The sequence below is a fragment of the Nycticebus coucang genome, chromosome 4 (genome assembly GCF_027406575.1).
Source record: "Nycticebus coucang isolate mNycCou1 chromosome 4, mNycCou1.pri, whole genome shotgun sequence".
NCBI classification, from domain to species: domain Eukaryota; kingdom Metazoa; phylum Chordata; class Mammalia; order Primates; family Lorisidae; genus Nycticebus; species Nycticebus coucang.
In genome coordinates this window covers 44,882,668-45,171,025 of record NC_069783.1, presented here as the reverse complement: position 1 = coordinate 45,171,025, position 288,358 = coordinate 44,882,668, and the positions used below count along the sequence as shown (strand labels likewise).

At 39.5% G+C, this 288,358-nt stretch overlaps 5 protein-coding genes and 2 non-coding genes across 15 annotated transcripts; 4 read left to right on the top strand and 3 right to left on the bottom strand.

The window, feature by feature from the left end:
* Positions 1–2,119: 2,119 nt before the first annotated feature.
* Positions 2,120–82,879, bottom strand: SOCS5 (suppressor of cytokine signaling 5). 7 transcript variants are annotated; one of them, XM_053588840.1, is made up of 5 exons: positions 82,332–82,534; positions 75,678–75,770; positions 42,436–42,563; positions 39,603–39,737; positions 2,120–6,290 (listed from the first exon to the last, which is right to left on the bottom strand). In XM_053588840.1, the coding sequence occupies exon 5, from the start codon at positions 6,276–6,278 to the stop codon at positions 4,668–4,670; it is 1,611 nt and encodes a 536-aa protein (XP_053444815.1). In that variant the 5' UTR covers positions 6,279–6,290; positions 39,603–39,737; positions 42,436–42,563; positions 75,678–75,770; positions 82,332–82,534; the 3' UTR covers positions 2,120–4,667. The 7 variants fall into 7 exon arrangements, with proteins under 7 accessions (XP_053444815.1, XP_053444817.1, XP_053444816.1 ...); XM_053588842.1 differs by having other exon boundaries at positions 42,463–42,563; XM_053588841.1 differs by lacking the exons at positions 39,603–39,737; positions 42,436–42,563.
* On the top strand, positions 62,520–62,626 carry LOC128585108 (U6 spliceosomal RNA). The gene has a single exon (XR_008379854.1). It is a non-coding gene; the product is annotated as a U6 spliceosomal RNA (small nuclear RNA).
* Positions 82,880–107,883: 25,004 nt separating the features above from the next.
* Positions 107,884–107,945, top strand: LOC128585196 (U7 small nuclear RNA). Its single transcript, XR_008379926.1, has one exon. It is a non-coding gene; the product is annotated as a U7 small nuclear RNA (small nuclear RNA).
* A 15,236-nt stretch (positions 107,946–123,181) lies between these two features.
* On the bottom strand, positions 123,182–171,742 carry CRIPT (CXXC repeat containing interactor of PDZ3 domain). Of its 2 annotated transcripts, XR_008379441.1 has the most exons (6): positions 171,594–171,742; positions 169,821–169,886; positions 169,015–169,069; positions 164,109–164,212; positions 124,754–124,847; positions 123,182–123,806 (listed from the first exon to the last, which is right to left on the bottom strand). XR_008379441.1 is itself a non-coding variant. In XM_053587442.1 (5 exons), the coding sequence occupies exons 1-5, from the start codon at positions 171,607–171,609 to the stop codon at positions 163,771–163,773; spliced, it is 306 nt and encodes a 101-aa protein (XP_053443417.1). In that variant the 5' UTR covers positions 171,610–171,731; the 3' UTR covers positions 163,644–163,770. The 2 variants fall into 2 exon arrangements, 1 of the variants encoding a protein (XP_053443417.1); XM_053587442.1 differs by lacking the exons at positions 123,182–123,806; positions 124,754–124,847 and adding an exon at positions 163,644–163,835 and having other exon boundaries at positions 171,594–171,731.
* A 58-nt stretch (positions 171,743–171,800) lies between these two features.
* Positions 171,801–213,170, top strand: PIGF (phosphatidylinositol glycan anchor biosynthesis class F). The gene is made up of 6 exons (XM_053587441.1): positions 171,801–171,947; positions 173,695–173,939; positions 175,572–175,663; positions 177,207–177,323; positions 200,517–200,625; positions 212,865–213,170. Exons 2-6 carry the CDS (start codon positions 173,712–173,714, stop codon positions 212,976–212,978), a joined length of 660 nt encoding a protein of 219 aa, XP_053443416.1. The 5' UTR covers positions 171,801–171,947; positions 173,695–173,711; the 3' UTR covers positions 212,979–213,170.
* On the bottom strand, positions 211,365–261,986 carry RHOQ (ras homolog family member Q). 2 transcript variants are annotated; one of them, XM_053587440.1, is made up of 5 exons: positions 261,391–261,986; positions 260,839–260,897; positions 217,691–217,855; positions 216,993–217,088; positions 211,365–213,539 (listed from the first exon to the last, which is right to left on the bottom strand). In XM_053587440.1, the coding sequence occupies exons 1-5, from the start codon at positions 261,530–261,532 to the stop codon at positions 213,507–213,509; spliced, it is 495 nt and encodes a 164-aa protein (XP_053443415.1). In that variant the 5' UTR covers positions 261,533–261,986; the 3' UTR covers positions 211,365–213,506. The 2 variants fall into 2 exon arrangements, with proteins under 2 accessions (XP_053443415.1, XP_053443414.1); XM_053587439.1 differs by having other exon boundaries at positions 211,365–213,543; positions 261,391–261,959.
* A 921-nt stretch (positions 261,987–262,907) lies between these two features.
* ATP6V1E2 (ATPase H+ transporting V1 subunit E2) lies at positions 262,908–286,466 on the top strand. Its single transcript, XM_053587438.1, has 2 exons — positions 262,908–262,947; positions 285,613–286,466. The coding sequence occupies exon 2, from the start codon at positions 285,713–285,715 to the stop codon at positions 286,391–286,393; it is 681 nt and encodes a 226-aa protein (XP_053443413.1). The 5' UTR covers positions 262,908–262,947; positions 285,613–285,712; the 3' UTR covers positions 286,394–286,466.
* Positions 286,467–288,358: the final 1,892 nt, after the last annotated feature.

Sequence of the window (288,358 nt, the reverse complement as noted above, 5' to 3'; positions counted from 1 at the left end):
TTTTCTACCCTAAACTCTATACTCACATATACAACAGCCTACTCACTGTTTCTCTTGGGATAATTAATAGAAATCTCAAAAGTCAACACATCCAAGACATGATTTGATTCATACCCTCCAATTTGTTCCTCTACTGGTTTTCTGAAATCTCAGCTAATCACCATCTTTGCTTGTGCCCCAAATTGGTCATCTCCTAATCCAATTTTAGCTTTACCGCTAAAATACATCCTAGATCTGACTTTCCCCCAGACTACCACCCCAGTTCAGGCTCCAATCTCTCACCTGGATAGCTGCAAGTCTCTTATCCTGCCTCATCAGCCCCTTCTCCACCGACCAGAGGGATATGCAGCAAACCTCATCATGCCCTTGCTTAAAACCCTCCAATCGTTTTTCAAGGGATGAACATCGAAGCCTCTTACTGTGGGGCTTATAGCCCTAAATGGTCAGGCCCTTGCCAACCTCTAGAACCTCCTCACCCACCACTGCCCACCACATTCTCTGGACTCCTGTTATTGGCATTCTTTCTCAGCATATGATCACATTCCCGCTTTGGGGATCGGCTTTAATTGTTCTCTTCATATACAATGTGCTATTCTCCAATCTTGGTGTGATCACCTTATCATTTAAGGCTACAATTCTCCAATGAATCCTATAAAACTGTGCCGACCCTGTCACTATAGTCTGCCTCATTTTCTTCATAGCTTCTGAAATTATTTTGTATTTCATTGCTATCTTATGTACTAGAATGTAATAAGCCCCAGAAGGCAATAATTTCGTCTCGCACTCCCATGTACACCCATTACCTAAAATAGTGACTGGCACAGGGGCTCTGATGAAAATTTGTTGAATGAATGGCTGAAAAGTCAATCAAGCTTCCAGGGCTTGAAAATAGTTGCTCCAATGCATCCATCCTTTGCAATGACAACCATTCCCACACACCAAAAAAACCCCACTCCTTCCCACAAACATTCTACCCCACACCTCTTTAGAATGTACTATTTTAAAAGTCTATGTCCTACATCAGCTGTTGCAAAACATGCAAAACAAACCCTGAGCCTCGTATATGTAATTTTTGTGCATATGCAGGACACATGTCCTCTTTGGAAATTTTTCTCACCTTTGAATCAGCCCTTTGTGTACTTTTTAATCTTTCATCTAAGTAAAACCGTGTTGGGGTACAGAATAAGCAAACTGGTGACATTTGCCTCACGTGAACACACACTCGGAGACCATCTGGCTCTGTGACTTCCTTCCTTTGGAAGACCCTGACTTCCCCCACAGGCTGTCTGCCTTCACTAAAAAAGCAGTTTTTGTTATCTGCTAAGAAAATAAAGAGATTTAAGACCAGTTTCAAAAAAACTTAGCAAATTAGTGTTCAGTGCCAGGGAGAAAAGGAAGCTTTCAGACAAAAATGAATAGCAACAGATCAAAATGTCAAATAAAAAGTTCATAAACTTTGGATTTTGTCAAAATGAAGCTTAAAATTCCAAATCAGTTTTTATGATGCAAGCCATTAAAAATCTTATATAACCCTTCTAAAAGACCATATAAATACGGATTTGTTTGTAGGGAATGATAATTTGGGCTCAATTTTTGCCTAAGAAATATTAATTATGACTGTTAGAAACTGTACTTAATCCAAACTGTTTCTTCAAATTCTTTACTGTATTTACCCAGAAAAGAAAATACTGATGAATTTTTCTCTTTGTAAGGTGACTATATTACAACACTATAGAAGCAAGGTAAAACTTTAGGTGCAGATAATAAAATTTGATACTCCTCAGGCAGTATCTACAGAATAAGGCCTCTAAATAACTTTAAATCAGGTGGCAATATTGTGAAATGTTAACACCATAAATATGTATGTGTATATAAATGTATATCTATACATACTACGGGAGGGAGAGGTGTGGAGAAGGGTGACAAGAAAAGAATGAAAATGGATACTAATCGAAGCAAACCTTCCCTTGAATTAATTATTTCATTATGAAGATGTGTTCCAACTTCTAAAGAAGTTCCTGGTTTGTATTAAAACACTTCAGAAAGACCATAAAAACTCAAATTTAGTTGACAGGTTACAATAAGATTCAGAAAAGGACACAGTGAATATAGACTTGGGTGCAATTTCATGCTGGTGATTTTTGTTTTTTAAAATGTAAGCCACTGATATTTAAAGGAAAAAATTTAAACCAGAAGTTGCATATTGATATTATACACAAACTGAAACATAAGTGACTTTTAGCACAGTGTATACATGCTTACATAAACTCAAATAGTTACACATTTAAAACAATTTCCATTTAACATATGAAAGTTCCAAAATACATAAAAGCATTAATACTTCCTATAAAACTACAATTAGAACATCAATTTGCTACAAGTATATAAAAACATCAAGTGCTTTCTTGGAGTTTCAAGTTTCCTCTCTAAAACATCATCTTGCTCGTATATATAGACCTTCCCCAATAATTAGTATGAACTTTTTTTTCTCAAGAGGTTTATTTTCCAGGTACATCATAAGTTCAAGAAAACGGACCCAACAATTATGCAATATAATTATGTCATAATAACTTCATTGCACATAATGCTTTAAAGTAGGTTTGGATGAAGTTCTCAAACACTTTGGTATACGTTCTTTAGGGACTTCTCTTAGAAATAACATAAATTACAAGTCCCTTCAATCCCCATTCTGCTTTAAAATGGACAAGTCTTTGGTTAAAGTTCTACATTTTGGGTAATAATTATCATCAATTAAAATGGTCCCCATAAAGCCAATAAATGGTACTGATGTATTACTAGTTCACAAGACTTCATTTAACCTGTTTCTGGTGCAATGGGAGGCTATAGATTAATAATTTACTATAATATGTATTTGATAGTTTCAATGTTTTGCTTACAAGCAGAGAAATCAATAGGCTTATTATTTCTCTGTTAATTTTCTCTTATAACCTAAACTGTACAGTAATTTGCAGTAACTATTGATACTGTTCCACAGTATATGTGATTATGATTGGAAAGATATAGACTAGAGCATTGAATTTAGAGTTAGCTTGTTCTGCTAAGTCAGTATTAGACTGTACAGTAAATCTGCATTAACTGTAGTAGGTTGTCAGTTAATGCTTATTTAAAAACCCCAAACCATTCCGTTTATAAGAGAAATTGTTGCAAATGTATAAAACAGCAGATATACAAGGAGAACACCAAACATACTTTATTAGCACAAAAAAGCAGCCATAACAAGGCACAGCAAGCAGAAACATACATTAGCAGTCAAAGGGTTAGTGTTGCATACAAATATAGTTTTTCTTTTTTGTAGTCTTGGCAATAGCCATAGGGATGTAAAATAACATTCTGTAGCAGCAGGTAAGGAAACTATGGAGCACTCACCAGTGGTACAGAGCACATTAACAAAAAGACATGAGAATGGATTTGGCTACTTTAGTGCAAAATGTCTAAGACGGAACTGGAGATTCAGTTCAAATACTAAGAAGCAAACACTAGAACTTGATATAACTTCCAAAAGAGCTCACTGAAGTAGTATTACATATTATTCTAAGTGACAAAAAGGTGCTAATTAAAGTTATTTACAGATACAATGGTTGTACAGTACCTTTTAAATCTGCAATTTAGGTTTCAGATTTTCCATTAAGAATCAACTGCACTGAAATTCTATAAATTATACTTAAGCAATTCAGCTACAAAGAGTTTACAACAGAGAGATAAATACTGCCATCCAAATTATTAATTACAGTTTAATAACAGTCTCAACATTAGCAACCATGGTAGTTACTACTATCTGACTTGTTTGGACATATTCTAGTCTCATTTTCTTCATGGTTCACAAACTCATGATGGGCACAGAAAAAGAGCCAACTTTTATGAAATGATTAGACTGCACATATCAACTTAAAAAAACCACACACAAGACACTACGTTGCAGCAGCTATTCAAATATCTGTTTTAAGTTAAAGCACTCATTAAAAAATGAATACCTAGGGCCTTTAAATAAAATTCTACTACTAACTGTGTAAGTCTGAGATTTTAAGAACGACTATTTAGAAAACCTGGTTTACTTAACAGTACCTTTTGCAGAAGAGAAAAGGAGTCTGGCTATAAACTACATCGACACTTACGTGAACTGCACTATGCCCTTATGGCCGGAAAATTGCATTTTTTTTCTAAAAGGAAGGCAGTCTTTTATAATATTTTTGGACTTCCAAAGCTTGATTTACAGTAACTACAAGCATCTCTACTTTTGGAAGGTTATAGAAAAACTCTTAGAAAAAAATAGTTTCAAACATTAGTCACACTGTTGAAATACTCATCCAATATTAATAATTTGTTCTTCAGTAAGAAATAGAATTCTTCGTAGCAAATGCCCCAGAGTTGCCTCATTCAGTTACTACAGCCATTAAAAACCAAATGGTTAGCTAAATCGGCAAAATGTTTTTGTAGTCTTGCTGAACACCTGTAGCTCTAACCTCTAGTTGTCCAATAGGCACCACGTTTATCTGAATAGTGACAGCAGGCTGCATCTGACAGATACTAACACTAAGCTTACACACTGTATGAAAACCTAGCACTGCACGTGTGCTTCTATAGGTGTGTGCTGTCTGATGCACATGAAAGCAGACTCCGTTAATACCCACTGGGGACAGGAGCATTATTTACTTTGCCTTGACTGGTTCTCTTTCTAACCAGCGAACTCTAACTTTTTGTTTATAATGATACTCTTTTAAAAAATCCTGTAACATTGATGGTAAAGGGAGCCCATCGATTCCGTCATATGTAGTGCACCTGCAGATTACGGCACGACAGATGTACTGCAGGCTAAATGGAAAAGTCCTATTGAGTGATATAGTAAGCAACGGTTCAAAAAACATGCAAGAACTGGGATCTTTATAATGTTCTAAAAGTCCTGTTACAGTGGAGGAGTGAAATACACATGGATCATGTGCATCAAAACTAAAGTTGTGGTTCCACTGCTCGATGCGGGCATGCAGGGACCTGTTGTAGCGGCGGAAGCTCACAGAGAAGAGGTAGTCCTCCTGCGCAGAGTCCCTGAGCAAAAATGTGCCTTCAGGCTTCCCTTCGAGAAGGGCTTCTGCTTCGTAACGGTCCATCACTCCCCAGTAACAGGGATTCCCTGTAATCTGAAGCAAATCTGGCACAAGGCAGTGTATGTAATCAATCTGGGTGTGGACTTTCCAAGCTCCCTGTCTGCTAATATGAGCATGGCTGTCTCCAGATACCTGACGCTGCTTCTGCCTCCGTGACTGCAAACACAGCGTGGTTGTATCCTCTTCCGAGTCACAGTTAGCTTGTGGAAGTGCAGAACTGTCCCCACTTATTTCAGTCATTCCAGGAGCTAACTTTGGTCCCAGTTTGTATAATGGATTAACCTGTGCAGTAGCTTCAAATGTATGTATTTGTGCATTGGGAGGGGGATCAACCCCTTCTTCAATACTAAGCCGTCTTCTCTCTCTAAGCCTATCTTCCTCATCTTCTGTAGATACCAAAGATGGATCAAAAGTATCAAAAAATGTTGAATGTGGGCTCACAGGAGCTGTATGCTGTTTAATCAAATGCCATTTTTGGGCTAAATCTGAGCCAGCAGGAAAAGGGCATTTCTCAAGCATTAATTCAGAAAGATGTATTTTTCTTCTATTGGAAAAGAGAGGCTTTGACTGCTTGTTATAAGTTCTCATGGGAAAACACAAGCCCACAGTATCCTGCAACCTCTGTCTCAGAGAGCGACTTCCTACGGTTCTGCTGGAAACACTGTCCATGTCGTGTACAGAGCTTACACCATAGCGCCTCTCTCTCCTTTGAAGTCCACTTCGAGTTCTACCAAACTTTTTATCAGTATCCAATGAACTTTGGGTCTTTGTAGAACAGGAATGTTTTTTCTTTCCACCCCATGGAGCATGTCGAGAGTAGGAATCTCTTCGTGCAAGTCTTGTTCCTTGGGTAACACAAGAATCATTATCCTTTTCAATGCTTATTTCAACAATTTGAGGGATTTCAGTGGCACAATTTTGGTTTCTCCTTGAAGAATTCTTTGAAGGGCTTAATCCTAATTGTAAGGCAACATTTTCTCTTAAGGGACTGCTTTGCTGCTGAGGAGCCGAGTCTCCTATACTGATGTTTTTCTCTTTGACAGACAAACATCTTTTGGAGTTCATGTCCACATTTTCACTACGGCTTCCTCCCTCATGACTGAAGAGACTCTGACATCTGTATTTGAAGTTATTCCACATTTTTCTCACTTTCTCCATTGATTATAAGATCTATAGACAAAATAGGAAAAAGAGAAAAATCATTTAATGAAAATGGCATGTAAAGATAGGAAAGTCAATACTCAGTCCCCTTCTCATGGGAATCTCAGTAATTGTTACCTCTCCCCAGCTGAGATTTCTGCCTAATACTACAACTCCTTACAACCAGGTAGAGGCTGGCTGACTTCAAGACAGAGCCAGCGGGAGGCGCCTGTGGCTCAAGCAGTAGGGCGCCGGTCCCATATGCCGGAGGTGGCGGGTTCAAACCCTGCCCCGGCCAAAAAAAAAAAGACAGAGCCAGCTTGCACAATCTCACCAAGCAAGTCCTCAGAGTCTCTGGCTGCAGCTCTGAAAGGGACCTTTGTAAGGCTGTAGGAGAAAAGCCACAATCACAAGCCCTAGCTAATTGGTAAAGGGCTGGTTAACTCCACTTCTAAGCTCCCCAATCCAATCTCACCCTACCAATTTTAATTGCCAAATTGTGGATAATACTCATAGGGCAGAATCAGCAGAAGAACTCCGGCAACATGAATAATCATGAATAATAATTCTCCAAGGAATGACAAAGGAGATATAAAAGAAGATGCCATTCATAGACAAATGGCTGAATTGTCAGACATAGAATTCAGAATACGGATGGCAAATAAGATGAATAGAATAGAGGAAAAGATGGAAACAGAAATCCAAAGAGTAGTTCAAAAGTTGGCTCAAGAAATTAATGAATTCAAAGACAAAGTCACCAACGATATGGACATAATGAGAAAAGATACAGCAGAGCTCAAAGAAGTGAAAAAGTTAATTGAGGAGCTTCCAAATACAGTAAAATCTCTCAGTAAGAGTTGAGCAGGCAGAAGAAAGGATCTCAGAAATTGAAGACAAGGCTTTTGAATGATCCCAAGCATTCAAAGAGACAGAAAAATGGAAAATAAGAATAGAACATTACCTGAGAGACTTGTGGGATGAATCCAAAAGATCAAACATCTGACTTATAGGAATTCCTGAAGGAGAAGAGGATGGTCCCAAAGGCACAGATGCTCTACTCCAAGATACTATGGAGGAAAATTTCCCAAGCATTGCAAGAGATACAGAAATTCAGATAGTAAATAGTTTCAGAACCCTAGCAATACTCAATTTAAATAAAGCACCTCCTGTACACACGGTAATTAACTTTGCCAAAGTTAATATGAAGGAGAAAATCCTGCAAGTAGCCAGATGTAAGGAAAGCATTACCTAGAAAGAGAGAAATATTAGAATGACTGTAGATCTTTCAGCCGAAACTTTTCAAGCCAGAAGAGGATGGTCATCGACCTTCAATCTTCTAAAACAAAACAACTTTCAGCCCAGGATCCTGTATCCAGCTAAACTGAATTTCATCTGTGATGAAGAAAACAAATACTTTACTAACATATTGACATGTTGAGGAAATTTGCCATAACTAAACCAGCTCTCCAGGAAATACTAATGATCAGCACAATGGTCTACCACCAAAGTAAACTCACCCAGAATTTATCAAACAAAACCTAACTTCCACAATGGTGAAAGGATTAAAAATATGCACGGACCTTTGAAAAACATGACAGCCAAAACATTACCACACCTATCAATTCTCTCAATTAAGTTGTCCTCTAAAGAGGCACCAGTTGGCTGACTGGATACAAAACTCAGACCAGGTATCTGTTGCCTTCAAGAGACTCATCTTACCTCAAAGGATAAAAAAGACTCAGGGATGGACATCTATAATACAGGCAAATGGAAATCAGAAAAAAGCAGGGGTTACAATTTTATTTGCGGGTACAATAGGATTTAAACCAAAAAAGATAAGGAAAGAAACAAGGATGGATAATACGTATCTGTCAAGGGAAACACTCAATATGAAGAGATTTCAATAATTAACATTTATGCACCATACCTGAATGCTCCTCAATTTATAAAGTAAATCCTAATAGATATGAACAATTTGATACCCTCCTGCACTATAATAGTTGGAGATTTTAACACCGCTTTGTCAGTTCTGGATAGATCCTCCAAGAAGAAACTAACTAAATAAATAAATAGTAGACTTAATCTTGACCCTAGAACAAATGGACTTAACAGACATCTTTAGACCATTTCATTCTAATAAAACTGAAATACACATTCTTCCCATCAGCCCATAGATCATCCTCCAAAATTGATCATATCTTAGGACACAAGTCTAACCTCAACAAATTTAAAAGAATAGAAATTATTCCTTGTATCTTCTCGGACCATCAGGGAATAAAAGTTGAACTCAACGACAACAGAAATCTTCACACTTAAAGTCATGGAAACTAAATAACCTTAGGCTAAATGATAGCTGGGTGAAAAACGAGATTAAGAAGGAAATCATCACATTTTTGGAACAAAATGATAATGAAGACACAAATTATTAAAATCTGTGGGATACTGCAAAGACAGTCCTAAGAGGGAAATTTATAGCATTAGAAGCCTTAAGAAAACAGGAAGAGAAAATGTCAACAACTTAATAGGTCATCTCAAACAACTGGAAAAAGAAGAACAATCCAACCGCAAGCCCAGTGGAAGAAATAACAAAAATTAGAGCAGAATTAAATGAAATTAAAAACAAAAGAACATTCAGAAGATCAATGAAACAAAAAGTTGGTTCTTTGAAAAGATTAATAAAATTGATAAACCTTTGGCTAGCCTAACTAGAAACAAAAAAAATAACATCACTAATAATGTCAATCAGAAACAATAAAGGAGAAATAACAACAGATACCACAGAAATTCATTTTATTTTATTGCTTTGTTGTTGTAGGTTTTTGGCCCGGGGCTGGGTTTGAACCTGCCACCTCTGGTTTATGGGGCAAGCGCCCTACTCCTTGAGCTACAGGCACACCAGATACCAAAGAAATTCAAAAAAATCCTCAATGATTACTACAAAAAACTCTATTCTCAAAAATAGAGAATAAAAAAAAATGAAAATCTGGAGGAAATGGACCAATACCTAGAAGCATGCCAGTTGCTTAGACTCAACAGGAAAAAATTAGAAATTTTGAATAGACCTATATCAAGCCCTGAAATAGCATCAACTATACAAAATCTCCCAAAAAGAGATTTGGTCCTAGAGAAGTCTGGTTTCACATCAGAATTCTACCAAACCTTCAAAGAGGAACTAGTACCTATACTACATAACCTTTTCCTAAACACAGAAAAAGAAAAAGAAGGACTACTTCCCAACACATTCTATGAAGCAAATAACACCTTGATTTCCAAACCAGGAAAGAATCCAACAAATAAAAAAAACTATAGGCCAATATCATTAATGAATACTGATGCAAAATATTCAATAAGAGTCTAACAAACAGAATTTAACAACACATCAAAAAAATTATACACTACAATCAAGTTGGTTTTATCCCAGGGTTACAAGATTGGTTCAACATACATAAATCTATGAATATAATATACCACATAAATAAAATAAAAACAAAGACCATATGATTCTATCAATTAATGCAGAAAAAGCTTTTGATAATATCCAGCATTCTTTCATGATTAGAACACTTAAGAAAATAGGCTAAGATGGGACATTTCTTAAACAGACAGAGGCCATCTATAGCAAACCCACAGCCAGTATCATGTTGAATGGAGTAAAACTGAAAACATTTCCACTTAGATCTGGAACTAGACAAGGATGCCCATTGTTACCACTGCTAGTGAACATAGTACTGGATGTCCTAGCCATTGCAATCAGTCAAGGGGATCAAGGGTATCCAAATAGGATCAGAGGAGATCAAACTCTCACTCAACTACAAAGCTCTTAGAAGTGATCAAGGAATATAGTAGTGTCTCAGGATACAAAATCAATACTTACAAATTAGTAGCTTTTATATACACCAAAACAGTCAAGCCAAAAATATAGTCAAGGACTCTAGTCCTTATACAGTAGTGCCAAAGATGAAATACTGAGAAATTTATCTAACAAAGAATGTGAAAGATCTCTATAGTGAGAATTATGAAACCTGAAGAAAAGAAATAGTTGAAGATGTTAACAAATGAAAAAACATACCATGATCGTGGCTAGGAAAAATCAACATTGTTAAAATGTCCATACTACCCAAAGCAATCTACAGATTTAATACAATCTCTATCGAAACACCAATGTCATACCTTTAAAGAACTTGAAGAAAATAGTACTTCATTTTATATGGAATCAGAAAAAAACCTCGACTAGCCAATACATTACTTAGAAATAAAAACAAATCAGGAGGCATCACATTACCAGACTTTAGTTATACTACAAATCTACAGGGATCAAAACAGGGCTGGCAGCCCTTAGCTCAATGGTTAGAGTGCTGGCCCTGTGCACCAGGGAACCCGGCCCAGGCCTACTACACCAAGTAAAACCAAAAAAAAACAAAATAGCATGGCATTGACACAAAAATAGAGATGTAGATACATGGAACAGAATAGAGAATCTAGAGACGAACCCAGCCACATATTGTCATTTGATCTTAGATAAGCCTAACAAAAACATGCATCGGGAAAAAAATTTCCTGTTTAACAAATTGTTAACTGGCTAGCAACCTGTAGAAGACTTAAAATCGACCCTCACCTTTCGCCACTAACAAAAATTGATTCTCACTGGATAAAAGATTTAAACTTAAGACATGAAACTATAAAAATACTAGAAGAGAGTGCAGGGAAAACACTTGAAAATACTGGCCTGGGCAAATATTTTATGAGGAGGATGCTCCTGGTAAGTGAAGCAACACCAAAAATCTATTACTGGGATTTGATCAAGGTAAAAAGAGTGCTGCAAGTAAAGTAAACAGACAGCCTTCAGAATGGGAGAAGATTTTTTGCAGGTTATGATTCTGACAAAGGTCTGATAACTAGAATCTACAGAGAACTCAAATTAATCAATAAGAAAAGAACAAACAACCCCATTTCTTTGTGGGCAAGAGACTGGAACAGGAACATCTCTGAAGATGACAAATGGCCAAAAAACACATGAAAAAAAAAATCCCCCTTTTTTTTTTTTTTACTAAGACAGTCTTACCTTGTCACCCTCAATAGAATGCCTGGTTGCCATAGCTCATGGCAACCTCCAGCTGTTGGGCTCAAGCAACTCTCTTGCCTCAGCCTCCCTAGTAGCTGGGACTATAGCTGGTTATTTTTTATTTCTTTGCTTAGCAGGTGGGTCAGGTTCGAACACACCAGCCTTGGAGCATGTGGCTGGCGCCCTAATCACTGAGCTATGGGCTCCCACCCAAAATGCTCATCGTCTTTGATCATCAGAGAAATGCAAATCAAAACCACTTTTGAGATATATCACCTAACTCCAGTAAGATTAGCCCACATCACAAAATCCCAAAACTGCAGGTGTTGGCACGGTTGTGGAGAGAAGGGAGCACTTCTACATTGCTGGTGATCATGCAATTTCATTACTAGGTATCTACCCAGATGAACAAAAATCATTTTACAACAAAGACATTTGCACTGGAATATTTGTTGCAGCCCAATTCATAATTGCAAGTCATGGAAGCAGCCCAAATGCCAACCAACCCATGAATGGATTAACAAATTGTGGTATATGTATACCACGGAAAATACTATTCAGCTGTAAAAAAGAATGGAGACTTTACATCTTTTATGTTTACCTGGATGAAGCTGAACATATTCCTCTTAGCAGAGTATCTCAAGAATGAGAAAAAAAAGTATCTAATGTACTCAATACTATTATGAAACTAATATGTAATCACTTACACATTCATGCAAATAATAAAACACAAATATAGACCAGAAAGGAGGGGAGAGGAGGGAGAAGGGAGGGAAGGAAGAAGGGAAAGGAGAGAGGTGGGCAAATGGAGGGAGGGTATTTAGTGGGATCTCATTTAATGCAAGGGTACATTTTAAAGCAAGTAGAGTATATTACAAATGTGTTACCACAAAAAATAAGTGAGGTGGTGGTTATGTTAATCAGTTCCATGTAAGCATTCCACATTGTATATCAAATCATTACACTGTACTCCATCAATGTATACAGTTAAGATTTAATAAAAAATTAAATTAAAAAAATAACTTTTCCATAAATGCTCTATCCCACTTCTCATTCCCAACACAGCACATTTTAATTTTTCTCACTCTTCCTCATAATGAAAAAAAAATAAAGCTTACAAGTTAATCACTTATATAACCCCCACATTTTCCCTCCCCATCTCACAATGTATCAAAATTTTATCTGTGATTTTGAAAAAGCATTTTGAATAGAAAGGAAATTAGGAATGATGAGAATAAAATACTTAATTCAGCTTCCTAACTCTTAATCCTAGAAGTGTTTGGAAATAACAGACTAAAGGGAAAAAGCAACAATACTGTAGTAATTAACAAATCAAAAATATGTAATTTGGCATCCTTATTCTTGCTCCTTAAAAAAAATCTAAAGCAGATCATGGCATTATACAAATAAATTTTTAAAAGTCTATATTGACAGATATAATACCCAATTCAGTAACCTGAAAACCAACAATAGAAGAAATGTGAAAACTTAAAACCTAAAGTTCACTGGGTTTTGTCACACCATAATAACAAAAGCTTTCTTCAAATGGTTTCTATTTTGCCATTTAATAAATATGGCAATTTTAACTTTTTTCTTAATGTTCTGTTCATAAGTGTCATTTAATTATATGCTATAAGATTGGCATCAATTTTAAAAAATGGTTTAAGTATTCTCTCTTATAATGGTAAAAGTCATTAGGTGGATATTTCTGTAACTTTGACTAATCTATTTGTCATAAATACTCGCATTTTCATGAAGTCGATCTGAATCAAGAGAACAATACAGAATAAACTTTCTTTATTCTGTATTGATGTAAATAAGTTATATATCTTCTCATCATTTTCTTATAGAAAGGGCTCATGGGGCTCAGCTCCTGTAGCTCAAGCAGCCAGAGCACCTGTCACATACACCACAGCTGGCGGGTTCGAATCCAGCCCAGGCCTGCTAAACAACGACAACTACAAGCAAAAAAATAACAAGGCATTGTGGCAGGCACCTGTAATCCTAGCTACTTGGGAGGCTGAGGCAAGAGATCCAATCGCTTAAGCCCAGGAGTTGGAGGTTGCTGTGAGCTGTGATGCCACAGCACTCTACCCAGGGCAACGGCTTGAGGCTCTGACTCAAAAAAAAAAAAAAAGGCAAGAAAGAAAAGAAAGATTTCTTGGACTAATGGTAATACACACAGAGAGAATTAATGTCTATGATATCATGAAATGTACTTTCAGATAATTTCTATCCTAAATGCATACTGTTTAGGCAGATAGGAAGTTCACAAGGTAGCAGGTATATGATTTAACGAATCACTATTAGATGAAAGTGTCACATCTTATTAACGTAAATCTCACATTTTGTTTCCTCCTCTTGTAAAAATATTTTTCATAAGCCCCCTTTTAGGCTTATCCTATTTGAATTGCACATACCTTATCACATCTTTATAACTTTATTTATTTGTTCTTTTTTATTGGTAAGTCATAGCTATGTACATTAGTGCAATCAAGGGGTACAATGTGCTAGTATCATACAATCTGAAATATTCTCATCAAACTGTTCAACATAACCTTCGTGGTGTTTTCTTAGTTAATGTATGTAGACATTTGTATTCTGCATTTAGTAAGTTTTGCATGTACCCATTCTAAGATGCACCGAAGGTGTGGCCCCACCCATACCCTCCCTCTAACCCAACCTCCCCCCTCCCTTAGCCCTTTCCCCATATTCTTGTGCTATAGTTGGGTTATAGCCTTCATATGAAAGCTATAAATTTGCTTCATAGTAGGACTGAGTACATTGGATACTTTTTCTTCCATTCCTGAGATACTATGCTAAGAAGAATATGTTCCAGCTCCATCCATGTAAACATGAAAGAAGTAAAGTCTCCATCCTTCTTTAAGGCTGCATAATATTCCATGGTATACATGTACCACAATTTGCTAGTCCATTTGTGGGTCGCTGGGCACTTGGGCTTCTTCCATGACTTCACGATTATGAATTGGGCTGCAATAAACATTCTGGTACAGATGTCTTTGTTATATTGTGATTTTTGGTCTTCTGGGTATAGACCTACCATGTTTCCCCGAAAATAAGACATCCTCCAAAAATAAGACCTACTCACAGGAAAGATAAGACGCCCCCTGAAAATAGGACCTAGTGCATCTCTGGGAGCACACCTTAAAATAAGACACTGTCTTATTTTTGGGGAAACAGGGTAGTAAAGGAATTATAGGATCGAATGGCAGGTCTATTTTTAGATTTCTAAGTATTCTCCAAACATTCTTCCAGAAGGAACGTATTAGTGTGTATTCCCACCAGCAGTGTAGAAGTGTGCCCTTTTCTCCACATCCGTGCTAACATCTCTGGTTTGGGGATTTTGTTATGTGGGCTACTCTTACTGGGGTTAGGTGATATCTCAAAGTAGTTTTGATTTGCATTTCTCTGATGATTAAGGATGCTGAGCATTTTTTCATGTGTCTGTAGATCATGCATCTGTCTTCTTTAGAGAAGTTTCTCTTCAAGTCCCTTGCCCACCCTGAGATGGGATCACTTGTGTTTTTCTTGCTAATATGTTTGAGTTCTCTGTGGATTCTGGTTATTAAACCTTTATCAGAGGTATAACCTGCAAATATTTTCTCCCATTCTGAGGGCTGTCTGCTTGCTTTACTTACTATGTTCTTGTTCTTGGCTGTGCAAAAGCTTTTTAGTTTGATCAGGTCCTAGTAATGTATTTTTGATACTGCTTCAATTGCCTGGGGAATCCTCATAAAATATTCACCCAGGCAGATTCCTCCAAGAGTTTTCCCTGCACTTTCTTCAAGTACTTTTATAGTTTCATGTCTTAAGTTTTAATCTTTTATCCAGTGAGAGTCTATCTTAGTTAATGGTGAAAGGTGTGGTGAAAGGTGTTTCAGTCTTTTACAGGTCACCAGCCAGTTCACCCAGCACCATTTGTTAAATTGGGAATCTTTTCCCCACTGAATGGTTTTAATTGGCTTGTCAAAGTTCAAATAACGGTTAAGTAGCTGGATTCATCTCTTGGTTCTCTATTCTGTTCCAGACATCTACTTCTGTTTTTGTGCCAGTACCATGCTGTTTTGATCTATAATGAAGTATTATTTTTTCAAGATCTTTAACATATGACAATGGATCGTTAATAGGAATTGCATTAAAATTATATATTGTTTTGGGTAGTATAGACATTTTAACAATGTTGATACTTCCCAACCATGAGCATGGTATGTCTTTCAATTTGTTAACATTTTCAGCTATTTCTTTTCTTAAAGTTTCCTAGTTCTCTTTGTAGAGATCTTTCATGTCCTTTGTTAGGTATACTCCCAAATACTTCTTCTTCTTTGGCATTACTGTGAAAGGAACAGAGTCCTTGACTGTTTTTTCAGCTTGGCTATTGTTGGTATATATACAGGCTACAGATTTATGGGTGTTGATTTTGTAGCCTGAGACATTGCTGTATTCCTTGATCACTTCTAAAAGTTGTGTAGTAGAATCTCTAGTGTTTTCCAGATACATGATCATATCATCTGTGAAGAGTGAAAGTATGATGTTTTCTGACCCTAGGTGGATAACCTTGATTGCCTTTTCTTCCCTAATTGCAATGGCTAAAACTTCCATTACAATGTTAAAGAGCAATGGAGACAATGGGCAACCTTGCCTGGTTCCTGATCTAGGTGGAAATGATTTCAATTTAACTCCATTCAGTACGATATTGGCTGTGGGTTGGCTGTAGATGGCCTCTATCACTTGAAGAAATGTCCCTTCTATACCAATTTTCTTAAGTGTTCTGATCAAAAGGGATGCTGGATATTATCAAAAGCTTTTTCTGCATCAATTGAGAGAATCATATGGTCTTTGGTTTTAATTTGTTTATGTGCTGAATTATATTTATAGATTTATGTGTATTGAACCAGCCTTGAGACCCTGAGATAAAACTCACTTGGTCATGATATATAATTTGTTTGATGTGTTGCTGGATTCTGTTTGTTAGGATCTTGTTGAATATTTTTGCATCTATATTCATTAGTGATATTGGTCTGTAATTTTCTTTTCTTGTTGGGTCTTTTCCTGGTTTGGGGATCAGAGTGATGTTTGCTTCATAGAATGTGTTGGATAGTCTTCCTTTTTCTATATTTTGGAACAGATTGAGTAACATAGGTACTAGTTCCTCTTTAAAGGTTTGGTAGAATTCTGACATAAAGCCATGTGGTCCTGGACTTTTCTTTTAATGGAGATTTTGTATAGTTGATCCTATTTTAGAACTTGATTTAGGCCTGTTCAACATTTCCACTTCGTTGTGGCTAAGTCTTGGTAGGTGGCGTACTTCCAAGTACTGGTCGATTTCCTTCAGATTTTCGTATTTCTGAGAGTAAAGTTTCTTGTAATATTTGTTAAGGATTTTTTGAATTTCTGAGGGGGTCTGTTGTTATTTCATCTTTACCATTTCTGACTGATGAAATTAGAGATTTTACTCTTTTTTTTCCTGGTTAGGTCAGCCAAAAGTTTATTTTATAGATCTTTTCAAAAAACCAACTTTTGGATTTATTGATCTGTTGTATAATTCTTTTGTTTTCAATCTCACTTAATTCTGCTCTGATTTTGGTTATTTCTTTTCTTCTGCTGGGTTTGGGGTTGGAATGTTCTTCCTTCTCCAGTTGCTTGAGATGTCCCATTAAGTTATTAACTTCCTCTCTTTCCATTTTCTTGAGGAAGGCTTGCAGTGCTATAAATTTCCCTCTTAGGACTGCCTTTGCAGTATCCTAGAGATTCTGACAGTTCGTGTCTTGATTGTTGTTTTGTTCCAAAAATATGGTGATTTCCTTCTTAATCTCATCTATAACCCATCTATCCTTCAGCATAAGGTTATTTAGCTTCCATGTTTTTGTATGGGTATGCAGGTTCCTGTTGTTATTGAGTTCAACTTTTATTCCATGATGGTCTGAGAAGATGCAAGGAATAATTTCTGTTTTTTAAAATTTGCTGAGGTTAGATTTGTGGCCTAGGATGTGCTGGATTTTGGAGTATGTTCATGGGCTGAGAAGAATGTGTATTCATTTTTGTTGGGATGAAATGTTCTGTAGTTCTGTTAAATCCAGATGAATGGTTAAGCTTAAATCTAAAATTTCTTTGCTTAGCTTCTTTTTGGAGGATCTATCCAGCACTGCTAAAGGGGTGTTAAAATCCCCAACTACTATGGAACTGGAGGAAATCAAGTTGCTCATGTCTGTTGGAGCTTCTGTTATAAACGGAGGTACATTCTGGTTGGGTGCATAAATATTAACAATTGAAATATCATCATATTGAGTATTACCTTTAACAAATATGAAGTGTCCATTCTTATCCTTCCTTATTTTGGTTAAAGCCTATTGTATCTGTGAATAGGATTGCAATGCCTACTTTTTTCTGCTTTCCATTTGTCTGGAGCAGGCGTTCTCAAACTGTAGCCCGTGTGCCACATGAAGCAGTGTGAATTCTATTTGTTTCCATTTTGTTTTTTACTTCAAAATAAGATATGTGCAGTGTGCATAGGAAATTGTTCAGTTTTTTTTTTCTTTTTTTAAACTATAGTCCGGCCCTCTAGCAGTCAGAGGGACAGTGACTTGGCCCCCTGTTGAAATAGTTTGAGGATGCCTGGCATGGAATATAGATGACCATCCCTTCACCTTGAGTCTATATTTGTCTTTTAAGGTAAGATGAGATTCTTGTATGCAGCAGATATCTGACTTGAGTTTTTGTATAAAGTCAGCCAACCTGTGCCTCTTTAGAGGAGAATTTAACCACTCACATTAATTGAGAATATTGATAAGCCTTTTGAGAGTCCGGTGGACATTTTTAATCCTTTTGTGACTGTGAAAGATGGAATTTGATCAAAATTTTCTGGGTGGGTTTACTTTGTGGTGAAGAATTACGCTGGTCTTTATGGGGGATAGGTCTGAGAATATCCTGGAGAGCTGGTTTAGTTATGGCAAATTTCTTCAACATATGAATGTCACTGAATTATTTAATTTCTTCGTCATAAATGAAACTCAGTTTAGCTGGGTACAGGATCCTGGGTTGAAAGTTATTTTGTTTTAGGAGATTAAAAGTCGATGAGCATCCTCTTCTAGCTTGAAAGGTTTCGGCAGAGAGATCTGCAGTAATTCTAATATTCTTCCCGTTGTAGGTGATGGTTTTCTTTCGTCTGGCAGCTTTCAGAATTTTCTCCTTCATATTAACTTTAGTGAAATTGATTATGATGTGTCTGGGGGATGTCTTATTAGCGTTGAGTCGTGCTGGAGTTCTGAAACTGTCTGCTATCTGAATTTCAGAATCCCTTGGCATGTCTGGAAAGTTCTTCATAATCTCATGGAGAAGAGACTCTGCCTTGTGAAGCCACTTCGTCACTTTCGGGGATCCATATAAGACGAATATTTGTTTTCTTCGAATTATCCCAGAGCTCTCTGAGAGAGTGATCTGTTTTTGCCCTCCATTCTCTTCCTCTTTGAGAGTTTGGGAGCGTTCGAAAGCTTTGTCTTCAGTGTCATAAATCCTTTCTTCTGCTTGCTCCATTCTGTTACTGAGAAATTCTACTGTGTTTCTCAGATCTTTGAGGGCTACAACTTCTTGTCTCAATGTGTCGAAACCTTTGGTCATTTGGTCTTCAAATTCGTTGAATTCTTCAGATATCTTTTGGGTTACTGGTTGGAATTCTAATTCGATCTTATTTGTTGTCCAGATTCTGAATTCGATTTCTGACATCTCAGCTATTTGTGCATGGGATCTTGTGCTCTGTCTGCCCCATTGTTCCTTGGGGGAGTTCTACTCTGATTATTGATACTGCCAGAGTTTTTCTGTTGATTTCAGCTTATGATTGTTTTTCACCATTGCCTCTGGGCGTCCTCAGAGTTGGGGAGGTGTCTCTCCAAGATTAGACCCCAGCGGGATCACTCTATTGTTGCTGGATCTTTGTAGGGAGTGACACTGTGTAGCTCCTCTGGAGCTGCCCCAGCCAGGGAGTTCTGGTTGTGGGAGCAGCTCTTGAGTGTGGCACGCCCGATCCAGTAACAGGGCTGGGGGTGGTGCACATGGTTCTGAGAGTGCTTGCCGTCTGGTGACTTTGGCACAGAGAGCCCAAGGCTCTAGCAGTCTCTGGCCAGGAGAAGGGCTCCGCGCAGAGGGCTCTGGAGGGCGCACGGCTACCAGAGTCTCTGGGCAGATGAGCGGACTGGTGTGGAGGCAGGGAGGGTACAGGAGGAAGGATGCGGGGTTGCATCTTTTTAAATTTAGATTTCACTTCCTTGTTCATAGTTGTGTCATTATGTGGGTCATTACAAAAGTTTTGAGACAGACTGTTATGGTCCATTATTTCACACCTAAGTAACATAGTCGACAGCATTCTTTCTGTTTCATCTGTACAAGTTTCAACTAGCTTGGCTTATTGCTGTTGGTGAGAGGGCTTCATGTGTTCCTGTCTGCATAGATTCTATGTTGTTAATTTTTTATGTATCTCAAAACTTTAATAAAAGCCAGGTGTGGTGGCTCAAGCCTGTAATCATAGCACTCTGGGAGGCGAGGCAGATGGACTGCCTGAGCTCAGGAGTTTGAGACCACCATCTCTAAAAATAGCCAAGCATTGTGGTTGGTGCCTGTAGTCCCAGCTACTTGGGAGGCTGAGGCAAGAGAATGGCTTGAGCCCAGTAGTTTGAGGTTGCTGTGAGCTATGATGTCATGGCAATCTACAAAGGGCGACAAAATGAGACTGCCTCAAAAACAAAACAAAACACCAAAAACAAACAAACAACAACAAAAAGCTTTCATAATGACCCACATATAGCCTGATTCCTGCCACATTCTTGAAGACTTCATTATCTTTGTAGATGTACTCTTCCAATATCCTAGCCCCTTTGTATCCTAGGTTCATCCTTTTCATTTCTCTTATTTTAAAGTGACTTTTTATTTTTACCTAATTCACATATTTATGCTTTCAAGGTCAAATACTAATACAAGTTCTTCTAACAAGTTCTTCTAGCACCACCCGCCACCCCTCCTATCCTTGATTCCCTGAAAGTGAATCCTCATCATTTCTAGGTAACATGTTCCTATTGCTTTTTGTTGATTTTTCAGTTTTAGAAATTATCTGTTACTGACTTTATACTATAAGATGATGGTTTTAGATTTTTTTTTTTTAACTAAAGTGTCAATTTGGTTATTTCTTTTTACCCTTCCTCCCCTAAATAGTTGAAAAGCACATTTTGATTAAATTAATATTCAGGTTTTTTTATTATGATTATGTAAATATTATATGGAGTTGAACTATTTTTCCTTTCTTGTACAATCACTTTTTTCCCTAGAATTGCTTCTTTTTTCCTCTCTTGCATTATTTCATAAATTCTTTAACAGACTTATAAAATAACTCTCAGTGAGGTCAACACTGGTACATTGTCCTGCCCAATGACTTTCCTGCACTCCTAGGAATTCCCTGTACCTCTCTCATGAAAATGTTTTCGTCTATTTTATCCTCATTTTAAAAATTATATTAGAATCAAATTCTAGGTTAGAAATAATTTACCCTTAGAATTTAAAATTATTTAAAAATTATTTTAGAATCAAATTCTAGGTTAGAAATAATTTACTCTCAGAATGTTGAATCACCCCATTGTTTTCTAGCTACTACTTTATAGCTGTTGAAAAGGCCAACACAACACCAATTCCTAGTCTTCTGTATGTTACCTGTTTTTATTTTCTGAAAAATTGTAGCTTCTTCTTACTGTGGGCTTTTCGGGGGGACTCACTGCCCTCCTCCCTTCCTTGCAAAAGTCCTTTTCATTAGACACCAGACCTTAGATAGATCTTTTGATTATCTTGTATTTTCTTTTTATCTTTTATTTTCTTTCCCTACTTTATGATAAATTTCTTTAGATTCACTTTCCAACACATCTATTGCAGTTATAATTTTTTTTTTTTTTTTTTTTTGTAGAGACAGAGTCTCACTGTACCACCCTCGGTAGAGTGCCATGGCATCACACAGCTCACAGCAACCTCTAACTCTTGGGCTTACGTGATTCTCTTGCCTCAGCCTCCCGAGCAGCCGGGACTACAGGCGCCCGCCACAACGCCCGGCTATTTTTTGGTTGCCGTTTGGCCGGGGCTGGGTCCGAACCCGCCACCCTCTGCAGTTATAATTTCTTGTGCAATTTTAATTTCTAAGACCATTGTCTTGTTCTCTGAATACTCTTTTTAACAGCATCCTATTCTAGTTTCTCATATACAATATCTCATTTCTCCGAGAATACAAACTTTTAAAACATTTCTCCCCTTTTTCCCTCTTTTTTTTTTTTTTTTTTTTTTTTTGTAGAGACAGAGTCTTACTTTATGGCCCTCGGTAGAGTGCCGTGGCCTCACACAGCTCACAGCAACGTCCAACTCCTGGGCTTAAGAGATTCTCTTGCCTCAGCCTCCCATGTAGCTGGGACTACAGGCGCCCGCCACAACGCCCAGCTATTTTTTGGTTGCAGTTCGGCCGGGGCTGGGTTTGAACCTGCCACCCTCAGTATATGGGGCTGGCGCCTTACAGACTGAGCCACAGGCGCCGCCCCTTTTTCCCTCTTAAACACCTTGGTTTGTATATTAGGGGATTCCTCACAAGTCAGTATCTATAAACTTTGTCTCTTGGCTGGTGAATTATCCCAGAGAGAAATGTTCCAACCTCCTGTCTAGGACATACACACCTGACTGCTGTGTTCTGAGAAGAGGGAAAGGGGAATGTGAGGTTTTAAACTCAAAATTCAGATTTTCACTTAGTCCTGTCATTTAATCCTTGTTTTTTAAAGGGTGTCCTTATTATCCGAAGATATTCCAACTTTACCTTGGACTGAACCTCTTGGATTAAATTTCTCTAAATTCCAAACCTCTGTTTACCCAAGGTAAAGGAATAATGGTCTCCTGGTTGCTCAGGGAAAAGGACACATGGGAGTCTCATACACAGATTTTCAACCACTCCTGTCCCTTCCTAAGGAACTGGTTCTTCTAATTTCTGAGCCCTCCATAAATACTGGTTTGCGTTTTGCAACATCCTCCTTTGTAGGCACTTAGATTAGCTTTTATAGCTACTATCTTGCTACCTGCTTCTACCAAAAATGCACTGACCCAGTTTGCTTATTTCAGTCTGCTCTCTTGTTTGCTTTCTACTTGTGGAATTATGACTTATACCTTCTTAAAATTAAATGGCAATGTTCAATTTGACATATTTAGCTACACAGTCCCATTTTACCATTAAAGAGGATGAATGTTACCATATAGAAAATCCCCCCTTCCTGGAATGAAGAATCTACATTATAACCCTGGCTGTACAAAATGGCTATTTAAAATATATGATGCACAGGCTCCCGCCCATGAGATTTCTATTTAATTGGTCTAGAGCTTGGCCTGGAAATTGCCATTTTTTAAAAAGTTTTCAATGGCAGCTCTAAAAGAGCGCCTGTGGCTCAGTCGGTGGGGCGCCGGGCCCCATATGCTGAGGGTGGCGGGTTCAAGCCCAGCCCCGGCCAAACTGCAACAAAAAATAAAAATAGCCGGGCGCCTGTGGTCCCAGCTACTCGGGAGGCTGAGGCAAGAGAATCGCTTAAGCCCAGGAGTTGGAGGTTGCTGTGAGCTGTGTGAGGCCACGGCACTCTACCGAGGGCCATAAAGTGAGACTCTGTCTCTACAAAAAAAAAAAAAAAAAAAAAAGAGACAAGTAGAAGCATGCTGCTTAGTAGTGGTTGGTGGGACATGCCACAATTTGAACACTTTCCTCTTCTTATTCTTGCCACATGTACAAGAGGCCTGCAGAATCTCAGGAGAGATGGTGTAGAGCTGCAGGGCCCAACCTCCAGGCAGCAACCTGTTAGGAACCAGGTCACACTGTAGGAGGTGAACAGCAGGCAAGTGGGCAACAAAGGAAGCTTCATCTGTATTTACAGCCACTCCCCACCCCATCACTCATAGAACTGCCTGACCTCTGGCTCCAATCAGATCAGCAGTGGCAGTAGATTCACATGGGAGCTTGAGCCCCACTGTAAACTGCACATGTGAGAGACCTATGTTGGGCACTCCTTATGAGAATCTCAGGCAGGTGACCTCAAACTTTTTAAACAAGGGGCCAATTCACTGTCCCTCAGATCTTTGGAGGGCCAGACTATAGTTTAAACAAAAAAACTATGAACAAATGACTAGAACATTTGTGTGCGTGTGTGTGTGGTTTTTGGCCGAGGCTGGGTTTGAACCCACCACCTCCAGCATATGGGTCTGGTGCCCTATCCCTTTGAGCCACAGGCGCCGCTCAAAAAACTATAAACAAATTCCTATGCACGCTGCACATATCTTATTTTGAAGTAAAAAACAAAATGGGAACAAATATAATTCACACCGCTTCATGTGGCCCGCAGGCCGCAGTTTGAGGACGCCTGATCTAAGGGCTGATGATCTGAGATGGAGCTAAGGTAGAGGTGGTGATGCTAGTGCTAGGACCTTCTAGTTGTACAGGAAAACAAGCTCAGGGCTCCCACTGATTCTGCATTATGGTGAGTTGCATAATTATTTCATTGTATCTTATAATGTAATAATAATAGAAATAAAGTGCACAAATGCACAAATTTAATGGACTTGAATCACACCAAAATCATCTCCCCTTGCCCCTAAGCCGTGGAAAAGGTATCTTCCATGAAACCAGTCTCTAGTACCAAAAAGGTTGGGGACTGCTAGTCTAGAGGTCTCTTAAATAATCGGCAGTGAAGAGCCATTTATTCCTTTTTTAATTTTACAGAATAACTCTTTTGTAAGACATAAGAAGAATTACTAGAAAAATAAAATGTAAAAAAACAACATGAAATACAAGTACCAGCTGGGGCAATGACTCATATCTGTAATCCTAGCACATTGGTAGGCTAAGGCAGAAGTATCACTTGAACTCAGGAGTTCAAGACCAGTCTGAGAAAGAGTGAGACCCAGTCTCTACTAAAAATACAAAAATTACCAGGGCATTGTGATAGGTGCCTGTAATACCTAGCTACTCAGGAGGTTGAGGCTAAAGGATCACTTGAGTCCAGGCCTGAAATTTGAGACTGCAGTGAGCTATGATATTGTCACTGCATTCTATCCTGGTAGACAGAGCAAGACTATCTCAAATTAAAAAAAAAAAAAAAAAAAAAGTAGAAGAAGAAGGAAAAGGAAAAATTACAAGTGCCATTTTTATTAAACAGAGAAAAAAACCCACCAAGTTGCCATGAAATATTTTAAATTTTTACTGTCAATTTCTATATTTAACTTGTCACAGACTGGTAACGAATTGTAGACTGGCATTAAGTTCATAGGCCATACTTTTGAGTAGCTCTGGTCTAGAGCTATATGCTGTCCAATCCATATGGTATTTGAATTCTTAAATTATAGTTTATACACACCTTAAAATAATAATAGTCTGGATATAATCTGTTAAATATATTATTAAAATTAGTTTTAGCTTTTTACTTTTCAGCTAATAGAAAATTTAAAATTACATATATGGGTACAGATTATATTTCCACGGATGCTACTGATTTAGAGCAACAGTTAGCAAACTATGGCTTGAGAGCCAAATCTGGCCTGAGGCCTTTTTTTATGTACTCCAGCTAAAAATGGTTTTCATATTTTTAAAGATATTTTTTAAAACCTCAACTCCCACCCCCCTGCAAAAAACATTTGACAGAGACCACATGTAGTTGCAAAGCCTAAAATATTTTCTATCCGGCCCTTTTCAGAAAAAGTTTACTGATCTTAGCTAAAGTATGTACGATAAATAAACCATACCACTCTATATGCTAGAAGAGCCATATTCAATTAGTCCAGATGTCTAACTTTCTTTTCTCTCTTATGTTTATAAATTAAATTTTGTAGCTATTTAACAATACTTCTCTGCAAGCAAATTATACCTGAGAAACAACTTTTAGAGAGTGAACAAACTTAAAATCACTCATTTCCTTACACAGACAGATCTTTCTAAGTGATATGAACGAGCAGGACATACAGAAAATAGTTGTACCTGCCAGGACACAGAAGGCATTTTCTAACACTAAATCCTTGGTCCAGTTTTTAAGAGAATGAAATTTAAGTCATTTCTCTGGATCGAATATGGAGAATGTTATCACATTGAATTCTGACAAAATATTCTAATTAAAAGAAAGGCTATTATGCTTCCTGAGGAAAAAAAGTGTATTTTTCTTGATTAGAGAATGTAATGTGGGGAGCTGTAACATTGGCAAGGAAAAAATACTGACCATGATTCATAGACTAGTCCATATAAGAATAAGGAAGGCATTTCAATTATCTTAATATCTATACTGTCAAATTTGAGGTTCTTTGGTTTTGCTATTAAATTTTTGGAACTATGTTCAGGACAAAGTTGAAACTTTTTTTTGGAGACTAAATCACAACTCCATTACTTTATGGTTTTATTTAAAGTTATAGAAGCTAAAAAAAGTTGAATTTCTATTTATTGATTCTAGAAAGAAAATTTTATGATCCATTATAATCTTTAACATTTCTATGCATAATTAGTTATCCTTAAAATGATCTGAATCAAATTTCTAAAAAATCACTCCCTCCCAAGGAATTGTAATTTAAAACTAGTTGTATGATGCTTTTGTAAGTTAAACAGCTTTTGCTAAAAAATTATATTTAACTGGATAAGCTATAAATTAGAATTATGAAAAATTAGGTCAAATTCCATTCCCACCAAAATTTATATATATAAAAAACTAAAGAGATTATAGTCAATGGCCCTTCTTAATTGAAATAAAACTCAGGAATTCATTAATGAAATTTAAACCATGCTTTATGAGAAATAAATTCAACATATTCACCGGCCCCATATGCCAAAGGTGGTGGGTTCAAGCACAGCCCTGGCCAAAAACTGCAAAAAATAAATAAATAAAAATGATATTGCATGCCATAGTGAGGGAAGGAAGAATATGTTCCAACTCAAACCCCTCTCCCACTGCTTAGTGTTTTTAGAATACTTAGCCATGATAGTACCTTGCCAGAGAAAGTCAGTCAGTTACAGTAATAAAAATTGGGACATATACATTGATTAAAGTATTTTTCTGTCAAATTTAGGTACAAAAGGCAGTTTAGGAGACTGAAGTTTTGGTTGATATTTTGTTTGTTTTTATATTTTTTATTTGGGGAGACTTTCGGGGTTGAGATGAACAGATCCGTGCAGTTGCCTTGTTTTATTTATTTATTTATTTTTTGAGACAGAGTTCTACCGTATGCCTTAAGCAAAGTGTAGTTGCTTCGCAGCTCACTGCTCAGATGCAGGCTGTAGGCATCCTGCTGCTTCAGCCTCAAAGCTCATGAGTCACGGTCTCACTGTTTTTTTTTTTTTTTTTAAAAGCAAAATATTTTAATACAGTGTTCATAATAACTGAATTCAACCTAATATAATTTTGACATTTCAAAATTAAATACATTTTTTAAAGAATTGTAGACATTGCTTTGAATACAACTATATCATTCAAGACACAGACTTTATTGCTGTTTTGCAGACACACCAAATTCATTTTCTCCTTTTGTCTTTGTTCTCACCATTCTTGACATCTGAAACATCTCCTTATATCTTTGCACAACTTGTTCCGACCTTTCATTTGTTTCTCTTCCATAGAAACTTGTCTATGATCATCCAGTAAAAAAACATGCCTTCCTTTTTTAAGGCAAAAAACACCTCACTCTTGCTTAGTCAAGTCTCAAACTCCTGAGCTTAAGCAATCCTCCTGCCTCAGCCTCCCACAGTGCTAGGATTACGGGGCCTGGCATGATTGATATTTTGGTGGCATTTCAATAACCTTCAGAAAACGATAACACAATGCTTCATAAAACTGACCCAGAATTCCAGAGATGCATGACTGTTACAGCTACATCACATTCAAAGAACCTGAGAGTCATCTGGTCTTCAAAAAACTACTTACTATTTTGTAAGTAGAATGATCATAATTCAACCTTGGGGTTAAAGTATTATAGTGTACATAGTATATTAATACAGCAGACCATGTACAAGTATACTGAAAAAATGTAGAGCCCTCTGATGTAGCACTCAGATATTTCTGTTCCCACTAGTTGAATTATGTTTTTACATAGTTATGGCTAGGTTCCAAACCTGTTCATGCCATTAGCATTAGTGTAATTATATGATTTAATTAACATGAAATATTGGAGAGTGGTTTTCTTTCTTTTTTTTTTGTTAACCATGCTAGAGATGGGTCCAGACTAGTAAAAGAAAAAAAATCTCTGGCAATTATATTTTTTAAAATGATAAATAAATCTAAGAGTCTTTGAAGTGAGCAATAAAACAGACAAATCTCTAGAAAGCTTCTTGGCAAAGAGAATAATGATGATTAAAGTGATGACTGCGATGGCAATTTACACTACCCAGGGTTTACCATATACCACACTCTGATACAAACATGTAACTTTTCCCAATGACTCTACAAGTAATAATGTCAGTTTTATAGATGTAGAAACTGATATATCTTGAGAGATTAATAACAACCTGAACTTCAATTCTGTCCATTATCATGCGTCTATTCAGGTTTCTACCTCTTCTTCAATTTCAGAACAGTATGTTAACAGCTCTTAAGTAGTACAGTGTCATTAGTAAGTCCTTTAAAACTTCAAAGAATACATAATTTCTATATTTTTTCAACTACTGGAAAGTATCTTAATATACCCACCCAGAATAACTCCAAAAATCTGACAAAGGGTACGTATGCATACTCCAAATTTCTGGCCTATTCCATTTTAATTGCAATGAAACAATTCTCTGACTAAAGAGTATTTGCCTCCTGGTACAATGAGGATAACATCTACCTTATGGGTTGGGGTACGAGAATAAAAAGTATATTCACAGGCCTACTGTGGATGCTTTGGTATCCTTATGCCCACCTACTATGAAACCCACAACTCTTTGTGTAGACCTATGCTACTTATACCACTCAGAAGAGTTCTGGTATTGTTGACTAAGTTCCACTGCTTTCTAGAATACTACTTTTAACCATATGGTCAGCTAAGAATGTGTTTTGTAACCACATGCCTAATTTCAAAATGATGAAGTTTAAGAAGTTCTTATATTTCTCTCTGCACATTAAGATAGTGATCTATTATTAAAAAGAAAAAAGACATAAACCCAAATTAGAGGAGTCAAAGAGTCACATGTCACACAGATTGTACAGGGAATATCACTCCCCGACCCCACAGACAATTTAAGAGCTATTTCTTTCTCTAACAAGTTTTTATTTTTGTATTTCCAGCTCTTAAATTTTAACTGCACAGTTCTAACTTCCACTATTATTTAGGAGGAATGCTTCAGGCCTAACAGAAATCCCACAGGCCCAAATCCCATCTAGAGACACTGACTGAGCTTTGCTTAGGACACAGTCATGGAAAGGGCACAGGCAATGAAATAGTCCAACACTTGGGAGGGTGAATTCCAGTTATACCACATAAGAATGCTGTAACACTGAATGTACCGTACCCTCCATGTTTCTGAACCTAAATTTGCCTCCTGGTACAATGAGGATAATATCTACCTTATGGGTTGGGGTATAAGATTAGAAATAATGTACAGAGGGTGCCAAAACATGTATACTCATTTTAAGAAAGGAAAAAAACTGTTAAAAGCATAATAGTCGATATACAGCAATAACAAATGATGAATACAGGTCATGTTGAGCACCTCTTGTAATTGCAGAAGTGAAACGTGACTTGAGTATTGCAAATTTAATATAGTTTTTTCCTTTTTTACATGTGAATACATTTTTTGGCATCCTCTGTATATAAAGTCTTTGGCTCATAGAAACATTCAAGAGACAGGTTTAGTGCTATCTTGCATCTTTAGCTTTTCTTTCTTTTAAAAAATAATTCTCCTTTTCTGTTCTTCTGGTTCATGACACAATTGTCAATATCTTCTATGTACAGTATCTGTCAGACTAAAAAGTCTGTCAGTCATCCCAGCTTCTATGTTATTTCCTAGAAAACACTATGGAGATTTCAGTATTCCCTGGCAGCTGACAGTACAGTTCATCTACAACAGTGGTTCTCAACCTTCCCCTAATGCCTCCTAATGCGGTGACCCCTTAATACAGTTCCTCATGTTGTGGTGACCCCCCAACCACAAAATTATTTTCACTGCTACTTCATAACTGTTAATTTTGCTACTGTTATGAATCCTAATGTAAATATCTGATATGCAGGATGTATTTTCATTGTTACAAAGAGGTCGCAACCCACAGGTTGAGAACCGCTGATCTACAACATAAACTAGGGATTACTAATTTGTACAGTACTGGGCAAGGCCTAGGAAGATATTAACAGTTCATATTTATTTGGGGGGATTCAAATTCCTTTTTAGTCTATAAAACACTACCAATTTAAATGTTACTCTGAAGATGCCATCCACTAGAGAAACATAAAATCCTAATAAGTTATACTTCATTTTCTATGGGGAAAATAGCTTATGAGTATACTAACAAATATACCATTCACTGAAATGTTCTTAACTGATCAGCATTCTTGGTAGACTGTGGTATAACACAAATAACATGTGCTTTAGATTTACTAGGACCTAAAATCAAATTCGAGCCCTCACTAGTTGTGTAAGATCTAAGTCTCAGTTTCTCACTTTAAAAATAAGAACAATTACCCCTTTCTTACAAGGGTTTTTAGGAAGATAACAAGACATAAATATTACTGAGTATCTAAGAAGGGTTGAAAAATGGTTAGCTTCCTATACACAACCAATCGAAAGCAAGAGAAAGTACATGTTAGTGATAGTAACAAAAAATAAGGTTGTTTTGTGTAGGAAGAGATTATTGGTGAGTTAGTCTTACCTCAGTCAACCACCTCCAGTTAGACAAACCAAGCAATTTTACTAAGCACCATGGCACTGCTCTACAGATCATGATTTTCAGAGCACATTCCTAAAGCTCCCCACAAATCTCCCTTAATACAAAAGGCAGTTAAAAACAAATAAAAAGAATCAACAAAGTAAAATAACTCTCAGTTAAGGAATTTAGCAGATAGCTTAATCCAGAAAAAGAGTCTTTGATTTGGGGAATTACCGAACAGTGAGCTCACTGAGACCCTGCTAATAATTTACAATGAATACTCACTTACCAATGGTGAGTGAGCAAATGTAATCTGGACCATTTCCTTCTCTAGGAATGATAATCATTTTATAACTCCAATAGTTTATATACTGCATCACCAGAAATACAAAACTCAGGACTACAATAAAATGGTATTTTGATAATAACTCCCTCCTTTTTACTTGTTATCTAAAACTGTTCAAAAGAAATTTATTATCTTCCTACCAACACAAGGATACTACGATCTTCTATGCCAAATCCCAAGTCTGAAGGAAACTAATGGGCTTTAAATAATTTGACAATTTGTAATTAATCCAAGAAAGAAAGAAAAAACCCTATTGGGACGATTTCCCTTTCTTTGATCTGGCTTCCCTAAAAAATGTAAACATCTCAAATTTCGTTTATTCTTTAGAAATATATTTGAGAAGGATACCAAGAAAAGTATAGGCAAATAAGGATACCTTTTAAGTATGGCAGAAACTAAATGTAAAGAGAAGCACATTCACTAAAATTATAAACTAGAAACTCCGAGTAATACCCCTCAGTTTTGTTTCATGTATTACAATGTAACATACAAATTTATTTTTAAAAAAGATAATCAAAAACCCTTTAGCTTATTAATAGAACTGAAATAAGGCCTCATCTATCAAAAGCTGAGAAACAAAGTAAGCTGAAAAGATTTAAAAATACTCATTTTAACGTCTGCTGAGTACCACATGGGAACATTATGATTTTTTTTACTTAAAGCTCTTGCTCTTTGCCCATATACTCTAAAATGATCCACAATTTAAGCAAATTTTATTCTCTGGACACCAAGTTGCTTAGCAGCTTAGAAATTAAAACCTAGGAGGAGCAAGGGTACGGTTAGAGGAGTGCTATGGAAATACAGTGATTAAAGAGAATACCAAAGAGACCTTAAAAACATAATAGCCTGGGGCCCAAATTATGGGGATTCACACATTAAAACATAAAAGAGGGAACACATGGGGACAAAAACCAAAGATTTAAAAGATAAGAGACTTCTAGCACTCTGGGAAGCTGAGGTATATGGATAGGTTAGAGACCAGCCTGAGCCACAGCAAGAGACCTCGTCTCTATAAATAGCTGGGCATTGTGGCAAGTACCTGTAGTCCCATCTACTTGGGAGGCTGAGACAAGAGAATCGCTTCAGCCCAAGAGTTTGAGGTTCCTGAGAGCAATGACGCCAGAGCACTCTATCAAGAGCAACAAAGTGAGATTCTGTCTCCAAACATAAATAAATAATAAATAAAATAATAAAGATAACCCAGGAAAGAGACCATTATGAACTGTAAGCAAATAAATTTTAAAACTTAGATGACTAGATTTTTAGAAAAACAGAAATTGCCAAAATTGACTCAAGAAGAAATAAAAAAAAAAATCAATAGCCCATCTTTAGTTTATAAAGTCTTTGAATCAGTAATTTAAAAATCTTTGCACAAGGGGCCAGGCATAGTGAGTGGCTTATGCCTGAAATCCCAGCACTTTAGGAGGCTTGAAGACAGAAGTTTGAGACCAGTCTGGACAAAAAAATTTTAGTAACAGTCAGGTGTGGTGGTGTGTACCTGTAGTCCCTACTACTTTGGGAGGCTGAGAAAGGAGGATCTCTTAATCCCAAGAGTTCAAGGATGGAGTGAGTTTTATGAATACACCACTCCACTCAAAACTGGGTAACAGAGTGAGATGCTGTCTCTCAACAAAAATTAATTAACTAATTAAAATCTGCACAAGGAAAACACTAACCCAGGAAATACGTTCTATACAGAAGAATCCAATCTGTCTAACAATTATGATTTCTAATTACTAATGCCCACAGGAAGAGATCCAAAGAGATAGAATAGCCAGCTCAATAATGCAAGGGGAAAAAAGGCATACACACTGGAAAAAAGAAAATAAAATTGTGCATTTTCTTTTCTTTTTTCCTTCAGACAAAGTCTCACTTTGTCACCCTCAGTAGAGTGCCATGGCATCATAGCTCACAGCAACCTCAAACTCTTGGGCTTAAGCAATTCTCTTGCCTCAGTCTCCCAAGTAGCTGGGACTACGGGTACCAGCCACAAGGCCCAGCTATTGTTTTTTAGAGATGGGGTCTTGTTCTTGGTCAGACTGGTCTCAAACCTGTAAGCTTGGACAATCTACCTGCCTTGGCCTCCCAGAGTGCTAGGATTATAGGTGTGAGCCACTGCTCCCAGCAAAACCATGTATTTTCTGATGACACGATTATCCACACAGAAAACCCTAAGGAATCTTGTAAAAAATAAAAAAACCCCACCCAAACCCTGAACTAAAAATGTGTTCAGCAGGGTCACAGGAAATAAGAGAAAAACACAAAAATCAATTACATAACTATATGCTGTACTAACCATAAACATGTGGAAACCAAAATGAAAAGAGATACAACAGAGAATATGACCTTAAAGGTAAGCAGAAGGCTGATAGGATATTTCTTTCCAATTTTTCCCCTAGAAGGACTTCTAATTTCTACATGCTCTGAAGGATGATATTTGAATGGCAAGGGAAGAAATATGCCAGATATTCTAGAGTTACCTATAGTGGTGAATGTGGGTCTGCAGTCTACTCCACAGCCGTATGAGGTCCATGCCTCCTCTCTATCTCCATGTTCCTTCCCAGCTTCAGTCTTATCATTTGCACTGATTAATTGTTAAGAGCTGCTTAAGTAGTCTACCTTCCTCCATTTTTACTTCCCTCTACAACTTCTATTAATATCGATCCCAGAATTTCAAGCATTAAAACAAAACAAAAACCAAAGGACTCCGTGCCTGGCTACTTCTTTCACGCTTCAAGAACAGAGAAAAAAGGAACAACAAACCAACATTAACAATATTATAATTCAGGGGTAAAAAGATAATACAACTGAAATTATATAATCTGGAGAATGAAGATGATCAAATGGCTGTTTACAGAAAGAGTCTTTCTGTAAAAATGAGAATTGTGACTTGTCACTCTTTAATGCTTCTGAAGATCAGAACAAAGAAACTCTCAGGAAAAAGTCATATTTCAAATGGTTAAGAATGTAAATAAACAAGCAAGAGTTTTGTGAGGAGTCTTTCAGGGTAGATGTTAAAGAGGATAAGCAACCCTCTGTCTCTAGCCAGTCCAGGTAGTCCCTCCTCTATAAGTAACTCACTTAGCTAACCTCAAAGATCTGTAATTTTTTTTTTAATATTAGAATTAAAAAAATAAGCATAGCATTCCACAAATAGACTCAAGTTATTTACGGTCTAGCATAGCATAGCAGTTACAACTCTAACTACTCTCCAATTAAATTAAAATCCTAACTTGCAATATAATGAGTTACCTAAATATCATTATACTACACAGCTACTCATATTTTTGATCAGGTGCAAATTTAATGTTAAATTTAAACACTGCAAGTTCAGTGCCAGCTGCAAAAATACCTAATAGAAGCAATACTGTTTCTTTAACACAAACTTATCCCTTTTTGCCTCTCCCTAAAAAAAAATTTCCTACACAATTTAAGCAATAGTCATTTCCCATAAACATAGCTTAAAAATGAGAGTTCTTTTATAGATAAATAAAAGCTAGTTTAAACAGTTTCCAAGATAAATTGAGCAGCCTAAAGTAAATTCTTAATCTTCTTTGATGGTGATATAAGTGGTGCTTCATGAAAACTCAAAAAATTCATAGACATTCTGTGAGATATGAAATGAGGTAAGATTACTTTAATAGTTCACATTATAATTATCTGAAGTTTAGCAGTAAAAATCCTGTTATCACTTGCATATAATCCTGCAAACCCTCTTAAATGACATAATTCTACATCTTGTTAAATAGTAGACTCCTTGGCTTTCACAATAAAACGTACAACTTCCTAGTTAAACATTTAGATCTAATGTGGATAAACCATTACACAACTATTTTCCAAGTACTAACTAGAAATCACAAATACACATAAAATCAGGTCAAAAAATCTTGATTATCATCTTGAAAGAGTTAATTTAGGGATTATCTATCATCCACAAAGATTTTCTATACTCTTATCCCTTATCTAAATATTCTGCCAGAAAGATACATACATGGTTTGTATTATTTTGGCTCCCTATTCAAATATTTTACTAGAATCACAACTTAATGTTATGTCTCAATTTTTATTTTATTAAGAGTTTATAAAATAAGTAGTCTTATATTATTATTCCACCTCCCATAACAATCAAAGACATCATCACTCTATATAAAGATGCACACAAAAAAATTCCTCTTTGACTTTAATGCCAAGGTTTCTCTGTCTTTAAAAAACTTATATGCTTCCTTTAAGCAAATGAAAAAAATATAACTTATTGTGTTCTTCCTTTTTTTCCTGCTATTACCAACAGAAAATCCAAATAGAAGGCTTCTGTTAAATTTCTGATATATTTGCAGACCCCCTGTCTTGTACAACTCTTAATTATCATTACACCAAATGTCTAGTTATAGATCTGATAATCATCCTTTTTTCCTTTTTGGAAGTAGGCAAAAATAAAAATAAGTTTAACAGTCAAGTCTTCTGAAGCTAAAAAACCCTAGACTTCTAAGTCTAAAATTGAGTAATCTCAAATGTTCCCAATAAGAGGAAGGGGCCAGAGTTTCAACAGATTATAAAAACAGATAAACCTACCATTAAAAAAAGTGGTAAATATAAAAAAAATTACAAGTCCTCAAAGTAGAAAAGGGAGGATCTATTTAAGCTGAATGCTAAAAAAGGATACCAAAAAGAAATGACCAAAAGAAGTAACGACATGAAATTTAAAACTTCTACATAGCAAAAACCTGCATCATAAAATTAAAAGGTAAATGATGAACTGGATAAAACATTTTCAATATATGACCAAGTTTGAATACATTTAACTTATAAGAAAAAGATAAGCCAGGTGCAGTGGTGATACACATCTGTAGTCACAACTACTTGGGAGGCTGAGGCAAACTTGAGTACAGGAGTTTGAGTCTAGCCCAGGCATCATAGCAAGATCCTGTTAGAAAAGAAAGGAAAAAGGGGAAAGAAAGGGGAAGGGAAAGGGAACAGGGAAGGCAGAGAGCAAGGGGAAGGGAAGGAAGGAAGGAGAAAGCAGGAAATGAGGAAGTATAAGGAAGGTAGAGAAGGAGGGAGGGAATGGAGGGAAGAAGGAAAGGAAAGGGAAAAGAAAAAAGAAAGGAGGGAAAGAAGGGAAAGAAAGGAAAGGAAGAAGGGCAAAGAAGGTAGAGAGGGAGAGAGTAAAGAACAGAGAATCATGTATCAGATGTAAACATGGCTAATTAATATACAAAAAAGGTCTTTTTTTGACATTTATCAGACATCCACATTAAAATGTGATACAAGATTTTTTACTTATCAACTTGAGATTCCTTTTGTTTCTTTTAACATTGGTATTGGGAAGGTAGCACTTTCATACTAATGTGAGAACATAAATTCATTTGACTTTTTAAGAAGAAACTTTTATATTATGTACCAAAGCTTAAAAACTATGCACATCTTTTTACCCAGGGTTAAAACAATTAGAAATTTATTCCAAGAAAATAATCAGATAAGGACACAAAGATTTATATACAGCAGACATTAATCATACTGTTAGTTATATTAGCAAAAAATGGTGGTAACCATTGCTCAGTTAATAGAGGACGGGTTAAGTAAACTGTGGTATTTTGTATGCTGGAATAATAGCAAGACATTAAAAACTCTGTTTCTGGAGCATTTAATATTCTGGAAATGTTCATGATATTAAATGAAAATAATTATAAAATAGTACATTTAAATTGACCTCAATACAGGAATATATATTTTTAAAAGATTGTGATTAGGAAATACCACAGTGGTTGTATGGTTGTATTTGGATAATTTTTTATTACTATAATTTCATTTTTTCCTTTCCTTTCCAAAACATTACATTCAATATACACTAATTTCCTAGCTGGAAAAAGAAAAAAAGTTATTTAAAAAGGAAGATCTTTTTTTTTTTTTTTTTGAGACAGAGTTCACTTTTGTTGCCCTTGGTAGAGTGCTGTTGTGTCATAGCTCACAGCGACCTCAAACTCTTGGGTATTCTCTAGCCTCAGATTCCAATACAGCTGGGAGTACAGATACCTGCTATAATCCCTGCCTTTGTTTCTAGAGACAGGGTCTCACTCTTGCTCAGGTTGGTCTCGAACTCCTGAGCTCAGACAGTCCACCCAGCTTGGCCTCCCAGCGTGCTAGGATTACAGGCATGAGCCACTGCAGCTGGCCTAGGAAGTAGATCTTTAAAAGGACCAATTTAATTTCATATTATAAACCCAAAGTTATATATAAAACAAAGAAGAAATAATGAAGTACTAGAAAAACTTTTAAAGAAAAGATGGAGCAACAGTGATGAAGGAAAGAGACATGTAAAGAAATGAGGGTTTGGGGACGGGCAGAAAAATACCATCAATGGAGAAAAGAATGGCAAATACAGATCTAACGCCACTCTAGCCAGACTGACTTTCTCAAACAGCTTTGGGAATCAGCGGTAAGTAACACTGGATTGAGATGCAAGAAATACCCTTTCCAAAAGAGTGCAAATAGTAAGTAATGTGTATGCCCTTGTATACAGAGATACTATTTATAGGCTAAACAACACAAACAGATTATGTGATGCCACATAATATTAACAACTAGTACAGCTGAGCTTTGAAGATGACAATTTTCCAAATGTAACAGAAAGGAGAGAAGAGGAAAGAAACAGTGGAAGAAATGGATATGCTTTTAAAAATGCATTCTACTTGTTTTTTTGAGACAGAGTCTCACTCTGTTGCCCTGGGTAGAGGGCTATGCTGTCATAGCTCACAGCAACCTCAAACTCTTGGGTTTAAGCAATCCTCCTTCAGCCTCCCAAGCAGCTGGAACTACAGGAGCCTGCCACAACACCCGGCTAGTTTTCCTATTTTTAGTAGAGACAGGATCTCATACTTGCTCAGGTTGGTCTCAACTGCCTCAGCTCAGGTGATCCACCTGCCTCAGCTTCTCAGCGTGCTAGGATTACAGGTGAGAGTCATTGCTCCCAGCCTCCATTTGTTAATCAAACCAGCAGCACTCTGATGTGAATTTAACTCTTTACTTACCTATCAGTCACTTATGAATGCAACTCTTAACAGTCCTTATTCACCAGTCTCTTCTGGTTGCAGGTTCTGAACCCAGGGTAGACAAATGTGTGTACAGTGGAGGAAAGATCCTGACTGTAAGTATGGATTTGATAGTAAGGGACACAGGAATTCTCACAGAAATCAGTAACACAAGTAGGCCTGGCCTCAAGGATACTGGAACTGAGAACCTGGTCTGATTTCAGAGCTGCCCTGGAAACCAGCAGCTGGAACAGCAGGGGGTGGTGGATCCTCTTTCCAGGTAGGGTTCTAGTCAATACTGTGACTCAGCAACTCCCTGGATATCAACTTTTAGTATCAGATTTACTTCTAGCCACCAGCTGATGTCTCTGCTTCTAGATTCTGCATTCTTTTTCTACCTCATAGGTGCCATTTTCTTACACCTTTCCCTAATTTGTGGTCTATTAGAGACCCCTCTTATCTCTTTCTCTTGACTTCAAATCTGCTTCCACTGCTTAATTGCCATTCTGTTTCTTTTTGTGTTTTACCATTCACATCATCATGTGTATCCTGTCAGCAACCACCACTCCACCTTGCCTATCCTGAGTACATCCAGACAGGAAATTAAGAGCTATACTTTTTTAAACAAATATAGCCAATGATAAGGCCTAGGACAGTGGTTCTCAACTTTCCTAATGCCCTTTAATACAGTTCCTCACGTTGTGGTGACCCCCAACCATAAAATTATTTTCATTGCTACTAGCCACTGGCCTAGGAGAACTTGACTGGTTAAACTCATTCTCAATTGGAAAAACTTCTCTGTGCTAGTCTACTTGGTTGACCCAGTAGCTAACCTACGATTGGTATCTTTAATTTGGGTACTCACACCAATCCAATCACCCATGGCCAAGTAAGGCAAGATCATTCAAGAAACAGAGCACAGCTGCCTTGGTTTCCTCCCTCTGCAAATGTTCCCCTTAGACATGAGTGTGGGACTAGCAGGTGCTGAAATTACTCAGTGACAACATGTAATAATATAAAGAAGTATTTAATACCTAGTATTTCATAAATTATGTACCCTAGAATTCTAGTATACAAGATATTAAGAGGTAGTCTGCAAATAAAGGTTTTAGTTTGAATAAATAAATACCTTACTTAGCTCTCTGAGAAAGGATATCCTCCTGGGCATTATTCCCCAAATGTGTTCAACAAAGGCAACCTCATTAACTTTCATAGGACACTAGATGTTATCCAGAATCAAGTCTGATTTGAGTTTTAAGAAAGCAGGGACTTGGAGTTTGTGTCATGCTCGATACATAGTAAATGCTCAATATAGGAATGCTGAGAGGAAAATGGGAAATAGGAGGCTCTCTGGGAGAAATAAAATCAAAATGACTACCACTTTAGGTTAAGAACAGACCAGGATTTTCATAGCAATCCTCCTACTGAACACAACTAAAAATCTTAGATACAAAAAACAAAAATTCAAGAACACCTTAAAAGAAAAAGCTGACAAGATGGTGGGAAGCTGACAGACCAAATTCTAAGGGCAAGAGGGAACCCAGAGAAGTCAGAGAATCCCCCTAAAGACAGTGGGCCTGAGGGCATTTGTCCATAGATCCCAACAAATTAGGACCTTGGTGTCAGAAGCCTCAGAGGATGAACGGGGTGACTACCAAGGCACAGATTCTTCAAAAGATGGAAAATCCAAAGAACTCTTCCCCACCTTAAACTGGGATCCCAAAAGGCTACAACTTCAGGTAAAGGTGAACTATAAAGCTAAATCCCATGTCTTCCCAGAAGACTGCAGGGAAGGTTTTTTAAGTCCCATGAGAAATAAAAGAAAAACAGAATGGTGGGGAGAGCACCCAAGAATGGGTCCCTGGAAAGTTTAAACAGCCTGGGCAAGCATTTGCAGTCTGGATTTGCAAGCAGCAGCTATTCCAGGGAACTTCAAACTATAAAATTCTTATAAAATACATTTTATGCATTATAGCAGAAGCAAACATAAATCTTCTCTGAAGGAAGACACCTTCAATCTGGGCCTCAAATACTCACAAGTAATTTCAGGGACAACGAGTAAGCACAACACACAGTCAAAACAATTCCTCTTGGGAGAGAACAAGTCTACAGCAGTGATCTTCACCCCTGGGCCACAGCACACTGGGGCGCCATGAGAGGATCTTTAGTGTGCTGCAAAAAATTTTAAAGATCATTAATTAAATTAATTTCAAAAGACATACAAAGCATAGTAAGCATATTCTTTCTTTTAACTCTGTTTTTGATCAACATAATTTAAGTGTGCCATAGAAGTTTCACTATAGGTTCAAGTGTGGCATGAGATAAAAAAGGCTGAAAAACGCTGAGAATGACCAGATCTAAACTTTAACACTAATATGTACTATGCATACTCAGTAAGTCAAACCTGAAAACATTTGTAAAGAACAGCAAACCATAAAAAGTGATGCAGAAGATATGAAAAAAGAACCAAATAAAAGTATCTGTAGTCAAATTCTTGAAAGAAAAGTTAAGAAAGAAAGAAGACAAGGGAAGAGAAGAGAAGAGAAACGAAAAGGAAAGAAAGAAAAAAGGAAAGGAGAGTAAGAAAGAAAAGCAGAAAAGAAACAAAATCCTGAGACGCAGCAAATTCTGTTGTAGTTTGGGGGGGGCGGCACGGGAAGGGGAATTCCAATCTTACATACTTTCTAAACATTCCTCAACTCATTTTATTAGGTTAGCATAACCTGATACCAAAGCACATCTTGAGAAGAATAAAGAATAACCTCAGTCATGAATACAGATATGTCTTTTAAATTATAAAACATTAACTAGATGAATCCACTATACATAAAAATGATCCAAGTTAGATACAGCCTAGAGGAAGGCAAAGCTGAATTAACATAAGAAATCCAATTAATATAATTTATCAAACTGACAGTTTAAAAAAATTAACAAAGATAATCTCATTAGATATAGAAAAAGCATTTCATAAAACTGAGCACTCATTTGTGATGAAAACTTTCAGCAAACTGAAAGTGAAAAATAAACCTTACCTAACTTGATGGTGTTTCCCAAAATGACCACCAAAGATATTAAGTGTTTCTTAAGAAAATAATGCCCATTATCATGACTTCTATTCTACATTCTGATAAAGGTCCTTAGCCAACAGAATAAGGCAAATTAAGAAATAAGATATTGCTTAACTTATCCCATAGATTTGAAAGAAAGGGAAAAAATCATTATTTTCAGATAATATTATGTATTTTAAAAACCCAAAGTATATTATAAGAATTAAGAAAGGTGAGATGCAAACCAATATACATATAAAAAATATCTACTTTATTCCTATGTCAGTGATAAAATGTAAAAAGCAAACACCATGTACAATAGCATCTACTTTATGAAGTACCTATGAAAAATCTAAGATCTACAAATTCTTACAGAAAAAAGGCATAGTTTATAAACAAAAAGAATGTGTTACAGTAAAATTAAGAGTTTCTGTTCATCAAAAAAACTAAATAGAAAATAGTACTTTTAATACACAAAAGACTAGTGTCCTGAAAATGTAAAAAAGTCTATAAAAATCAGTACAAAAAAGACAACAAAATAGAAAAATGGATACATAACTTTAATAGACAGTTCCCCCCCAAAATCCAAATACGAGGAGGCTCATCCTCCTTAATAAAACCAGAAAGAGATACCATCCTTCTGCTTAAAATATTTAAGTTTGTCAATACCATCAGATAGTGAGACTGTAGAACAATGCTCACATCCTGCTGGAGTGAGTATTAACTGTTTAACTGTTTTGGAAAATAGTTTGGTATTTTCCAGGAAATTTGAAGATATAAATTTCTAATGACCCAGGAATTCTACTCCTAACTATGAACTCTTGAGATACTGGGACCCACGTGTACTAAAAAAAATAAAGAAGAATGTTATAGCTGAGTTTTTCCATATTATGAAATACAGCAGAATAAATAAATTATGGTATATTCATACAATGGAATAGTATATGCACAATGAATTAGAGAAATGAAAATATACACATGAATATTAACATATATACACACATGTTTTGTGAAAAGAGAGAAAACTCATGTACACCATTTAGGAATACACACACAGGTGGTAAAACTTAAAAGTGAAAAAAAAAAAAAAAGCGATTTTCACCCAAATAAGAATATGGTTACTTCTGGGAGATGGGCTGGGGTGGGAACCGGTAGAGTTTGGGAAGGGGCACACAACAGATTCTGGTATACTGGCACATTCTACTTCTTTTTTTTTTGCAGTTTTGGCCAGGGCCAGGTTTGAACCCGCCACCTCTGGTATATGGGGCCAGCGCCCTACTCCTTTGAGCCACAGGTGTGGCCCAACAATCTACTTCTTAATCTGCATGGCAAATGTGCTTTACACTGACTAAGCTATATTTTATTACTCATCGTTCTATATGTGTTACATCATACCACAAAAAAGGAAAATAAGGAGTCAAAAAGAAGCACACATAAGAGAGCCAAAAAAGCAGACAAGTTCAAGTATCCTTCAATGAAATAGTCTAGTATAGTCCATCCCTATACTAGACTATTATTTCTCTAATTTAATAATACCTTTACCAGGCGGCACCTGTAGCTCAGTGGGCAGGGTACCGGCCACATACACCTAGGGTGGCGGGTTCGAACCCTGCCCGGGCCTGTTAAGCAACAATGACAACTACAACCAAAAAATAGCCAGGCGTTGTGGTGGGTGCCTGTAGTCCCAGCTACTTGGGAGGCTGAGGCAAGAGAAACACTTAAACCCAGGAGTTTGAAGTTGCTATGAGCTGTGATGCCACAGCACTCTACTCAAGGCGACAGTTTGAGACTCTGTCTCAAAAAAAAGATAATAATAATAATACCTTTACCATTCCTGTAAGATATTATACCTTCCGATTTCTAATCCAATAATAATAGAAAGTCTTTTTGCCAAGTTTTCTTCTGTTTGACTTCATGTGGTTACGTTTCGCTATCTACAGGAGGACCCATTCTGAAAAAGAAAGCCACAGGTAACTGGCACAGCAGATCCAACTGAATGTTCCAGTACAGGGAAACATGAAGCACGCAAGTAGATGACTTCAAATATTATAAAATTAAACTACTTCTTAAACAGTTAATTAACTTAGTTTTCAATATTTAAGAATATAATTTTTCTTGATATGACATTATTCTGCCCCAGTAACTATGTATTCTAAGATAACATTCTTTAAAGAATCTTAAATTCTTGCCTCTGTTCTACATCTTAACAGCCTAATGTAGGGCAATCTGAATTCTGCTTTTTTATTTAATTGTATGTGAGATAAACTTCAGTTTCCTAGATGTGACTGATAACTAACCCAGTTCCTTCAGGTGAAGGAAGCTAATGAGAAAAATTTTTATTTAAGAGTTTTCACATACATGTGTTCACAGAAGCTACAAGATCATATGATGTTGCCTTTACATTATAAGAATTACAAACAAGTATTCTCCAGAACCAATTCTTACCTCCTCAGTACAAGTTGATTTTGGGTGTGTATGGCAAACACACTTCTAGTGCACATATTCAACATGCTCTTCAGTCCACTCATAACCTGGAAGTCTGCTCCAACCTGGCTACTCTTCATTGTGCCTCAAATTCACTACAGCTAAAATTAACTTAGTACTTCTCCCCAAACTGGAAAGTCATTATCATGATTCTACTTAATTTCCTAGGAAAATCTTTTAAGAGTATTTTATTCTTCCTCCACTTAACCACCATATTTAACGTTACCTAGTTCAAAAGTTTCGTTCTTCAAAAAGTCCCTCAAATGTACGCTTTCTCTCCACTGCCACTGCCAGTAACTTTGTCCAGATTTCTTTTGCCACATTCCTAGATTTCTACAACACTCCAGTGTCTCCTATCTTCCCAGACTCATAATACTTGCCAGACTCATTTCCTTTCAGGAATGTTCAACAGTTACAGCATCTTGTGCCTGATGTTCACTCACTGCAACCCACAGTTAGGCCCCACTTATCCAAACTTAATTCTCCTTACTCTGAAACACCTCCGATCGCTTTATCCTCCATTATTAAATTCTATTTCTAACATCCACATCAAGTTCTAACATCTCTGTTGATTTCTCTAAAAGGGTTTGCAGTTAATATAATTTGATCTTATCTCTTTAGATCATTTCAGGCATACCAAGTTTATCTCCACAACTATATTTTAATATTCAGAAGACAAAGGACAGTCTTATATTTCTTCTTAAAACCCAAAGCACATAGAAGCTGGATAGAAATTTACGCCCAGATTTTTAGGAAAAGACAGAAGGGTATCAGAGCCAAGATATTCTATCCTATTGGTGCTTTGGTCTTGGCTCAGGTAACTGATTACATCAATAGCTGGTCTGTGAGTTGGCTAGGGAAGCATGAATCACCATTTTGACAAATTGACCAATCAGCTTCAAGGAGAAAGCTTCTACCAGATTCTGTCTAAACCACTGGATATGTATTCTACTTAAATATACTATCATTTGAAGGTTTAATCAGAGAATTTTAGTAAAAGAATTTGACCGCTAATTTGAACTATGTGCCACTGATATAGATCAAAACGCAGAATTTTGTAGGCATCAGGCAAATTACTGACAAAGTTCCAACAATAATTACTGTCACCAAATTAACTCCCACCTAAAAAAGGAAGTCAGGTGGTAGGAATGCGGTCATTTTTCTTACTTTCCCTATTCATAATAATCCCATTCTCTTCAATGCTACAGAAATTTTACAAAAGCAAAACCATCAAGCTACAGCTATATTTCTTCTTACTGTCAAGATAAAAATCTCCACATTTCAAAATAATAAGAATTCACAGATTATATTCTCCTGTGTCTTTCACCATATAATCAAGAGATTTCTAAAACAAAATCCAGTCTTTCTTACAAAAAACTACAGTATTTCCCTCTAATTCCACACTTGTACCTACTTTTAAGATTTGACATCTGGATAATGTTCTTCATAACTTTATTTTTTAGATTATACTTCAAATGTTGTGATTGAAAGAGGTGGTGGATTTCTTCCCAGAAAAATAGGTTAATATAGGTGATTGTACTTTTCTTAAATTTCCTTTTAAAAAGCTGGGTGAGGGCTGAGCATGTGGCTCACACTTGTAAACCCAACACTTTGGGAGGCCAAAACAGAAGGATCAATTGAGGCCAGGAGTTCAATCAAGACCAGCTTGAACAACACAGCAAGACCTTTGTCTCTATGAAAAAAAAAAAGCCAAAAAACCAAAATTAGCTACAAGTGGCAGTGGGCACCTGTAGATCCAGCTACTTAGGAGACAGAGGCAGGAAAATCACTTGATCCCAGTGGGGGTCCTCAAACCACATGAGGTGATGTGATTGTATTTGTTCCCATTTTGGTTTTTTACTTCAAAATAAGATATGTGCAGTATGCATAGGAATTTGTTCATGGTTTTTTTTTTTTAACTATAGTCCAGTCCTCCAACAGTCTGAGGGACAGTGAACTGGCCCCCTGTTTAAAAAGTTTGAAGACCCCTGAGGCTGCAGTGAGCTACAACCATTCCACTGCAGTATAACCCAGGCAACAGAGCAAGACCCTGTCTTAAAAAAAAGGCTATGTAGGTACAGGTTGAGCATCCCTGATCGAAAAATGTGAAATTAAAAATACTCCAAAATCTGAAACTTTTTGAGTTCCTACATGACACTCAAAAGGAAAAGCTCACTGGAGCATTTCAGATATCCAGATTAGGTATGGTCAATCGGTAAGTGTAACATAAATGTTTTGAAACCAGAAAAACTTCCAAATTCCAAAACACTTCTACTCCTAAGCATTCCCAATAAGGGACATTTAACCTGCATGTGGTTGTGTTGGGGGTAGTGGTGGTGAAATTACAATAGAATAAGATGGTACCCCTGTTGAGAATAACTGTGAAAAACCAAGACCTTACAAAAAATAGCAGAACATAGCAACTCAAGTATCTATAGACAGATGAATATATAAACAAAATATGGTAAATATTTATAATGGAATTATTACTGAACCTTAAAAAGGGAAAAATTCTAACACAAGCTACAGCATAGCATGGATGAACCCTGAAGACACTGCTAAGTGAAATAAGCCAATCACAAAGGGGCCAACAGTGTGTGATTCCTCTCGGATGAGGTTCCTAATGCAGTCAAATTCAGAGAGACAGAAAGATTGGTCATTTCCAGAAGCTGGGTAAAGAGGGAATAGGTAATCAGGTTTTAATGGCCACAGAGTTTCACCTACCGAAAATAAAAAAGTTCTGGAGATGGATGGTGGTGATGGTTGTTGTACAACAATGTGACTGTACTTAATTCCACAGAACTATACACTTAAAAATGGTGAGGATGGTGAATTGTTATTATTATTTTTTTTTGAGACAGAGGCTCACTATGTTGCCCTGGGTAGAGAGCCATGGCATCACAGCTCACAGCAACCTCAAACTCTTGGGTTTAAAAAAATCTCTTGCCTCAGCCTCCCAAGTAGCTGGAACTACAGGCACCCGCCACAACGCCTGGCTTTGTTGTTGTCGTCGTTGTCATTGTTGTTTAGCAGGCCTGGGCTGAGTTTGAACCCACTAGCCTGGGTGTATGTGGCCAGTGCCCTAACCACTTAGCTACGGGCACTGAACCGAAAATGGTGAATTTTATGTTATGTATAATTTTATCACAATAACAACAACAACAAAAAAACACAACGAAAAACGACACAACTTTTAACTTTGCATTCTATCTATGTAGTCAATTTTGAGGCAATGCTATCTATTTATTCAATGCTTAAGAGTATGAAATATGTGCTAAAATATGTAAGACGTTGGAGAGAAAAAGATGAAAAACAGTCTGAGGGTAAACTAATTAGAGTGCTGTGGGAACACAAAGCACAAAGCAACTACCTCGAAGCTAGGGGACTGTGGTGCACTGCCACCAGTTAAACCCCATACCCAATTGCCCTATCTTCAGTCAGTCACATACGCTTCCTTGCGGCCAGAGATCAAGTTCTGACCTTTGAGATACAAGCAGGTATGTAGTGGACTGGCCTATGTCCTTTATCTCTATTATTTCTTCTTATACGTCTTGCTACTGAAAACAAAGACACCTAAAATTTTTTGAGACTGGGTCTTACTCTGTCACCGTAGGATGGAATGCAGTGGCATGATCATAGCTCACTGCAACCTCGAACTCCTGGGCTCAAGCGGTCTTCCCACCTCAGCTTCTGAAATAGCTAGGGTTACAGACACATGCCATCATTTTTTGAGTTTTAGTAGAGATGGGGTCTACCTATGTTGTCCAGGCTGATCTCAAACTCCTGGCCTCAAGCGATCTTCCTGCTCCACCCTCCCAAAGTGCTGAGATTATAGGTCTGAGCCACCACAACTGGCCAGATAGCTCAATTTTTGAACCATGAGGACAAAAGTCAAATACGAGAGATAAAGACACTGTGAGCTGGAAATAATTAATAATTTTGAGGATTAAAGCTGTCGTTTTAGGTGTATTACTACAAACTGAACTTTTGTTTTTGTTTTTGTTTTTTGTTTTTACAGGAAAGAGATTCTCCAACGGTACTCATAGCTCCAAGGGTAGCGTACAGGCCACCTACACCGAGGCTGGCGAGTTTGAACCCGGCCCCGGCCAGCTAAAACAACGACAACTGCAACAAAAAATGAGCCAGACATTGTGGCAGGCGCCTGTAGTCCCAGCTACTTGGGAGGCTGAGGCAAGAGAATCTCTTAAGCCCAAGAGTTGGAGGTTGCTGTGAGTTGTGACACCACAGCACTCTACTGAGGGTGACATAGTGAGACAATGTCTCAAAAAGAAAAGAAAAAAGAGAGAGAGTCTCATTTTTTGGCCATCATTATTTTTAACTTTTGTTACTTGCTACTGTACCCCACTAACACAGCCTTCATAGAAAATATAATCTTCCACTCAGGAAGCTGAGGGAAGATGATCACTTGAGGCCAGGAGTTTGAGACCAGCCTGGGCAACATAGTGAGACCCTGTCTCTACCAAATAAATAAATTTAGCCAGGCCTGGTTGGAATGTGCCTATAGTCCAAGCTACTCAGGTGGCTGAGCTATGAGTGAACCACAGCACTCCAGCCTAGGTGACAGAGCAAGACACTGTAGGGATGAGGGGTGAAAAAAGACAGGGAAGAAGGAAGGGAGAGAAGGAGCGATGACATTGAGCTAGGCTTTGAAGACTGAGTAGCTCTGTACCAAAAGGCAGATACTGCAAAGCCACAGACTCAGGAAAGGGCCCAGCCTTCCAAAAGATGGTATTGATGACATACCAAGTGAGGGAGAAAAAAAAATTAGTGCTCGTAACGGTTATTAGGAGCTTTAACTCTTATTCAAGCAAGTAGTATTCTTCTACAATGATAGTGTATTATTTCTGTAAATTTTTAATTTTCTGATTTAAAAAAAATCACCAGCAATGCCCTATTAATAAAAAATAAAAATAGCAGCTTCACCTCATAACTACAAGAGACAAATTCACAGAGGTACATGGCCAATCCATACATTATACTCTCCAAAGTTTCTAAGATCAGAAAATTCTCCCAGTGTTTCCATTATTTTATCTCTAACTCTCCCTAAACTTAAGTACTGCAGTTTAGTCTTTTAGCAAATATTTATTGCATGCTATTCATACCCTAAGTACAGTATGTAGAAGAATACTACTTGCAATGGTTATTCTTTATTATAAAATAATCCTGGCAAAAAAAGGAATCTAGTGGGTAAAGAAGACTCTGACCCACGTAATTATTTCCCAATTAATATACATTAAGATGTTTCTCCACAGATGATTCATCAGAACATTTTTTTTTTTTTATTGTTGGGGATTCATCGAGGGTACAATAAGCCAGGTTACATTGATTGCAATTGTTAGGCAAAGTCCCTCTTGCAATCATGTCTTGCCACCATAAAGCGTGACACACACCCAGGCCCCGCCCCACTCCCTCCATCCCTCTTTCTGCTTTTCCTCCCCCCCATAACCTTAATTGTTATTAATTGTCCTCATATCAAAATTGAGTACATAGGATTCATGATTCTCCATTCTTGTGATGCTTTACTAAGAATAATGTCTTCCACGTCCATCCAGGTTAATACGAAGGATGTAAAGTCTCCATTTTTTTTAATAGCTGAATAGTATTCCATGGTATACATAAACCACAGTTTGTTAATTCATTCCTGGGTTGGTGGGCATTTAGGCTGTTTCCACATTTTGGCGACTGTAAATTGAGCTGCAATAAACAGTCTAGTACAAGTGATAAAAAGATTTTTTCCCTTCTGGGTAGATGCCCAGTAATGGGATTGCAGGATCAAATGGGAGGTCTAGCTTGAGTGCTTTGAGGTTTCTCCATAATTCCTTCCAGAAAGGTTGTACTAGTTTGCAGTCCCACCAGCAGTGTAAAAGTGTTCCCTTCTCTCCACATCCACACCAGCATCTGCAGTTTTGAGATTTTGTGATGTGGGCCATTCTCACTGGGGTTAGATGATATCTCAGGGTTGTTTTGATTTGCATTTCTCTAATATATAGAGATGATGAACATTTTTTCATATGTTTGTTAGCCATTCGTCTGTCATCTTTAGAGAAGGTTCTATTCATGTCTCTTGCCCATTGATATACGGGATTGTTGGCTTTTTTCATGTGGATTAATTTGAGTTCTCTATAGATCCTAGTTATCAAGCTTTTGTCTAATTGAAAATATGCAAATATCCTTTCCCATTGTGTAGGTTGTCTCTTTGCTTTGGTTATTGTCTCCTTAGCTGTACAGAAGCTTTTCAGTTTAATGAAGTCCCATTTGTTTATTTTTGTTGTTGCACTTGCCATGGCAGTCTTCTTCATGAAGTCTTTCCCCAGGCCAATATCTTCCAGTGTTTTCCTATGCTTTCTTGGAGGATTTTTATTGTTTCATGCCTTAAATTTCATTTAAGTCCTTTATCCATCTTGAATCAATTTTTGTGAGTGGGGAAAGGTGTGGGTCCAGTTTCAGTCTTTTACATGTAGACATCCAGTTCTCCCAACACCATTTATTGAATAGGGAGTCTTTCCCCCAAGGTATGTTCTTGTTTGGTTTATCGAAGATTAGGTGGTTGTAAAATGTTAGTTTCATTTCTTGGCTTTCAATTCGATTCCAAGTGTCTATGTCTCTGTTTTTGTGCCAGTACCATGCTGTCTTGAGCACTATGGCTTTGTAGTACAGACTAAAATCTGGTATGCTGATGCCCCCAGCTTTATTTTTGTTACAAAGAACTGCCTTAGCTATACGGGGTTTTTTCCAGTTCCATACAAAACGCAGGATCATTTTCTCCAAATCTTGAAAGTACGATGTTGGTATTTTGATAGGAATGGCATTGAATAGGTAGATTGCTTTGGGAAGTATAGACATTTTAACAATGTTGATTCTTCCCATCCATGAGCATGGTATGTTCTTCCATTTGTTAATATCCTCGGCTATTTCCTTTCTGAGGATTTCATAATTTTCTTTATAGAGGTCCTTCACTTCATCAGACCATTTTTAAACATAAAACTAACAGTGAAACTAGTGAAGCCAGTTATTGTGAAAGCTGGTTGTTAAATTTACACGACTCAACACCATATAGAAGACTAACTCTCACAAACCTGGCCCTTAGAATCAAGAAATTCTAGAAATGGAAAGGGCACAGTTGCCAGTAAGCAACTACAGCTTTCAGAATATTCTCAAGAGTCAAGTTTATGAAGGACATACAGTTGCCCTTCCTTTGTTCTTCCCAAATCTCAGTTGGGTCTGATCTTCCACTCTATACTACCAGAGTGCCACATAAATCAGTGTTAGAAAATGTCATTCTCTGTTGAGAATTCTTCTGTAGTCTTTACCCCTTGACAGATAAAATGTAAATTATTTCATGCGGTACACTGGGCCCCTGCCTAACCATTAAGTTTTATTAATCATGTCTTTTTTCCCATCCTTCCAAGTTCTAACCTTTTTTTAATGGTGAACTATGTAAGAGTTTTCTGAACATACCAGGCTTAATTCTGCAAGCTTTTCCATACTCTGCTATTCCCTCTGCCTGGAATGCCCTCCTCTGCTTATACTACCCTCATTCCTCAAGTCTGGATTCAACTGCCATCTACTCTGTAAAGGCTTCTAAGACTCCTCCAGGCTGAATGAAGAGCTCCTTGTATAGTGCTATGCTTGCTGGTCAACCAGCTCTCAGACTGGGATAAAAGCCCTGATACAGTCAGTTCTGCTTTATTTGTCTTGAAACCTGAATTTGTTTCAATGTGCTTATTACATTAGGGAACAAAATGAGCACTAAATTAAATGCCATTAAACACCAGATGGATGAAGAAAACACCAAGCCACAACAGGAATGCACAATAAGAATACACAGCACATACACATACCTCACAGATTTCCCGGCTACCTCATGTTATGAGCACACCCATCCACATCTCGTGTTAAAACTTACCCTCAGATTTAAACAACCCTCCTTCCACCAGTTCACAGTAACTCACAAAAGGCAACTTTTCCCATGCCTACCTCCTAAGAAAACTTTAGGACTTTTTCAAGGTAAAGCATCATATTTATTTTAATATTTATTTTTTTTAACCATTTTAACATATAAAACTATGCTACCATTTTTATTAGGTTCCTACTTCTTTCAAAAACATGTGGAGCCCAACCCATGGGCCACATGAATATTGTTATTTTTGCTTATCTGTGGTAGTGAGTATCATGGAAATTATGCATGGACTGTTTTTTTGTTTTGTTTTTCTGCTCATCAGCTTTCCTTAGTGTTTGTGTATTTAATGTGCAGCCCAAGGCAATTCTTTCTTGCAGTGTGGCTCAGAGAAGCCAAAAGGCTGAATATCCAATTTGTGTCTTGTGTGCCCCAAACCCATTTTTCCCTACACTTGGTCATGTTTAGAAATATATATGCTCTATTGTGGCAGAACTGACTGTAGCCTTTCTTCACTTCTGTTGTGTATGTACCACCACAGTCAATTTCAAACTATAGACCAACAGTTTGATTTTATGGGTCAGATCTGGCTCCAACACACCATATCCACAGTATTTTGTACATATCTCTATCACAGCAATAATTTTTTTTTTTTTGCATAACTGTTTTCTGTTTATTTCAATAAACAGTAAGCTCCTTGAGGGAAGGATCTTTGTTTTAGTACATTCTGGCAGCTGTAACAAAAATACCATAAACTGGATGCTTTATACACTAGAGAAACTTACTTTTCATAGTTCTGGAGGCTGGTAGTCCAAGATCATCAAAGTACTGGCAGATTTGGTATCTAGTGAGTGCCTGCTTCCTGGTTCAAAGATGACCAATGATGAAGCTTGGATATGTGTCCCCTCCAAATCTCATGTTGAAATTTGACCTCCAATGTTGGAAATAAGGCTCAGTGGGAGGTGTTTATGTTATGGGGGCAGATCCTTCAAGCATGGCTTGGGATTTTCCCTTGGGGGAAATGAGAGAGTTCTCATGCTGTTAGCTCACCTGAGAGCTGGCTGTTTAAAAGTCAGTGAGCACTCTCTCCTCTCCCTCTTGCCTCTTCTCGCTCCCCATCTGACATGCCTGCCTACAACCCCTTTGCCTCCTGCCTTGATTGGAAGATCCCTAAAGCCCTCACCGAAAGCAGATGCTAGTATCATGCTTTTTGATAGTCTGCAGAACTAAAAAAACCTCTTCTTTACCCAGCCTCAGGTACTTCCTCTATAGAAACACAATTGATTTAACCTCACCTGGTGGAAGGGGAACTCTCTTCAGCCCCCTACAAAGCACTAATCCTATTCACTAGGGTTCTACCCTTATGACCTAATCACCTGCAAAAGGCTCCATTTCCTAATACAATTACCTTGGAGATTAGGCTGTAACATGAACTTTGAGGAGATACAAACATTCAGTCTACAGCAGGCCTTTTTACCTTAATACCACCTGAGCAAGAGCAAGACCTATCTTTACAAAAATTAGGAAAATCAGCTAAGTGTGGTGGCACGTAGCTATGGTCCCACCTACTTGGGAGGCTGAGGGAGGAGGATTGCATGAGCCCGGCAGTTTAAGGTTGCAGTGAGTTAAGACAGTGCCATTGCACTCTAGCCCAGGCAATAAGATATTACCTCAAAACAAGCAAACAAACAAAACTGCCCTGAAATCTAGGGCAAACATTGTTAATATCCTGAAATTTAAGATAAGGCATTCAGAGGCAAGGTGATTTACATGCCAAAAAACCATACTTAAGTTTGATTTCTTTACATATAGTCATGTGCTACATAACATTTGGGTCAAAATAGCAATGGTGGTTCCATAAGATTATAATGGAGTTGGGTTGGCACCTGTATCTCAGTGGCTAGGGCATCAGCCACATACACTGGAGCTGGCAGGTTCAAACCCAGCCCAGGCTTGCCAAACACAATGACAACTACAACCAAAAAGTAGCCAGGTGTTGTGGCAGGCACCTGTAGCCCCAGCTACTTGGGAGGTCTAAGCAAGAGAATCACTCAAGCCCAAGAGTTTGAGATTGCTGTGAGCTGTGATGCCACAGCACTCTACCAAGGGTGACATAATAAGATTGTCTCAAAAAAAAAAAAAAAACACACCCAAATTATAATGGAATTAAAAAATTCCTATCACCTAAAAATGTCTCGATCCTTGACCCTGAGTATGCCTAGTCTTCTGTAAGTGCTTGTGTCTTAGTGTTTAACAAAAAGTTATAAAAAGTTAAAAAATTTTTAAACTGAAAAATACCTTATAGAAAAAGGATATAAAGAAAGAAAATATTTTTGTATAGCTAGCCAATATATTTACATTGTAAGCTAAGTAAACTAATGTCAATTTATTATTGAAGAAAAAATTTTAAGCAAATTTAGTGTAGCCTAGGTGTACAGTGTTTATAAAATCTACAGTAGTGTACGGTAATGTCCTAGGCTTTTATATCCAGGTACCACTCATTCACTGACTCACCTAGAGCAACTTCCAATCCCATAATCTCCATTCATTTCAAGTGTCCAGTGCAGGTGGTACCGTTTTGTATCTTTTATACTGTATTTTTACTATACTTTTACATGTGTAGACATGTTCAGATACATTAATGTTTACCACTGTGTTACAATTGCCTAAAATATTCAGTACAGTATATGCTATACTTGTTTGTAGCCTAGAAGTAACAGTCTAGTGTGGTGTAATAGGCTATGCTACCTCGGTTTGCATTAAGTACACCCTATGCTATTCAAATGATGAAATCACCTAACACGATGCATCTCAGAACATATTCCTGTCAAGTGACTGATAACTGTATTTTTGGAGTCCCTATTACGTGCATTCATTTAAAATTTTAAAGTGACAGTATTATATTTTAACTGCTATTGTCTTGAGTAATATAGAAAGGTATGGATTTTAAGCTATGTTAGTGACCTCAGTAAAAATAAAAATCACATCTCAGCATACTAGCAATATGTCTTAAACAATGGTGAAAAATTACTTGAGCTTCTATAAAAATTTTGCTAAGAAACTAACCCATACCTAGTACTTGAGAAGTAATATGGAGAAGAGGTTCTCAAATTTAGCTCACAGCAGGATAACAGAGGGCTTATCAAGACAAATTACTGGGCCCTGCCTCCAGAATTTCTGATTTAGTAGATCTGAGGTGCATCTAGAAAATTTGCATTTCTAACAAATTCCCAGGTGATTCTGATGATGCTAGCCCTGGAACCACACTTTGAGAACCATTGGAACAGAGGCAAAGCCTTGGGGTTAGAAATACCTGTGTTCAAATCCCTGCTTCTCATTTAATATATGAATATAGTTTAATAGTTTTACCCTAAATTTCCCTATGTCTAAAGTGAGAAAGGATGTTAGAGAATTAAACAAATAATATATGTAAAGTGCCCAACATATGGTATATGACAGCTATGCATATTGCTTGAATATATAAATGTCATACTTCACAGTACACACTGTTCCAGTGCAAACCAAGATGGAGTAAAAACACTCCACCCTGTCTCTCTTACTGAATGCAGCTAAAAAACCTGAACAGAATGCACCACGCAGCTATTTAAAGACTCTGTAAAGGAAACGGTAGGAGAAGATCAGAATTCAATGGTAGCACTCCCCACCTAGACTTAGGGGAAAACCCCAAGGCTTAAGCAGCAGAGAAAGGAATCTCCGCCTACAATTCTGAGGGGGGAAACCTTTATTGAGGTTTGGCCTATGAAGAGCCAGGAAAATCTCAACCTGGATGGGTTAATAAACAGATATCAATCTTTTGATAAAGACTTTTATTATTATAAAGCAGCTATTACAAAAATACTCCAAGGAAGAGGCCAAGGCAGGTGGAATGCCTAAGCTCACAGGTTTGAGACCAGCCTGAGCAAGAACAAGATCCCCATCTCTAAAAAAAACCCCCAAACTAGCTGGGCATTGTGGCAGGTGCCTATAGTCCCAGCTACTGGGGAGGCTGAGCCAAGAGTTTGAGGTCTATGATGCCATGGCACTCCACTGAGGGCAACAAAGTGAGACTCTGTCTCAAAAAAAAACTCCAAGGGCAATCACTCTTGAAACACACACACAAACACAAAAACAAGAAAATTAAGCAATGCACTTATAAATAATCCACAGGTCAAAGAGGAAAAAGAAGTCTCAAAGGCAATTAGAAAGTATTTTCAACTTTAAAAAAATAAAAACACATCAACATTCATATTATGCAGTTAAGCAATGCTCAGAGAAACATTTGTAGCATTAAATGCTTATATTAACAAAAAAGAAACTTCTCAAATCAATAACCTAAGCGTCTGCCTTAAGAAGCTGAAAGAAAAGTAGGGCAAAATGAACCCAAGTCAGGTAGAAAGACAGAATGGTGAAACACGGAATGCTTTCCTTCTACGACTAAGAACAATCATTTCTTCAACATTGTACTTGAAGCTCTAGCCAGTAAGAGAAAACAAGAAAAACAATGCATACTGATTAGAAAGAAATAAAATTGTCCCTATTTGCAGATATGTTTGTCTACACAGACCTCAAGGAAACTATCCAGAAAAAACCTCCTAGAGCTAATGAGCAAGATTACAAGGTCATAGGATAAAGGTCAACACAAGAATCGCTCATATTTTTATATTCTAACAATGAACATTTGGAAACTAAAAATTTTTAGTATCATTTATAATAGCTCTGAAAAATTGAAATACTGAGATATCAAATCTAACAAAAGATGTACAGGAGGTGGTTGCTGAAACTAAACTATAAAAGAAATTTTAAAAAGATATAAATAAGCAGAGAGCTATATCACATCCATTGGTTAGAAGACTCAACATACTAAAGATGTCAATTCTTCCCATTTTATCTACAAATTAAACACAATTGTCAATCTCTCACCAGGATATTCTTTATAGATGCAGGCAAACCAATTCTAAAATCAAAAATAAAGGAACTACAATAGCCAGTTACGACAGTATAGTATTAGAAAAGGGACAGAGACACGAAAGAGAACAGAGTTGAGAAAGAGACCCACACAAATATGTTCAATTTCTAACAATGGTGCAAAGACAACTCGATGGAGAAAAGACAGTCTTTGCAAAAAAAAGAAAGAAAGAAACAGGTGTTGTTAACAATTGGACACCCATACGCCAAAATACATGAACTTCAACCTAAATTTCACACCTTACATACAAATTATTCAAAATGGACCATAGATCTAAATGTAAAATGCAAACCTATAAAACTTTTTTCTTTTTTTTTTGTAGAGACAGAGTCTCACTTTATTACCCTCGGTAGAGTGCCGTGGCCTCACACAGCTCACAGCAACCTCCAACTCCTGGGCTTCAGCGATTCTCTTGCCTCAGCCTCCCGAGTAGCTGGGACTACAGGCGCCCGCCACAACGCCCGGCTATTTTTTTTTTTTTGGTTGCAGTTTGGTGGGCCGGGTTTGAACCCGCCACCCTCGGTATATGGGGTCAGTGCCTTACCGACTGAGCCACAGGCGCCGCCCTAAACCTATAAAACTTTTAGAACACAAAAAATAAAATCATTATGACACGAAGTTAGGCAAAGAACTTTTAGACATAGCATCAAAAGAACAATCCACAAAAGAAAAACAATTATAAACTGGGCTTAACCAAATTAAAATTTTTTGTTCTATGAAAGACTGTGAAGAGAATGAAAAGCAAACTACGGAATGGGAGAAAGTATTGGCAAATCACAAATTTAACAAAGGATTTGTACCCTGTATATGAAAGGAACTCTCAAACTTCAACAGTAAGGAAACATAGAATATACAGTTTAAAAATGGGCAAAACACTTGAACAGAAAACTCACCAAAGAGAATATATAAAAGGCAATTAAGTACATAGAAAGATGTTTCAACATTATTAGCCATTGGGGAAATCCACATTAAAGCAAAAATGATGTAAAAACAGATTAAAATAAGAGGTAGTGATAACACTAAATGCTGGAGAAGATGAAAAGCAACTAGAACTCGCACACCACAGCTACTGGGGATGCAAAATAAGACACCATTCTTGAAGACAGGTGGCAATGTCTTATAAAGTTCAATGCACACTTACCATATGACCCAGCAATCTCAACCCTTTGTATTTATGCTGGAGAAATAAAAACTGTGTTCACATAAAACCTATAAATAAATGTTTATAATAATTCTATTCAAAATTGCTCCAAACTAGAAATATCCCTCTATAGGATAAACAAACTGTAGTGCAGCCATACACTGGAATATTATTGAGCAATAAAATGGAATCAACCTTTGATACATGTTGATACATGCAACAACCTGGATAAATTTCAAAGGCATAGGCTGAGTGAAAAAAGCCAGCCTTGAAAGGTAACATACTATATAATTCCAATTTAGAAGACATCAGTTGTTACCAGGCTTAGGGCAGGATAACCAGAGGTTAGGAATGTTGGACAAAGGGATAGCACCTGAAGTTACTTTTGGGAATGGGGAGTGTCCTGTATCTTAGTTGTGGAGGTGGTTACATGAATTTATGCATGAGTTACAATTTATAAAACTATATACCAACCAAATAACCAAGTTTGCTGTATGTTAATGTTAAGCATGCCAAAAACCTTTAAAAGTACATAGTATAAATTATCTCAGAACTTTCTAATGCTTTACAAATTAAGGTTCAAAAGTAAATCTTTTCAGCATAGGTACATCAGTGAAATGGGAGAATAAAGAGATACTGGAAGGAGATTTACAAAATTACCTACAAAGATATGACATGGATATAAATTCTAGACTCACTAACAACTATATCCCTCAACCAACCACAAAGGCTATTATTACCTAGTATCAACAAAACACAAATATTTAATGTGACCGAGTGACAAAGATAATCTGAGACAAAACAAATAGAGCATATACAAACCAAATAGAAGTCTGAATAAAGATTACACATTCATGCAACTGGTCCTTGGAACAGAAATGACAATACTACCCATTGTAAGTATGGAATGAGCTTTGTTTTTTCTAATAGCAGTCACAGATTTACACTAATTTATTTGTATTTTCCTCACTTGATCCCCCTTGGCATCAAAAGCATGCACTTCGAGGAATGCTGACTGGGATCAAACATTAAGACCGGTCATAGGTATACCACTCTAAACCATCCTAAGAAGGCATGAAATATTTTTTTTCGCCAAGAAAATAACCCCATAGCAAATCAGTACACCAAAACACACAAGAGGATTATAATTCAAAGACAACTACTCATTCTCTGTATAACTATATATATTTTTGAATGGCTGCCATTAAAAGTTAGTATTAGATGATTAAAAGCCACTTATTTAAGTAAGTGATCTACCTCACTGTCCCTAACATTTCCTAATTCTTAACGCATTAAATATAAATTTAACGTAGGAGCATAGGTTGGTTCAAATGACAATAGTACTAGTATAATTTCTGAATCTTAAATCTTCTAAGGATATGAGCTGTAAGTAGAAAATCCAGCTTCCTATTTTTATGTGTGTGTTTGATTATGCTAAAATATAAAATATGGGGCAATTAAAAAACTGACAATAAATATTTACCTACTAATCAACAAGTTAATTACTGAATACTTAAAAGATGCCAAGCCCTGGCTGGCATCATGGCTCACTCTATAATCACAGCACTTTGGGAGGCTGAGGTGGGAATCATGTAAGCCTAGGAGATTGAGACAACACAGGGAGACTTCATTCCTTCAAAAGAAAAAAAAAAAAGTAAGAAAATATTAGCCAGGTGTGGTGTGGCAGGAGCCCGTAGTCCTAGCTACTTGGGAAGCTGACATAGGAAGATCTGCTTGAACCTCAGAGTTTGAGCTGCAGTGAGCATGATCACACCACTGCTCTCCAGCCTGGCTGGGTAGCGGAAAGAGACCTGTCTCAAAAGAAAAAAAAGAAAAAAGAAAGAAAGGAAAAAAGAAAATAAGAGAAAAAAATCCAAGCCCTAAGGGTCACACAGGGGAGAGATCAAAATGATGCAGGTCTGCTCAGTGGTTAGGGCACTAGCCACATACACTGAGGCTGGTGGATTCAAACCCAGCTGGCGCCTGCTAAACAACAATGACAATCGCAACAACAACAACAAAAAAATACCTGGGCGCTGTGGCGGGTGCCTGTAGTTCCAGCTACTTGGGAGGCTGAGGCAAGATAATCATTTAAGCCCAAGAGTTTGAGGTTGCTGTGAGCTGTGATGCCACCGCACTCTACCAAGAGCAACACAGTGAGACTCTGTCTCAAAAAAAAAAAAAACCTGTGAGATAATTAGACACCAGAACTGTAAATAACAAAGTACTACATAGCGCAAGTGAAGAGTAACATCAAAACAGATGTCAAGACATTTTTTAACAAGTCTCCCATGTGTATCTCTTCCATAGAAGAGAAAGTTAAGTTCATCTGAAGTAGAGAGGCACTGTGATAAACTGGAGTCTAGTAACCTGTCTCAGCTACGCCATAAAAACGCTTTTGGATAAGTCCCAACTGCTCTACAGTGTCTAGTTAGCAGACATGACACCTGACACAAAAAGGACATTTGTTTATTCACCTCTGATTTGGGTTTGGATAAGCAAGAAAGGAGAGGCAGGCAGAGACTCCTTCTAGAAGGAACTCTTCAGAATGTCTGCACCTGAGAACAGCAAGTTTGCTGCTTAAATTCAATACTGCCTTCTCACAACAAGTGAAAGGAAGGGTGCTGACACCCAGAAGGGAGAGCTGCTGCTCTCCTTGCCTCCTCCAGAGTATAAATATTTATTCAAGAGCCTCAATGTCCTAGGCCCAGCTGCACTGGCACCTCACAGTCCAAGGGACCCCCTACGATGTATCAGCTGTCTGGCTCGGTTTCACTCTAGTTTTCCATGTCCCTGTAAACTCATCTGAAAAACAGAAAAATGAACCAGATCCCATACATCATCTACAAATATAATGAATTAGAAATACTAACCATAGAACACAAATCGTAAAAATTTGTCAGCTGTGAGTAAAAACAGCTTATTAAATTTTCTATCTGGACTTTGTTTTAGAAGAAATATCAAGCTGTTTTTAAAATGCCCAACTGGAAAAGCAAATGCTACTGAATTCCTTAAAAGAAAGATTCTTACCTTAGTCTCAAAATATTAAAATGGCTAAATCTCACAGTAAAACAAATCTATGCAAAAATTCACCATTGTTCTTCATGAGAGTTAAATTTTTATCACTCAGAACAACAATGTTCCTGTAAATCAATTAATGCTAGTACCTCTACAATACCAAGAGCAGAAGAGCTCCCACCCATGTTGGCAGGAATCAAGAAAAGATCAAGTGTACCATTAAGTTACAGACCTCAAATCCAGAAGTAGATGAAAACAATCTTACCAGTTACTGAACAGTAATGATGCCAATCACTCTACATGGATTACCTTATTTGGGTTCTTGCAAGGATCCTATAAGGTACTAGTTAATATATTACTATTTCGGTAATGAAAAAATTCAGGTTCAGGAGGTTAAATAACTTGCCTACAGCTACAGAGCCATTTACAAAGCCTAAAAATGAGGTAATAAAGGATGAACCACTGTCTAGCCTTCATGACAACACACACTCATCAGTGAACACAATCATTCCCATTCTTTTGGCACATAAAGCCCTACAGTGAAGACGCTGGCCATCGGTTATCATGATTTATAAATTTTAAAATTTCCTTTGTTTTCTATATTAGTCTTCATTAGATTTGCTTAGAATGAAATCAGTGCACCTGACAAAACTAAGCTTCTGGATCTGCAACTGCTGAACAATGGACTCTAGACTGTAAGGTCTTTTCTGGAGTCCTGTATGAGGGTACCTCCCCAGAGGACACCTCTATTTACTTGTTCATTAACTGCAACATCCCTCTGTCTCTTGAATATTATTAACCTTCTGCTTTAGATTTCTTACATGTCCTCTCTATAAGCAAAATATGTGAAGATGTATCACTATAGTGAGGGCCTGAATAGCACCAGCATATGGATATCCTTAGAAGCCAGGGCTACAGACAGCAAATGTAATATTTTATTAAGACAAATAAATACAATGACTTCTGGGCAGCACCTGTCGGGGGGGGAGGGTGCTGGCCCCATATACTGAGGGTGGCAGGTTCAAACTCGGCCCCGGCCAAACTGCAACAAAAAAAATAGCCAGGCGCTGTGGCGGGTGCCTATAGTACCAGCTACTCAGGAGGCTGAGGCAAGAGAATTGTCTAAGCTCTGGAGTTGGACGTTGCTGTGAGCAGTGTGATGCCACCGCACTCTATCAAAGGCAATAAAGTGAGACTCTGTCTCTACCAAAAAAAAAAAAAAAAACAATGACTTCCATTCTTTTTTGACATTCCTACATCCACCCCTGCAAAGAAATGGGCAGTAACAGTGACTGAGAAAGCAAAACCAAAACTTCTTGAAAAAACAGCTCTGGAAAAAAAGAAGAAAAGGAAAGAAATACTAAATCTATTCAAGCACTTACAGAAGCGCTATACAGAAATGAAAGAAACTTAATTTTAAGTTATGAAACATGGGAGACTGATTTAGTCTGAAAAAAGTAAGACGTATATTACACACATAGTATAAGAATAAACATCCCTTTCATTAAATCTAAAGGGTGTCCTAAAGGTCTCCAGAAAAACTAACAAACTTGTATTATATGTTATATTTTTTATATTTATACTTCAACATGTAGAGAAATATTTTGTAAAATTTTGTAATGAATATTTTATAAATAAAGGTAAATTTAGCTACAGTTTCCCATTTCCCCTATGTATATATGTTGGGACACCCTGTATAAAGCTCAAGCTGAAGAATCTGCAAAAATGGGGGGGAAAGGCATGATCAAGATAAGAAAAGTTAAAACTCACTTAAATCCACCTTTCCTCACCCCCCACCCCATCATTAGTTTTCTCAGAATTTTAAAAATTGAAGTATGTTATTCTTTGGATGATTATGAACATAGTATGTACTTATTGTAGAAAATGTGAAAAATATTATAATATTAAACTAATATTAACCAATTTAGCATTAAAATATAGTATACACTTATTATAGAACATGTGAAAAATATTAAATAGTATGAGATTGAAAAATTATCTATAATCTACCTCCTCAAAGTTAGCATATTTTATTTTATATACTATTAAATATTTCCTTTTTAAGACACTCAAAAGTATCAGCCCACTTTTTCCATTCACTACAATGTAAACATTTCTTACACCCTTAAACATCCTAATACTCATGAGTTTTATTTCCTGCCAGTTATTTTTACTATAATCAGTACCCTAAATAAAAATTTTAAAGACCATGATTTGTAATGGATTTATGGCATTTGGTTACATGGCTATTGAATAATATAATCATTTGAGAAGCTTCCAAATTATTTTTAACATTATAAATACCACTGTAATGATGAATAAGTAACAAACACATATTTGTATGCATTGCTTACTTTCTTATGATAAATTCCTAAGGATGGTGCTTGCTTTGGCAGCACAAATACTGAAATTGGAACGATACAGGGAAGATTAGCAAGGCCCCTGAGCAAGGATGACACGCAAAGTCGTGAAGTGCTCCATATTTTTAAAAGAGAAAAAAAAAAAAAATTCCCAAGGATGAAATTTTGGGACAAAAGTGTGAACATTTTAAGGATTATGAATATTGCCAACCTGTCATTTAGAAAGCTGCACCAATGCATGTTCTTACCAGCAGCAGATACTTGCCAACACTTGATTCTTTTCTATAGAAGAGAACTATTGGAGCATGCAATTAATGACACAATAACTCTCACCTCTTAGGCTTTTATAGTAATCTTTTTTAAGCTTAAGTCTTTTCAAAAGTAGTATCTCTTGTAGTAAATAAATATTCAGCTATGGTTGAACAATTTTTCCTCTGTTGCTTTTATTTAACAAATTTACCTTGGTTAATTAAACTTAAATGCTTTAAATTAAAAATAGTGTGAAATGCATAAATCTATTTTTAAAATAAAATTATCCTTCTACATGTATATTTGCAATAAAAGATGTCTATGATGTTCAGACAACTGATAAACTCTGGGCTTTGGTATACTGAGTTACTTTTCCTCTTATTTTACTTTTCTGTAACTCTGTATTGCTTGAAAATTAAAATATAAAGCTATAATATATCTTTTTTCCCCTCTCTTTAAAGATTTCTCTTTTTACTGTTGGTTTTACACAATTTTATTAAATTTAGGATTAGCTTACCTCTAATACTTTCATGGGGTCTCTATTGAATACATGAGGTGTTCAATGAGGTGTCTTTACTGTGGCTCCTAGGATTTAATGTCTCCCAGACCTTTGCAGCTCAGGTGGTTGTTCATATCACACTCTCTAGTTGTTTTTTCACCTAGATGTTATTCTTCGGCTGAACTCATGGAATAGTGATGCAGCTTAGTCTCCAGGCGAGAATCTCTCTGATTCTCGGAGGAAGAATTTCTGAAACTTCCTTTCCATAGCTTCCTTCTTCTAGTAGTTTGGCTCCTTAAATGCCAGTGACCTCAGTAGCCCCAAACTTTGAACTCTTATTTCCTCGGTGGGACATATTACCTCAGGTGAACAATTGTAAGAATTACCACTGACTTCTCATTAGAAACAATCTAAGCTAGAAGATAATAAAATGATAACTTTAAAGTACTAAAAGAAAGAAAATATTGTTGACTTAAAATTCTATAGCCAGCAAAAACATCCTTCAAAAATGAAGGCGGAAGACTATGACTTCTAGTCATGAGCTAGTAACAGCGTTTAGAATTGTCCTCCTGCTATAAACAAGTAGAAAACTGGAAAAAATCCCAAACAATAGTTTTCAGACACTAGAAGATAGGCAGTTACCTGTATGAAAACATGATCCCTGGAAGTAGGAAAATAAATGTGGAGAGCCCTATGATTGTCCCAGCTGTCTGCCTAGAGCCACACAACCAGAAGAAAAAACAAATAGAGTCAACAGTCTCACTGAGCTGAAGTGACAGAGTTCAACTTGGTTTGTGGAGTCTGAAGTAGCTAGAATTTGTAGGACATAGTTCCACAAAGGAAGACGCTATACAGAGAAAGTGCTCCAAAAATCTACAAACGGGATTTTCTTGAGTTTCTGGCTAACCACACTGTACGTATGTGTGGTGTGTAACCCCATAAGGCTTGACAAAGAAATATCCAAGAAAATAAATACTGGGAAGTTCTTGACCAAATAACTCAGAGTTCACACAAAGCCAAGACCATTCAGTTTCCACCAGCTGGAATGAACAGACTTTAATGGATACATGGGAGAATCAAGGCAGAGGAAAGGTGCATGCCTCACTAGTGGGCCCTAATAAGTACTAAACTGAAACCTATGTTCTAAAACTGTCCCCAAACAAAAACCCTAAAACCACAAATCCTGAAGACAAACGTGAAAGATCAAGTTGATCCATAAAAATAAACCTCCATTAAGAACAAGACTTAACACTCAAGAAGTATCAACTCCCTTAAACAAAAAAATACACTCAACATTATAAAATCTATCAAAAATTACCAAATACAAGAAAAGGCATGAACCTGCTTTGATTATGATAATCTATAATCAGGACCCAGAAATAGCAGAAATAAAGTGCATTCAAATAGAGAGATTTTACAATAGCTACTAGAAACAAGTTCGAAGACTTAAATCAACACATCAACATAATGAAGAAAAAAGTATTTTAATAGAGAAATGAAACTATACATATAAAAAAGAAATCTTGGCTAGAGAAGAGACTCATGCTTAGGCCAAAGTGGAAGGATAGCTTAGCTTGAAACCAAGAGTTCAAGACCAGCCTGGGCAATGGCCAAACCTTTTCTCTACAAAAATAAAGAAATTAGCCAGGTGTAATAGTGTGTGCCTACAGTCCCAGTCACACGGGAGGCTGAGGCAGGAAGATTGCTAGAGCCCAGGAGTTTGAGGCTGCAGTGAACTATTATGATGCCACTGCATTCTAGCCCTGGCAACAGAGATCCTGTCTCAAAAAGAAAAAAAAATAAAGAAACCTCATGGAAAGTCCAGAACTGAAGAAAAAAAAAAGTATCTTATATAAAAAATTAACTAGATAAGCACAATAGCAAATTAGACAAAGAAGAAAGTTAAAACAAAATTAAGTTAACCCTAAAGCCAGGGCAACAGAAATTTTCCAAACTGAAGGGAAGAGAAAGAAATTGGAAGAAAAATGGACAGCATTTCTGTAATCTGTGAGTTAATATGCATATTAAGTGGTTGAACATATGTGGGATTGGAGTCTGAGGAGAAAAGAGATACTTGGGAAGAAAAAAATTGAGGACAGATGGCTAAAAATTTTATAAATTTGATGAATACAATGCATCAACAGACACAAGAAGCTCAATAAACTCCCCCAAAACCACCAATGATAACAGAAAATCTTAAAAGCAGCCAAAAGAAAAAATATTACCAACAGGGAAACAAGTACAAGAATTACCACAGACTTCATATCAGAAACTATGCAAGCAAGCAGAGGAATAACATCTTTAAGATGCTGAAAGGAGGGAAAAAAACCCTGAAAATCTAAAATTCTATACTCACAACAATAACTTTCAAAATTGGAAACAAGAGGAATTTTGTACTATAAGAAATGTAAAAGGAAATTTTTCAAGCAAAAGAAATTCACTTGATATATACAAATGAAGATTTAAAGAAATGGTTAAAATGGAAGTAAATATTAAAGATACTTTTCTTTCTTTTTTTTTTTTGAGACAGAGTCTCTCTTTGTCGCCCTCGGTAGAGTGCAGTAACGTCACAGCTCACAGCAACCTCTAGCTCTTGGGCTTAGGCGATTCTCTTGCCTCAGCCTCCCAAGTAGCTGAGACTATAAAGATACTTTTCTCATCTTTAATTGTTCTAAAAGTTAACTACACGACAAAGCAAAAAGAATACATAAATCAAAATACATGACAACAAAAGTACAAAACAAAGGAGGAATTGGAAGTATACTATTATAACTGTGATTCTTGTATTACACATTAGGAGGTATAACATTTGAAGATAGATCATGATTAATAGGACCGCCACTAAAAAAAATTTTAAGAGATACATAGTATAAACTTGTATGTTGCCCAGGTTGGTCTTGAACTCTTGGGCTCTAGTGATTCTCCTGTCTCAGCCTCCTAAATTTCTGGGATTATAAGCCATTATTCTCAACTCAAAAGAGAAATACTGTTTCATAAAATTTATAATTTATTTTCATGCTGAAAATTCAACAAGTTAGATGAAATGGACAAATTCCCCCAAAGATGAACTACCAAAACAGACTCAAAAAGAAATAGAAAATCTGAACAGCCCTGGATCTATTCTTATTTAAACTGAATCCTTAAATAAGAACCTTTCTACAAAGAAAACTCTAGGGCCAGATGACTTCATTGATAAATTCCATCAAACATTTAAAGAACATCAATTTTACATACACTCTTCCATAAAAGAGGAAACACTGCCTAATTCATTTTATAAAGCAAAAGCCAGCATAACTCTGATACCAAAACAAGATACAGTTGATATTTAAAAAACAAAACAAAACAAAAGACCAGTGGTTCTCAACCTTCCTAATTTCATGACCCTCATGTTGTGGTGACCCCCAACCATAAAATTATTTTCGTTGCTACTTCTTAACTGTAATTTTGCTACTGTCATGAATCATAATGTAAATATATGATATGCAGGATGTGTTCTCCGAAGGTCTTAGGGGTTGCGACCCATAGGTTGAGAACCGCTGCTAGACCAACATGCCTCATTGAATCCAGCAAAAACAAAACAGGATAATACATCTCATCCAGTGGCATCGATCTCAAGAATGCAACAACGATGGTCTAACAATCACACATCTATCAAGCAATACCATTCACCATCTCAATAGAATAAAAGCAGAAATACTATACTATGTATCTATCTTGATTAAAAAAAAGAGATACTTGGGAAGAAAAATCCTCCACTTGTGGAAAAAACCCTAAGAAAATTAGAAATAGAAGAGAATCGCTTCAATCTGATAAAAAGATTTTTGAAAAACCTATAGCTAACATCATATTTAATGGTGAAAGACTGAATTCTTCCTTTGCTAAGATCAGGATCAAAGGGAGTCTGTTCTCACCACTGTTATTCACTATTCTCCTGGAGATTATGGTCAGTGCAATAAGTATGGGGGAAAAAGGCATTTCAACTCATTTCTTTCTTTCTTTAGACATAGGGTCTTGCTCTGTCACCCTGGCTGGAGTTGCAGTGGTGTGATTACAGCTCACTGCAGCCTCTTGGGCTCAAACTGATTATAACTCACTGTATGCAACCTCGTGGGCTCAAGCAATCGTCCAGCCTTAGCCTCCCAAGTAGCTTGTCCCACAGGCTCATGCTACCATACCTGGTTAATTTTTTTATTTTTCATAAAGACAGGGTCTTGTTGCCCAGGCTCGTCTCAACCTCCTGGTCTCAAGAGATCCTCCTGCCTTAGGGTCCCAAAGTGCTGGTTCACAGCCATGAGCCACTGCATCTGGCCAGCATTCAAATTCTTGAAGAAAGTAAAATGATCTTTATTCACAGACAATATAATCAGGTATACAGAAAATCCACTGGTAGAAAACTTACCAAAACCAAAACAAACTTATTGGCGTTAATAAAATTTTTAAGGCTATAGGATACAAAATCAATGTACAAAAATTAACCATATTTCTACATACTAGCCAGACCTTCATGAAAAACAAAGTATTGAAAACATGCACACTTAAATTTAATAAACTATGCAGAAAACCTTTACACTGAAACGTTCAAAATACTACTCAAGAAATTAAGGTCTAAAGAGAGATACACCATGTTCATGGCTTGAAAAATCACATTGTCAAAGATGTCGATTCTTTCCAATTCATAGATTCAATGCAAACATAAAATTCCAAAAGGCTTTTTGTAGATGTTTATAAGTTGATTATAAAATTTACATGAAAATACACAATACCTAGAAAAGTCTAAACAATGTTCAAAAAGAAGAACCAAATCAGAGAACTCATATTACTTCATTTCAAGACTTATTAAGAGTATGGTAATTGAGACTGTGATATTTGCATAAAGATAGACAAACAGATGAATAGAATAGATTCTAAAAACAGACCCTATTTATTCAGTCAATTGCTCTTTGATCAAGGTGTCAAAGCAATTAACAGAGCAAGGAAAGGAAATTATGTTGGAACAAGTGGCTATCAATGTGGGGGGAAGGAGAATCTAACCTCAACCAAGACTTCTCTCCAACAACAGAAAATTAATCTAGGATAGTCCATGTACCTAAAAACAAAAGCTACCACTATAAAGCATCTGGAAGAAGACATAGGAGAATATCTTCACAACTGTGGGATGACAAAGATTCTAGACAGGACCCAGAAAACACTAATAAAAAAGGAAATATTGATAAAATAGACTTCATTAAATTTAAAACTTTTGCTTGTTGAAAGATGCTATCAAGACAATAAACAGGCAAGCCACAGGCCAGGAGATAAATCTATAATACATATACCTAACAAAGAATGTCTATACACAAAGGCTAAAACTTAACAGTAAAATAACAAACACTTATTAAAACTGGCAACTGGCTGGACTCTCTTGAACAGAGAGTTCACAGAGGAAGATATGCAAATGACCTATAAACACATGATAAAGTGCTCAATATTAACAGTCATCAGGTAAAATACAAATTCAAACCACAGTGAGATAGCCAAGTAGGATGACTAAACCAAATATTGATAATGATATAGAGCAAACAGAACTCTTCTAGATTGATGGTGGGAGTGTAAAATGGTAAAACCATCTTGGATATTGTTCTAGAAGTTTCTCATAATGTTAAACATGACACCTATCCTACCACTGAGCAATTCCACTTGTAGATATTCCTTCACCCAAAAGAAAATGTGTCACAAAAAGACTTGTACAAGAATGCTCATAAAAGGATTCATGACAGCTCAAAGCTGGAAACAACCCTTTCCACAATAATACCTACACAATGGTAGCCTGCAACTAAAAGGAACAAACAACTACTACAAATAATATGAACCCCAAAAGCATTACTCTGATCAAAAGGAGCCAGACACAAATGAGTTCATATTGCCACAATTCCTTTTATATTAAATTCTAAACCAAAGTTAATCTTAAAATAAATCAGAACAGTGTTGCAGGTATGGCGAGGGGGAGAGCAAGGATTGAATGGGAATGGGGCACAGGGATCTTTCTGGGGTGACAGAAATCATTAATTATAAAGATGTATTAATTGTCAAGAATTATGGAACTGTACGCTTAATATGTGTGCATTTCACTATAGGTAAATGATACCTCCACTTTTAAAAAAAAAAAAAAACCCAACAAAAAATAAAATTCTATCTTTTTACTCTAGGCCATACTGTAAAACAGTAATTTCCCAAAGTTTGGTCTGTGGTTCATATAGATCAGAGTCACTAGGGCCCTATTCCTAACTTACTGAACCATAATTTGGGGCTGGGGGTAGGAGACTGGAAATGTATTCTAAACAAGAGCCCCATATAATTCTCATGTTGAGGAAAGTTGGAGAATCATCAGTACAGAAGCAAATAACTAGAAAACAAAAAGATGATACAAAAGACTTAGTATATGAATTAAGTAATCAATGCTATAATTCACCATAAGCGGTAAGAGTTGTTGTTACAATACCTAACTGCTATTTAAATTATGTTATAATATTCTTCTGTTCAACCCCTCCAATTTTATACTTTTATGTAATATGCTTTGAGGAGTTCCAATCCAAACTTGTCTTTGATTATCTAACTACCCTTAATTTTTCATTAATCCCAATTCAAAATGTGCATTCTAATAAACAAGTAATCATGTTCACCAGTTCCTTTGATTTTTCTTCTTTAACCTTCTACTTTCTTGGTACAGTTTGCCCCACTTTTTAATAGTGTTATTCCTACTTTTCACTGCATAGCCTTGTCTTTCTACCTCCTCTAAAACTGAACCCAAAACTAATCTTTTCCACTAAGCACTAAACCACCTAACTCAAGATTCTTTCCAAATTCCCTTCAGCACTTGAAGATCTTGCTCCTAACAGACATTTATTTTAGTGAAATTGGACATCTCATCTTAATGACTCATCAACTCCATTGCCTAGCTTAGAGAGTAGAACCTTTGGGGAAGAACTGAAAAGATTACAGCCTCTTCTTGGTTCTTCCAATCTGTTTTAATTTTTCCCTCTTAAAGTTGCCAGCACCTTAAATTCTAAAGGACTAGAGAAGTAGGAGAGAAAGAGGCTAAGAGCTAACTCCTAGGGATGCTCTGGACAGGATTTTAAAGCAGGTGAAAAAAAACTTCAGGCTTCTGACGTTCAGACATTTCAGCAGCCCAAGGAAGCAAACAGGGATTCCAAAGGTAACCCCAGATGAGGAACTAGGAAGTGCATTTGCCAAAGTACTCCTTTGTATTGTACTAGGTGGCTAGACAGGATGAGGAAGGAAAATCCCCAACTGGTACACTGTTTTAAGCACACTAAAATATCTATGCTTTCTCACAACAGTATTTTTCTATATTCTTTGTGAGGCTAGGTGGTGGTGCCAGGTGGCAGTGGGCAACAGGTAAATATTTTTTAAAGTCTACACTTTTGCACTAGTATTGGCAGTTACTTTTGTTCTAAATGCATTATCATTTAGAAATGAGCATTATTCATTTAATTTCATGATTTTCAGCTATAAACTATATGCCCTCCAAATCATATCTATAAACCTGACCACACTCCTGACCCAGGCCCATAAACTGATACCTTGTGTTGCTACCTAACTAAAAGCATAATTACTTGTCTGAAATCAAACTCAGTATTCCCTCTCTCTCAAACCTGCACATACTATTGAGATAGCGTTTCAAGCTGTCCCCCTGGGTAGAGTGCTATGGCATCATAGCTCACAACAACCTCCAACTCTTGGGCTCAAGCAATCCTCTTGCCTCAGTAGAGACGGGAGGTCTTGCTTTTTGCTCAGGCTGGTCTCAAACTTGTAAGCTCAAGCAATCCACCTGCTTTGGCCTCCCAGAGTGCTAGGATTACAGGCATGAGCCACCGACATGCCTGGCCTCGTCCACAACTTCTATCACCTCCAAACACTAATCAAGTCTAGAGAACTTAAACTCCTAAATATCTCTGAAATAGGTGTTCTTGTTTTCTAAACCACTATAAATTCCTTAACTCGGACTATCACACATTCTTTTTCCTGAATTTTCCTGACCCTTAAATAGCATCCTTGACTGTGATCTTACCTTCCAGAGGTCAGAGAGAACTGCCTCATTTACTTGCCCTATCATATGTGTTAACAGACAGTCCTTGACTCACAATTTGGTTCAACCAAGGATTTTTCAACTTTACAATAGTGCAAAAGTGATATGCATTTAGTAGAAACTATACTTTGAGTTCCCATTTTCAGTACAGTACTCAAGAAATATATATATAAGATAATTCAACAATTTATTATACAATAAGCTTTGTTCAACTGCAAGCAATCTAAGTGTCTCAGCATGTTTGAGGTAGGCTATGCTAAGTTATAATGTTCAGTAAGTTAGGTTTACTACAGGCACTTTTGACTTGATATTTTCAATTTACAATGGGTTTATCAGGACATAACCCCATTTTAAGTCAATGAGCATCTGAATTTGCTCCATAATTATTTGGTGAATAAATGTCTCCAATCTTTTTTCCTCCAAACTATTACTGCTATGATCAACTTCCTTCCTTCTTCCTTTCCTTCCTTACTCTCCCCTCCCCTCTCCTTCCCTCTATTTTCTCCATCCTCTTCCTTCTTTTTATTCCTTCCTTCCATTCCTCCCTCCTTCTCTCTCTCTCTTTTTTTTTAGACAAAGCTCTTGCTTTGCCGTTTAGGCTGGAGTACAGCAGTGCAATCATAGTTTACTGCAGCTTCTCCAGCTCCTAGGATCAAGCAATAGACCCATCTCAGCCTCCCAAGTGGCTGGGACTACATATGCATGCCACCATGTCTGGCTAATTTATTTTTTGTAGAAACAGGGTCTTGCTACATTGCCCAGGCTGGTCTTTAATTCCTGGCCTCAAGTGATCCTCCTGCCCCAGCCTCCCAAAATGATGGTCCACCCTGCCTTATGATCAATTTTCTAAAACACAAAACTATTGCACTTCCCCATCTACAAAACTAAATAAAAATCCAAACTCCTAGTATGGCATACATACAAAACTCTTAACTTGTTTCCTTCTGCTTTGATTCTAGTGTGATTTCCTAAATTTTCTTTTTCACCCATATAGAAAGATCAAATGTCACCCTTCTCCTTAAATACTCTATGCCCTTTCATTTCTAATAATCTGGAATAGTCTCTCAATCCAGCTTATTTTATTTCTTTGAGCATCCTTTTACTGATTAAATCCATTAGCTAAACCCAGACAGAAGTAATGAGTTAAGTAACAATCAGACAATATAGCCAACTCTCAATTAGCTTATTTTCTTATTTTTTTCCGTTGTAGAAATATCAGCCAACAAATACAACCCAGGTATCAGCTGGCGTCTCCCCACTTGAGAACATAGGAAAGTTACCCACTCTTTAGTTTCATTGTGAAGGTCTCAATTCTGGAACTGGTCATTTTTCCCTTTTTTATTTAATTTCAAATTAGTATGAGGGTACAAATTTTTAGATTACTTCCAAGGTAATTGTTCTCACTTCCAAGGTAAAGTTCCAGTTGTAAAAGAACCCTTCACCCAGGGGCATGCTATCCACCCATGCGTTGTGTCCATTAAGTGAGATCCTGCCAAATGCCCTCCCTCCTTCTGCCATTCATCTTCTCCCTGACCCATACTAGACTATACTTGCATTTTATTATTCATGTGACTATGTACTTGTCGTGGAATACTATTCAGCCATAAAAAAGATGGAGACCTTACATCTTTTATGTTTATCTGGATGGAGTTGAAACAATTCTTAGTAAAGTATGGCAAGAATGGAAAAGTAAATATCCAGTGTACTCAATACTAATTAGCTTATTTTCATAGTCTTATTAACACAGTGTAGACTAAATAGAAAAGTGAAAAAAATTGCTTCAACTACCTGCTGAGCTTCTTCTCTACAGTAAATTAATGTTAAAATTCTTTAGGTACAGATATCTTACCTATCTTTTGATTGACAAACACAAAGAGACCTAAAATTTAATTTTCTTCTCTTTCACCTTTAACACCTCCCTTCCCCATCTCTCTTCTACTTGCTTTGCACCTCTTGCCACCTAAATTTTTACCGCATCCTCTTCATCCACCCTTCACAAGAACATGAGTAATCCTTTAAAAATCTCATTTGTAAAGCATTTAAAATTTACAAAGCATTTTCACATATACTTACTCATTCGGTCTTTACAACCTCATTTTGGGGATTCCAAAATCGAATGCTGCCCTTAGTACTTTGTATATTTTACCTCAATTTTGAGAAAAATTGCAGTTCAAAAAAGTTTGGTAATTCAATATACTGCTTTTCCCTTTGCCTAGAACGCTGAAATCCTCTTCCCCTGCTCATCTCTCAAGACCCATCTAAGCCTTCCTCTACTCCCAGAGCAAGAATAATGTTATTATGCTGATTTCAGTACTGTCCTGATATTTTCAGGTAACTATTTTATACCATGCCAGAGACCTGATTATTCTAATCCAGGTCTCTGGACTTTTACTGTGGTGACTTTTCTACTGAACAATATTTTCCTTGTTAATAAATATTACTTTCATTAATGACCATTAATGATTCAGCATTTTACAAAATAAAGGGGAAGAAATGCCTTATAGGTAGCTAGAGGTGACTTAACAATATTCTTGAAGGGTAAAACTGTACAAAAAAACATTCCGGGCGGCGCCTGTGGCTCAGTAGGTAAGGCGCCGGCCCCATATACAGAGGGTGGCGGGTTCAAACCCGGCCCTGGCCAAAATGCAAAACAACCAGAAAATAGCCGGGCATTGTGGCGGGCGCCTGTAGTCCCAGCTACTTGGGAGGCTGAGGCAAGAGAATCGCTTAAGCCCATGAGTTGGAGGTTACTGTGAGCTGTGTGAGGCTACGGCACTCTACCGAGGGCCATAAAGTGAGACTCTGTCTCTACAAAAAAAAAGACATTCTAAAAAAAAACATTCCAAGCTTTCCTTAAAAATCAGGAATTTAAGGAATGTGTCTAAATCCTCTCAAAGTATTTAGATACCATCCCTGTGGTAAAAATGACATCCAAAGCAGACCACAGCAAGGAATAACAGAGTACTTCATAAGGTCTAAATTAAACTATTTCAAGTTTTAAGTGATGCCACCTAATGTCCTGTGATGTTCAGGATTAACAATAAAAAGACTAGATCCTTAGTCCCAATTCTACCACATCTTAGCTAACTGGGGAAACTCACTAAACCTTCCTGTCTCAAACTTCCTCTTGCATAAAATTGGATAAGGCCACCTACTTTTCTGAATTAAGAGGATTAAATGACAAGGTGGCTGTAAATCACTTAGTCTGGAACATAATAAACAGTCAAAATATGGTAACCTCTTTATTATTGTTATGTAACATCATTTTTGTTTACAGAAGCATGCCCAACAATACTGAATATATTGGACTGTCTGAACCAACAACTACAATAAATGGCTTCAAGGAAGTCGTCTACATAATTTCTGGATCCCCTTTCTAGGTCACAACTTAGGTCCTATAAATATAATTGGGAGTACCTTCCCCTAAATGCATTATCTCATTCTCTGCCACATGAAACCTCATCAAAGGATATTCATGTGGCTTCATCTTGTTGGCTTACTTTTTAACTACTTGGAATAGCACATGGAGTCAGCTGCAAATCTAGCAAGTTTCACTGCCAGTTTGACTACTAAATCATTTATAAAAATGTTAAATGTAACTGGTCCTGGTACTGACCCCACAAAGGGTAAAGGGGTTACCCAGCTGTTCTTATGTAAATAGCCAAAGTCAAAGACTAAACAAAGATAAACCTGCTCCCCTTTGGCCACATGCCTATTTTAAGCCTTAAGAAAGTACTTGGGACTAAGTGCAGGTTAGTGGTTAAGGCGCTGGGTTCAAACCAGGCCCAGGCCTGCTAAACAATAAATAATGACAACAACAACAACAGAAAAATAGCCAGGCATTGTAGCAAGCACCTGTAGTCCAGGCTACCTGGGAGGCTGAGGCAAGAGAATCACTTAAGCCTTAGAGTTTGAGGTTGCTGTGAGCTGTCATGCACAGTGAGACTGTCTCAAAAAAAAAGAAAAGAAAAGAAAAAGAAAAAAAATACTTGGATTTCTCCTTACAGATTATATCTAATGTTTAGTTGGTTTATCCTTTATTATAGAACATATTTCAGAAGTCTTCCTGTCTGGTGTTATGTGAATATATATATTAAACTGAATTTCTCCTATACCCTCACTGAACAATCAACACAGAAAACATCTATGAACTCAAAATGTGTGGGGCTTTCTCTTCACCAAAAAGCAAGCCATCAATTCTGCAGTGGATACCGGCAGGATATCCTCTAATTCAATCCAATTCTGACACCATCAACCTGGAGTCAGATCACATAGGCTGAGAATTCAGTCCCACAAGACCGAGCCCCACTTCCGATGCCAAACCCAAACTCCCCATTATTTTACCTGGGCTTCTGACCAGCTGGCTATAAACTGGAGTTTCCACGACCTCCTCCTGTGTTTCATGTGCTAGAGCAGCAGGCAGAGCGCAGGGAAACACTTTTTAAAACACATGAAAAGTGTTTAAAAGGTAAGTTTAAAGAGTTTTTTAAAAGTATTTAAAAGCATTTAAACACACATTTCCCAGTTTATTACAAAAGATATCTTAAAAGATATGAATAAACCAGCCAGATAAAGAGATACAAAGGGTGAGGCCTGGAAGGGTGTAAAAGCTTTTGTCCCTATGGAACGTGCCACCCTCCCAGCGCGTTGGATGTGTTCTTGTTCACCTTCCTGGAAGCCTCCCTATGCTTGGCTATCCTCAAGCTACCTGAACTTTGTCCCTTTTGGGTTTTTATAGAAGCTTCATACATAGGTCTGATTAAACCACTGGCTATCAAATTAACCTTTAGCCTCAGTCTCTTACTTGAAGGTTAGGGGGATAGGGCTGAAAGTTCTAACCCCCAGAGCACAAAGTTGGTTCCCCTGGAGACCAACTCGCCCATCCAGTGGTTATCAAGAGACTGTCCAAAAATTGGCTTATTAATATATGATCAGGTGTGTCTGAAAGGGATTGCTGTAAATGACAAAAGACGGGTATCATTCACCTTCAACTCTCTGAAGCTGTTCCTGAGCAGCTTTTGTCCCAAGGACAAAAGGCCAAATACTATAACAAAAGATATTCTTATTGCTATAATCACTTAGGAAATAACAAGGTTTACAGGATCTGTGAGCCAGGAACCATGAGTAAGATCCAGAATACAGTACATAATAATATTACATCCTGAAACAAAGACATGCCAATCTGTGGGACTCATGACTTACACTCATGCATATAGGGCTAAATTCCTATAAAATTCTAGTTTTCCTTAACATTTTTCTCTATCCAACTTCCAATACTTAACCCAACTCCCTTTTCTCCAACTACCTACCTTATACATAAGTCAAAAGCTCAGTTCTCATATCATTTCATTCTATCATTCTATTTCCCACTGTTCCATTTTCCATACATCTATTATTTAAATAAGCTTCCACACTTTTAAATTGCTTGAAATACTGTAAAGCAATACTTTGATTATCACCTCTAACTCAAGAATCCTGCTCAGAATAAGCACCCAAATATTGACCCTCTTATATCAGTCTTCAAATAAAATAAGGAATTCATAATTTGAAGACAATCCCAGAGCAGATAAGCCCATTTCAAATATAATTTTTAAAAAATTATCTTCATCGCTGCTTCTTATTAGCTTTGATAAAAGATTACTGTATGATATCTCATCCAAGTAAAGGTAAATTTAATTCTGGTATTAAGCAGCATACAAAAGCCTGTGAAAATATATTCTTGCTATATTGTATTTCATTATACAATATAGTCTCTAAAATTATTCCTTAGAATTTTTCACTTACCTGTGAAGTAGTTTACTCAGATGTAAACATACCAAACATTAACATGAAATCAACAATCCAGCCCAATTACCCTTTCAAGATTACTTCTGCTCTAAACATATTTAAAAATCCTTCTCCACCTCCCCTTTGGCTCTCCACCCCAAAAGTAGGATAGTTGGCTAACTCAGAATAAGAATTTATTAAGTTCGACAAGGCAAATAATTCATATTTTGCCTCTTTCACTCTCCAACAACTCACTGAAACTAAGAAAGTAATGTGCACGTACCCATGAATTTTTAGTTCAGTAGCCACCCATACACAAAGCCACAATCACTGTTAAGTATACATAGCAAACTCAATAAAAAAAATGAACAAATGTTAGTTATATTTTAATATGATATTTCTGATGCCTTCTAAAATCATACCTGAGTAATTTATTTACATAATTAGATTATGTAATAGACCTGAATAAAGAGAATCTGAGTGTCTAGATTCTACAAAATTCCTAAAAGCATGCCATAAATCCAATAAATTATGATAATTCCCTATCATAATTTATTGATTAATCAAAAGAAGATTACAAGTTAGTCACTTTTCATTCTATTTTATTTTTTATTTTTATTTTGTTGTTGTTGTTGCAGTTGCCATTGCTGTTTAGCAGGCCCTGGCTGGGTTCAAACCCCGCCAGCCTCAGTGTATGTGGCCAGAGCCCTACTCACTGAGCTATGGGCACAGCTGTTAGTCACTTTTCAAACACTAACATTCTGTACTGGTGAAAGAAAAATACAATCCTGGAAACTTGTGATGGCTATGTGCGACTCTTTAGTCCTGTCAGCACCACTTTGGACTAAAGTATTGACCTATGTAGGTGTCATCTGAAGTACCACCACCAATAGCATGCCTGCCTGAGATCTAAAACAACAGCAAGACTACTACTAGCATAATGAAGACACTTTTGAGCTATAACGTTGTTTCCAATTTTAATCTTTTTTTTTTTTTTTTGAGACAGAGTCTCACTATGTTGCCCTCAGTAGAGTGCTGTGGCGTCACAGCCCATAACAACCTCAAACTCTTGGGCTTAAGCGATTCTCTTGCTTCAGCCTCCCAAGTAGCTGTGACTACAGGCGCCTGCCACAGTGCCTGGCTATTTTTTGTTGTTGTTGCTGTTGTCGTAGTTGTCATTGTTGGTTAGCTGGCCCGGGCTAGGCTGGAACCCCCCCAGTCTCGATGCATGTGGCTGGCGCTGTAACCACTGTACTACAGGCGTCGATCCCCAATTTTAATCCTTAACCTGTAAAATGGACTCACTTCAATAAAAGTATAAAAATAAGAGCAGTTAGCCGGGCATGGTGGCTCATGCCTGTAATGCTAGCACTCTGCGAGGCCAAGGCTGGTGGACTTCCTGAACTCACCAGTTTAAGACCAGCCTGAGCAAGAGTGAGACCCCATCTCTAAAAATAGCCGGGCATGGTAGAGGGCACCTGTAGTCCCAGCTACTTGGGAGCCTGAGGCAAGAGAATCACTTGAGCCCAAGAGTTGCAGGTTGCTGTGAGCTATGATGCCACAGCACTCTACTGAGGGTGACAACGTGAGATTGTCTCAAAACAAACAAAACCCAAAACTAAAAACTCTTTCCTGATAGGTAAGAAATTACATGTAATAGGATGCAAAGATGCTTTGAGAAGGAAAGATCACAAAGATGCATGAGAATCAAAGTTAAGAGGACTCTAAACAGAAGAGCTACTATAAAAGAAACGGAAAAACCTGCGAAGGCAAACCATAGAATGCCACCAAGAGAAAGCCACCAGTCTTTAAGTGATACATCATTAACAAGGACTCTGAGATAGCTCATGACTCAAACTGTCACTATCAAAGAACATTTGCTAAACCACATGGCCATGACACTAGTTGGACCTGGGTTACAGCAAATTAAAAAAAAAAAAAGTTATAAAATTGGAGTTATACAAATTTTATCATTAAAATCTTATAGGTTAATGAATGAAGTCACCCAAACATTCACTTAATACAAAGCAAGGTTCAATGACTTCCCATGATTCCACTGGCAGAAAAGAATTGCAATCAATAAGAGACATTATAAATTCCTGACTTCCTCCTTTAAGCTTACCCAGTTGGCCCAAAAAACTCACTGTATTTTTATTAGAATATTTGCAAACCAACTTTTAACATTTTAGTTAGAATTAGAATATTTGCAAACCAACTTTTAACATTTTAGTTCCAGAATTACAAAACTGCAACAAGGATCTGCTGGTGACATTCAGAAAAAATGAACACATTCACTCTAATTTGATATGCAGACCTAATTAAAGATCCAAGATATACAAAGGAAGGAGAATACAAACAACGAGAACGTCATTTGCACTAAGTGCCCTTTAAAACAGACTATTATTTATTTGATCATGCATTTATCTAGGAATTTTTGTAGCTTGAAAGTGACTGCACTCACAGCAAGGTGACAAATGGGTGAGACAAATGGGCATGCAAATGCCTACCTATACCTAATGAAACATAAAGAATAATATCTATTATTTGTTATGTCTTAACTACGTGCTAGGCACAGTTAATCCTTACCACTATGCTATGAGGTAGTTACTTTAAACATCCTCACTTTACAAATGAGGAAACCCAGGCATACAGTGGTTAAATAACTTGCCTAAGATCTTCTTAAGTAGCTGAGATACAAATCTTGTCTTTTTCTACTACAATTATTATAGGAATGATGTTTTCATATCATTATCATGTAATTCAACCAGCGCTCTTTTTAAAAGAATTAAATCCATTTTAATATAACAAAACCCCCATACTAACTGAAAATAATAATTTTCGCATGATTTACCTTAAAAATATAAGAGCCTTTTGAATTCTGAAAGTCTTTTAAGCAATTAATTTTTGGTGTAAAAATTATACAATGCTAGCCTACTCTAAGACATTCATCTAATATTTTAATCTAGATGACAGTTTGTCTCTTTTGAATGACAAGGAACCATCAGCCCTTCCACTAACAATGAAGCATATTGTTTTAAACTTTGTCAAAAAAAAAAAAAAAAAAACTCACCCAGTTTCACATCATTTCATGTATACTCAGCTCAAACTTCTCCATTCTTAGGAACAGTATCACAAACCCAAAAAGCATGTATAGTTGCCATTAGAATGTTTTAGAAACAAACAACATGAATTTGATAAAGCAGAAAAAACCCTGGTCTGGAGTTCAGAAACCTGCCCATCAATACAGGCTCCACCACTAACTAGCAGTATAGTCCCTTCACAACTGCTCTGAGCCTTGGTTTCTTGATTTACAAAATAATCATCTCTATGGTCTACTCCTGCAGCTCTGAAAGAAATGTGACTCATACACGTACATCTTTTTTTCCAAGCTTCCCATTCTCATTCTTAGTTACTACCATTAATTCCCCGCCAGTAAGTGTTATTTTTACTTCGTTCTACAAAAGGAGAAAAACGCCCAATTTAAACAAAGGTAAGAAGGGAAAAGCTTTCTGGATCATTGGCTTGCCATAGATGATTTTCAGGGTGAATAAAGTAGAAGCCATTATAATGTTAAAAGGTGTTAGGTTTCAATATTTTAGGCTTCTGTTTTGCATGCCAGTACATTCTCCCTAAGGACATAGTAAAATTCAAGGACAATAGGGAGAAAAAATATATAATTATCCATTAGTTATTCAAATTAAGAAGGTGCCAACTGAAAATATTAACACCTTTTTGCAGAAATGTTTTCTATGATGAATTAAAGGGCAAAATATGACCTACAAATTTTTTTCTAAAATGTCTGAGTACTCCCTAATCAAACAGCTTTCATTTTGTAAACTTTAAGTATTCTGTAAATATAAAAAACCAGTAACATATATGATAAAGAAGATAATGAAAAGATCAAAGATCTAGTTGTGCAATTCTTAGCTTACTCTTCTCAGTGAAATGAAGAACCTCCATGATGGTTCTGTAGACTCTGGATGTCACTGCCTTTTCTATGTTCCCAAACTAAATGCAAAATTATTAAAATTTAAACATCTGACATGAAGATTACCAACTGTTCGAAAACTCAACCTGATTTTAGTATTACTTTCTAGAGGTGATAGCTTACTATCTCCTTCCCAAGGCAAGTTTAAAGTTAAAATATTTTAAAACTTCTTTAGAATTTGTAGTTCAATTTTGCATATTGTGAAGAAACAATTGAAAGCATGGGAATTACTTATTTTCTAGAATAAAAGTCAATAGTACAGTCCAGTCTAAATGTTAAATTGGGAAGAAGTAAGCCACAGTTATAGGTGGAGAGAGTTCTACAAGAATTTCAAGGCGTGTTTTTGGAAATTCTCAACAAAACTAGGAAGCATTAAACTACCAACAAACATATACATGCATATTTAAATAAAAGACAACTAACCAAATCCAGCAGCCAGACACCTTTTGGTTGAAAGGCCAAAAGAAAATGTCAAAACTCCTCGGACTCCAATCTCCCAAGCCTTTCAAAGTTCAGGACCAAACCAAGATGTACTTACACTGCTTTTTAGCATCCTTCTTTAAATACATCTCCCTCTTGACAAAGTCACTCTGCTTTAGCACCAGACCCCAGACCAAAGAATCCTAGGAGCGCAAGCAGTTGCAGTTTCTTCACGTTCCCACCTTTGCATCTCTCACCACTTCAGGTTAAACCTCCCGAGATGCTCCATTCACTTTCCCCATCCATGCTCCCCGGTTCGCTCCCTCATCCCCCCCGTGGACCTTTACTCGTCGACCTTCAGTACGCCCAGATCCGGCCCTTGGAACCCCAAGTGACTTGGCCGTGCCTCCTTCCCTGCAGCCTACATAACTGGTTCAGTGCCCCATGGCCTCCCGCCGACCCACCATGACCCCGGATCACGAATGCCCTTCTACTATCCGGAGACGATCCTCCTTCCCCTTAGGTATCCCACGTTCCTCCAACCAGAAAAGCAATCCCACAGAAACGCACTGAGAGCCTACTAAGAGCGAGTTCCCACTACGCGCGGCGTGGTCTGCACCGAGCTCGGGGCCGGGGCTTGCCGTCCTCTTCCCGGCCGGCCCATCCCAACCCGAGGGCCGGCGATGCCTTAGTCGGGGTGCGGGGGCGATAGCCAGAGGCGGACTGCGCCCAGCGCCGGCACGGCGACACTGAGAGGCGGCAGCTAACGGCGGTGCGGGGTCCGTAGCAGGCGGCCGGCCGGGCGCGTCTGCAGGGACACTCACCGGTCCGAGCGCACAGGGCGGCCTCATCCAGGGCACCTGCGGCCAGGCGGGACGGGCCTGGACGGCGCAGTCACCAACAGGGCGAGTCCGCCCTCCTTCTGGTGCAACCCGTCCCCTCCGACTGCCAGCGAGCGCAGCCTCTCTCTTCCTCTGGACCGAGCCCGGAGACCCCAGCTCCGCCGGATGCCCCTGCCAGGCCCCCACCCCCTTCCCCGGCCACCTCCCCCTCTTCACCCGCTTCCCCTCCCCCCTCCCCCCAACCCCCACCGGAATGGAAAATACCTCCCGGGGCGGGGGACAGGGGGCGGGCGGGGGCACGCCTCTCTGAAGAGCAGCCTACCGTGACCAATAGCAGGCAGGACATTGGAGGGGCGGGATTTCTAGCGGCCAATCCGGAGGCGTGTAGGTGAAGCCCTAAGGAGGGAGGTAGTGAGCGAGAGGAGGGCGGCCCGGGAGTCAGGGAGGTCGGGCCGCTCGGGTGAGCGCTGTGTGCGGCTGCCATTTTGGAGTCGGGCAGTTGCGACGGAGGCTGGGTCCGGCCGGGGGAAAGAGAGGAGCCAGTCAGGTGGGAGAGAGGTGGTCACGTGGGTCTGAGGGGCGGGTTAAAGCGGCGGCAGCCGAGGGGAGGGGGCGGCGGCCGCGGCGAGTGGTGGTGGCTAGGAGGATCACGTGGTCGGAGGAGGGCCCGCGGTGGGTTTGGGGGTGGAAGGTCAGTCTGAGGTGGGAGAAGGGAGAATGCTTTGTACCTGGTTTCAACTCTTTTGAGGAGATGCGGAGGAAAGTGCTGAATGGAGGGCGTGAGTGCCTGGTAGGAAAATGTGAATGAGTCTGCCTGGCGCTCTTCAGCATAGAGCCGCCCAGCTTCCAAGTTTCGAGATCCACGGGAACCCAGGAACCGTTTAATCCCAGTATTCCCATCCCCACTCCCAGCTGCCACAAAAATGGCTCACAATTCGGAGGGAGGGTGTTCTGTCTCCCACTTTTTGTTGTGCTTTATATGGAAGGGCCCCCGCCCTAGAAATGGCTGAAAGGGTAGAGGAAGAGAAGCACAGTTGAAGGATGGTGATACCTGCAGGGTTCTTTCCAGCCGGCCTTTGAGAAACCTTGTCGACAGTCACAAACTTTCTAGTCGTTCTGTAAGTGTTGGACATTCCCATGATCGTGTTCCAACGCCACCAAACTTAAAAAAAATGAAATAAACCCTAAACCTTGCCTGTCAGACTCTGATAGCTTTCATCCTGTGTGTCAGTTAATGCCTCAAGTATGATCTAAATTATTCTCCCTGCTAGTCCACTAGTTCTCCTCTTGAGACTACCAGTGACATTCATATGACCAAGTTCAAAGGTCTATGTCCCTCTTGAAACTTTTCTCCTCCCCAAACCATCCCCTACTCCACTTTCCCCACCACCATAATTCCTGAGATAGTCTTCTCTTCAGTTAATCTTTCTGTTGACTCAGAATCTATATTACCAATCTGACCCTCAGTCCTCTTCATAGGCACGCAGTGGGTCTGCTGCACAGCAGGTAATTAATCATTTTGATGGCTCAACAGCTGAATGTACATGTAATGAAGTCTAAATCTGCATAAAGTGCCTCTTGAACATTTTCCCTTGTACCCCAATATGAAGTGTCCACATAGGAACTCACAGGTTGTATGCCCTCTGAGGTCCACAAAACCTGCTCCTGGTCCTCTGTTCCTTATCTTCCTTGACAGTGCTACCATCCACCTATTTGCCCAAGCCAGGAACTTAGAAGTAATCCTACATCCCGCTTCCTGCTGCTCTGACATCTCCCGACCCCGTCTAACTTGATTGTGTTGGTATTTACTGAGTGCCATCACCTCTCCATTTCTTCTGCCACTGCCTCACCTGCATCATTAATTCATTAGGCCAGTATTTACTTAGAATCTTACTATGTGCCAGGCACTGTTTGAGATGCTTAGGATACAGCAGTGAACAAAACTGGCAAGATTCCCGAGGGAGGTGAGACAAATGGCATATGAGTAAATTAGTAAATAAACATGCTAATTCAGGGGATAATAAATGTTATGAAAGCAATAAAATAGGGAAACCTGTAGTAACCTCCTGAAGTTGTTGCCCAGCTCTTCTTCACTGTAGTCCCCTGCCTCTTCCTCCTCACCCTATTCATTCAGAGGAAATTGCCCTCATCCTTTCCCTTGGAGTACAGAACTTTCTTCTATCTTTGTGTTTTTATATTGCAGCTGCCTGAATACAAATCCCCCAACTAGATGATAAACTATATGAAGTCAGGGATCATATCTTATACCTCTTTGAATGAGTGTTAAATGAATTGGCAAGTCCACTGATAATCTGAAACAGGCTACCACAGAAGCATCTCCAGTCCAAATCAGAATGGGAAGGTCAGTGAACACATTTATTTGAGTATAGTGGCAATAGTGCAAGGGACAAGAATTATGAATGAGATCACTCTTTTTGTTCCTTTCAGGACTGGGATTCCATAATGCTCTGCCCCATGCATGGCAGTAGTTGTTTCATAAATACTGCTTTACTTGACAGTGCCAAGTACATGTGGGCAATTTAAAAGTAGTCTTTGTTTCTGATGTTGAGCTTCAAACCCAGAGAACTCTAAGTGAGTTGCCAGGATAGGCCCTGCAGGAGAAGATTGCAGTTGCCGCTTCACTTTGTATTTCCAGGCCCTTGGGTATTGCACCCCAACAAGGAGTGAGATGTTGCCAGTTCCATCATAGTCATTGTAATTAAACCCAAGTTCTGGCAAAGGGCAGTACGTAATTATGAAGTATTATTATGGATTTTATCATTATTAGGCACCGAGCTGCCCATCCCAGCAAACCACAGTAGTAAAACACTGAAAAGCCAAGCTCCCCTCCCAGCTGGCATGAATCAATACCAGGTGTATTGGCACATCGTCTTGTAACTCCACATTCATCAAGATGAGACCTACTGTCCCCTCTTTTTGGCAAAATAAAATTATAAATGAATGGGAAGAGGAAATGTAAAGAAAGCTTTTTGCCACTTGAGTCAAATTCCTTTCTTTCATCTCCTGAGAACGTTCTCTTCTCCTCTACCTAATTATTGCATTAATCTTTTTCAGCTTTATCCCTGACCTGCTAGCTTCGTAAGCATCATTCCACAATGTCATCTGAGGATATATGGCATTGTGTTAGGGTGAGAGTACAAAGCACGAGAAAGAGTGCTTTTAGTCTGTAAGTTTCTTGAAACTTATAGACTAAATAATTCAGAAAGCATCGTCAGGTTTGACAAGAAACCTGCCATTTATTAGGCACTTACTTGGCATTTCCACATATCTTCTCTGAGTTAATTCATACCACCCTGCAAGGTTGAGTTTTTTTATCCTCACTTTCTTCAAGGTCACAAAGACTTAGTCAATGACAGAGCTGAATTCCAACATAAATATATAAATTTGGTAATTGTAGGCTCATAGTGGATTTGTCCATACTTGTAGCTGAATATAGGTATTAGATTTCACTTCTTTTTGTCAAATCAAAAATGGATTCTTGTATGAAGTAGATTTTAAGCTGAGCACTGAAAGGACAATTCAGAAGAGATGCTCAGGGAATTGTGCCAAATGAAGAGGCCAAATTGGCCAAAAGCCTAAAATCCATCAATAAGGAAAGATTTCTTATTCAGCAATGAGTCATATTATATTCTTCAAGCACTGTTATTGTCTCAGCTACTCCAAATGGGGAAATCAGCCCATGTGGTATGGGGTTGAGAGGCATGGGCTAGAGACAGGTGGTTTTGGGGGAAGAAGTCTTTGAATGGAGACTCCCCAAATGGCTAATAACTGGCACATCTATCAGTGGCTTCTGAAAAAACTAAAACTATGGTAGCTTTTTCTGCTCCCAATCACTTTTACATGTTTTTACTGACATGTGTTGAACAATGTTCCATTTTCTTCTGTTTTCTAAAATAATCCATCAACAATTTTTTAACTTAGTTAACATACTATGTCGTGTAAGGCAATTCTATTTCTAGTTGGAATACTTTCAAGGGATTTAAGATTGAATAAAATATACTCATTTTAAATGTACCAGTTTGATCAGATTTGAGGCATATATATCCTGTAATCACTATCATAATCAAGAAATAAAATAGAGTTCCATTACCCCAAAAAAGTTTCCTTGTGCCCCTTTGCGGTAGAAATTTTAGTACAACTTGTATTTTGATCATTCTATAATCGAGATCTCTAGCTTCAACCGTGCATTCAAAGTCTAGATTCATGTTTTTAGCTATCTGCTTGACATATCTACTTGAATGTTACAAACAGGTATCGCAAACCAAACATGATTAATGGTAAATGCTTTATCTTGACTACAAGAAAACTCCCGTCTCCCACCTACTATTTCTTTCTCAAACCACTTTTTCTGTATTCTCTAATTGGGTTAAGATAATCATCTACCAAGTTTTCTTTTTTTTTAATTTTTATTATTTTTTTATTATTAAATCATAGCTGTGTACATTAATGCGATCATGGGGCACCATACACTGGTTTTATATACCATTTGACATATTTTCATCACACTAGTTAACATAGCCTTCCTGGCATTTTCTTAGTTATTGTGTAAAGACATTTATATTCTACATTTACTAAGTTTCACATGTATCCTTATAAGATGCACCATAGGTGTAATCCCACCAATCATCCTCCCTCCACCCATCCTCCCCTGCTCCCTCCCCTCCCTCTCCCTCTTCTCCATATTCTTGGGTTATAACTGGGTTATAGCTTTCATATGAAAGCCATAAATTAGTTTCATAGTAGGGCTGAGTACATTGGATACTTTTTCTTCCATTCTTAAGATACTTTACTAAGAAGAATATGTTCCAGCTCCATCCATGTAAACATGAAAGAGGTAAAGTCTCCATCTTTCTTTAAGCCTGCATAATATTCCATGGTGTACATACACCACAATTTATTAATACATTCGTGGATCGATGGGCACTTGGGCTTTTTCCATGACTTAGCAATTATGAATTGGGCTGCAATAAACATTCTGGTACAAATACCTTTGTTATGATGTGGTTTTTGGTCTTCTGGGTATATTCCTAGTAGAGGAATTATAGGATTCAATGGCAGATCTATTTTTAGATCTGTAAGTGTTCTCCAAACATCTTTCCAAAACTACCAAGTTTTCTAAACTAATCTTTTCTCCTCCCTCTCTTTCACCTCCCAAGGTCAATAAGTCATTCTAACTCACATATACATTTTTTAATGGGTCTTTTGGAGTTTTACTATTCTCATTCAGACACTTGCCTCGCTTGCATGATTGCAAAAAAACTCCAAACTTATTTCTTCATGCTCCCATTCGCCCACCAATCTACCATACTAATTTTCTTTTGAAAGCCCAGATCTAACTGCTTCATTCTCGTGCTTTCATGGACCACCTAACTGCACAGAAATGGCACTGAAAATTTTTCACGGGATTGCCCCAGCCTTCCCCTCTGGACTCCTCTGCTCTCTACTACATACAGTATGTTATTCATTTTCATCTTTCTGTGACTTTCACCAAATCTTTGCCTGAAATGTGTCTCCTCCTCCCTGAAAACTCCTCTGCATCTTTCACAGTCCTGTTTAAATGACTTTTATTCGGTGAAGCCTTCCCAGATCTCTCCAATAAAAAGTCCTTCTCTCTGTTACACCTAACCTCCAATAGCATGTTGCACCTGCATTTATCTCACTAAATAGGGCGGTGAAACAGAACAGGAGAGCTGAGTCAGAAGATCTGAGTTTAAATTAAAAATCTCATTCATCATTTACTGTGGCATCCAAGGCAAATCACATAACCTCTCTGAGACTTGCTTATTTCACTTACAAAATTGTACTAAAAACAATTATAATAATATCCTGCCTCATAGGACTCTGGTGATCAAATGAAGTAATTATAAATGTGAACATTATTTGCCCCATCATTTGCTGTGAGCTGTGTGAGGCCACGGCACTCTACTGAGTGGAGATATTAGATATTGTGATTACAAATCTATATGTCCTGATTGACTGTGAGTGCCCTGAGTAAAAATCCAACATCTGGCCATCTTTATATGCCTTCTACCTAACATAGTGGCTGAGCTTGCCTGCTCCCTGGATTGTTTTATGACATAAATTTCCATTTTTTTATGGACTCATATCCCAATTCCCTCAATTAACTCTTACCCCACTTTCTACCATGTTTCTTCAAAAGCCAATTATGACATCATCATTTCTTTTTATGGTTGTTGTCTTTATAATTAGTCACATAAAGTCTCTGAAGAAATGAAATAAATATTCTATGCATGTTTAATTTTAAAGGCCTTTATTTGTTCAAAAATAACGTTTTAGAGCCATGATGCACCCAACCCTATAGACATTGGGCATACAGAGACGAACAAAAGACTTCATAAAACTTACAGTGTTGGTAGGAGACATTAAGCACAAATCAACAAAGAAAGATTTTAATCTATATTGTCAATGATACTACAAATAGAATAGAACAATGATGAAACTGGAGTGGTCACGGAAGCCTCACTGAGGAAGTAGGTTTGACCATTGATGATTAGAAGGAGGCAACCATACAAAAATCAGGGTAAGAGCATTTCAGACAAAGGGAAGCACACGGAGACCCAGAGACAGGAGCAGGTGAATTAGCTGAGTATGGAAAGGAGGTCTGTGCGATGTGGCAGAGTGGGGAGCAGGGTGGTAGGAGTTGAAATCAAAGAAACAGATGGGGTGGTTAGATCAAGTAGGGCTTTGAAGGTCATAAATTGAATTTTATTCTAATTGTATTAGGAAGCCATTGAAGCAGGGACGTGATATGATTTAATTTCACCATAGTTGCAGGTGGAGAATGCATTCTGAGGGCAGTGAGAGAATCAGAAGACAGATGGCGCAGACTACAGATGTTAGTGGTCTGGATTAGGATGGTAACACTGAAGAAGATGACAAGGAGTGGGTTTTAAGGTATATTTTGCAGGTAGAATGGAATGAGCTTATGGATTGATTTTTAATGAGATAAGTAAGGGAAGGACATTAAATACAACTCTTAGGATTTTGGCCTATGTGATTAGGTGAGTAAAAGTTCAGTTTATTTAGTGCCATGCCAGACACTGTGCTAGCCTCTCAGGATACAAAACTCAATAGGTAAGACACATTCTTTACCTTCAAAAAATTCACAGTCTAGTGAATTACCGCCTCATGGCCCAGTAATTCCCCTGGATTGTTTTAAGCACAAAGAAAGCCATGCACCGTACCATGAAAGCATCCAGAAGGAACCCCTAGCTCAGTCCAGACAGGTGCTCAGCAAATGAAAATGGGAATCAGAGCCTGTAGTCCCAGCTACTCGGGAGGCTGAGGCAAGAGAATCACTTAAGCCCAGGAGTTGGAGGTTGCTGTGAGCTGTGTGATGCCACGGCACTCTACCGAGGGCCATAAAGTGAGACTCTGTCTCTACAGAAAAAAAAAAAAAAAAAAAAAAAAAATTAAAAAAAAAAAAGAAAATGGGAATCAGAAAAAAAAAAAAAAAAAAGGAACATGGAAATCAGTATGGTCTGGACTTCTGCTGTATTTGAACCCTACCAACAGTATGCCTTTGGTTGAGGATGGGGTCAGGTTTTTTGTTGTCTTAATAACTAAACTTTATGAAATTATCATATGACTCCAGAATGACTTCTCTCCAGCTTTTTTCTTTTTAGTATTTATTTATTTATATTTAACTAGCTGATATACTCACATGTTTCACAAATGGAAATGAAACATAGTAGTTTTCCCTTATCCATGGTTTTAGTTACCTGTGGTCAATAGAAAATTTCAGAAATAATTTTTTTTTTTTTTTTGTAGAGACAGAGTTTCACTTTATGGCCCTAGGTAGAGTGCCATGGCATCACACAGCTCACAAGCTCACAGCAACCTCCAACTCCTGGGCTCAAGTGACTCTCTTGCCTCAGCCTCCCAAATAGCTGGGACTACAGGCGCCCACCACAACATCCGGCTATTTTTTTTGTTGTTGCAGTTTGGCCGGGGCCGGGCTTGAACCCGCTACCCTCGGTATATGGGGCCGGCACCTTACTGACTGAGCCACAGGTGCCGCCCCTCCGAAATAATTTTTAAGTTTTCTTTTTTTTTTTTTGTAGAGACAGAGTCTCACTTTATGGCCCTCGGTAGAGTGCTGTGGCCTCACACAGCTCACAGCAAACTCCAACTCCTGGGCTTAAGCGATTCTCTTGCCTCAGCCTCCTGAGTAGCTGGGACTACAGGCGCCCGCCACAACGCCCGGCTATTTTTTTTTTTATTTATTTTTTATTTTTTTGTAGAGACAGAGTCTCACTTTATGGCCCTCGGTAGAGTGCCGTGGCCTCACACAGCTCACAGCAACCTCCAACTCCTAGGAATTTTTAAGTTTTCAATTGTGATCCATTTCAAGTAAGCATGATGAAATCTCCTGCCACCCTGCTTCTTTTCACCCAGAACATGAATCATCCCGTTGTCCAGCATAGTCTACCCACCCATTAGTCACTTAATAGCCCTCCAGGTTATTAGACTGATTGCTGCTGCATCACTCATATGTTCAATGAGCCCTTGTTTTACTTACAATGGCCCTAAAGGACAAAAGTAGTGATGCTGGCAATTTGGATATGCCAAAGAGAAGCCAGAAAATGCTTTCTTTAAGTAAAAAGGCATGAGTCCTAAAGGAAAGAAAAGAAATCATATATTGAGTTTGCCAAGATCTACATTACAAGATATTTTTGAGAGAAGGCTACATTCACATAATTTTTATGAAAGTATATTGTTATAATTGTTCTATAATTACTTTTGTTTCCAATCTCTTAATTGGAAATCCTCACTTTTCCAAGGATTAACAGGATTAGCTCTCAAATTCCATTAAGAGTAGCTCATTCTTTGGCCTGTGCCTAATTTATAAATTAAACCTTGTCCAGTGTAAGTACAGGAAAAAGCATAGTCTAAGAAGGTTCAGTACCATCTGCAGTTTGAGGCATACACTGAGGATCTGGGAACATATGCCTGAAGGATATAAAAAGTTGGAATAAGAAGTCTCTCTCTCACCCCACCCCTTCCACTCAGGTCTACCTGCAGACTCACCTTCATATGTAGAAAAAAACTATTAATATTGGTTTCTCTATGTATCCTTCCAGTGTTTCTTTCATGCAAGTACAAGAAATTCTTATATTTTTCTCTCTCTTCTTCTTTCACAGAGGTGACATATTTATCCTATGATCTGCATCTTGTATTTTCTTCTAACAATATACTTGGAGATCTTTTATATCAGTAGTAAAAGAGCTTCCTCATTTTTTTTTTTTTTTGAGACAGGGTCTCACTCTGTTGCCAGTGGCGCCACAGCTCACAGCAACCTCAAACTCTTAGGCTTAAGCGATTCTCTTGGCTCAGTCTCCCAAGTAGCTGGGACTACAGCACCCACCACAGGTCCCAGCTATTTTGTTGTTGTTGTTGTTATAGTTGTCATCGTTGTTTGGCAGGCCTGGACTGGGTTCAAACCTGCCAGCCCAGATGTATATGGCCAGCGCCTTAGCCACTGAGCTACAGGCACTGACCCTTCCTCATTCTTTTTAACAGCTGCTTAGTGTTACCCTGCAAGCTATGCCATAGTTTAATTAACCGTTCCCCTATTGATGTTGATGAACACGGGTTGTTTCCAGTCTTTGCTGATAATTACAAACAATACTATAATGAATAGCCTGCTACATCTGTATGCAAGTATATCCTTACAGTAAATTCTCAGAAGTCTTCTAAACTTTAATAAACTTTAATAAAATCTTCCAAAAGAATGTTCTAAGATAGTGTGACTCCTCCTCATTTTTCCAAAGATTAACAGGATTAGCTCTCATATTCCATTAAGAGTAGCTCATTCTTTGGCCTGTAAATTATAACTTTGTATTTCTTCCAATAAGGAATTTTTAAAAAATATTTAATCTACTTCTCTTATAACCAATAATAGTTTGCATGATGCTAAAAAAAGAAAAAGAAAACTCAGAAAGAATAAAATTCAGTTTGAGTATGCCCCAGCTTATGAATTGCAAGCTCTAAAAAATACTTGGGTTTTCTTAATTAAACATATTGAAGCATCTTTGAAATGAAGTCTCCAATAGGGACGATAGGTTTGGAGTTGAGAACTTGTAAGGTACTCCCTCCCCAAACAGCTTCAGTGTTACCCTAGAACCAGGGCCAAGTACCCTTTAGCCATTTTTCATTACCATCCCTTCTTATTTTCCTTAGTAATTCTTCATTTTTCTGTAGTTGCTTTTGGAAAATAGGTAGACTTGTGAAAATGTGTTTTATGACTGGGCCAGGTAGAGTATGTATTCTGTTTGCTAAAGTATGCCCCTGGCCAACAGACAAAATGGGCTCCCCCAGGAAAAGCTCATGGCTGGATAGAGAGTGGTCACATATTCTGTGGTCTCAAAAAGATGCTGTGAAAGTGTCACAGGACCTCCCTTTCTATAATCAAGGCAAACCAGTTCCTGTCCTTGGTTCCAAGATAAACCACTGCTACAGCCCCTTCCCCTTACATGTCAAGACTAGAGTGCAGGGTGTAATCCTAGCTCACTGCAACTTCCAACTCCTGGACTCAAATGATGCTCCTGCCTCAGCTTAATGAGTAGTTAGGACTACATGCACCACCACTACAGTACACCACCATGCCCACATAATTTACAAGGTCTCCTTGGAGCTATCCCCCAGCCTCAGCTTCCCAAAGTATTGGGATTATAAGCTTTTAGCCAAGACACGTGGGAAGGAAACAAGGAGCCCAGACTTCTGATTTGGGGCCTGAAAATCAACCAATCAAGGCTTACCTTATGTAACCAATAAGAGAGGGCTCAGCTGTATCAACCAATCACAACTAAGCAAGCTTCAAGCCTTCATTTGCATAAACTGACCTGATTGGAAACCTGGATGTGAACTTGTAACTCCCTTTGGTTTTCAGGAATGCATGTTCTTTTTCACTGAAGGCTGCCCCTCTCCCATCTGCAAATTGTTCACTGGAAAAAAGTCTCATTTCTCCAGATTTCTTTTCAGAGAACTTTTGTTCACATCTTTTTATACTACTAGTTCCTCCTCCTATCTTCAAAAGATCTTTTCTTGTTTGTTTGATTCCAGATATATATATGAGACCAGGATGGAAGAATCCTAGAGCACTTAATTTACATGAGACCTTTGGAAGAATATACACAGGTGCAGAAATCTGTAGTTGTGATATGGCAGTGAAAGTTGCCATTTGTAAAAATACATACATCTTAAGAACTTAGCCTAGCCACATTGCCATAGTTCTTAGAAAATATTACACACTACAGAGAGCTGCTTTTTCATGCCATTTCACGTGTATGGAGGTTTTTTGATTTTTTTCTTGCTTAATTATAGCATAAAAGAAAATGTTGAAACATAGAACATGAGGTTAACAAGATGCAGCAAATAATCATCCAGAAAGCTTATCTTAGCTCCAGTGCTCTTCAGGAATTGTAAGGAATCACAGAAGATTCTAGAAATTGTAGAACTGTTCAAACTCTCTGAAGAATATCTAGTTCCAGCTCTGGTTAAAACTACCTTCCTTTTTTTTTTTTTTTAAATCCCCTAAATATTTTCCAGGATATCTTCCATTTAAAAAATGTCTTCCTTAAAGATTCTATAGTCTCTCTTTTGGCCATTGCTTATTTCTTCCTTTAGCTGGTGAGACTTGGGACTCTAACTTAGGATATATCTAGAATTCTTTCTTATGTCAAAAATAATATTTGATGAAATTATTTTTGTGCTTAGCCCCAGTATCTGTAGAAAACATCAGTCCTACTGACCACACTCTCAATTTTTCTGGGGACTATGGTCCTCTGCTACTCTTCGTTCACGAGCTTGAGGAAAAGAATTATATCCCCATGGCCATCCCCTGCCTCCCAGATTTAGGGTGGAGGCATGTGACCTTGGCCTAACAGGGGTCCTCAAACTACTGCCCGTGGGCCACACGAGGCGGTGTGATTATTTGTTCCTGTTTTGTTTTTTTACTTCAAAATAAGATATGTGCAGTGTGCATAGGAATTTGTTCATAGTTTTTTTTGAACTATAGTCTGGCCTTCCAACGGTCTAAGGGACAGTGAACTGGCCCCCTGTTTAAAAAGTTTGAGGACCCCTGAAGTATGTCCTATTCCGTTGGCCATAGTAATCAATTCTGGACCTTTCAGGAAATGTCAACTCTGGATTAAAGCCTAGGTGTTAAGTAGTGCCTGGAGCAGTTTGCATCTATATTGGGCACACAAGAGGAGAGCTTGCCTAAGAGTGGAACAAATATTGAAGATTCTGAATTGAGAAATGGAGAGAGAGACATCAGGTCTCTGGGTCCACACTGTTTGAGTCCTAGATCAACCTTCTCCTGAACCACTTAATCTAAATTTTTCAGTTACATGAGCCAATAAATTCACCTTTTTGATTAAGCTAATTTGGATTGTGGTGTTTTTATTTAAACAGAAGGTTTATTTTAACAGAGGATTAAATCCTCTGGCAGTCAGAGGATTTTTATTTTTAGTTGATGCAACATCTTCAAACAAAATCAGACAAATTAAACTCATGATGTTTCCATGGTTTGACAAGTAATTTCTCCAGCTAATTCCCAGATTCTGTTATTTTTGGTAGGAGTAACACTACCATTGTAGCATGCCCATGGATTAAACATTAATCCAGAATTCCCTGCCCTTCTCCCAATGAGTCCTCTAGTTCTATGCTTAAACTCAGCCTACTGGTGAAGTTAAAGAGGGAAGGGAACAGATGGCAACTTGAGGGAATTAAGCCAATTTACTTTGGGGTCAGTTTCAGTTCACTTTCAACAATGAATAAAAGTTGTTTGAATCTATTTCTGGTTCAGCCTATAATCATTTGGACAGATCCAAAGTGTTTTACATGGGAAAAATATTTGGGGGTTTAAAGTTTTGTTCCAGTTTGGAATCAATTTGCACCTGTCTCACTAGGTCTTTTGTGCTGAAAGAAGTAGCATGTCGGCAGGATAGGGGACAATTAATAATTATTAAATAATTTTTTTTTATAAGAAACTCTGCAGATTAAAAATGTCTTCCATATCTTTGTTGCTCCACTATCAAGGCAGACCAAAAGCAGTGTTTTGGCTAGATTATTTCTTTTTTTTTTTCATAATGAATCCAAAAGGCTTTATTTCCTTGTTGTTTGGGAAGTCTTCCTTTCCTGTCAACATTTACCTTAAGATGGTAAATAGCTCCAATTATGAAGGTCCTGCTTCCCAAGGACAGTCCCCCCTCTTGAGGCAAGCAAACCAAGGACTTGCCCAGTAAAGTGAGAGAATGGTCGAATGTCTCCTCAATTATTTAATAATTTTAAACATCAGTCTAGACTACATCCAAACTGAGCAATGTCTTAAAGCCCACTCTTTGGATTTACTTTTAACATTTCTAATTCACGTAAGAGCACACTTTGAAATATATCATATCACTCGAAATATATCAAATATATCCATTAAAATACTAATGGAGGTTAAAACATCTTTTGTAATTTTTGCCTCTTTTAGGGGCCACATTTTTTAAAAGGCAAAACATTTACAGCCAATATTTGAAAGTTATTTCTAGGGTAATATTTCATCAATGTTTTAAGGCCTTAAGATTGAATGAGCAGTCTTAGGACAGAATTATTCTCTGGAAAATGTTATTAAAATATAAGCTCAGAATGTCATCTGCACCATTTTTAAGTTACTTCAGATAATCTACTGATACACTCTGATATTAAATATCCTTTCTTTCATAGCTTCCATAATTAAAAAAAATTTCAAGACGCTTACAAAATGTTCAGTTTGTTCCAGCACATATTTTATGAGTGGATTATATGCAAACAAAAGATAGAATAGCATATGCAATCTGTATATTTCACAAAAACATCTTATAAATGTGTAAGCAGGAGGTCAAATTTGACAAGATGCAAAAACATGTCTTACAGATGACACACGTGAGCAGGACAGGTCTTCCGAAACAGATGGAGCCATAAAAGAAGTTGTCATTCAATATGTGGACATCAGTCATATCTGTTCTGAAAAGAAATGGCCTCTTGTAATTATGACCAAATCTTCATAATCAGAGCCCAAGGTTAGCTGAGCCTAAGTTCAGTTTTCCATTAGTTCAAGAGACACTATGCCTACCAAAATGGATCATACATCTTTTAGGGGTTCTTCTGAGATTCTTACATTTCCCTTGGCTCCTCAGTATTTAAAGTTTAAGATTTAAATCCTTTTACTTGGCCCTCCAAAGAATAACCATAATTAATCTTATAGCATTAAATTCATTGGCAATCTACTTTGAAGGGAATAAAACTCATGCTCTGCAAAAGGGCTTGGATATACAGAATTTCAATGCTTCAAATGATGTAATTTTCTATAATATTTAGCCTGCCATTTTTAGTTTGGTATTCGTATAATAGGAGATTTCGAAGAAAAAGCTAAAGAGAGGCTAATTTGCCTGGTAGTGCTTCTGTGCTTTTGTTCTTTTAGAATCTAAAATTAACCAACATCTGCAGTGTCAACAAGGACTCCATATGGCATTCAAGTTTGTACTTTTCCTAAATAATGCATTTGAGCCAATGTAATTCGAGAGGAATGCTGAGGTAATAATGAACAGAATGCTTTATAGTACGTATCACTTTATAGTTTCAAAGTGACTTAGTCATTAGAACCTTATTTGATCCTCACAACATTAAGAGGCAAAGAAATCAGGTATTTATTATTCCTGTTGAACAGAGGAGAAAACAGAGGTCCAAAGTATGGAAGTGATATGACCACAGTCACAAATCTGGTAAGTAGCAGAGTGAGAATAAAACTGAGGCCACCTGGTTTCAAATCCAAAGCCTTTTCTACCATATAACTAAACTCAAGTTGCTGATTAGATTAGCATCCAGATTAGAATAGCATGTTTTCAACATAATAGATCCACCAGATAATTCTGTAGGAAAATAAAAAGAACTCAAGATGAGAAACTAAACAATAAATATGCTGATTTTCTAAAGTTGAATGTATTGCGCTTAATTAAGAAAGCAGATTATTTCTACAGAAGTTCATAGAGTTACTCTGATTTCCTATTTTACTTTCAAAAAAAGTTTTCACCAAAATACTTTTTCTCCTTGTGAAATTGTATGTCATCAATCTTTATTAGTTTATATCTAAAAAATTCAAGAACTTTTCTGTAAGAGATGTTGCAACTAAGAGTATTTTCCTTGCAGTAATAAATATAATTTATGTCTACTTGACTTTTGAAACATTTCATTTCAAATTCAAACTTCTGTAGATTTCTGCATCGTAGAAATCAGAATTTCTGGGGCAAAAAAGAAAGTTGTTTGAAATTAAATAATGTATTTGAAACATAGCTTGCAACTGGTATACAGGCATAAATTTAGAAGGACCCTGCCAAGTCATACTTTATAGAAATTTCTAGCTATGCAATATTACCTTTTCTATTTTAAAATGCAGTGAAATTCAATTGCTTTCATTTCTTGAAAGTTTGAGTCTTAAAAATTATGAATGCTGGCCTTCTTGATGAAGGGCACTGTGAATTTGTTAATATCAGAAAAGTATTGGCATTCTGAAGCATTGACAGGCAGCTATAGTTCCAACAAATGGAAACACAGGACGATTGGCAAAGGAGCAGACAACAAGAATTTTAATCACAATTTGGCTTGGTCTCCGCTGGTTCTAAAGAAATTTCACAAAAGCGCATCTTCAGGAAGTATCTTCTACCAGGTGGAAAGCTGGCAAGAAGTAGCATTAGAGATTTCTGACACCAGAGCACCAGAGCTTACTTAAAACTTCAAAAAGAAAAAGAAAATCTTGTTTCCATTAGTTGTTTGGGTATGTCTTAAAGAACCACAACCAGAAAAGCAGTATTTAAATGTGATACTGTTCAAACATTCTTGCGACTCTAATATCCTACTTGGGATTCGTGTGTCTGGGATTAGTGGAAAGACAGTACACATAATTGAAAAGGTCATCTCACTTAAGTAGAATGTTCTCTCTCCATGCGCGAGCATCCCTAGACGTGGGAGCTGGGTAAAAAGCACAGAGGGAAAGTGACGGAGAGTGATGTGGAATGTACAAAGAAGAGGGAGGAATTGAGAGGAGTAGGACAATTTGGGTAGGAATGCCTTGCAAGAGGGGAGGTTTAAATCAGAAGACGGTAACTCTGGCTGATTAGTTGTGGAGCGTGTGAGGAGAGAGCCAGGGTCAGAGGGGAGACACTGCGGTGATAGGCAGAGGCAATGTGCTCTCAGGGAGATGGTGTATGCAGAGGGAGGGATGGAGGGGCAGTGTGGGGACGGCCAGTACCCAAGGTACCAGGGGAACCTCCACTGTGCTTGTTTCTTCCCTTATTCAGGCAGGTCTAGTTTTTGCCCTCCTTTCCTACCATCGCCACATCTCTGCTCCCCACTTCAAAAAACAAAACAACCAAACCAAAAAACCCCCCTATATTCCCAGGCCCAAGTTTGTTTAACTTAATTCTATTCGTCCACAGAAGATGAGGCTGGTGATTATTTAGCAATGACTTTGGTGGTAATCAATTAGAATTGGAATGATAGAACTTTGTTCCCAGTCAACCCACTCACAACCACAGACTTCTGTGCTACAGCAGATAATGTGGTCCCTTGGCTGTTCTGCTCCTAATTAATGAGTGGACAGCAAAGTGTTGGAAGGGCCAATGCAACTCCCACAGTCGTCCAATTGTCTAACGCTTTTCAGCGGGATTGGCTGGAAAAAAAGAAGCACTTGATCATGTCAAATTAAGTTAGTTAATACCTGTGTAACTGAAGTATGAAGCATAACATATAGCATCCTGTTCTCTTACCATTTATTATTAGAAGAAAAAGTAAGAGGAAGTATTGGAACGTGCCTATAAAATACAAGACAAGTAGACAACCCAGCAGGGGTGGGGAACCGGTGGCTTTCTGGGTCCTTAAGTGTGGCCTTTTGACTGAATCCAAATTTTACAGAACAAAGCCATTGATTAAAAGGAGTATAGCAAAGAAAAACAAAGCTTTTCTTGACTCCTGTGGTGCTTAAAAAAGAGCAATCTTGAAATCAGAAAGCCATAGTTTTCCCACAGGGCATGCCTATGGTCACAATCGCAAACTTATACAGTAACAGGTACTCTCAAAATTAGACGCGGTGCCCCCCCCACACCCCTCCTCGCTTAGAGGCAACAGCTACAGGGACTCTCAGAGCCTTGCCACAGGACACTGAAAAAGACCATTAGCTCATTAACATGCCTTTTCCAAAACACCCTGTCTGTGTGAAGAATCAGGTTCCTAAAGGTGACCCTGAAGGTGGCTACTGAGAGGTGGCTGGACCCATGGGATTCTGCTATCTTCCTTTAGGATGGCCTTCTGGAGTCTGGAGACTCTCAGGAACCTGATTTCTACTGCACAAAAACATCCAGAGCCAGAAGAATGGAACATAATGTCATTTATCCCTGAACCCCTTATCCTGCAGGATATGCCCCCGAGGTAGAGTAATTCTTGCTCTTACAAATAATTCAACCCTGATTGGATCAGCATTTTTAAAAGAGGTTTCCAAATATGCCTAAAACTCTAGCTGTAGAGACGTAAGTGCCAATTAACAATGGGAGACTTAAAACAAAGATTGGAAATGAGAAGAAGAAAGAGGTAGTACGATATAACTCTTCTTATATTATTACAACTAATATAGCCAGCTATTATTAGTTGTCAGTAACTAGTTGTGTGCCTTTTGTCATTGCGCCCATGTATCAGTTGCCTCAACGCTAAAATGAACACTAAAGGAATTCCATTTTAGAGAAAACTTTTACTATCAACTTCTGAGATACTGATTTATGTTCTCTCTCTGTGTTCACCCTTTCCCCCTTCCTATTCTAGCTGGGTCTGTGTGTCTTTGCCTCAAGAGAGACTTGTGGCTGGACTTTCAGGCTTTATTTCCATATAAACCTATTGAGAAGAATAGGGTTTGAGGAGGGTGGCCTTTTCCTACACTATAAAGATCTGTGATTCCAGAAGCAGTGAGGATGTCACCCTGCTGCTTGGCAGTACCCCTTCTTATATCTGCCTTGGGGGACACCTAATCAGTACAATGCACACTTTTTTCGTGATGGGCACACTTATAACTTTGACTCAAAAAACATGAAAGTATTGCAAGTAACTGAAATGTTTGTACCCCTGCAATATTCTGAAATTTGAGAAAAGTAAACTAATTTATGGTGGTAACGGTCAGAATAATGGTTGCCTATGGAGTAGGAGCTGGCTAGAAGGAGCCGTAAGAAAACTTTCTAGGGTGAATTAATAAGATGAATGTGCATATTTCTCAAAACTCATTGAATTGTCCCCTTAATATCTGTGGATACAACTGAGTGCAAATTTTACCTCAATTAGAATTATTAGTAGTTTCCAAAAAATTTTTTTTTTGCCTCTGGGAGACTGGGTTGCCAAAGTCCCTTTCTCCTAGAACATAGCAGAGGGACTAACCCAGAGGGACCACACAGATCGGGACGTGCTCATGTGTACTGATGGTGGGAAGGGCTTCCAGATGGTCTAGTTCTACAGATGCCTCATCCCTGCCAGAGCCCTCAATGAGTGTAAGAGAGATGTTCTAGAAGGGACTTGAACAGTAATATTTCACGTCCTGGAGTAATGACCTGGACAGTCAAATTTCCTGTCAGTTCAACAGGGTCTCTGAGTTTCACTTGAATTATCATATTCTAGAGATGCTGAGGAGCCATTGGTGGTGGCATGAACATCAGTTTGTTTAATTTGTGTTTCTTTATTACTTACTGAAGCCAAACCTAAGCAAATCTTGCCCACCATAGACAATTTGCTTTCTTAGGGTTGAATTCCATAGGCGTGCACTTTGCCAGCCTTTCTTGGGCATATTTTCCCCACACCAGCCCTTTCTGGCTTCCATGTTTTCCCACTGGGGATGTTTTATTGAGAACAGTCAATGGCACCTTGGAAAACATCATGTGGCTTCTCCTAAATCTCTGCATACTTTCTTTAAAGTTGGAAAGGAGTTTCTTTCATCCCCAAGGGATCTATCTCATGTCTGAGGAACAACTTAGAGTAACACCACGCAACTGGAGGACCAGATCTTTGGACCTCTCATTCTCTGGGCCATGTGTGTTTTTGGAGTTGCTGATAAAACAAACAAAACAAAGTAAAAATGTTTTAAATCTCTCAGGCATTTTGTTTTTGTTGTTGCTGTTATTCTTTGATTGGAGAAAAATACTTTTGTAGTTTCAAGACTGTGTGCTGTAGGTGGGAAGGGGCAAAATATTTAGTGCAAATGAAAACCAGAATGGGTCTGCAGGCTTTTTTGATCTCTGAAAGCACTTATTTCTCTTTACCTCTCTTGGATCTTTTTCTTGGTAGCAGACATAAATTGCCATGTTCTTCCAAGGCCGTTTTTCTGCTGTGGTTTATTACTCTGTTTAAATATTTTTAGGAAGCAAAGTTGATGGGTTTGTTTGTTTGAGTATTCTTTTTGTTGTTATTGTCATCATTTAGAGAGCCTATGTTGTTGATTCAGTCAGAATAATTTTTGGAACACTTTGTAGTTCATCCCAAACAAGACTTTCTCAGAACTTGGAAATCAAAGTTAAATGGTACCCCAAACCTTCCCTTTTCTCTTATCCTTCTAAACTCTCCCATTTAGTCAAGGAATTGTCACTCTGGGCAGAGCAGGGAAGCCTTCCTCTAACTTTAGGCTTTCTAAATTTAGATTATGTTTTTTGTTCAAAGAACTGAGTAATCTAAAATTTCTACAAAAAATAATGCAAACAGTCTTCTCCCAGTAGAAACTATTAAAAATAGTCACATGGTATGCCTCTCAAATTAGAGTTTATTCATTCTTTCTTAATTAAATGATAAATACAAGGAAGTCTTGCACAGGTTTTTCAGAGCAAACCCAGCCCCGGCCAAAAACTGCAAAAAAAAATTATAGTTGTAGCCAGAAAAGAAAAGAAAAAAAATGTTGAAAATGGAAACAATATGAGGTCTTACTCAAGTAGATCCTTATGCTCCAACCAAAAGCTGAAAGAATTCAGAAAAGCTCTGAAGGCAGTTTGATAAAAAATATTTCAAATGGTATATAAAACCAGCACATTGTACCCCATGATTGCATTAATGTACACAGCTATGATTTAATTAAAAAAAAAGAAAAAGAAAAGCTCTGAAGGAAGGAAGAAGAAGAACATAGACAACAGAGAAAAGCAGAGAGTATAGAAACTAGTAAGTGTAGAAAGTAACAAATCAGAGTCTGGGCTGGTTCTAAATAAATCATTTTCAAATTCAAATTTTCAAATCAAATGAAATTGACAAAATTTATTGCCAGAAAAGATTACAAAATAATTCTTTATAACAGTCCATTTTGAACTAAGAGGCTTCAGAGACAAGGTCAACGCACTGAAAAAGAGTGGAAAAAGGCCAGGTGTGGTGGCTCACTCCTGTAATCCTAGCACGCTAGGAGGCCAATGCAGGTGGATTGCTTAAACTCAGGAGTTCCAGACCAGCCTGAGCAAGAGCGAGACCCTGTCTCTACTAAAAAAATAGAAAAACTACCTGAGCGTTGGGGTGAGCATCTATAGTCTCAGCTACTCTGGAGACTGAGGCAAGAGGATTACTTGAGCCCAAGAGTTTGAGGTTGCCGTGAGCTATGACATCATGACATTCTACCCAGTGTGATGGAGTGAGACTCTGTCTCAAAAAAAAAAGAAAAAAAAAGGTTGAAAGAAAGCAAAGTGGCATAAATGAGTACATTTACTAAAAACCATCAAAGTTCTGCTACGTCACCCCTTGTGCCAGAAATGCTCCCAAAGACAAATACCCAAAAATGGCTTAGTCAAACATTAGTTATATATTACTGTGTAACAAATATCCTATAACTTAAAGCTTAAGACAACAATAGTTAATGTTGTTTCTTTATGATTGGAATCCAGGTGCTGTTTAGCTGGTTCCTCCTACTCAGGATCTCCCACAAAATTGTAATTAAGGCATCAGTGTGTGGGGGATTGGATGGAGGAGGTGCATGGGGTGGCTGCAGTTATTTCACGGCTTAATTGGGTCAGCATCCATCTCCCAGCTCACTTAGGCTTTGAATCTCTCCTGTCTATTGGACTGAGGATGCAATCCCCCATGGGCTTTTGGTCGAAGGACATAGTCCCATACTGGTCATTGGCCATAGGCTGCCTCAGTTCCACGCCATGTAAGTCTCTCCACAACTCCTAATATATTACAGTTGGTTTCCTTCAGAGCAAGTGATTTAGAGAACACCAAGAGAGTGTGCCAAGAAGATGGAAGTCACGGTCTTCTGTAACCTAATCTCAGAATTGACACCCACCACCTTAGTAGTGTTGTATTTATTAGAATCAAGTCACTAGGACCAGTTCACACACTAGGGGAGGGGATTCCATGTATATAAGGGTGTGAATGAATGGAAGCAGTATCACTGGCAGCTATCTCAAAATCTGCCTACCTCATCAACTTATTTTATTTTCCTTTACTTGCATAGCACAGAAATAATAAATGGCTGTTATTAAGACCAAAAATATTTTCTTTGGAAAAAGGTGCTTCAAAAATCTGTACATTTCATGTCTCTTATATTCATTAATAGATGGCTTTTTTTGCTGACTTGATTCACATGCAACTGAGTATCATCTGTGCCAGTAGACAAATTATTTGAGTCAATGAAAAAAATAATCACTCACATGCTTAGTTGGAATGTAAAATCTGAGAGGGCTAGTATCTATCATTCGTATCTCTTTGTACCCCTAGGTCCTATCACAGGGTTTAAAATAGAGTAGATACTCAACAAATAGTTGTTAAATGAATGACTTAATGGTTTTGACAAAATTTATCGTGGATCTATTATGAGAGCATGTGCCAGGCCCTTGGTGACATTCCTTTAGAAATTGACCATAGGAATGTGTGTCACACTTTATGGGGGCAAGACATGATTGCAAGAGGGACTTTACCTAACAATCGCAATCAGTGTAACCTGGCTTATTGTACCCTCAATGAATCCCCAACAATAAAAAAAAAAAAAAAAAAGAAATTGACCATAGGAAATACTTGCATTTATATTCAAGGGTGGAAAGAAGAGATTTTTAGGCCTTAAGGTTTTCAAAGGCATTCCCAGTTACCAGCTTTGTAACAACTCAGAGTTTCTAATAAAAGCAGGGTTAACACCATTTTCTCCTTTACTGAATCTTACCTTCTGTGGCCTATTACTTATTGTTCGAGAAGACTAAAAAGGGCCACAAATTTTTAAAAAATTAAACTAGGTTTTAAAAAGCTATAAAAATAAAATGGACATATCCTTTAAAAAGCAGAAAAGCACATAAAATGATAAGTAAATTCTCATCCTTTGATCCCATCCCCAGTTCTACTCTACCTCCATAAGTAATGAGTTCATTAGTATCACAGATAGCCTTCCAAATATCAATGCAATATAATGTGTTTTTTTTTCCTTTTTCATTCTTTTTTTTCTCATTTGATGATATATCTAGGAACCTCTATAGACCTATCTTGATTTTTTTCATGGCTATAATATATTCCATTGTGTGGTTGTACCATGATTTATTCAATAAGTCCCCATCTAGTAGACATTTATTTTTACTACCATTCCTAATTTTTTATTAATAGCTATTACAAACAGTGCTGAGATGGCTATGCCTATCTTTGCATATTCAGGTGAGCTTATCATATAGATGAATCCCTAGCAATGGAATTTCTAGGCCAAATGATATGTACATTTTAAATTTTAAAGCTTCTTTTTTTTATAAAACAAAACAAATACAGGGCTTAATGGATTGTGATAAGATAGCACTGTTTTAACCATCACTCAGATCAAGAAACAGAACTTTTGCTACATCATGTGTCCTCATATGCTCTGTTGCCAACTCAACTGTCTCTTTCCCCTTGTAAGTAACCATTACACTGACTTTAATAGAAATCACTTCCTTCTATTGTTTTGTGGTTTTGCCACCAATTGGTATCCATAAACTCTATAGTTTAGATTTGTCCATTTTAAAAAACTTTGATATGACCTTTAAATCTGTTATAGTTTTTCCCTTCCAAATGTTCTTGTCCATGCAGTTTATCTGTTAAAGAACCCAGGGTATTTGGACTATAGTTTCCTCACAGTCTGGAAATCCCGCACTTTGTCAGTTGCTGACTGCTGACTTCTGCTGTGGTTCATAATGTTCTTCGGTCTTCCTTAGTTCTTGCAAACTGCCAGCTGGATTTGGAGGATTGGTGAGACTCAGATTTGATCCCTTTGGCTGATGGATGGTATATCAAAAAGCACATGATGGCCCATTGTCCCTCTGTGTGACTTTACAGACCTTGATGCTCAATGCCTACATCCATTAATTTATTGCGGCCTTAGAATATTCTAATTCTGTTATTTCCTTTACACTTACTAGTTGAAATCATTCTTGAAAATGATATTTCCCCTCATCTGTTATTTGTTTAATCAATGGTACAATTCAGGTGGGAAAATCAAAGTAAATATTTGATTCTTTCCTTTTATTCACCAGTTTTCAAGGTAATGAATGCTTCCTATCATCCTTCAAATGTGATTTTAGTTATCCTGAACCCATATGTTCATGCATATTTTAAACATATGTAATGGGTTTCAAGCCATTGCAATCATTATCTTTATGAATTGTAGCTCAATCTGTTTCCTCTTTGGGCAGTGAGAACCTCTTTCATTGGCTGTTGAATACTTTTTTCATGACTCTAGTAGTCTTTGGTAATCTTCCTGGCTATCTGATATGACCAGATATTCTAGGCTCATCTTGCACACTTCATGCCCCAGACCTAGAACCTGCCATTTCTCCAACAAGCCTGGTAATAGTATTTTGGTATTTCTAAACTAAAATCTAGGCACTAAGTATATGCATTACTACTGTATTGGTTATGGTTTCTAGGCCTTTTCAGAACTAGAAAATATCTATTTTTAAAATATGATATACCTTGTAAGTTCATTTTGATATTTTAATTCAAATTTCATACTACACGTTCTTACAAATGTAGCAGACTCAGAACAACAATACCCACGGTACCTGAACCAATATGATTACCAAGAGTTAGATTTTTTCATTTGCTCTCTGTATTTGCCTCTGTTTTCTACAAGTAGTTTTTCCTATATCTGCATTGTCAGAGTATATGACCATTACATACAACTCTTACTCTCTTCTATCCCTCACTTAATTTTAATCCTGTAAGTAGCTATATATTTAATGCTCACCACTAGTCTTTATACTGGCATGTCTCTTTTCATTCTGAAGCTTGTTTTCCAGTAGGTACATAGGATGGGTTAACAGGAACAATAGTCTCTGAGTTCTCATGTTGATGATAACCGTTTGTGTTCTTTGTACCTGGAAGTCAGTTTTTCTTCATATAAAATCTTCAGATCAGATTTTCTTATGAATCTTAAATATGTTACTCCATCTTCTTCAGACACAAGCGTTGGTTCTTATTGAAACATCTGATGCTAATCTAATTTTCTTTACCTTATACGTCATCATCATTTAAAACTATATTCTCAAAAGACTTTCTTTGTCTTTATTATTCAGTTATTTTATTAGAATATGTCTTGGCTCATCACTCTAAGTCAATATTGTTAGTTATATGGTATACTTTTTCTGTATGTAGTTCTACATGTATCTTTTTTTTTTTTTTTTTAAGAGACTGAGTTTCACTCTGTTGCCCTCGGTAGAGTGCTGTGGCATCACAGCTCAGAGCAACCTCCAACTCTTGGGCTTAGGTGATTCTCTTGCCTCAGCCTCCCAAGTAGCTGGGACTACAGGCACCAGCCACAACACCCGGCTATTTTTTGTTTGCAGTTTGGTTGGGGCTGGGTTCGAACCTGCCACCCTTGGTATAGGGGGCCAGCACCCTACCCACTGAGCCACAGGTGCTGCCTACTACATGTATCTTTTTTAACTTTAGAAAAGTTTCTTGAATATTTTTAAGAGAAATATTTGTTCTGTTCCTTTGCTTTGAGTTTCTTCTTCAAAGACTCCTATTATTATACATATGTTGTGTCTTCTTCGCCTACCATCCATATTTGTCACTGTCTTGTAAATTTTTTTCTTTCTTCATTTTGTACAAATATTAGAATTTTTCTTCCTTTTTACCTTACAAATACTTTAAAGTATTATTTGTTGCATTTATTTGCACTTATGTTCCTTCAAATTTAGTTTTATTTCTGAACTAATTTTTAAAATTTCTAATTCTTTCCTGTGTTCTGTCTCATCATTGCTGAATTTTTCTAATTTTGTGTAATTATCCTTTTATGTGTTATATAACTTTCATAATGTCTTTCATTTCATTTTGCAATGATAGTTTACAATTTTGACCTTGTTTGAAAACTTGCCTTTTCGAACTCTTCATTCTCTTTCACCTAATGTTGTGTGTATGGGATTAGACTTTGATCTTTACCTATTGTTCATTTCTGTGTAAAATTAGTTTCCCTAAACTTTTAGCAAGTGCATAGTTTAGTTTAAAGGCCTGGGTTAAGTGTTACAGCTCTTTTAGAATTTGTCTAGCAGGTTTTCTGGTCTTCACTAGAAGACCCAAATTAAAAAAAAAGAAAAGAAAAGAAAAGACACAGCTCAGAAGTTAGAAATCTAGTTCACAAAGGTCCTAGTTTTTGTATCTTTTGGGAAGTATTCAAAAACAAGGTGGCTGGCTTTCTGAGATTTCCTGGCTCTTTTCTTCTCTTTTTTAAATCTGAGATTTGTCTTCTTTTATTTCTATTGTGCTAATCCAGCTCAATTTTTGTTCTACCCTCAGAAGTTTTTCTTCAGTGTGGGGCTTTGTTCTGGAAAGGTGTCCTGGCTTTTTAGTCTCAAGAGTTCACAAGGGTTAGGCTTCAGCTCCTTGAGTCCTCACTGTGTCCATCCACTATTGAAAAGGTCAAAATACCTGCAGAGTCAGTTGCTGTTATCACATTGGCCCGCTGCCCTTTCCAGTGAATACCTGTTGGCTATTTGGGGGCTCTTCTGTTTTCAGATCTTTTAGATACATTGTTCCTTCCCTTTGCTTCTACTTATAAAGGCATTGATCAAGTTACAGGTCTTGTGGCTATCCCCTTCCACTACTGATTTGGAGTTTATGGACATACTTTGCCACTGAGCTTTATCATACGTATTTCTAAGAGTTTTGGGCTTTGCTATGTAGTTATTCTTTTTGTGAAGGAATATGGGGAAATTTAAAATGATGCTTCCACTTGTCATTTTCCTAGAATCTTCTCTTCATTTTAAAATTTGATAGCTGTTAATTACCATGTTTCTTGGAGGATGCTATGCTTTCTGTGAATGTTTATAAAAAGGAAAACTCTGAACCTTCTGGGAAGAGGCTATAAAGGCTATGCTTTCTCATTTTGAACCAAAAGTCTGCAAATGGTATCAACAAGCTTTGTAAAAAAAAAAAAAAAAAAAGGCTGGTGGGATTTTAAAATCTGTAGAATCTTTACAGAATCTTTATAGGCTTCTCTGAGATGATGAATGCAGCTGGAGGACAGGGGAACATGCTGAGTCCCAATCAGAAGCAAATGTACATGAATCCTTCCACAAGCCATACCATCTCTGAAACAGAAATTGCAGATCTCTCCAAGTTTGGATCTAAATATGCTGGAGAAGTTTATTTGGGCCTCTCTCAAACCACAGGTCACATGTCTATGTATCTTCAAAAATCAAGTCAGCTGGGGAGGACAGTTGGTTTTTATTATATTCTTCTACTTCAACAGGCTTTTTATTAACAAGAAGCAGCTTCTGACAAGGACTTTTAGTTATGTTCTCAATAAGTCTGGCTTTTTTTTGAACCTCATATGTAGTTTATGTCTATACTTAAGAAAGAGTCCAAGGCCTCTAAAATTAGGAAACAACAGCATTGTCAACAAGTGGAGATATTTAAAGTCAAAAAAAAGAAAACAACTCTGTATTTCACTTATCTTTCCAGATAAGTGGATGTGTGGATGGGCTCTTAATTGTAGATTAATCATGTATTTTGGAATACTAGATTCAGCAATCTTCTTCCTTATTCTTGGGTCAATATCCATCTCTGTGAATTTTGTGTTCAATTTCCATTCACTGAAATATAATGCCACCAACTCAGTGGCCTGATCACAGGAAGGCGAGGATCCCACTTACATATCCATGTAGCCCTACTAATATTGAACCTGGCACTAGAAAACTCAGGATGAAAATCCAGTACAGGCTTTTTATGGGAAGTTCTAGGCCAATACAGGTTCTGTAGACTAGACTAAAAATAATTAGACCAATTTAATAAAAGATTTATAACCCTCTAGAGCACTATCAATCCCCCCCAACCTTTTTTTGAAAAAGCTTCTCCTGAGTGAATGGCTACAATGCTGTCCTTTTTGAAGAGACAACAATGAAACATTAAAAAGGATCAGTTTCCTCAGCACATTCATTTATCTAAATGAAAATTGCTCTGATGTTTGTCTGAATTCTACAGAATACTGGTCCATAGACCACCTAGATACCATCAAAGGACTATTTCCTCCTAAAAACGTAAAAACCATCCAATACCTTACCACATGATCACATGATTTCCAACCATTCATCAACAATATTCACAGAGCTAAATAAACATCCACTAGACATCTGCATTAACAAGTACACCCAATATGACAGTGGGATGTTTCTCATGTAGTCATCTGAGTAAATGCCTATTAAGTTAGTATTATGTATTTCCTATACACAAGGCACAACAATAAATTGCATCCAATGTTGTAAAGTCTAGTTTTAAAGTATGTAATTATTACTGAAACTCAAGTTTTGCAAGTGGCATTTAGGAAGTATGAAATGTGTATGCACAGAAGATACTGTTCCTTGTGAAAATTTATTCCTCATTACATTAGCTACATGTTAGCAGGGTAATGGGAAGTCTTTTCTTTTTGTTATATTTTTAACATATACTATGTGAAAAATAAAAGATGAGAAAGAACTCCTACAGGCCAGAAGAGAAAATGGAGTTTAGAAAGAGAGAAGAAATAGGTTAAAGAGAAAACAAGGAATACAGAAAAGGTTTGTTGTTTGGTACAGGAGGGAAAGAGGGATATATTATGTTTGTTGTGTTTTGTTTGCTTTCAGTATATAGATGAGTGCTTAAGCGTATATAGAAAACCAAAATCAGGGAAAGAATGTACCAGCAGACAAGGAGTTTTAAAGGAATGTGCTAGATAGATGTTTGTTGCAGCTGAGCTGTTTTGTTTGCTTTTTCAATGAGGAAATATCTAGATAAGAAACATGGATTAAGGATAAATTAATTGTGTAAAAGACTGACCTACTTATTAATAACGAATTATGTAGACATCAACCTGGATATATATAGAATCATTACATTTTGTGTTTTTGTGGCCTATTCTTTCAGCAATTATACACATCAATAAAAACACGAAGAACTAGACAAATTCCAGAAAGCCCTCAGAAATGACGTAGGGACTGATGACATACTACAGGGGATAAATAACTTTGGAAAGAAGACCAAACAGGACTATGATTAAATATTATGAAAATACAAAGTTTACATACTGTGCAATCAAAAATCACAATATTATCCAACACGAAAGTAAAGGGGAGGATGAGCCCTTGTACTTTGGAAGAAGTAATTTTAGAACACATAAAAGGGAATTCTACTGTACTCTTTTAAACATACATTTGTTATAGCAAGAAGTGCTAGAGACATGAACAAAATAAATGCTATAGGGATTTTGATAATTGCATTATCTCTTACTGTGTTATTAAAGGGAGTTAGAGCTATTTAGGATATCTCCATACTTTTATAAAGATTATGTGCTGAAGATTATTTTTGTCCCTCCACAAACACATTTCTTAGTTTGTCTATCTATATAGTGGTCTTCTGAATGTACCATACTAGGTCTTACCTGTAGTAACACCCCATCCCTAGGGCAGCGTGCCTGATAGGAAGTAGCTATTAGTGTTTGCTTCATCTATTGAATCCCTTTTGTACTTCCAAAACTTATGTTGCTGACCTTGGGGTAATATCCTAATATTTAATTTGGATAAGGAAAGTATTTGAGCAATGCAGATAATTGTAACTAATAAATAAACAAATGGAATAAACTGCTAATAGCAATGGGATGTTAATGCATAGGATGCAAGACTAGGTTAATGCATAGGATGCAAGACTGGGTTCCACTGGGGCTCCTGCTACTACCTAAGGAATGGTTTACTCCCTTTGATGAGTAGATTGATGCAGATAAACAAGGCTAGGCCAAGACAGATGGCTGCCTTAATAGACAATTTGGTAGTGTTTCAAGCCCATATTCTTTAAATATGTGCTTGTTATTTATTTAAAGACAGCCTGATAAGCACAGAAGAAAGAGGATAGCATCAGTCTCTTCTCTATTGGCTTAAACAATTTTGCTTTGACTCGAACTTGCACCCTCTGCTCAGCTGAACAAGACTTCTGTAGGTAACTAACACTCTCCGCCCTCTTTGATGGCACGTAAGTGAATGTCTATTATTATTTGAGAAGCCACTTGGGAGTCTCAGCTTTCCACTGCCACCCTAAGTGGCTTCCTGAGAGGCTCCTAGTAAGCATGCTATCTCCATCTTATTACGTTGTCAGTGGACAGATCTTTTCAGTATACCATTTGAACATTCAGTATACATCTCTTGGACGTAGTGAGACCTGGAGCTTCACCTTTAATTCAGTTCTTTAGCTAAAACAAAAATAAGAACAATTACCAGTACATTTCAGATTTTTTTTTACTTAAATTGTTGCAGTGGCTATAGATAGTCACTAGACTGGCATTCCACGAGGGTAGAGATTTTGTGTTATTTCTGTATCTTCATCACCTACCCCCATGACAGAGTGTGCTCAGTCAACGCTTATGGAACAGTGAATGGGAGAGAAGATTGACTGGGTCATCCTCTCCTTCTCTTCCTCATTTGGTCCATGAAGACCACCCAAATGACTACACTACTCATTTTATTCTCACACTCCTCATGGTCAGAATCAATTCAAGTTTGTGAAAGAAGGAGACATCCTTGGGAGAGGCTACTTGTTTCATATTAGTCAATAGCACAGGAAGTTCAGTTTCTAAGCCCAACCATTTGAACTATTCTCTTCTGTCTGAACAGCTCAGTATGTGTTGCATTAGATTGCACCATAGGAAATAGCCTATTTTAAAAATGTTTGGCCTATAGAGAGGCAAATAAGAGCAGAAACTGCACTGTTTTCAGCATTACTGGGTAAAAGGAACATGGTGATCAGGTTTTGGAGTTTTGAATGCAAGTCTCAACGCAGTGAAGCTTTGGAGAAACCACTTACTCTCCCCATGTCTCCTTTACTCATTCAATAAATATTAAGTTTATATCATGTGCAAGAGTCGGCGGAACACTAAGACATATGAAACACAATTTCTGCCTTCTCCAGGCTCACAGTATACTTGGGGAGATAAAATTCACCTGCAAAACACTACAGTCCAAGGCAGAGTATGATGACACGCAAGTTGCCCCCCCCACCTTTGTTTAATTAACTGCATTCTGAACAAGAGAAATTGCTTCCTGCTGTAATAATAAGGAAGGTAATATAGAACACAGGACAGTTGAGCTTGGGATTAGAGGATGATTAAGTTTCATTAAGCAGAGACTTGGGGGAGGGCAGTTCAAGCAAGTAACAGGGAGAAGCGAAGGTGCAGAGGCTGGAAAACACAATGCTATTTTGGTATGGCTGGACAGATGGCTTGTGTGGGCAGACAGTGGGAGATAAGACTAAAGAAGCCTGTTCCTTCCATGGCATGTAGTATTATCTTTCATTTTAGTTGCTACACTAGACAAATGAAATAAGACAGATTAGTAGTAGGAATCTCAGAATGGAAACCAGGAGACCAGATGTTAGCTTTGTCACCAATTCTCAGGGCTCCCTCAGACAAGGCCCTTGATTGTCCTCGGTTGTCAAATGGAGGTGACCTGATTAGTCTCTATGTGGTCCTAAGAGTTACAAAGACAAAATGAACAATCAGAAGGAATACTCTCCAAAAATGAAAACTGTTGTGCCCTAGGGCAGCGCCTGTGGCTCAGTCGGTAGGGTGCCAGCCCCATATGCCGAGGGTGGCGGGTTCAAACCCCGCCCCGGCCAGGCTGCAACCAAAAAAATAGCCGGGCATTGTGGCAGGTGCCTGTAGTCCCAGCTACTTGGGAGGCTGAGGCAGGAGAATCGCTTAAGCCCAGGAGTTGGAGGTTGCTGTGAGCTGGGTGAGGCCACGGCACTCTACCGAGGGCCATAAAGTGAGACTCTGTCTCTACAAAAAAAAAACAAAAAAAAAAAACTGTTGTGCCCTTCCCCCTACTACAAGTTGCTGTGGGTTAATACTAGACACTCTTAGTAACGACAGACATGTGTACCTTCTTCCTGGGTACTTACTGCATGGTGATCTAGTTTCTCAGTAACAGGTGAGAACAAAATCCCAGGTTGTGATCACCTGGGTCAACCAAGGATACAATGAAGTCTCTTAGATGGTGGCATACATACAGAGATGGCTGTTTGATATCACGTGAAAAGTCCATTCTGATACCTGGAGAGAAGCCCAGGGAGGAAGCCTCATGGAAGCAGAAGACTGGATGGAAGAATTCGCTGAGCCCAGGAAGGCCATCAACTAGCAGAAGCCTCTTGATGTCCACCCAGTTCTACCCTTGCTCTAGCAACTCGTGACCCAGGTATAGGTTGCTGGTACAGAGCAAGAGGAAGCTCTCTCCTCTGTGTCAGTGACTTACCTGGAGCCAATCTATGCTGGTAGCCAGCCACCAGGGCAGGGTGGGTGTGCCTCCATCCCAGCTTCTGGGACACGCCTGACTCTTTTCAGCCAACTTTCCTTAATTCTTAGGTTCCAGGATGGACTCTTAATAGAACATTCCTGCACTTCCCAAACAGGATCTGTTTTGACGGATTCTCCTCTGCTGACTCAAGTCAGGTCAGAAGCCTGCCAAGACATCCCCTGTGTAGATCCCAGGGGCCATAGCTTCTTTTGGTATTTGTAGTCTGGGGATTTGAGAAAGCTACCAGGAGGACAGACCCCTGTATGTAGCACTGCCACCAAAGTCCTAGGGAAGAGCAGCAGTCTTCTGGTGGGGTGTTCCTTGATGCTCCTGATCAGAGTTATTGCCATCTGTTGGATTAGTGGCCTGATGAGCTTATTGTCTCCAGTACAGCGAATTGTCCTAGAAAATCTAGGTCATTCCTCCATGAAGCAGAGCCTCAAAGACTCTAGTTTCTGTCATGAAGTAAATCCCCAGGCATCTGCTTTCTTAGCAAACACTGAAGTCCCCATCTTAGGTAGAGCTCTTAGAGAGGACCAGGAAAGGAAATGAAGACTGAGTGGCCATGGACTTCGGGGCTGGGCAGAGATGCTTGGCATCTTTCCATGCTGTAGGCATCTACCTTTTCTGTTCCCTAGGCAAGGTAATTGAGGCCAATCTCAAGTGTCTCTGACTGGGAGACTCCCACACTCCCTCATCCAACCTGGGCCCCATCATGGAAAAGTCCAACCTAGTGGACCTAACATCATGCAGAAAGGCAATGCTACCATTTATCAGCTCTGGGCAAGACAAGGATGACCAAAGTTGCTGCATATGAGGACTTAGAGTAAAATAGCACTTGTCTGGGCCCCTTGAGAAAGTTTCTCTTAAAATTCAAGAGAGCAAGAAACACCTAGTCCAGGGAAATTCTCTAGCATGTAAGTCTTCTGATCTGGAAAACAATCCCCAAACCCTCGTTTATATCTAGAAGTAAAATATACATGTCATTTCCTTGTGTGCCTGTCACTTAGAACAATGTTATTTCAGAAGGATCAGTTGGTGCTCATGATGTGTTTCTTTACCACAAAGTGGATGAGTTTCAGAAAAGTATTGTTTATGGCATTTAAGAGTGTATTATAGTAAAAGAAGCTAAAGGTTAGGCCTGAGTTCTGACTGCAAGTCAGCAAGCACAGAGCTTTCCGTTGTGCTATTAACAGAACTGGCATTTCACAGCAGAGCTGCTAGGAATGGGATCAACATTAATTAATAATACCTTGGCATACAGCAGGGGGTTGTTTGGCAGCTCAGAACAGCTCTTGTCAAGATAGGTGAGGGTCTGAGTCTGGAGGCTGAACATTTGTGTGCTGAAGCATCCAGAAGGACCAAGCTCAAATTAGGTCTCTAAATGGTAGGGATAAGAATGCTCTTGTGACTCCTGAGGACACAGTGAGATTAAGTAGGCAGGAATGCATGAACATACCGTCTAGGAGTATATCACTACCTGTTTGCGGTATATAGATTTATATATTTGATTATTGATGGCTCGTTTTTGTATAACAATGTATAGTCACAGTAGACATCTGTGTCCTGCATGTTATTTTCTACCAATGGGGACTAGGTTCATAAAGTTGGGAGATATATTAGACATTTCCACTCCTCAGTCAAGATGTCTTTGGAGAATTAATTGGATGTGTGAAATTTTAATTTTCTGATACATACCTTGTAGATAGGTATCCAAAATAGTTTTACTACAGTACAGTTCTAAAAGCAACAGAGTTGAAATAGGAATGCTTGGGCAGGATCTGGACCTGGGCTTCCTTTTGGTATGACTATTGAATTGGAAAGGGTTTTCTCTTTCAGCAACATTTTTCCTTTCAAATAACCCCAACCTGTGCTGTTCCCTCCTTCACTGTGTCCCCTTAGCATTTATAGACTCCTTTCTCTTGGAGTTGTTTAGTGCATGCTGCTCTGTAAGCAAGCAGCTCCCCAGCACTGGGACCTGCTGCGTTGTAAGCTGGGATTTCCTAACAGCAGAGATGGAGGCTTTCCTCCCTTTCAACTGTGGGCATTCATTCAGAACTTCCTCCTGCCTCCCCACTTCTCCCTTAGAGAAGGGGCTGCTGTTGACTGATTGAACTCAAATCACCATCCATCCGTGTAGTTGCAGTGGGACCACAGGCAAGTAGGCCTCTCTTCACAGTAAAGAATTCTATTGTGGCCAGAGCAGGTTCACAGATAAAGGAGCACACTGGGAATTTTCAAGCAGCTCAGTGGGTCTGTCCTCCTCTCACATGCTCTTCCTATCCCTTCTCTGTGTCTTTTGCTTATTTTCTATAGTCTGAGAGCCTTGAACATGGAAGAAAATCTTCCACATCTGCCATGTAGATTTTGTATAAAATAAAATAAAGCAAAACCAAAAAGTAAAATATATTGCAAATTCCAGGCATTGCCATGGAGTCCCTGAAGCTGGTGGTGTCATTGCTAGCTGGTGAAGTTGGGAGGTGGTGAGTGGGGTGGTTATCAGTTGCTTAGTAGAGACTTTTGGAGCCCCTTCTCTGAGTTTCACCGAATTATATAGCCCAAAATTATCTGGATCCATTTGGGAGCAACTGCTTGGTCTAGAATGTCCCCTGAGTGATTTTCTTTCTTTCTTTCTTTCTTTTTTAATGAATTGGCTGTACTTCCCGGAGTAGAGTTAGTGTTTTTAATAGTCTGAAAAATGATATCCAGATGTTGGACACAAAGGAGGGGGCCCTTCCCTCTAACTCTAAGTCTGCCACAGTGATCCTTGGCCTGGTCCCTCCCATCTGGACAGCTGCCCTATGCTCTCTGGGGGGCTACCTTGGGAGACCGCCCGGGAGCTCTAACTGGCCCCAAACCCTAAGAAGGAAGGCAAACCATCTGGAATGCATCGGTCAGATCGGCTCCGCACTGCCCAGGCACCCTGACAGCTTTTTGGGACTGCAAAGCTTGGATTTGATCCATCAGGCTCTCTCCAGTCAGAGGCCTCCAGCCTTCTCTTTGTCTCCTTCCAAAATCTGGATTCCACAGAGGCATAATTAGACCTGTTAGTCACTTCCAAGTTTGGCTTTCTCAGGAAAAGGACCAAGGTGTACTCTGAGAGACACTTTCCAGCAGCTCTTGGACAAGGAATAAATAAATGAAGGAGGATGGTTTCTGCAAGAACCTTTTCCCCTCCTCCCCTTATTCCCACTGCAAAATCCTTACCATTCACTCCAGCCCTGAAGATTGACACTTATTTGTAGAGGAGAAAGAAAGTGTGTCCCATTCCAAGATGCTTTGGAGAACCTTTTAAAAAAATGGCAGCCTGGCTTTGCACACCATTTCCACACCATACAAGGTCTTCTTGGGAGAAATAAAGGGATAAAAGCTATAGGGGAGATGGGGGTTAGGAAGAGGTTTGAGACTGCCCTCAAACCAAATTATAAGATTGAGGGCTTAAACAAATTGTTTAAAACCATAAATTCCTACAAACTATTGATGGGTTTATTGCACATTATTTTTTTCTAGAGCAATAAACACTTGGTTAATACATACAAAGTACTGAATTTTTCCATTATAAAGTCTATCCATTCTTCCTACTTTGTTTCTATTTCTGATTTGTTTCTTCATAGACAAGAAAAAGGATAGTATTCCCCAAATCCCTGAGCAAGGGAGCACAGATTTCAAGTTTTTATTAATTGGATCTAAATTAAAGAGAATCTATAGTGTCTCATATCAGGCTAGTTCTCTCAAATTGCTAGAATGTGGTGACACTGAATCGCAGAGTGGCCTTCCAAGCCTCCAGTATGTTTCCTGCTGCTGCCCGAGTCGCTCACCCGGCAGCTGCATCAAGCGTTCCTCACTGCTTCTTCAAGTTCCACTTTTAGCCCCTGCTCACTCCTTGGGGTTCATCACCTGGGACTAGCAGGGTAAATCCTAGAACTGAGATACAACGCTACTAGCTAAACCCGTAAGTGTCCCTGCCCTCCCGCTCCCTACGCCACCCCCACAAAAGCTATGCAAGATTTGGAGCAAGTCCTCTGGCCACTCCAAACAGGAAATTTCTTATTGTCTACTTTTCTTTTTCATGGTCCAGCTTCTTGCATCACACAAACTATTCCAATCTTCTCCAGCATCTTCTCTTGTATTTGCTCCTTCACCTCAGTCTCTACCAATTCTTTACACAGAACTATTTAACCAATGTTTTTTTTTTTTTTTTGAGACAGAGTCTCACTATGTCGCCCTCGGTAGAATGCTGTGGTGTCACAGCTCATAGCAACCTCAAATTCTTGAGCTTAAGTGATTCTCTTGCCTCAGCCTCCCAGTAGCTGGGACTACAGGTACCTGCCACAATGCCTGGCTATATTTTGGTTGTATTTGTCATTGTTCTTTAGCAGGCTCGGGCTGGGTTCAAACCCACTAGCCCTGGTGCATGTGGCTGGTGCCCTTACCACTCAGCTATGGGTGCTGAGCCTACTTAGTCAACTTTTTGTCTCCTTTCAGGCCATCATCTTCCATATTGGAAGAAGCCTGCAAGGTATTACTGTGGACAGGTTCAGTGTAATCTTTCCCCATGCTGGGGAAGACCACTTGAAGCATTTGTCCTGTGTAGGACATCCTTGGGCTAGATCTCACTGGCAAATGCAGGAGCATGGCAAGGGTGAGATGGGGCTGGGGACCTGATCCAATGCAGAAACTGGCCCTGGAAGTGCCAAGGACAGGTAGACGAGCATCTCAAGGAAAATCTCAGCTTTGATTTCATACAAAATTGAGCCGGAGCTTACCAATCTGGCAGGGCATTACCATAGGCCCCAGGAAATTCTAGAAGTGGTCAGAGCTCCGAAGACCTCTGGGGGGCTGCAGGACTAGGTTTGAGTGTAGGCCAACAGTCTAGCCCAGGAATGAGGACTAATAGAAGCATAGTCCCCCACCATGGGATGGTTGCTCAGAGTGGAATGTCAGCCTCAGAAGAAGACTTAGGTGCTAGGCAGAATAACAAAGTAAAATGTCAGACACCAAGGTCAAAGCCTTGGGATGTAGAAAGAATTCTAACTCAGGCCAATAAGCACACTCAGAGGTCACCAGAGGCCTTATGTCCCCTTATGTTCATTTCCTAACAAGGACATTGGGAGAGGAAAGCAGACACTAAGTCTTTAGGAGTGGGCCCCTGGCTGTGGAAGCATAACCTGATTCTATGCCACACTGGATGGCAGGTGAGTGGGCTGGGCTGGGCTATTTATGTACTGAACCACAAGGGCCACTTACACTGGCCTGGGGAAGACGGAGGGAGAAGAAACAACATGAGGACTGGTACTTTTCAACCATAAAGGATAGCAGGTTTATTATTAGAATAGCACCTCCCTGGCATCCTGGCCATTTACTGGACTGCAGTGGTGGGGAAAGCTCCAGGCTAAGAGTCCAGGAGTCGGTGTTCTAGATTGCCTTCAGTCAATAACCAGTTGTGGGCCCTTGGATGTGTATGTGTTATTTTAACTCTTGGGCTTCAATTTCCTCATTTGTGAAGTCAGGAGGTTGAACTAAATCACTGGTTTTAAAAGTGTAGTCCTCAGACTGGGAGTGTCAGTGTCACCTGGTAGCTTATGAGAAATGCAAATTCTCAGGCCCAGCCCCAGACGTATTGAATCAGAAATGCTGGGATTGGAACCAAGAGATCTGTGTCTTGAAGCTTCCAGGGCATTCTGATGTACAACAAAGTTTGAGAAGCAATGGAGTAAATCATGTCTAAGTCATCATCTGGTGGGAGAGAGAAAATCAATTTCTTCTTCCTCTCTTTCCCCTCCTTCCTTCCCTCGCTCCCTTCTTCCCTTCCTTTTTTCCTCCCTCCCTTCTCTCTCTCTCTCTCACACACACACACAAACCACAAGTTGCATATAACTTGGCCTGTCAAATGATCTGTCTTCTAATCTTGCAGTTAAAAGCCCCAAGAGCAGGTCTTGGCTGCATTAACCAGGGACCCAGCCCACAGCCTCTTTCTCCTCAGTCTGTCTCCATAACCAGAGCCTGCCTCTGCAAGGGATGCATTAGCGTTCTAGCCAGCAGGAGGCAAATTGTACAATAAATTCTTGTCTCCTCTACCTCCTGCCCAATTAGCCAGAGGTAAGATAGGAAGATTTACTTTTTCCACAGGCAAGGTCACAACCTGAAGTTGTAATAGAAGCCAGTTTCCATCCTGGCTCTCCGAGGCTGCTGCAGCGGATTGGTTGATAGGCAGATGGCTCTGCCTGGTAGCAGGGATTTAATAGGCAAAGCGATGCAGGGAGGAGAACTAAAAGGGAAGAATAGCTGTGCTAAGCCTGTTGCCTTCTGGTTAAAAAAAAAAAAAAATTTATAGATCTATTTATAACCTGTCTTGCTCCACAAAGGATTTGAGGCAGCTGCCTTCTTGTTGGAAAATCCTTGATGCCAATACTTGGCCTCTGATGCCATGGACTTCCCGGCCTGAAGCAAGGAGCCAAGTCTTCCTTGTTCACAAGCCTCTGTGGAGGAGTCTGTCCTAGAATATCCATCTTCCTGCTCATCTCCTTCACAGCAAAAATGTGGCTGTCGTGACCCTGTCTGTTTTTGTTTTTAAATGACACAACCTGGATCACAGCTTTGTATTTTTCCATTCAGGTCAAATAAACAAGATCCACTAGGAAATAAAAGGCCAGTTTGAGAAGTGGTTGCCAAAGGACTATGGGTAAAGGGAATCCTTCAGCTTTCCTCTGTGGTTTATTCCCCATGGGAAATAGGCCAATGGATCAATCATGTGTTGGATACTCATTCTGGGTTGATTAGTAATCAATCATGTGTTGGATTACTCATTCTGGGTTGGCAGGGGGCATTTAAATAAGTTAATACAAAAATAAACAAATAAATAGAATAAATTAATTAATGCATGTTAAGTGCTTAGAAGAGAGCCAGGCACATAGTGAGTGCTCAGTAAGTGTTACCTTAAACAAACTAACTAACTAACTAACTAACTAAAATAAACCCCAGTAATTAACATGGATTTCTACTAAAACAATCTAAATTCTTTTTGGGAGAAAAAGGCTGGTGTGATGGGTTCACCAAGGTTGTCTCTTTGTAGTGCTCATTGATGCCTGGGACTCTGAAACCCCAATTCTGGACACTTTCCTGTTTCCACTTATCACTTTAGCCTAGAGTCGTATACAACAATTACGTTTTTCCTAGTTTTTTTCTCTTTCAGAATAAATAATTCCAATTCCTTAATAAACCTACTCAAAAGAGGTTTAAAGATTTAGTACTTTGTGATGTTCTTGGGCCCCTGGGCTAATAATATGCAAAGACAGCCACACATCATGTTTTGACATTGGCCAGGCTGGCAGCAAGGTGGTCTTGTTCTAGCTCCCCAAAACCTTGGCCCCTGGACTTCAGACATGCTCTGGTCGCTGACAGCACCTGCATGGTCTGGACCCTGCTCTGCCCAAGGCAGCTACACTAGCGTTCCTATTCTGCTGCGTACAGGCGCTCATCCCTGCCCCTGCTGTTTACTCCTCAGTCAGGCTCTTTTTGGAATCTGACAAATCGTTTAAAAATTTTTACAGGGAAGAGCCAAGAGCAAAGAGCAGACAAGATATTTCTAAAGAAGAAAAAAGTCTCATCCTGCCAGAAGTCAAGAATTATTATTAAGCTGGAGAAATCAGAACTGTGTTATTGGTGCAGGCATATGTTAATATCCCAGTAGAATAGAAGAGAGAACCCAGAAACAGACCCGCACATATAGGAACATGTGGGCAAGGGAAATGATAGTCTATTTAATGAGTGATACTGAAAAACTACTTTCCATGAATATGGAAAAACATCAAGTGAATCCCTACCATATAAAAAGAAATGAAACTTAAACATGAAAGGTACAACTTTATCTTTTAAAGGAAGCCACAGAATATATTCTGAACTCAGGATAGGAAAGAATGTTTCAGATAAGTCACAAAAGACAAACCAGACAGGAAATGGCTAAGACATTTTTCTACATTAAAAATGTAAATGTATATTCATCAGAATTCATCAGAGTAAATATACATGCCACCATGTGGGGAAAAATATTTGCAATTTATTTTTTGTTGTTGTTGTTGCAGTTTGGCTGGGGCCAGGTTTGAACTCAGCACCCTTGGTATATGGGGCCCTACTCACTGAGCCACAGGCACCACCCTGTTTGTGACTTATGTAACTGGCAAAGAGTTAGTATCTAGGATATATGAAGGACATGAATGAATCAACAAGAAAAAGTAAAAGTGGACAAAATAGGAAGGTGGACAAAAAGCATGAACAGGTGTTCATAAAAAAAGGAAACACAAACAGCTAGTGAATAAGTGAAAAGATGCTCGACCTATCAGTAATAAGCAAAATGAGAATCAAATCTACAGTGAGATACCTTTTTCATGCTTACCAGATAAGCAAAAATTAAAAAATGTAAAGTCTAGCGATAGCAAATGCTGGAAAGAATATGGAGCAAACAGAACTCTCAAGCCTTATTGGTATGAGTACAATTTGGTACCGTTACAGGAAAATGATTTGGCATTTCCTGGTGAAAGAAAAATAGGCACACCCTACACCTTAGAAATTTTACCCCCAGGCATAGACCCTGGGGGCTCTGTATATGTATGTGCGTGTCTATTATCTATATCCCTGTATATGTGTGTCTACATCTTTATACCAGGAGACAGGTACAAGAATGCTTTGTGCCACATGTTCAGAATAACCAACCCAAATATCCATCACCATCACTAAATTACCTGCCAATTGTGATATTTATTCAATGCAAAACTAGATAGCGTTGAGAATGAACGAGCAACGTGGGTGAATCTCACAAATATTGAGAAAAGCAAGAAAAAGAAAAATGTATTGCTTCATTTACATAAAGATCGAAACCCAGAAAAACTAGAAATACATTGATTAGGGACACGATATATTGTTATAGTATTTAATACGTTTAACACATATACTATATCAACATATCGTTGCATGTATTAATAAGTGTCTTGGTGAAAGAGATGGCACCTCAAATAAGGTGATGTAGGAGAATTCATTAAAGGAACTCTTTACAGAAATGTGAGTTGGTTTAGGGAATGCATTCTTAATGAGGGTAATATCATCCCCAAAGGGTGAAAATTGGTTCTTGGGGGGAGGGGGGGACGGCAAAAATAGTATTCATATATACAGCACAGAGATATATACGGTAGATAACTAGTAGCTGTATAGTTTTAAAATTTCAAAGCAGGGAGAGGATTTGGAATAACAGGTCTGAAAAGGCTACTTCTTGGGCAAGTGACAATGAAAAGGAGATTGAGAAGCACTAGGTTCTGACAGTCAGCAAGGAATGGTGTAGCACACTCAGGCTAGCAGAGCAGTCGGGAAGCAGGGAGAGCTGGGAGGGCTCCAGGCTGTATCAGAGGCTGCCTGCCAGGAGCCAGGAGTGACCTTGGTGGACAGATGCATCCAATTCATGGCAGAGAGGGCGCAGGGGAGCACACACCCTGACCTCATTCTCCTTGGCCTCTGCTCTCTGCCAGGGCTTCCCTGTGCTCAAACCCACATGGAGACCAGGGATCAAGGGAGCTCCTGGTGCAGTCCAGATATGTCAGCCTCAGAGCACGCGGCAGGATGGAGAAGATTGAAGAAGGGTCTGGAGGGACAAATGGAAATGACACAAAAAATATACGTGGCAACATCATAAAGGGCAAAGGAATCACAATCATGCATTTCAGCATCCCAGTCACCCCAGGGGTGGCAGGGAGTGGCACATGGGGCCTTCAATAGCAGCAGTAACATCCTGTGCCTGATGTTGAGGGCTAAGTCCCAAGTGGTTGCTTTCTTCTTCTTCAAAATAACAAGCATTATTTATTTATATTTATTTGCAGGTAAAGTTAATAAGGTAATAAGCAGGTAGGCGAGGTAAAAAGAAAGGAGCATTCACTGGACCTGGAGACAGAGGTACATTGGCATCTCGGCTTTATCACTAGCTCAGGTTAAGCAAGTAAATTGTCTTGTTTGATGAACTCTGTCGGAACCACTGCCACCAACCCCACCTCAGGTTAAGTGTTGTGGCATCGCCAGTCTTTTGGGGGCCTGATCCTCATCTGAAAATCGAGATAATCATACTCTTCTCGCACGGTGGTTGTGATTCAATAAAACTATATCCCATATGTGAAATCACACGCTACACTAACTGGTGCCTAGTAAATACATTTTCCTCTTCTCTGTCTATCTCGCCAATTTTGTGTCCTGCTGTTTATTCCCTCCTAAGTTCTTGTGTCTGCTTCCTGAGCCTACTCCACTTGGAACAGCGTCCAGATATGAGTCTGCACCTCACTGCCCGCCCCAGCCTGGTCCTCCCACACATCAAGCTGCCTGGCTCAAGCTCTGCCTCTCCAGGGTGCTGAGCACACCGAGTCTCCTTAGCCCTTCACAAACCAGATGTTAAGAAAAACAGGAATTAAGGCGTTATCACGGAAGCTCTTGTTAGATGCAATTGGGACTATTGTTAGTTAATTAAAACAGTTGGTTAGAGCAGGATAATCACTAAGAAAATGAAACACCATATTCAACACCTTATTTTCACTTGAAACTTACAGGCATGAGTTTCTCTGCTGGTCTTCCCATGAAAATCCCAGGCATTTTATTTGAGTGTGAGTTCCTCATCATCTGTCTTGCATCGTTCCAACTTCTGAAAGGTGGAACAAGAACCCAATCACTTGATAAGCCCAAGGTCATGGAGCTTACAAGAGACCAGGGACCAGAATGACTTTGTATTCCTAAGCATAGTGCCAATCGGAGTAGTGTCCTATAAATTTAGTTGAATGGCACAGAGCTGCTTGGATGGGTGCCCAAAGAGGAGAAGCTGTAAGGCCTGGCTGGAGCCAGAGGAAACTCAACTCAAATGACAGCACTGCCTCTGGTGGTCCTTCCTAGATCAGGACCTGAACACGGTTTCATAGATGCCAAAGGCTTCAGCCGGTATTCCCCTCTCTCACCTTCAGTCGCTCCTTCTAGGACTGAATCTTCTTTTGGGGTGTGTGTGTGTACATTGGGGGGTAGAATGCTGGAGGGCTAGAGAAAAGGACATGGATGGTGAGAGGGGCAGTCTTCGGCTTCCCTCCTAAATCCAGTTTCCCTGGCATCTCTGTGACCTCCTTTGCCCACTCTGAGCTCCAAGGTCAGAATTCAGTCCACAGCTATTTAAAAGCCTTAACTTGGCCCTGGAATCCTGGCAAGCTCCAGTGGAATCAGACTCATAAGTATAGTTTCCTAGGGCTGTTGAGGCTTCCTGTGAGAGGCTTAGCAAATATCAAGGAAATAGTCTCACACATGTATACATATGTGAGTATGAGTAAACATGTGTGTGTGTGTGTGACACCCCCTCCCCCACCAAGACTAGGTGAGTATAAACTGAAAATTGTAGGAACTAAGGAAATGCTTTTCCAGTTTATGGCTCCTAAAATTTCAAGATGTGCACATGGCTGCTGTAGATTTTACTGTTTCCCATAAATATTATCTCTCCCGGGGTGCCAGGGAGGCCATGCAAGTCCAGCCTGACTCTCTCAGTCGGGCCTGCCCAGGGCTGACGCATGATAGCCACGAGCCCTTCCCGTGGTGCAGGCAGCCTGCTGGGGGCTGGGGGCAGGCTGCACAGGGGACTAGGGCAGGGTCGAGGTGGCTGGAATGGGGGGGGGGAGTGTGATGTGGCGCCCAGCCCCCTCTAGCACTCTGTTTTCTCATCCACCTACCCACAGGGCCTGATTTAGGAGAGCTGGAGCGTGGCTGTAAACTGCTGCCCAGCTGGAGAAAGCCGGGGAATTCCTGCTGTACTCCTGACACGAATCATTTGCTTCCTGTTAGTGTGGTCTGGGGGCTTGAGAGATTTGGACTGGACAAGATGAAGTCCTTTTTTGAGAACAAGGGAGAAGTATATCCTCTAGAACAGCCTTCTGACTTGAAAGATAATCAAACTATAGCCCAGAGAGTTTCACTGACTTGCCCCAGGTCACACAGCACATTTGACGGCACGCTTCATGAAGTTTTTTTTTTTTTAAGGACTGAAACAGTCAGAAAATGTTCATTGATTTTTACACAAAGTAAAGAGCCAATGAGCAATTGGTTTCTGTGTTGACTCGCCTTGGGACTTGGTGCAAATCCATTTCTCCCTCCATGAAATGGGGGAAATAACATCTCCTAAGATCACTGTAAGGATGAGTACATTAACGGATGGGAGGCGTCTACCTCTAGAACCTTAAGGGCTCAATAAATGTTAGGTCTCTTTTCCTTCCTTTGGTATTCATTTTCTCCTCCCTGCCCTTTACAATCACAGTGAACAAAAATCAGAGAAGTTCTCTCTTGACTTCACAGTCGGATGCAATGCAAGGTGGAAAAAAATTGTCCCAACTGTCAAGTATGTCAGTGGTTTTATGAGAGGGATGGTGAGCAGGGTGCTGGGGGTGGGGATTGACTGAAGAAAAAAGGCCTCTAAAGAGGCCCTCTTCCCAGTTATTACTAAAACTGGAGGATAGGAGGAAGGCCTTGGAGAGAGAAGAGCAGTAAGACGGACAAGACGAGAACTACTTAGACGCAGCTGCTGGGAATCCAATTAGGCAAGACAGGCCTGTGATGATGAGGCCCAGCCCACGATCCCACAAGGAAAACAAGCAGGCATTCAACTCCAGTCCCCCAGGCAGTTAGGTGAGCTTCGGAAAAGGTGTGTGGGCTGCCTGGAGATGGAGTTCAAAGCGAGACACCTCCCTCCTCGGCAGCCGCATGAGCTACAGGAAGGCCACGCTCGACCTTCTGTGGCTTGGGCAGAAAGGGGCTTGCCAGCTTCATGTACCAGCGGCTCAATCAGCAATTCTAAAACGGTTCCATGTTCATTACGATTCTTATTGCAGCTCTTGTGCCGAAAACTTGGCAATGGGAAGAAGGCTACTTGATTTGTGTAACAGATATTTTTACATGCAGCATACACAAAAAATAAAAACCAAAGTCTCACAAAAATTTTAATCCGGTCTTTCTGTAGCAGCAATAGGAAGCACAAAGGTTTTCTTGTCATAACTTTCTCCTATAGGCTCTATAGTACGAAACTGAGCCGTAGTGGAAGAGTGTGCTGCTGTTGTGTAAAAGTGGGCTGTGTGACCCCTGGGGCAGACCTGGGCACTCAGTGTGGGTGGCCCACACCTCCAGCCCAAAGGACATCTGGTCTCTTCTTGGAAGCTTTTCTAGCAGAACCCTAGAGGTATGTAATGACTTTAGCTGTGTCTCCACTGCCACATCTGCTCTCAGGGGAAATCCAGTTTGTGGATTCCCAGATGCTCCCTTCCTCCACAGAAAGCCCTCCTCACATTGCAGGTGAACATTCTTGTTGTGTCCCTTTCTGCCAGACCGTGGCTCTGCTCTGTCGCACCCAGCTATAACCCCAAGACCTAGGAAACCAGGGCTGCAATGCAAGACACCAGGGCTGCTGCAGCTGTGATTCAAATCCTGCACACAGACAAGGGGCCTGAGACCCTGGCTCAAGGCAGGTATAGCATCCAGACAAAGGGGAGAAATGGAATTTGCCAGATCCCGGATACTACTGATTTGAGGAAGGCAGCAGCCAGAAGAGAAATGGAAATGCAAACCAAGTGCTGTCCCATCTAGCCATCTACCTGAAAGAGCTGAGGAGAGATGGAGATTCAACTCGGAGGCCAAGCAGTACTGTTGGGAGGAATTCCCTGAGCTCCAGTCCCCTTCTAAGAGGTGAAAGGGGAGAAAAGGGCCCATGGCTTGACTGGACAATCACTGCTAATGTCTCTTGCCCTGGAGAAGGGTTCTTGTTTTTTCCAGGCTGCTAATTACAGCTCTTACTAGGCCTCTGAAATGCAGCTAACAGGCCTGCTGATAGGAGCAGGGTGAGCGCTCAGGACTCAGAGCACTGCCATATCTCTTATCACAGATACTCCTCTCCCTCACCATGATCACCCTCTGCTGGCCAATCCTCTTTGCCAGCAAGGTCCCCAGATTGGGGGACCTTGGATGAAGTGAATGGAATGTCTTGCCTGGAATCAGGGTAGTACAATCAAAAATAGAGCAGAGGAAGGGAGAAGGCCAAGGTCAGTGAGCCAAAGAGAGAGGTAAATGGATGAAGTCTGGGAGATTGTGGCAACACCACAGTGGTTTCAAGCTGGCAAGCAGAAAGGCAGTCATGGCAGAAATCTAGAATGTGGGTTGGAGCCGCGGCCCTTCCAGGGCCCTCTGCAGCAGGAGATAAGAATGGGCTGCATTTATGGGCCTGCCCAGCTGGCCCAGCCCTCGGCCCACGTATAGGTCTTTCCGGACACCTCAGCTCTCCTATCTGGGCTGCTAATGAGTTGTTCCCAGAGGTGAGGGCTTGCTTATGGTTCATCTTAGTCCAGGAAGCTGAAGCATGGAGTTTGGGGGACAATGAAACCTTTACATGCTTTCCACCTCTTCTCTCCAGAGGCCTACAAGGCATCTCATTCAAATAGGATCCTTTGCACCTGCCCTCCTGTTCCTTGTTGTAATTTACATACCTGCCCCACCCTAGACTTCTACTACATTGCTCATTTGGTCATTTTCTTGAACTGCCTGTTATATTTTTGATAATTATAGCCTGTATATCTTATCATGCCAACTAAGTAGTGGAAGTTACTTTGGGTTTAAGTATGAGTGCTTGTAATATTTGAGACCCTTTGCTAAGTACCTTATACAGATTATCTGATCTAATCTGGATAACAATCCTATGAGGTAGATGTCATAACTTATTATTCCAGAAACATCAGCAAAACTTGCCCAAGGTTCTGGTTCCTTGTGTGAGCTGAGGAAATTATAACCTCAGTCTCCTCATCTGTAAAATGGGATTAATAACAGCACCTACTTTATAAGATTGCTATGGGAATTAAATGAGCTAATAAATTTGAAGCATCCAGGACAGTGCCTGGCCTATAAATGTTTGTTAAATAAATAAATAAATAATCAAACAATTAAATGGCAGAGCCAGATGTAACCCAGGTGGTTTGACTGCAGAGCAAGAGCTCCTATTAGTCATGACTGCTGTCCTTGTCAGTTGTGTCCTGTTCGGTGTCTTCTGAAAACTTTGGCAGAGATTTTGATTTCCATTTTCCAGATGAGCAAGCTGAGCTGGGGAGGACATGATCCAGCCAGTGCCAAACACATTTCTCTTACTAGCCAGCACAGCGCACATGCAGCCTTCAGAGATAAGTGCTATTACTCATCCATACGAGGAAGCCGAGGCACAGACTGGCCTGACTCTGCTGTCTTGTCTGAGCTCTCCCCCAGGCCTGGGACCAACCAATTCTGCCTGTAAGGCCCAGAACAGGAACTCTGGGTTGGTAGTCCAGGGACTGAGAACCAAGGAACTCTTACTAGTCTGGCCCATTGCAAGGGTGACCAACCATCATGATTTGCCCAGGCATGTCTTAGCTTTAAAGCTGAAAATCCTGTATTATGAGAAATCTCTCAGTCCAGCAGCTATTTTCTGACCCTGAGATGTTTTGCTCCTTGGTGCTTAGCCATCCTTGCAGTATCTTGTGGACTTCCAGAGGATAACCTCTCTTCTCTGTGTGATCCCCCAAATCACATTATTTTAGCAGCAGCTGCAGCACACTTTAAACCCCAAGAGCATAAGGACCATTATTAGAGATACTTTCTTTCCTAGTAGAGGAACTCTCCCTGGTTTATGTTCCTGAAGTCATGCCGGAGCATTGCTAGCCAAGTCAGCAGTTTCCTCTTTGCCCTTTACACATGACCCACATTTCCATTCTCCCCAAACACTTCTAATGGTTTTTTTTTTTTTCAGCCAAAGCAAGCAGCATAATGCAGAAGAAAGATCTGGGCTCCGTGCTAGGAGGACGGCCTGAGTAAAGGAAAGAGCACGGACTTGGAGGACAGAAAGATCTGGGTATGACTCTTGACTCTGACTTGTCACTTTATGTCTTTGTGCAAGCTACTTAACTTCTCTGAACATTGCTCGTGAAAGAATAGTATGAGATAATCAGCGATGATGTATGTAAAGTGACTTGCACGGGTTTGATGTGACAGACACTAGATATCTGATGAAAGAGGCCACAGCTCAAGATTGGGAGCTCCTGATGGACTGGCAGGATTCTGATCCTAAATGGGGTTGACACATCCAGAGAGATGCTGCTGGTGACTGACAGAATGCCCACTGAGGTCTCCCGGTAAAACTCTACTCTTACTGTCTTCAGTGCTACTTGCCATAGGGAAGCCTGTTACAAACTCTCAGGGTCCTGTATTCCTTCTTCACAGTGCTTTTCACAAGTTGAATTCAAATTTTATTTGTGTAATTATTTAAATTCTTAAATTCCTTCCTTCTTTTCCTTTCCTTTTAGACAAAGTCTCACTTTGCTGCGCTGGGTAGAGTGCTGTGGCATCACAGCTCACAGCAGCCTCAAACTCTTGGGCTCAAGTGATCCTCTTGCCTCAGCCTCCCAAGTGGCTGGGACTACAGGCGCCTGCCAGAATGCCCAGTTATTTTTAGAGACGAGGCCTCACTCTAGCTCAGGCTGGTCTCGAACTCCTGAGCTCAAGCTATCCACCCACCTCTGCCTCCCAGAGTGCTGGGATTACGTTGCTAGGCCCTAATTATTTAATTTCTACCTTCTCCACCTATAAACTCCCAAAAGGCAGAGACCATGTCAATCTCACTCACTGTTAACAGCGTTAGAAACCAAATCAGCTCCTGGCACATAGCGGCCATTCAATAAGTGCTTGTTGAACGAAATAAAAGAATGCATCCAATGACCATTCAAAGGTGCTAGCAGGGAAGACAGCTTCTGTAAGGACACGTAGGCAGTGGCAAGCCACTAGATGGAGCTAAGACCCCGCATGTAAACCATCCAGCCAGCTTTCAGAAACCGGAGTAAGGGGCGGCACAGGTTTGATTTCTAAATGGACTTGGAAGCGATTCGGCCGAGGTGATGACGTCCCTCTTTTATCAAGTGCCATCTTAGGCAATTTACAATGCTTTACCACAGTACTTTTAACAACCACAGGAGAAAGTATCTGTTTTCCAGATAAGGAAGTAAATTCTCAGTAATTTTGAGTAATTTTTCTAAGGTGACACAACTTGTAGATGATAAAATAAGGCTCTGAACCCAGGTCTATTGACCTCCAAGCCTGTTTTCTCTCCTGTATACTCCAGTGCTTCCACTTTTGTGGTCTCATGTAGCCCATAAGCATGGTCCCTGCTGTGATGGGGCCTTTTCTTCCCATCACAGCTGATTGTTGTTTTGTTACATAGCCAATCTAATTGAGTTCTAAACTCTTCACATAGCCTCTGATTCCCAAGCAAAATAGATTCAATGGACTGGGCTCGGTGGCTCAGGCCCGTAATCCTAGCACTCTGGGAGGCTGAGACAAGAGAATTGCTTAAGTTTATGAGTTTGAGACCAGCCTGAGCAAGATTGAGACCCTGTCTCTACCAAAAATGAAAAACTGAGGTAAGAGGATGGCTTCAGCCCAAGAGTTTGAGGTTGCTGTGGGCTGTGATACCACAGCAATCTACCCAGGGAAACAGAATGAAACTCTGACTAAAAACAAAACAAAACAAACAAACAGGGAGTGGAGAGCAAGGTGACAGCCAAGTAACAGCTTCCTTGCATCTGGGCACCGTGAGTCTGGGGAGATAAGACTCCGGGCATCTCTGGCTGGTGGGATCTGCCTATAATCATCCCTTTGAGGATATAGGGAGTCAGGGAGAGACTTCTGGACCCCAAGAGGAGGACAAAAACAGTGGAAAACTGGCAAGTAATCGCGTGTGTTCCATGGGTCTATCCCGCTGACAGCCGTAAGTGCAGTAGCAGCGAGACTGCAAACCGGAAAGGCCTTACCTGTGAACTGTTTTGGTGTTTTTGGACTTGGCACTCAGTTGAACTGCCTTGGGGAGAGCTTGAGCAGGAGTGCAACTTTGGCATTGTCTGGGACCCCACACAGAAGTAATAGTGTTTGGCTGTGGGCCACAGGGAGCCATTGTGAGAGAACTGCCCAAACAAGGTCTGTCCTAGGGGTTGCAGAGCAAGGTCAGGCGGGACCTAGCAACCTAGTGACTGAGCAGCCTAAAGGCAGGGTCTGAGCCACCTTAGAGCCCTAACCCTCAGGGGCAGAGTGAGACTGGTTTTGGCACACTGGGTAAGTGGATAGCCACTTCACCAGTGATTCCAGCAACAAGCACTTTCCTGGGAAAGCTTCTGCTTAGCAAGTTTAGAAGCTTAAAGTGCCTTTTAAGAGGGCTGAAGAGAGACTTAGGGAGTCTACCCTGTGGGGTTTGAAGAATCAGCAGAGGCCTCCAGTCGTATCAGCATTGTAATTAACATCTCATACCCCAGAAGACCACCTGTTGCCCAGACAATATTCAACAAGATATATATACTGCTTTGTTTTTGTTTTTTGTTTGTTTTCTTTTGTTTGTTTTTTGTTTATTTTGATGTTGTTGTTTCGTTTTTTAATTTCAACCTTTTAAGCACAGATTTTTTCTTTTCTTTCTCCAGTTTTCTAGTATAAATACAATTCCCCATTGCTGCCTTTTTCAATAACTAGAACTTCATTTTTGCTAGTGTTTCTACCCCTATTATTTGGTTTTTCACCCAATTTTATCCTGTAAAGTTTTGTGTTTGCTTGTTTTGGTTTGATTTATAGCGTTTTTGTCTTTCCTTTCTACTTGGTGGAGCTGGATAATCTTCGATGTATCAAATGTTAGGAATGATCAGGTTAGCAAAGAGTTGCTGACCTCAAGGGCACCCCCAGAGGTTGGAGTTTTTTAAGGTTGTATCAAAGTACCCTACTGTACACCTATATTGCTCTGTCTCCCTCTTTCTGTGCCTCTCTTCTTTTTGTCAATATTCCTTTTACCCACACCCTCTCCTTTCTCTATTTTCTTTTTGTCCTTTCCTTCTTTCTTTCATCCCTTCTTGCTTTTCAACCTTCTCATCTTTCTGGTCCTATATGAAAAGGACTCATCGAAACCTTAAAGAGCAAGAGGAAGTGAAAGGAAAATTAGGGCAAGAAACAGATAAAAGAAATCACTCATGAGGAAGAATCAGCAGAAAACTCCAGGCAACATGAAGAACCAGTCCAGAACAACCCCTCCAAGGTACCATGAGGTAGCCAGTGCAGAGGATTCCACCAATAAAGAAATGTTAGGAATGACAGAAAGGGAATTTAGAATACACATGATGAAAACAATGAAGGAAATGATGGAAACAATGAAGGAAACTGCTAATAAAGTGGAAAAAAAAAAAAAAACAGATTCAACATGTCTTAAATCAGACCTGTAAGTCTTGAGCTCATCTACAAGCTAAGTGTAGCATCCCAAGGAAAGAAGAAATAATCTTCGATGTATCAATCAATCAATGATCATCTGTGTTGCACATACAGGGCTGCACAAACACAGATGGGCTTCTAATGTGGTTGGAGATAAAAGAAATGCACTAATGGAACATGGGACATATTAATGCATGGCAGTATGTAAGTACCTTGTGAAGGATACACATACTAAGGGGAATTCAAGGGCTGGAGAAAGTCCTGTGACTGGGGTGGTCAGGGCTGACCTTCACAGAAAGCAGACTCAAGGAGACAGCAAATAATCTAGTCCCTTCCTACTAAGGGCGTAGACCAAGAACCAGCAGCATTAATACCACCTGAGAACATGCAGACTCCCATCTCATCCCAGATCTCTGGAATCAGAACCTGAATTTTAACAAGATCTCCAAATGATTCACACATGTTTAAAGACGGTTTGGAATCAAGTGTTTGTATTCATGTCTCTTTAAAATGAACAAAGCATCTTTAATTTCACTATCTAGTTTTAATTTTGGATTTTGATTTGCTTTTAAAAACAATGGTACTAAATACTTTTAAGCTTTTGCCACTTTTCTTTACAATAATCTATGAAAATTCCTGTTAGCTAAGTTTTCTGTGGCCTGGTGATTTACTAATTGGAAGGAAAGGTCTTATCCAAAGCACCTTTGTGGCCAGGCACAGTGGCTCACACCTGTAATCCTAGCACTCTGGGAGGCTGAGGCCGGTGGATTGCTTGAGCTCAGGAGTTCCAGACCACCTGAGCAAGAGTGAGATACTCCACCCGCCCTCAATCTCTACTAAAAACTGAAAAACTATCTGTGCATTATAGTGGGCACTGTAGTCTCAGCTGTTTGGGAGGCTGAGGCAAGACAATTGCTTGAGCCCAGGAGTTTGAGGTTTCTATGAACTGTGATGCTTGGTACTCTAGCCTGGGGCAACAGATTGAGACTCTATGTCAAAAACAAAACAAAACAAAAAGCACCTTCACGTGTATTTACACATCAAGAATTGTTCAAGAAACTAGACCTTAATAAAACCAGACCTTAAAAAACTAGACCTTAAAAAGGAAAAAAGAAAACCAAAACCTTAAAAAGGGAAAAAAGAAAACCAAAAGGACATTTTTTTTTAATCACTAAAGAAGTTTACTTTCTGTTCACTGTTATGTGGATACATTCTAATTCTTCACAGATTGCTAATCTGTATATGGCATATGACAGAACCATAATACTAGATCATGTCTCTACAGGTCACTTTCTACTTCCACCATACTGTCTTCCCATCCATCATTCTAAATCAGTGAAATCTGTTTTAATGTGCAATTTTTGGTAACTCCAATGAAGAAAATTAGACACGTTAAGACTCAGCACATGGCTAGGATTTGATTTAAGCCCTATCTTCTTAGCAAGAAGAGATGGTGGCCCTTCATCTATCCCCACTCATGGAAGTTGGGTGAGTCCATTCAGAAAGGCAGTGTGGTGTAAAGAAAAATGCACTAGAAAACTGAGTAGGAAAAAACAAGCTCAAGGCTGATACATGTTAGCTGTGTAGCAACGCTTCTCTGAGCCTCAGTTCCCACCTATAAATGCAGGGAGATGGAACTAGATGGTTGTTAAAGTCCCTTCCTGGTCTAAAATTACATGAGCCTAGTTAACTATGAGTTAGAACTTGAGTAGTTATTCATTGAACCAACAGTATTTAGTCTCCCAAGTAAAAATGGCCCCACAATCCTTAGATCCCGACATAAAAGTTGAGAAGGCTGGTTACCATAGCAGCTCACTTTCATGACGTCATTTATAAATTCAATTCTGTGAAGTGACATTATGTACTGGCACCTGCAAAACTCCATAATGTTTCCTTTGCTTTCATTCTTGCCCTGGGCTATGGTGCCAAGAATTGTCATAATCTGGAGAAGCAATCAGAGTTCTCAAGCTGCCTTCGGTCTGCTAGAACAGAAGGTGCTGACAGGGGTGGGAAGAAGGGAAGGCCTCTGTTCAGTTTACTCACTCTGCAGCCGCCCTTCACAAACTCCAGCAAATATTTTGCGATGTTGCAAGGTGTTACAAGAAGTGAAAAGCAAGCTGTGATTCAGCTGTTATGAAGACTTTGCAAACAAAAAAGAGTGATCTGTTTTGCAGCAGACTATTATTTCTGCCAGAGCCCACAGACTGCAATACTGAAAGAGGGATTTCTGCAGGACATTGCCATCATACATATTAGATTTTCAAAACAAGACCAATTTTAAATTCTTTGGCCTAACAGGTCCTCGCTTTGTGAACCTCAGACCCTTGGGAGCTGTGGAATTACTGCAAGGCGTTTGCATATTCTGTCTATAGATTGAGTGGAAAATGTGCTCATCCATGTGGATTATTTTTCAAATAGGCATAAATGTTATTGTGATGAATGATAAGCTGATATCAGAAGTAGAGTTAATACTATGCTTGGATTTAAGAAAAATTATATGTTTTTGATGCTGAAATGCAGTCTCCATGCTTTTTAGATCATTTCCCCCCAGTTATTGGCTCTCCTTTCACGGCATTATATTGGATAGTGTAGTCACCATTTGATTTTCAGAACCTTAACATCTGTTAGGAAGACATTTAAGTGGCTAGCTGAGTACTGCTTCTCTTCCATGTGTTCTATCTCTGAACACATGGAAGCTGTGACCATGTACTCAGTCCACACAATTACATAAGAAATATAACCTAATTTTGATCTCAAGTCTCCATTTCTTTGCATTGTCAGAAACTTAATCTCAGTGAACTCATGGATTTCAACCTCCCCTTTTACTGGGGTTGTGCCGAGATTCTGAAAGGCAAGGTGTTCAGCTAGTGGAGGGAAAGGAGAGGGAGTGAGGAACCTGGTCCTCAAGGTCATCCTCCCACACTGGTATTTACTGCGACATCCTTCATTCTGTTTTCATGACCCCTGCAGGTCCAGGAGCACCTTCCATTTTGCTGGCATCTTCTTGGGCATAAGGAGACATACTTTGGTTTCACTGGGGCATGGAAAACTTGCCATGTCTGCCTAAGGGGACCCACCATGAACCCAGTTCTTCTCTGCGGTCTTTTCATTTTGGGGGGGCTCTATTGAAGATTCAAGGAATGTATTTTCTCTGCTCCCGAGTCCCACAAAAACATCTGGGATTGTGCCACCTTCCCATGGCCCCACATACCTTCCCATGGATTCAATTCCTTTCCACAAGAATAGAGGGAATTCTTTACCATTCATTATTTTTTCTTTCACATATTTTGTCTATCTCACATTTGTTTGTGTGTTTGTTTCCTTTCCCCAAGGGCACCTTCTGAAACCAAAAACCAGAAGGATACTTTTGTTTTTCTGCCTCTGATTTCCCATCACTTCTGTGAGGTAAGGGGTACACATCAGACCAGCTGCCTGAATGAGGGAAAACATCAGGAGGGTAAAGGAATTGGCTACTATTACTGTGCCACATATGAAAATTATTCTAAGTTTGGGTGGTGCCTGTGGCTCAGTGAGTAGGGCGCCGGCCCCATATACCGAGGGTGGCTGGTTCAAACCCAGCCCCAGCTGAACTGCAACCAAAAAATAGCTGGGCGTTGTGGCGGGCGCCTGTGATCCCAGCTGCTGGGGAGGCTGAGGCAGGAGAATCGCGGAAGCCCAAGAGCTAGAGGTTGCTGTGAGTCCTGTGTACATCATGGCACTCTACTGAAGGCAGTAAGGTGAGACTCTGTCTCTACAAAAAAATAAATAAATAAATAAATAAAAAAGAAAATTATTCTAAGTTTTATGAATCCAGAGCTTTCAGGAGAGGGGGTCAGCCCCAAATGAAATCAGACACTGAGCAAAAAGTGAATTTTTATAGAATAATTAAATTAAGACCCCAGCACTGGTGTAGTTTTTCTACTGCTCCTGATATTTTCTGCAGTGTGGCATCCAGAGCTAAGTACCAGGACTTTGGGGCACAAAGCTGAAATTGAGGGGTCCTTTCTAAGGATTGGGTGAACAATTACAGCCACCAGTCCTATGGGGAGGCTTTGCAGTCTGTGAGACCAGGGTTCTAGGGAAGGAAGGGTGGGGGAGGGAAGAAGGGAAGAGTGACCCCTGCCCTGGCCACCACCTTGGCTCCCCTTCCATTCAAACTCTCTCTGGAACGTCCCTGCCTCCAGGGCTGTAGGAAAGGCAACTGCTTCTAACTCCACAGTTTCTGTCCCAGCCAGATGTGAAGTCCCTGTTTCAATTCATTAATTCTTTCATTCAAAATCATTGAATTCCCATAGTGGGCTATACACTGGGGAAGAAGTAACCCTATTTTAGTCTTGTTGAATATATCTAAGAGTCTCATTGAATAAAAAAAGACATGGTCTCTAGATTTAAGGATCTTAGAGTGTAGTTGGAGTAGGGAAAAGCCCATGGTAAGATGAGGAAGGAGCGATTTCAATGTTACGATGGGAAAATGCAGGTTGTAGAGGACATGGAGGTAGCACACCTGGTCAAGCCCTCAGGCGTCAGAGAAGGCTTCCTGGATAGGACAAAAGAAACAAATGGAAACTTGAGAGAGGAGTGCCAGGCATTTGGGGGCAGGGCAAGCTCTGACAGGTCAGGCCACAATCTAGATTACCTTTTAAGAAGGAGAAAGCCCAGGGAGCAGCTAGTCTGGTTCTGACCAGCCCCACACTTCCAGTAGCAGTGATGGCTGTACGTTTCAAACGTGGTGATTATGAACACACATTTTTCTTGTTTAAAAGAGCTAACTGCTGCATGCCCAGGCAAAAAGATTCCATTTCCCCGTTTCTCAGTTTCTGCTTTTGCATCAGCAGCCTGTAGGAGGAACGCAGGGGTGAAGGGTGCTTCACAATGCAAAAGCCTCAAACTCTTTACCCCCTAGTATCCTGAACAGAGACTGGCAGCTGCCTTAGAAGATCCTATATTTCACACAAAGATGAGTTTGTTGTCAAAACCACGGAGGAAGCACCAGAGTGCTAAATTAGAGCTTTGCAAGCAGTGTATTTTTATCATTAAACTCCTGGCTAAAGCTCATTTGTTCCAAATGGGCTGCCTTAGCTAGAAGGCTCACCTGAGTATGGGTGAGCTCCCTGAAAATACAAGTTTGCTGCAAATGATCCACAGAGAAACCAAGTGAATATTTTAAAAAAGAAGGATAGTGTGAAAAGGTAAAGGCTCTTTGGCCTACTAAGTCAAGAGATGAGACCACGTTTCTCCAGACATGAAGAGTGAGAATTAGCATCCTATCTGAGGAACATCAACCACGTCCCCTAACGGCCAACCCATGTCACAGATCAGAGGGCTGTATTGAAGAAGGGTGCCGACATTCCAGATCATACAGGAAATGATTACACTATTATTCTTGAATGGATGGAGTAAGCAAATATAATCCTTGAGTAAACAATAAAAACATAATATATTTGTTTTAAATAATAATGTAGATTAAATTATTTAATATTTTAAATCTTTGAATGTTGGCTAATATATGCTTTAGCTGATGCCAATAAGACAATCCTCAGATATGTTTGAGTGACTTCTGGCTCTAAATTTAATCCATAAAGTAATTAAGGAATTAATAAAGAATAAAAATAGCCTGGGAAGCATTTTACCACTTACTTTTTTACTCATTTTTTACTCATTTTACCACTCATTTTGCCATCAACTCAAGAGTTTTCCAAATATGCTAATCGTTTCTAGAACCACCTGCAACAGGGATCAACTCACTTTTTCTTAAAGGGCCAAATAGTAAAGTTTTTAGGCTTTGCAACTCTGCTGTTGTACACAAAAGCAGCTGTATATAAGATGTTAATGAATAGCTATGGCTATGTTTCAGTAAAACTTTATGTGCAAAAATGGGCAACTGTATGGGCGGAGACAAGATGGCTGACTGAGGCCAGCTTTCCACAGAGGCTCCTGTCCAGAAGGAGAGTTAAAGAACAGAAATTTAGCAAGTAACCTGGTGGATTAGAGCTGCACCAAGAGAGAAGGTTGAAGAACATACATCAACCCTGCTGAGGCGAGCTGCAACTCCAAGGATACAAACAAAAGGTACAATATCCATCACCAAGCGGACGGGAGTCCCCTCCCCCATGAGAACGGCTTGGAGTGCCCCACAAACAAACAAACAGAGTTCAAAGTTCCTCCCACTATACTCCACAGGAGAGACCGTCTAAAATCTGGACCTACCTCCCCTACTAGGGTGCCATGATGTTCTCCTGCCAGGCATAAAACTGTATATATTCTCTACCTGCAATTCTCAGCTCCCAGCACTCCCGTCCACTCTCACTCTGAGGTCTGCAGGCCTGTCCCCCAGGAGTCCAGATTCTTGGGTGATTTCTTGAGGGGTGTGGACAGGGCCTGGACTGCAGCTGGTCAGTGCTGATTCTGCGGCACAGGAATGAGGAGAGGATGATTGCAGAGAGGGAACCATGCCGGAGCGGTGGTGCCCTGAGGCACAGAGCACCAGCCATTCTTGGCAACAATAGGGCTCACCCCCGGATATTCTGAAATCACACCCCCTGTCTCTCTGGGCAACCAGAGGAAGCCGGGCATCTTCTCAGGTGGCAACCACCATGGAACAGATCTGGGACAGAAATGGAGACCCTGTGAGTAAAGGGTTTGCCTGAGGCAGTACCGGCCTGGGTGCAGTGTGGGGCCTTGAAAACGCACATGGAGAGCTGGGAGATTCCCAGGGCAGGGCTGACCCAGAGGACTGCTTTACTGAGCTTAAGATGCACCCGGCCCTCAGGGGATCATCAGCCTACAGACAAAGGAAGACAGGAGGCTAGAACTGACAGCTAACCATGCTGCAAATACAAAGCTGCAGGACCAAAGACAGAGCCTGAGGTGCAGGTTCTGGGAACTCAAAACAGCTTCTCTTCTGCAGGAGAATTTAGCAGGGATGGAAACAAATTCCTGCAAAGTTGTTCTGTTTTGTCAGTAACATCAATCAGGGGCGGGGCTGGAACTGAGTGAACACCCTCCCAGCCTCCATCAAGTGCCCAAGTTTGTCAGGCCTCACCTCCCGGTGCTGGATAGAGGCAGAGAGCAGCAGCCTGGCTGAGCAGACATCGATTTCCTTGTGATTCAGGCAGGAGCAAACCCCTGGAGTATCTGCTCATTGGAGGCAATTGGGTCACAGCCCTGCAGGGTTATTAGTGGCTGGGTGTGACAAAGATGCAAGGTGGGGAAGGAGGCATCAACCTTCCCAGGCTAATCTATTTGCTGGGTTGGTCCTCCTGACTCCGTAGCAAGTCATATTAGAGTTGTCAGCAGACCCAAGTGATCTAGTTGCCAGAGACCTTTTAAACTCTCCCACCTGAGACAGGTGCTGACTGAGACAATTGATTTGGACCTTTGAAACTGAGCCAATCGCCTGAGAACTATCCAAGTGGTGCCCTGGGTGTGTGGTTGTAGGAAGGTTTGATTTTCCATTTCCAATTGTTGCCTGTGGGGGGCGGGGTGACTTAATTGCTGGTATGTCTCCACAGGGGAGACTTCAACCCAGAGTAACTGTTTCACTAGGGTCAGACAGAGACCAGCTGAAAACAAGACAGAACCACTTAGCCCCACCACACCAAACAGGTCCCTAGTTTCTCAGGCCATAGCACTGTATGAGTCTTCGACAAAGCTCAAGGGGAAAACTCAAATGGTGTAAAATAATCATGGGGCAGAATCAGCGGAAAAACTCTGGTATCATGAATAACCAGAATAGATCAAACCCCCCCCCCAAGGAAAGATATGGCAGATGTAACTGAAGATCCCATTCATAAACAGCTGGCCAAGATGTCAGAAATCAAATTCAGAATTTCGATTGAAAACAAGATGAATAGAATGGAGGAAAATTTGGAATTAGAAATTCAAGGAGCAATTCGAAAGTTGGAATTAGAAATTCGAGGAGAAATTCAAAATTTGTCTCAAGAATTTAACGAATCTAAAGACAAAACCACCAAAAATTTTGATGCACTGAAGCAAGAATTTGCAGCCCTCAAAGATCTGAAAAATAAGTAGAATCCCTCAGTAACAGAGTGGAGTAAGCAGAAGAAAGGATTTCTGACATTGAAGACAAAGCTTTTGAACGCTCCCAAACTCTCAAAGAGGAAGAGATATGGAGAGCAAAAATGGATCATTCTCTCAGAGAGCTCTGGAATAACTTGAAGAAGGGTAATATCTGCCTCACTGGAATCCCTGAAAGTGATAAAGTGGCTTCACAAGGCACAGAGGCACTTCTCCATGAAATTATGAAAGAGAATTTTCCAAACATGCCAAGAGATTCTGAAATTCAGATAGCAGACAGTTTCAGAATGCCAGCACGACTCAACCTGAATAAGACATCCCCCAGGCATATCATAATTAACTTCACTAAAGTGAATATGAAGGAGAAAATTCTGAAAGCAGCCAGATGTAAGAAATCCATTTCCTACAAAGGGAAGAATATTAGAATGACTGCAGATCTCTCTGCTAAAACCATTCAAGCCAGAAGAGGGTGGTCATTGACTTTTAATCCCCTAAATCAAAATAACTTTCAACCCTGGATCCTGTATCCAGCTAAACTGAGTTTCATTTATGATGGAGAAATTAAATACTTTAATGACATTCATATGTTGAAGAAATTTGCCATAACCAAACCAGCTCTTCAGGATATTCTCAGACCTATCCTCCTTAATGACCAGCCCAATCCTCTACCACAAAATTAAACTCACTCAGAAACTTTTGATCAAACTCCAACTTCCACACTGGCGAAAAGATTAAAAATGTGAACGTCTTAAACTGTCCTCTAAAGAGGCACAGGTTAGCTGACTGGATACAAAAACTCAGGCCAGATATTTGCTGCATACAAGAGTCACATCTTACCTTAAAAGATAAATATAGACTCAGGGTGAAAGGATGGTCATCCATATTTCAGGCAAATGGCAATCAGAAAAAAGCAGGTGTTGCGATTCTATTTTCAGATACAATAGGCTTTAAATCAACAAAAGTAAGGAAGGATAAGAGTGGTCACTTCATATTTGTTAAAGGTAATACTCAATATGATGAGATTTCAATTATTAATATCTATGCACCCAACCAGAATGCACCTAAATTTATAAGAGAAACTCTAACAGACATGAGCAACTTGATTTCCTCCAGCTCCATAATAGTTGGAGATTTCAACACTCCTTTGGCAGTGCTGGACTGATACTCCAATAAGAAGCTGAGCAAGGAAATTTTAGATTTAAACCTAACCATCCAACATTTGGATTTAGCAGACATCTACAGAACATTTCATCCCAACAAAACTGAATACACATACTTCTCATCAGCCCATGGAACATACTTCAAAATCGATCACATCTTCGGTCACAAGTCTAACTTCAGTAAATTTAAAGGAATAGAAATTATTCCTTGCATCTTCTCGGACCACCATGAAATAAAAGTCGAACTCAGTAACAACAGGAATCTGCATACTCATACAAAAACATGGAAGTTAAATAACCTTATGCTGAATGATAGCTGGGTCAGAGATGAGATCAAGAAGGAAATTGCCAAATTTTTGGAACAAAATAACAATGAAGAGATGAATTATCAGAACCTCTGGGATACCGCAAGGCAGTTCTAAGAGGGAAATTTATAGCACTGCAAGCCTTCCTCAATAGAACGGAAAGAGAGAAAGTTAACAGCTTAATGGGACATCTCAAGCAACTGGAAAAGGAAGAACATTCCAACTCCAAACCCAGTAGAAGAAAAGAAATAACCAAAATTAGAGCAGAATTAAATGAAATTGAAAACAAAAGAATTATACAACAGATCAATAAATCAAAAAGTTGGTTTTTTGAAAAGGTCAATAAAATAGATAGTCCTTTGGCTAACCTAACCAGGAAAAAAGAGTAAAATCTCTAATCTTATCAATTAGAAACAACAAAGATGAAATAACAACAAACTCCTCAGAAATTCAAAAAATCCCTAATGAATATTACAAGAAACTTTATTCTCAGAAATACGAAAATCTGAAGGAAATTGACCAATACTTGGAAGCACGTCACCTTCCAAGACTTAGCCAGAATCAAGTGGAAATGTTGAACAGGCCAATATCAAGTTCTGAAATAGCATCAACCATACAAAATCTCCCTAAAAAGAAAAGCCTGGGACCAGATGACTTCACGTCAGAATTCTACCAAACCTTTAAAGAGGAATTAGTACCTATGCTACACAACCTGTTCCAAAATATAGAAAAAGAAGGAAGAGTACCCAACACGTTCTATGAAGCAAACATCACCCTGATCCCCAAACCAGGAAAAGACCCAACAAGAAAAGAAAATTATAGGCCAATATCACTAATGAATATAGATCCAAAAATGTTCAACAAGATCCTAACAAACAGAATCCAGCAACACATCAAACAAATTATACATCATGACCAAGTCGGTTTTATTCCAGGGTCTCAAGGCTGGTTCAATATATGTAAATCTATTATTATAATTGAGCACATAAACAAATTAAAAACCAAAGACCATGTGATTCTCTCAATTGATGCAGAAAAAGCTTTTGATAATATCCAGCATCTCTTCATGATCAGAACACTTAAGAAAATTGGTATAGAAGGGACATTTCTTAAACTGATAGAGGCCATCTACAGCCAACCCACAGCCAATATCGTATTGAATGGAGTTAAACTGAAATCATTTCCACTCAGATCAGGAACCAGACAAGGCTGCCCATTGTCTCCACTGCTCTTTAACATTGTAATGGAAGTTTTAGCCACCGCAATTAGGGAAGAAAAGGCAATCAAGGGTATCCATGTAGGGTCAGAAGAGATCACACTTTCGCTCTTTGCAGATGATATGATTGTATATCTGGAAAACACCAGGGATTCTACTACAAAACTCTTAGAAGTGATCAAGGAATACAGCAGCGTCTCAGGTTACAAAATCAACATTCATAAATCAGTAGCCTTTATATATACCAACAATAGTCAAGCTGAAAAAACAGTTAAGGACTCTATTCCATTCACAGTAGTGCCAAAGAAGATGAAATATTTGGGAGTTTATCTAACAAAGGACATGAAAGGCCTCTATACAGAGAACTATGAAACTCTAAGAAAAGAAATAGCTGAAAATGTTAACAAATGGAAAAACATACCATTCTCAGGGCTGGAAGAATCAACATTGTTAAAATGTCCATACTACCCAAAGCAATATACAATTTTAATGCAATCCCTATTAAAGCTCCACTGTCATACTTTAAAGATCTTGAAAAAATAATACTTCATTTTATATGGAATCAGAAAAAACCTTGAATAGCCAAGACATTACTCAGAAATAAAAACAAAGCAAGAGGAATCATGCTACCAGACCTCAGACTATACTATAAATTGATAGTGATCAAAACAGCATGTTACTGGCACAAAAACAGAGAGGTAGATGTCTGGAACAGAATAGAGAACCAAGAGATGAATCCAGCTACTTACTATTATTTGATCTTTGACAAGTCAATTAGTTTGACAAACATTCAGTGGGGAAAAGATTCCCTATTTAACAAATGGTGCTGGGTGAACTGGCTGGCAACCTGCAGAAGACTGAAACTGGACCCACACCTTTCACCATTAACTAAGATAGACTCTCACTGGATTAAAGATTTAAACTTAAGACATGAAACTATAAAAATACTAGAAGAGAGTGCAGGGAAAACCCTTGAAGAAATCGGTCTGGGCGAGTTTTTATGAGGAGGATCCCCTGGGCAATTGAAGCAGGTTCAAACATACAGAGTCCTGATCAAACTAAAAAGCTTCTGCACAGCCAAGAACACAGTAAGTAAAGCAAGCAAACAGCCCTCAGAATGGGAGAAGATATATGCAGGTTATGTCTCTGACAAAGGTTTAATAACCAGAATCCACAGAGAACTCAAACATATAAGCAAGAAAAGAACAAGTGATCCCATCACAGGCTGGGCAAGGGACTTGAAGAGAAACTTCTCTGAAGAAGACAGGTGCATGGCCTGGAGACATATGAAAAAATGCTCATCATCTTTAATCATCAGAGAAATGCAAATCAAAACTACTTTGAGATATCATCTAACTCCTGTAAGATTAGCCCATATCACAAAATCCCAAGACCAGAGATGTTAGCGTGGATGTGGAGAAAAGGGAACACTTCTACACTGCTGGTGGGAATGCAAATTAATACATTCCTTTTGGAAAGATGTTTGGAGAACACTTACAGATCTAAAAATAGATCTGCCATTCAATCCTATAATTCCTCTACTAGGTATATACCCAGAAGACCAAAAATCACATTATAACAAAGATATTTGTACCAGAATGTTTATTGCAGCCCAATTCATAATTGCTAAGTCATGGAAAAAGCCCAAGTGCCCATCAATCCACGAATGGATTAATAAATTGTGGTATATGTACACCATGGAATATTATGCAGCCTTAAAGAAAGATGGAGACTTTACCTCTTTCATGTTCACATGGATGGAGCTGGAACATATTCTTCTTAGTAAAGTATCTCAAGAATGGAAGAAAAAGTATCCAATGTACTCAGCCCTACTATGAAACTAATTTATGGCTTTCACATGAAAGCTATCACCCAGTTATAACTTAAGCATATGGGGAAGGGGGAGAAGGAGGAAAGGGAAGGAGGAGGATGGACGGGGGGAGGATGGACAGAGGGAGGGTGATTGGTGGGATTACACCTGTGGTGCATCTTACAAGGGTACATGTGAAACTTAGTAAATTTTGAATATAATTGTTTTAACACAATAACTAAGAAAATGCCAGGAAGGCTATGTAACCATTGTGATGAAAATATGTCAAACGGTCTATAAAAGCAGTGTATGTTGCCCCATGATCGTATTAATGTACACAGCTGTGATTTAATAAAAAAAAAATGGGCAAGTGGCCTGTGGTTCACAGTGTGCTGGCCCTTGATTTTAAACAATTGTATAGATGTAAAAATTTGTAAGTATGTTTGAAAAAATTATGAGTTCCTGAGAGCTCTGCAGCAGACCAGTTTCTGTGGGGCTATGTGGTGAGGGTACCTTAATTAATCCATTGGCCAGTCAACTGTGCCTTTTATTTACAAACATTACATAAGGAAGCCTGCCTGAGGGTGGCTGGTGGTGCCAGAGCAGCCAGGTGGATTCAGGGAGATTTGTTAGTTTGAAGTGAGAACCACAGGAATAACCACCCTAAGCCAATCATAATCTTCTCACACTGTCACCTTGATAGTAGCTTTGTGAGGCAGCATGGGACTCTGTATCTCCCACTAACTTCAGAAGTTAAGATTGTATATTAGAAAGTTCCAAGTTCCTTACTAACTCAGCAAATGTTTCATTTGGGGCTGAATAGGTCCATTTTCCTGTCATAATCCTGGTCTCTGCTAAATGGACATTGCTATGTATGCCCTGCCCCTCCCTGCAACCTGTCCCCTGCCATAGTTGGCCACTTGCACTCTGTCTTGAAAGGTGGAGCTGGGCCCTAATTATCTCTCTGTAATCTTAACTGAAAGGCAAGAGGAAGGTGGAGTTGATGGCAGAGATGTAGCCATCTGGGTCATGTGGCCTCAGGGGCTAGAATAGCCACTAGGAGGCCTTGTACAAGATGTATAAAAAGCAGAAATAAAATATAATATTTTAGTTTCTTTTCAGGTCTACCATCCAAGAAGGCTGGTTGTTCTTCAGGAATCCTTATATTCATTCCAATAAGACCACTCTGGGGATGGTCTCTTCTCCTTTTCTTGAGTTATCCAGAGTAGGCCTCTCCTCCATAAGTAATAACTGACTTCTCAATATGCACTCCAGAATCATGTGGTGCACTACTGGGTACAAATCTTGCTACATCTAACATTGGTTTGTTGCCATAGCCCATATTTTATTTCATGTGTTTTAGATCTGCCACCATGAACATAAGGTTCTGTGCATTCGACTGGGATCTCTTTAACTTCTATGTTGGCTGGAAGTAACAAATCCAACAAAAATGTACTTTTCAATGAATTTTTTTTTTTTTTTAGACAGAGTCTCATTCTCTTGCCCTGGGTAGAGTACCATGATGTCATCATAGCTCACAGCAACCTCAGTGTCTTGGGCTCAAGTGATCATCTTGCCTCAGCCTCCCTGAGTAGCTGGGACTACAGGCACCTGCCCCACTGCCCAGCTAGTTTAGTGGAGATGGTGAGTGGGGGTGTCTTGCTCTTGCTCAGGCTGAGCTTGAATTCGTGAGCTCAAGCAACCTACCTGCCTCGGCCTCCAGAGTGCTAGGATTAAAGGCGTGAGCCAGTGCGCCTGGTGTCAATGGCATTTCAATCTGTCCTTTCCTTGCCCATCTCTTTCACAATGGCCTAGCACCTTGTCACTCCTATCAGGATTTTACCCAGTCTCCTATAAAGTTCCTTTGCCTCTACTCACTTTCTATTCTTGTCCATTTGTTTTTAGAGACGTTATATTAAGTTATTTTCACCAAATCATTTCTCAGATGAAAAGTCCATAATGCTTTCTGATTGCCTCTGGGATCCAATATGAGTTTGTCGATTCAGTATTTTTGGCTTCATAATCTGGTCCCACCTTATCTATTTACTGTGTTTATATCTCCTATGACCTCTCAATATGAACTTCAACTTCAACAAGGTTAACTCCCGTATCTTATGTTAACATCTTGCTCTTCATTCCTACCTCCATGCCTTTGCTTATTTTTGTCCCCACTACTTCTGCTAACTAGAGTATCTCCTCTCTGTGTCAAAATCTAATTATAATATTGTCTACAGATAAAGCATACAAAAGGGTAGAAAAAAACAAAGGCTACATCTGTCCCCTTCTACCCGAAAATGACAACCCACATCCCAAAGCAAGTCAATGCGTGGCAACCATTATAAAACATGACAAAATTATCAAAACTATATGAGGTGAGACAATTAAGTTTGTGAGCTCATCTTAGAAAAAATGTTACAGACCTCAGTGCTGAATATCACTATGGTCACCTTTGAAGTACTCCCCTTGGCCATCTGGTGATTATATACTCAGCAATGAGATATGCAGCACTTTTTCTAAGATGAGTTCATGAACTTAATTGTCTGACTCATAAAATTGAAGCTTCTGGATAAAAATGGTAAAAAGAAACACATCTAACTCTCCTTCTCAACCACGCTCACTAAAACAATGTGAAAGTTATTCTAGGAGTGAGGGGAGGTAGCACAAACCCTAAAGATAAACAAAGTGAAAAAAGATATCATATGAGCCAAATTTTGGAGGGTAGAAATCAGAGAGACAAGTGGTAATAGACTCAGCCAACTTGAAATGCCAAATTGTAAACTGACATTAAGTAAATAAGAATAAATTCAATATGCACTCCAGAATCCTCAAAATGCTGAAGATCTGATAGCACCATGGAAGTAGGGTAATTGGGATGTGGTATTAAGGAAGACTAATTGAATGAAAGTTGTTTGAGAGTCAGGAAAATTCCTGGATTTCTCCTTTCCCCCTGCTCTATGCCATTAGTTGACTGTCCCTCCATGTTCTGGCCAATATTTGGAGGTTAGGGCTCCAGAGAAGGGAAAACAGTTTCTGGATGAAGGAACTCTAAGCACAGTTGAGGATGGGCATGAAGTGCTCATAACCAGAAGAATAAGTCAATGTATATACAGGGCATCTATAAAGTTCACCTGTGACTTACTATGTTAAACTATTTAAAATTGGGCGGCGCCTGTGGCTTGGTCGGTAGGGCGCCGGCCCCATATACCGAGGGTGGCGGGTTCAAGCCCAGCCCCGGCCAAACTGCAACCAAAAAATAGCCGGGCGTTGTGGCAGGTGCCTGTAGTCCCAGCTACTCGGGAGGCTGAGGCAAGAGAATCGCTTAAGCCCAGGAGTTGGAGGTTGCTGTGAGCTGTGTGAGGCCACAGCACTCCACCGAGGGCCATAAAGTGAGACTCTGTCTCTACAAAAAAAAAACAAAAAACTATTTAAAATTGCACATTCCATTCTAAGGCCCTCTGTTTTATTCCTCCATTTTATCCCTCAGGCAAGAGAATTTAGAAATTCTATTCTGTGGAGAATATGACCATCCTAAGAGGAAATACTTGAAAGTACTGACTTCAAGAGCCTCCTCACAGATATCCCAGACAGATGTTCCTCCATTAGAGATTCTTTTTTTTTTTTTTTTTTTTTGTAGAGACAGAGTTTCACTTTATTGCCCTCTGTAGAGTGCCGTGGCGTCACACAGCTCACAGCAACCTCCAACTCCTGGGCTTAGGCGATTCTCCTGCCTCAGCCTCCTGAGTAGCTGGGACTACAGGTGCCCACCACAACGCCCGGCTATTTTTTTGTTGCAGTTTGGCTGGGGCTGGGTTTGAACCCGCCACCCTCGGTATATGGGGCCGGCGCCCTGCTCACTGAGCCACAGGCGCCGCCCTCCATTAGAGATTCTGACCTGGAGGCACATGGCCATGTCTGAAGACATGCTTGATTGCCACAAACCTGGAGGTGACGATGGGGCTGTGCTACTGGCATCTAGTGGGTAGAGGATGCTGCTAAACATCCTGCAGTGCCTCCCTTCAAAATATCATCAGTGTCACTGTTGACAAACTCTGTCTTACATTAAATTCGTGGTCAACTGGCCCACAGATACAAGCAGAGTTCCCAAGCAATCCAAGAATCTTCCCACTCCATTAAGAGTGAGAAGACAACAAAAAATAACCAGACATCTGAGGAAAACCTGTAACAAGAAAGACAGAGATCTTAAAAACAGAAAAAAAGCAACTTAGAGGAGGAAGTTTTTTATAGGAAGAGGAAAACTTCTTAAAAACTATAATTGACTTCCACTTATGACCAAGATAGACTACCAGGGACCGTATTTACCTTCCTGCTCTAAACAACTAGAACATTGGACAAAACTTAGAAAACTGTTTTCTGATTTTAGACAACAGGCAGCATAGGACTGTGATTCCCCAGAAAAGTGGGTCCTGAAGGCACATTCCATATCCAAGAAGGTTCTATTAATTCTTACTGAGTCAAGAAGAACAGAAATTGAAATTAAGGCAGTCTGAGGTAGTTAGATGATATAGGGCAGAATTCTGGAACAGGCACAACTACACAGAAAAAGAGCACAGGAATCCCGCGTCTTTGCTGAATACCAGTATGCGCATGTGTGGGGTATAAGTCCACAAGATTGGAAAAGAACAAATGGGGAGCTGTCAGCCGAAGAGTTCTCCGATTTCACACAGGGCAGATAATTTATAAAAACTCTAACACAGAGAGTGGAGGAGAGTCCTCAGTGATCATTCAGGGCATTCAGTAAAGATAGTAAAGGGTCATGCCCTAATAGTGCGGTGAAACTATCCTTAGAGTAAAAGCTACTCGACATTCTCCCTAACAAAGCTCAAGGACAAGCTTCAAAAAGAACAAATTTAACCAAATATAATCCCCTACAAGAACAAAGCCCGGTACTTGAAAAAAAACGACAAGAAAATACAAATAGTCAACACCATGCTATTAATAATGTCTCGCATCCAATCAAGATTTACTAGACATGCCAAGAGACAGGAAATTGTGATCCATAATTGGACAATAATCAGCCAATAGCAATGATAAACATTATGAACTACTTCACACCCAGATCTGATGTAAGCTATGGAAAAAGCAGATAAGGATATTTAAGCGGCTTTTACAACCATGTTCAAGTATTTAAAGAAAAATATGTACACTAGTGAAGAAAAGACTGAAAGATATAATAAAAGATAAAATGGAACTTCTGCAGATGAAAAATACAATGTCTGAAATATAAAGTTCATTAGATGGGATTTAATAGAAGATTTAGCACTGCATAAGAAAAAGACAGAAATTTGAAGATATAGCACTAGAAACTATCAAAAATGGAGCACAGTAGGAAAAAAATTAATAAAAGGTTAACAAAGTCTCAGTGATGTGAGCAACAGTATCAATGATCTAAAATATATTTAATTGTAGCTCCAGATGGTAGAGAGAGGGCGGAAGAGAAAAAGTATTTAAAAAAATCATGGCCAAGATTTGATGAAAACAAAGTTCTGTCATCACCAAAATGCTTGCTGCCATTATCTGGCTGTTTTTTTTTTTTTTTTTTCTCTTCCTTAACCTGAACCTGACCAGGATTATTGGTATTCAACTTGCCTAGATCATGCATTGGTGAAGTTCATGTTTTCTCTTCCATGCCCTACCATGTGGATCAGCTGATAGAATTGTTTTAATCTTATAGAAGTGTTTCGTTTAATCTACTCCTGAGAGCTGGAGGTAGTTAAGATTGAGTTTAGAAGCCAAATTCCTGCTGTACATGATCCAGAATACATGACCAGTGAAAGGCCAGTACATGGCCTACAGCACAGTCATACTCAGACCACATTTCCCAGTATTAATTCATTACATTGCCCACTGACTTCCCTGGAAGGTTTCCCAAAATTATGAAGCCCCAACTGTCATTCTCTATAGCAGTGGTTCTCAACTTTGCTAATACTGTGACCCTTTAATACAGTTCCTCATGTTGTGGTGACCCCCAACTATAAAATTATTTTTGTTGCTACTTCATAACTGTAATTTTGCTACTGTTATGAATCATAGTGTAAATGTCTGATGTGCAGGATGTCTCATGTGAAAGGGTCGTTTGATCCCCAAAGGGGTCACAACCCACAGGTTGAGAACCGCTGCTCTACAGCTTATCTTTTCTTGGGAACTTTTATTTCACTCTCCTTGCAAGGATAGGTTTGTGCTTGCTTCTAAGATTTATGTTAAAACTTTGATGCTAGTTTATACGTAAAAATTGCTAAAAATATTAAATATTTGATGGATTTGGTGACACTAAAAAAAAAATAACATGATAATTATGTCAATTATCTCAGCAGAATTGGAGGTAGGCAGTAAGAGAAGGACAGATGGGGAGAACTCAGGGGACCCAAGGGAGTTTGTTTTTTTTTTAATTTCTTTTTCTTTTTCTTTTTTTTTTTTTGTTGTTGCAGTTTGGCCAGGGCCGGGTTTGAACCTGCCACTCTCGGTATATGGGGCCAGCGCCCTACCCACTGAACCACAGGCACCACCCGACCCAAGGGAGTTTTTAAGGCACACACACCTCGTCTTACAGTGAAGACTATCTTCCTCCCTCCTTCTCTCCCTTCAACAAAGTCTTGCTTCTTTGCCAGGCTGAAGTGCAGTGGCATGACCAAAGCTCACTGTAGCCTTGAAATCTTGGGCTTAACTTATCCTCCTGCTTCAGCCTCTCAAGTAGCTGGGACTACAGGTGCATGCCACCAACCTGGGTAGTTTTTTTATTCTTTGTAGAGATGGAGTCTTACTATATTGCCCAGGCTGGTCCCAAACTCCTGGCCTCAATCCGTCCTCTGGCTTCAGCCTCCCACAGGGCTGAGATTACAAGTGTGAGCCATCATTCCTAGCCAAAGACAATTTTCACTCTGTCCCGGTGAACACTCTTCCTTCAGATCTTGAAATGCCCAATTCTGTCTGATCTTTCCAGTTTCAGCTGTATTGTCTCTGCTTTACAGAGCTCTTCTCTGGCCACACTCCTCATTGAGTTATTCTGTATTACTTTCACACTCTGTAAGCAGGCTGTTCACTCGATTACCATGTACTTCTATATCCTACGCACTACAGTGTAAGGTCCCTGAGGGCAGAGAGCTTGTCTTGTTCACCACTGTATCCTTGGTGTCCAAAACAGTGTTTGACAGATATTAATTTCATAAAAAAATGTCATAGAATGAATGTTAACTGAAGGCAGTAGGCATTTCATGTGGCTGCTATGGAAGCAAAAACAACATTGAAAACCATCCAAAAAGTTATATAAATTTTGAAACGCGTAACCTCACTCACATGTTGTTCTCTAAAACTTTTGCTTTTCACATCTAAGTACCGGGTGTGAATGTTTTGTGTATGGTTAAGAGATAGGAATCCAGTTTGCATTTACTGAAGAATTTCCCTACTGATCTCAGAGCTACCTGTGTCATGTATCACCTTTCCATATATCTACTCAGCCGCTCCTGATCTCCGTTTTTGTGTCAGTAGTACACTGCCTCAATACTTCAGCTTTAAAATAAGTTTTCACACCTGGTAGAGCAAGTTCCGCCAACCTGTTATGCTTTTAAAATGCCTTTTGGGCGCCAGCCCCATATACCGAGGGTGGTGGGTTCGAAACAGGCCCCAGCCAAACTAAGCCCAAGAGCTGGAGGTTGATGTGACCTGTAATGCCTGGCGGTCTACCAAGGGCGACAAAGTGAGACTCTGTCTCTAAAAAAAAAAAAAAAAAAAAAAAAGAGTAAAAATGCCTTTTGGCCCTTTGCTCTTCCATAAAATTTTGTATTAGCTTGTTGAGTTTTATCTCATTCAATACAATTTCATAACTTCTTTATTTGGGAGTCTCCCTGTCACCTTCAGTAGACTGCCATGGCATCACAACCCACAGCAACCTCAAACTCTTGGGCTTAAGTGATTCTCTTGCTTCAGCCTCTCAAGTAGCTGGGACTACAGGTGCCTGCCACAGCACCTGGCTATTTTTTGTTGCAGGTGTCATTATTGCTTAGCTGGCCCAGGCTGGGTTTGAACCCGCCAGCCTCAGTGCATGTGGCTGGCACCGTAACCATTGTGCTATGGCCCCGAGCCAAAATTTTGTAACTTTTTATATAAGTGACTTGGATATCTTCTGGTATACTTCTTCTTTTTTGGTGCTATTGTATATAGTTATCTTCTAAAATGACACTTTCTGTTTTTGCTGTGTGCCAAAATGCATTTTGCTTTTATGTATTGCTCTCACTTGCAATAAATTAGGTACATAAGTTATTCATACTAATAATTTGCTGTGGATTCTTTTGGGCTTTTTGTGTAGCAAATTATCTACAAATAATAACAGTTTTGTTTTTCTTTCTGAACTCACGCCTCCCTCATCCGCTAAGTCTTATTTATTGCTCTGGCTAGAATCTTCAGTACAATGTTGAATATAAGTGGTGATAAGCAACCTTGTTTTGTTACCAATTTTAAAGAAATGCATTTAACAGCAGATATGATATTTACTGTAGCTTTTTCATGTTACTCTTTATTAGTTTAAGGAATTTCTTTTTATTCTAGTTTACTAAGCGTTTTTCATTATGATAGGTTGTTGAATTTTATCAAATACTCTTTCTTCACTTACTGATATCGTCACACAGTTTCCCCCCCCCATTGCTAATGTGGATAATTAATAGATTTTTAAAAATGTTGCTAATCTTGCATACTTAGGATAAAACTACATTGGTCAATCACAAAGTAATATCACTGTCATGCATTGCTGGATTAGTTTTCTAATATTTTCCATCTTTGCTCATGAGTCATAATGACCTGCAATTTTCCTTTCTTTATGTTACTTGCCTGGTCTGGGCAAAAAGATTATAAACCATGCTTATAGGTGAGTTGAAAAAAATTGTGCAAGTTTGGAATTAACTATTAGAAATTTGGTATAACTTGTCTGTAAAACCACTTACTTCAGGTGTTTAACTCCTGAAGAAAAAAATTCTCTAAAGATTGATTATACAACCTTTCAAATTTCTTATTTATTCTCAAGTCTGTTTCAAATTTTTTTTGAAGGTTTTTGGGGAGACAGTCTCACTTTGTTGCTCCAGTACCCTGGTGTCAGCCTAGCTCATAGCAACCCTTGCTGGGTTCAAGTGATCCTCCTGCCTCAACCTCAGGAATAGCTAAGACTACAGGCACCTGCCACAACACCTACCTAACATTTCTATTTTCAGTAGAGACAAGGTCTTGCTCTTGCTCAGGCTGGTCTCGAATTCCTGAGCTCAAGCAATCCACCATCTAGGCCTCCCAGGATTACAGGAGTGAGCCACTGTGCCCAGCCAGTTTCAATCATATTTTTAAAAAATATTTTCTTTGGCTTACTTGCATTTTAATTTTGGTTAGTTTAATTTTTAACCTTTATTTTTATTTATTTTTTGATTCAGAGTCTCCAGCTGTTGCCCTGGGTAGAGTGCCATGGTGTCACAGCTCACAGCAACCTCAAACTCTTGGGTTTAAGTGATTTCTTGCCTTAGCCTCCCAAGTAGCTGGGACTACAGGTGCCTGTCACAATGCCTGGCTATTTTTTTGATGCCGTTGTCATTGTTTAGCTGGCCTGGCCTGGGTTTGAAACCACCACCCTCAGTATATATGGCTGGGGCCATAACAACTGTGCTATGGTGCCAAGCCTTTTTTTTTTTACTTTTGAGACAGATTTTCACTCTGTCACCCTGGATAGAGTGCTATGGTGTCATCATAGCTCACAGTAACCTCAAACTCTTGGGCTTGAGCAATCCTCTTGCCTCAGCCTCCTGAGTAGCTGTGACTTCAGGTGCTCTACTATGCTCAGCTAGTTTTCCCATTTTTAGTAAAGATGAGGTCTCACTCTTGCTCAGGTAGGTCTCGAACTCCTGAGCTCAAGCAATCCACCCAACTAAGCCTCCCACAGGGCTAAGATTATAAGAATGAGCCACTGAGTTGGGCCTACATTTGTTGTTTTTTTTTAACTTAAGTTGAATTCTTAGCTCATTAATTGTCAGCCTTTTGACTTTTCCTATATAACTGTTTATAACTATATGTTTCCCCTTTAAATTCCACTTTACTTGTATCCCACGGTTTTGATAAAATATTTATCATTTGATTCTGTCTTCTAATTTCCACTATGACTTTTGACTCATTGGTTTAGAAGACCGTTTTAAATTCCAAATATATGGCTTTTAAAAATTATCTTTCTGCTATTGATTTCTAAACTAAATGTGTCATGGTTAGAGACTGATTTTCCTGATGTCAAATTTCTGAAAATTGTTGAGACCTTATAGTCTAGTACACAATTTTTTTTGTAAATGTTCCCTGTCTGCTTAAGAAGAATGTATATTATTCACTTATTGGAGCAATGTTTTATATATGTCCATTAGATCAAACTTCCTAACTGAATTGTTCAAATATTACTGCATTTCTATATTTTGGCTGCTTATTCTAGCAATCATGATAAGAAGTACATAAAATCCCCCACCACAGTAGTTGTGTCAGTGTTCACTTCATATATTTTGAGATGATATTGTTAGGAGTATATAATTTAAGAACTTTATCTCCTTGGAAACTTGAATCTTTTATCAATATGTAATGATCTTTACTTCTAGCAACATTTTTTGCCTAAAGCTTATTTTCTCCATAATATGTTATCAAGTTACTTTTGGTTATTGTATGATGGCTGAAACTTTTTAAATGTCTACGTTAAGTGAAAAATTTAGTATATTCATATTTGTATTTAGTCCTCCTACCTTATTTTGTTCCTTGCTCTTTTCCCAAAATTTGCTTTTTTCCTCTTCCTCTAATGACTTCTTTTGGAATTTTCCCTTTCATTCCACATACCTCTGGTTTGGAAGTTATGTGCTCTAATTGTATTGTTATTTAAGAAAATTTAACATGTATTTTTTAACTTGACCAAGTTCAAAGTTTGTCTTTTTCGTCTTTTTTGATTCATCTAATCAACTATAATTTTTTTAGTATATTAGTTATCATCCATGCATTAGATGTTATCTTATATAATCAATGTTTGTCCACAGTTACCCACTAATTTACCATTCATTGGGTTTCACCCTTCTTACTTGCATTCCAGATCTTCCTTTCCTTGAGCTCACTTCCTTCTTCCTGAAATAAACCTTTTGGAGTATCTTCTAGTGTGAATCTATTGTTTGCCTAATATGTCTATTTCAGTTTTTAAAAAACTATTTGTTACGAAAAGTCTTACATATGAAAGTAGAGAGAATCGCTTCTTCTGGAACTCTAGATGTCGTATCTTTTCCCTCTGCCTTTCATGTCTCAATTTTAATTTTCTATTTTCCATAATTGGATCTTTATGCTGAGGTTTCTGGAGAGGTTTTCAACTGTTTTCTTACTTGCCCTTCCCAGGGGTAAGGTCATAATACAAAGGTATCCCCACTGCTCTTCTCTGTGTACAGGTATTCCAGGATACATATTCTAGCAAACCACTAAAATTGCTGCTTTTCAGGGCTCCATGCTTTACACACACATATCTCTGATCTAATCTCCCAACCTTGCTCAAGTCCTGAGCTTTTTCTTCCATGGAGGTGATGCCCTTTAAAATATAGGCTTTAGACAATGAGGGATTGGCCAATATTCCTGAGGCAAGCACTAGCTTTGGTGCCACTTTACCATTTGAGTTTGTACTTTCTCTCTTTTTTTATTCTATCACCTGAAGATCTTGCCAGTTTAATCACACTCATTTTAAAATTATATTTTTCTTGTATATACATATACCATATATATTTTTTCCAGTCTTTTAGTTCTTGTATGGTAAGTTTGTCTGGCAATCTTACTCACAATGTTTTTGGAGACTTAAGTCCATCTAGTTGATTTTTAAGTTGCTATTAAGTGCAAATCTTTATGTACCATGGCAAATTAAAAACTAAGAAAGAGCATCATTGCCATCTGGTGGAGAGATGTACTATTACCACATCTAAATGAGACACTGTGACTCATGGACTTTCCTTTTTTTTTTTTTTTTGTAGAGACAGAGTCTCACTGTACCGCCCTCGGTAGAGTGCCATGGCGTCACACAGCTCACAGCAACCTCCAACTCCTGGGCTTAAGCGATTCTCTTGCCTCAGCCTCCCGAGTAGCTGGGACTACAGGCGCCCGCCACAACGCCCGGCTATTTTTTTGGTTGCAGTTTGGCCGGGGCCGGTATATGGGGCCAGCGCCTTACCGACTGAGCCACAGGCGCCGCCCTTTTTTTTTTTTGTTTTTTTTAATAAAATGTATTTTATTAAATAAATTGCATTAAATAAATGTATTTAATTAGCTCCATAATTACGTGTAATGTCCACACTGGGTTCTTTTATTTTGCTACCTCTGCATTCCTGAATTCTTTGTTTTTTTTTATTGTTGGGGATTCATTGAGGGTACAATAAGCCAGGTTACACTGATTGCAATTGTTAGGTAAAGTCCCTCTTGCAATCATGTCTTGCCCCCATAAAGTGTGACACACACCAAGGTCCCACCCCCCGAAAGAGGGACTCATGGACTTTCTTAACACCTCCACAGTTAGGCTGCCAAACCTTTTATCAGTTCTTTCAAATTTGTCCCTTTCTCCCTGCTCCCAGTCCTACCTTAGTCCAGTTTTAAACTAAGGTTTTTGTTTCTAAAATCATTGCTTTTGAACTTGTCTCTCTTTTGTTATTATTCTTTCAGTATATTTTCCTTGTTTTTATTGTCAACCTTACTTTTACAATTCTACATTAATTTGATGGGTTGTGTATCAAGTTCTTCCTTGAGATCAAAAATTTTGAAAACTATAACAGCAGTCTGACTAGGGTTGAGAACAAAGTTAAAGTGCATAAATGCTGGCTGAATGGGAGCTATTTGGCACCATTTGCAACTTGCCTGGTTTATCTGGGAAGCAGTATATGCACAGAAATTCCCACGTTGTTCCCCATAACATAGAGATGAATGACATTCACATGTGTAACACTACCCTGGGTCTACCTAGATTTTTTAAAAATTATTTTTAATTACCAAAGGTATGCATTCATGTCCAATGTAAAAATATTCACAGTTCTGTGAATGAATAATTACACTGACAATGCTGGGTACCAAAATTTTCACCATGGAAGAATATGGAATGGGGGAAGGCAAGGAAGAACCCTATGCAGCTGGATTAGAATCAGAGATGTCAGTAAAACTTGTGATTTCTAATATAAATCCAAACCTCCATAGCGGACCATCTCCTTAAGCTGACCTAGTTTTCAGAGACTGGACATGCACCACATGTATGCATCAGTACAGTAGGCCTAGCTCCCAATGTTGATCACTTCCGTATGTTGACCAGTTTGTTACAGTCAACAACAGTTGACCTTGGGTGGTCAACTTACAGAGGTTCTACAATCTACTGTATATGTTTCCTTGCTCATTATGTCAAAGAGGCCTAAAAGCAATGACAACTATTATCTACTAATAGACTAAGGATCTTTGGAGACATGGCTGATTCCAGAACTGATGTGGGAGGAAAAAATACAAAAATAAACCAAGGTAAACTTGGAACATCCTATGCTGAAAAGAAAAGAATTGCTCAAAGAATAATAAGACCATGTCAAAAGGTTTCCCATTTGCCAAATTTGGGATAATATGATATTAAAACAAGTGACAGTAATGGACTGCATAGTATAGGAATCCATGGGTTTATACTAATATACTAATATGGATGAGAAAAAGAGAAAAATTTTCCTTCCAGAATGTCACCTAATATACATAAAAGGAATAATAAAATCAGAAAAATCACCACAATTAATTCAACTATATCATTGGATGTTAAAATTAGTGTGTGAAAATTTATTGAGAAGCAGAATACTTAAGAGTCTCAAAGTATTTCTTTATAAAATGTTTATTAATTTACTAGAAAAAAATTAGAAACTTTACAGAGGAACCTAGTAGATATCATCTAAAACAAGTGATCAAAATTAACACCCTTGTAATGAGACAACTGATCCCACTGAAAAGGACCCAGTGTCACATCTGTGGTACTCCTGCCAAGAATGCATAAAGTCAGTCTAATTATGAAGAGACATCAGAAAAACTCAAATGAAAGGTCATTCTATATAAAACCTGATCATGTTTTTCATGACATTGACGTTTTTGAAAGTCTGATTGAAGAACTGTTCCAGATTAAAGGAGACTGGAGACACGACAAATAAATGTAACTCATTATCATTACCCCTGATTTGATCCCAGACCAGTATTTTTTCCCCAAAAGACATTACTGAAACAATTAGCAAAATATGAAAAAGATTTGCAATAGTAATATGTTAATGTAAATGTTCTTATTTTTATAACTGTTCTATGGTTAAGAAGGAAAACTCTTATTCTTAGGAAATACAAGACATATTTGGGATAAAGAGGCATCGCATCTGTAATGAACATTCAAATGGTTCAGGAGAAAAAGCGCTTATTCTAAGCTGATAGATAAAGGGAAACCTCTGGGGGGAAAAAAAAATCACAGTTTTGCCAAAATCCTAGTTAAAATTTATTTAGATGAGAATTACCAAAGGATGCTAAATCCAGAGGGAGCAGGTTTGATGAGGACTGGAATTATTAATACGGTCTCAAAGTTTCTCCTCACAATTACCCACTAATCACAAAAGGAAAAACAGTGATTATACAGTGGAAAAACTGGACATCTTATCCAAGTGATCAAAATTAACATCACCAGTAAGGGACAAAGGAACATTCTGTGCATCTGGGTGGGACAGCTGAAGGACATACCACTTACAGTATTTCAAGACACACTGTACAACCTGAATCTAACCATGAGGAAACATCAGAAAATTTCAAACCCAAATTCTATCCTTTAGCTGCCTTGTATTTTTCAAATATACAAAACATTATAAAAGACAAAGAAAACCTGAGGAATTGTTCTAGATTAAAGAGTCATGACCATAGAACACAAGATACTGGACTGGATCCTGTAGTTAAAGAAAATATTACTAATAAACAACAAAAGAAATTTGAATGTGGACTATATAGTATTTTATTGCTGTTAAATTTCTGAATTTGATAACTGTACTTAGGTAAGATAGTATGCTTACTCTTATGACATACACACACGTAGTAGTAAAGGGCAAAGTGTATGATGTCTACAACATTCTCTCTAAAGCAGAGGTGTCCAACCTTTTCTTTTCTGACCCACATCAGAAGAAGTGCTATCTTGGGCCACACATTAAATACACAAACACTAACAAAAGCTGATGAGCAAAAAAAAAGTCCATACATAATTTTCATGATATGCAACACACAGATAAGCAAAACAGGCCTCAACTAATTGGCATGTGGCCTGTGGATTTAAAGACTAAAGGGTCAAGGATAAAAATATATATCAAAAGATAAAAATCAATAAAGAAAACATGGGAAACATTACAAAAGAAGTCAAAGTATACACCAAAGTATACATTTTCTTCTACTTAAAATTCCCAAAACAAATATGTGCATGTATGTGCATATAAATGTATATTTCTAAGATACTAACATTGTTAGTACTCCCTGTGGTGATCCCCGCCCTGCCCCTCTCCTCCCCCCCAAGGGAACCAGGAGCTAAAAGGTATTTGAAGATAGGCATAAGGGTTGTAAAGGGTTAAGTCTTTTCTCAACCCTTAGGTCCACTCCAGAGAAAAATAGCACTACTTTGCAGTGTTTCCCATATGGATACCCTAACTTACCCTACAAATGTATGTAATTCTGTCATTTTGGGAATTATGTATTCTAATGTATAAAATTTACTTAAGTGTTTTATTGGTATTTGTTTCTACTATCTTTTTAAATATAATCTGAGATTTAAAAAAATCGGTTCTTTAATCGACTGAGCCTTTTTTTTTCTTTTTTTTGTAGAGACAGAGTCTCACTTTATGGCCCTCAGTAGAGTGCCGTGGCCTCACACAGCTCACAGCAACCTCCAACTCCTGGGCTTAAGCGATTCTCTTGCCTCAGTCTCCCGAATAGCTGGGACTACAGGCGCCTGCCACAACGCCCAGTTATTTTTTGGTTACAGTTTGGCCGGGGCTGGGTTTGAACCCACCACCCTTGGTATATGGGGCCGGCGCCTTACCAACTGAGCCACAGGTGCCGCCCTGGATCTTTAATCAATGTTTACATTTACTTTGATAAAAGTCTGTTTGGCCTTAATTCTGTCATCTTATTTTGCTACAGTGTCTGTTTTTATGCCTTCCTTTAAAAAATATTTTATTGGGATTCCTTCTCATCTAGTAACTACTTCTACTCAATTTATGACAGTCATGTTGTTATTATTTAGGTAATATGAAGTTCTTAATACTAACAAAAATCTTCAAGAAGAACCCAATCTGGCCACTGAATCCATTTATAGAAGGAAGCTACTCAAGGTCTGAGCATAAAATGTGAGCTGGGCAAATCTAAATTCCAGTTGATCCCTGAGATGTAGATTTTTATTAAGTCAACTAACCCAATCTTCAATGAATCTGGGACATTCTCTGACCACGTACTGTTATGAGTCCCTTGTGATATGATTTTAATTAAACCCCCCCAAGTGATCAAAGCACGAGAGGAAACTTACTGCTCTCAGAGATATGATTTATATTTTACATATTCTTGTAAGTTTTCTGAATATGAACAAACAATGTATACTAGAGAAAACTATTTTTAAAACCTTATAAATAAGTTCAATAGTTAAAATTATAAATAATTTTCAGAGTAAAGATGAATCAAAATGCCACATCTATACCATGCATACTATCATACTGTCCATTCTACGTAGTTTATAGTGATAGGTATTTATACACACACAACTGGAAATTCATTCTTTTGGTCTCCCATAGGCTGCAGGTTCTAAAAGTACAAATCCTAAACCTCTGAAGGCAGCATAAAAAAATTCCCTTGGAATCCTGAAGTAGTCCTTTAGCAGTCTATATTATATACATATATAAAAAAAGAGTCAAGATATTTGTTTGTTCTATTTATTTCTTTTTGGAAGACAAGGGAGGAAGTAAAAAAAAGTTTGGTTTTGCTTCAAAGAGCTTTTCTTAAAGAGTGATGATTCATTTTCATTATACATCAATATGGACAGACATTGTTCTTTTGGTTAAATTCAAGATAATATGTACTATACATGCATGTTTTTCTGAAATTCAGTGTATTCATTTGTGCTCTTGTTCATATATGGGAAGAACTGGCACTTTGGCTTCAAGAACAAATTTTAAAAATCACAAATCCAACTTATCTTTGATTTGGTTCTGGGCCAAATTAATGAGCCATTCAGGAATAATGGCTTCAAACCTTTAATCATCCTGTGAAAATGCAATTAATTAAGAGTCCACTGATTCTAAGAACTATGCCACCAATAACAAAAGGAAAGAAAAATTCCAAGTCTGCATGCCAAGTTTGGAGCAAAATATCTGTAATCTTCTCACTTTTGTATTATTTATAAATAGGGGAGAGGGGATAAGAATTACATGAATAATGTTAAATAAAAATGCATACAGAATGGGGAAATGTTTTTCATTAAATTTGTCACTTATTCTAGTTCAATAAAATGCTTGTAAAGAAAATAACCACTTAAGGCAGAAGACTAGTTACACTGCTGCTGTTCTGAACTTTTTGAGAGCAAAAGAATGAATACCAATCATTCTGGTTTAATCTTAATTATTTGTCTAAAAACATGTTATTCTGAAAGTTGAACATCTATGTTATGCCTTGAAAATTCAAAGCAGAAAGTAAAGTCACATAGAAAGCCAGAACCTTCATCAATATGTTTAGACAGATGTTTGCTTGTAGTTTTTAGTATCTAAAACCTTTTTTCCACACATGGAGCAGATCCCTGAAACAAAAGAAAATGTGAGCAATCAAATCATAACAACAGTTTGGTTTATTTAAATCTATCCCACAGCTTAAAACATAATGTAGCAACATTAGAAAAAAAATAAATATGCTATATATTTAACTCTTATAAGTTTTAAGTTCCATTTTGACTCAGAAAAAAAAGTTTTGATTAGTAGAATTTAAGAAAGGCTACTCCTTTTCTGTTTTCCAAATCAGCAGCAAATGAAATAGATTTGATATGAATAGAGAAATAGTATTGAAAGAAACTCACCCTTTTTGTAGGCACAGCCCTGGCAATAATGAGAACCTGGTTGGTGTACAGAACTTTTACAGATTCTGCAAGTGGAGAACTTATTCTTTCCATAAGGATCAAATCTAGAGAATTTTTAAAGATAGAAAAATTAGAACACACTCCTTAATAATCATACTTAAGCAACACCCAGAAAAATTAGAAACACTTATTAATAATCACACTTAAGCAACACCCAGAACTAACCCCTGTTCTCCATTCCCTCTATCAAACTCTACAATTGGTAGGCACAGCCCCCTTCCAATTGGCTATGGTCTAACATGCCTGCATAGCTCTGCTCCTTCCATGTCATCTGTATGCTTAGGAAGAGTCAGTTGAATGGTATTTATACCCAAACCTGTTCATATCAATTGTATCTGTCATTCTATTTGCATAACATAAATATTATGGAAACTAATGAAGTATGAGTGCAAGAGAGTTAAGGATTCCATAAAAACTAAGTGACTGCTTTAGGAAGACTAGACAAATGTGAATTATTAAAACTGATACATGGTTCAGTGCCCGTAGCTCAGTGGGTAGGGCACCAGCCACAAGTACCAGGGTGGGTTTGAACCCGGTAGCGCCTGCTAAACAACAATGACAGTAAGAACAACAAAAATAGTCAGGTGTTGTGGTGGGCACCTATATTCCCAGCTACTTGGGAGGCTGAGGCAAGAGAATAGCTTAAGCCCAAGAGTTTGAGGCTGCTGTGAGCTGTGACACCATGGCACTCTACCCAGGGCAATATAGTGAGACTTTGTCTCAAAGAAAAAAAAACAACAAATTAATATTGAGGCCAGGCACGGTAACTCATGCCTGTAATCCTAGCACTTTGGGAGGCTAAGGCAAGTGGACTACCTGAGCTCAGGAGTTCAAGACCAGCCTGAGCTAGAGCAGGACCCTGTGTCTAAAAATAGCTGGGCATTGGGTGGCGCCTATGGCTCAAAGGAATAGGGAGCCGGCCCCTTATACTGGAGGTGGCAGGTTCAAACCCAGTCCTGGCCAAAAAAAAAAAAAAATAGCTGGGCATTTTGGCGGGTGTCTGTAGTCCTAGCTACTCAGGAGGCTGAGGCAAGAGGATCACTTGTGCCTATGAGTTTGAGGTTGCTGTGAGCTATGATGCCACAGCACTCTACCGAGGGTGACAAAGTGAGACTCTGTCTCAAAAAAACCAAACCAAAACAAAATAAAACAAAAACTGATATTGAATGAAGTATAGATAACTATTAAAAACTGAGGGAAAATCGTAAGTAGAAGAATTCCAAACTTCAAGTGTCAATTTTTGCTCTACTTAGGAGATAATGAAAATATATATTCTGGTTAGGATTTACATGAGAACAACGAAGTAGAACTCCTAGCAGATTCATCCTCAAAAGGCCCTGTCTCAATATCAATGATTGATGAATGTATCTACTGTTACATGCTTTAATTTAAAATAAAGTATGTGTATCTTTCAGTGATTGCCTGCATTGACTGATGTTTTCAATTAACTAACCCAATCCCTTTGGATAAAGGAGCTTCTCTTATAAAAATGCCATCTTATATTGACTGGATTGCAAAATAATACTAGGAAAAATACTTTCCCCTAAATTGGCAATAATATTCTGATTTAAAACTGCTTCCCTTACTACAAAATGAATTTCTGTTATAATTCTCATATACTAAATATCAGCAATGTCCTAAATACCTTCTCTAAGGGTACAGCACAAGAGCTCATTTTCAAAACTAATTTTTCCTAATCCATGCAAATATCACTTTATTCTCCATAAAACAGAGACACTGTCCTTCTTTTCAAAAAGCTCAATTTTGGGGTGGCGCCTGTGGCTCAGTGAGTAGGGTGCCAGCCCCATATACCGAGGATGGTGAGTTCGAACCTAGCCCCAGACAAACTACAACAAAAAATAGCTGGGTGTTGTGGCAGGTGCCTGTATCCCAGTTACTCGGGAGGCTGAGGCAAGAGAATCACCTAAGCCCAACAGCTGGAGGTTGCTGTGAGCTGTGACGCCATAGCACTCTACCAGGGGTGACAAAGTGAGACTCCGTCTCTAAAAAAACCCCAAAATTTGTTTGTACCTATATGTCTGAAAATCGCTTTTTTCTTAAAATCATAGTTGATCATTCTAAGATACAAATTTTAATCCCTGGAATCTTCAGTTAATTGGAAGAGTTTTTTTCTTTCTTAAAGTAACGATGCATCAAATAAATAATAGTATCACAGATTCGAAGCAATACAGTAGTAACTTTCTAAAGGTAAATATTTAGAGTACTCCAAAGTAGTAGCTACTCTTTAAGGTTATCAGGGTAATTTTTGGAACCTAAAGGAAGTATACAGAACCATACAATCTGTACAAATAACAACTTAGTCAATAAAAAGAAGACAATAGTAGGTCGGTCAACAACATTATAGTGTGACATCACACTGAAGATTAAATATGCTGTACTGTTTTATACCCGTTGTTTAATAAGCAACTACTATGTGCCAGGCACTGTACATAGTAAAAGCTCTATTATTATTATTTCCAATCCTTGGAACATTGTCATAAAACAAGTACTTTACTCACTCAAGTATATACAGAGCATTTACTATGTGCCAATTACTGTTCTAAATACAAAAGATTAACTTGAAATACGGAGTCCCTGTCCTCATCAAGTTGATATTCTGTGAGGAGAGATAAATAAGGGAACAGATATCCTAATAAAACAAGCAAGTTTTTCAGATGGTGATTTTACAGAGAAAATTCAAACAGGAGTCTGTGTCAGAGATGAAGGGAAGGAGAGAAGAGATTAGTTTAGATGCTACTTAGGAAACCCTCTCTAAGCAGGTGACACTTTCTCCTCGGGAGCTAAAACCCTAATAACAAGTACAAGCCAAACATGTAAGCTCTAAGGCAGGCGTTCTCAAACTTTTTAAACAGGGGGCCAATTCACTGTCCCTCAGACCGTTCGAGGGCCGGACTATAGTTAAAAAAAAAAACCATGAACAAATTCCTATGCACACTGCACATATCTTATTTTGAAGTAAAAAAACAAAACGGGAACAAATACAATCACCCTGCCTCATATGCCCCGCGGGCCGCAGTTTGAGGACCCCTGCTGTAAGGGATGACCTTGAGGAGGGAGCAATAAGCACAAATCTGTGTAGGTGGGAGTGGGCATGGCATATCGGATGAGCATGGTATATGATGAATAAAATGCGTAGTACAATAGGAAGTCAGAAAGGAAGAAGGGATCATATGATGGAGGACTTTACATAGTAGGCAGCTTAGATTTTATTCTATGTGAAAAAGAAAACCAGGGGTGAATTTTAAGCAAAGGAATTACGTGACCTTTTAAAATGACCATTCTGGTTACTATGAGACAACTGTAGCAATCCAGAGACAAAGCAGAGAGATAGCTATGAAGTCATTACAATATTCAAGTAATAAATAACACAAAATAATAGCAGCAAGATACACAGAAGCAAGCAGATTCAGGTTATACTTTAGAAAAGGTCAAAAGAACTTGCTGATGGTTATGGGAACTGAGAGAAAGGGAGGATTCAGTGTTTCTCACTTAAAAGTTGTTCTAGCTTTTAGGCCTGAACAACTAGATAAGAAAGTGGAGCCACTTAACTCTGATGAGAAGACTAAAAGCAAAGAGGCGGCTGTCAGACATCAAATGAGGTATGTCAAGCAAGCAGGTATATGCTTAGAGCTCAGAGAAGTTAGGACTAGAGATATAAATTTATAAATAGGGGAAAAATTCTAGGAAGGAGTCCTGCGGTGCTTGATTAAGAACATCTGCCAGTGAGCTGAGTAGAAAACCAGGAGAGCGGGTGTATATTGGAAGCCAGGAGAATAAAAAGTTGCCAAAAAGAGAGCGCTATTAAGAGGTTAGGTAAGATGGGAGTAGAGAGGTGGCCATCAGTTTTTAAGGTCACTTATGATCTTGACAAAAGCAGTCTGAGGGCTGTGGTGGGGATGAAGATGTGACTAGAATGGCTGAAAGAGAGAATGAAACTTCAGGAAACTGAGAAAATGTCTAGATAAAACTTTGGAAAATGTTTGCTGTGAAGGGAAGGAAAGACATGGGATGATAGCTGGAAGAATTCATGGAGTTTTCAATACTGAATATAATAAAACACGGTCATAAAAATTGATTTCAAGATAGGAGGCTCAGTGCCCATAGCTCAGTGGTTAGGGTGCTGGCCACATACACCGAGGCAGGCGGGTCTAAACCCTGCCTGGGTCTGCTACACAACAATGACAACTGCAACAAAAAAATAGCTGGGCATTGTGATGGGCACCTGTAGTCCCAGCTGCTCGGGAGGCTGAGGCAAGAGAATTGCTAAGCCCAAGAGTTTGAGGTTGCTGTGAGCTGTGATGCCATAGCACTTTACCAAGACTTCCCCCCTTCCTCCCCACAAAAGATAGGAGATATTTTTATCCTACTTCTCAGTAGAAAAAGTGGGTTGGGAACCTGTGGCCTTGGGGTCACAAGTAGCCTTCTGGATTCTTGAGTGCAGCCTTTTGGCTGAATCCAATTTTACAGAACAAATCCTTTTAATAAATCCTAGACTCTAGATTTAAATTTAATCTGACATCAAAGCTTATGATCATTCCACATCTCCCTGCTGCCTCTGATTTGTATGACAATTAAGAAGTATATAAAGTCAAGTCATATTTTCTGGTGAAATTGTAAAAAGAAGGTAGCACTAACATCTTCACATATTGATACAGTGAGGAGGAATAGGGTAAAACCAGTAGGTTATAACAGACAGCTTGGCTTCGTGTGCTAGGAGCACACTGCATTTATCACAATGAAATGGTACATACCAAATTCATTCTGGTATGCTTACAATTATAAAGAGTGAAAATTACATGACCTCTCTTTGGATGCTCTTACTCACCTTGCTTTTTTCGAAGTCAAGGCTTTATTTTCATTCAGTTTTCTTCCACCACTTTCTGTATCAAAATAAATTTTAATGGGTTATCTATACACATTTAACAAATAACATTTAATAGTTTAAAAGTTCATTCTTTGACCTTCTCCCACTAAAACAGCCTATACCTAAATTTTTGAAATCTTCATTTAATAGCCTGGTTCTTAAGACTCTACATTAATAGAAAACATTTATAAGGGAAACAATAAAAATTTGTATAAAATACAATCCTTTGATTTCTCAGACTCAGAGTAGTATTTTAGGAATGGGTCTACATTTAATTCACACATATTGTAAAGCTACTACTTTGATGTCAAAGACTTGAATACAGTGGTGATTTCTTTTCCTTTGAAAAGGTATTTTACTATGTTTATTTGATGATAATGAAGGTAAATACTTCACTTTAGGTATTTAATGGTAATGGTAATGAAAATAGTTTAAATGATTTATTCAAGAATATGAAAATCAGGTGAGGAGAGGGGAAATTAAATACAGATTCTAATTAAACTGAATCAAATCAAAGATTGTGATAAAGTCATCACTTGAAAAGTCACTCAATACCTTTGCTATTTCCTGACTACCATATTAGGAACCTGTACATGTAACTGAGAGAACTAAATAGAAGATACTCATTGGTTGATACAATAATCTTTAATGTTAGTAGATGGAATACTCTGAACACATAACAACAATTCATTTTACAAATAATGTAAATGCGAAAACATTCGCAGGAAGTCTTTGATTTGATTTCAATTTTCTAAAAGAAAAAATACCTGTGGTATTTCTAGCTCCATCCTTCCATGTATCTGGAGTGATAACAGTACCAAGTTTCTTTTCACCTGTTATAACAAGATAGTAAAAGGGGAATTAAAATTTACTGTCTAACAAACATGCTACATTGTGCGTATAGTTCACTACAGTATCAACCATCATAGTACTGTAGAAGGGATGCTGGGATTAGGCCAATAAACTGAGACTCAAGATATTAACTGCTGCCAAAGAATACATGTGGCCAAGTAAGATTTGGGGAATAACAGGATGGCTTATAATAGGCTTTTACTATTTGTTTATAATTTAAACAAATCTGGTAAGTCTACTTATTTCATAAATACTTACTAAACATCTATTATGTATAAAGTGCTATACAAAGTGCTGAGAAAAATAAAGCAATTTATCAGACAAAACTCTAGATTTCAAGGAAATTATAGTACATCAATTTCTCTAACAGTTGTCCTTAACCTGAGTTCCACGGGCCGATGGAGATATGTGAACAAGGGAGAATTGTACAGAAACCTTTTGCATATCCATTTTTACCCCTGGTAAGAACATATAGCTTTCATTAGATTCTCAAAGGGATCAGAGACCTCCTTCAGAAAGTTAAGAACCATTCAACCAAAATATAAGCTAGAAAATAAAAGGTATAATAATTCAGAATTAGAATAAATTTAAAGCAAAAGTACTAGGAGAAATTCCATGCAGAAAAAAATAACCCTGGATAGTGAAATCCAATAAAGTTTTGTGGTGAAAACAGAGAGGATATGAATATGTGGCATAGGACTGTGAAGAAGGATGAGGAAAAGAGAGGGAAACCTGGATAAAAGGCACATCCTGAGTAAAGGCATCGAAAGCTCAAAGTACACATGAGCACAAAAAGTAGTTTGGTATTGGTATGGTCAAAGTGTGAAGGAGGCAAGAATCAGTGAAGGCGAAGTTAGAAAGATAATCTGGGGCTTATTGTTGAGGGTCTGAATGCCAGGCTCTAAATAATTATTCTCTGCACATTGAGAACTTATTGAAGGTTTTTATTAGGGAAATAGTAAATCATACTTACTTTTAAGTTCAATTCAAACATATGCTAGGCTTACTAAAAACCATATCCCGGCCTAATGATGAATAAGAATGGGTAAGACAAAGTCCTTACCCTTTCGTTCTAGTGTCTAGAGGAAGGAGTATAATAGTCACTGCATTAACGAAAAAGAAAGGCGCCTGTGGCTCAGTGAGCAGGGCGCCGGCCCCATATGCCGAGGGTGGCGGGTTCAAACCCAGCCCCGGCCAAACTGCAACAACAACAAAAAATAGCCGGGCGTTGTGGCGGGCGCCTGTAGTCCCAGCTACTCGGGAGGCTGAGGCAAGAGAATCGCCTCAGCCCAGGAGTTGGAGGTTGCTGTGAGCTGTTTGATGCCACAGCACTCTACCGAGGGCAATAAAGTGAAACTCTGTCTCTACAAAAAAAAAAAAAGAAAGAAAATTCAAGAGGAAAAGGTGGAGACAGTGTTTAATTGAGCATTTTTTATGGAAGGGGAGCTGATGAGCTCTGAGGTAACAGAAATAGGCAAAGAGGTGTAGAACTGACAGCATTCTGAATACAAAATATACAGGACAATAGGTTGTTGGGGAGGAGCAAGGATAGTTTATAAGGCAGGGTAGGAGGGCAGAGGCTAGAATCAGAGATCTGTAAACGAAAAAAAAAGAAGAAGGTAAAGTTCCCGGCAGAGTCGAGTTAGAAGCTCCCAGCCTCCTCTTCCCGCAACGACCCCTCTACTCACATTTTTCGCACACCATTCTTCCGCCGTCCCCCCTCTACCAGCAGAGGCAATAAAGGCTTGAAAACATCAACACCACAGCCTGGGCCAGAGGCCACTTCCGGGTGACGTCACTCCACTTCCGGCCTCGAAGCCCGCTTCCTTCCCCTCTCCCTCACCTGGAAGACCGCGGGAGGAAAGACTACGACGAGTAGGCGGGGCTGCCTCATTAGCCCACCCCTGCCTTTCTGCAATTGGCTTTGCGACCTCGGGTCTCCGCCCTACGGACCTGCGCCTGCGCAAGGGCCAGAGCAGCCCGTCGTACCTGATGGTAGGAGGCGGTAGCCCCCGCTTCCCTTCTGTGGGCGGGACAGTTAGGTAAGCCCGGCTGGACACCCCCAACGCTCTTGCCTCCGGGGACTGCCAACTACCCCCCACAACTGCCGAAGTGGCCGTGAGCCTCGGCGCCCCCTGCCATCCCGCGCCCGCCTACCGCTCAAGTGCCATCCTTCCGGCGGGGCCCTGAGGCTGACCTGATAGATACTCTTTCGGATCCCAGTTTCAGTCTCTTGTCCTCAATTTTCCCTTGTCTCCAACCCCTTTGCTTTTTGGTTATACCTCTCAGCTCGTTCCTCGTTGCCTGCACTCCCGCCGGCTGAGTCTTGGGCAAAGTCCCTGGCGACCCAGTTTGGGGTGGGGCTGCAGATGGAGAACCTCCGGGGGCTCCTCTGGCATCATCTCAGAAGCTCCTCTTTGCTGTGGTGCCTGTCGGAATGACCGCACGCTTCGCAGGCGTCTTCTGGGCCACGCCGGGGCCTTACACAGTGCTGGATTCTAAGGAATCCACTTGCCCTACTCTTGTTCCTTCATTCATTGAGCAAACATTTGAGTTTGGGTACTGTCCTCTGTATCAGATCCAGAGCTGCTGATAGCAGCTGGGATTCTGAGGGTGGCCCAGAAAAATGTGTATGTTAGAGAATGGATTCCTGATCCTTTTGCCCGCCCTCAATCAGCTGGGGATGGAATCCGTGGGAAACTTTCTTTGTCCCTTCTTACCCTCCGTTCTGCTCTCTGCCTGATCCGTGGTTTGTATCTTCATATGCGAGAAGAACCATTAGATAGCTTTAATGCTTGGGACCTTGGATGTGTCTCCTAACCTGTTTATTCAGTTTCTTTATCAGTAAAATATGCACCTTTGAGACTTACTGTGTGAATTAAATGAAAGTTATTAGGATAAGGCCCAGATCCACTTGTCTGTTTTTTGCAGTGGACGTTCCCATCCCTACCCCGCATCTCCGTGTGTTGTGTGTTTATATTTTTTTCACGTTTCTGTTTCTGTTTTCTGGAACATTCACCAGTGCAACAGGTTGACTATTACATAAAGTGCTCACATAGTATGATACATAACCCCTCAGGTAATTTAAGTACGTATACATACATATGTATTTAGAGACAGTAAAAAATTAGTTTTTCCATTCATGTTCTTCTTTGGGTTGGAATTTAGCACCTGTATCATGTCATTTTGGTATTTCTAGGGCATTGGGATTCTTTAGCTTGGTACAATGCTGTTTGAACACTCTTGATTGCACTGGCCACCATTTGAGTATTTGAGTGTGCGCTTGTGTGACTTGGCATTTCCTAGCAGATGTGAACTACTGTAATATTAGACAAGGGTAAAAAAAAAAAAAAGTCAACAATTTAGCCAAAGTGTATTCATGGGGTTTTCTAGACCGCATAGGTTATATTTCAAACTGGGGTAGATTATTTAATCCATGCAGTTGATTTCATCTCTCTTATGTTAGCAAAAAAAAGTAAAATGAATCATTTAATTGATCTTAGCACATCATCCTTATACAGAAACCAGTTACAATATTGAAGAAATCAGTAAATTTGTCCTTTTTAGCTTCTGAGAGATGTTCATATCATTATTAGGAAAATATAAGGTAGAATGGGATATTGGTTCCCTGTGTATGTACACATAATGCGTTTTCCTGTGTTTTGAAACAAAAACATTGCCCATACAAAGTTGGCTTTAGTTTACAGCTTATTTTTAGGAGTTGAAGCATTAAGAACAATGGAAAAAAATCACTATTACATATACTTTTCTTGATTTTTTTTTTGTTAGCCACAGAAGAAGAGACCATGAAAGATACCGATATCAAGAAATTATTGTATACCCATCTTTTATGCATATTTTCAATTATCCTAAGTGTCTTAATTCCACCATTTTTCTTGGAGAACTTCTCAATATTGGAAACACACTTGACATGGTTGTGCATCTGTTCTGGTGTTGTGACTGCTGTCAATCTAGTATTATATTTAGTAGTGAAACCAAATACATCCTCTAAAAGAAGTTCATTATCACACAAGGTAAGGCTTACTTCTTGATAACTAATTTTTAGGTGGAGCTGGTGTTTCATTTAATGGAAGATTAAAGTATTAGTCAAGTCCTCATTGGATTATTTGCAGTGAGTAAAGGGAACCTAGTTTATTTTTTAAAACCAGTAGCCTGTGTTATCTGCTGGAAGGCTGCCCACAATGTTTGATCAGTTCTTGCCATGCATTAATTGTGGAATTATGACTTTCTCAGTCGTAGGATAGCTTTGTGAGTCTGTATAATTGCTATTTTGGATCACCACTGAAAATAAATACACTTTAAAGAGAGAAAAGAACATTTTATATTCTCAAAGAAAGTGAGTACACATGGCAATCTGTCTTTAAACTTTATTCTATTAGACATTATAGTTTATTTTCGTTTGTTTTTGCACTTCTGAAAGACACTTAATGGGTTTTTCAGAAATTGCAAAATAAGTCTCTGTGGCAACTGTCGTTTTGAACATGTTGTTAATCAACTTTCTTGACTAAGCAAAGTTTTCAGATATTAGAATTAATGGAATATTCACTGCAGTATAACACATGGCTATTACTTTAATAAAGTCCTCACTTACCATTATTTCATACTATATGTAAGTGCTCTCTTAGCTAATTAAAAAATATCTTTACTACCTTATGATTTTAAAAATCATGTGTGTTAGGTGGCACCTATGGCTCAAGGAGTAGGGCGCCAGCGGGGTGGCGGATTCGAACCTGGCCCTGGCCAAAAACTGCAAAAAAAAAAAAGAAGAAAATCATGTTTGTTGTATAATTATAAAGTGCCAAATCAAGAATGCCCCGTGTGCTTGTGTAGACATTTAGATCTTTTCCAGATGGGTCAAATAGTAATATAATGTGATTTGGGGAATCACATAGTATTTTGCTTTTTTGGTGCAATTTTCTCAGGTATTTTGTTTTAAAATGAAAAAAATTATAGTTATCTTTTGCAGATATTTCATGTATCAATGTATAATAAGGACTACGCATTTATGTCCTAGCTTTCTGTTATCAACAAAAATTTCATAAATATTAATTAACAGTGTGGCTCAGTACATACTGTAGACACAGAAACTCTTCTTGATTCTGATGTTGGCTAGGTGGGTGGAATGAGGGAGTGATATTTGCCTTTTAGGCTTTTACAGTCTGCATTAAAGCCTTTGAATGTGACTGGGCACAGGATATGTGATCTGATTTGAGGACTCAAATCCAAAAACGTTCCTTTTTTTTTCTTTTTTTGAAAGAGAGTCTTATTCTGTCACCCAGGCTCAGGCTAAAGTGCAGTGACCTCATCACAGCTCACTGCAACCCAGAATTCTTGGGCTTAAGCAATCCTTCTGCCTCAGCCTCCAGAGTAGCTGGAACTACAGGCCACCATGCCAAACTAATTTTTTTATTTTTTGTAGAGATGGGGGGTTTGCTGTTGCTCAAACTACTCTCAAACTCCTGGCCTCAGGTGATTCTCCTGCCTCATCCTCCCTGAGTGCTAGGATTTCAGGTGTGAGCCTCTATAGCTGGCCATCTGTTTTACACATTATGGGATCAAGTTATATTTGTAGATAAAATAGAAGAATTTATCTATCATCCTTTAGGCATTCTCTTCAATCTTCAGATTATTCATTTCTATTTTAGGTAACCAGAGTTTTGAAATGCTGTATCTACTTTCTTATGTCGTGTTTCACCTTTCATGTAATTTTTGTTCTGTATGGAGCACCACTAATAGAGTAAGTTTGCAATTTTCACCTGAAATTCATGTTTTAAAATACTTATTAAACAATGTGCTAACTCTTGGCAATTAGAGTAAAACTGTGGTGTGCTTAATTAATGGATCAAATAAGGATACCAACATCGTTACCCTTCTTTAACAGTGTTATTCTTTTCAAAAACAGAGGAATAATCTAATACATTAAATATTTTTATTATCTAGCTCTCTGTTACTTAATTACATGTTGGGAGAAAGGAGGGTAAATGAGAAACTATAATATACCAATCAATGTGTGGCCCTTAAAATCTCTCAGACAACTTAATGATATGCTAGTTACAATTATTAATAACGTATCAGATCTTAGTTAATGTGATTCTAAATTTGAACAGTTTGTTTTCTTAATCAAGGTCTATAGATTCCTTTATTCAAATACTTAATAAGCCAATGTTTACAGTTTGAAGGTAAAATTTAACTCAATAATTTTCCAAAACTGACCACTTTTAAGTTATTTGAAATCAAACTTGTGAACATTTCTTATATAATGTTTATCGTAGTCTGGGAAACATTAGTTTAGCAGTAATTAATGATCCTGGTGAAATGAGTGAGATGTATGTGTGTGTGTATATAGACATATATTGCTAAGTATATGGTTTTATATATATATATATTTATACATAGTTATACATACACACAGCAACAGGTTATTCTTTTCTAGGTAGGGGAGGACAAGACTTTCGTAATGGGAAATGGTTTCTATGTAATCCATTTTAGAGTAGAATGTATATGTCTGGAGCAGTGGTTCTCAAACTACCGTCTTTAAACCAGCAGTATCAGTATTTTCTTGAAGTGCAAATTCTCAGTCTTTGGTCAGAAACTCTAGGGACCCATCGTAATCTTTAGTTTATCCAAGTAGTTCCCATTTAGGTTAAAATCGAACCAGTGATTGTAGAGAAAGCTCCAGAGACTATTAAAAAAGAAAGCTAATTGTCTAGAAATGTTTTTTTTCCTTGCGATGGAAGTCTCAGCATGGATCTTAGGGGCTTCAACACTTCTGAAATCTATTACCCTGTTTCCCCGAAAATAAGACAGTGTCTTATTTTAAGGTGTGCTCCCAAAGATGTGCTAGGTCTTATTTTCAGACCTAAAGACTAAAGACTGAGAATTTGCACTTCAGGTCTTATCTTTCCTGTGAATAGGTCTTATTTTCGGAGGATGTCTTATTTTTGGGGAACAGGGTATTAAAGCTAGACGTTTACTAGATTTTTTTAAAGGTTGTATTTGGGGGACAGCACCCGTGGCTCAAAAGAGTAGGGCACCAGCCTCATATGCCGGAGGTGGCGGGTTCAAACCCAGCCCTGGCCAAAAACTGCAAAAAAAAAAAAAAAAAAGGTTGCATTTGGTAGTAAAATTATTTGTAGTCATCATTTTGGTGAGACTCATGGTACCTCTCAAAGTAAAATACAAGAAAATGCTTTTGTATTTATTTATGCAACAAAGATGATGTGTGTATATGTGCACATTTAACACTTTTTGAAAAATTAATGAAGGTTTTTTTTTTCTAGGTTGGTGTTGGAAACGTTTTTATTTGCGGTTATCTTGTCTACTTTTACTACTGTACCTTGTTTATGTTTATTAGGACCAAAGCTCAAAACATGGCTAAGAGTTTTCAGTAGAAATGGGTAAGTTTTAATTTATATTTTAGTGATAGTTGAACTTTTTTTAAATTAATGAAGTATTTTTTTATTCATGGCAGTTTACTGGTTATTCCATGTGAGTTTTTCAGCATTGTATGGTTCTGGGAGGTGCCTCAAGGTGCATCTGCCAGGTGGAGACTGGGGAAAGGATGGGCAGAACTATAAGCCCTTCCCTCCAATTTAGCAAGATCAGCTCTGCTTTTTTCTGTGGGGTAGAATTCCACTTTTAGCCTTCTGTTTGGAAGAAAAGTTTCTGCTACCAAAAGAATGCTTTGAAACCACTTACCTGGAATAATTCGCAGGGTGATAAAATTACTACAAATAAAGTTGCTTACCATGCATTTTATAATGTAGAAATGGGGTCCACAACCTAAAAATGTTTTGTATGACAATGATGATTTCTTGTTTATCCTTTTTCATGCTATGATATCAGAGTGCGAGTTTTATAGGATTCGATTTTCTTATCAGCTGTATATATTTTCAGCATAAATAAGTTAAAATTTTAGATTCTTGAAAGGCATTGAAATGGTATGTGCCAGAAGTAGTTGAGTTCTAAGAAAACCAGAAGATTCTTTGCTGTCCAAATTTTGTCCTCTTTTTCACTCAGCAGCAAAACTTCTTGAGTCCTTACTCAGTGTTCTGTTATGCTAAGCTCTTATGTGGATTCTGAAGTCTTATTAGGGAGATTCTTTCCCTGAGGAGCTTGCATGTTCAAGGGACAAAAATGAAATGAGCAAATGATACAATACTAAAATGGCGTAAACCCAGGGGTGTCCAACCTTTTTTCTTCTGTGCTGCACAGTGGAAGAAGGGTTGACTTTAAATACGCAAACACTAATGAAAGCTGAAGAGCAAAATAAAAAAAGGTGTGTGCATAATTTTTATGATATCAGACACCACAGATAAGCAAAACAATTCTCAATAATCCACCGACACCAGACACCACACATAAGCAAAACAGTCCTCAAATCATCCACATGCAGCCAAGGGGTGTAAACCCAGCGATAAAGTTTATAGGAACTCGGAAGTGGAGGGGATCAATAAAGAATGGAGCTGAAGAGGGGAATGATCTCTGACAGACTTGGGTCAGGGGTATAAGACTTGGTGAGACTGAGGAGAAAAGGAAAGACACCTCATGCAAGGGGAATGAGTGGAAGCATTGAAAGCTGAAATGAAATGCGATGGGAAGGAGGCACCCAAAGGAGAGCAGAGAATATATTTTTGGGAGCCTCCCGTAAATTACTGACTTTTTCCTTTTGGAAGTTATTACTGTTTGGTTGCCTTTAAAATTATCTTCCAGAATCCATAAAGTTTCCAGAAAACAAATGTGTAACAACTGAAAAGTTTTTCCATAGTATCCCAAATGGAATTAATTTCTTCTAGTGTTTTTGTCTGAAATTTTTAAACAGTGAAAGTTGATTAAAATCTTATTGGCTTAGATTGGTGATTTATCCAGTTTTTAATTCTGTGTCTAACAATTAATGGTATATTGGGGGGGCACATTAGCATGTGATTTTACAATTAGTTCTGCTAATGTAACATGATATAAATGTTCCTAAAATATTACTGTACTATGCAAAATGGGCAATAAAAACCTTAGAGCTTATGGGAAATTTGGAGTTAGAGAAATAACACTCAGAAAATTGATAGGTGGTTCATAAGATTGAAGGAAAGAAACCATCTCCATAATATAAAAGTGCAAGGTGAAATAACAAGTGCTGATGTAGAAGCTTTAGCAAGTTACCCGGGAGATCTAGCCAAGATCATTGAAGGTGGCTACACCGAACAACAGACTTTCAGGGTAGATGAAACAGCCTTATGGTGGAAGAAGAGGTCATCTGGGACTTTCATAACTAGAGAGAAGTCCATGCCTAGCTTCATAGGACAGGCTGACTCTCTTGTTAGAAGCTAATGCGCTGGTGACTTTAAGTTGAAATCAAATGGTAATTTGCCATTCAAAAATCACACTGCCCTTAAGTATTATGGCAGTACTCTGCCTGCACTCCATCAGTGGGACAACAAAGACTGGATGGCAGCACGTCTCTTTACAGCATGGTTTATACTAAATATTTTAAGACCACTTTGAAACTTACTAGTCAGAAAAAAAGAAATATTTTTTAAAAATATTACTGCTCATAAACAATGCATCTAGTCACCCAAGAGCCCTGATGGAGATGTATAGGGAGATTATCATTTTCATGCCTGCTAACACAACAGCTGCAGCTCATGGATCAAGAAATAATTTTGACTTTCTGTGAAGTGGCTCACACCTATAATCTTAGCATTCTGGGAGGATGAGGCAGGAGGTTCACTGAAGCTCAGAGTTTGAGACCAGCCTTAGGCAAGAGTGAGCACCCATCTGTACTAAAAAAAAAAGAAAAGAAAAATTACCCAGATGCCCTGGCTGGCACCTGTAGTCCCAGCTATTTAGGAGGCTGAGGCAGGAGGATCACTTGAACCCAGGAGTTTGAGGTTACTGTGACCTAGGCTGACAGCAAGGCACTAGCCTGAGGCAACAGAGTGAGACTGTATCTCAGAAAGAAAGAAAGAAAGAAATTTCATAAGGCTATAGCTGCCACAGATACCGATTCCTTCAATGGTTCTGGGCAAAGTAAATTGGAAACCTGGAAAGGATTCACCACCCTGGATGCCATTACAATATTGGTGATTCATGGGAAGAGGTTAAATTACCAACATTAACAGGAGTTTGGAAGAAGTTGATTTCAACCATCATGTATGAATTCTAGGGTTTGAGTACTTTAGAGGAAATCACCTCAGACATAGTAGAAATAAGCAAGAGAACTAGAATTAGAAGTGAAGCCTGAAGATGTGACCACATTGCTGCAATTTCACGATAAAATTTTAACGGATGAGGAGCTACTTTTAATTGATGAGGAAGTTATTTCTTAAGATGGAATCTACTCCTGGTGAAGACACTGTGAACATTGTGGAAATGACAACATAGGATTTAGAATATTGCATGATATTAGTTGATAAAGCAGCAGCAAGGTTTATGAAGATTGAGTCCAGTTTTGAAAGTTCTGCAGGCCAAATGCTATTAAACAGCATTGTGTGCTACGGAGAAAATCTTTTGAGAAAGAAAATCTGTCAGTGCAGCAATCTTCATTGTCGTCTTATTTTTAAAATGTGCCACAGCCACCCCAACTTCAACACCTACCACTCTTATCCGTCAGCAGCCATCAACATGGAGGCAAAAATTATAACCTGCTCAAGGCTCAAGTGATTGTTAGCATTTTTAGCAGTAAAGTATTTTTTAATCAAGGTATATATATATATATATTTTTTGAGACATACTGTTGTTAGACACTCAACACGTTACATGTAAGCAGAAGGGTAAGCATAACCTTTATTTGCACTGGGAAACCCACAAATCCATGTAACATCATTGGACTATTTGCTTTATTGCAATGATCTGGACCCTAAACCTCAAGTGTCTGCAGTGTATTTCTGTACATAAATATTACGTTAAATAATGGCTCTTTTCCTTAGAAAAGACGTAACATTTGCTTTTGGAAGTAGACATGGGAAAGTGAGTTATTGTGAAGTAGTAAAGATGGTGGTTGGAAACCTGAGGTAAAGTTAATAGCAGATGGATAGGTGTGGCTCATGACACATACAAGACCCTGAAGTAGCAGGGAGATGGTCTTTTTGAAAAGAGTATTGAGATACATGTGTAATAATATGCCATACACGTCACCTATTTAAAGTATATAATTTAATAGTTTTTAATATGTTCACAGAAATATCACCAAGTCAATTTTAGAACATTTTCATCACCTCATAAAGAAACTCTGTAACCCTGTATCCTTTAGCTTTCACTTCCTTATCTCCCTGGCTGGCCCCTCAAGCCCCGAGCAACCACTAATCTACTTACTGTCTCTGTAGATTGGCCTATCAGGGAAGTTTCATATACATTGAACCATGAAATATATGATTTTTTTGTGACTGCCTGCTTTCACTTAGCACAGTGTTGGCAAGAGTCATCTGTGTTACAGCATGTATCAGTACTTCATTCCTTTTTATGGCTGAGTAATATTTCATTGTATGATTACATATACCACATTTTGCTTACCCATGCATCAGTTGTTGGATACTGGGTTCTTTCCACATTTTGGCTGTTATGAATAAACGGCTGTAAACATTTGCTTTACATAGGCTTTTCTATGGACCTGTTTTTATTTCTCTTGGGAATAGACCTAGCAGTGGAATTGCTGGGTTATGTGGGAACTCCATGTTTAATCATTTGAAGAAGTTTTTTTTTTTCTTTCTTTTTTTTTTTCATTTGAAGAAGTTTTAAAGCATTTGCATACATGTTATAGCATTTCTCAGAGCAACCTAGTGAAATACTCCTCTTTTCACCATTTTCTAGATGAAGATCCTGGAAAGCAGACAGATTAAGTGGTTTGTCTAAGCTCTGAGCCAGGAGCTGGTAGAGCTGGGACTGAAATCTAGATCATCTGATAATACAGAATTTAGAAGAGTCCACTGATCCAAAAACCAGGTTCCTGTCCTGTCTTCACTACTTAGTGGCCAAGTGATCTCAGACAAGTTGCTTACCTTCACAGATTCTCATATGTAATATGATTAGTATAAAACTAATATGTACTTTGCGGGGTACATCATAACTGAGTGTAATCAAATAGTAGGTGCTCAAAAAGTGTTTGTCAAATGGATTAACAAATGTCAGGGAGCATTTTTGTATATCATACTTCTAATCCTGACTGCAATGTGCCTTAGTACTCTTCCTAGTTTAGTAACAGGCCAAGGAGTTCAGTGCTCACAGACAGCTGTAGAGAAGGAATACTGGTTTTTCAGTTAGTGTAAAGTTAACATGAATTTTGTCATGAGAGGGGCACTTACGTCTTTATGTCTCCACCATACATTAGTGAGAGTTTGATTTCTTAGCACTTTTATCGTATTTCAAAACTTTATTATAGGAAGCATGTCAAATTTTGTATGAATTAGGATATAATTAGCAATAATTTGATAGATTATCTTGTTTAACATTAGAGTTGGGCTTCTTAACTGTTTACTTTTGTGCAAAAAATATTTGAAAGTTCAAAGATCTGATGGCTCTGCAATGATAATGTGAAATACAAGAAAACAATTACCTGTGTTATATTGCAGTTGTCTAACATGCAGTTAGCATCTTTCATATAGACTCACAAATTTAATTTCAAAGAATTCTATTATTATTTGAGGAGCTTGTACAAAATATGTGAATAATACATACTTTTTCCTACTCGATAATCTTATAGCAGAAATGGAAGTATGGAAGTCTTTTTTTTTTGTTTTTGGCTGGGGCTAGGTTTGAACTTGCCTCCTCCAGCATATGGGACTGGTGCCCTACTCCTTGAGCCACAGGCGCCGCCCAGAAATGGAAGTCTTAATTCAAAGTTTTTATATTATAGTTCTCATTCATAAAAGGTATTTAAAATACCTTAGAGTATTGATTGAAGATTTTAGAGCTTTAAATATTATTATCATTCATCCTGTTTTAATACATAAAACACCATAGGGTTTATGTATTTGTTTAAAGGTAGCCCTTTTAGTATTATTGAAATATCATTCATTTCAGTGTTCAGTGTGAACAGGCTAATTTTGAGTCAGCAGGATATCATTCAGTGTTCAATCAATATAAATGTTTTTACTATTTTTAAACGAAATAACTATATACTGATTTTTCATGTATTTGCATGTTTATAGAAAACTTAACATTGAGCAGAGGAAACTCATGAAGACTGAGAACACAAAGACTTGGAGTTTGAGACTAGTGTAGGAATTATATCTCAAGAGTAAAGGGTTAGTTCTGATGCTATTGAGATGTAATACATAATTAAGTGACACTATCCTAACAATATTTTTCCTTAAAGTAAATGTAAACATACTTCAAGCAAAACCAAAAAAATGTTATGATAAAGAAACTCAAAACTTTACGTAGCTTCTTAAAGTATCCTGCCACCTTATTACTGGTATACTTATTATAGTATGTATTCAATTTATACTAGTTTAGTTCAGTTTGTTGCCTTGGTGTTATATTGCAGGCTTTTTTCATTTGCAGACTTTGTTATAAAGGAAAGTCATGCCTACACCATACTCCAGTATTTTCCTTTGAAGTTGGTGTTTTGATTTGCCTGTTCTTTTATAGTGTTATTCAAATGTTTAAATTACAGCCTGATCTCTTTCAGTGAATTAGATAGGTCCCTGAATAAGACTAAATACAAATCTGTGGTGATCTTGCCAAGGTGAAAATACTCAATGAGACATATTTGTGTAGACAAAGATGACAGGCCTCTATTTGTAATCTTTATATGGAAATGGAGTTTATATTTAAAAATCCACTGTGGATACTGAGAGTGAAAAGATAGTGAACAACCAAAGATTTATGGATATAAAAATAGATAATTTAGCCTGAATGTGAAGACAAAAATTTAATGGCAGAGAGGCATTTTTTTTGCTTGCATTTAAAAATTTTTATTTAATTTCAGGATTTTCTCACAAACCTTTTACTTTTAATTTTTCTCTTTTTCAGTTTGTGAGGCATTAGCATATTTTAAAAATTAAGAGTTTTACAAAAAAGATAAATTTATAGACATATGCCTGCTACACATATATCCTTTTCCTTCTGTTTATTCCCATCCTTGCTATACAGGTAACCTATCTCATTAATCTTCTAATTTTTTTTTAATTCAGGTTAATGCGAGGGTACAACCAAGTCACAATATTTGAATTTGTTAGGTAGAGTCCCTCTTTTAGTTATGTCCCGCACCCAAAAGGTGTGCCATATGCCCCTACATTGTGCCCATTCAGTGGGAGCACCCAAAACAACTCCTCTCTTCTCCCCATTTTTTTATTCTCCTTCCCCCTAACTTGAATTGAAATGAGTTTTTCTTTTATGTGGGCATGAATTATATCATCTACTGCCTTCATACTAGTATTGAGCACATTGGATAATTGCTTTTCCTTTCTTGTGATACTTTACTAAGAAGAATGTGTTTCAACTCCATCCAGGTTAATACAAAAGATGTGAAGTCACCATCTTTTTAATGAGTATACCACAATTTGTTAATCCATTCCTGAGTTGATGGGCATTTAGGTAGTTTCCACATATTGGTGATTATAAATTGAGCTGTGATAAACAATCTAATGCAGATGGCCTTATGATAAAATACTTTTTCTTCTTCTGAGTAGATGCCTAGTAGTGGGATTGTAGGGTCAAATGGGAGATCTAATTTGAGTTGTTTGAGGATTCTCTATAATTCTTTCCAAAGAGGCTGTATGAGTTTGCAGTACCACTAACAGTGTAAAAGTATTTTCCTCTCTCCACATCCACACCAGCATCTGCAGCTTTGGGACTTTATGATGTGAGCTAATCTTACCAGGGTTAGGTGATATCTTGTGGTGGTTCGATTTGTATTTTTCTGATGATTAGGGTGATGAGCATTTTTTCATATTTGTTAGCCATTCATCTGTCTTTCGTAGAGAAGGTTTTGTTCATGTCTCTTGTCCAGTGGTAGATGAGATTGTTAGTTCTCTTTTTGTTGATTAATTTGAGTTCTCTATGATATCCTAGTCATCAAGCCTTTGTCAGATTCATAGTATGCAAATATCTTTTCCCATTCTGAATGCTATTTGATTTGATTGTTCTTAGCTGTGCGGAAGCTTTTCATTTTAATTAAGTCCTATTTGTTTATTTTTGTTGTTGCAATTGCCACAAAAGTCATCTTCATAAAATCTTTCCCAAGGCCGTTATCGTCAAGAGTTTTTCCCACCCTTTCTTCTAGGATTTTTATTGTTTCATGCCTTAGATTTAAACCTTTATCAATCTTGAATCAATTTTTGTAAGTGGTGAAAGGTGAGGGTCCAGTTTCAATCTTTTACATGTGGCTAACCAGTTCTCCCAGCACCCTTTATTAAATAGAGATTCTTTTCCCCAGTGTACGCTTTTGTTTGTTTTATCAAAGATTAGATAGCTTTTTAATATTCATTTAGTAGGGAAGGGAAAAGCTGGTATGAGAATTCTGTAAAATATCTTTAGCCACTTGGAGGAGTTGTGCGGTGTCTCATTTTTAGATACAGAGATTGACAGTTTAAAAAATCAAATCCAATTCACTATACTTTTGATGACAGCCTATCTAAGCCGCCAGTGTTTACTGGTAAATTACCTCAGGTGGCTGACACAGTAAGCACTCAACATGGTCTGTTTATTTCCATTAATTTTTGATACAGTGAATTCTAGTGGAATCAAATAATTTGGACAGGTACTTGGAGCTCATTGTCATGAAGATTGTTCTGTAACATTACTTTAGTAACTTTTTAAGTTTGTTCATGGTAGAACAGAGAGCCATTTATTCTATTCTCAGCCCTACTGACTGTGCAAATGTTCCTTGACCGTGAAGAAATTAGCCAATAGCCATAGAATTTAGATGACTTAATTATGGAAACTTATAAGATGAGAATAATCAATGTCAGTGATGGCTATGAATTAGTTAATAGAAAGGAGTTTGTCTATTGCATTTCTTTTTGTGTTAATCATTTCTTTATTACAAAAGCATGTGTATATAAGCATGGTTAGTAAGAATTCAAATAACAGAAAAATAGTAGATCCTAGTAATCCTGTCAAAGAGGCAATGAACAATTTATATTCTTCTTTTGATTTTGTATATGCATACAACATATACATAGTTTTAAAACAAAAATAATTGAGTCAGTCACTGCTTTACAAGTTGCTTTTTTCCCTGACTAATCTGAATATCTTCATTTATATGCGTGTGTCAAATCTACTTCTTCCATAGTATCCTTAGTATATCTTTATCTATATGTAACACAAAATCAGCTTATATTGTTTTGGACAATAAGAAAACTGAGTATTTTGCTTGACAGAGTTTGGTTGGTTCTAGATACAGATATAGTCAGGCTAAGTTTTTTACTGATTCTCGTGGTTATTATCTTTAGGGTGGTAGTGAGATGGCACCAGCTACTCTTCCTTGAGTTTTCCTAATCATTTGGAAAGAAAATGTTATCACTATGAGTTAATTAATTAGTCTAATCTTCAGGATTGAGATGAATGTTGAGCCGTTAATCACCATTGCAAGTATTCCATACTTGATAATTAATTTAATTTCTTATTGAAGTTTATTATCAGATTTTCATGATAATAAGTACTGTTATGAAGATCTTTGTACAATATATTTTGTATACTTGGGCAAGGGTTTCTGTAAACTAGATTCCTGGAGTGGCATTCCTAGATCAAAAGAGGTTGATAGACCCTATCAAACTAAAGTTCTAATTTGAAAAATATGCATATACCTACATACATATTTCTATCAATGGAGGGGTAGGTTTTCCTGTCTCTTCCTCTTCAGGCCTACTTACTTTTTATGAAAGCATCAGGGCTGCTGCCTGCAGGGCTCTGCCAAGGGTGCATACTGTGTACTATAGTAGTTTCACCGATTTCTAGGAGGAGGCATAAACCCTGTCTGCAATTTTTTTTTTTTTTTTGTAGAGACAGAGTGTCACTTTATGCCCTTCAGGTAGAGTGCCATGGCATCACACAGCTCACAGCAACTTCCAACTCCTGGGCTTAAGCGATTCTCTTGCCTCAGCCTCCCGAGTAGCTGGGACGACAGGAGCCCGCCACCATGCCCAGCTATTTTTTGGTTGCAGTTCAGCCGGGGCCGGGTTTGAACCTGCCACCCTCCGTATGTGGGGCCGGCGCCTTACCGACTGAGCCACAGGCGCCGCCCCTGTCTGCAATTTTTTAACAGTTTGATTTATGAAGCCACCATTTATTAAATTTCAGCTGAACATTACTGATTGAATCATGCGGAATATTTATCTTTCCCTGTTTCTTTGCTTTTTCCCTGCCTCGTGCTACAGAAAACTAGATAGAAAATAATAGCCAGTCTTCAAAAAGCAGCTTTGAGACAAGGAAAACTGGTGCTAGTTAAATGAGAAGACAGCTTCAAAGATAATTCACTCATCACATTTGAGCAGATAGGTAGTCAAAGCAGACTGCCCAGGTGAACTGTCAACAAGATGAAAAGAAATGGCACAGCAACCCTGAAAAGACTGTAGAAGAAGGAAAAGGGGGCATGCAAGAAACAAAGAATGTGGCCTAGAAGAAAATGCTACCCAAGGAACAAAAACAAAGAAACCGCCACAGTTTACCATAGAAAAATATTATCAAGCATATTAATTCAATAAAAGAAGGGCAAAGATGAGATAATGCAACAAAGAAGTGGAGAAGTTGATTGCAGAATTAATGAAATTAATTGACGACTAATAAATTAATGAAATAAATAGACCCCTCCATTACAGATGACAGGTTAGAAACGGCAAGAAACATAGACAAGTTAGGAAATAACTTTTAACCTGAAGGAAAGGTTTGAGCTAATCAAAAATGAATGAGGAGTAGAGAGGGAGTTCAGAAGAATAATGCAGTTAGAGAAGACGTCATAAATACAGAGAAGTGACAAAAGAGATTCAAACATAAGGCTAGTTAGTGCCCCTAAAATAGGCAACAAAAAATAAGTTGAAGATACCATAGAAGTCACTTTTCAAATGAGGGAGTTACTCAATTTGTACATTGGAGGGACTCACTATATAAGAAAATAATCGAATGAATTAGAGTTGCAGAACAGAATGTGACTACTATAAAAATATAAGCAATTGAAGTTGTGTAGTGGAGCAATGGGAGGTGGAAAAAATATAATTGCGCCCCCAAATTCCCAGCTTTTCTTTTTTTTTATTATTAAATCATAGCTGTATACATTAATGCAATCATGGGGCACCATACACTGGTTTTATATACAATTTGGAATATTTTCATCAAACTGGTAGCTATTCTTGCTGTTTCCATTGGCTGAGTCTATTTGGTACATCCTCTCAGGAATAAGGATTAAATGAAATTCTACATGCTGAACAATGATTCCTTCCCTTACACGCAGGCCTTTCTTCCTGCTTGGCCCAAGTATTGGCAGCTAGTACTGGCATCTAGGCAGAATAATGAAATAATTCTTGCTGGGGAAAATGATACAAAAGAAAAACTTAAAGATAACTGACTTTGGGGGTTTCTAAGGAAAAGTCGGGGTTCTTGCCCAATCCCCGTCCTAGTACTAGTTCAGTCAGCTCATTCTTGCACAGTGAACATCCAAGCAAATATTTAAACTTTCACTTTGTTATTGTTTTAAAATGGCCTTTTTGAGATACAACTGCATTCTATAAAATTCATGTATAGAGTGTACAATTCTGTGGTTTTTAGTATGGGACAGTTGTACAACCATCACCACAAATTTTATTTTATTTTTTATACCACCCCACAATTTAATTTTAGAACATTTCATCACACCAAAAAGAAACTGTGCCTATTAGTAATCATCATTATTCCTACTCTTTTTTCTTATTCCACAACCCAGTCAGACACTGATATATTTTCTGTCTCTGTAGATTTGTGTAGCCTGAATATCTCATATAAGATGTTTTAAGTAGAATGAGAAGTGAAGAATCACAGGACATTTGAGGAGTACCTGAGATGAAATCTAGAAACTCAGTGAAAACAAAGGCAATGTAGGACTAGAAGGCAACTCTTAAAAACTTACGATTTTTACATCCATACAGCATGAATGTTCATGTTGTATGGATGTAAAAGGAATGTTCAGAGAAAAAGGACGCTCTTTTAAGAATGAAAATACTGTAGAAAAAACATTCAGTAGAAGCAGACACAAAGTTGAAAAGTTCCCAGAAAGGCAAAGCTATGGAAAATGACTTAAAAGGTAAGAAAAGCCGAGACTAGTTCAAAATAATCATATTCCCAGCAAAAGCAGGAGGAAAACAAATGCTTAAGAAATCTAGGCAGAAAAAGTTTTTAAATAAAAGAAAATTTCAAGAACTCAAAGAACTGAGATTGTAGATTAAGAAGGCCCATATACTTCCAGCATAATGGATGAAATGATACTTTAAGATACATTTTTGTGAAATTTCAGAAAAGCAGGAATAAAGAGATGATTCTAAAAGTCCAGAAAAACATGCTACCTGCAGAAGATGGGGAACCAGGATGGCCCTGAACTTCTTAGGGTGGGAATCAGAAAACGGTGGAGCAATTGTTGCCTTCAGCATTCTAAGGCAGAATGCTTTCTAACAAAGTTAGTAAAGTCATTTTCAGACTTAAAACTACATTTATGTTTCATGTAACCTTCCTCAGGAATCTGCTGAAGGAGGTGATTAGAAAAAAAAGAAAAAGGAAAATAGAAGGAGGAAGTCTTAGAATCAGGAAATGGGAGGTCAAAAAAACGGAGAGAGGCAAAGGGAATTCACAAGATGCTGGTGTGGGGACCTTCCAGGCAGCAGCCGTGCAGTGTGCCTGGAGAGCAGCCAATCCAGGGTGGAGCAGGTGGGGCAGCTCCAAAAAGAGCTGGGAGAGAGTGAAAGAGCAACAATCACTTAGAGGTGCTGTTAGCGTCTTTGGAATATTTGAAGATGATTCAGTGATAGGTACATAATCAAAAGGGGAGGGCAGTTCTTAACATCCAAGAAACAAAAAATTATTTTTACTATAAGAAAGGAAATGCAATTGTGGGTTTACTGTGTAGTTCACTATGATTAGTATTTTCATAATCACAGTAATGTAGTTAACTGTGCTATTGATCCAGCCAAAGTGGTGAAGAGGTGACAGTGAGGAAGAGATGTGTTTGTAGAAGTAAGGCCTTGTGGGTAAAATCCTCTTCTCCCATGGTAGAAGGCAGAAAGTAACTAAATCTTGGAAAAAAAAAAAACTATACTTAATTTATGCTCTTTTAAATTTGAGACAAGTAGAAGAAACATTTTAAAAAGTTGAGAGTATCTGCTCCAGGAGCAGAAATTGGGAGTAGGGAGAGATGGAGGCGAAGACTACTGTTTTTATCATTTTTATTATAGTCTACTTGACTTTAAAAGTATTACCTTTATTTTGTAAATGTCAAATTTTTATATTGAAAAGATAAGCTATAGAGTTTTTCTGTTCTTTAAATTAGGTCTTGGTTCTATTTTTTCTACATATTTTTATATGTAGGATCATAAGCACTTCTGGATACACCAAAAAACAAAAATAGAAGACAACCTCTTGGATGTCTGCACTTTTTATTTTAGTAAACATAAGATGGCCCCAAGTGTGCTGGAACAATGAAAAATGTGAAGACATGGATCTTAGCCCTTAGCCCAAGGAACCTGGAGCTTAGAGGTTAGAAAGATATTTTCATAAACCTTACTGAAACATCTCTGATCATGTGTTGCCTTGATTAAAAACTTTCGGTAGCTCCTGTAGTTTGACATTTAAGGCTTTTTTAAAATCTAACCTAAATCTACTGGTCTACTACAGTAAGATACCATTTCACACCCACTAGTATGACTAATGAAAAAAGATAATGACAAGTGTTAGGGGTGGAAAAATTGGAATTCTTGTATACTGCTTGTGGGAATGTAAGATGGTTCAGCCACTTCAGAAAAGTCTGGCAGTTCCTCGAATGATGAAACATAGAGTTGCCATTTGACCCAGTAATTACACTCCTAGGTTTAATACCACGAGATGAAAACACATGTCCACATATAAGCTTGTACATGAATGTTCACAGCAATGTTTTTCATAATAGCCAAAAAGCAGAAACAACCCAAATGTCCATCCATTGTTATGGGATAGCCATATAAGGGAATATGACTGAGACATAAAAAGGAATAGTGTGCTGATACATGCTACAACACGGATGCACCTGTTGCACTGAAACATGCTCAGTGAAAGAACGCATGTTGTATGATTGAATTTACATGAACTGTCCAGCATAGGCAGATTCACAGGGACAGAATATAGCTTAGTGGTTGCCGAGGGCTGGGATTCCGGAAGGAGGAATGGGGAGTGACTGCTAATGGGGAATACACTAAAAACCGTTGATTTGTATACTTTAAATGAGTGAATGGTTGGAAAAGGATTATCTACTATAGTAACACTCAGTAAAGTTGTTATTTTAAAAATCCTAAGCTTCGCTTTTCCAGTCTTATTTCTCATTCTTCCACTCCGCCTCAGCCAGTTTCACTTATATTCTCTGGTGTGCAGTGCAGCTATTCTCCAGTTCAAAACCTAACGCTTTGTGTTTTTTCAAATCCAGCCGAACTCTCTCCTCTTCTGTGAAATACAGAGTAAATTCTGCCTAGCAAAAAGTAATGTCCGCTCTCAACTTCTACCACATTTTAAGTCTCCAAGCACATCCCTTTATGGAATTGTGTGTTAGTGCAGGCTTAGTCAACATTTGTCAGCCGCATACATAGGTAGTCAGAAAATCCTTACTCTAGAAAATCCTTTAAATTGCCTGAACAGGACAATTCTGTTTATATTCATCTTGGCTAGTTTTTTTGTTTTTAAATTTTCCAAAATTAGAACAGACTTCTGTTCTATTGAATTCTAGTTGAGAAAAAACAAAACAAAACTGACTTGCACTTATAGGTGTTACATAAAATAACAGCCACAAAGTCCAGCAAACAGTGAAAGTTTGGATATGCAATGATAGGCTCCAATCTCATCTCAGCCCCAGTTCTTAAAGGAAACAAGCTAAGACTCATACATTGTGCAGTTGAGGGGAAGAAAGGGATAAGATGATAGAGGGATTGGCTTATGAACTGACTTGCCACCATTTGGGACTACTTTACTTCAGTGTTTATTTTGGGTATAATAATTGGCCTGTTTGTAAGGAAATAAATCATATAACAAAACAAATGTTTTCCTTTTTTAACCCATGCTCGCTGGAAAATGTTGCTTTTCATTAACTTCACAGTAACTCGCTCTGCATTTTAAGCAATTGAATGTTTGGACCCCACTTACTGCATTGTGGTGGGCTTTTACTCTCCTGTAACAAAACTCATGTTCCACACAACTAATTATTCACACTGTGAGGGCCAGGTGGAAACCAAGACCTACTAAGAGAACAGTAAAGTTCTACCTTTCCAACTTTATGCTTTTTTGTTTTCACCTTTACACTGTTTTTCAAGGTATGTGCTTAGTAAATAGGAATGGTAGGCAAAACTTACTGGACCTTTTGAAATAGTTTTTTCTTGTTCTCTATCCTTTTCCTGTGAAATAGAATTGGTTTGTTTAAATGAAATGTGCTGTAGAAAAGACTAATTGAATAGATGGTGCTTCATCTGCACAATGGAGTACTATGATGGCTGTCACCAAGAGAAAACAGAAAACCAAAACTGGTTTATAACATGATGTTTAAGAGTTTTGTTTTGTTTTGTTTGTGCATACATATGCATTTCTGTAAATATACATATATTCTTCAAGATAGAATTATGTATGTATTTGTACGCATATAAACTATTTCTTTTTTTTTGTTTTGTTTTTTTTATTAAATCATAACTATATACATTGATATGATCATGGGGCATCATACACTCGCTTCATAAACCATTTGACACATTTTTATCACAGTGGTTAACATAGCCTTTCTGGCATTATCTCAGTTACTGTGCCAAAACATTTACATTCTACATTTACCAAGTTTCGCAAATACCCCTGTAAGATGCACCACAGGTGTGATCCCACCGATCCCCCTCCCTCTACCCACCACCCCCCTTCCCACTTCCCCCTATTGTTAAGTTGTAGCTGGGTTATAGCTTTCATGTGAGAGTCCCAAATTAGTTTCATAGTAGGGCTGTGTACATTGGGTACTTTTTCTTCCATTCTTGGGATACTTTACTAAGAAGAATATGTTCCAGCTCCATCCATGTAAACATGAAAGAGGTAAAGTCTCCATCTTTCTTTAAGGCTGCATAGTATTCCATGGTGTACATATACCACAATTTATTAATCCATTCGTGGATCGATGGGCACTTGGGCTTTTTCCATGACTTAGCTATTATGAATTGGGCTGCAATAAACATTCTGGTACAAATATCTTTGTTATGTTGTGATTTTTGGTCTTCTGGGTATATGCCCAGCAAAGGAATTACAGGATTGAATGGTAGATCTATTTTTAGATCTCTGAGTGTTCTCCATATATCTTTCCAAAAGGAATGTATTAATTTGCATTCCCACCAGCAGTGCAGAAGTGTTCCCTTTTCTCCGCATCCACGCCAACATCTCTGGTCTTGAGATTTTGTGATATAGGCTAGTCTCATTGGAGTTAGATGATATCTCAAAGTAGTTTTGATTTGCATTTCTCTGATGATTAAAGATGATGAGCATTTTTTCATATGTCTGAAGGCCTTGCGCCTGTCTTCTTCAGAGAAGTTTCTCTTCAAATCCCTTGCCCAGCCTGCGATGGGATCCCTTGTTTTTTTCTTGCTGATGTGTTTGAATTCTCTGTGGATTCTGGTTATTAAACCTTTGTCAGAGATATACCCTGCAAATATCTTCTCCCATTCTGAGGGCTGTCTGCTTGCTCTGCTTACTGTGTTCTTAGCTGTGCAGAAGCTTTTTAGTTTGATCAAGTCCCAGTAGTGTATTTTTGAAGCTGCTTCAATTGCCCGGGGGGTTCTCCTCATGAAATACTCACCCAGACCAATTTCTTCAAGGGTTTTCCCTGCATTCTCCTCTAGTATTTTTATAGTTTCATGTTTTAAGTTTAAATCTTTAATCCAATGAGAGTCTATCTTAGTTAATGGTGAAAGGTGTGGGTCCAATTTCAGTCTTCTGCAGGTTGCCAGCCAGTTCACCCAGCACCGTTTGTTAAATAGGGAATCTTTTCCCCACTGAATGTTTTTAATTGGCTTGTCAAAAATCAAATAGCGGTAAGTAGCTGGATTCATCTCTTGGTTCTCTATTCTGTTCCAGATATCTACTTCTCTGTTTTTGTGCCAATACCATGCTGTTTTGATCACTATCCATTTGTAGTAAAGTCTGAGGTCTGGTAGTGTGATTCCTCCTGTTTTGTTTTTATTTCTGAGTAATGTCTTGGCTATTCGAGGTTTTTTCTGATTCCATATAAAACAAAGTAATGTTTTTTCAAGATCTTTAAAATATGACAGTGGAGCTTTAATAGGGAGTGCGTTGAAATTATATATTGCTTTGGGTAGTATGGACATTTTGATAATGTTGATTCTTCCCAGCCATGAGCATGGTATGTTTTTCCATTTGTTAACATTTTCAGCTATTTCTTTTCTTAGAGTTTCATAGTTCTCTTTATAGAGATCTTTCACGTCTTTTGTTAGGTAAATTCCCAAATATTTCATCTTCTTTGGCACTACTGTGAATGGGATAGAGTCCTTAACTGCTTTTTCAATTTGACTGTTGTTGGTGTATATAAAGGCTACTGATTTATGAATGTTGATTTTGTAACCTGAGACGCTGCTGTATTCCTTGATCACTTCTAGGAGTTTTGTAGTAGAGTCCCTAGTGTTTTCCAGATACACAATCATATCATCTGCGAAGAGCGAGAGTTTGATTTCTTCTGACCCTATATGGATACCCTTGATCGCCTTTTCTTCCCTAATTGCGGTGGCTAAAACTTCCATTACAATGTTGAAAAGCAATGGAGACAATGGGCAGCCTTGTCTGGTTCCTGATCTGAGTGGAAATGATTCCAATTTAACTTCATTCAATATGATATTGGCTGTGGGTTTGCTGTAGATAGCCTCTATCAGTTTAAGAAAAGTCCCTTCTAGACCAATTTTCTTGAGTGTTCTGATCATGAAGGATGCTGGATATTATCAAAAGCTTTTTCTGCATCAATTGAGAGAATCATATGGTCTTTGTTTTTTAATTTGTTTATGTGCTGAATTACATTTATAGATTTACGTATATTGAACCAGCCTTGAGACCCTGGGATAAAACCAACTTGGTCATGATGTATAATTTGTTTGATGTGTTGCTGGATTCTGTTTGTTAGGATCTTGTTGAATATTTTTGCATCTATACTCATTAGTGATATTGGTCTATAATTTTCTTTTCTTGTTGGGTCTTTTCCTGGTTTGGGGATCAGGGTGATGTTTGCTTCATAGAATGTGTTGGGTAGTCTTCCTTCTTTTTCTACATTTTGGAACAGGTTGAGTAATATAGGTACTAATTCCTCTTTAAAGGTTTGGTAGAATTCTGACGTGAAACCATCTGGTCCCGGGCTTTGCTTTTTAGGGAGGTTTTGTATAGTTGATGCTATTTCTGAACTTGATATGGGTCTGTTCAACATTTCCACTTGATTCTGGTTAAGTCTTGGAAGGTGGCGTGCTTCCAAGTATCGGTCTATTTCCTTCAGATTTTCATATTTCTGAGAATAAAGTTTCTTGTAATATTCATTAAGGATTTTTTGGATTTCTGATGAGTCTGTGGTTATTTCGTCTTTGTTGTTTCTGATTGATGATATTAGAGATTTTACTCTTTTTTTCCTGATTAGGTTGGCCAGAGGTTTATCTATTTTATTGACCTTTTCAAAAAACCAGCTTTTTGATTTATTGATCTGTTGTATTATTCTTTTGTTTTCAATTTCATTTAATTCTGCTCTAATTTTGGTTATTTCTTTTCTTCTACTGGGTTTGGGGTTGGAATGTTCTTCCTTTTCCAGTTGCGTGAGATGTCCCATTAAGTTGTTAACTTCCTCTCTTTCCGTTCTCTTGAGGAAGGCTTGCAGTGCTATAAATTTCCCTCTTAGAACTGCCTTTGCAGTGTCCCAGAGGTTCTGATAGTTTGTGTCTTCATTGTCGTTTTGTTCCAAAAAATTGGCTATTTCTTTCTTAATCTCATCTCTGACCCAGCTATCATTCAGCATAAGGTTATTTAACTTCCATGTTTTTGTATGGGTATGCAGATTCCTGTTGTTACTCAATTCAAGTTTTATTCCATGATGGTCCGAGAAGATGCATGGAATAATTTCTATTCCTTTAAATTTACTGAGGTTAGACTTGTGACCTAAAATGTGGTCAATTTTGGAGTAAGTTCCGTGGGCTGATGAGAAGTATGTGTATTCAGTTTTGTTGGGATGAAATGTTCTGTAGATGTCTGCTAAATTTAAATATTGGATGGTTAGGTTTAAATCTAAGATTTCTTTGCTCAGCTTCTTTCTGGAGGATCGATCCAACACTGCCAAGGGAGTGTTGAAATCTCCGACGATTATGGAGCTGGAGGAAATCAAGTTACTCATGTCTGTTAGAGTTTCTCTTATAAATTGAGGTGCATTCTGGTTGGGTGCATAGATATTAATAATTGAGATCTCATCATGTTGAGTATTACCCTTAACAAATATGAAGTGACCATTCTTGTCCTTCCTTACTTTTGATGGTTTAAAGCCTACTGTATCTGCAAATAAAATTGCAACACCTGCTTTTTTCTGATTACCATTTGCCTGAAATGTGGATGACCATCCTTTCACCCTGAGTCTGTATTTGTCTTTTAAGTTGAGATGTGACTCTTGTATGCAACAAATATCTGGCTTGAGTTTTTGTATCCAGTCAGCTAACCTATGTCTCTTTAGAGGACAATTTAAGCCATTCACATTGATGGAGAGTATTGATAAGTCTGGTGGAATTTTGGGTATTGAGTTTTTCAAAGGTCCAGTGGACATTTTTAATCCTTTCGCCAGTGTGGAAGTTGGAGTTTGATCCGAAGTTTCTGAGTGAGTTTACTTTTGTGGTATAGGATTGGGTTGGTCATTGTGGAGGATAGGTCTGAGAACATCCTGAAGAGCTGGTTTACTTATGGCAAATTTTTTCAACATATGAATGTCATTGAAGTATTTAATTTCTCCATCATAGATGAAACTCAGTTTAGCTGGATACAAGATCCTGGGTTGAAAGTTTTTTTGCTTTAGGAGATTAAAAGTTGATGACCAGCCTCTTCTTGCTTGAAAAGTTTCAGCAGAGAGATCTGCAGTTATTCTAATATTCTTACCTTTGTACGTTATAGTTTTCTTTCGCTGGGCTGCTTTGAGAATCTTCTCTTTCATGTTAACTTTAGTGAAGCTAATTATGATATGTCTGGGGGATGACTTATTGGGGTTGAATCGTGCTGGGGTTCTGAAGCTGTCTGCTATCTGAATTTCAGATTCTCTAGGCATGTCTGGAAAATTTTCTTTCATAATTTCATGCAGAAGGGCCTCTGTGCCCTCGGAGGCGACTTCATCGTTCTCAGAAATTCCTATAATCCTTATGTTGCTTTTTTTCGAATTATCTGAGAGTTCTCTGAGTGAGTGATCCGTTTTTGCTCTCCATTTCTCTTCCTCTTTGAGAGATTGGGAGCATTCTAAGACTTTATCTTCAATGTCAGAAATCCTTTCTTCTGCTTGCTCCATTCTGTTACTGAGGGATTCTACTGTATTTTTCATATCTTTGAGGGCTGTAAGTTCTTGCTTCAGTGTGTCTAAGTCTTTGGTGGTTTTGTCTTTAAATTCGTTAAATTCTTGAGAGAATTTTTGAATTTCTCCTCGAATTCCTAATTCCATTTTATTAATCTTGTCTGCAATCCAAATTCTGAATTCGATTTCTGACATCTCAGCCAGTTGTTTATGAATGGGATCTTCAATCACATCTGCCGTATCTTTTCTTGGGGGGGTTGATCTATTCTGGTTATTCATGTTACCAGAGTTTTTCCGCTGATTCCGCCCCATGGTTATTTTACTCCCTTTGGTTTTTCCCCTGGAGTTTTATCGAGGGCCCGTACAGTGTTGTGGCCTGAGAAACTGGGGCCCTGTCTGGTGTGGTGGAGCAAAGTGGTTCTGTCTTGCTTTCAGCTGGTTTCTGTTCGATCCTATTGCAACTTCTACTCTGGCTTGAAGTCTTAGCTGTGTGGAAAAATCAGCAATTAGCAAGAGGGACTTTACCTAACAATTGCAATCAGTGTAACTGGCTTATTGTACCCTCAATGAATCCCCAACAATAAAAAAAAAAAAAAAAAATCAGCAATTAAGTCACCCCGCCTGCCCACCTCTGGCCCCAGTTGGAAAAGGAGAATCAAACCTTCCTACAATCGCACACCCAGGGCACCGCCTGTAAAGTCCTCAGTCTATTAGCCCAGTTCAAAAGGTCCAAATCAGCTGTCTCAATCTGCACTTGTTTCGGGTGGGAGAGTTCAAGAGGTCTCTGGGAACTGGATCACAGGGGCCTGGTGACTCCACTGACATGGCTCACCCCAGTGCAGCGTGGAGTCAGGAGGAGCCACCCAGCAAACAGAGCAGTCTAGGAAGGTTGACGTCTCCTTCCCCACTTTGCCCCTCTGTCGGACCCAGTCACTGGTATCTCTGCAGATGGCTAACCCAGTTGCCTGCAGTGAACAGACACTCCAGGGGTTTGCACCTGCCTGAATCACAAGGAAGTCTGCCAGGCCCCCGCAGACTGCCGCTATCTAGCAGGAGGAGATGGGGCCTGACATCTTTGAGTGTTTGATGCAGATGATCGGAAGGAGGTGTTCACTCAGGCTTAGCCCCGTCCCTGATGGATGCTGCTAACAGAACAGAACAGAACAGAATAGAACAGACAACTTTGCGGGGTTCTGTCTCTGTTCCTGTCGAAATCGCCTACAGAAGACGGGCTGTTTTGAGTTCAAACGTCTTTGCTGCTGGAGGAGATTTGTGTTCCAACACCTCTCTGGGTCGGCCCGCCCTGGAAGCTTCCCGGGTTTGTGAGCCGTGTCAGGAAATCCCCCGCTCACTGGTGGCCTCCTCTGGTTGCCCAGGGAGACAGGGGGTGTGGCCTCAGAATATCCAGAAGTGGGCGTTCTGCCGTTAAAGAAAAAACGGCTGTTGATCTACCTCCAGGGAACTGCTGCTCTGGTGTGGGCACTCAGGCGACCCTTTTCTCCTCTGTCCCACGCCCCAGAGTCAGCACTGAGCGGCCGCAGTTTGTGCTGGGTCCACACCCCTCAAGAGATCCCCCAAGAATCAGAACTCTTGGGGGGATGGGCCCCCAGACCCCGATTGGGAGTGGGGGGGGGAAGCTATAGTTTCATTCAGTTTTACGCAACACTACTCCCGGGGAGGGCTCCTGCACTGCACGGCAGAGAAGTGCCGCCAAGGCTTGATTTCCCCTCAGCAGAGTGCCCTCTCTTCGCTCACGTGTCCCAGAGTCAGCGCTGACCTGACGCAGCTCAGGCACTGTGCACTCCCCTTGAGAAATCACCCAAGGATCCGAACTCCTGGGGGATAGGCCCTCAGACCCCGAGTGAGAGTAGGGGCTGTCAGCTCTCAGCGGGGAAGCTAGAGTTTTATTCAGTCTTGTGCCTGCCCCGTAATGTTGCCTGGGGTGGGGGGTTGCTGCACTGCACCGCAGGGAAGTGCCGCCAAGGCGTGACTCCCCTTCAGCCCGGTGCCCTCTCCTCACTCGCGCGCCTCAGAGTTAATGCTGACCAGTCGCAACTCGGGGACTGTCCACTCCCCTTGAGAAATCACCCAAGGGGTGATTGGGGGGAATTCCTGGGGGACAGGCCTCCAGACCTCAGTGGGCGGGAGGGGAGCGCCGGGGATTCGGGGTTGCCGGCAAAGAATTCCCAAAGTTTTATTCAGTTTTATGCCCGGCAGGAGAACGCCACGGAACCCCAGTAGGGGAGGTAGGTCCAGTTTTTAGAAGGTCTCTCCCTGGAGTGTAGTGGGAGGGCCTTTAATTTCTGCCCGCTTGTTCAATTGTGGGGCTCTTGAGCCGGTCTCATGGGAGAGGGGGACTCACGTCTGCTTGATGGTGGATTTTGTACCTTTTGTTTGCGTCCTTGTGATCACAGCTTGCCTCAGCGGTGTTGATGTGCGTTCTTCAACCTTCTCTCTTGGTGAGGCTCAAGTCCACCAGGATACTTACTAAATTCCTGTCCTTTAACTCTCCTTCTGGACGGGAGCCTCTGTTGAAAGCTGGCTTCAGTCCGCCATCTTGTCTCCCCTCCCCCTAAACTATTTCTGCTATTTGTTAATAGCATTTACCTCTGGTGAAAGGACCAGGAGTTGACGATAGGGGTGGGAGGAAGACTTAGCTGTCGGTGCAGATGGTTTCTGGTATTGTTTGATTCTTACTATGTGCATATATTACCTGTCCAGTGGATAAACATTAATATCTTCTTACCAATTAATTGTTAATAGTTCATGGGAAATATTTACATGTCATTTTGAGATGCTCATTGTAAAGCAACAGAAAAATCTGTATAGTTATAATTTATGCTACTACTTGTTTGATTCTCCAGCAGCTGAGATATATACCACTAGTGATTTACGTATTTGTGTTTTACAGAGTTACATCCATCTGGGAGAATAGTCTCCAGATCACTACAATTTCTAGTTTGGTAGGAGCATGGCTTGGAGCATTTCCTATTCCACTGGATTGGGAAAGACCATGGCAGGTTGGTTTCAGTTACTTAAAGCAAATCAAATGTTTATACAATGATAGTAAAATTGATGAAGCAAGTGTGTGTGTGTAGTTTTGTTATTGGTTAAAAAAAAGACCTTCTGAATTTTAACAGTATATGGTCAGTTAATGATTATTAAAGAGAGACAGCAGAGAAGCTTTAGAGATAGGCGAATGTATACGTAGCAACCAAAGTAGTAAAAAGCTTTAGGAAAAAGTGAGTGGTGAACCACACTGAATGTTCAGTGACTTCTGAAGTCCAAGCTGGAAGTTTGGGGTGTGTAGTCTCATACCCTTCCCACGGTTTTAGTGCTCGTAAAGGTTTCCTTTATATTTCCCTGGCCAGTTCAGTGATCACTGAAGATTCATTACTTCAAATAATGCAATTAAATCTAAAGGGACAGTATTGATAAATAAAGCACCATGGGACATTAGCTGTAATGAGTTGGTAAGTTAATGTGTCATACCAGTTTGTACGTAGATGGAATATTTTTGAGCATAAATGTTTGATATCTTATATACGTATATAATTTAAGTCTTTTTTCTGTTCATAGAACTATACAGAGTAGAAATTGTCTTATGGGGAGTAGATGAACTTTATAAGATTTGAATTTAGGTTTGCCTAGAAACCATATATGTTAATTATTCATAATCCATTTTGGGATTGTTCAGGCTTTTAGCTATTGATTAATGTTTCTACCTCAGTACTTGTTTACAATAAGGAATAAGTTGGATCCAAATTGATGGTATCAGACTTTTAAAATTAATATAAAGTTTCTGTTTGAATTATTAACTATTTAAGAAGATCTTCTAGCTGACTTACTTAAATTCACAAGAGTTGATCTTCATTATGAATGTTTCATTCAGCTGGAATATTACTGGCTGTTTATCTTACTACTGGGTTGTATTTAGAGTATTCCAAGTTAATGATCCACTTATTCACTATCATCCTATAAAATTATGATACATACAGTAGGTGGATGGATAGAATTGATATATAATTAAAAAGCTTCTATTCCTATAATGTTTACCTGCCCCGGCCGTTTTAGCAGCTTACTAATACCTAAAGAAATGATGAGGTTTCATTTTTTCTTTCACTTTTTTATTCCAGCAAAATTTTTTGTTTGCTTTTTGTTATTGTTATTATATAATAATTCTGACTACACAGAACAGAATCTGCCAGAGAAGCAATAACTCAGATAAGGAGAGGGGACGTTTCCTAAAAATGGAGACGTTGCTAGAGCAAAATTTTGTGAAATAGTACTGTATACACTTTATGATCTAAAATATAACTTGTATGAAGAAGAGATTTTAGTCTCTGTTCCTTATAGCCCAATATTGATTTGATACATTTGTGGTAAAGCAAGCTTTTCAGGATTATGATCTGATTTATTTATATTTTAGTCAGAGAAACAAGAGTATCTGGTTACTTTCTTTAAACACATAAGTACACATACACAAAACCCCACAAAAACTATTACATATTGTAACTCAGTTTTCTCAACTTTGAATTCAAATCTGATTTTGTATAACCTTCCTGAGGCACCCATAGGATTATGATGATGTGAGTTCTGTAATGAGCTGTTACAAACGTATTTATATTTCCATCACTAAGTGATTGGAAAGACCTATTGAAAATATGTAATCTCTCTTTTTTCTTTACTTTTCTTTTCTTTTTTTTTTTTTTTTTTTGAGACAGTCTCATTTTGTCGCCCTCTAGAGTGCTGTGACATTATAGCTCACAGTAACCCCAAACTCCTGGGCTCAAGCAATTCTTTTCCCTCAGCCTCTGAAGTAGCTGGGACTACAGATGCCCACCACAGTGCTCAATTATTTTTAGAAACGAGGTCTACTCTGGCTCAGGCTGGTTTTGAACCTGTGAACTCAAGCAGTCTACCTGCGTTGGCCCGAAAATATGTAATCTCAATGAAAATGTATTTAAGTGATTTTAAGTGATGAAAGATATTCAGCATCTTTGTAGTTGGAGGAAGGCTTCCCTTTGTAGGAGGCATCAGGATCTTTGGTTATAGAGAATGTGGGAGGATGGCTCCCCCCTACATTACTGTTGTTGTTTTCAACATTTGAAAGTCATCTTGCTTCTCTTCCCTGTCTTAATTGTTTTAAAATGTCAGCTAGAAAATAAACATTTGAATTTCTCATAACCCAGACAGCTTTCTTCACTCCCAGAGAAAGCTTATAGTATATAATTACTGTCAAAATAAATATTTGTACTGCAGAAAATCTTTGTACATTATAATTTGACTTTTTATCTGCTGTAACTAAATAGCTAATCAATAACTATTTGCTGAGTTATTACAAATACTATGTGCAAAGCCTGTATTCTATTCTAAGTAAGTAAAACATATTTAAATATCGCCCAGGCCTGGAATTTAATCACTTAACAATAGTAATTTAGATACAAATTTAATATGCTTTGAATATTTTGTAGAATATGTAGCTGTTAAGTGGAAAATTTTCTTATTTTTTCTTTTATCAAAACATGAGCCAGTATTTCATGTTATACAAAATTAGTGGAAGGCTAAGAAGTGTTGGTTATTCTGCACAAAGGAAAGTGACCATGAGGTTGTTAAACCTATATTTTATTAGTAGATAGGCAGATAACATGATAATTAGGAGCTCTGGCTTCAGATTACTTGATTCAAATCCTGGCTCTGCCACTTGGTATGAGGACTAAGTAATAAAATCCTTCTAAAATACTTAGCTCAGCACCTGACACATAGTTTTTGCTTAATTAGTGTTATAGCTTTTGTGACCCATAAAGGTAATGGTTTAATGACTATATTTTTAGCATTCCAAAAAATGCAAATTCCATTATTTATTTGCATTCTCTTGTTAGAGGGTTTGTTCATTGTCCTAGTGTATTGTTTTGTTCTTTTTGCCCAACATTCAGTTGGCAGAGTGAAGTCTTAATTTGTCTATTTCTCTGGTACTTACTTATACCAATTTGGGCTATTTGGATTTCACATATTTTCAATCCTGTCTGACAGTAGAAAGAAAGTAGAAAGAAAATATATAACAACATATGTAGATCTCTCTGCTATACTGTGCACGGGGCTTGGCACTGTCAGACAAGTAATTTAATCCTAACAATCGTAGTGCAGGGAAGTTTGATTCCCATTTTTACACTAAAAAGTCAAAGTGTGGTGGGTACACATCTTGCTTAGCATTACTTGACTGGTCATAAGACAGGAGAGCCCCGTTCACAATGACTTTCTTCATCACTGGAGACTGAAACACAGCTTTCCTTTCTGCAAAATGGTCATAGCTTAGGTCTCTGGGAACAGCTCAAGTAGTTATTATATTGCATTTCTTTCCCCACATTGTTTCTTTGAAATTCCATGACCAGTCTGGTGTCTGTATTTTAGGCCATAATGTAATACATTTGTAGGAGAGTATTTAAAGTCAGTAATGCATCTGTGCCTAAAAAGCTTACAGATGCCCTGAGGCAAGAGAATCGCGTAAGCCCAAGAGTTAGAGGTTGCTGTGAGCCGTGTGACACCACGGCACTCTACCCGAGGGCGGTACAGTGAGACTCTGTCTCTACAAAAAAAAAAAATTAAAAAAAAAAAAAAAAATTAAAAAAAAAAAAAAAAAAAAGCTTACAGATGCCTTTAAACCTTGAGCTTCAACGCTGCTATCTCTAAAAGGAATTTAACTTGACAACCAATTCTCTTCTGGGATATTTATTTCTTATAAATATAAAAAGAACAATTGATACTATAAAATATTTTAAACAACTGAATTTGAAATTTTTGAATTTTAGCATTTCAGATTATCTTTTCAAACAACTGAAAATTTTTTAAAAATATTTATACTTATTCTTGTCAGATAGCAAATGAGGGATTGTTGTATTTAAAAATCCTTCTTTTGTTTTCTTCAGTTTTACCAGGTTAAAAATTTAATATTTGTGAGCTATATATATATTCATTTGCTAAAGTCCCAGATGCTATAGATAATTCTGTCATAAATTGAAACTAGAGATCATAGGATTAGAACTAAAGGAATTATTGCAAAACACTAGAAGGAGGGATAAAACTAAGATTATAGATTTGATTAAAGAGTTGCATGTTTTTAGGTTAATTGACATTTGTTAGCAAAGGTATTATACTCTAGAATTTTAGACCAAAATAAAATATTAATTTACATTATTTATATGTTTCAAGTGTAGGAACAATGTTTAACACTTGACGGATATAAATTTAGAAGGTATGTTCATTGTAGCATGATGGTGTTGGTAATGCTCTGCTAGCAGATTTTCATGTGAGAGAAAACAACACTGGCCAGGTCCATTCATTTGCGTAAGTTGTGGCCAGGACCAGAATGTGTCACTTGGACAAAGACTACAACTTCAATTCATAAATAACTCTAAATTAGTGTTCTTCTTCATAGGAGAGTGGTCAGAATATAGACAGATCAGCACAGATTTATAACCAGAGAAATGTGTCCAGATGAGTAGGTGCATTTATTTCTATATCAGACGATAGCATTTACTTTAGGAATATCTGGAAGGACACATTGCTTAAGACCAAATTCAGACTGTAAGTGATCACTTAAAGCCAATAGGTCCAAAGCCTTGAAAGATGAATTGTGTCAGTTGTGCAAATGCAATTTGTGACAAGCACAATGAACAAAACGTTGAAAAGTAGCTCATGAAAGATTTAGAACTAGCTGCCTGGGTTTTATCTTCCTTTTTATCTGGAAAGAGGGCCAGTAATCCTAATGGTTGTGAATTGTTCTAAATGTTTCTAGGTGTTCTGATCTGCAGATAGGTCAATTTCTCCATGTTATCTGAACCTGCCCCCAAATTTTGAATAATTTAAAAAATTGTATTGGAACACATATTTTTAAGAACTTATATTAAAATTTATTCAAAATTAAATAATTTAATCTCAGTTTATGCCTTAATTACTTGGTAATTACTAGTAAGGGCCTAATAAGTAGAGTTTTCTTCCAGAAATTTCTTATGATCTCTTTCACAACAAGGGCCTTTCTCTTGATGTGGAGTTTTTAAGACCATAATAGTCTGAAATCCTTTCAAGTCAGAAACCCAGTCTTAAGGGTAAGAGACACAATGTGAATATTAAATGTAGCTATTAAAATAAAATTTCTTATGATCTTAACAATACATAGTTTTGAATGAATGAATGGTATCATTCATATGAGACTGTTAATGTAAATGTCTACCAATGCTTGCGGTGTTTTTTTGTTTTGTTTTGTTTTGTTTTTAAGACAGAGTCTCATTATGTTACCCCCAGCAGAGTGCTGTAGCATCATAGCTCACAGCAACCTCAAACTTTTGGGCTTAAGCGATCCTCTTGCCTCAGCCTCCTAAGTAGCTGCGACTACAGGTGCCCACCACAACGCCCAGCTATTTTTTGGTTGTAGTTGTCATTGTTGTTTGGCAGGCCTGGGCTGGTTTGAACCTGCCATCTCCAATGCTAGCCTCTGAGCTACAGGCACCGAGCCAGGGTGTCATTTTTTGTTTTCATTTTAATAAGACAGAGTCTTGTTCTATCACCTTGGGTAGAATGCATTGGCATCATTATAGCTCAGTGCTACCTCAAACTCCTGGGCTCAAGTGATCCTCCTGCTTCACCCTCTGGAGTAGCTGGGACTACAGGCCTGTACTTTCATGCCTGGTTAATTTTCCTATTTTTAGTAGAGACAGGGTCTTGCTCTTGCTCAGTATGGTCTCAAACTCCTGAGCTCAAGCAATCCCCTCAGCTCAGCTTCCCAGAGTCCTAGGATTACAGGGGTGAGCCACCATGCCCAGTGTGATTTAAAACTAGTATCTATACTTATTTTGCTTCTTAAAATTTATGAAAAATGACACCTAGCAGTGTGGAATTGCTCTTCTATTTCTGAAGTGAGGCTATAAATGGTTAACATAATGCCAGTTATTTGTGTAGCTACCAAGAGTTTTCTCTTGCAAGATTTATACTCCCTAGACATTTCATGTGAGGAACAGCATGTATTAAAGATGATTGCATTCCAAGGGTAAGGGGATAGTTCCTACCTAAACTGCTGGTTCTACTTATTACCTAGTAGTGTCAGTGACCTAAGAAATACTTTGTGCTCATATAAATTTAATTTTTTAAGTTAAAATATATAATATACAGAATAATACTGGTACATAGTGCTTTACAGCTTTCATGAGATTCCAAAATATTACTACGTTTAATACAACAGCACACATTTTAACTACAGTAGGTACTCCTGTTCTTGTTTTGTAGATTGAACAATTGAGGCTCATTATGTTAGGTGACCTGGCCAAGGTCATATGGCCAATAAATGGCATAACTGGCCCCAAAACTCAGATCATTTTCACTCCACTGCCCTATGCTGCTTCCAAAAAATCAAAGTAAATCTCCCAAATAAAATATGACATATTTTAGAAAATAGCTTACTATCTTAGTATAATTATTTTTAAGATTTTTGTTGAATATTACATAATTCTAAATGAATGACCATTATTACAGGAAACCTGCTGCAGCTTATAAACTTGCCATAATTAGTAGCGATACACCAAAGTAGCTGTTACGAAGAATACCAAAAACTTGTGGCTAAAAGAAAAAAACTTGTGAATATAACTTTAGTGACGTTATAAATTTTAAAATCTAGCTGTACTTACTATATAAAGGAACATAGTAATGTGTATAATATAATCAAGCAAAATATATTTGAACTGTTTACTCAAATCATGTATTACCTCTTCATCATTGAAATTGAGCCTTAAAATTTAGAAACCAAATGTAAAGGGTCACTTGTTAATAAATACCTGTTAGGGCAGAGGGATGCACAGTGCAGGGATTCTTTATTTTTTTTGCAGTTTATGGGCGGAGCTGGGTTTGAACCCATGACCTCTGGCATATGGGGCCGGTGCCCTACTCCTTTGAACCACAGGTGCCACCCCAGTGCACGGATTCTTAACCAGAAGTCCACAGATGATCTTCAGAGATCTGTGAACCATGAAAATGTATGTGCACACACACACACACGGATCATGTTTTCATAAAAAGGAAATGTGAATTGTTAGATGAACTTTTTTTTTTTTTTTTTTTTTTGAGACAGAGTCTCACTATGTTGCCCTAGGTAGAGTGCTGTGGCGTCACAGCTCACAGCAACCTCAAACTCCTGGCAATTCTCTTAAACGATTCTCTTGCCTCAGCCTCCCACGTAGCTGGAACTACAGGCGCCTGCCACAGTGCCCAGCTATTTTTTATTTTTTTGTTGCACTTGTCATTGTTGTTTAGCTGGCCTGGCCGGGTTCAAACCCTCCACCCTCAGTGCATGTGGCTGGCGCCATAACCACTGTGTACAGGTGCTAAGCCATGTTAGATGTACTTTTAAAAAATATTTTAAAGTACTTATTAAAAAATTGGGCACTTTGGGGCGGTGCCTGTAGCTCAAAGGAGTAGGGCACCAGCCCCATATACCAGAGGTGGCAGGTTCAAACCTGGCCCCAGTTTTTCAAACTGCAAAAAAAAAAAAATTGGGGCACTTTTTTTTTTATTAGGAGCAGTGTTCGAGGTTTTGTATTTGGGGAATGATGCTGGTCTGGAGTATCATAGCAACTTATTTCATATATGCCTATGATAAATATAAAGGATCGTTATCAATAAAGTTAACATGTACTGTTCAGTTGTACTATGTGCCAGGCACTGTTACAAGTGTGGTTCTAAGTATGACATAGTGCATTTAATCATTACAGTCTCGAGAAGTGAGTTTTATGACAATCCTGTTGGCAGACGAGGAAACCAAGGCACAGAAAAGTTAGATGACTTGCCCGGGGTCACATATTTAGTAAATGGCAGAGCCAACACTCAAATCCCGTCAGTTTAATACCAACATCTGGTGTTCTTAATCACTATCCTGTACTACTTAAAACATGCTTTGAAAAATATCAAACACTACATAGATATGTTAGTACACTTTTCTTTCCTAAATGTAAGCACAGAGTTCTATAGCAAGCACTGTCTGATCAGAAGAGAGCATTAGGGTCTTCAGGTGGAAACAAGCTTATATAATTTTGAAGTTATCTTTCAACCAGCAATAATACTGATTTGTATTATAGAGAAAACAAAGTATGATAATTTTTTTAGCTTATTAAGATGAAATTTCTATTTCTGAAAGAAAAATAACTCATTGGTACCATATACTCAGGCCCCATGTTATGTAATATTGGGCCTTTGTCAATGTTGATTTATTGCTTTAAGAAAACACTGGACTTTTTCAGTTAAGTGATAAAAAATATGTAATAAGGAGTTATTTGACTTATAGAAAGAACAATTATAGTGTTCTAAGTAGGATACATTTTTTCATATGATATAGCCACTCAGTTTTTAAAATGGATTTTTCTTTTTCGTGGTAACCTGAATAATTTTACCCATTTGAGTTGTATTATAGTTCGTTATGCAACCAGGTTATTTTTTCCTAGTGATTGTGTAGATTCCTGATTTAGGCAGAACTTCTTGTTACAGAGGCTAAGGATATGACCTATTATTATTATTCTTTTTAGTGATTGTTTTAAAAAACTATTTACATTTATTAAAAAATGGATTAAAATATTGTCATTTTGGTGGCAAACACATGTGAATGACTTCCTTTGTATGAATGTCTTTGTTCTAAGTTTTCTATTTTCCTTAAACAAGATAATTATATATCAGCATGTCTGATCACCATAATTTTTAGAGAAATGTTTATACTGATGTAGCTGAATTGTCTGTGTAATAGATGATACCATTTAAAAAAACCTATTTGTAGCATGAAGAATGTTAAATAGAAACATTTCTAAATGTGAGATGAAGAAATACTTTTCAGTGGAAAACTTTAGGATCTAATTATGAACATACATGATTAATTTAAGTCAATATGAATTTGGCTGTCATGGTGTAATCTTTACAATTTTAAAGCAATTATAAGAAAGGTAGTAGGAAATTGCTTGAGAAGTGGTTATTAGTGGGCAGCCTCCTTCAATTCCCTTAAACTGTCCCTTTTGGCATTCCCTGTTGATATTCAAAAATCATAAAAATTGTCCCTGAGCAAAGAAATTACAATTTCTTCACAGTTAAGGACTGGGTATTTCAGGAAAACACAAAGCCTGATCCATAACTAACAAACAGTCTTCAAAGCCAGTCCAACAGTTTAATTTGCTGATGACATGGATTTCTTGAGATTTATGTAACACTGAATAACACTTGTTACTCAAAATTTAGACAGAATTTATTAGACGAATCAACCTCATTAGACAAAACTTTTTAGCCAATGTTTCATTTGGGGCATTCTATCGTAGATGAGTATGGTTGTTTAAAGAATGTGTGAATATGTATGTATGTGTTTGAGAACAAAGACCCATGCCGAAATTATAAAGTGATAAAGTACAGTTTAGTAATTCAAACTAGAATTTGGCTGGGATTCAGGAGGGATTATTATTCTCCCTGTAAATTGACAGTGAGCTTTTTAACAAAATGTAGATGCTCACACTTTGCCAGTGATGAGTAGACTCACAGCATGAGGAAACGGGAAATATAATAATATTATCCCAAGGGGTGATTTAATAAGGGGTGTTAAATAAAAACTACTAGGGTAAAAAGTTCAATGCTTTACATAGATAATAAACTATGCATATTATTTTATTTGTAATCCCATATGTTAAGGGGCACTGTTAAGGTAACAATCACTTTTAAAAAGTAACAACCAATAAACCAGTATTTAACTTGGTATTTTAAATCAATAATTAAAAATCAAATGAAACACCCTCTAAAGTAACTTAAGTCATAACAAAACCCATCAAATTCAAGCTCTAATTATTGGAAATATGATAATTCAATATGGGGTAACTTAAAATGTACCTGTAGAGATAGAATAAAGGCATACATTAGCAAAATAGTAAATAAGATTTTTTCAGGGAGCCCCTAAACTTATGTTTAAGAACTTCAGAACTCATTCTGTATATGCAAAAACTGATTAGCTACAAATTTCTTTCATGTTCATTCACACATGACATTTTGAAGCAATGTATTTTGTATTTCACCAGCAAAATGCATGTCAATAAAATATTTCTGAAGCATTGTCCCCCAGACATTTCATTAATTTGAAATAGTCATTCCAGTGAGTAGTCTGAATTTCTATTGAAACCTAAGCCTTTAATGAAGATGCATTTCTGAAAATAAGGCAATTTTTCTATAATCTGCTTATGAATAGAAAACAAATCTTTGGTTTTTTGTAAAGTGGTAGGAAGGATTTTGCAAAAAGAAACACTAAAGAACCAAAGCAATTAAAAAGTTCTCACTAAGCAATGGGAAACTCCAAACCCCCTCAAGGTCAGTAGAGTACCTAAGGCACCTCAGGTGCAGATGAGACAATCATCTTTGCTTAGAGCTTTAGTCGTCTGTGTACATGGTTCTTACCACTTTGAGAATGTGAAGCTGATAAGGAAATGTCTAACAGTGGTTGTGAACAAGAGAGAATCAGGAGTTGGTAAATGGGAGAGGCAAAGGAGATCACCTATCCTACCTCCCTGTTTATAATACGATGAGGAAACAGGCCCAGTCAAGAAACAGGAGGCGCCAATTTGTAGTTCCAGATTCTAATCCATTTCTCTTAGGGCAGGACAAATTCTAGATTTTAACTTTCATTGGCTAGTAAACCAAGGGTGAAGGGTTTCAGAGATGTGAATTTGGGGAAAAAAAAATCCCCATCAAATCCCCACAGGCAAGTTAGAAATGTATAATACTTTACTGTCTTAATTCCTTTTTACCATGTTAGTTGATTTATACAATTCCTTTAAATTCTACCCAAAAATAACAGACCAAAATTAAATAAGTTACATAAGATTCTATTTGAGCATACATAAGGCCATGATACTTAATGTGAACCACCATTTCTTGGGATAAAGACATCCAATGTCCGATTCAGAGAGAAAGCTTCTGAATAGTTATCCACTGACTCCACTCTTCAATGGAAAAGATTGAAAATGCTTACATTTTTAAAAAATCTCTACAAAGCTTACAACAAGACAGTACAATCCTAGATTTGTGACTGATATGAGCATTTAAGGCTGTCATTTTCAAGTATAAAAGTTTAGTGTTCCATTACCCAGTCTGTGCAGTAGACAAAGCTATAAGCCCAAGTCATGAAAATTAACAGAGGCCAACACTGACGCAGAGTAATCATAATTTAGGCAACAGCAAGTTTAAACGTAGGGAAGGCTAGGAAAAAAATTATGGATTAGATTATCCTTTTCTCAACTGCATTAGTTTGTTCACACTGAAGTTTTGTCTAACACTATTGTCTGTTGCATGGTGTTTGGAATATGGCAGATCCACAGCAGACCAAACAAAGAAGCTGAATTAGGTAAGAGAACTAGTAATTAAGGTGGTTCACCTCTAACACAGTTCTTTGGCCTATTCCCCCAGACAAAGATTAGAAATGGCTCCAGAATACCAGATAAGATCCACAGATTAATGTGAAAGTTTGTCACCCAACTGTTTTTTTTTTTTTTTTTTTATTTAAGCTGAGTCCTACAACTAGGGACCAGCATACATTGCTTATGGGTGAAATAAATCATTATTTCTTGCTTGATGTAAAATCTTGAAATGTAAGGAAAAAATTGGTTATCTGGAAGCCAGTATTTTATTTAACTTGCACTCTAGGTGTGTACATAAGTTGTAGTTCTAGAACTTCTGCCATGGTTCCAACATCTGTATTTGAAAGGTGGAAGCAGCTGCTCTGTTTTAAATTCCACATAACATGCTTGGATTCTAAGTCTTTCCTCTTTAACACAACTTAAAGAAGGTTTCTTGTGGTTCGGTCAGCATACACACTTCTAATTTCATTTGATGTACACAGCCAAAGTAGGAATTAAAAAAGAATTACGAGCTAGTTCAGAAAGCTAAATTGAATCCAGGATTATGGCAAAATCTAACCCAAAATTTTAATTTGTAACTTTAGCATGTATCTCGTGCACTTTGGGGAGCATCAAACTAAATCTACAATCGCCAGAAGCCTTGTTACAATTTAATTTTACATTAACTAAAAGTGTACACTTTTTAGTGTTCACGATAAATGCAGTTATGATCTTATTACACTTTGGCATTCTTTAAGAAAGCACATTAAGCTTTAATATAGAAATATTTAGGTTACACACTTAACTTGTGCTCAAGTAATAATAAAACATTTGTTCTTTTTTGATCTCATACATTCTCTCCTCAGGTATGGCCCATCTCCTGTACACTTGGAGCAACCTTTGGCTACGTGGCTGGCCTTCTTATTTCACCACTGTGGATATACTGGAATAGAAAGCAACTCACGTACAAGAACAATTAATCAGAGCAAAGGGAGAAGATATTTCTCTGTGCAGATTCCATATGGGCTGTGCAGAAATGTATATGGTCAAAGGCAAGCAGTTCCATTTACAGCACTGTTTTTTATGTGGTTACGTGATGTGATTGTAGCTTTTTAAACTATGAAACCCCTGAGAGATTGTACCTTCTAGTTGAAATAAAGTATTTATAATAGGTTGTGGCTTCAGATGCTGTTTACTGCTTCTTAGACCTTTAAGAAACATTCTTAATGAACTTTATAGAATTCCGAGGACACTTTTTTTTTGTTTTGTTTTGTTTTGTTTTCAAGTTTTAAACTGCTTCATTATGTATAAGAGGTCTGGGTATAGCTGTAGCATTTCATATGCCTTCTGAGAGAAATAGACAGTTTTCTTGGCCACCGAAGATGTTTCTCACGTAATCAGACAACAGTTTATACATCTTGATCCTATTCTTTTTTTTACTGTGTGTTTCTTTGGAGTTAAAATGGCTATGATAGCCTCATCAAAAACAGTCTTCAATCCCTTCTGGGTTAAAGCTGAACATTCCACATAGCAGCATGCTCCTATCTGGGAGAGAGGGAAAGAAAAAATCACAAATATATAAAATCTTTTTTATACAATTAGCATGTACAATTTCATTATAAGGAAAATTATGAAATACAGCTATGCAAAAAAGCATAACATCATCATCCATATTCATAATCCCCCAGAGATTAGCCAGATCCCCTAGATATAGCCAACTATTAAAATACGAACAATGTCCTTCCAAACTTCCCATGAAAAAATCTTTCATTCATCACATATTTATTAGGTATCTACTATTTATGTCAAGCACTGTTGGGGTGCTGAGGATATATCAATGAACTGAACCAAAGAGCCAAATCCTTGCTGTGTGGCACTTAGATTTGCTTAAGTGATACTGGGCAGAGGCACACGAGGAGGGAATATAGAGCAGATGATGGCAAATGCTATGGGCAAAAACTGAGGGAGCTGAGGGCCGTGGTGGTGGCCGGAAAAGGCTCCTCACAGGAGAAGTATCAGCAGTGAGTGATACCAAAGCAAGAGCTCCAGGAAGGTGGGGTGACAGATGCAAAGACTGCTGTAGGAGCATGCCTGGAGGAATGACAAAGTGGTATCTGAGCCAAGACCGAAAGGAGCGAAAGAACAAATGATGTCCACATAGGGAAGAACATTCCAGGCAGAGGCAGCAGCGAAAGTACAAAGGCCCTGAGGTAGGACTTTGGGGGAATAGCAACACGGCCAGTGCACTTGAGTACATGACCGAGGCAGGGCATAACAGGTGCCTGTAGGCCAGTGGTTCTCAACCTTTCTAATGCTGCGACCCTTTAATACAGTCCCTCATATTGTGGTGACCCCCAACCACAACTGAGGGACTGTATTAAAGGGTCGTGGCATTAGGAAGGTTGGGAACCACTGCTGTAGGCTAAGATACGGGCATCAGCCTTTACTCGGACTGAGCTGGGGACTCACTGGAGAATTCTGGGCAGAGCGGGGACCTGATTGGGCTTACATTGAGAACAGGGCACAGACAGAAGCAGAAAGGCGAGTTGAAAGCTGTCCCAGTAATCCAGGCCAGAGATGGAGGGGCCCGGACCAGGTGGAAGGAGAGAATGAGAAAAGAGCCTGGACTCTGGGTGTGTTCTGAAGGAAGAGCAATCCATTTTGCTGAAGGGTTGGAAGTGTGTTATGAGAGAAGCAGAGGACTGGCTTGGACGGTAAAATTAAGAATTCTATTTTGAACACGTTAATTTTGAGATGCTTGGTCACCCAGATGGACTTGTTAAGTGAACAACTGGGTAACCAAGACTAGAGTTTAGGGAAGAAAGAAGTCCAGGCTGGAGAGAAAAATCTAGGAATCTTCACTTTTAGATTGTTTAAGCCACAAGAATGAAAGAAACTCACCAAGGCGTAGGGATTGGGTGTAGCCATGGAAGAAAAGACTTCCAGGAAGCTGAGTGCAGACTTGGGGCCCTCAATACTCAGACACCAGGGAGATGAAGAGATGGAGGAGAGACCTGGTTCAACAAGGAACCACCTGTGCCAAATGCCACTGACAAGTCTAGAAGCGGGATCACCTTGCTTCGCAACTACTCTTTTACTTAAACTACATAATAAATAGAAATGTCTTAATACATTAGTATGAATTTTTAATAGATGCAGGATTTTTTTGCCATTATAAACAATGCAGTATCTTTGTAGCTGTCTAAGCACAACCCTAATAATTTTCTTTTTTATTGTAAATTGACAAAGTATAAACATATATGGAGTACAAAGTGATATTGCTATATACAAAGTAGAATTCATTGTGTCAACCTAATTAATATAACTATCACTTCAGATACTCATTTGTGGTGAGAACAATTCTGAAATATGCAATGCTCTATTATTAACTGTAGTCGCCATATTGTACACTGTATCTCGTCTAAAAAAACTTATTCCTACTAACTGAAACTTTGTACCCTTTGATCAGCATCCTAATAATTTGCTTAAGAAAAATTCCTACATATGGAATTGCTTGAGCAAGTGTCCATGATTTTAATGCTTTTGCATATTGTCAAGATTGCTTTGAAATAGTACAACAGAGTGCCCATTTCCATGTACCCTTAGAATCATTAATTAATTTTTCATTTTTTGCCAGTATTATTGGTGGAAACAGATAACACATTTGACTACTTACATTTGACTACTAAATTAAGTATGAATGTACTTCCTATTTTCAATGGCAATCTGCAGTTTTGGAGGTGAATTCTCCGTTGATGTTTTTAACCCATTTTCTATTGGGATATACATCTTTTGATTAACTCATATGCAAGGGGTTCTGGTATATTATGGATGTTAATCCATTTCCTGCCATACATATCAAGTTTGTCATGTGATTTTTCCTTTTTTTATAGCAGTCGATGTAGTATTTGACTTTTATGTAGTTAAAACATCAATATTTTCATTTATGACTTTTACCTTTATGACATCTAGAAGTCCCTTCTCTCTCCAAGATTACAAAATTGAATATATGGAATTTCTAAAGTAACTTGTTAATGAAACCATTTACATTTTGCTTTAAGAAAAACTGTCCTCCAGAAAGTTTTCATGCTTTTCTCTGCCTCCTAATAGTACATTTTAAAAGTTCTTATTAGGTTGTGTTTCTAAAAGGTCCTATTAAAGTCACATTTAAAGAACAGAATCCAATAACATTAGGGCCAAACAGAGAAAAAAAGTAAACCTGACTTTGGGGTCAGGAAAAATGCATGTTAAAAGGTATGTGTATTACTGTTACAAATACCTCTATAAGTTGACCACCCAAGGGACGATAATGAACTGGTCAACATATAGAGGTGATCAACATAAGGAACTAGGCCTCCTGTACTGATAGGTACAAATGTGGTACATGACTGGTCTATGAAAATCAGGTCAACTTAAGGAGATAGTCAATTATGGAGGTTCTACTGTATTTTAAAAATGCTCATATTTTCTATCCTCCTTTCATATAAAAACTTGGAAGAAATTCAACACATTTCTTTTTAAACCTAGCCATAACTGTTTGGTTTTAACCACAACTTTCAACTGTTACCCTATGTTGCTTCACTCTCTCACACAAGTCTTACCTAAAGACAGAGCCTGATTTGGCACAGTGTAAATGTTTAATGGAGAAGGGCTGAAAGTTATCTGCAAAGTTTCTGATGCCTCTTTCTATATGTGACTTTTTTGGAAAATACCATTGGCAGTTGAATCACCAGTGTAAGAACCCTGGAGTCAAGCTTTGGAATGAAACACGTCTCTGCTGGAAACTGACACCTCCAAGCCTCCGTTGTCTCTTCTGTGTAGCAGGGGGAACAGCCGGACCTACCTTTCCCAGTCAGAGTGAGGATTAAACGCTAATGCATGAAAAACACTTAGCACAGTGCCTGGCATACAGTAAATGCGCAATAAATGTTAGCTTCTATTATTATCTTAGCTTTCTTTACATTCATTTTTTAATTCTGTAAATGTTCTGTTACCTCTTTTGCTAGTTTCTGTCCTTGTTCCACACATATAGGTTTTTCTTTCATATCATTCAGTCTTGCTAAAGTTTTGGGGTCATCTCGGAGATCAATCTAATTAAGAAAGGTCAATAACGTCCCATAAGTCTTTAAAGATAAATCAAAACATGTAATCCCATTTAAGCCCCACCTACCAAAAAAGAAAAAAAAAAAAGCTTAAACAAAAGAACTTAATTTCTGGTTTTTAGGACTGCAAAAAAATTTATATATTTTTTTTAATTTCAGATTAATATGAGGGTACACACGATTAAGTTATATTGTTTGCATTTGTTTGGTAGAGTCCAAGTTGTAGTTGTGCCCCTCGCCGAAGGCTAAGGGACACCAGTCCTCTTCCCTCCTCTTCTCTCCCACCTCCCTCCTCCCCAAAGAACTTCATTTTTAAAAACCAGTACTATACATGCTTTCTTCTGGCACTATATTTTCCAAAAATACAATGAAACTTACAGCTGAGATTAAACACAATATTTGCTAAACCTTGGACCATTTTTATGAGATCAACCCTCCACAACAGGCCACAGAGTTCTTTTCTTCTTTTTTTTTTTTTTTTTTACAAACCTGTTTAATTTTGTATAAACCAGTGGTTTTGAAGCATGTTTGCACACTGGATCCCTTTTAAGAGTTTATTCTTAAGTGGGGAAAAATCAAACCAGACATACCTGAGTTCCTATTAATAAAAAGGGTACATTTGGTGCGTATTCCTTAAGCTCTGGTACCCACTCCTCTTTAACATTTTGAAATGAGGCTGGATTTACCACAGAGAAGCAGATAAGGAAGACGTCGGTCATTGGGTAAGATAAAGGCCTCAGACGGTCATAGTCTTCCTAAGGAATAAAGAAAAACCTCATAACATATTTACATTTACGTGTCTCTAGTTTTAATAATATGTACATCAGATTACATGGTCAAAAACGCAAATGCAGGATTACTCCACAGATGGGACGTACAGCCCTCCACATGGAACAAGGTAACTCCAGTTGTCCTTATTATTCTTCCTTTTAAAGTTCTGAACACCAGTGAGGTAAAAACATAGAACACTACAATTAGCAACTACAATGCAAACTTTGAGAAAATACATTGTGATCACTAATGCCGCTACTAGAAATATTTTTAAACGAAAAATTTGCACAAAGAATTGAGTATAGCTAGATGTAGAATCATAATTTATAATAACTAATATATAACTGAATGTTTACTGACCTATATGGCTCTCTCATGGATTACTTATCTAATCCTGTAACAACTGTATGACAAAGTACCCTTATCTCGGTTTTCCGTTTGAGTAAACTGAGGCACAAAAGTTAAAGAGCTGTGGAAGGACGACAGCCTTCCAGTTAAGAAAAGGAGCTGGGTTCAAACCCTTCAGTTCCTACTCCACAGCCTCTGCTCTTGATCACCGAACAGCTTCAAGCTTTGCTTTCCATGTTTATTGAGTTTTCTTGATTTGTATGTATGTATAAAATTTTAAAGACAGACATGTATTGACTAAAATCCATAAAAATCCCCCTTTTCTCGCCAGCTTTCATTGCCTTTCCCAATTCTTTCCATGTGGATCCTGCTGGTTCTTTTCCTGTGCATGTATAATATATACCTACAACACGTTCATACACGTGTGCCCAGAAGAAATCATGCCAGACCTGTTGTTCCGCATGTTCCTTGTCTTAGAGATTTTTGGAAATCAGAGTATGTTAGATTTCCACAGAACAATTGTACTCTGACGGCTGCTGTAGCCTCTCTCTATCACAAAAGGCAGTGAATGTCCTGTTTTGCACAAGGCCAGCTTTTCTGACACTACCTGACACTACATTGTGCTGATTTACATTCTAGAGAGTGAGCAGAGTCGGGATTCCATTTTTGGCCTGGGTAGACTCTCATTTGGTTTCAAGGAAACTTTATTTTTAGCCGAGGCCACCTCCCGTCTTAATGACCCGCTTCACTCCTAGAACTACATGGGATGTGGAACTAAGGGAATATTTAAAAACTTCCTCTACCTGGAGTTTGTGCAGTCGTATTTCCCTTGCGGAAATTTTCTTTTCACATCATCTGACATTTTTCTTAACATAACTTTCAAGTCAAGCATTTAATGTCTCAGCGGTTTTAACCCTTTCATTTTTCTGTGAGGCTCTGGACAGACACCCCTATTCCCTAGAGCTGAGGGCGATGTAAGACTTCCCAGGTGTTGGCTATCGCAGGACAGGAGGGGAAATGCCGTCCCCCATCTTTTGCACTTTTTATTTTTAAAACTGGAGGCCTCTAAGTGGTTTTGTCTAAAGCAGTACTTTCAGGCTAAGAAATTAGTAATGAAGAAATCAAGTAGAGTGGGTATAAACCAGCCAGTTACTAAAAGAAGACTACTATCAAAAATACAACATGTTTTTAAAAATCAGTAGGTGCTGGGTAGCACCTGTGGCTCAAAGGAGTAGGGTGCTGGCCCCATATGCTGGAGGTGGTGGGTTCAAACCCAACCCTGGCCAAAAACTGCAAAAAAAGAAATAAAAAATCAGTAGGTGTTAAATAGTATGATTGGATGCATTAAACGTATTTTCTGTACTCTACTGCTTATTTCAAACTGCATGTGTATGAGAAAAAAAAGAGAGAGACTGCACGTAATCCTCACGTCCTACCCACCAGCTCTGTGCTTCTGAGCAAACCTGCAGTTGGCATGCTGTTCTCATTAAGTTGCTCTCTCGCATACTGAGATTTCCAGTTCTTGCAGGAATAGAAATGGGGATAATATCCCACGAGATTATGAGGAATAAATGAAATAATATGACTAAAGCACTCAGCTTAGCACCTGGCACATAAAAGAAGTCTCCCAATGCTTCAACAGAAAGCCTTATCCTATGGGAAATTGATTCTCCGGTCCCTCTGCAAACCCAAGCAAGGTCCCGTGTGTCCCACACTAGACCTGGCTCTGCATCTCCCTCCAACCACAGAGAAGAAACTTCAGTAAGAAATAAAATTTTCTACATGGGCATCAAAATAAATGAAACTAAACTCTCTTGAGGGAAGTAAAATTTTCAGATTAATAAAAGAGAATCATCTATTATTACTATACTAGTCACTTTGGAACTCTATATTCTTAAGACTATTCATAATGTAACAAAGAAAGATTTATGTTTTTTAAGAAAGCCAAAATTAGATATTTTAATGAAAATTTTACTTTTCAACCAAGTTTACCTCCTTAGGGAAACAGAATTGTGCACTTTCCCTAGGGGGAGACGGCAAGAAATGAGATGTAATTGAATGCTACATTCTCTAGAAATGCTTAATAATATCAATCCAAACATTCTACAGAACACAAATTTATTATAAAGATTCCCTTTACAATCACAGTGAGGCCTGACTTTCCTCCGTGGGAGACACGCGGACACGAAGGAAGGCAATGAGACCAATCATTTCTAGATATTTGTTAAATTGTAGATTTTGTTAGAATAATTAAGATGAGAAGAACTGGGGTTATTAAGGACAAAACAAAACAAAAACAAGTATGTTTAGAACACCTTGGAAAGAAATGTTACTTTTCAATCTGTACTAACTAAATGAACTCTTTCTGCCCTTCATCTCTGGCTAAGTAATTGGCAGTTATTAATAAGAATGAGGCCTTTCTGCTTCCATCCAGCCTGAGTAATTAGAAGTCTAATAATAGATAGCAAATTTAAAAAATAAATTATCCCCTGTAATGTAATTACCCCTGGTGTACCCTGCATCACATAAAATGGTTTATACCCATTGAACAGTATCTTGGGAGTGTATTTAATATAAAATCTTGGATGTAGTAATAAGTAAGCGGAAGCTTGCAGAATCCTTCATATTGAGCATACATTTAAAATTTGACAACATAGAGAATATTAAAGGAGCAACTGCCCTTACTTTAAATGGCCACTTATCAAAGTCACAGCTTCTTACAGCCAACTCTCAGGTGTCTTTCTAATTAAAAAACCAATTATGTTTTAGTTCTAATAAAAAAAAAGTAGGTATTTAAACATTTCAGCATGGTAACTGGAACATTCTCAGAACTACACGAAAACATATTAAAGACAACTGTGTGACACCAAGACCATGAAAAAAATGGTAAGTTCAGTCAACAGGATAGTTGTACTGCTTAGTAAACCTTTTAGCTTCTTACCAACTGGCTAGGTATCAGAGGAGTCAATTTTAGTGATTAGGCTCTCCATTATTGAAGAGTCCTCTATATGTGATAACAACCTTAACCTTTAAATATATCACAAACTGAACACCTGACAAGAATCCACAGAGCACAAGAAATGAAGAAAATGTGCTCTTAGAGGTAAGACAGATATTCTGGTGCAGGGAAATGTAGCCAAGGACCACCAGTTGGAGACCCCTCTTTGTGCATGGCTCCGCCAGCAGTGCCCAGGAGCCTCTCTGTGGTCTGTACTATTCTTATCCCCTCCGGATGGACCTGCGTGCTCCCTCCTACTTTAATGATCTTTGTTTAAAATACATGTTCTTAGGATGCTTATGCCTATTTAAAATACACAACTAAATGTGTTTAAATAAAACTTCTCACGTTAGTTTAGCCTCTATCGTGCTTTGTAATCACACAATGGCCATTTAAAAGCCATCAGCAAAGATTTGTGGAGAGTATACTGCATGGAACATGTTCTAAGGAGGCATGCACATAAATAAAAGACATAATCGTGCCCCCTGGAGCTTACACTTTAGTTGGGAATTCAAGACATAAACATATTAAAAGATTAGTTATAGGGCCGGGCATGGTGGCTCACACCTATAATCCCAGCACTCTGGGAAGTGGAGGTGAGTGGATTGTTTGAGCTTATGAGTTTGAGACCAGCTTGAACAAGAGTGAGATCTGTCTCTACTAAAAATAGAAAAACTAGCCAGGCATGGTGGTGCATGCTTACAGTCCTAGCTACTTGGGAGGCTAAGGCTAGAAGATTGCTCAAGCCCAAGAGTTTGAGGTTGCTGTGAACTATGATGCCATGGCACTTTACCCAGGTGACAGAGTAAGAATCTGTCACAAAACAAAACAAACAAACCAAAATAATAATAAGAAGAATAAGATAGCCATATACAATAATGGGAGAAGTAAAAGTATAAGCTGGAGCAGTTGAATATATAAATGCTTATTAATCTAAGAAACATTACTAAGCACCTACTATGTGTCCAGGAAAGTGCTAAGTGCCATCAACAAGGAAATAAAGGGAGGACAAGATTCAAATACATACTATCTAATTTGTAAAACATCCATTTGTAAACATTTACAAAGCTTTCTCATTAAATGTCTTTATGTTAAAAACAAGGTTAACAAGTTTGAGTGAGCAATAGTACCTGTGCAGTGAGCCTGACTGTGCAGACCTCAAAGCCATAACCTAAAAGAAAAGAAGACACTGAAGGCTGGCGGGGGTGCGGGTGGGGGAACGTGCCTAAAGTTAGCCCCCCAAAGGAAGAACGCTGACAGGGCGAGAGAGACACACAAATGAGAAACAGCTCTTAAGAAGTTCCTAACAAGGGGAGGCGGAGCAAGATGGCAGCCGAGTAACAGCTTCCTTGCATCTGGGCACCGTGAGTCTGGGGAGATAGGACTCCAGGCATCTCTGGCTGGTGGGATCTGCCTATCATCACCCCTGAGAGGATACAGGGAGTCAGCGAGAGACTTCTGGACCCCAAGAGGAGGGCTAAAACAGTGGAAAACCAGCAAGTGGTCAAGTGTGTTCAATCCGTCTAAACCCGCCCGCAACTGTTCAGTAGCAGCGAGACTGCAAACCAGAAAGGCCTTAGCTGTGAACTGTTTTGGTGTCTTTGGACTTGGCACTCAGCTGAACTGCCTTGGGGAGAGCCTGAGCGGGAGTGCAGAGAATTTGGCCGTTGTCTAGGGCCCCAGTCTGAGCCGCTGAGCCAGACGAAGCTAATAGTGTTTGGCTCTGGGTCACAGGCAGCCATTCTGAGCGATCTGCCCCGGCAAGCTCCGCCCTCAGGGTCACAGAGCTAGAATTGGGTGGAAGCTGGTAACCCAGCGACCAAGTAGCATAAGGGCGGGGTCTGAGCCGCCTTGCAGCCCTAACCCTCGGGGGCAGAGGGAGACCAGTTTTGGCACACAGGGTAAGTGGATAGCCACTTCAGCAGTGATTCCAGCAACAAGCACTTCCCCTGGGAAAGCTTCTGCTCAGCAAGTGAACAAGTTCAAAGTGCCTTTTAAGTGGGCTGAAGAGAGATTTAGGGTGTCTACCTGCTGGGGTTTGAGAAACTAGCAGCCTCCAGTCGTATCAGAACAGTAATTAACATCTCATACCCCAGAAGACCACGTGATGCCCAGACAATATTCAATAACATATACATACTGCTTTGTTTTTGGTTGTGGTTTTTTTTTTTTGGTTTGGTTGTTTTTTTTGTTTATTTTGATGTTGTTGATTGTTGTTTTGTTTTTTAAGTTCAACCATTTCCATACAGATCCTTTTTCTTTCTCAATTTTTCTAGTTTAATTATAATTTCCCATTGCTGCCTATTTCAATAATTAGAACTTCATTTTTGTTAGTGTTTCTACCGCTATTCTTTGGTTTTTCCAGCCAATTTTATCCCGTAAAGTTTTCTGTTTGCTTGTTTTGGTTTGATTTATAGCATTTTTGTCTTTCCTCTCTACTTGGTGGACGTGGGGTACTGTGTCTGATCAGGTTACCAAAGAGCTGCTCACCTCAAGGGAACCACCCAACTGGGCACCCCCAGAAGGTGGTTTTTTTTTTTAAGGTTGTATCAAAGTACCCTACTGTACACCTATATTGCTCTGTCTCCCTCTTTCTGTGCCTCTCTTCTTTTTGTCAATATTCCTTTTACCCACCCCCTCTCCTTTCTCTATTTTTCTTTTTTTTTTCTTATCACTCGGTCCTCCTTTCTTTCATCCCTTTTTTGCTCTTCAACCGTCTCACCCTTCTGGTCCTATAACCCTTAGTCCACAGGCACGAGAACTTAAAGAGCAAGAGGAAGTGAAAGGAAAATTAGGGCAAGGAAACAGATAAAAGAAATCACTCATGAGGAAGAATCAGCAGAAAACTCCAGGCAACATGAAGAACCAATCCAGAACAACCCCGCCAAGGGACAATGAGATAGCTATCACAGAGGATTCCACCTATAAAGAAATGTTAGGAATGACAGAAAGGGAATTTAGAATACACATGTTGAAAACAATGAAAGAAATGATGGAAACAATGAAGGAAACTGCTAATAAAGTGGAAATTAACCAAAAGGAAATTCAAAAACAGAATCAAATCAGAGATGAACGATACGAAGAATATAAAAAGGATATAGCAGAGCTGAAGGAAATGAAACAGTCAATCAGGGAACTTAAAGATGCAATGGAAAGTATCAGCAACAGGTTAGACCATGCAGAAGAAAGAATTTCAGAGGTAGAAGACAAAGTTTTTGAGATAACTCAGACAGTAAAAGAGTCAGAAAAGAAGAGAGAGAAAGCAGAATGTTCACTGTCAGAAATATGGGACTTTATGAAGCGTTCCAACATACGAGTTATAGGAATTCCAGAAGGGGAAGAAGAATGCCCCAGAGGAATGGAAGCCATACTAGAGAATATTATAAAAGAAAATTTCCCAAATATCACCAAAGATTCTGACACACTGCTTTCAGAGGGCTATCGGACCCCAGGTCGCCTCAACTCTAACCGAGCTTCTCCAAGACACATTGTGATGAACCTGTCCAAAGTCAAGACAAAAGAAAAGATTCTGCAAGCTGCCAGGAGTAAGCGCCAGTTGACCTACAGGGGCAAATCCATCAGATTGACCGCAGACTTCTCTAATGAAACTTTCCAAGCAAGAAGACAATGGTCATCTACCTTTAATCTACTTAAACAGAACAATTTCCAGCCCAGAATTCTGTACCCTGCTAAGCTAAGCTTCAAAATTGACGGAGAAATCAAATCATTTATGGATATACAAACATTGAGGAAATTTGCCACAACAAGACCAACTCTACAGGAAATACTTCAACCTGTTCTGCACACTGACCACCACAATGGATCAGCAGCAAAGTAAGAACTCAGAAATTAAAGGACAGAACCTAACCTCCACACTGTTGCAAAAGATAAAACTAAGCAATGGACTCTCACAAAATAAGACGAATAGAATACTACCATACTTATCAATTATCTCAATAAATGTTAATGGCTTGAATTCCCCACTGAAGAGACATAGATTGGTTGACTGGATTAAAAAACACAAGCCATCCATTTACTGTCTGCAAGAAACACACCTGGCTTCAAAAGACAAATCAAAGCTCCGAGTCAAGGGTTGGAAGACAATTTTTCAGGCAAATGGAATTCAGAAGAAAAGAGGAGTTGCAATCTTATTTTCAGAAACATGTAGACTTAAAGCAACTAAAGTCAAAAAAGACAAAGATGGTCACTTTATATTGGTCAAGGGAAAAATACAACAAGAAGACATTTCAATTCTAAATATCTATGCACCCAATTTAAATGCTCCCAGATTCTTGAAACAGACCTTACTCGGTCTGAGCAATATGATATCTGATAATACCATAATAACAGGGGACCTTAACACTCCTCTTACAGAGCTGGACAGATCCTCTAAACAGAAATTAAACAAGGATATAAGAGATTTAAATGAGACCCTAGAACAACTGTGCTTGATAGACACATATTGAACACTCCATCCCAAAGATAAAGAATATACATTCTTCTCATCACCCCATGGAACATTCTCCAAAATTGATCATATCCTGGGACACAAAACAAATATCAACAGAATCAAAAGAATTGAAATTTTACCTTGTATCTTCTCAGACCATAAGGCACTAAAGGTGGAACTCAACTCTAACAAAAATGCTCGACCCCACCCAAAGGCATGGAAATTAAACAATCTTCTGTTGAATAACAGATGGGTGAAGGAAGAAATAAAACAGGAAATCATTAACTTCCTTGAGCATAACAACAATGAAGACACAAGCTACCAAAACCTGTGGGATACTGCAAAAGCAGTTTCGAGAGGAAAATTCATCGCTTTAGATGCCTACATTCGAAAAACAGAAAGAGAGCACATCAACAATCTCACAAGAGATCTTATGGAATTGGAAAAAGAAGAACAATCTAAGCCTAAACTCAGTAGAAGAAAAGAAATCTCCAAAATCAAATCAGAGATCACTGAAATTGAAAACAAAAGAATCATTCAGAAAATTAATGAAACAAGGAGTTGGTTTTTTGAAAAAATAAATAAAATAGATAAACCATTGGCCATACTAACGAGGAATAGAAAAGTGAAATCTCTAGTAACCTCAATCAGAAATGATAAAGGGGAAATAACAACTGATCCCACAGAGATACAAGAGATCATCTCTGAATACTACCAGAAACTCTATGCCCAGAAATTTGACAATGTGAAAGAAATGGATCAATATTTGGAATCACACCCTCTCCCTAGACTCAGCCAGGAAGAAATAGAGTTCCTGAACAGACCAATTTCAGGCACTGAGATCAAAGAAACAATAAAAAATCTTCCAACCAAAAAATGCCCTGGTCCAGATGGCTTCACTCCAGAATTCTATCAAACCTTCAAGGAAGAGCTTATTCCTGTACTGCAGAAATTATTCCAAAAAATTGAGGAAGAAGGAATCTTCCCCAACACATGCTATGAAGCAAACGTCACCCTGATACCAAAACCAGGAAAAGACCCAAACAAAAAGGAGAATTTCAGACCAATCTCACTCATGAATATAGACGCAAAAATTCTCAACAGAATCCTAGCCAATAGATTGCAGCTTATCATCAAAAAAGTCATTCATCATGATCAAGTAGGCTTCATCCCAGGGATGCAAGGCTGGTTTAACATACGCAAGTCTATAAACGTTATCCACCATATTAACAGAGGCAAAAATAAAGATCACATGATCCTCTCAATAGATGCAGAAAAAGCATTTGATAAAATCCAGCATCCTTTTCTAATTAGAACACTGAAGAGTATAGGCATAGGTGGCACATTTCTAAAACTGATTGAAGTTATCTATGACAAACCCACAGCCAATATTTTACTGAATGGAGTAAAACTGAAAGCTTTTCCTCTTAGAACTGGAACCAGACAAGGTTGTCCTCTGTCACCTTTACTATTCAACGTAGTGCTGGAAGTTCTAGCCAATACAATTAGGCAAGACAAGGAAATAAAGGGAATCCAAATGGGAGCAGAGGAGGTCAAACTCTCCCTCTTTGCTGACGACATGATCTTATACTTAGAGAACCCCAAAGACTCAACCACAAGACTCCTAGAAGTCATCAAAAAATACAGTAATGTTTCAGGATATAAAATCAATGTCCACAAGTCAGTAGCCTTTGTGTACACCAATAACAGTCAAGATGAGAAGCTAATTAAGGACACAACTCCCTTCACCATAGTTTCAAAGAAAATGAAATACCTAGGAGTATACCTAACAAAGGAGGTGAAGGACCTCTATAAAGAAAACTATGAAATCCTCAGAAAGGAAATAGCGGAGGATATTAACAAATGGAAGAACATACCATGCTCATGGATGGGAAGAATCAACATTGTTAAAATGTCTATACTTCCCAAAGCAGTCTACCTATTCAATGCCATTCCTATCAAAATACCAACATCGTACTTTCAAGATTTGGAAAAAATGATTCTGCATTTTGTATGGAACCGGAAAAAACCCCGTATAGCTAAGGCAGTTCTCTGTAACAAAAATAAAGCTGGGGGCATCAGCATACCAGATTTTAGTCTGTACTACAAAGCCATAGTGCTCAAGACACCATGGTACTGGCAAAAAAACAGAGACATAGACACTTGAAATCGAATTGAAAACCAAGAAATGAAACTAACATTTTACAACCACCTAATCTTTGATAAACCAAACAAGAACATACCTTGGGGGAAAGACTCCCTATTTAATAAATGGTGTTGGGAGAACTGGATGTCTACATGTAAAAGACTGAAACTGGACCCACACCTTTCCCCACTCACAAAAATTGATTCAAGATGGATAAAGGACTTAAATTTAAGGCATGAAACAATAAAAATCTTCCAAGAAAGCATAGGAAAAACACTGGAAGATATTGGCCTGGGGAAAGACTTCATGAAGAAGACTGCCATGGCAATTGCAACAACAACAAAAATAAACAAATGGGACTTCATTAAACTGAAAAGCTTCTGTACAGCTAAGGAGACAATAACCAAAGCAAAGAGACAACCTACACAATGGGAAAGGATATTTGCATATTTTCAATCAGACAAAAGCTTGATAACTAGGATCTATAGAGAACTCAAATTAATCCACATGAAAAAAGCCAACAATCCCATAGATCAATGGGCAAGAGACATGAATAGAACTTTCTCTAAAGACGACAGACGAATGGCTAACAAACACATGAAAAAATGTTCATCATCTCTATATATTAGAGAAATGCAAATCAAAACAACCCTGAGATATCATCTAACCCCAGTGAGAATGGCCCACATCACAAAATCTCAAAACTGCAGATGCTGGCGTGGATGTGGAGAGAAGGGAACACTTTTACACTACTGGTGGGACTGCAAACTAGTATAACCTTTCTGGAAGGAAGTATGGAGAAACCTCAAAGCACTCAAGCTAGACCTCCCATTTGATCCTGCAATCCCATTACTGGGCATCTACCCAGAAGGAAAGAAATCCTTTTATCATAAGGACACTTGTACTAGACTGTTTATTGCAGCTCAATTTACAATCGCCAAAATGTGGAAACAGCCTAAATGCCCACCAACCCAGGAATGGATTAACAAACTGTGGTATATGTATACCATGGAATACTATTCAGCCATTAAAAAAAATGGAGACTTTACATCCTTCATATTAACCTGGATGGACGTGGAAGACATTATTCTTAGTAAAGCATCACAAGAATGGAGAAGCATGAATCCTATGTACTCAATTTTGATATGAGGACAATTCATGACAATTATGGTTATGGGGGGGGAAGCAGAAAGAGGGACGGAGGGAGGGGGGTGGGGCCTTGGTGTGTGTCACACTTTATGGGGGCAAGACATGATTGCAAGAGGGACTTTACCTAACAATTGCAATCAGTGTAACCTGGCTTATTGTACCCTCAATGAATCCCCAACAATAAAAAAAAAAAAAAAGAAGAAGTTCCTAACAAGGGAGACAAGATGTATGTGAACACAACATTGCAAATCAGAATGTGGCAAAGATCTAAAGTAGTAATTAGGGGACCCCTAAGAAAAGACTTCTCAGAAGAGACGTTTGAGTTGGTCCTTCCAGAATGGAGAGGATTGGAACATATACAACCTCCTAGAAATATAGCCTACGTCTCGTCCAGTGACTTTCAACCACTGGTGTGCCATGGGAAGATCTTAGGGATGCCACAAAAAATTGTAAAGATCATTAACTAAATTGCTTTTTAAAGAAGTTCAAAGCATAGTAAGTATATTCTTTTTTTACCCTTTTTTGTGCTGTGGAAGTTTAACTATAGGTTTAAGTGCGCTGTGAGATTAAAAAAAGCTTGAAAAACACCGAGGTAGTCCCTTATTTCTTAGAGCCTTAGTTCCTCTGTAAAGTGAGAGAAAGTCAGTGATAAATGACCCTAAAGTACTACAGGAATCGATTACAACCCCAAATAATCCAGGATGTTACTTTAATGGAGGAAACAGTCACCTACCAAAACCTACAATTATTTAGGCGCTATAAGGAGCATTTTCCTCTGTAATAACCTAGAATAAGACAATGTCATAATAGACAAGCCCCAGCCTTCAAACTCTAAATCGGCTTCTGACTTGTCTAAGAGACACATAAAATATATGGCCATTAAATAAGAATGACCTTGACAGCTGGTGGCTTTGTGGCACAAGTGGGAACTCTGTCACTTCCAAAGCATACGGTAGTAACCTCATCTGAAACATGTGTTTCTGGTGAGAACCCCCAAATAGGCATCAGGCCTGGCTCCTGAAACCCTCCGCCTTCCAAATGGGGGCTATCTTGAAAAGACTACGTGGATTGAAGCTGGCTGCGGAAGATGAAAAGGCTTGCGACATAAATCTAACACACACCACAGCGTTTCTTGCTGACAGTAGTCTGTGGACCCGCATTTCCTTTGTTTAGTCATTTTGTCACTTTTGAGTTCAGTTTATATTTATCTTTAAATTTATATTTAACTTTGTGAAATGAAAACATCACTTTTCGCTCTCTTAAGAATGGGACTACTACCTCCCCGTGCTGTTGGAATAAAGAAAATTTAGGGAAGAGAAAAGAATTTTTTTTAAGTGCTATAAATTTCTGAGAGGTAATGATTCTTCAAAAATGTTTCAAACATTTGGTGTTTTCTTTTTTAATCTTCGATTCAGTTGTGAAATGGTATTTATGTGTCACTGGCCTGATTAGCACTTAGTAAAAGAATTCTTGACATTGAAGGTTTAGCTTCTAACTTTCAGTAACTGTCACCTTCATATATCTTGATTTATAATAAGTCAGTCTCCTAATTAACTTACTAATTATTTAGGAGCTGGTGAACCAGATCTGGGGCTGCTGTTCCATTGCTACCTGCTTGGGACACCTGACTGATCGTAACTCCTGTTTAGGTTAGCTCAAAGAAAAGGAGGGAAAATGTACATCTGGTGGAGCAGAAAGAAAACAGCTAGAGGACTCGCCTTGTCATTACGTAACTGTGTCATTATGAACCCATACTTCCTCATCTCTAAAAGCAAGGACTGAACTACAAGATCATCCCATCGTGTGGTGAAAAAACGCTAAAACGAATACTGTCTACCCTTATGAGAAGCCGTGGTAACAGATTTAAAGTGGGAGGAGGTTCAAACTATCAGATAAATCAAGTTTTAGGATTCCATTTTATCTAAGCTGACCCCACAAGGCAGAGGATGAAGACTTAGCTAAATATGGCCCACAGGCAAGCTTCATTTCCCTATCTGAGAAGGGAGAATAAATATAGCATACACATGTTAAGATAAACCAGAGAGCTGGTCAAGTGTTCTGAGCTCTTTAGCAGACAAGCCCGACTTTCCAAAAAAAAGACAAACCACAACCTCAGAGCCAGTGCTTTCTTCTGTGCGTGGTAAGGTGACTTCCTTGTTGTAAAGGGTTGAGAGCCGAAATTGTACATAGTCTGGAACTATAATTACAAGTCTCTTTCACTAACACAGAGAGAGGTCAGCTAGCCTAAGGGATGCAGAAAGAAGGTAAATGTCAGATCCATTTCCATGATAGACTCCTTTTCTAACTTTTTGGTACACGTTTAGTGTCCCTGGAATATTCATTCATTCCTTCATTCCAACAAATATTTGGCAACTAGCTGTTGAGGGCTGTGTATATATGAGTGACAAGAGGCATGAACCCTGCCTTCATGGAGGTTAGAGTATGACAGAGAAGGAGGCATGTGGCTTTTAACTGGGGCACTACTACTCTATGTCTGGGGGACATTTTGGTCATTTGGGAGGTGCTTTCAATTATAAAATGAATGGGGGAACACTACAGGCATTTAGGGGTGGGAGCCAAGGGTTATATATCTTCTATGGTAAAAAACAGTCCAGGCCCCACATGATTATTGAGTCTACTGCTAGACATTCAGAAAGATGAAAAATCCTTTTGTAGAAAACCCTGTTGTAAAGCCAGAGTGATACCATCTTGAAGTGAAACCGCCGTGATGCCCAATGTCTGCCCTGCATACCAAGGTGTTCCCCTAGCATAGATAACCCTCTCACGAAGAAACAAGGCTTGTAGCACAGGCAACCACTCATACAGATGCTTACCTAACTTTCCCAGTGGTCACAACTTTCACAAGAAAGTCCAAGACAGGACTAGCTGCACGTCTTTACCTAAGAGCTTCCTTTTAGAAAGGCTACTTTCCGGAGGGCAGGTGCAGGGACACACTGTCCGGTGGCCACCGAGAAACTAGATTTCTCAGCTTTGTTAGCCTTTAGAGGTAGGTTTGCATAGAACTGCCCACCGTGGAACACCTTTCATAATGACATGAATCTAGGATCCAGCTCTGTTGTATGCTAGGTGTATGAGGTCTGACAATTAAGTTTGCAAATTCGTCCCAGAAAAAATGCTACACATCTCACTGCTGATATGGTCACTTTGAGTCCTCCCCTTGGGAAGCCTTGCAGCGACACCAGTCCCTAGTCCACCCTCCAAAGCAATTTTGGAACTCATTTTCTGGGACAACCATCAGATGTGTCATCATACAAAATCTGACAATTAAGTTTGTGAACATGCCCCACCTTGTGCTTACACTGGCAAGCACTTTCATAAGCTTGGTGTATCAGTCTCACAGCTGCGTTCCTGTCGATGTGGGGTGGCATCTTGCTGAGTGGCATTCATTATTGTTGCTGCGTGTTTTTTGCATGCTGTCCAACAACAGCTCTGATGGTCAGTCCAGAAAATGAATTCCAAAATTGCTCTGAAGGATGAATTAGGCACTGGTGTCGGTGGCTAGCTTCCCAAGGGAAGTCCTTTAAAGGTAACGGTAGTGATATTCAGCAAGGAGGTATGTAGCATTTTTCCTAGAATGAGTTTGCAAACTTATTTTTTCTTTTTTTTTTTTATTAAATCATAGCTGTGTACATTGATATAATCACGGGGCATCATTCACTAGCTTCACAGACCATTTACCAAGTTTCACATATACCCTTGTAAGATGCACCGCTGGTGTAATCCCACCAATCCCCTTCCCTCTACTCCCCTCCCCCTTCCCCCTTTACCCTAGTCTTAGGTTATAACTGGGTTATAGCTTTCATGTGAAAACCCTAAATTAGTCTCATAGTAGGGCTGAGTACATTGGGTACTTTTTCTTCCATTCTTGAGATACTTTACTAAGAAGAATATGTTCCAGCTCCATCCATGTAAACATGAAAGAGGTAAAGTCTCCATCTTTCTTTAAGGCTGCATAATATTCCATGGTGTACATGTACCACAATTTATTAATCCATTTGTGGATCGATGGGTACTTGGGCTTCTTCCATGAGTTAGCAATTATGAATTGGGCTGCAATAAACATTCTGGTACAAATATCTTTGTTATGATGTGATTTTTGGTCTTCTGGGTATATGCCCAGTAGAGGGATTACAGGATTGAATGGCAGATCTACTTTTGAGTTTGCAAACTTAATTGCCAAAGCTCGTGTAAGAACAAAAGTTTTTTTTACATGGCTTTAGTGAATTTTCTAGGAAGGTAATTTCAGCTCATATTGAAGGAGAAGGAGTGTTTTGTTTGAAGGTAATTTCAGTCCAAATTGAAGGAGAAAGACTATGTGGGAATTTTGTTTGAAACAATGGTAAGGAGTTGCTTACCATGGCAGGAACTCACACACCACTGGCAATACTGTTCTTAGAGCCAAATCACCAATAAAGCACAGTTGGGTCAGTGAGCATTTGTTTTCACATGCATGCTAATTCTACCTATAGGCATAGGTACTTGTTTACTTCATTATGGTTTCTGGAGTGTTCAGCCCTGGGAATTAGGAATTTAATACTGAAATAAACGTTTTTACGATGTTTTTATGTTTCCTTTAATTTCTCTTATTACTGCTAGGATGTTACACCGATTTATAATTATAGGAAGGTTATGTCACCTACAGATTTCATTTGAGGATAAGTAAAGGAGAAACACTTATGATAAAAAAAGGTGACGGGTCCAATATAGTTGAGGTCTTGAGTTGGGCATTTAACAAACTGGGACACAAATGACTATAAATGCTAATTGGGACATGTGCTATGAAGGAAAAGAGCCAGGTTCTCGGAGAGAGAATAACCAGGAAGAGCAGCTTTCTTCTGGGCAGTCAGAAAGACCTCTCTGAGGAGGCGACATCAGCCTGAGACTTGACCCAGATGCAGGACAGTGTGTGCAAAAGCCCCAAGGCAGAAAAGCCCTGACATACTGAAGGCCCTGAGAAAGGGGACAGGTGGGGCTGGAAAGGGAGCTGGCCTGGATCATGAGGGCCTATCTGCCGCAGAGAGCCATTAAAAGAAAAAACAAAGGAATCGCAGAATTTGATTTTTCAAAAAGACAATCTAGGCTGTTTTGAGGAAAATGAATTCGTGGCAGGCAGGGCTACAAAGAGAGAGGTTTTTACAGTAATTCAACTGAGAGAAGACAGTGACTTGGACTAAGAGGAAGCAGTTGACAGCTAGAGAAATGGCAGATTCTACTAGATATGTTCTAGAATCAGGATTGGGTGATGAGTTGGATGTAGGGGTAAGGAATAATCTGGGTTCTGGCTTGGGCAGCTGCATGGATTGTATCTTTCACAGGGAAGAGAAAGATTAAGGGTAAAGAAACACGTTAGGGAAAAACTTGAGAGGCTGCCTTTGGACATGTTAAGTTTGAGACGTCAAGTGCGCAGTCAGAGGAGCTCTCGGTCCCCATACTCCAGTCCTGACTCTACCAGACACACTGATTAGGGTGAACCAGAAGCAACTCAGATGTGCAATTTCTGAACTAATTTCATCTCTTCCCCCTCAAATCTGAACTCCTGTGTTCACCATCTCAATGAAAGATATCACCACCGATCAGGCTGCACCAGCCAGAAACCTGGAAATCCCCAGGACCAGCCCCAAATGCATACAGAGCACCAACTCTTAGCCCAAACAGACATGGAAGCAGTCACCTGCCTCACTAGTCTCACTGTCCCTTTTTCCAGCCCTGCCCATACTTCTCCTGGATGCTTGTACTTATCTTCCAGGCTTAGGTCTGGAAATCACTTCGTCCAGCAGATCTTCCCTGAATCCCCAATTCAGCTCAGGTGGCTCTGCGATCCATAGTTCCATAGCACTATAGGCTTCTCCTGTCATCCTGTTTTCACACTAATATAACTGCCTCTTTTCTTATCTGTGTCTTCCACGGAGCTTCCTGAGAGCAGAAGACTACTGTTCAAAACCTAGCTCACAGTGTCTACTTGTTAAATTCTTGCTGAATGAATGAGGGTGGCAGGTGGGAAGGGAAAGTCAAAAAGGTTGGCTGCAGCCAGATGGCGGTGGCCTGCACTGTGCTAGCCTGTACCTCCCGTAGCTGGAGAAAGTGGATCAAATACCCGAATTTGCCAGTAACAGGTTCATTTCCCAGGCTGCTGTCATCACTTTCAACCAGGAATCAAACCGCCTTCTGTGATCAGGGCTTTTTTTTCTGTGGCACACCCATGGGTCTAACCCACCTGCCTGAATAATGTGAGCTCTAAATAGGAGCCTCAGACTGAGCAACATTTTCATCATTTTTGTTCCTGCTACTGTTTTTCACCATAGACTTTTACTCATTGTCTTGCTATTTTATTTCACCTAAGCATGGAGGACATTTTTGACTGTCTTCCCAGCATCCTTCTCCCACATCCTCCTGATTTAGATCAAGGCTCACCCCTCCTCCCACTCAGACACAGTTGCTGGGGACCCAGACCCCATACTTGGCTGGGAAGACGGTTGGTATTAAGCCAGTCATTGGGTTTCATTCCCCAACCCCGCCCCTCCCACACATTCTTTGGTTCTTGGGTGAGAACATGACCTAGGTTGTCCAATCAGAACAAGTATTCCCTGACCCCTTCCAACGTAGCTTCTGACCCCTTGCTTCTCCTTCCTCTTACCCCAGTATATAAGGCTTTCCTCCCCTCCCCGTCCTCCCCCTCCTCCCAGTATATAAGGCTTTAACAATCACTGGTCCTATTTCTGTAACTCAGGGAGAATGTTCAGGGACCCCCCTCTCCATGGGCCAGTGCCCAGGTCCCAGCCTCACCATCAGTGATGTATGTGCAACAGCTCAGTCTAAGACCTGCACTTAGACCTGACCCGCTTTTGTGAAGGAGTCATTCGGAAGTACCAGGCCTGGCACTCTTACAGAGGCTGAAGTCCCTCGCCGACATACACGCACACGTCCTTCTAGTATATAAAGATGGCAAACAGCAAAGTGAAGACCCCGTGATGACACTGTGAGGCTGAAATACTTACCGCCTTTCTCCGTGTCTGGAGGACGCAGCCAATCTGCGTGGAAGAGTTAAGCCACAGGTGGGAACTTGTAGCCCTAAGGCCACTTGTGGCCTTCTAGGTCAACGATTTTCAACTCATGTGCACATACTGGCGTGCCATGAAAATTTTTAATGATTATTTTCAAAAGAAGTTCGAAGCACAGTAAGTATATTCCTTTTTTACTCATGTTTAGGGTTAACATAATTCAAGTGTGCCGTGAAAGTTTAACTATAGGTTCAAATGTGCTGTGAGATAAAAAAGGTTGAAAAACACTGTTCCAGGTCCTTAAATGTGACCTTTTGACTGAATCCAATTTTTACAGAACAAATCTTTTAATTTTTATTAATACTTTTTGGTTTGTCTTTCATATTTATATTTTATTTGTAGCTATCAAAACTATAAAAAAGAAAATGAATGTATTTAAAATACCAAAGAATAAAATAAGTTTGAACAAAGTAATCCTCTCAGATAGACGGCCACCATTAGACCAATAGTAAGCCATAGAGCAAACCTGAAAGCTGCTACACTCAGGATTTAGTGCTAACTTCGCCCACCTGACTGGTTCCGCTACCTTGCAAGGCTGGTTGATGAGAGTTTATGGGAATCGAATATGCCAATCTGTTATCAGCTTTTGACACTAGTTTCTGTTTGAAGTAGAATTTGTGAATAGCTTCACAACTCAATAGTATTTTTTAATTGCCTGCTTAACAAGCCACAGTGTCAAAGACCAAGAGAATGCTGAAGAAAGTATTTCTAATGAGGATTGGGAATTGTAGTATTACCTTGTTTCCACTAAATATAAGATGAATTGCTAGCTTTGTGATACTGCAACATCAACATTTAAAATTTTTTATGCTCATCAGCATTATGACACTCATAAGAACCACAAATATTTTAAATTAGAGGGAGAGGCACAAAAGGTTGGATTGCAGACATCAAAAGATGAAAAGCAAAGGCAAAGACAATTCTTGCAAGTAGCAATAAGACCTGGAAATAATGTCACTGAAGCAACTTACGAAGTAGCCTATATACTTGAGGGAAAATGAAAAGCTATCTAGGGATGTAGAAATTGTGAAAGAATGCATTGTCAAAGCTGTAGGATGCTTAGACCCTAATAACGTTTCAAAGTACAGACAACTGCCTTTTTCAAGGGAAGCCATAACTGATTGGCAGCCAGAATTAGCCTTCAACTTAATAGAAGAACTTCACGCAATACCACGAAAGGAAAACATATATTATTCAATTGCTTTGGATAAATCAATTGAACTACTGACACCGCACAGGTTTTATACTTCAGTCAGGTCATAACAGAAGGTTTTCTTTGCTACCAAGCATTACTCAGTTGGGCACTTTTTTGAAGAAAACCCAGGGAATAGATATCTTGAACAACTTTCAAGGTGAATGTCATGAAATTGGTAAGTTTAATGAGTGTATATATAGATGGTGCACCTTCCAGGACAGGAAAACATGAAGGATTTATGGCACAGATTAAAAGAAAAGTATTAACAGATCCAGATGCTCTCATTTCTTTTTATTGTATCTTGCATCAGCAAAATCTGTGGTATAGCTACTGTATGGACATTTTGCAACAAGTTATCAGCATAGTTAACTATATTCCTGTAAATGCAACACTGGTCAGTTTTGTAACAATGAGAAAAGTGAATAATGAGGTATTCAGTGTGTATTTGCCCTATCATTCTAAAGTGTTTTAGTTATTGCAAGGACAGGTGTTACCCAAAATTTTATCTTCGTGAGAAAAGATAGTTAAGTTTTACAAAGAACAGAATCAGCAAAGTGAATTATTGAAAGAAAATTTTTATTGGAATGCAGCATTTCTGTGTAATATCAAATTATACAATATGTCAAATCAAATGAATATTTCTCTGAGAAACTGAATATTTTTCTGCAAATTAAAACTCAAACTAATGCTTGGCAAAAAGTCCAAGCATTAAAAAAAAAAAAAAAAGCTATATTTTTTAAAAACACTTTTTTTTTAAAAAGGAAAAAAAATTTTTTTGAGACAGAGTCTCACTATGTTGCCCTCAGTACAGTGCCATGGCATCACAGCTCACAGCAACTTCAAACTCTTGGGCTTAAGTGATTCTTTTGCCTCAGCCTCCCAATTAGCTGGGACTACAGGTGCCTGCTACAATGCCCGGATGTTTTTTTGTTGCAGTTGTCATTGTTTAGCTGGCCCAGGCCAAGTTTGAACCCACCAGCCTGGGTGTATGTGGCTGGCACCCTACCCACTGAGCTAAGGGCGCCGTCCCCAAAGGAAATTTCGGATGTACATTTTCCCCAATTAGCAAAGGTCATTGAGCGGGATCATATATGTAAATCATTTAAGCTTTTATAGACTTATTAATTGGAGAATACAATGAACGGTTCTCTTTGAGAATCATGACATCACACTCAAATTCGCATTTTTTTTTTTTAGTCTCACCTAGTTGAAATCACTAAGGCACCTAAAGAACTATAGTTGGAACTGATTGAGCTCTCAGTCGATTAACATTTTAAAGTCACTGTTCAATGGTAAGAAAGCTCAAATATGGAAAAATGCAGTAGAATACTTATGCCTTTGGCTACATGCTGGAAAAAGGCTTTCTTGCTTTTCAACCACTTATTGTAAATCTACTGTTCACCCAGTAGATTTTAACCTAAAATCAAGATGCCCTTAATGTCACAATGACTGATACTCATCTAGAAGATTAACTGAAACTGTGACCTCCATGCTGGAAGCAAATATTCAAAAGCTTTCCAACAAAAAACAGATACAAAAAGGTCATTAAAAAGTTAGTTAACTTTAGATGCTAGTACCTGGCAGAGTGTGAGGTAATGAGGGGGTAGAGAGAGGGAAGGAGGGAGGGGATGGGGGTCATGGTGTGTGACACACTTCTTGGGGGCAGGACACAATTATAAGAGGGACTTTACCTAACAAATGCAAGCGGATATTTCAAAGTAGTTTTGATTTGCATTTCTCTGATGATTAAGGATGATGAGCATTTTTTCATATGTCTGTAGGCCATGCATCTGTCTTCTTCAGAGAAGTTTCTCTTCAAGTCCCTTGCCCAGCCTGCGATGGGATCCCTTGTTCTTTTCTTGCTTATACGTTTGAGTTCTTTGTGGATTCTGGTTATTAAACCTTTGTCGGAGACATAACCTGCAAATATCTTTTCCCATTCTGAGGGCTGTTTGCTTGCTTTACTTACTGTGTTCTTGGCTGTGCAGAAGCTTTTTAGTTTGATCAGGTCCCAGTAGTGTATTTTTGAAGCTGCTTCAATTGCCCGGGGTGGGGGTGGGGGGTCCTCCTCATAAAATACTCACCCAGACCGATTTCTTCAAGGGTTTTCCCTGTACTCTCTTCTAGTATTTTTTATAGTTTCATGTCTTAAGTTTAAATCTTTAATCCAGTGAGGGTCTATCTTAGTTAATGGTGAAAGGTGTGGGTCCAGTTTCAGTCTTCTACAGGTTGCCAGCCAGTTCACCCAACACCATTTGTTAAATCTAACTCCAGTAAGATTAGCCCATATCACAAAATCCCAAGACCAGAGATGTTGGCATGGATGTAGAGCCTACGCTGCTGATGGGAATGCAAATTAATACATTCCTTTTGGAAAGATGTCTGGAGAACACTTAGAGATCTAAAAATAGATCTGCCATTCAATCCTATAATTCCTCTACTAGGTATATACCCAGAAGACCAAAAATCACATCATAACAAAGATATTTGTACCAGAATATTTATTGCAGCCCAATTTATAATTGCTAAGTCATGGAAAAAGCCCAAGTGCCCATCGATCCACGAATGGATTAATAAATTGTGGTATATGTACACCATGGAATATTATGCAGCCTCAAAGAAAGATGGAGACTTTACCTCTTTCATGTTTACACGGATGGAGCTGGAACATATTCTTCTTAGTAAAGTATCTCAAGAATGGAAGAAAAAGTATCCAATGTACTCAGCCCTACTATGAAACTAATTTGTGGCTTTCATACGAAAGCTATAATCCAGTTATAACCTAAGAATATAGAGATGGGGGAGAGGGAGGGCAGGGGAGGATGGGTGGAGGGAGGGTGATTGGTGGGATTACACCTGCGGTGCATCTTATAAGGATACATGTGAAACTCAGTAAATGTAGAATATAAATGTCTTAACATAATAACTAAGAAAATGCCAGGAAGGCTATGTTAACCAGTGTGATGAAAATGTGTCAAACGGTCTATAAAACCAGTGTATGGTGTCCCATGATTGCATTAATGTACACAGCTATGATTTAATAATAATAAAAAAACAAAACAAATGCAAGCAATGTAACCTGGTTTTTTTTTTTTTTTACCTCAATGAATCCCTAACAACAACAACAAAGTTAGGTTATTTAACTTTATATTAACAGTTTTCATTTTTTTAAATTATTAAGTATATAATAGTCAGACTTTTACAAAATAAGGTACATTTCTAAGTATATTCTAATTGAAGTTTCTTGAATGGAAGCTTATTTGATTACAGCTAAATTAAGGTGGCCTTTCAATAGGAAAAGGTTCTCCATCCCCGAGTTAAGCCATGACTAACAAACCCATGTGGAATCTTAATACTGGAGTCCCACTGTGCTGGCCGAACACACACAGCAGCAATTTGCCATGTGAGGAAGAGGAAGGCTTCCCAGCAGGCAAAATCACGTTGGACTCATGAACATATCTGCATAGTTACAGACCCTTTAAAAAATACAATTTGTCTGAGTGATGAAAATGTTTTGGAAATGGATACAGGTACAACATCGTGAATATACTAAATGTCAATGGATTGTATACTTTAACATGGTTAAATTTACATTGTGTGAATTTTACCTCGATTAAAAAAAATATGCACAGATCCACGAGTGTGCAAAGGTGTGACCTCAGAGGTACACACACACACACACACAGACTTCTCTGAAAATTCAGAGACATGCTATAGGCAGCACAATTATCCCGTGGGAAGTCCCTGGAGCCCAACGCATCAACTCCTCACAGCCTGCATTCATCACCATTGCATACTCCCACACGGCGGAGCGTGGCTCATCCTCCTTGCACACATTTGATACCCTGCCCTTACCCTGAAGTTCCTATAGAACTTCTCTGCACCTCCTCTGCAGCCCTGGCTTTTTTGTACTATGTAAAGTTTGCTGACAGGCTCTTCTAGGCCCGTGACAAGTAGTCTTGTCACCTCACTGCAGCCTAAGGTCACTAGTCACCATTCAACTTCACAGTCACAGGGGGGTACCTGCGCATGCTTTTTTTTTTTTTTTTTTAAATTAAATCATAGCTGTGTACATTAATACTATCATGGAGTACAATGTGCTGGTTTTATATACAATTTGAAATATTTTCATCAAACTGGTTAACATAGCCTTCTTAGCATTTTCTTACTTATTGTGTTAAGACATTTATATTCTACATTTAGCAAATTTCACATGAGGGGGGGAGGATGGGTGGAGGGAGGGTAATTGATGGGACCACACCTACGGTGCATCTTACAAGGGTACATCTGTTTTTTTTTTTCTTGAGACAGAGTCTCAAGCTGTCACCTTGGTAGAGTGCCATAGCATCACAGGTCACAGCAACCTCCAACTCTTGGGCTCAAGTGAGCCTCTTGCCTCAGTTTTTCTATTTTTTAGTAGAGATGAGGTCTTGCTGTTGCTCAGGCTGGTCTAGAACCTGTGAGCTCAAGCAATCCACCTGCCTTGGCCTCCCAGAGGTAGGATTACAGGCATGAGCCACTGTACCCGGCCTTGGTCATGCCTTCGATGAAGACCTTAACTGCTCCCTGGACCTCTGCCATTAGCCTAGGAGATAGGGCAGCTCTCACTTCACTGATGAGGAAACTGACCTTCTGGATATCTGGGTTAGGCTTTCTAGCTATGTGACCTTAGGCAAGGTACTTATCTTCTCTGTTTCCTTTATCTGTAAAAGGGACCGCTAAAAGACCCCCTCTGAGTGCTGCTGGGAAGATTACAGAGCTAGGACAGGAGAGGCACTTACTTAGCACGTGTGGAGGCTGCTAATTTATAACCACACCTATCTGCTAGCCTCCCGGTCAGTTTCAGCATATTTAGGGCAGAGTAATTAATAGACAGAAAAGGAGAATTGAGGGTAAAAATCAACTTTGAGAAAAAACCCAGAGAAGTTTTGCTGGGCAAAATAAGCACGTGTTTACACAGCAGGCAAGGACTGCAGTTAGAAATTTTATTAAATACCTAGAAAATAGCTAAACCAATTTATCTCAAATATCTTCCTTAAGAATACACTGGTCAGTGAGACCTGGGAAGAGAAGCCAGCCAAGAAGCACAGGGACTTCACCATGGCTGTCAGGCCCTCCCAGCCCCTGGGGCACACAGCCACAGGCAGGTTCAGTGGCTGACTCCGTGGTACTGGCCGGACACATGCTGCACCACCATCCTCTGTGTTCCAAGAAGTCCAGCCAATCCAACAGCTGGATTTTAAAGAGCCTGGCTAGGGAGGCCCATGTCATTCACCAGCGCAAACCAAGAGCTAGTGAAGCAAAATCGAAGAGAAGCAACTTGACAGACCAGCAACAACAAACAAAATATACGAGATAAGCACCAGATAAACATCACTCCGGGGTTCAGCACCCATTCTCTGTGTGTATTCTCATGAAACCCTTGGAGGGAGGGGGTGGTTTCAAACCCAGAGGCATGCACCCAAAGCCCTGCTCAAACTGCATAGCTCTGGCCCTGTGCGGCTTCCACTAAGTGAGTCCTGTCACAGGGATGGGACAGGGGCTGTCACTCCTCCTTCTCTCCATGGCACTGAGGGCAGCAGATAAGCCCAGGCACTGGGTGACGTGGTAATAAAACAGCTGGGCTGGTGGGGGTGGGAGTGGGGTGGTTTCAGACCTAGAGGTGTGGACCCTATGACCTGGTCAAATTGTACAGCTCTTGGCCTCCCCCCTGTGCTGTTCACTGAGTGAGTCCTGTCAGAGCCTACAGCCCATCGTCGAATTGTATTACATGCTACTGGGAAAATCAAACAACATACATCTCCCTTTAAAGAGCCAGTGGCTTAGTTAAGCAATCGAGTAAAACACTGGCAGCAGGGGGACGTCATGAGAACAACAGAAGCAGAGCTGGAGTCAGAGGGATCCGGCTGATGTCCAGGGCTGCCTTTCAGGGGCCATGTGTATAAGCTTGTACAAGTCATTTCCCTGACTTTGAGCCTATTTCCCCATCCATTAAAAATAATAATGATAAGGGCAGAGGGAGAGGCAGACATACAACCTCCCTCATCAGGTCATTGTTAGGATTAAATGCAGACACAAGATTAATGATAAGAGCCATGGCGTCTAAGTGCCATGAGAATTCTGAGTGGAGAGAACACATCCAACCTTGTGGAGTAGAAAAGCTCCGTGGGAAAATTGTTATTACCTGATGTTCTCCATTAACCTCCCGTCAAGGTGCCAGTCCCTTCCCAGGAAGACTTAGCAGCTGCCCACTGCATCCTTTAGAAGTCCAAACCCCTTGGCCCAGTGTTCAAGGCTGGCCATGCCAGGCAGCAAGCTCTTTTCCTGCCTTAGACTCAATGGCTTCCCTGAGAAGACCTACTCTGCAACCAAAATGAAAACAGGCTGCTCCCACACTCTCCCCATCCACCCCAACTTCTCCGGTGTGACTCTTTCTGTGCTTTTCCTTGGCCAGAATATCTTGTCCTACCTATGCCTCTTCCTCACCCCAAACCCACATACACGTACACAGGCCATCTCCTCACCCAGGGAAATAGTCCAGACACCATTCCTCTACCATCTCTAGAGCTGGAAGTGCTCTTTCCCGGCCCTCAAGGTCATCAACACTAGAAAATGTAGCTAACACATAAACTACACATATGTATTATATAGCCTAGTAGGGGTCCTCAAGCTACAGCCCACGGGCCACATGAGGCGGTGTGAATTGTATTTGTTCCTGTTTTGTTTTTTACTTCAAAATAAGGTATGTGCAGTGTGCATAGGAATTTGTTCATGGTTTTTTTTTTTTTTTTAAACGGGAAAGAAACTTTTTATTTTCATAACAGAAAGACATTCTAAATGTCCGAAGCTGGACGCTCCTTGCCATGGGTGATTTTTTTTTTTTAATTAATTAATTTATTTATTTTTATTTTTTTTTTCATTTTTTTTTTTTTTAATTGTTGGGGATTCATTGAGGGTACGATAAGCCAGGTTACACTGATTGCATTTGTTAGGTAAAGTCCCTCTTGTGATCATGTCTTGCCCCCAGAAGGTGAATAGTCTGGCCCTCCAATGGTCTAAGGGACAGGGAATTGGACCCCTGTTTAAAAAGGGGACGCCTGGCCTAGAGTCTGGCGTCTAAAGTAGGATACCCCACTCCCACTCATTTGAGATAAGGCTACATTTCACTAAATTAGTGAAAATTTGAATCATAATAGTATGGCAGCCTTTTGACTGAATCCAAATTTTACAGAACAAGTCCTTTTAATAAAGGGATTTGTTCTGTGAAGTGTGGAATTGGTAGAGGGGTCACACCTGGGAATGGAGGGCCATATGATGTGGCCTGAGGCCACAGATTCCCCACCGCTGGCTGTGGGCATTCCAAGTCACCTACGATGACTGAGGCACTTGAAAACATCCCAATCTAATCAAGGTGACTGTCACTAAAGAAAGCTAAATCTAATTTTACTGCTGGGCAGAGCTAGGTGGACGCTATGTTTTGGCTTGTCTGAAAAATATATTAACTGAAAAGACTTGATCTATACAGATTCTACATAAAGTCTAGCAAAGAAGAAATTGCATAATTAAAATATTAGCATCCACCTAGCTCTGCCCAGCAGTAAAATGCTGGCCCTGGGAGTCACACACATCCTGGTCACAAGAAAGCCATGCAGGTCCAGGGTCCAGATGAAACACAAATCCCCTACCGGACATCTAATTCCTTTTGCTTCAAAGCCCAAATGCCAAGCAAGCTCCTTATGAATTCATTTTCCCAGGTACCTTGGGACAGGCATTGAAAAGAATATCCACCACTGTAACTTCCTATTTATGTTTTATAACTCTAAAAAAGGGAAGACTTCAGTTAATTTCCAGCCAATTTGGCACATAAACTCTTCTTTGATCTCTCCAAATCTTCTCACACGTACAGTAATTTTTTTAAAAAAGCATAAAGCCACAAAGATGAAATACACAGGAAAGGAGACAATAGCAAAAAAATTTTAGAAGTGAGAAGCCAAAAGAACAAGCAGAACAAATTTAGCAGACCCTGCACCAGCAAGGAGGGGACCACCTGGACATCAGAAGGCGTGGGAAGCAGAGGGCCTTGTTCTTATGGAAAGGGATGGAAGGTGAAGCCACACACAAGAGGGTGGACTGGAAATCTACTTGGGAAGCAGCTTGATCTCAGATCCCCTTCTCTAACAACCCTGGTGAAAAGCAGAAGATATTTATTCTCTGGAAAGGGTAGAACAAGGGCTGCCTGGATGGGAGGACACAAGCTCAGGTGAACATACTAAACACACAAAGCCCCAGAGCATACTGCAAATTGAGGCTCTCCCCAACCCTCTTCCTCCGCTCGCCTCCCAGAACACTGGCCACCCAGCATGAATCTCTCAGGCAGGAGAAGGGACTCTTTTCTGGGGACTATGACCAGCCCAAGAGGAAAGACCAACATCTATTCACTTTACAGGTTCCCAAATAAAAAGGCCCCAACAGATCACCCTACAACAATGGTTCTCAACTGGGGGTGGGGTGTTGCTCCAGGGGAGTATGTGGCAACGTATGGAATCATTTTTGATCATCACAACTGGATGAGGCTAATGGCATCTAGTGGGAAGGGGTCAGGGATTGCCAAATGCCCTGCAAGGCACAATAAATAGTTCCCACAACAAATGGTCCAGCCCAAAATGTCAACAGTGTGCAGCTAAGAGATCCAGTCCTACAGGAAGACCAGACTTACCCAGCCCCACGTACAAGCAGTGTCTCATATACCTGGTGCCTCTCTCAAAAATATGAGTAGACATCTGATGGAGATGAAAGAGACTATGCAGGGAGCCAAAAACTTCAAAAGACGATTGTCAATATGCTCAAAGAAATTGGAGAAGATATTCCATCAAAAAACAAACCAAGCAAAACCTAGAAGATGCTAAGGGAAAAAAGGAACATCCAGAGAACAGAAAAGGGCTCATAAAAATTAAAAAATAAAATCACATTTCAAAACAAGAATAAAGGGGTAAATCATAAACTTGAAATTTCTCCCATATATAGAAAAAAAAAAGAAAAAACAAACAAAACACAAATATAAAAGTGGAGGACTATTCCAGGATCCCCAAAATCCAAATACTGTAAGTTCCAGGGTAACAGAAGAGATTGACTGGAACTGAAGAAATCAAAGAAATAAACTAAGAAAATTTCTCAGAATTGAAAGAAGTGAGTTTCCAGATTGAAAGACCTATAGTAGCCAGCTAGACCCTACCGCAAAGCCTGTGATTACGAAATTTCAGGAGGTGAAATGGCAGAGTCCAAGCTTCCAGAAAGGAAAAATAGGTTCCTGACAATGGATCCAAGATCAGGTTAGCATAGGACTTCTCAATAGCATAAACAGGAACTGAAAAACAATGAAACAATGCCTTAGAAATTATGAAGGAAAAAGAAATATTTCCAATCTATTTTCAAATTATCAATCAGGTATAAAGGAAGCATTTTCAAACACACTGGGTATCAAAAACATTGTCTATAATAAGTTTTTCCCAAGAAACTAATAAAATATACATTCCACCAAGGTGAGGAAATAAATCAAGAAGACACGAGATCCTGACAATGATCTAATACAAGAGACAGAAGCAAAGAAAATCCTAATAAAGATGAAGGGAATTCCCAGGATAACGACTGCGTGGCAGGTAAGAGGCACCAGCCCAGATGGGAGAAGGTTAAAAGGTTCAGGAGAGATGGCTCCAAAAGAAGAGACTGACAGAGTATCAGTTGATATGTCTGATTGCATGAAGGGTGATATAGGGTGAAATAGTTAAGACATACAGTGGAAACTAAGCAAGGGAAGGAAGAAGACAATTATTAACGACAGAGAAACAAAAAGTGTTGTACAAGAAAGAAAAAATAGTCACAGTACACTATGTGGCTCAGCTGTAACAACATAGTCATAAAAATATAAACACTGATCACTGGTCAAACTGAAATTACAATAATACAGCTACTGGGAAAGGGTAAATGGGAAGTAGACAGTATGTGTGAAAGAGAGCTACAGCCAGAATATTTGATACTAAAATAAACAGCTTAGAGCTGAGAGTGGTTATCTCAGGAGAATGGGAAATGTCTGTATACAGAGCTGTACAACCTCCAGCCCAGGGGCCCCAGGCTCATTCTGCAAGGACTTTTTTGCTTCTCTGTGGTGTTGGATATCACGAAATATATGCATGGACCTTTTTTTGTTTTTTGCTAATCAGCTTTCATTAGTGTTTGTGTATTTAATGTGCAATCCAAGACAACTTTTCTTCTTCTATGGTGCAGCAAAGAAAAAAAACAGAAGGTTGGACACGCTGGTATACAGGAAGTGGAGAGGGACCTTATAGAATTGCAGACTCTTTAAACCATCTGCATCTATAGCTTTGATTCAAAAATGATTTTTAAATTGGGAAAAACAAAGTATAAAAAAAGAAATTTCTGTAGTTATTCCTATCACTATCTAGAGCCAAGCACTTTAACATTTTGATTATTTTGTTTCAATTTTTCCTCTGCATGATATATATATGTGCATTTTCATGCTATATAGTTCTCTTTTTGCAAATGTAATTAGTTAAAACACATACAGTTTTGATTCCTATTTTTTCACACTTACATCATTAGCCTTTTCACATTTACTTAAATATTTGTTGAAAGCAGTTTTTAATGGCTGCTATTATTCTAATATACATCAGGCTATGATTTAACAAGTCTATTTAACTATGCATCAGATGTGTTTATAATTTATCAGTATTATAAATAACACTATGAAGAATATTGTTTTATGCGAATCTCTGTGAAATCTGAATATTTTCCAGGCATAAATTCATAGAAACAGATTACGACAAACTCAAGGGTCTTTGACAAATTAACCTCCAACTAGTTGTCTCAGTTTTTATTCCCAACAAGAGCACACAGAGGGTCCACTTTCCTGTCTCCTGGGTATCAATTTTTCCCATCTTATCCAATCCAACAAGTGACCAAAAAGTTATTATGTGCATGCCTTTGCATAGTGTATTTCCATTAGCCATTTGCTTTTCTTCCTTCATGAGCTCTTGGTTTCTGTCTCACGTCCATTTTACCACCAGGACCACGTGGAAGACTAACTAATGGGCAGCATCACTTATCTCTTCTCATCTCTTTAGAGTTAACGTATATCAGACCCATGATCTGATGATCCAGAAATGGCCACAATAAAATCATTCCTGAGTCTAGTGGCCCCCCAAGACCCTACCAATCTGGACGGCTCTAGCCAAGTCACCAGGCAGGTAGGCACCTTTCTGACACTCCTCAGACTTTACCATTTTTGTGCACGTCCAATTTTCTCCTTGTGTTTTGGTCAGCTGTGTACGTCTTCTCTTTCTACTGGACTCTAGACACCCTACAGGGAAAGAATCCTATCTGATGAATTTTTGTGTTCCTCATTTCACTTGTGTTTAATGGATAAGCATATATTTGAATTAAAATATTAGGGTATGGATGGAGGTGGGAGAAAATATGAACAAAGGCACCAAGAGAACAAGAACAGTGGAAGGGGAGTGGGGAGACGGCCCCACCCCTACCCGAGGCAGGGAGAAGGCTGCATGGGAAAGGCCTGAACAGAAGTTCACTTTGTGCCACGTAAGCAAAACTGACAAAAAGTACTAGAAAGGAAAGAGGATTATTTGGCCATAAAAACAAATAAAATATTGATACATTCTACAACATGGATGAACCTTGACAACATTATGCTATGTGAAAAAAGCCAGACATAAAAGGATGCATTATTACATGGCTCCGCTTCCATGAAATGTCCACAGAAACAGAAAGTTAATTGATTAGTGGCCGCCAGGGGATCAGGAGAGCGAAATGGGGAGTGACTGCTACTGGGTATGGGGTTTCTTTGGGGGTGATTAAATTATTGTGAATTATAGCTCAATTAAAAAAAAGGAGAACGAAACTTGCACTAGACTCTTTACTGCAGCTCAACTTACAATCACCATAATGTGGGAACAACCTAAATGCCCCCCAACCCAGGAACGGATTACCAAGCTGTGGTGTATGTATCCCATGGAATACTATTCGGCCACTAAGAAAGATGGAGACGTTACATCTTTTGTATTAACCTGGATGGAGGCGGGACACATTCTTCTTAGTAAAGCATCACAAGAATGGAGAAGCAAGAATCCAATGTACTCAATTCTAATCAGAAGGCAGCAGATGAGCTAATGCAGGGAGGTGGGTAGGGGAATGAGGGACTGGGGAGAGGGGAGGAGGGAGGGGTATAGGGTCCCAGTGGGGCAGGACACGATTATAAGAGGGACTTTATCTAATAAATGCAATCAGTGTAACCTAATATTTTGTACCCTCAATGAATCCCAAACAATTAAAAAAAAAAAGAAAGAGAAAGAGAATGAAACTTACACTTCAAGCAGTTTGGCTGACCAGGAATGTCTCTGAATAATTCCTTTCTTCCCAACACTAGCTTGCTGAGTCACTGATCCTGCCCTATCTGGGCAACAAGAGGCAGGAGACATTCAGGTCTCCCTCCCTGTCAGGGCCCTCACTGTGTCACTCTGGAGGATCCCACAGGCCTAGCCTTCCTGGAGAACAGTACAAACCCACAGCCAATATTTTATCCAAATAGACCTGGCAGGCTTTCTGCTAATGAGCTGCGTGAGTTAAGAAATGAGTCCTACTGTGCTTAAATGGGCAAGGCATGAAAACCACCACCTATAACCTGGTTTTAAAGCCCCTCGATGATACGTGGTCAAGTAGGGACCCCCTTTTCAAATGAGCTGTAAGAAAGCCAGTAAGGAGGTGATGCACAGTGGAAGGAAAGGTTCTTCCCATGATACCCCTGCCAATAGACTCTCCTGAATCTAACACACCCCTAGTTCCCACTGGAGCCCCCACCCCTGTGTCAAGTGCCAAGTACCACATGCAGGCCCTCACAAAGGGAGGGGGCTTACAATGCTCAAGGAAGAGGGGTGTGAAGATTTACACATGAATGAAATCAAATGCTGGGTGGCAGCCTTAAGGACCAACCGACTCAACCACCCCCACAACCCCTTCCAGGTGCCTCAACCTCAGAACAGCTTCTCACTTTCTGCAGCCTGGATGGGTTGCAGCCTGTCCTACTAGAAAAAGCCCCTGCCTTCCTCCTCTGTCCCCTCAGGTTCTTTCCCCATCCCTCCAGGGCCTCAGAGGCCACTAGAAACAGCTTTGGGTAATAAGTGTGAACCCAGAATCACTTCGTGGGGGAAGACGGCCCTCTGAAAATTAAACTGGAGCAAATGTAATTTTAACTGAACTGGACAGTTAGAATTAAATGCTCTCTCAATGGCAGCTCTTAGAGGGGGCACACTTTGAAGCAATTCATTTATAATCCCAACTATTATGTCATTTTTAAAAGGATGGTTTTTCTAGACTGTAACAAGTTTGAAAAAAAGAAAAAATGTAATGGGGGTGGAGGGTTAGGGGAATGGAGGATGAGAAGGACCCTGGCCCGGAATGCTGAGGTCAGCCGGAGAAGAAGGAATGACTGCCCCAGATGGCTGAGGAAGAGAGCCCTTCCTCTCCCTCCAGCTACACCTTGAGACCCGCCTGGGGAGTATTAAGATGAAAAGGACGTCACCACTCATCCAATGCTTTGAAACTAATTTAGCACAAAGCAAGCTGCCACCCTTCTCAGGGTAGGGTCTGCCACCACATAGAGCAGCGGTTCTCAATGTGGGGGTCAAACGACCCTTTAAGGGCCGCTTAATATCAGATATTTACATTACAATTCATAACAGTAGCAAAATTACAGTTATGAGGTAGCAATGAAAATAATTTTATGATTGGGGGTCACCACAACATGAGGAACTGTTATTAAAGGGTCGCAGCATTAGGAAGGTCAAGAACCACTGACATAGAGGGCTAGTTTCATCCATGGTGAACAGAGCCCAGTCCAGGTCTCCTATTGATCTAGCTGTTTAAAGTGAGGGAGAAGAAATGGCTTGGCATTTAGGCTTCATCAAGAAATATCTGAGGCACCTACTGGGCCTATAGCCCTAGGCCAGACAGCACTCAACTGGAGCTAAGGGTGCCTTATAAGTCTGCTTTCATTTTCTCCCAATAGTGCCTTGGCCCAGCTCCACCAGGCGAGTTGGGTAGGCAGCACTGGTGGCTGAATGATTCAGTTCATTCCAACAACTGTGGAGAGTCCCAACCATGTGTAAAGAACTAGGAATGAGGGTGTATGGGGGTGTTAAAAAATGAATCAGCCATGTTGCCTGCATTGCGGGAACAGTGTGTGAGGTGGGGGTGCATGAGTGTGATGGGGTGTAGGGGGTGAAGGTGGCTTGCTAAGTAAGAGAAGGTACATAAGAACATAAAAAGTCATTTTAGCCTGCATCAGAGTCACCTAAAGGACTTTTATACCAGGGATTTCTTAGAGTTTCTTATTCAGGAGATCTAGAGTAGAGCCTAAGAACTTCGATTTCTGACAAGTTTCCAGGAGATGCTTGTTGGTTCAAAGACCACACTTTGAGAACTAGTGCCGTTATTCAAACCCTTGTTGAGCACACAGTGTATGTAAGAATCCAATTTGAGCACTTTCTCCACCTAAAAAACAACCTTACTCAATTCAGGTCTTATTTGCACTTTGTCTCTTTGGAAAGACAAACCTGGCCTCCTCTGTGCCCTGGCTCCCCACCTACCAGGTATGTAGGACCAGCCCTCCACTGTGCTGTGGGCACCTGGGGCAGGGCTGTGCCGGACCTACCTCGTAAGCCCTGCCCTGGCGCAGGCCTGGCCCAGACCTGGTGCTCTGGGAACGTCTGCTTGCTGACTGAATGTTCTCACTGACAGTCTCCAGGGCAAGTAGCCCAGGCAGGAGGATGTGGAAGCCCCCTCATATGTAGTGCCAAAGAGGGCAGCCTAGGAAGGCGAACCAGGCAAAGACGCTTTGGGGTATATTTAGGGAATATTCAGATGAAAGACAGAAAAACAGATCTGAAGGGTCAGTTTCCCCCTAAGTAAGGAAACTTTTTTTTTTTTGGCAGTTTTGGCCGGGGCTAGACTTGAATCCACCCCCCCCCAATATATTGGGCCAGCACCCTATTCCTTGAGCCACAGGTGCTGCCCAATAAGGAAACTCTTAAAAGGAGAAAGGAAAGGTCTGGGGTAACCCCCATGGACATTCCTAGGCTGAAGCTACCCTACCCGCAGCTCCCCAAACAGCAAGCTGATGTCAAGTCCAGGCTGGCGGGCTGAACAGGGCAGACAGAGTCCAATGGAGCAGGGAGCGGACACCGCATCCTGGGTTGAGGAAAGTCGGCTGGCAGCTCAACATGGGACATTTCCCCATTCCTCCTTCCTGAGAAGAGGCCATGGCATTAGGCAAATGGCATGAGCTTCCTCCATACACTCACCAGCAGTGAGGCCACCAATGACACCCCAGGCACGCATGGTGATTTATGGACAAATTAACAAAACATCCTTAACTTGGGGGGGGGGGGAAGGGCAAAGGCTTTCATGGAGCCATTTAGCAGCAGCCCCTACACAGTCCCACTATAGACATTGTTCCACCAACTCATCTGTCCACAAAAGCAATATGCTTGGGATGTACTTTTTATATGAAATTCTCAGCAATGGAATGTAAAGGAAGCATTTAGCATGGTCAAGCTAATAATCAAGGGTAATTTAACATCAAGGACTTGGAGTCTGACAGCCTGCCCAGTAATGGTGGCTTTTGCCTTTTACCAACTGTGTGGCCTGGAGCAAGTCATTGAACCTCCCACAATCTGCAAAATGAGGCAAACACCACTGACTTCTTTTACTCACAAAGCAGCTAAGAGGCCTTAAGGAGGTACCAGATGCAGCAACATGCTTTGCACTCTGCAAAAATGCAATTTGATGATGACTCAGTCTCTCTTAAGCCCCAAAGTCTGCTCTGAGCCCAGGGAGGACTGGCAAACCTGGGAATATAAAGAGGTGGCTGGTTCACTATTCCTACCCATCCCTTGACAAGAAACAGTGACAGCAGTAAAGGACCCTTCTGCCACTTTCTTTTCTTTCTATTAAAACCAACAAGCACACAGAGGTCCTCAAGACCCACGGACTCCTGGTCTGAGCCCAATAAAGACTTTATTCCTTAAAAAAAAATAAAATAAAATAAAACCAACAAGCAACAAGGCATCAGATTAATAACTCTGTAATTACTAAGTTGTCAGTCACAGGGTGAAAAACTCCATAATTTAGTTAGCAACCCTACTGCACATATTGACACTGATAGCAGAGATCTAGGAGCCATAAAAAGACACATTTGGAAAAAAAAAAAAGACACATTTGGGACACCCTCCACACCTGCCCTCCCCACACTACTTCTCCCCACACCGAATAGGAGCCCTCTGCTTGCATGATCTCATTTAGTCCAACTCTCCCCAAACCTTTACTTCATGGCACACAGAGAAATTGTGATGGTGGGGGTGGAGGAGCGTGGGGAAGAGGAGTTAAATTAGGTTTTCTCACCTGAAAACCACGAGGTGCCTGATTGTTTTCAATATAAGATTAAGCCGGCAGGTGTCATGTGTTCCAAAGTAATTGTTATTAGGTTTTAATTTGTTTAATTTGCAGCCACTGTTGTTTTGGCTACTATGTAAGACCCCAAGGCTGTCCACCTGCAGGGGACGGGGGAAGAAAGATCTTTATGCTGGTCTGCTCCCAGGAGCTCCCCAAGCCTGATCTTTGGCCTTTTCCTTAGGTCTGGGGGCAAGAGGTCTCAGGAAAGATGCAGAGGCCTGAGTCAGAGAGACTGGGGGACAGGCCAACTGAGGCCCACAGGCACTAAGCCCCTACCCCTGCACTGGGACAAAATTGGTGATCTGACCCACACCAGCATGCCAGTTACTCCCACGACCCTTGGAGACTCCCACTATATTAATGAAGCCTTTACTGGGAAAGGGGTTGTGCCTGAACCTTAGCCTTTGGTTAACCATTTAGCAGAAATAAACTGACAGCCGAATGAGAATCAATTCCTTGAAAGACATATTTGTTGCACGCTCGCCATGAACCAGGCACTGGGCTGAGCTCCAGAAATGTGGATGAAAGACAGACACAACCAACCCTCATTCTTATAGACAGCAAGAACTGATCCAGGAGGTACTGGCAGGCTGTGGGGCCAGACAACTCCACCCTGGGAGCTGGGAGATCCTGAGAGCTCCCAGTGGCCTGGCTGCCCTGGAGGCAATGCGGCTTGGGCCAGAAATTGAAAAGAGGAACAGCAAACTGCTGAGGGCAAAGAAAGCTGCTCTCTGCCCCAAGGGTACCAAATTAGGGCCCCTCAGAGCAAAAGGAAATTCAGACGAGGGTCACACATTTCAATTGTTAAAAGCTAAAGCCAGGTGTGGTCTTCTGACCCTGTTTCCACTTCCTCCTCCTAACTGCCTGCCACTCTGTTTCTGAGGCCTCTTGCTAGTCCCTGTGCTGCCAACACATGTGCCCTTGCTGGAAACCGATACACCCATGGAGAGCTGCTGTGTTTCTTTTAATACCACTAGATCCCATCTCTGGAAACCCCAAATTCCACAACAAAACCACAAAAGCCCAGTTCTCCACAAGGCCTCTGGTCCATGAGGTTTAAAGCAAAGCTTCCCTCCTTTTTCATTCCACAGCACCCACAGCAACTGCCAAGATAATACAGGCCTGGCCCCCTTGAGGCCAGTCACTCCGAATTCAGGGGATAGCATGCTGGGACACCTGTAACACTCGTGCCTGATCCACCTGTGGGGAAGCTTTGATTCAAACAGTGGAAATGTCACTGAACCCCCGGGAGAATCACGGCAAAGTGGAGAGGCCCAAGAGATCAAAGGCCAAGAGGGGGCGAGGTGTAGGTGAGGCACAAATGGAGACCAGTCAGAGCTTCAGGGACTGCCCTCCCCAAGGTCCCTGCCTGCCAGCCCAGTCTTAGCTGGCATAACCTAAACTCGCATCAGACCCCAAAGCAGGGGAACAGGGCGTCTGGTGACAGCAAAGGCTCTGGAGTCAACAGGGGCATCCACCTTCCCAACACAGAGGAGGAAACCAGCAATCCTGTGTGATGTGGCGCAGCCTGGAGATATAAATAGCTTCTAAAAAGGTTAGCAGAACGCACAGATGACAACTCTACAGTGAGTTACTAAGGGAAACCAGGATGCTGAACACCCGCATTTCACCTGTTGCAGCTGATGTCTGGAAGAAACTCCACGGCTCCTCAGGGATAGAGCATGAAGCTGCAGGGTGCTGGAGCCTGGCGTTGCCAGTGGGCATTTCCTAGGGCTACTGATTCTCCCTGCAAGCCACCTTCAAAGAAAACCCTTTCCCCCAGTCACATGTCTGGTTCCTTTAAGGCTATTCACTTCTAGTTTCCTCATTTGGGAAAAGCCCACCTACGAGGGTGTTCCAAGGATGCCCTGCCTGAAGGTTGAAGAGCCTGGTTAGTGGCAATACCCTCACCCTGTATGCTTCCCTTTTTCCTTGTACTGGGCCCTTGAGTACTGCCCCACAAAATGCAGAAGATGGGGCTCAGCTGGGCATGCCTCGGGTGGAGATTCCCTTCTGTGGGGGAAGTGCCTCCCAGGTCACCCAGCAGGCTTGCAGGGCAGTCACAGCTGCTAGGCTATGTCAAGAGTGAAACAAATCTCACTTGCCATTGAAAAAGTCACCCCAGGGGACACCAGAGTAAAAGGTATTTGTTGCTCTTTTAGATGTGTCCCTGAAGTTGTATGTTTAAGTTAATGGACATAGCAACAGTACATCAAAAGCATACATGTGGACTGCCACACACTGACACTGAGGCTAAATCTGGAACTCCAGGGATCCCAAACTCACCCCCCACACATATCCTCCTCAGTGGATATTCTGAGACCCACATCAACCGGGCTTCAGTTCTTCCCTCCTCAGGGTATCAAGTTCTGCCTTCCTGCCAAGGATTAAGGGATCAGCCCAGAGCCCACAGCTAGTGAGCAGCTTGCCAGGCAGCTCCCCACCAACTTGTGCCGACAGTGGGAGAACTCTTCCCTCTTCCCCTTCACACCACACAGTGCAGAGGCAGTAGGAAAAATCTCATCTCCTGTTCCTCCCCGAGCAGACAAGGGGCTGCTGTGGAGCCTACACTAAAGTCCTGAAAGCTGGGCTAGAAAGGAGAAGCTCCACACAGGCCCAGGCAGGAAGCTAACCCCCCACCTACACACACACACACACACACACGCACACGCACACGCACGCGCACACACTCACGCACGCACACACACGCCCCCCCCCACCTCACCCCACTCCAGCCTCCCCCAGTGAGGAGGAAGGAGGCCCAGCTGTCCATTTCCACTCCAAAATGCTGAGCAGTCACACTGCTCCTGGACCACTCATGGGCTTGGCCAACAAAGGGAGGGAAGGCTTCCCTTTGGCAGCACTCCTGGTGCTACTGAGTGTGCTGGCTGTTGAGGGATGTCCCCAGGCAGAGCACATGATGGGGACTGACGTCCAACACTCTCTCTCCCATTCTCTCTCTCTCTCTCTGGAGGTCAAGTGGACAGCAGCTTATTCTAGAAGGCCAAAGGCCATCTACAACAATCATCCCATGACTGGTAGATTCCCACATATGTAAATTGGACCAATAATGCTTGTGCCTTTGAACTTGATTGGGGAGGAGGCCAAGAGTGAACAAGCAGGCTAGAAGTTCCAACCGGAGGGAGGCACCCTTGCAGTTATTCAAATACAGTGAGTAGCCACATGCACCAACGAACATTCTGGACAGAAGGCAAGTGCTTTCCAGACCTGTAAGCATCCCATCTTACCTGTCTGAAACGAGAACCAACTGAATGCTACATATCCTGCATGCTTCTCAAATTCTGCACAGAACTCTGAGCTACTTCTTTTACATCAAGTGGAGATGCAGGCTCTGGTTAAGACAGAAAGCCATCTGACAGAACAGGGCATTGATGCAGGGAACACTTGGCTTGGGCCCATGGGTCCAACAATGGTGACTGGGGTCATTTATAAAGAGCAAGACTGGCTCCAGACCTCTATTAAAAAGGTCCTAAGATCTAGCATTCTAGTGGAATTTCTACCAACACCAGGCATAAAACACTGTCCTCTGTCATCTCTGACTCCTCCCCACAAAACTGCCCATAGTGAAGTACAATAATTTCTTATAATAATTATGGACTTATTAGGCATGAAGAAGTATCAGCTGCTTTTATATATGTTAAAGAATTTAAGCCAGCTTGCAACCTTGCAGTATAAATTCTAATTATACACATTTTTACTAGATCACAAAGAAGGTAGATAATCTAGTCAGAATCACATGATTAGTGCAGCCAGGCAGAGATCTGAGCGCCAGTCTATATGGGTCCAAGGCCTGTGGGCCTTTCTCTGCCACATATCAAGCTTAAGAATTTCTACATATTTGTATGAGTATGTTTTCATTTAGTTATCGTTATTGTTGTAAGATGAATCTGATTTGGATTAATAGAGGCACAGGGTCTTAAAAACCAAGTGCACACAGGAATCTCCTACATAACACACGTGAACAGGCATCTGAACCAGACACTTCTACCTAAGCTGGCATCAGCAGTGGTAGATCACCATCTTAGATTTATTCATTTGCACTCTTCAGGTGCTTAACAGTAGGTAAAAGGTATATGGTGGGCACTTATAATTTGGTCTCATTAATCCCTCAACTGCTGAAAGATGAAATATTACTAACTCTGGCCAGGCATGGTGCTTATGCCTGTAATCCCAGGACTTTGGGAGGCCAAGGTAGGAGGGTCACTTGAGGCCAAGAATTTAAGAACAGCTTGGGTGACATACAAGACCCATGTCTCTACAAAAAAATAAAGAAATTAGCCAGGCATGATGGTGCATGCTGATAGTCCCAGCTACTTGGGAAGCTGAGCCAGGAGGATTACTTGAGCCCAGGAGGAAGCTGCAGTGAGCTCTGATGATACCACTGCACTCCAGCGGGGGCAACAGAGCAAGACACAATCTCTAAGAAAAAGAGAGAAAAAAAAAATATCACTAACTTTGATCCAAAAATAAAAGTCTTAGACACTAGGAGAAACATCAACGGGGCCTAAGATACATCTTGACCAATAGGGTAGGTGTCACACCACTGGGAAAAAGTGTAATACTCGAGCTTTACTACTATGTTGGTCCTGCTTGGCATATACCTATGATCCTCGACCAGAAAGGGTAATTATGATGATACATGGAAAGCATTTGAGTGGATTCTACTGATCTAAGTTCTCTCCTCTGTAGAGATACATACAACACGCACTCAGAGAATGGCTGTGAAGGTTCCAGGTCCGTCTATGGCAGGGGTTCTCAACCTGTGGGTGGCAACCCCTTTGTAACAATGAAAATACATCACAGCATTAGGAAGATTGAGGACCATTGGTCTATGGGCATGCAAACAATCCAATTAACCCATTGGCAGGTTAGCATTCCCATGGCTTCCTGTGTGTATAACCACCTCTTATGAGAGGAGATTCAGACTCTCATCCTCAACCCAGCAACACCCCCAAGTACCTGTGTGACCTCAGGCAAAATAACCTAGCTTCTCTAAGCCTGTATCCTCATCTGCAAAAACAGAATACCACCTATCTCATGGGGTTATTTTACGTTGTAAATAATATCTGCACGTGGCTTCCCTATGCCTGACATATAGAAAGAACTCAGTAAATATTAGTGTTTAAATGTGCTCAGAACAGCTCTGACTTATACATGTCCTATTGAATAGGCACTGGGGTCAAACTTGTCACAGTGACAAGAAAAGGAGATAAAGGAAGGGGAGGGGTGAGAGAAGTTAAAATAGAGGTAATTTTTTTTAAAAACTCCCTCTTTTTAATCACTGATGTCAACCTCTTGTTGATAATTGTACTACTTAAAAGTTGGTTTCATTTGATTGTATGAGTTCTGCCTCTTGCTCTTCATTCACTGTGATGAATTGTAACTACAGGGCAGGCAACAGAAGGGACTCAAGAAAGCTGAGAACTGATTATACTGACCTGGGCCAGTCTGGTAAAAGGCAGTGACCTCAGGCACCTTGAAGTGCCAGCAAGCCTCTACCCTCAAATGATCCTCTAACTTAATAGTTTAGAAACAGAGATCACCATTAAGTAATCTTCCCTACCAACAAGACATTTTTCAGAATTCAACCCAGACTCTTAACAGTTCAGAAATCCAAATGTAGACAAGCTAAATAGAACAATATTCCCTTTATCAAGCATTTGGTGTGTGCAGCATCTGGCATACAATATCTGCCTATGAAGATGGTCTTGGTTTTCCTTTTTCTTTTTAAGACAAGGTCTCACTCTGTTGTCCTGGTTAAAGTACAGTGGCATCATCAAAGCTCACTGCAACTTCAAACTCATGAGTTCAAGTGATCCTCTTGCCTCAGCCTCCCAAGTAGCTGGGACTACAGGTGCATGCCACAACCAGCTAATTTTTTCTATTTTTTGTAGAAATTGGGGTCTTTCTCTTGCTCAGGCTAGTCTCAAACTTCTGACCTCAAGCAATCCTCTTGCCTTGGCCTCCCAGAGTGCTAGAATTACACACGTGAGAGCCACTGTGCCCAGCCCATTTCACAGGTAAAGAAACGCTATTACTGAACTCTCAAAGACCCTCTCTAATCCCTTCAGCTGCTCCATTAAGCCTTTTGGGTCCCTCCAGACTGAAATCTGCCTAACACGTGCAAACATCTGCCTGAGTCCTCAAGTCTAATCATAGCTCTCTATTCTACAAATTTCATCACACACAATCATCTTAGGCCAGAGCAAAAGTGCATCTGGAAAGAGGTTGAAGCTGGGACAGTCAGGCAATGAGAAGATCTAATCCTTTAGGAGCATAGCCTGGTGACCACTGATTTGCAAACACTGGCAAGAGGCTGCAGGAAGAAGTGTGCATTTTCTTTCTGCACAATAATCTCTCCCAAAGAAAACCAGACAAAGTCACCTGGCCTTCCCGGGGGTGGGGGATCCTCTTCCTCCAAGATTCACACTCAACTCCTAGCCCTTCCTCCCCCATATCCACCCCAGGGAACGACTAGATGGTTGTTGTTTCTTTTCTTTTTTCCCTGTGGTCCTCTGGTAACACCACAAATTATGTTTTCAGGGACTGGAGTCCCAGAGTGCAATGATGTTGTAATAAACATAACCAGGACCAAATGCCTTCCCATCATATTAGATGATGCCATTTCCCACCAATCAGGCTCCTCGGGCAGGCAGACCACTCACCAATGAGGGACCAGACAGAGGCTGTGAGGGGGGAGACCTGGTCATCAGCAACTAAAAATAAGGGCGCTTCATGATTGGTTGCTACCACTTTGCAACAGGAGTTGGGACCCATACACCAGGCACCACACAGAAGGACCACAGGCAAAAACTTTCCCAGCCCAGGGGTTCACATAGGTGGGCTGGTCTGGGTCGGCTGGTTTGTTTTGTTTGTTTTCCTAATTTGCTGACTTGATAAAAGGAATAAAGACCTAATGCAGAGGGAGCCCCTCAGAGAAACACCCTCCCACCTGGACACCTCAGTTTTCCAACAGCCCTTCGCAGCCACGCAGAATTGGGGAAAGGGAGGAGGGGTGCCAGCCAGAGGCCAAGACACTCACCTGTCCGGCCGTGTCATAGAGTCCCAGGAGGTACTGCTTGCCCCCCACGGTGACGCTGACTGCAAGGACAGAAGTGGGGGCGGGGAGAGAAGCTCACAGTGACCTGCGCTCCTAGGCAGTTTTGCTCCCCACCAGGACCCTCCTCGCTTAACCCTGCTGGGGGGAATGTCACCCTGTTTCCCCTTGAACCCAGCTCACCATGAAGTGACATGGGGCCGGGGTGTGATGTGGTCCCAGCTGTCCACCCCAGGTCCCATACCCACTTCTCGCCCGGGCCCCCACACTGTTTCCCCCAGGGGCTTGGGGCAAAAGGGGAGGTGGCTATGGAAGGTCACTGAGGTCGGCCCAGGGCGCTCAGCAGGGGCGGGGAGGGGGTAGAAGGAGGGGGTGGATCCGAGGCAACAGAGTGCCAGAAGCAAAGCCGCGGGGGTGGGGCCCGCCGCCAGGCAGAGGGCGCGGCGGGGGAGGGGAGGCAGCGAGGGGGTCCGCCAAAGTTATTCCAAAGTTCCCGGCCCGGGGAGCGGCCCCTTAGTCAGCAGTTCCAAGGCTTACCTGCGTAGTGGTCGAAGACGGTGGGCACGTACTCCTCCGGGAAGGCGTCGTTGGCATAGCTCATGAGTAGGCACGTCTTGCCCACCGCCCCGTCGCCGACCACCACGCACTTGAGCATCAGAGCGCCGGGCCCGTGAGCCATGCTGCGGCCGGCCGGCCTCCGGGCATGGTCCCCCCGGGGCCCCCGCCCCGGCCCCGGGCTCAGCCCCAGCCCGCCTGGGGGGTCCGCCGCTGTCGCCGCCGCTCCGCGCAGCAGGGCCGTCCCCCCGGCCCCATGCAGCGGCTCCCCTCGCCGGAGGGGAGGAGGCGGCGGGCCCGGGGCGCTGCCGCCGCCTCGGTCGCTGCCCGGATCCCCGCTCCGGCCCCGGTAGCTGTGCCCGTCCGGTGCCCCCGCCGCTCGGCGCCCGCGCCCTCTCCCCGGCCCGGCCTCCCCAGGAGGATCCGCCGGATCATAAGACCGTCCGGCCTCGGGGGAGACGGCAACTTTGGGGAGGGCAGCGGAGGGGAGGGGCCAGGCGGCTCTCCCCGCCCCACGCCGGCCGGGCCCCCTCCCGGCTGGGCCCCGCGGAGGGCGGACCCAGGCGCCTCCCCCCAGCGCGGCCGCCCGCCCCGCGCCCCGCGCCCCGCCAGCCGCTGCTGCGCGTCCCCGCCCGCTCGCCCTAGCTCGACTCCGGTGAGGGCGGCGCGGAGGGGGCGAGAGGGAGGAGCCGAGAAGGAGGGAAGAGGAGGAAGGTGAGGCTGGGGGAGGGGGCTGAGGGCTCCTCGCGAAAGTGCCCGCAGCGCCCGGAAGCGTCCACAGGCCCCGATGCTAGGAGGCCCTTTGGGGAACCACGACGACTTGAACGATGACGCAACAGTCATGCAAAATTATCCATATATATTTAAACTCCACCCAGAAAGCAAAAGCCATCTATCGGCCTCTAAGTGCACAACGGAACTAGAAGTCTGGAAGAAAGGCCAAGAGGGTTTTTAAAAGGCGTTTTTTAACTTAAAAGGCGCGCAGGATGATGGGGGAAGGGTGATGGGGTCCCTGAGGTGGATAGCAGGGACTCTGGGCATATTGTTTGGTTCCCTGAACCACCACCCGCGCCTTTCACAGCAAGCGCTTGAATCATTTACTATGAAACTGGTGACTAAAGCATCCCCCCAGCCAGCCAGAAAAGGGAGACCCCCATCGGCTCTGGGCCATGCAAATGTACCTGTGCTCCCCCTGGAGGCGACATTCTCCGAGGCCCCCTTTCGGTCCCCAGTGTTCCTGGAAGATATTCGGTTGTAATCCCAGAGAACTGATACACACTCGCGCTCTAAAAGCTGGCAACCCCTGCCCCTCTGACTGGTAAAGCTTGGAGACACCCGTCTGGCCAGGTCCTGCTCACTGGCCAAAAGCGTAGCTTTGAACATTGGGCGCTGGGGCGGGGGTGCACTCCACGCTGGCACCGCCTCCCTCACCTTGCTGATGGGGGATAAATGGCTTCCTTTAATCGATTCGCAGCGTTAGATAAAAGCTGTGCTGAGAGGCAGCGCGGAGGTCAGTGGACCATCTCCCCTAGGTTGCAGGTGAGTAGTAAGCGGATTATCTTAGACGCTTCCAGCTACGCCCAGCGCTCGAGCACTTGGGGCACACTTTGGGAAATTCTCACTCTTACATTCACATTCCTCTCTTTCCCCGCCTGGACTCAAACCCGGAATCGACTTTCTCCCTCCAAGGGAGACTTCGGGAATTATTTCCAGTTCCTGGCAGATTCACATTGATCATCACCCCCAGGCCCCGCCCTTTGGCCTTTGTGTCTGAGCCTGGGTGTTCGCATTGTGGCTGCCTTAGCTGCAATGAATGTGGAAGACGGTTTGTATATATTGAATGGCAGGTTAAGGGAGGCAGTGCAGTGTCTTGAGGTCAAATCTTGGTTTAAAGCTGGTCTCTGCCACCTCCTCAGAGGGAAGGAGAGGAGGGCTTGCTCCATTCTTTACTGGCAGGACCAACATTTCAGGACCAGTATTCTGAAAGGAGAGTCTAGAGAGGAGGTTAAGGAGCTACAGGAGGGCCAACCAGGAGAGCTGAATTTGGTCCCAGCTTTGACTGATTAGCAGTGTCGCCTTGAGCATGTCACTTCAATCTCTGGGCTTCAGTTTCCCCGTGTATAAATATTTAGCGCCTGGGGTCTCTGAGTTCTGGATGCTCTAGGAGAAGCTCTGGGACTGTCAGAGCACTCCAAGTGGAGAACTAATGTCAGATGAATCATACAGTGGTGACTTCATTGGTGAAGTGACCTCATTCTTTTGGCCCATAGAGATGCCAAAACTGACTGCCAGGAATACTTAGAGCTCTGGAGCTGACCCCATGTGGAGGGTGTGGGTGGGGTGATCTGAGTTGACCCCTTGTTAGCCTATGAGTGCTTTAACTGACGGCACCAAACAGCCCTCAACAGAAACTTCACTTTCCCATGGGCAAAGAAGATAATACCCCAAGTGGTAAGATGATGCTCAAGTTTCAGGTATTTGAGAGACAGGAAGCAGCTTTGTTTCTCAATGTCTCAAAGGCTGTCTGCTTGCTTTTCTCCTTTTGTTTTAACTGCACATGTTGAAAGAGACAGGTCTGTGGAAAAACAGTGAAATTTCTACTAAGCTTTACTCCTACTCCCCTTCATTGGTTCCTCCCATATGTCAATAATAAGCATTTATTGAGCTCTATTAGATGCCAGGCTTTAAATTCCTAGGCAGGGGATGGATGAAGAACTGGAAAGCCACGGTCAGAGGAAGGGGGAGCAGGCAGGAACTAATGAGCAAAGGAACTGATGAGCAACAGGTAAGTTTGTGTCTGAGCATGAGTGTTTGCATTGTGGCTCAACAGTGATTCTCAACCTAGAACAGTGGTTCTGAACCTTCCTAATGCCGTGACCCATATGGTTGGGGGTCACCACAACGTGAGGAACTGTATTAAAGGGTCATGGCATTAGGAAGGTTGAGAACCACTGCTCCAGAAGATGAGCAACTCTGTGCTAGAGATTAAAGAACTGGCTTCTGGAAGTGCAGAGAATAGTTAATACAGAGCTCTGGGTGTGCTGAGGGGGGATTTGCAGAAGCTGTGTCGTTGATCTGGGGCTTAAGAGGCTAATAGGAGTAAGGTAAGAATGCCTGGGAAAAGCCAAGAGCCCTCGCCAGGCAAAAAGACACAGCACACAACTTTCTGGGAATGGTGAGCCACCTAAGGCAGACAAAGTGCAGGATTAGTGGTGCAGGGGAGCTGGCGTATATTTAATTGGGAACCATATAATGCAGAAGTCTATGGCTTTCCCCTCCCCCCCTTTTAAGTCATATACGTATAGATCATGAATACATTTATGCATTTGTTGGGTACAATGTGTTGATTTTTTAATACAATTTGAAGTGCTTACATCAAATTAATTAACATAGCTTTTGCCTCATTTACTTTACTATTGTGTTAATACATTTATGTTCTATATTGGATAGATTGGACTCGTACCCAGTCTATGACTTCTTAAAGTGAAATGAAGAAGAATGTAGGGCCGTGCCCTGGTTGGGCAGTCTGTGCACTAAGCAAAGGCAAGTTCCACAGCCGAGGGGGGCCACTGAGAAAGAAATCTGGCCCAGACACTACCCACAAAGGCACAGCCCCAGCTCAAGGCTGTGTTCATTCCAAGAAAGGGCGGGGTTTTTTTCTTATCACATGACATTTCTTTGTCAAATCCTGTGGCGGTGGGTGCATTTGCCCAGAGAGGGGAGCCTTTTTCTACGTAGCAAAAGATGACAGCACTGTCTATCTAGGCAAGAGGCTCTGGGAGTAAGGAAGTGAAAAGGGAATAAACAAGGGCATCCTGGAGCATCAGCTGTATACTGTAAATTATACTGTCCCCAGAACTGCCCTGGGTATTTGATGCCTGTTGATAAAGGTCACCTTATTTCATCCCCAAAACAACCATACGAGGTAAGATTTGTAGAGAATATGTGTTGGTTTGTCCATCCAGAACAGCACCATTTGCTTATGCTAAATGTTCTTCCTGATGTAATCTATGATGTAGTTTAGATGGAAGCTGCCATCTTATCCATCCTGCCCCTTATCTCTATTGATTAGCCCTAAATGGGCACCTGATTCAAGATGGGACAATTAAAGCCCATTTCTGAGATTTTGGAATTTGGGATTCTCAGTAGGAGTTTCTCCTCTTTTACTAACCACACGGGGCAACGTGAGCCATTCCTGTTTCCCCCATTCATGAAACCGCCTATCCAAGACAATGAAGCTAAAGTGTGAAGAGAAGCAAATGTGGAGAGTAACACCCACCCACCTCCATGCCCCTGCCAAAAGAGACAGAGAGGAAACAGACCATTTGCGAATTCTTCATTCCAGTTATCCCCGAGAGCCTCTTGCACCACTGTTCTTCACTTGGTCACTAGAGTTAAGAAATTTCTCCATTTTTGCCTAGTGAGTAGGTGTTAGTTTTCTGTCACTGGTAACCACAGGAATCCTGGTTATTACAGTATTATCACTGTTGTTTAGATAGATGATGTGCAAAGAGCTTAAGAAACTTGTCAAAGTCACACAGCTGGTAAATGGCAGAGCTAGGTTTCAAAATGCTCCATCTTCAAAGCTCATGCTATTTCCCATGTTCCCCATTGATGGGCTATCAAAAGTTTTTGAGTAGAAAAATGACAACTTCAGATCCACCCCTACCCCTGGAAAAATTGTCTTCCATGAAACCAGTGCCAAAAAGGTGCAGTATTTATGGCTTAGTTCATCCCTAAACCAATTGTGGTGGCTACCAAAACATCAGGTGGCAGTTGTCCTAGGTTTGTGACAGGGGTTGGGACTATCCTCATTGGGCCTGTCAGCCCCACCTCACAGGGACTGGGGTTTCACAGCAATACCCATCACCTCTGGGCTGTGATTTACCAAAGTTCTAAGCCTGCCTCAGGCTACACTGGAAATAAAGAATTTTAGGAGAGAAGTGAATGTCAAGGGGAGAGGGAGGTGAGAAGGGTTCAAGTCAAATCCATAAGTTGTTCTAATTTTAGTCAGTCATTACAGGAGTCTATCCTCACTCTGAATTCCTAATTCTTGGCTTGTACTCTTCTCCTTTGATGAACCTCCTTCTTAGAGAGAATTGATAAAGGGATTAAATGGCTATCATTCCTTTAGTCTGGCACTGCCCTACTTTTCTGTTATTCTTCTTTCTGCTACACATGCCCAGGACCTTCAGACTGCAGCCTCTTCACCCCTGGAGCTCTCCTGCCCCCGGCTCCACATGGCCTTCCACACAGCATCATGCTATGTGCCATTCCTATCCCTCTTTTCCTCCCTGCCACTATAATCCCCATTTCTCTAAGGGCACAGGTGTAATACACATCGCACAATATTTTGAGCCAAGGGATTAATGGCTTAAACATTGCAGCAATTTCTTAAAGGTCACTGCCCCCTAATGATCAGGATGATAAATAAATCCAATCAGATTGGCTCACTGGGTTTTCATTTCCAGTTAGAATGTATCCAGATCCTTTTTTTCAGTTCACTGCATGCCACAAACTCAGAAGTATGCCCCAGCCTCTGAGAATTTTGGCTCAAGCACCCTTAATAATGTTGTGCTATTTTTATTTCTGTTTTCTGCTGCTACCTAAGGTCAGGAGACCAGTGATAGTGACTGATGGCGTTGCCACCCATTGCTGAACTATAGGAAAGGGCACCTCATTAGAGTTGCTGGTTTGGAAGACTCATGATCTGAGAGTAGGTCCCCTCCCGTAAGATCCAGAGGTTGCTGCATTACAGATCTCTCTTCCTGTAAGGAAACTGGTGATTTTATTCTTTGCTTCTAGGACCAGCAGTGGCAGAAAACCATTTGGGACTCACTTATAGTTGTTCCTTCATAGTGGATGTTTTGGCCAGTAACCATCAGAACCACATTTTGAATTTGGAGAATTTGTTACTCTGTGAGTCTCTGTGGGAAGAGAAGAGTATCTCTCATAGAAGTTGGAAATTACAGACTAGTGCTTTTTTTGTCAGACTAAAGAGCTAGTGAAACTAGATTTAAATATAGGGCCCATTCTCTCTGGGGTTGAAGCTTTAGTGGGGGGGGGTACACAGTTTAGTTCCTGACACAGGAAGTGACACATCAGGGCAGGCAATGGCAGTGGTGTGGTATAATTGAGTTCCTGGTTCAGAAGTGACAGCTGTACCCATAGGGTTTCTAGAGTTTGGTGACAGCAATGATACCAGAAATGGTTTTCTCATGGGAACAGTTCCTGAACCAGGCATTGGGCACTGTTCCTGGCTTGAGAAGTTCCTCTAGCTTTCACTCCTCCAAATCCTATGAGCCACCCATGATCCTTTTAAGATTCCTTTTCTGTTTAATCAGCCTTGGACAGCTCCTGTGGATTGCAACCCAGCCTCCTGAGTAAGGATTGGAGAAGCACTTCACTATATTGAATGTGCTTCATGTGAGGAGAGTAGAAATTTTTACTTCTACCATATCCAGTAACCGGCACTAGGTTTACCTTTCTAGTATGTAGGCAACTCAAAAATTGCACAAATCTCACAAATGTATGAGATCACTTTTTTCAGCTATTGGACATCCCATTGTATAGAACTGTGATTCTTAAAAGAGAGCAAATGGGGCAATCCCTACTATCACCCTGACTTTCTGCTGGAAGTACTTTCTGAATTGTAGCACAAGGAGGAAGAACCCAAGCATTAGTGGTCTTGCTGAGCTGAGGACAGAGTTGGGGAGACTTCAAGGCAGAGTATCAGAGAGGAGTGAGTATAGCAACAACAGTGTTTTTGGGATCCTTTTGGATCTGCTGCTGAGTACTAGGTTTCATATGTAGGGTAAAACCTCACAATGCTAGGCAAAGAACTACTATGGAGCTGTGAGCTTTTTGGTTCCTAAGGTTCACAAAGATGTTTGAGTTTCAACCAACCAAGGTGAAGAGACCTTGTTGAATTCAGTGAAAGCCCCATAAGAGATAAATTAGCCCTGCTATAGAGGTTATTCTAGACATCCCCCAACAAGCCTTAGAAACAAGCCTCAAGCCAGGCATGGTGACTCACGCCTGTAATCCTACAGTCTGGAAGGCGTAGGCAAGTGGATTGCTTGAGTTCAGGAGTTTGAGACCAGCTTCAGCAAGAGTGGCAAGACTTGTCTCTACTAAAAATAGAAAAACTAGCTGGGCGCCTATAGTCCCTGCTCTGGTGGAGGTTGTGGCAAGAAGATTGCTCAAGCCCAAGAGTTTGAGGTTGCTGTGAGCTACCATGACGCTACAGCACTCTACCCAGGGCAATAGAATACCCAGGGCAAAAAAAGAAAGAAAGAAATGAGTCTCAAAATGAACAAGTCTATCCATCACTGCCAGCCCAAACAAATCTCATCATTTCTTAAAGGACAAGAATAAAATACAGACATTTAACAACATAAAATTTAGCATGTTAAAAATTACTAGACATTTGAATAAGTAGGGAAATGTAACCCCAAATCAGAAAAAAAATCAGTCAATAGAAACAAACCCAAACAGGATAGAAGTAATGGACTTAGCAGGCAAGGACTTAAAAGGAATTTAAAATATTCACAAAGACTTAAAGAAAACATGAACTTGGTGAGGAGGGAAGTGGAAGATATAAAAAAGAACCAAATGAGACTTCTAGAGCTAAAAATGCAGTACCTGAAACAGATAACTCACTGGCTAGGCTTAAGAGAAGACTGGACATTATAAAAGGACATATCTGTGATGTTGAAGACTTAGCAGTAAAAATTGTCCATACTAAAGGAAAGAGAGAAAGAAAAAAGAAACAGAAACACAGAGCCTCAATCACCCATAGACATGAAAGGATTTAACATACACACATAACTGGAGTCTCAGAAAAGAACTGGGCATAATGGCCAAAAATGTTCTAAATTTAATGAAAACTATAGGCATGAAGATCCAAGAAGTTCAACAAACTCAAAGCAGGATAAACACAAAATTAACCATAGCAAGCAGGGTGCTCAAAACCAGTAATGAATAGAAAAAGTTACAAGTGGAAAGGGAAAAAAGACACACTTTATACAGGGGAACAAAGATAGAAATAATTACAGACTTCATCAGAAACAATGCAAATGAGAACTTAATGGATTAGCATAGAAAATGATGAATAAAAAAGGGAAAGCATTGTCAGCCTAGAATTCTACATTCAGCAAAAAATATCTTTCACAATTGAAGGTAAAATAAATGTTTTTTTTTTTTTTTTTTTAGACAACAAAAGATTTAAAGTGCTTTTTTTTTGGTTTTTTGGCCGGGGCTGGGTTTGAACCCGCCACCTCTGGCATATGGGACCCGCGCCCTACTCCTTGAGCCACAGGCGCCACCCTTAAAGTCCTTTTATAAACCAGAATATCAGTACTACAAGAAATATTAAAGGACATTCTTGAGGCAGAAAGAACCTGATACCAAATGGAAGCTTGGATCTATGGAAGTGAAGAGCACCAGAAATAGTAAATATACGGGTAAACATTTCTCATTTTAAATTTTTCTTTAAAAAATAATGAACCCAAGAGGGACTTTACCTAACAATTGCAATCAGTGTAACCTGGCTTATTGTACCCTCTATGAATCCCCAACAATAAAAAAAAATAATAATAATGAACCATCTAAAGCAATATCTTGCATGGTTTATAACATGTGGAAATAAAATCTATAACAATAATAACATAAGGGAAAAACAGAAATATATAACATCCTTACATATCTTATAAAATCCTTATGTTATGCATTAAGTGGTATAGTATTAAGAGAGGTCTTAGTCCATTCCTGCTGTTATAGAAGAGTACTTTAGACTTTGTCATTTATAAATAAAAGAAATGTATTTCTCATGATTCTAGGGACTGGAAAGTCCAAGATCAAGATGTTGGCTGATGAGAGCTTTCTTTCTGCCTCCAAGAAGATGCCTTGTGCTGCATCCTCCAGAGGGGAAGAAACAAGGTTATGTCTTCACATGGTGAGAGGGAGAAATAAAAGGATGAAAACGCTCTCTTGAGCCCTTTTATAAGCCAACTAACCCCATCCTTGAGGTCTCTGCCCTCCCAAGTCACCTTCCAAAGTTCCTACCTCTTAGTACTATCACCTTGAGGTTAACATGAATTTTGAAGGGGTACATACACTCAAACTATAGTAAAGGTAGACTAGGAAAAATTAATGACACACATTGTAACGCCTATAAATAGGAAGAAACCCCAAAGATATAATCAATAAGCCAATAGTAAAGGTAAAATGAAATACAAAAAAAAAAAGGCAGAGGGAGCCAAGACCCTTTATTCAATGGGGAAAGAGTAGTCTCCCCAATAAATCATGCTGGGACAACTAAATATCCACATACAGAATAATAAACTTGGATTCTTACCTCACAATATACACGAAAATAACTCAAAATGAATCCACAACCTAAATCTAAGAGCTAAGGACATTTGCACTCAAGTATGTATAGCAGCTCATTTTACAAAGATGTGAAAACAACCCAGGTTCCCACACACCCATAAATGGATTAATAAACTGTGGTGTATGTATACCATGGAATACTATCCAGCCATAAAGAAAGATGGAGCATGTAGTTATTCACCTACTAGTTTCATATTAATATTGAGTACATTGGATGCTTGCTTTTCCATTCGTGTGATACTTAGGAGAATGTTAAAAGATAATGAAGTGTATAACATCCTTACATATCTTGTAAAATCCTTATGTTATGCATTAAGTGGTATAGTATTAAGTGAGGTCTTAGTCCATTCCTGCTGTTATAGAAGAGTACTCTAGCCCAGTTCAATATTAATATGAAACTAGTAGATGAATAACTACATGCTCACATGAGAGAAAAACACATTTAAATTCAAGAAGGGAGAGGGGCAGAAGAAAGGAGGTGCAGTAAGCTCTCACCTATCAGGTACAACCTAGGGGTATATGGCACACCTCCTGGGTGAAGGGCTTAACTGCAACTTGGACTTCACCTAACAAACACAAACAATGTAAACTGATTGTATGTACCTTTATATTAATCTGAAAAATGTATAAGAGCTAAAACCATAATATCTTAGGGGACAACATGGGGATAAATCTTCATGATCTTCATTTTGAAATATATATTTTCTTAGATAAGACATTAAAGACATAAGAAACATAAATAAAAAACAAAACTGGGCTTCATCAAAATTAAAAATACACATTTCTGCATAAAAGGACATCATCAGGAAAGCAAAAAAAGCAACATACTGAAAGGGAGAAAATACTTATAAATCATATATCTGATAAGGGTCTAACATTTAGAATATGTTAAAAATAAAGCTCTAACTATTCAACAATAAAAAGACAAATACCCCGATTTTTTAAATGGGCAGAGGAGTTGAATAGACTTTTCTCTAAACACAATATACAAATAAGCAAGGAGCACACGAAGAGATGTTCATCATCATTAGTCATTAGGTAATGGCAAATAATAACTACAATGAGATAACACTTTACTCTCACAAGGATGACTATAATTAGGGGTGGGGGAAGGACAATAATGAATGTTGGTGAAACTGGAACTTTCAGCCTCTGTGGACAGCAGTCTGAAAAAGTTAATCATAGGATTACTATAGGATCTAACAATTCTAATGTTAGGTATGTATTCAAAAGAATTGAAAACAGAGACTCAAAAAAAATACATGTGCATACTATGTTCATGGAAATACTACTCACAGTCACCCAAATGTTCATCAGCAGGTAAATGGATGAACCGATTGTCATGTTTTCATACAATGAACTATTGTTCAACCATCAAAAGTAATGAAGTACTGATACATGTTACAACCTGGATGAACCTTGAAAATACTGTTAAATGAAAGCAGCCAGACACAAAAAGTCACATGTGCTATGTTTCCATTTATATACAATATCCAGAACAAGTAAATCCATAGAGAGAGAATACAGATTGCTGGTTGCCATGGGCTGGGGATAGCAGGGTAGGAAGGAAAAATGGGGAGCAACTGCTTTAATGAGGACTCCTTTTTGGGTGATAAAAATGTTTTGAAACTAAGTAGAGGTGGTGGTTATAGAATATTGAATGTACTGAATGACACTGAATTATTCACTTTAACATGTTTAATTTTATGTCATTGTAAAATCATCTCAATTTTCAAAAACACACATCACCAACTAAAAAAAAAACTTTCAGGCAAAGTGACTCACACCTGTAATCCTAGCACTCTAGGAGGCTAATGTAGGAGGATTGCTTTAGGTCAGGAGTTCCAGACCAGCCTGAGCAAGAGTGAGACTCCATCTTTACCCAAAAAAAAGAAAAAGAAAAAAAAATTAGCTACGTATAGTAGCACACATTTGTAGTCCCAGCTACTCAGGAGGCTGAGGCAAGAGGATCACTTGAAAACAGGAGTTTGAGATTGCTGTGAGCTAAGCAGATGCTGTGGCATTCTAGCCTAGGCAACAGAAAAAAGGAAAAAAAAAATTAGAAAGAAAGAACAAAGAATAGCTGGGACAAATAGAAAACAAATAGCAGAATGATAGACTTAAACCCAACCATATTAATATTAATAATTATATCATATAAAATAATACCTAGAGAGAGTGGTGGGCCAGCGGCCCTATTCTCCAGGAAAAGGGAAGGGGGGATGATAATTTTTGTGTTTGAGGACTTATAGGACAAGCTGTTTGGCCTCTGAATGATTGCTGGGGAAGGAGAAAGAAGATTATGGGTCCTAAGAGGGGGTCGTCTGACCTACTCTGAGATAGTAGCAGAGTCGGGGGCATGAATGCCCTATTTACCATCACATTCCAACCCAGGGCACAGACTTGAACCTCCTTTCAGCTTTTGTTCAGCCCAGTGCTCCTCTCCTGAAACCACCCTCATCTTTCACACACTCTAGGGAGCCAGGGGATCCTGGTCCAGGAAGGGGACAGGGTTCTGAATGTAGGTCAGAGACATCTCGGCATGCCAGAGATGTGCATGGCAGAGCAGCTGTGGAGCTGTGGCCTGAACGGAGTGTTCCTGAGACCTTCAGGTAAAGGTGGGAATTTCCAGATGCTCGCCTTCAACCCCTTTGCAACAATGTACCCGAACAGGTTATGAAAATACTGAAATAATTTTATGCTGATTGCTCCTTGAGTGCCCCAGTTCCTGGTCTGACCCCCTGACTCAGTATCGAAAGGGTTAATGTCTGGCTGATCAGAAGGCAAATCAGGACCCTGTTCTGACTTGAGGCAGGGTTGAGGTGCAGATTAGGAAAGTGGGAGCCTTCCCAGACTCTGAGTAGAATAGACTTAATCAGAGGACTCCAGGCAAATTCATTTAAATAACGTACGGTTAACAAGTTTCTCCTGAGATCTGTGTTCCAGCAATGTGAGCAGGACAGGAGAAGTTGTCCCTCTGGGGCAGGGCACTGCCCTTCACATTCATCATTTTCACATTCCTCTCTCCTGCCTCTCAAAGAGGGGGGCAAATCCCTAAGATTGTTGATAGTCTGTAAGGGAGACACTTTCCTCACCACCTGTCCATTCATCCATGGGTCCAACAAACCATTATTATTAAGCTATGGCTATGTATTAGACTCTGTGAGAAGTGTTGAGATGAGCACAGAGAGGCTCAGAAATGGTCCTCTTCCCAAGAAGGTCACCATGAAAGACTCTAGGCATGGTGAGGGTACAGTCCATTTGCCAACTAGAGCCTTCCCTGTGTCAGGGATTGATCTGTCTCACAATACAGGTAAGGCCAACCAGGACTCAGTGAGAATTACATCAGTATCAAAGCAGTGTTTGCTATCTGAATGTGTCACTTGAGGCTGAGGATTAGCAGACCTTGTTCCTGTGTGTTCCTCAGCAGAGTAATTGCACTCCCTCTTGGAGCTGTCCCTCCGCACAGCTTATATAGCTTAGAGGCTCAGGCAGGCAGCACCCTCTACAGGTCTATGTCCCAGGGCTCAAACTCCTGAGCTCAGGCAATCCTCCTGCCTTGGCCTCCCAAAGTGCTAGGATTACAGGAGTGAGCCACTGTCCCCGGTCAGATTTTACTTCTAAAGTGGGAGCTTGTCCAAAAAAGCAGATGTTATAACCCCCAATTCACATTTGATAAGGCAGTAAGGCCTGGACTTAAGTAATGTTTGCTTCTTTAGACAGGGATGGAACTGAAGGGCTTTTCTTTCTGGAGAAACTGCCACTGGCAACCAACGTAATTTTGAAGGAAATAGCTCTTGAGGGGAACTTGACTGCTTTGAAGTAACCCACCTGGCTGCAGATGTTTTAGAAAGAGAAATTAAATTGTGAATAACGTGAATTATTTTGAGGGAAATGTTTCTTGCCCCGCTGTAGGCATTAGTTTTCTCTAGCCCCAACCAAAGCCTGCTTTGCCACTGGGGGTGGAGTCTTTGGAATGAAAATGCGGGTGATGTCTTCCTCATCTGCAGCTGAAGAGAGACAAAGCTGTTGAGGCGCTGCGGGTGTTCTCTCCAGGTATCTCCCCGTTACTTTTAGACCAAATGCCCTCTCTCGCTCTTCTTTTCTCTCCTGAGCTTGCTTGCTCTCAAGGGAGCAGGGTACCTGTTCCTGCTTCCCCCCACCATCAGCTGGGTCAGGCTCTCCTGCCCCAAGTCTACACTTTTACAGTGTAGGGCCACATCTCCCTCCACTCCTGACACCTTCTCTCGTGTGTAATTATGATCATCTGTGCATAATTTCCACCTGGCATTTGGTGTCTAGCCAGGCTCTCTTTTCCCCACCACTGCCAGGTTGATCTTCCTGAACCCAAGTTTGGCCAAGTTACAACCCAGCTCAGAGCTTTTGATGGGCTCTTTTGCCTGATGCTCCAACTCCAGGATGACATTTCCAACTTTCGCAGTCTCACTGCAATACAAACCCTCCTGCCCTCTGCACCCAGAACTACCTCTTTCCACCGTTGTCTCCTTGCCTGCAGCATCTTCCCTGTCCAGAAATTCTTTCTTTCTGCCATGCCAGTGCCCATCTTTCCTTCTCCCTGCCTGCTGGACCCCAGGAGGACCACTTCCTCAGCTAAAGCCTGCCTCCACTCCACCTGTGTCGTTTCCTGCCACTTATCCCATCCCATTTTGAGTGCCAGGTACCTTTCTACATTTCTAAACAAGGCCCTCCCTGGAAACCCAACACATTGCTTAAGAGTTGGGTCTCCAGAAAGACTTGATTGATTCTTGTGTATTTGGCTAAATTCTCCTTAATGAACACTACCAACTTTCTACCTTTTCTAGGTGACTTGCCTCCAAGTTAAGGTACTATGAGGATGTGCCCTGAAACCTCACTTTCTTGTCTGAGTTTTGACTCATAAATTGACTTACGTCCTTTTATTCAACTCCACCCACCTTCTTCCACCTTGTTTATAGTCACTGATGTTTCAACCTACCCACTATCCAGTTTCACTGTCTGCAGGGTACTACATTAAAGAGCACGAGAAACTGGGAACAGAGGCTTAGGGGTGGGATCCCTTCATTCTTAACCTTCTTGAAATTGTCGATTCCCAACACACCACAGGTAATGCGATCAACCGCCATGGGTTCCTCTCCCTGTTCTACTGTGGGCTTGAGGGGAAGATCTGGTAACTGCTTTGTCCTCCACTCTATTTCTGGCGTCTACACGGTGCCTGTCACATAGGAGGTGTTCAACAGACACTTCTTGATAGAAAAGGGGATGCCTTATTCTTATATATTTAATATTCGGCATCCCTCAAAGAATCATTATTCCTCTGAATTTCCTCACCCATTTCCTGGGCCCTACAAGTTGCTGTGCCTGTGCTCTGAGTTCGGGAGGCCCCTTCCCTCACTCAGCCTGCCATCTCTAAGTGTCTGGAGGTCCACCTTTGCTGCTGCTTCCTTCTTGGCCAGGGATGGGGACCCCACACCCAGATGGGTCTGACCTCACACTTGCTTACAAATCCCATCCGGAATGAAGAATGGTTGCTTCAGGGCCTGGACTCCAGGTTGGGAGACACATTTCACCAATCAAGCACCCTTTCCTTTCCTACCTCTGTCAGTGCTGGGGATTCTGTGCTTCCCTGGGAACAACACAGGCTCAGGCAGGTGAGGGCCCTGGAAAAGAGGTCTTCAAGTTCACATTACCTCTAAAGACTCTCCTGTGCCCACAAGTACTAAATTACCAATTTGGAAATGTCTCCTTCTCCAAGGTCTTATGGAGGGGCTTCTGGGATGCTGGCAATGTTTTATCTCTTGACCTCAGTGGTGTTTATAGAATATTTGCCTCATAATAATTCATTAAGCCATACATTTACATTCTATACACTTTTCTGATTGTGTATTATATTTCATAATAAAAAAAGGCAAAAAAGAGGAAGTCCTTCTCCCACCCCCAGTGCACATTTGAGGAGTACCTGTCTGCCTCTGGTGGGAAGGAGACTCTTATCCTCCCTTTCCTGGAGAAAGCAAAAATAACTGAAACAACAAAGGACACTGAATCGATCTCCGAGTTGTCTCTAGAAAACAGGCCATGCAGTCATTATTTTGAGGAGGAGTCCAGAGGAGAAGGAGGTGATTTAAGGTGGGGCTTAAACTAGGCCTGAAAATCTGAGTGGGATTTACTTAGTAAGTGGAGGAAGCAGAGCAGTGCATTTTTAGCCAAGAGAATAGTGTGAGCCAAAGCCATTAATTCCGGCTTGGAGAGACCCACCTGCGGCCCCAGCCCTAAGCGCAGGCAGCAGGGAGGCCACTTGCAGTGCTAGCCTGCCTTGGGGAATGGAGACATCTGAGGCCTATGCAAGAGCAGATGTGTGGATTTCCCATCTTTTGGTTTGTTTTGTTGCTTTGCTCAAGCCACAGGTCCACATGGGCTCGTAACTCCCACCCCAGACAGACTGGAAGTCACATCTGCCAGACACAGGCAGGCGCATTCCTGCAGAGGCACTTGCTCAATCCCCGACCACCCTGCCCCACCCTGCCCCACCCTGCCACTGGCTTCAAGCCCAGCACTGATGAGCTGTTTAGAAGTGGAGGTCAGGGAGGGGACCTGAGGACTACAGATTCAGGGACAGGGATATGTGACAGGCTGTGAGGTGACCCTGACTCACCCCCAGCCCAGAGCTCCTGGGGAACTTCCCCCACCATCACCAAGGATATGGTGGGCATGTGAGACTGGGCAAAAGTGCTATGAAGTCCTGGAGGGGGGCTCCCTAAGCTGCAGGCAGGGCTGCTAAGTTTAATACAAAGAGGCAAGACTAGGATATATTTCTACTTAAGCGAGTGGAAATTGAATCATTCATAGGTTCTCTGACAGTGATGAGGAACGAGGCCTAAATCAGAGAAAAGATAACAATAATAATAGTGGTGATAGTAGTGATGATGGTAATAGTAACAACGACCAGGCACAAAAATTATTCACTTCTCTCATTTGATCCTCACAATAATCTTAAAATATGGGTGATATCATGACTGCCATTATACAGATGAAGAAACTGAGGCTTCAAGGGGTGCACTCCTTTGCCAAAGTCGGGCAAATGCGGAGTGCAGGAGTAGGATGTGAATTCTGGCTGTCTGACTGGCCAGCCCACACTGTGGAGGCTGGCAATGCCCACCGAGGCCCTGTCTGGGCATGCAGAGGCTGTCCTCCCTTGTGGACCTGAGCACAGCAGCCCCTGTGGTGAGTGTGGCTCCCTAAAAGGATGTCTGGTAGATTTTGCTTGTTCCGGTTTCCTATTAAACAACCTTTGGAGTTGGCCTCACGCGTGACTCGCATGCAGGGAAAGGAGGCCCTGATCTGCCAACATAACAGCTGTATTTTTCATTCGTAAATTAACAAATTGGCTGCCCGGGTCCACACACATATCTGTTAAGATGAGCCCAACCCACAGCTGAAGCCCACTATGTGCCAACTTAATTGAGATTGAGTGTACAAGGACAGCCCCAGGCATAGCCCAGCTGCCAGGGAAATCCCTCTTGGCCTCCTCGTGGCAGACTTGGCCAGCCTTCCCCAGTGACAGCCTGGCTCTTTGGATTCAAGCTGCCTGGTCAGTCTGTGAGGGTCGTCTATACAGAAAGGGAAGCAACAGTGCCAGGTTCCAGCGTGCGTTCCAAGCTCCACATTCTGTATACAGACTCCCGGCGCCAGAGCAGGGCGGGCCCTTGGCAGGGGACAGGGAAGTGTTCATCTGGTATGTTAATTCCTCCACACACATAACCTGCAGCTTCTTTCTTTTTTTCCTTCTTTCCTTCCTTCCTTCCCTCCCCTTCCTCCCTTCCTTCTTTCTTTTTTGACAGTTACTCTGTTGCCCCAGGTCAGAGTACCAAGGCATTAGCCTAGTTCACAGCAATCTCAAACACTTGGGATCCTACCTCAGCCTCCCAAGTAGCTAGGACTACAAGTGCCTACCACAATGCCCAGCTAATTTTTCTATTTTTGTAGAGATGGGGTCTTGCTCTTGCTCAGGCTGGTCTTGAACTCTTGAGCTTAAGGGATTCTCTCCTGCCTGGGCCTCCCAAAGTGCTAGGAGTACAGGTATGAACTGCCATGCCTGGCCTTGGGACATCCTGTATGTGTGCGCGCATGTGTGAAAACACATAAAGTGAAATCTACCCTCTTAAATTTTTAAGTGTACAGTACAGTATTATTAATTACATGTATATTATTGTACAACAGATCTCTAGACCTTTTATCTTGCATGACTGAAACTGTGTACCCACTAGAGAACAACTCCCATTCCTCCCACTCCTGGTGCCTGGCAACCTCCTTCTATTTTCTGCTTCTCAGTTTTGAGTACTTTAGATAACCCATATAAGTGGAATTAGGCAGTATTTATTCTTCTGTGATTGGCTTATTTCACTTAGAATAATGGCCTCAAGGTACATCTATGATGCAACACATGACAGAATTTCCTTCCTTTCTAAGGCTGAATAATATTCCATTGTATTTATATACCACATTTTCTTTATCTATTCATCCATCAGTGAACATTAGGTTGGTTCTACTTCTTAGCTATTGTTTATAATCCTGCAATGAATGATATGAAAAAATCTCTTTGAAATTCTGTCTTCAATTCTTTATGATAAATGCTCAGAAGTGGGACTGCTGGTTCATATAATAATTCTATTTTTAATTTCTTGAGGAACCCCCATTCTGTGTTCCATAGTGGCTGCAACATTTTTTTTTTTTTTTATTGTTGGGGATTCATTGAGGGTACAATAAGCCAGGTTACACTGATTGCAATTGTTAGGTAAAGTCCCTCTTGCAATCATGTCTTGCCCCCATAAAGTGTGACACACACCAAGGCCCCACCCCCCTCCCTCCGTCCCTCTTTCTGTTCCCCTCCCATAACCATAATTGTCATGAATTGTCCTCATATCAAAATTGAGTACATAGGATTCATGCTTCTCCATTCTTGTGATGCTTTACTAAGAATAATGTCTTCCACGTCCATCCAGGTTAATACGAAGGATGTAAAGTCTCCATTTTTTTTAATGGCTGAATAGTATTCCATGGTATACATATACCACAGCTTGTTAATCCATTCCTGGGTTGGTGGGCATTTAGGCTGTTTCCACATTTTGGCGACTGTAAATTGAGCTGCAATAAACAGTCTAGTACAAGTGTCCTTATGATAAAAGGATTTCTTTCCTTCTGGGTAGATGCCCAGTAATGGGATTGCAGGATCAAATGGGAGGTCTAGCTTGAGTGCTTTGAGGTTTCTCCATACTTCCTTCCAGAAAGGTTGTACTAGTTTGCAGTCCCACCAGCAGTGTAAAAGTGTTCCTTTCTCTCCACATCCACGCCAGCATCTGCAGTTTTGAGATTTTTGTGATGTGGGCCATTCTCACTGGGGTTAGATGATATCTCAGGGTTGTTTTGATTTGCATTTCTCTAATATATAGAGATGATGAACATTTTTTCATGTGTTTGTTAGCCATTCGTCTGTCGTCTTTAGAGAAAGTTCTATTCATGTCTCTTGCCCATTGATATATGGGATTGTTGGCTTTTTTCATGTGGATTAATTTGAGTTCTCTATAGATCCTAGTTATCAAGCTTTTGTCTGATTGAAAATATGCAAATATCCTTTCCCATTGTGTAGGTTGTCTCTTTGCTTTGGTTATTGTCTCCTTAGCTGTACAGAAGCTTTTCAGTTTAATGAAGTCCCATTTGTTTATTTTTGTTGTTGTTGCAATTGCCATGGCAATCTTCTTCATGAAGTCTTTCCCCAGGCCAATATCTTCCAGTGTTTTTCCTATGCTTTCTTGGAGGATTTTTATTGTTTCATGAGTGGCTGCAACATTTTACATTCCCACTAACAGTGCACAGAGGTTCCAGTTGCTGCACATCTTTGTCAACATTCATTTTCTTTTTCTTTTCTTGTTCCTAACCATCCTAACAGGTATGAGGTGATACCTCATTATGCCTTTGTTTACATTTCCTTGATGATTAGCGATGTTGAGCATCTTTTCATATACCTCTCGACCATTAGTATGACTTCTTTGGGGAAATGTCCACTCAGGTTCTTTCTTAATCAAGTAATTTGGAGTTCTTTTTTTGTTGTTGTCATTGTTTCACTATTGAATTGTAGGAGTTCCTCATATTTTTCAGATATGAATTCCTTATGAAATATATTGTTTGAAAATATTTTCTCCATTCCATTGGTTGTCTTTTCACTCTGTTGATTATTTGCTTTTGCTGAACGATTTGATGCAATCTCATTTGTCTATTTTTGCTTTTGTTGTCTATTATTTTTTATATCCAAGAAATAATCACCAAGACCAATGTTATGAAACTTTCCCCTATGTTTTCTTCTAAGAGTTTTATAGTTTCAGGCCTTATTTTTAAGTCTTTTTTTTTTTTTTTTTCTGAGAAAGAGTCTCACTCTGCCATCCTGGGTAGAGCGCCATGGTGTTATAACTCATAGCAATCTCAAATTCTTGGGTTCAGGCAATTCTCTTGCCTCAGCCTCCTGAGTAACCGGGACTACAGGTTCCCACTACAATGCCCAGCTAGTTTCTTTTTCTAATTTTAGTAGAGACAGGGTCTTAATCTTACTTAGGCTGGTCTCAAACTTCTGAGCTCAGAGGATCCACCTGCCTTGGCCTCCTAAAGTGCTAGAATTATAGGAGTGAGCCACCTCACCAGTGATGTTTAAGTTGATTTTTGCGTAAAGAAAATGATCAAATTTCATTTCTTTGCATATAGATATCCAATTTTCCCAAAAGTATTCGTTGAAGAAATTGTCCTTTCCCTATTGTGTTGTCTTGGTACCCTTGTTGAAGATCATGTGATTATAAATGTAAGGTTTATTTCTGGGCTCTTCACTCTGTTTCTTTGATCTATATGTCTGTCTGACTGCCACTACCATACTGTTTAGATAACTCTAGCTTTGTAATATGTTTTGAAGTCAGGAAGTGTGAGACCTCTAGCTTTGTTATTCTTTTTCAAGGTTGTTTTGGCTATTTAGAGTTCTTTGTGACTCCACATGAATATTAGAATTTTTTTTCCTATTTCTACAAAAATTACTGTTGGAATTTTTGACAGGGATTATACTAAATCCGTAGGTTATTTTGGTTGGTATGGACATTTTAACAATATTAGGTCTTCCAATTTATGAAGGTGGGATATATTTTCATTTAATTTCTCTCAGCAATGTTTTATAGTTTTCAGTGAACAAATCTTTCATCCCCTAGTCAAGTTCACCTGTTAGTATTTTTTTATACACTATTATAAATAGGCTTGTTTTTAAATTTATTTTTCAAATTGTTCATTGTAAGCATATAGAAATATAACTGACTTATATTGATTTTATATCCTGCAACTTTGTTGATTTTATAGACTGCACCTTTGCTGAATTTGTATTATAGTTCTAACAGACTATTTTTGAGTGTGGCATCTTTATGGTTCTCTGCATGTAGGATGATGTAATCTGCAAGCAGAGATAATTTTACTTCTTCTTTTACAATTTGGATGCCTTTTATTTATTTATTTATTTATTTTTCTTCCTTAATTGCTCTGCCTAGGCTATCCAATACTATTTTGAATAGAAGTGTACAGAGTGGGCATTACCTTTTTCCTAATCTTAGAGGAAAGGCTTTTAGTTTTTCATCATTGAGTATGATGTTAACTGTGGTCTGTTCGTAATTCATCTTTAAGAAGATAATTTCTTTCTTAGTTTTTATCATGAAAGGTGTTGAATTTTGTCAAATGGTTTTACCTCATCTACTGATATAATCATGTGATTTTATTCTTTGTTATGTTAATGTGGCATATCACACTAATTTTCATATGTTGAACCATCCTTGCATCCTAGGGATAAATCCCACTTTAATAGACCATTAAATTCAGTTTGTTAATATTTTGTAAAGAATTTTTGTATCTATATTCATCAGGGATATTGCCCTGTAGTTTAACTTTATTTTTTTCTTGTAGTGTTTTTATCTGGCTTTAGTGCAGAGGCCATGCTGGCCTCACAGAATGAGTTTGGAAGTGTTTCCTTTTCTTCAGGTTTTTTTTTTTGTAAGAACTTGAGAAAGATTGACATTTTTCTTTAAATGTTTAGTAGAATTCACCAGTGAAGCCATGGCCTTGGGCTTCTCTTCATTGAGAGGTTTTTGATTCAATATCCTTATTAGTTGTAGACCTGGTCATGTTTTTATTTCTTCATGAGTCATTCTTGGTAGGTGGTATGCTTTTAGCAAGTTATCCATTTCTTCTAGGTTATTCAATTTGTTGACATATAACTTTATATTATTCTCTTAAAATCCTTTTTTATGGCATCAGTTATAATGTCTGCTCTTTCATTTCAGATTTTGAGTCTTCTTTTTTTCTTAGTCTACTAAAGGTCTGTCAACATTATTCCTTAAAAAAAACCCTCAACTCATACTTTATTTTTTTCTACTTTTATATTCTCCATTTCATTTATTTCTGCTCTGAATTTTATTATTTTCCTTGTTACACAAATTTTAGGCTTAGTTTTTTCATCTATTTCTACTGAGGTATAAAGTTGGGTAATATATTTGAGACCTTTCTTCTTTTTCAATATAGGTGTTTACAGCTATAAATTTCCCTCTTAGAACTGCTTTTGCTGCATCTCATAAGTCTGGTATATTGTATTTTCATTTTCATTCATCTCCAGATATTTTGTAATTTCCCTTTTGTTTTATTCTTTGACGCTGGGTTGTTCAAGAGTGTATAGTTTAATTTCCAAATATTTGTGACTTTTGTAGTTTTCCTCGTGTTATTGTTTTCTAGTTTCATTCTGTTGTGTTTGGCAGAGATAGGTCATATGATTTCAATCTTCTTAAATTTGTTAAGACTTGTTTTGTGACCTAAACATGTGATCTATCCTAGAGAAGATACCCTGTGCATTTGAGAAGAATATGTATTCTTCTGCTGTTGGGTAGAATGTTCTTAGGTTGTTTGAGTCTATAGGATTGTTCAAGTTCTCTGTTTCCATACTGATCTTCTATTTGAACATTCTATCCATTTTTGAAAGTGGTATATTGGAATAACCTACTATTATTGTGTGCCTTTTTCTTACTTTAAGTCTGTCAATATTTGTTTTACATATTGAGTGCTCTGATGTTGGATACATTATATTTATAACTAAATATATAATGTGAATTGACCCTTTCTCATTATATAATGTCTTTGTCTCTTGTGACAATTCTTGACTTTAAGTTTATTTTGTCTGTATAAGTATGGCCACCCCTGCTCTCTCTTGGTTACCATTTGTATGGAATATCTTTTTCTATCCCTTTACTTTCAGCCTATGCATGTCCTTAACTCTAAAGGCATCTCTTATAGACAGGTTATTGTCTTATCCATTCAGTCACTTTATGTCCTTTGATTTGAGCATTTAATCTATTTACATTTAAAGAAATTACTGGGCTGAGTATTGTGGCTCATGCCTGAAATCCCAGCACTCTGGGAGGCCAGGGCAGGCAGATTGCCTGAGCTCACGAGTTCAAGACCAGCATGAGCCACAGCGAGACCCTGTCTCTAAAAATAGCCAGGCACTGTGGCAGGCGCCTATAGTCCCAGCTACTTGAGAGGCTGAGACAAGAGAATCACTTGAGCCCAGGAGTGTGAGGTTGCTGTGAGCTATGACACCATGGCAGTCTACCAAGGGCAACAAAGTGAGACTGTCTCAAGTAAAAAAAAAAAAAAAAAGAAAGAAAGGAAAGGAAAGGAAAAAAGAAAGAAAGAAAAATTATTGATGGGAAAGACTGATATGCCATTTTGTTCATTGTTTTCTATCTTACAACCCTTTGTCTCTCTTTTCCTTTCTTACTATCTTCCTTTGTGTTTTTACTGATTTTTTTGTGTGTGTGTGTGTGTGTGGCAACATACTTCAATTCTTGTTTTGTTTTGTATATCTTTTATAGGTATTTTCTTTGTGGAAACCATGGGCTTACATAAAGTATCTTCTGATAATAGCAATGTAAACTGATAACAACTTAAGTTCAATCAGCTATAAAAACTTTCCCACACCCATTTTATTGATGTAACAAATTATATTTTTTATGTTACATATCCATTAACATTTTTAAAGTTGTCTGTACTTTTTATACTTTTGTCTTTTAACTTCTATTTAAAATGATTTATATAACACTTTCATAGTATAGCAGTATTATTTATTTGCCAATATATTTGTCTTTACCAGGCAGCTTGTACATGCTTTCAAGTTGCTGTCTTATGTTCTTTTGTTTCAAATTGAGGGAGTCCTTTTAGCATTTCTTGTAAGGCAGATCTAGTGGTGATGAACTTCCTCAGCTTTTGTTAATCTGGAAAAATCTTTGTTTTTCTTTCATTTTTGAAGAACAGTTTTTCTAAATATAGTATTCTTGGTAAGCAGAGGATTTTTTTTTTTTTTTCTTTTAGCCCTTTCAAAATATCATCCCACTCCTTCCTAGGCTGAAAGGTAGCTGCTGAGAAATTCACTGGTAGTATTACAGAATCTCTTTTAAACATGATATGACTCAACCAGCCTGAGCAAGAATGAGACCCTGTCTCTAAAAATAGCCAGGCATTATTGTACACAGCTATGATTTAATAGAAAAATGATAATGAGTATAGTGGGGTTGGAACTCTGGAGATGCAGGTTCAAGCCTGTGTTCTTCTAGACAGATTATGACCTTGGACAAATTGTTTTCCCTCTCTGGGCCTTAGTTTCTTCATCTGTGAAGCGGGAGGTGTACATGTGGTCTCCATGATTCTTCTCTTGAGGCTTTGACTTTCTCTTTCTCCTTCTTATGCACTCTACAGCTGAGGGAGTGGAACTCTGAAGGCACGCCTAAAACTCCACCCTAAACCAAACGTTCCAGAGAGTCTAGCTCTCCCACCACCTCCCTTTCTGAGAGCAGCCATGTCCCTGAGTGATGTTGATGTGCAGAAGCAGATTAAGCACATGATGGCTTTCATTGAGCAGGAAGCCAATGAAAAAGCAGAGGAAATAGATGCCAAAGCTGAGGAAGAATTTAACATTGAGAAAGGACGCCTTGTGCAAACCCAGCGACTGAAGATTATGGAATATTATGAGAAGAAGGAGAAGCAGATAGAGCAGCAGAAGAAAATCCAGATGTCCACCATGAGGAATCAGGCAAGGCTGCAAGTCCTGAGAGCCCGAAATGATCTCATCTCAAAATTGCTCAAAGAAGCAAAGCTGAGGCTCAGCAAGATTGTGGAGGACCCAGACATCTACCAGGGGCTGCTGGATAAACTCGTGCTCCAGGCTCTGCTCCGACTGCTGGAGCCTGTGATGATCGTGCGCTGCAGGCCACAGGACCTCCTCCTGGTAGAGGCTGCAGTGCAAAGAGCCATCCCTGAATACATGATGGTTTCTCAAAGACTGGTGGAGATCCATATTGATCAAGAAGCACACCTGCCTGTGAACACAGCTGGTGGTGTGGAGGTCTACAGTAGCAATCAGAAAATAAAGGTTTCCAATACTCTGGAAAGTCGACTAGATCTCTTAGCCCAGCAAAAGATGCCAGAAATACGAACAGCCTTGTTTGGAGCTAATGCCAACAGAAAGTTTTTTATATAAGCCTCTAGAATGTGAAGCTCATGTTGAACAGATAAGCCATAAAAGTCTAAGTTATTTGGGCAAAGGAAATTATTAATGTTTCCTCCTCTTTGATGCTGTGATTTTGTTCTTTCATGAAATACCCTTTGAATAGCTGACGGCATTATATAGTGTTAACTTTGGCCTAAAGCCCAAATTCATGCTCAGAAATTGAATTCTAGTTCATTCATACATACTACACGTTCTGGTCCATTCTGCAGTCTGGGATAAGGGGAGTCAAAATATGTGCTTTTTAGTTTGGCCTCGGGTGAGATGTGAGTGATGGGCCCAGGTGCTCTAAATTTCCTTCGTGTGCATGTGTAGTGTGTTTTCCTTCCTTTATTGCAGCTTCATAATTCAGTACCCAAAATTAAGTTACTTACTGAGGTTTAAAGGTCTTCCTCAGGGGGCGGCGCCTGTGGCTCAGCGGGTAGGGCACCGGTCCCATATGCCGGAGGTGGTGGGTTCAAACCCAGCCCCGGCCAAAAAAAAAAGGTCTTCCTCAGGTATACGAGGGCCAACATCATGGGCATATGACCAGCTCAGTCACACAGGACTCCATGTTCAAAAGGGTTCATTGCTCTGTAGCCACTGCCCTGGAATTCATAATTTTATTTTTGGATTTGTGTTTTTCAAGTGAAGCCTGATGGAACCCTGGAGCCTGTGCCAGAGGTTGGGGACTATGACTGACTCATGCATGGTGTTGACTCCCAAAGCCTACTTCCTTGCCTAGGGTAGGTTCATGGCCACCCACTAACCAGCCCCCTGACACCCTGGATCCAGCCTTTCCCTGCCTCACCCAATGAACAGTGCTGCCCTCTGCCTCTGGCTAGGGCCTGGTACACAAGCAGGGAAGGTCATAGTGAGATGTGCTTGCTCTGTGGAGTTTCAGGGCAAGGTGTAATGGTGGCCATCTCTGCTCCAGTGGTCAGCTTCAGGGCACATTCAGCAAGCAACTCAGGGAGGGTAAGTCTCTTGTCCACCAGATACTGAGCACATCTTGGTGTGGAGGTATAAAATCCCTGAGAGTCACCTGTCTGCTGGGGGCAGCCAGCTCACTGGAAGTGGAAGCTGCCCGGCTCAACTGCCCTGATCCTGGCCCAGGCACATTGACAGGTCTGGTGGTGGGTGGGAAGGGGAAACCCAACCATTGTCAGACTCACTGGGCCTGAGTCTCATGGAAGTACCCTTGGGAACCTATGCAGGCTTACGCTTGGTCTGCAAAACATCCTTGTGTCTGGTGAAGATGCTCCCTTGGACAGTTCAGTGCCAAGGGGGCCTTTAGCTCCCCTCTTCTATCCAGCTTGAGGCACCTTCTGTAAGGAGCCAAGAAACACAGAGTATGTAATTTTGGTGATTCTACATATGGGCACTGCACAATAGAAAAATGAATAGTACGATTCATACTAACAATTCAAAATGTTAATCTTTCTTACGAAGGCATTAAATAGAAAATAAACATCGTGAAGAGAGTCGAGAGAGTCTGCAGAAGAAAGGAAAAAGCTTTATATTTTAGTGCCTTTAATGGTACTTTTGGAACAAAGGATCTTGCATTTTCATTTTGCCCTGGGTTCCATGCATGTATATGTGCAATTTTAAGTCTAAGCTATGCTTGGGTAGACTTTATTTATTAAAATAAGATTTTTTTTTTCTTTTTTTTTTTTTTTATTGTTGGGGATTCATTGAGGGTACAATAAGCCAGGTTACACTGATTGCAATTGTTAGGTAAAGTCCCTCTTGCAATCATGTCTTGCCCCCATAAAGTGTGACACACACCAAGGCCCCACCCACCTCCCTCCTTCCCTCTTTCTGTTTCCCCCCCCATAACCATAATTGTCATTAATTGTCCTCATATCAAAATTGAGTACACAGGATTCATGCTTCTCCATTCTTGTGATGCTTTACTAAGAATAATATCTTCCACGTCCATCCAGGTTAATACGAAGG

What these genes read in the sequence shown, in the direction of transcription:
- SOCS5 (XM_053588843.1), bottom strand. Translation starts at nt 6,278, where the DNA reads ATGGAGAAAGTGAGAAAAATGTGGAATAACTTCAAATACAGATGTCAG.
- CRIPT (XM_053587442.1), bottom strand. An exon ending in TGGAGCTAGAAATACCACAG is followed by an intron (nt 169,070 to 169,820) that starts GTATTTTTTCTT and finishes ATTTTGATACAG; the next exon opens with AAAGTGGTGGAAGAAAACTG. An exon ending in TTGACTTCGAAAAAAGCAAG is followed by an intron (nt 164,213 to 169,014) that starts GTGAGTAAGAGC and finishes AAAATTCTCTAG; the next exon opens with ATTTGATCCTTATGGAAAGA.
- PIGF (XM_053587441.1), top strand. Translation starts at nt 173,712, where the DNA reads ATGAAAGATACCGATATCAAGAAATTATTGTATACCCATCTTTTATGC. An exon ending in TATGGAGCACCACTAATAGA is followed by an intron (nt 175,664 to 177,206) that starts GTAAGTTTGCAA and finishes TTTTTTTTCTAG; the next exon opens with GTTGGTGTTGGAAACGTTTT. An exon ending in AGAGTTTTCAGTAGAAATGG is followed by an intron (nt 177,324 to 200,516) that starts GTAAGTTTTAAT and finishes TGTGTTTTACAG; the next exon opens with AGTTACATCCATCTGGGAGA.
- RHOQ (XM_053587439.1), bottom strand. Translation starts at nt 261,532, where the DNA reads ATGGCTCACGGGCCCGGCGCTCTGATGCTCAAGTGCGTGGTGGTCGGC. An exon ending in TTTTATTAATAGGAACTCAG is followed by an intron (nt 217,089 to 217,690) that starts GTATGTCTGGTT and finishes TTTCTTAATTAG; the next exon opens with ATTGATCTCCGAGATGACCC. An exon ending in GACAGAAACTAGCAAAAGAG is followed by an intron (nt 213,544 to 216,992) that starts GTAACAGAACAT and finishes CCTCTCTCCCAG; the next exon opens with ATAGGAGCATGCTGCTATGT.
- ATP6V1E2 (XM_053587438.1), top strand. Translation starts at nt 285,713, where the DNA reads ATGTCCCTGAGTGATGTTGATGTGCAGAAGCAGATTAAGCACATGATG.